Source organism: Sorex araneus, chromosome 1, assembly GCF_027595985.1.
Source record: "Sorex araneus isolate mSorAra2 chromosome 1, mSorAra2.pri, whole genome shotgun sequence".
In the NCBI taxonomy this organism is placed as follows: Eukaryota; Metazoa; Chordata; class Mammalia; order Eulipotyphla; family Soricidae; genus Sorex; species Sorex araneus.
In genome coordinates, this window is record NC_073302.1 from 137,109,767 (window position 1) to 137,398,124 (window position 288,358).

A 288,358-nucleotide genomic window follows, 5' to 3' on the forward strand; every position below is an offset into this window, starting at 1 on the left:
TTGTGTCCCACTGAACATAATACCACAACTTTTCAGTGCTTGATGAGGCTTGCCTAGTATTAAGCAATGAAACTGATCTTCATGTTAATCTTTAGCAGAGTCACATAGATGCTGGCTGAGGATGCTATTGCCACACTCCAAGAATCTCTACAGATTTTCTGATTATTTGGCACAGGCTCATTTATAATTCAAAGGGCAGTTTGTAAATATATATTTAAAAATAATAGTGTTTTACATAATCTGGGTATATAGGCTTGGGAGGAAACCAAAAAAAAAAAAAGGAGAGAAATGTGACAAGTGACAAAACAATATAATTGAAAACTAGTACATCTGTAAAGTTCCTCAGCTGAGCGGGTATTTGAGTTGGTCTTGGATCTGCTGAAAAGCTCTGCTCTCCACACCCCAGCTCTGGGGAATTCAAATGTTAATAGTGACCAATGGCCTAGGCCCAGGACTCTGCAGCTTTTAGCCTTTGTCTTTTTTTTAAAAAAATTTTTTTAGAGCTAGAGGAGTTTTATTATTATTATTTTTTACTGTTTTGGGGGTCACACCTGGTGATGCACAGGAATCACTCCTGGCTTATGCACTCAGGTATTACCCCTGGCAGTGCTCAGGGGACCCAATGGGATGCTGGGAATCGAACCCGAGTCGGCCGTGTGCAAGGCAAACGCCCTACCCACTGTGCTATCGCTCCAGCCCCTTGGCCTTCATCTTTATGGTTCTCAAAAGAAGTACTAAACTGCCTTCTCTCTCCCTGCCAGCTGTCAATTTAGTTGCAAAATTCTGGTGTGATAGCACAGTGGGTAGGGCATTTGCCTTGCACGCAGCCAACCCAGGTTTGATTCCTCCGTCCCTCTCAGAGAGCCCGGCAAGCTACCGAGAGTATCCCGCCCGGCCGGCAGAGCCTGGCAAGCTACCCATGTCATATTCAATATACCAAAAATAATAACAAGTCTCACAATGGAGATGTTACTGGTGCCCACTTGAGCAAATGGATGAACAATGATGATGAACAATTCCCCTAGAGATTGATTGTACCTGTGGTCCCAGAAGATTTAGTTCATTTCTCCAGAGTTTTGTATGTGTGCTGAGAACCCAGAAGGCAAAATGCAACTTCCCTAGAGTCCGGATCTCTCAGCACAATTAAGGCCTTTTGCTCCCAGGCCAAGCCTCATACCAGGCTCCCTCTGTTGATGTTGAGAAACAAGATGAGAAAGAAGTGCTTTCGGATCTGATCCTCTTACTTTTGTCTTTGCAGGTAACTGGAGAGGTGAGAAGCCTCCTGCCCGGGGAGGAGCAGCTGTAGTGGCGTTATGCTGTGAAATGGTAAAAGAAAAACAAACCCGTAACAGTGAGACAACTCTCTTTCTGTAAAGTGCACTCGATTTAGATTCTGGTCTTGATCCAAAATTGGAATTCATAAAAGCTGAGTACTAAGGAAATTATCCTCTGGGGATTATTTATCATGTGGAAATGTTGTTTTGTTTTCAGTACAAAATCAGACATCAGTGGGAATGGCTAAATCCATTAGAGCAAAGTTATCGGAAGGCCAGATTCTCACTCCCAGGTCCTAGGGTCCTAGACTCCTCAGGCACTAGACCTTTCACTCTATCTAGGCCCCCAGCTTGTTCCAGCCCACTATCATTCATGATGATCCAGGTACCAAGGTCATAGTAACACCATGTGAATGGATTAAGTCAGATGCTCAAGCGACTCACTATAGGAGGAGTTTAGGTTGTGGATTGGATCCTGCTGTCTCTCTTCTGGCCTGGGCATTCATGAACGGCCCAGATTTCTCCACAGTGATTTAGGGTCTGGGCAGGGCCTGCTTCCTGCTATGGCTGATGCATTTGCCTTACCACAGGGACCCCAGGAAACTACAAAAGAGTCTGGACTTCAGGCTCTGACCGGAAATAGATTTTGGAAGGGCTTCTTATAACCAAAGAAGCAAATTTGGTATTTATAACCCCAAGGACCAGAACAAGTAGAAAACAGCTATACATACATGCCACAGCCTCAAGCCTCTTTGTTAGTTTTCTATCAAAAGAAAACAGAAATATGTTGTCAAACATGCATGTGTTGCCTGTACTCATGTTGCCAGCATTTCCCCCCTAGAGATACATACTTTCATACTTTAATGATGGAATATATACTGGGGCTCTCCCTCCACTCTGGAGAAGCCCGTATTTTCTCTTGAGTGCATTACACACAATCTCTCTCTCTTTCTCTCTCTCTCTCTCTCTCTCTCTCTCTCTCTCTCTCTCTCTCTCTCACTCTCCTTCCTCAGAACTTCCAAATGAAACCTGTTTTTACTTCAAAATAAAACCCACAAGAAATGAAATCTATATACATTATACTAAGGGAGTTATTTGCCAGCCCAAAGGAGAAAGAGAAGAACATTTAAAATATAAAGGAAATCGATGGGCAAGCTTCAGGATAGATCTCAGAAAGATGTTGGCCGCAGCTGAGTAATCCCAGGAAGGCCCAGCCACCATGAGGCCAAGATCTCTGGACCCCAGGAGGATGGAGACAGACTGAATCCCTGCCAAAGGCGTAGTGCTTCACCCATCCACATCCAGCTCCTGCTGCAGCTAGAGAAGCAGCCAAACTTTGGGACTAGAGGCCAGAGAGACGCCTGCAGTTGATCGCCGCAGCTCCAAAGCCCCTGAAGCCAGCAGCTTGCATGTGTGGCTATGCAGCACTTTCACCGAGCTGATAGCCCAGGAGAAACAAGAAAGTTAGATGGGAATATTGAGTAGAAGCCCACTAGGTCAACGAGTGAAAACAGTAACACAGAAGGCCCAACTCACACCTAACAGCTCAGTAAATTCTCAAGCCATGACTTCAGCAATGCCGTTACAAGATATATGTTGTAATAAGCATCATCATCATCATCATCATCATCCCGTTGATTGTTGAATTTCTCGAGTGGTCTCAGTAATGTCTCCATTCATCCTCACCCTGAGATTTTAGAAGCCTCTCTTAACTCATTCTTCCCAACAATGCCGCATTGGAGGCTCTTTCAGGGTCAGGGGAATAAGACCCAGCATTGTTACTGTTTTTGGCATATGAATACACCATGGGGAGTTTGTGAGGCTCTCCCATGTGGGCAGGAAACTCTCGGCGGCTTGCCGGGTTCTCCCAGAGGGAGAAGTAGGCTATAAAATGTCTTCCCGGAGCTTGGTTTTAAATCTCTGGATGGGATTACACAGCGCCGGAGGCAGTCCCTGGGTGTGACTGCCTAACTACTGGAAAATGGGAAATCTGGGTGGAAGAGTCCCTGTCCCAATCCGAGCAGGCTTGGAGGTCTCAGGCCCGGGTCCCACACACCTGGGTTCCTCTGCTGGTACCTTCATGCGTGAGGCTTGTGTGAACATTGTAATAAGCAACGTAAAGTAAATTAATTAGTGCCTACTAAGGGAGCAGGTTTCGGGGGTGGGTGGGAAACCAGGGACATTGGTGGAGGTAAAGGCATGTCGGTGGGGGGACTGGTGTTAGAATATTAAATTCTGCATTCTGAATACTTTTAGTGTTTAAAGTTTTAAAAATTTAAAAATTATAAAGGAAATCAATTATAAAATTATAAAGGACATCAATGAGAAACAAATAGCACCAGGTAAAATATTTGGACAATGCAGCAAACAAAAAACTGTCCAGCAATGAGAACTCGGGCCAGATGGGAAGGGTAGGGTCATCCCTGAGATGCAGTGCACGTGGCAGCCAGTGGGGGTCAGAGATGCTCCGTGTCTTCAAGAGAGTCCAAGCTCCACCCACAGCTCTGTGCCCTGGTTGGTGCCTTTAACCCCTGGGACCCACAAACCCTGCTTGCTGGATCCAATCCAGCTAAATTCCCTTGGACTCTGTCCTTCAGCAGGGAAATCTCAGTTACTTTTATCATATAGGTTCGATTGGACCAAAACAATTTATTTATATTTTTCACCTGTTCTTTCCCCATCCCACTTGCTTTTAAGCCAGCCCTGCCCTGGGCTGGCACAAGCACACTCTGCAAGGAATCCAGTTTATTTCACAGACCCTGTGTATTCAGAAGACAGAACTTTTTTACAGTTTATGGCAGGTTAAGACAATGTATAGGTGGGTGGCAGGGGCCAGAGAGAATGTACAGGGATTAAAGTATTTGCCTTGTTGAAGGGGGTGCTCTGGTGTAGGGTATGGAATGTTTTATGCATGAAACCCTGTTGACAGCATTGTAAATCATGGTACTTAAAATAAAATTCATTAAAACGTATTTGCCTTACACGTGGTTAGTGCCAGTATGGTCCCCAAGCATTACCTGGAATGACCCCCGGGGCACAGAGCCAGGAGTAAGACCTGAGCATTGCTGCATATAAAACAAACTCCCTTCCTGCCCAGTTTTAAAAATTAAGAACCAGAAAGATAGTCCACGGATTAAGGCATTTGCCTTGTATCCTGCCCCTCCCTTCAGCCTTAGTTAGATTCTTCATATGATGCCCTAAGCACTGCCAGGCGTCCCTCCTGAGCATAAAACCAAGGAACCTCAGGTGTGACCCAAATTTTCTCTCTCTCTCTCTCTCACACACACACACACACACATTCCCTCACCCCCTTTCCTCCAAAATTAAGTAAATAGATGGATCTAATTGGTTTATTATGTGAAAAACAGCTTCCAGTTTGAGGCAGTTATAAAAAGTCGTAACAGCCAATGTGTATCTTTCTTTCTGCCACCAGGTTAAGTGACATGATGGAGCTACTAATAGCAAAGACCGGGAAAAGGTGGCCAATCATGCTCCTTCATCTGGGAGATGACTTGATTCAACACACAAACACACCTATAGTCCAGGGTTGGTTTAAGAATAACTTAACTGAGCACCATCCTTGCTCAGACCACCAAGCATATAGAGAAGAGAGAAAGTAATAGCTGATTCACTACAAGGGAATTCCACACCATGACTGAAACTATAGCCCAAATCCTCCAAAGACGCCGAGACTGGGGCTCCAGGGCAAAGCTCGTGCCTTGTGTGCACGGCACGGCACCATCCATGAAGATGTCTTAACAAGAGCTACCAAGAAATTAAATAGCATTTCCCTATAGCATGTTTTGCTGCTGAATTTCAATGCGAAGGGGCCTATATCCTTCTCTTTCTCTCTTTCACTCTCTCTCTCTCTCTGTTCTCTTTGGGTCACACCCAGTGATGTTCAGGGGTTACTTTGGGCTCTGCACTCAGGAATTACTCCTGGTGATGCTGGAGAACCCAATGGGATGCCAGGGGATTGAACCCAGGTCAGCCGTTTGCAAGGCAAACGCCTTACCCGCTGTATTATCACTCCAGACCCTGTTTGTTTTTAACTAAATCTGAGATGGGGGAAAGGGTGAATTTGTTCAGAAAGTCTATTCACCCATTTTATTGTTTCTACAAAGTGAAAATAAAACCTGGATAAAATAATGTACCTTTTGTATCCTGAGACCCACTAGGACCCAGGAAACAATCACTTTCTCAGCCATGGACTAACTTTTACCCAAGCCAACCCATCCAAACTGCTGAAAGAAACCAACCAAAGCATCACTATCTGCTTCCATTCATAGTGTTTTCTTCAAAATAAATGTATGCAGACTCTTAGGGCCATTCTATGACTGTGAGGGAGCCTGGGAGTAAGAAACCTCAGTGACATGGGAGTACCTGGAGGACAGACTTTGGTTACTACGGTTTGATTTTGATTCTTTCTATTTTTTTTATGGTGCCAGTGCTGAGAATCAAATCCAGGGCCTCACACCTGTCCGGCAGGTGCTCTACTACAAACCACCTCCTCTGCGCCCAGATCTTGATTTCTAAATACCATTCTCCACTAGATGGAAACAGGGTTCTTCGGAGATGGCTCTCTTGGGCTGGAATAGGAAGATGTAAGGCAACTCTAGAATATCTTGTTGCTATAGAAAACAAATAAGCAATCAAAGAGCAATCCATATCACAAAAAGTAGTCAGTGAAAGTTGGATGAAGAATGGGTTATTTCTATTCTCAAAATATCTTCCCTATGGGCCAGGAATTCTAGTTCAGTTTGCCTTGTAGATGTGAAATCCTGGATTGGATCCCCCTGGTACTGCAACTTATATAGCAAAGAAAAAAAAAGAGTAACTATCATAGTGAAGTAAACAGTCATCATACTTTTCAAAAGTTTAAAGTTATTTTAACCAAACTTTATAATAATAAAGACTTTAAAAAATATGTCTGCCCCCCAAATAAGCAAATATCAACTACCTTTTCTTCTTCTTTTTTTTTTTTTGCTTTTTTTCGTCACACCTGGCGATGTACAGGGGTTACTCCTGGCTTTGAACTCAGGAATTACTCCTGGCGGTGTTCAGGGGACCATATGGGATGCTGGGAATCGAACCCGGGTTGGCCACATGCAAGGCAAATGCCTACCCGCTGTGCTATCACTCCAGTCCCAATTATGTTTCAATTAAAATAAAGATAAATTTATCTTTTTTATTGCAAGAAAATAAATAATTTTCTTGCAATTCCTTAAATAACTGCTAAGCATAGTTACTTACAATAAGGAAGTGTTAGATGAGAAGTCATTCTTCTGACATTATTAATACGTTTTTAATCATCTGTTAGCAAATGAAAATCATTATTTTACATTTACAATAAAACATTTTTTCATACTTACAATTTACTTTTTTCATATTAAGTATGAAAAAAGATCAAAGTTGATAGAATGAATCAAGGTCATGTTTTATATTAAAGGATATAATGAAAAGATCACAGCACTGCAACTGTGATCTGTGATATTCTTGTTGATGATGCATAATCTTACCTTAATCTAAATAAGAGTTACAAACAAATACATATTGAGCCAATCCTTGAACAAATCTTTCTCAGTCTCCATCTGTCTGTCTCTCTCATACACACATGCACACACACACACACACACACACACACACTCACACAGGTTCAATGTATCTTTTGTGTTGAGGTTTGGGCCACACCCACAGGCATCCAGGGCTTACTTCTGGCTCTAATCTCAGGGAACACTGGTGGCAGCATTCAAGAGATCATGTGCAGTGGCAGGGGCTTTACTGGGGTCAGCTGTTGGCCAGGAAAGCACCCTACCCACTGTACTATCTCTTTGTTTGCTTCTGTTTTTCTAAAATGCTACCAATTCTGCTTTCAGAAGCTTTTGATAATTTTGAAAAATCAGTTTACCAACTTTAATTCTTTGCTCAAATGTCACATTCTCACAGATATCAATTCTGATCAGTGTCAAAAATGAAAACTAGCAGTTTCTTGATTTCATGTTCCTCTCTCCTCCTGACCTTGTTATTTTTCCCTCCATAGGAATATCACAGCCATGTTACTACTGACTGTTTATTTCTGTATTCCCATTCCAGTGTAACGGCAGGATGAGTTCCATGGGAAAAAACTCTCACTCAGTGGAGATTTATGTGAAGAAAAGCATGTGTGTGTGTGTGTGTGTGTGTGTGTGTGTGTGTGTGTATGCGTATGTGTGTGCACGTGCACATGCTTCTGTAGAACTGGAGAGAGTGAGGCGACAGTTGCAACACAGGTCTCAAGTACTCCCAAAGGGAATACTGGAACTGGGTTAGTTCTTAAGAATCTTCCCAGCTGAGACAAAGGGGGCTGGGTATTTATACTCCCACAAGTGTCACTGGACATGATTGCCCTTGGAATATGGCATTACCTTGAGTGACACAGGTCCCTTGAGCCAGAATAATTCCTAAGGGGATTTATCCATGGCTGTCATCCAAGCGGGATCTCTTGGAGCTAGGAAATGAGCAGAGAAGTCCTGAATGAGGGGCTGGGCCGTGCACCCACAGCAGCCACTGAAACATGATCTTGGTTTACTGACTGTTTCCTCCTCTTAGAACTAGGCCAGAATAAGTAATTAGATAGATGGATAGGTGGGTGGATGGATGGATGGATGGATGGATGGATGGATGGATGGATGGATGGATGGATGGATGGATGGATGGATTAGTGGATAGATGGACAAATGAATGAATTCCTTTCTCAAAAGGTCAGCCCACACAGGCAGGATGTAGCCATCACTCTCAACTGACAAGCAGAATGCCAAGAGTGTAAAAATAGAAATAGGCCCATGTGATCACAAACCTTTAATGCAGTTCAACATCATAAAAAATATATTGAGGATGGGAGAAGGAGGCATCAGCCAGAAGACAAAGGTGTGTGTGTGGGGAGACAGTGAATCATCTGACATTAGAGTAAAATGTCTAAGTCTTGTCCCCAGATCCTGGTGGGAAGTTGTGGGACCGGGGGTGTTGATGTGGGACTGGGAACTCGGCTTAAAGAAAGCATCCTGCTAACAAGACAAGGAGCAACCGTCTCCCATGACAGAACATTGAACAAGCCTTTTCTCGTGCCTGTTGACTTAACTCAGTCAGGGACCTCTTTGAAAGGCAGCATGGCCATAAATCAGCAAGTCCTGTAACACGCATTCCAGGGTCTTAGAGGGGAAAGGGCGGCACACAAAGGCACCTCTTTAAGTCTTCAGGAATCTGGGGCAAGTGGCCCTGGTGGTCGTGGGGTTAGATTCTAAGGGTTGGGGAAGGAAATCATACTGAAAGGGAAACAGAGAGCAATAGGGCCCACTGCTAACAAAACACAAGGCACCCAGCATCCAGAAAGGTGCTGAGGGGAAGGTGAGCGCTTTGGAAGACTCTGAGGAACCACTAAGTACCAGTCAGATGCTTTGGTTCTGGAACCAAAGACATTACCTCGAGGGAGTCCCTCTGTTTCTCAGAACCACGGTCAGCCTCTTTGCCCAGGGGTGGACTCCAGTGGAAATGTCATCGTGGGAGTGAAAAGGCCTAGAGGCTCTGGAATCTAAAAAGAGTTTGAAGAAGAGCCTGCAGCTGTGGAAAAGGAGAGAAACACAGAAAGCCACTGTTGCAGCAAAACCACAGAGAGAGAGGGAGCACCTGCAAAGGGTAGTGAACAATTCCAGCCACCTACCCCAGGGGAGAGTTTGCAGAAGGAGGCAGGAGGGTGTTGTATGCACCAATCCAGGGGAGATACCCCCCTAAAACACGACAGATTCCCTGAAACTCAGCAGATGCCCTGCTGGGACCAACTGGGACCAGGCTGAGGGATAATAGGCAAATTCTGTCTGGTTGCTTTGCCACTTGCACTGGATCAGGGGCAGACCCACTTCTTACAGGCAGAATCCACGTCTGTCCACTGCCTCTCACATCCACAGAAGGACAGAAAAGGACTGCAGGTTCTAGCCAGCAATTCAGAAGCTCTAACTCAAGTTTTTCTAGCACTTGAAAATTTGGCATGGACCTTGGTTTCCCTGGCTCTGTCTAATGGGAACAATCACAGCAGCGTCGCAGATGTGCTCATATGGTAGAAAGCCAGTGACTCCAGCATGTGTCCACTCCCTTTTCTCCCTGACTTGTCTTCTCTCTGTCTTTGCAAGGTGGCCCAGACAGAGTGGCCTTTATACATGGCCCAGGGCACAGTCTGAAGCCCATAGAGCTGGCCAATTGAGTTTTGAGCAATCCCATTGCGTATTCCATGCCTGTGGCTGACCCACACACCACTCACTCAGCAAGGGGCTAGCACTGGAGTCCCTGACTCATCTGGAACAGAGCATTGGTGATTGGGGAGAGGGGTTGGGAGAGTGCTGGATAAATCCAAGAGAAGCAAGGGTGTGATTCAGAGGGCCAGGATATAAGGGCTGGCTGGGAAGAGCATTTTCCCTTTGAAGGGTCAGCATGAGGACCCCAGGTCTCACTTTGTAACAATCCAGGCAAAGAGAGGTGCAGGGTGCTGCCCGCTCTTTGGAGGCTGCTGAGCCTCAGAGGTCCCACACCCAGGGCGCCTGCAGAGTGCTGACAGCTCTGAAAGCACCCTCAGAGCCTGTTCTGCACTCATCGGGACGTGTGCCAGGAAACTGGAATTCAAGCACTCATGTGAAGAGCATGGCACTTTGACTTCTATCTGTATCCTTATTACTTCCGGTGGTTTTTTAATTTTTTTTTTTTTTTGGTGGGGGCCTCTCCAGATCTTCTGGGTGGGTCATCAAGGCTATTATCTGGCAGTGCTGCAGAGGCTATGAGGTGCTGGGGAGTGAACTCAGGGCCCTGTGCATACCGGGCATGTGCTCCAGCCCTCTGAGCCACCACCCTGGTCCTCTATCTGGATCCTTAGATCCAAATCCACAGGAATTTCCCCCCTGCTCAACAGCCAGACCTGGCAATTGGAGCCTGTTTCCCTGGAGGCTCATAAACTGCATCTCCAAACTCAGGCTCAGTGTGGAAATAAACTCCTGGGGTGCAGGGCCCCATGAGACAGGCTTTGCCTGCAGTGCTGACCTTGGCGTGGCAAGGCTGAGGGGTGCCTGGCTTCTGCTTGCAGGGGGACATATGCGTGACTCACTAAGGCAGCCCATCTGTTTGGGTGGATTGCCTGGCAAAGCCTGCTCCTTCTTCTTTCTGCCTGGCCCGTTCCCTCATCACGGTACCTCATCATCTGCTCCTCTTTCCAGGCATCGGAGTAAAAACAGTCACTCACTTCTCTCTGTTCTACCTTTCCTAGATCCTGCTTCCTTGTGTGAATCTACCCCACACAGTGAAGCCAGGAGACTGAACTTTCTTCCTCTGTTGAGCAACTAGGATGCTTCTCCATATCAGATGTGACAGCGACTTGTCAACATGGAGAAAATCCTGAAAACAAAGGGGAAGGGGGAAGAAGAGGGTAAATTGGGTTGTTGATTTTCTGGTGAAGGGAGTAAATTCAATTTTTGGTGGGAACATAGTGCAGTACATATAGATGCTGATGTATAATGCTAGATGCCTAAAACCTATAAACTATGTATCTGGATTTGTTTGTTTGTTCATTCATTTTGGGGCCACACCAGCAATACTCAGGGATTACTCCCGGCTCTATACTCAAGGAATTACTCCTGGTGATACTCAGGGAACCATTTGGGATCCTGAATTCAAGCCAGAGTGGGATGTGCACTAGGCGAAAGTACTATTACTGCTGTACTCTCTCTCAGGCCCCATATACACTATAAATCTGTATCTAAACGAACTATAACTCAATGTTACCTCAATTTTAGTTTTTGGGTCACACCCGGCGATGCACAGGGGTTACTCCTGGCTCATGCAACCAGGAATTACTCCTGCGGTGCTCAGGAGACCATATGGGATGCTGGGATTCGAACCCGGGTCGGCCGCGTGCAGGGCAAGCTTCCTACCCACTGTGCTATTGCTCCAGCCCCAGTGTTGCCTCAATTTTAGAAGAAGTTTAAACAGGGGCTGTGGCATTAATTTAGCTCTGGTTCTGACACAGTGAAGTTACAAATAGCAGGTACTTAGGATTCACAGCATTCTTTTGAGATGTGTGCAGACTCCCACTGCATGGATGAGCAAATTGAGACTTGGAGAAGTGAAGAACCCAAGGTATCAGCTCTCAGTAGACGACTGGGTCTGGGGCTTGTGGACTCCAGAGTACTCTTCATGAAACCTCTGGTTGATGCAATTTCATCCTGATTCTTGGGAAAATCTGATGTGTCAGGTTCAAATTTAATCACAGCATCCTATAAATTATGGTTGGAGAAGCAGAAATAAATGTGTCAAGGTGATTTTTAGAGTTCCAATAATTTGACTTGAAAGATTCTAAGTCTGGATATGTGTTTTACATGTGTGTGAAAGAGTGAGTATGAGAGAGGGAGAGAGGAAGAGAGGGAGGTGTGGGGGAGAGGGAGACAGAGAGAGACACAGAGAGATAGAGAGAGAGACACACACACAGAGAAAAAGCCAGTACTCAGGGTTTAAATGCTTTGGTGTGATGAATCACTCATGAAATGACTTTAATGGATAGAGGGGAATTTTTTTAACTAGGGGAATCTCTTTCCCAGGAAAGGGAAAATCTTAAACATTTATCAGCTAGTATTAAAGAAGGACTAAATGCAACTCATTATTTGTAAGAAATATGTATTAAAAAAAGAAGGGCCCTTTAAGCAGAAACATAATACAACACTGTAATTATTATTATTATTATTATTATTATTTTTGCTTTTTGGGTCACACCTGGCGATGCACAGGGGTTACTCCTGGCTCTGCACTCAGGAATTACCCCTGGCCGTGCTCAGGGGACCATATGGGATGCTGGGATTTGAACCCGGGTCGGCCGCGTGCAAGGCAAACGCCCTACCCACTGTGCTATCTCTCCAGCCCCTCTAATTATTTTTTTTATTCTAAATTTCACCATGCGACAGCACATTGGGTAGAGCATTTGCCTTGTATGCAGTCGACCCAGGTTTGATTCCTCCGTCCTTCTCAGAGAGCCCAGCAAGCTACTGAGAGTATCCCATCTGGAGGGCAGAGCCTGGCAAGCTCCCCATGGCATATTGGATATGCCAAAAACAGTAACAAGTCTCACAATAGAGATGTTACTGGTGCCCGCTTGAGCAAACCAATGAACAATGGGATGAGACGACAGTCTTTTCTTTGCAATTAAATTACTCTAAATTGAATCTAGGGTATTTGATCTGGTAGGGATTCAGTAGTATCTGATAGTGGGAGTCATTGCTAAGAGCAGGTGGAGTCTTAAACTTGAGTGTGTGATCTCAGTTTGAACCCTATCTCAATCTCTTGACTGCTCAGTGACCTTTAGAAAGTTACTTAACTTCTCTATGCCTAAATCCCATATCTGTAAATCAGTGTTAGAAACCTTAAAAGGTTATTGTCAGATCAGTTAGATGATAGATGGAAAGTACTTCTAGCATTTATTAAATACTACTGTATGATATTAAATACTACTGTATGATATTACTTATCATGGATTCTTCCCTCTTGGTTTTTCAGCAGTAGGAGTCAAGGATTAGAGGATTAACTATAAAGAGATAAGTGATTAACAGTGAAAAGTTGGGATTAGACACCTGTCTGATAACTTCAAGACTTATGTGTTTTTCTAAATCTTTCCTACCCCACCTAGCCCAAAGCGAAAGGAGTAGGAATTGAAAACAAAAACTCTTTGGGCTGGAGCAATAGCACAGTGGGTAGGGTGTTTGCCTTGCACGAAGCCGACCCGGGTTCGATTCCCAGCATCCCATATGGTCCCCCAAGCCCCGCCAGGAGTAATTCCTGAGTGCATGAGCCAGGAGTAACCCCTGTGCATCGCCGGGTGTGACCCAAAAACAAGAAAAAAGAAAACAGAAACTCTTTGCAGAAGCTTATTTTCAGCTTCGTGGGGGTGAAAAGGGGTGGGATCATATCTCTTCACTTGCTGTCAGGTCTTATTTAGTTATGCTAATTAGCACCAGGAAAACTAGGTTACATGCAAGGTACACAGTCTCCAAATGCCATTTAAATAAAGTTTTTTCCTCAGTTGTTGTTTATCAATTTATGGGAAGCACTGGCTTTAATGTGAAAATGAACAAAGTGTTTGAGTCACAGGCTTTTAATTACATTTCAAAACGGTTATAATATATAACTTCATTTGAAGAGAAGCATTAAAGAAAAAATTAAAAAAATGGAAAGAGAATATTGTGTAAATAAAATCAGACAAATGGAACCCCTTATCTCTTGTTATCAAAGCCTGGAGAGCTGAATGTCTGGGAGGAAATTATCCCCTGCTTCCTAACGCTGGTTTTCATATTTACTTCTCTTGTTAACTTTATTAAATCCAACAGGAAATCATTTCGGCATCACAGCTAATTTGCTCTGACATGTCTCGAGAGAGCTATTTTTTTCCTTTTAAATAGTGCCTGCTGCTTTCTATCAAGCCATGCCCCATTGAAGGGGCATCTGTTATTGGAATGCCTTTTCAAAAATAACAGTGGAGTCTGAAAGTCTGGAAAGTTTACAATAAAATCTTCTATTTGGAGCCCACATTTGCGATGGGAGGTTTGGGTGTATTTTATTTTATTTTTTAAGTCTTTCCAGACTTTTGTGAGTCCTCAAGTGTGATTATGTTTCTTCAGCTGAACTTCATTGGTTAAATCTGGCTCCCTGCGGGTTGAATGTGGGGCCTTCTCCACAGGCGACAGGAAGTAAATGGTAAGTTCTGGATGTGGCTAAATCAACAGGCTGGAGTGCAAATACAGCCCCATGATTTTTAAAGGAGACTCCTCATTCAACTCAGAGTTATCCAGTGGCATCTCTTTTGAATGGATTTAAGTCAATCTGGTCAATCTGGTCGCCCAGCAAACATCTAATGTTACTGGGGGCTGGGGGTGTGTCGGGAGGGATTGTGGGAAAGGGGAAATTCCCAATAGGTACTGGGAGGACCTAGCGGCCATTCCTGGCAATTCTTAGTCGTGTGTGATGTGGTATTGCTGGGGCCTGGTGCTGTTAGGTGGCCTCCAGGACCACACACAGTAGTGCTGCACGGGCCCTGTAATGCCAGAGCTCGAACTCAGGACCTCATAGCTTCACTGCAGAATCTGGTTTATAAAGAGGAAAGTGAGTGTGGACAGATACATTCATGTTTGTTCATAAGCATGAAATCAAATGCAAAGATACTTGGGAACATAGTGTGCACCCTCTGTGAGAGATTCATGTTCTTCATGAAGTTAGAAGACACAGAGCCAGTGGCACTGGAGAACTGAAGCTGGCCAGGCCTAAGACAGCACCTATTTCTTAGGCTTAAGTCAAAAACCCACTAGGTGTATTTTAGACAAACCAGCTGAAGGGTAAGTGACCATCTCTGAAAGGAATTGAATAATTCTTGACTAGGATCTCCCCAATTATTAAGTAAATACCCCTGGCAGTTAAGTTCCAAAATAAGATACTTAGAATGTTAACTGTTACCAATATACTAGGCTGACATTAACTTGTATACAGACATCATTGCTGCTTACAGTCAAATACAGCATGGTTATTTTCTCAGTCTCCCAAGCTAGATATCACAGAAGCATACTCCTCACGGCCAACTGCCTTGCCATCAACGGATTCTGATAAGCCAAGCTGAGAAATCATCTGTCAAACTTGGCATCTCTTCATCTCTCTAGAACCATTCCATAATTTCAGTCTTTTTTTTTTTCCTTGGGTCTGCAATGCTCAGGGGTTACTCCTGGCTCTGCACTCAGGAATTTCTCCTGGTGGTGCTTGGGGGCCATATGGGATCCTGGGAATCAAATCTGGGTCAGCCACATGCAAGGCAAACACCCTACCCGCTGTGCTATCGCTCCAGCCCAATTTCAGTGTTTTAACTGCTCATTTATAATCTTCTTCTCATCCCTTGGTTTGTTCTCTACTCCAGAATTCTTGCCTTTAAAACAGGCCCAACACTGTCACATGCTAGCAAAAAATCTCCTGATGGCCCTCATGTTATACTATGTAATATCCAATCTGCTGGGCTGACCCCCAGTCACTTTTCCACACAGAATCGTGTACTTTACCTTTCTTAAGTTTTCCCTAATGTCACCAACATTCTGACTGGTTCATCCTGAAGGCCCCCAATGGAGACAAATTTTTCCTGGTTCATTATCCTACGAACAGAACACTGTTCTGTCTTGCTTGGGGGCCTCTGAAGGGTGTTGAGAAAATCTGGATCTGGGGCTACTCCTAATGATACTCAGCTAACCTGACTGGCTGGTTCAATGCTTGGGTCCCGGGTAGTGTGGAGGGCGATCAGAGTCTTGCTCGGGGCCATGCAGTATCAGAGATTAAACTCAGGTCTTTGTGCCTGCAGGGCATGCGTCCTGACCCTTAAGCCATTTCCCTGTCACCCACTGATCTTGTCTTTTTTTTTTTTTTCCTTTTGGGTCACACCCCGCGATACACAGAGGTTACTCCTGGCTCATGCACTAGGGAATTACTCCTGGAGGTGCTTGAGGGGCCACATGGGATGCTGGGAATCGAACCCGGGTAGGCCGTGTGCAAGGCAAATGCCCTACCCATTAAGCTATTGCTCCAGCCCCCCTGATCTTATTTTAAGGCTTCCTTTATGTTGATGCTCAGATGTTGTGCCCCCACAGCCCATTTTGCTTATAGTCAGTGATAACAACTGCTATGCTGTGTAAACCAGTGTTTCTCAATCATATAACCCCCTGAAGGCTCCCCCAATATTCCCTGCAGACTACAAGGTGAATATCGAAAGTGGGGACCACAGTATGAGACGAGGGACCAACTAGTAGGACAGGGTGCCACATGGTCTGAAGGGGGCCATGGCCAGAATAGAGTTGAAAAACACTGGTTTAAATCATGACGCTGAGATCAGGAGTGCCCGATTACATCTGAGTTTCCAAAAATGAGTGATACACAGTATAGTAGGAGCCATGCAATATTTGGAACGCATTTATTCTAAGAATTATTGGCAATCTATATGAATTTCTGATTTGCCCAAGATTCCTGATTCCCTCATAGAGGCAGGCAGTTTCACTGGGCTGGGCCCTGCTTATCCCTAGGCGGATCCCTTTCTGGGTCCCTCAAAGCATGTGGAAGGAACTTGTATACAAGTCAGTCACTAGATTTCAAGCCGGGAGTCAAGCTCCTATCTAAAACTCATAGAGATGAACTAAAAGGAAACAAAGGAAATGCCAAAAGAGAAATCAACAGCCTGCTCTCTTTTCCCACTTGGAAAAATTAAAAGTAAAATTGTTGGGTTACTCAATAGCCTGAAGTGATAATGCTTCCTATAAGTGAAAAGATGTAAAAAAAATTCTTCCCAAATGGATGAAAAATAGGGGGAAGAATGCTTTACTATTTTCTTTTCTTTTCTTTTCTTTTTGCTTTTTGGGTCACACCCAGCAATGCACAGGGGTTAATCCTGGCTCATGCACTCAGGAATTACTCCTGGTGGTGCTCAGGGGACCATATGGGGTGCTGGGATTCAAACCCGGGTCAGCCACATGCAAGGCAAATGCCCTACCCGCTGTGCTATCACTCCAGCCCCCTGCTTTACTATTTTCTGGCATGGAAGCCAAAAGCTGTATCTGATAAAAAGAAGTAAAATCATATTAAGGATGAAACCATGTGGCGATTAGGGTCTGATAGCCACACACTTCAAGGTGCTCCCAGTAAATCCCCGTAAAACCCCATCAGTGCTCGTGGCAAGTTTTGGGACAGATTTTTGTGGTGCCATGTTAGCATCACTTGCAAGCATGATCCCACTTCCTTCCCAGAGGCCTCCTGAGGAGGTGAACCACAGGAGCTGTCCTGGCCGCACCTTGCAAGTGGAAAGCATGCATGGAGTTGCTGGGTTTCTCTGAGGGATTTCTCTGGCCTCAGTCTGGTCTCATGGTTGGGAAGCTTTCACTGCCTATGAGGGATTCTCAGGCTTCCACTTTTGTTTCTGCCTTGTGGTCATAAAACTGCCTGGACAAAAGTTTGTTTTAAGAGCTGATGCCTCTGTGATATAAAGAAATGTTTGAAGAAGGGAAAGAGGCTAACAGGGCCGGCAAGACTATGTATAGAATGAACTGTCTGGTGAGGTGTTGGGGCAGGGAGGGGGGGGACCTGATTTCCTTTTGCGGAGCCCATGGTGGGAGACCATTCAAAAGGCAACAACTTGGGTAACAGCCCTTAAATCGACATTGTTTGGGGATGAATGGACCCAATTGGCTTTAAATGTTTTGTTCCCCACATAATTCCTATTTTAGGCAGACTGGTTACTATAGAGACTGGAGCTGCCTTCATTATGGATGGTCCAGAAAGGACAAGCTGACTAATGGTTAGAGCAGAGGTCTAAGGTCCAAGGTCTAAGCATGGACCCCCGAGGAGCCTTGGCAACTTTACTCTCTGGGATGTGATTCTGCCTGATTGAATAAGAGAGAAAGTGACTGAGGTAGCTCTCTAGGGAGTGATACATATTTTTATCAGGAGTGGCTGAATGAAAGAAATGGTAAGGAAGGAGGCAGGTCTAAAATAAAGTGAACCTTTTTTTAAAAAAAAATTATTAGTGAATCACCGTGAGGTACAGTTACAAACTTATGAACTTAAGTGTTTGCATTTCAGTCATACAGTGATCATTTACCCATCACTCCACCAGTGCCCACTCTCTTCCACCAATGTCCCCAGTGTCCCTCCCACCACCCCCACCCCATCCTCCATCATCCCACCCCACCTCTGTCGCAGGGCATTCAAAAAAAAAACAGAAGTGAACTTAATTTAGAAGGTGATTACTGATCTGTAAGACACCTCTGGGACTGTGGGCAACTGAGTCTTGGGATGTTTTTATTTTTTAATTTTCATTATTTTGCTTTGTGGGTCACACCTGGTAATGCACAGGGGTCACCCTGGCTCATGCACTCAGGAATCACTCCTGAGGGTACTTGGGGGACCCTATGGGATGCTGGGAATCGAACCCAGGTTGGCTACATGCAAGACAAACACCCTACCCGTTGTGCTATCGCTCCAGCCCCTTGGGATGTTTTTAAAACTGTGTGTGTGTGTGTGTGTGTGTGTGTGTGTGTGTGCATGTCAAACTTCAGACTCCTAAAGTTAGGACACAAACATTACAATTTGCAAATAAAATAAGTTATTTGTTCCTAATAAGAATTATTTTATTATCTCTCTGTGTTAACATTTTATCAGCTGTGTATTATGGAGATTTTTGGATATAAAAGTGGAGGTACATATAATACCTATTAACCTGCTGCAACAATGATCAACATTCTGCATTGTTTCGTATTATTCTTTTGGTGGAGGGTGAGGGAGAAAGTGGAGTTATGGAGGCTCAGGACTCTGTACTGGAAATTCTTGGCCAGCCAGGCCTGTGGTTCAATGTGAGGGCCAGAGGACTGTGATGCTGACCAGACCCTGCGCTTCTGGGGATACCCAGGCAACCTCAGAGGTGCTTGGGGGTCTCTGGGGCTATAATGCCAGTGTTCAAGGGATTATGTGATGCCTGGCATTAAACCAGAGTCAGTCACTTGCCAGGCACATATCTTTACCTCTGTACTTTAGTTTTATCCTCTCCCCCCACCTCCTTTTTTAGACAAGGTTAGAACAAATTCCAGAAAATGTATTATTTTACCTGTAAAAGATGACATTATTTCTTTTCCATGACTACATTATACTATTATCACGCCCAATAGAATTTTAGTATCCTCTAATACCTAATCCATGTTCAATTTTACCACCTTGTCTTGAAAATAATCTTTTTCATTGTTGGATTGTCCAGAAGATGATTCAAATATAGATCAAAGATTACATTTATTTGTCCCTCAAGTATTTTAAAATCTGTAACATTTCCCATTTCCTCTACCTCCTTATTTGGAAATATTTGAAATGTTTAGAAGAGCTACAAGACAAATGCAACAAATCCCTCTTCATCCCTTCATTTATCTAGATGTTATACACATCTGCTCCAGCCAGTTCTCTCTCAGTTAATCATCACCATCATCATTGTCCTGAATATTTGAGAGTTAGTTGTAGATATAATGACATCTTACCTTTAAATACTTCAATGCATTTCTTTTAAGAACATGGACATCCCACCCCCAAGACACATTGTAAGTATTACAGAGGAAGTTTAACATTAATACAATACAGCTATCTATTATCCATTGTCACTGTCACTGTCATCCTGTTGTTCATCGATTTACTCGAGCGAGCACCAGTAACGTCTCTATTACACTCAGCCCTGCGATATTAGCAGCCTCTTCTTACTCGTCTTTCCCAATGATTGGAGGCTCTTTCAGGGTCAGGGGAATGAGACCTACATTACTGTTTTGGGCACATCAAATACGCCACGGGTAGCTTTCTAGGATCTGCTGTGCGGGAGGGATACTATTGGTATCTTGCTGGGCTCTCCAAGAGGTATGTATGTATCTTTTACTGTATTTGGTATATGAATACGCCATGGGGAGTTTGCAAGGCTCTTCCATGCGGGAAATAGACTCTTGGTAGCTTGTCAGGTTCTCCAAGAGGGAGATCAAGTCTATTAGATGTTGTGTGGCCACTTCCGGGAGCTTAGTCATATAGTCTCTGGATGTTGGCTGTTGGTGGAATTACACGGCGCCGGGGGCAGTTTGTGGGTGTGGCTGCCAAGCTACTGGAAAATGGGGGGTCTGGGTGGAGAAGGCCCAGTCCCAATCCGAGCAGGCTTGGAGATCTCAGCCCCGGGTCCCGCACACCTGGATTCCTTTGCCGGTCCCTTCATGCGTGAGGCTTGTCCAAATGTGTGGAGAGTGGCCTTGAGCATGGCTGTGTCTGGGTTCCGGAGGTCTTCAACTGTCAATCTATTATCCATTAAGTACTCAAATTTATATGTTGTCCTAATAATTCCCTTTATAGACTTAAAACATTCTGTAACTATGTAATCATAGGTTGCATTTAGCTGTCACATTTTCTGGTTTCCTTTCCACTGTAACACTCCACAGTTTTGTTTTTCAGGACCAATATTTTGTGACTTCTGTAGGCCAACTATTCCACAGAAAACTTATTTTGATTTGCCTGATTATTTCTACTATTAGTTCTCTTAAAAAGAACTAGTGGGACAACACTAGACCAGCAGACTTTGTTATCATTTAGAACAAAATTTCTGCATGTTGAGGTTGAGCCCTATTCCTTCTTTTGTGGCTGTGCAGACTCTAGACACTTTGACTCTGGATGTTTTCCACAGAACAGAGTTTCTGTCCTGTATTTTTAATTATTTATTTATTTGTTTGTATGTTTGGGAGCCATCCCCAGCAATGATCAGGGGTTACTCCTGGCTCTGCACTCAAGAATCACTCTGACAATGCTTGGTGGACCATATTGGATGCCAGGAATTGAATCTCCGTCAACCACATGCAAGGCAAGCATCTTGCCCTCTGTATGATCTCTCTGGCCCCAATCTTCTACTTTTAACATTCCTAAGATTGTTTCTGTTTAGGGATTCTGCACAGTTTTAAAAATGCTTGTGAAGCAGTTGTTCTTGGGATTTGGGCTTGCTCTTGAGATTCTCTCTCTTGTTTCAGTTCAGAGAATAGTGGACACTCTGTGTCATTTAGTGTGGAAGAGAGGAGGTATGTGCTAGATGTTCCTGTCTGTCCTTGCAACATAGCTTCCTGGAAGTCTAGAGCTTTTCATGAGTCCAACACTGGGATCAGAAATCACATCAGTCCTGTATGAACTTTGGGCCAGCAGTACTGTCTGGCGGAGATCATATCCTTAATCTCTGGGGTAAACCCTGGAACGAAGAAAACTGGCTGGTGCTGGTCCCACAGAAGGGCTTACTGTGAATTTTCAGGCCAGACTTTAGCAGATACTGAATTAGGATTCCATGGAAGAGTATCAGAATGACCCAAGAAGGTATGCCATCTCCATTGAGGGTCTTTGCACCCCTGCCTGCTGTCTCTTTCCTTCCTTTCCCATGGGCGTGCATTCTGTGACACCCCTCGTGTCCTCAGCACCCACAAGACTGTTGGGGGCTTGATTGAAGAGTTAGGCGATGCCTCACCCCGAATCCTGAAAATACAAGACCATTCAGTTTTTTGCCCATTGACTTGCATTTCACCCAGTGGACAGAGGGGAGGTAGGAAATAATGCTTTCCAGGAGCATAATATTGAGAGATTCAAGTCACTAGGAAACCTGACCTTCTGGTCCACTCTGTCTCAGGTGAAACAGACAGCTCTGCAGGTAAGGCTTTGTTCCCCAAAGGAGACCTGGGCACCCACAATGGGATCTGAGGATGAAGAACCTGCACTGTTTATACATCTCGGGGTTTGATACAGGAAATGGAAAAGAACAATGAGTGCAGGATAACAGTGACCTGCAATTTTCAGGGACCTGGCATGGAATAGTCATCATTATAATAATTATCAAAGCTGCCATGCAATGGTTTATCCTCTTTAATTTTCCCACGTTATCAAGCAATCATCACACTTTCTGATTTAAGGGTGATGGTGCTAAAACTCTACAGGAAAAGAAGAAGGGCGAGGATGAGCCTTCCTATAGAACTGCATAAGCTGTTAAAACTGGATCAACTGAATCCCCTGGAAGTTTCTAGCAGAAAAGCAGAGAGCACAATCAGGGAGGGTGCCAAAGCTGGAGATGCTAGCCGTAATACTTCCTGGAAGTTCTAGGTTCCCTAGAGAACTAAAGAAATTAGTTAAATTATTAGAAACTAGAAATTAAAGGGGGATAGGGTCTTGATAAGAAGGAAATGGAAGGACCATGTGGAAAGCTCCATGATGTGTGCTTCTCCCCACCCCCCTTTCTTCAGACAGAGCTCAGAGAACAGCCTGCTTCAACCTGACTCAGTCACAGTCTCAGAGAGCCTTGCCAAGGCAATCCCAAGGGCAAGCACAGAGCTAGGAATATTAAGGAAGAGGAGAAAGAAACACATTCCCTCTCCTACTGACCTGCTACTTTAAAGTCCTAAAGTATTTGCTGGTTACAATGAGGTAAATAACTGTGTTTGATAATGTGGAATGAGCACATTTCTACACTACTGATCACTCTCAGATCCTCTGCTTTGCACATGTGACTCTGTTGACAGAGATCCAGACACAGAGTCCTATTGGTTCTAAGTTTTAGTGGCCCTGGCACCACTGGGTTGGTCCAAGTTACATCTCCACTACTTTTGAGTTTCATGATGTTAGACCATGTCTCAATGTCATCAGGGATGAAAGGATATTCCTAGTTCACTGCATGAATGAGGGGTATTGATTACTATGCAGTCCTTAAAACTATACCTGGGGTCCGTAAAGACAGTGCAGTGGGTAGGGTATTTGCCTTGCATGCAGTAGACATAGATTAGATCTCCTGTATCCCATATCCCAAGCCCTGCCAGGAGTGATCCCTGAGTGCAGAGAAAGGAATCAGCTCTGAGCACAGAAGGGTATAGCCCCCAAAGAAACAAAAAGTACCAAAAAAAAAAAAAACCACAAACCCAACTGTACCTGATAGAGTTAGTGCTTATCATTAACTATTTGTTCATGATATATCTGAATGTCCTCTTATTGTCTAGTTCTCCCTCTTGGAGAACCCTGGCAAACTATCGAGACTATCCTGCCCACACGGCAGAGCCTGGCAAGCTCCCTGTGGCATATTCAATATGCCCCAAACAGTAACAATTATGGGTCTCATTCCCCTGACCTTGAAATAGCCTCCAATGCGGCACCATTGGGAAGGACGAGTAAAGAGAGGCTACTAAAACCTCAGGGCTAGGACAAATTAAGACATTACTGGCACCTGCTTGAGCAAATCAATGAACAATGGGATGACAGTGATACAGTGATATGATACAGTGGTGCTAAAACTCAGAGGATAGGGTGTCCTGCTACCATCCGAATGGTTTCTAGAGGGCTAGGAGTCGAAGTCAGTCTTCTTCAACTTGAAAGTGACTTCTCTCTCTTGCATCTACTACTTCCTTGGGGGGACTCTGTGACAGGTGTCACAATGAGTTTTCTTTCAGTTCTGCATGTGATGTCCCTGCCACCTCCAAACTCATCCTGTCAAACAAGACTCAATAGTCAAAGGGCTGTTTCAGAATGCAGGATACTCACCTATCTGTCTCCATTGATACTTAAATATGGGGAAATCTCTTCCTATATAAAACTGGATAGAGTGTTTGGATGTGTGTGTTTGTGTATAAATTCAGAATACCATATAACAACAAAGAAGAGCTCAGTAAATGGTATTAATATGTGATATTGGGATGTATTGCATGTTAATGAGTCAAGATGACAGGATGGCATTTAGAAAGAAAATGCAGCCATAATTGTTTTTAGCATCAACAATTTTCCCCACAATTAACTCTTTTACTTCATTTTGGTCCATGCCCAGCATTTTCAGTTCTTCTCAGCTCAGAGGTTGCTCTTGGTGGTGCTTTGGTGATCATGCAGTGCCAGGGATGAAATCCAGATCTCCCACATACACAGAATGCTCACAGCCTGTCAAGTTGTTTCACTGATCCCAAATAATTCACTTTTAAAGTCAGTTTGCTGAATGATCTCAGCTGCGGGTGACTTGAAAATTTATCCATGCGTTCAGAAGTTGGAATTGAGAAGGTCACCTGAGATGTAAGAAGGATGCTCACAAGCACAGTAAGGGCTGGAAGGTTAGCATTGCCTCTATTCCACTCTTTGACCTGTGATTTACAGTCTGAGGCAGTTCAGGTTCTTTTGTCTGTAAGAGGTAGGAGTCTGAAGCAGGACCAGACCAGACACCAAATTCTTCCATGCTACTGGAAGGAATTGGATGCTAAAGGAAAGAGAGTTTTAGAGGTTGGTGCCTGGGAAATTTGTTTAGATGGATCTGTAGGATAACATTGGTTTATCCTTTCTGCCTTGCCACAGGGAGCTTAGATTGATTGGGTTACTCCCACCACAGTGCTCCCACTCCTCTGTGTTTACTTGTAACTCATTTCTTTGTGCTCTACTTCCCCAACCAGTGAATCACCTTTATTTTCTATTCAGACCCTGTTAACTTGTAAATGTTGTTTTCCTCTTCTCCTTAAGTCCTTAGCATAGTTAATTCAGAGCAATGTCCTTTTTGTATAGACACAGGAAGACATAATGCTATGCTTTTGTAACTTGGAAGCTAATTGACTCAGAATGTTATTCACCCCTGGGTATCTGTTCTCTCCACCTAAGCCTTAATTGCCCTTACTTCCTAGCACCCCAAAAGCAGCATCTCGACAAGGGACTGGATGGACCCAGGGCAAGCTATGAGCTACCCTGGCATTGAAATGGGCCTGGCCAAAGCACCATAATACTTAACTATAAGTTAAAAGCATAGTCATGGACAAATTCTGTCATGATTCAAAAAGTACAATTAGGTTAAGAAAGTATCATATAGGCAGCATATTCTCATATTCTCATTATATTCCTCATTGGCCCTCGTTTCCTCCTTTGTCCACCTATGGCATGTATGGCAACCCTGGGAGGGTGAGTGGTCCGAGTCCACCAAATGCTAGGGTTAAGGAAGATTAATCTGGCCTGAGCACTGTAGTCTGAGATCTATAGCAAAATGTCCCAGGAGAGCCACCTTACAAGATTAATGTATCTCTTACTGTGTCCTACAAATTAATATTAAGACTTAGAATTAAGATGTTAATTACAATGTTAATTAAGTTATTGTACTAGGAGAGGAAAAACACCCCTAGGTGGTATTTCTGCCCTTGAGCCTGATCATTGATCAGAAAGGGTTTTGATATGTTAATTCTGCTATCCCCAATGAGGAGGGTTGGTGAGAGATTAGAAAGAAACCAGGGCAGCAAGATGGAGCAAAGAGAGACTAGCAAGGGGAACAGAGGGAGAAGAATGTAGGGGAAGAATGCAGGAGCAGGTGCATGGAGGGACTAGAGACGTGGCTTCAAGAGAGAGAGAGTGGAGAGATGAGCAGGAGAGACAGGAGGAGATGGGAATGAGGGGCAGTGTGAGACTAGAATAGGGAATTTAGTGAGACTGGAACAGGCACGTGGGAGAATGGAATAAATGGCAACTGATCATCAACCAGCTTGGCCCTCGTTTCCTCCATGGCATGTATGGCAACCCCAGGAGGGTGAGCGGTCCAAGTCTACCGAATGCAGGCGTCGAGAAGGAGAGTCACCGGGGCTCTCCCTAGCCTCCCGGAGATTACACAGACTTTATTATGGACAAGGAATCCCCAGGGCTATCTTCATTATGTTAGACCTTATCTTCTTCTATTCCTGTGTTCGTTCTCCGTAGTCAAGGATTAAAAAAATTCATGTGTTTTTTTCCATAGGATTTTGGAACAGTAATGTGACCCTGAGGCCACTGCTGGGGACACTGACATAGTCTGAAATTGACAGTAGAAGTCACAGATGAGCTCCTTTTCATCTTCCATGCTTTGTCCAAATTCAGAATCCTTGGTGGCTCACACATGAAATTTTAGGGAAAGAGACTCTGGATTCAGACTAGCTGAGACCCTTATTTTCTACATATAAATTAGTAGCCCTGGCCAAATTCCTCAGACTCTCTGAGTCTCAGTATCTTTATTTATAAGATGTCGGGGAAAAGGAGTAGGGATGTGACTTAAGTAGAAAAATCACTGGCCCAGCATATCTGAGGACCTGAACTGACTGCCTAGATTTCTGACTGTGGATCTGGTGGTCCTGTCCTAAATACCACCAGGCGCATAAAAAAGCAAAAAGTATGGTGGCTGGAGCAGTAGTACAGCAGGTAGGGCATTTGCCTTGCACACAGCCGAACCAGGTTCGATCCCCAGGGTCCCAAATGGCTCTTTGAACACCACCAGGGGTAATTCCTGAGTGCAGAGACAGGAATAATCCCTAAGTATTGCTGAGGGTGACCCAAAAAGCCCAAAAAAAGAATAAAAAAAAGCAAAAAAGTAACGACTGCTTCTCAGGCATGTGAGGATAAAAAACAATATGTAAGCCCAAATGCTTGGTGTTATTTACTTTGCTTTTTTATCTTTCCTTTTGTAAAGGCTGTGTAAATCTATCATCAGTAGGATCCAGATATTTACCTAATTTTGATTTTGATGCTTGGGGGAAAGTCATTCACATCTTCTCCAAACACTTGTTGCTGTTGTTGAAAAGAAATGGACAATTCAGCTCTGGTATATTCAGACAAGGAAGAGCAAAAGCACTTACAGAATTCAAGTACTTTCCCCTCGAGGTAGAATCAAGGCCTCAGTGTTAAAAGAGCTATGTTTTCCTACACTTGTTTCTTTCAGGAGCTGCAGTCTTGCGCCTGCCTATAGGACTGAAAAGCCTAATAATCTCATCAGTGAAGGCAGAAACAGAGTGGCAGACAAGGAGGCCTGAAAGAGATATTCTCTATGATAATTCTGGAATTGCCTGATTCAGATTCCCACCAGAAAAAAATCCCCAGTGATACAGTTGATAGATTTTATATTGGAATGGATAGGAATGCAGTGTAAGATGAGTACTAGAAAATTGAGGAAGGTAATAAGAGGCTGAACATTTTAATTTGCTTTAGCTGGAATTTTGTTTCTATTCCAAATTTCTGTTTTCTTCAGAAAACCTGTACTAATTTTTAAATTGTTGTTTGTTTTTGTGCCACACCCAGTGGTTCTTAGGGCTTATTCCTGGTCTTGAGCTCAAGGTTCATTCCTGGGAGACTTGCAGGACCATATGGGGTGCTGAAATTCAACAGATCAGGCCCAAAGTCATATAGTTTTCAGTTGGAAGATGTGTGATACTCATGGGCTCCTGATTCCAAGTTCTGTACCTTCATACGGATTATTGGGAAAGGTGTGTGTGACATACCAAAGAAATGTCCAGATGATGTCCATTACAGCATTTGAATAATGAATCTTGGGGAAATTGTGTAGGATTGAGGGCTCTTGGCATCTAGGTTCTGTGGGAATCAATGCCATAGTCAAGGAAGAGAACGCAGAGGGAGAAGGAAGGCTGATTTGAGAAAGAAGTTTGGGGATGTTAATATATAGTGAAATTCAAGGATGAGGCATGAGAGAAAGTTAGAGAAGCAGAGGTAGATCGTGTTGGAAACCATAGCAGCAAAAGGAATTGCCAACAGTATACATCCTTGGGAAGTCAAGCAGGCTGTAAGGGGGTGAGACCGCTGAGACTGGTGGCATCAAAGTTCCTCACCATGAGCAGAGCACCAGCCACATTTCAGGGATCAGGGAGCAGTGAGTCCAGGGCGTGTTGTGGAGTATTTTCTTCATGAGCCTCAAGGAGAAGTAAGTGCATGCGCACAGGATACACCTTCTGAAGGGGCATGGGTGTGACACCGGGGTAGAAACTCAGAAGCAAAACGCCGACAGTGTGGACACCCAAAGCTTCAAAGCCAACTTAGGGAAACCAATTCCCAAAAAGCCTTGGATGCTGATGAGCTTTTTATTTTTCATGAAGCAGGAAAAGCTACTTTGATAAGGCCACCTTTAAAATGTGGATAATGCTGCAAACCCTTCTCAGTGACTCAGGGAAGATAAGCCTCCCCACCGCATCCTACCCTCCCCCCAACCCCATTCGTATCTGTCAAAATTTGGCAGATTCTCTGGTGCTGAGTTCCAGCTCAGAATCTGCAATGCTTCAGATTACAGAGTCATTCTAACTCTGTTTATTTTAGAAAAGATGAATGGGTCCCCCTCCTCATTTCTCAGGAATAGATGTTTGTCTTTCTAGAGTGAGTCATTAAAAGTATCAGTTCAACTGTTCTGGCTATAAGACTGCAGCTATAAAATCATCTGATTTTGACAAAGAAACAGTTTCAGCTTCTTGTACTCTTTTGAATACACAGTCACATGAGGTAGAGACAGAAAGGGGATGTGACTCGTGAAGGTTCCATGACAGGGCCAGAGAGATAGTACAGGGATTAAGGCACTTGCCTTGCACACTGCCAACCCCAGATTGGATCCCAGCACTGCATCTGGTCCCCTGATCACTTCCAGGAGTGATTCCTTAGCATAGAGCCAGGAGTAGGTACTGAGTACTACTAGATGTAGTCCAGCCCCCACCCTTCTCCAAAACAAAAACTTTTCATGATAGAGACATAAATCCTGTACACTAATTTGCAGTTTCCCCAAGCCACTCATCTCCAACTTCTTGCCTTTGCTAAGATGTCCCTCATTTAATTGATATAATTTTAGGTGTTTTTTTTTCTTTTTGGGTCACACCTGGCGATGCACAGGGGCTACTCCTGGCTTTGCACTCAGGAATTACTCCTGGTGGTGCCCAGAGGACCATATGGGATGCTGGGAATCGAACCAGGGTCGGTCATGTGCAAGGCAAATGCTCTACCCGCTATGGTATCAATCCAGCCCCAATATCATTTTAGTTTAACTCAGGAGCTCTTCCCATGAATAAAGTGCAAAGTAAATATAAAGAAGGAAGATTTACTGTCAGAAAATATACAATTTACTTGTGGTGAAGTCAACAAAACCCATCAAGAACTAAGACTGATTTGGGCAAGTACAATGACAGAGCATCTGAAAAAGAAAAAGCCAAAGCAAACTTCATCCTCTGACAAGGCTTTCTGGAGGGTTGGAGCTGATCTTGAAGGACCATGGTGTGTGTGTGTGTGTGTGTGTGTGTGTGTGTGTGTGTGTGTGTGTGTGTGTGTATGTGTGTGTGTATTAATGTGTATACACATAAGTCCTTTGCACATGTTGAGAGCACATATGTATGTACACAGTTGTAAAGGGGTTATTGTAAAGGGGTTATCTAAAGGGAAATTCCTGGAAAAGTACTTTGGGGTGTTTTCATTTTAATTTTGGGGTCACAGTCAGTTTGCTTGGAGTTCACTCCCTGCACTTCTCGGAGAACCATGCAGTGCCAAGATGAACCCAGGGCAACTCTCTGAGCTAGTTGCCTGGTTCCAGGATGAGCACTTTATAAAGTAAATACGTGGAGGCCGAGTGCCTGGGTGATGTGGGAAAATCAAAGTTAGGTAGCTTTCAGGTCTAGACATTCATCACCTTTGTTGTGTGTTATAGCTACCTGAGCCACTTTGAACAATTAATCAGTCCACACCTTGCCTGGAGTTTTACAAGGGAGGTTTTTGGGACTTAGAGAAGTTAATGATGCACTAGGATCAGACTGTTCATTAATGAGCAACAGAACCTGCTGGAAAACCTGTTTTCTGGGAAAGACAAGTTCTTTTTCTTCTATTTTTTTCAAAGAGTGCTGGGGTTTAAGATTTGTGAAGAGAGTTATAAATAGGAGAATAGAGGAGTAGAAAGGATGAAAATTATGGAAATATTGGATAAAAATCTAAGGAAAGTGGAGTATTTCTCCTGGCATAAAGGCATTGAAGGCTTTTCAGGGAAAAGTTACATTGTAAAAGTAATAAAAGATGGGATCTGAGAACAAAAACTATGGTTCAGCTTGTTGACTGCAAAAAAAAATGCATAACCACCTGTTTGGAGAGAGAGTTTAATGGGTTGAGCAGATTTTGCATATCTGGGTTCACTCCCCCAGCATTGTATGGTCCGTAGAGCACTGCCAGTAGTGAAGCCAGAACACAGAGTCAGAAATAGCCACCATCACCATCTGGCATGACTCCCAAATAAAACAAAATAAAAATAACAACTGGTTTATGGGCTCCATATCTTCCTAGCCAGCAAGCCCCTGCCACAGGAAGTATGTTCTTCTTTAAGCCCAAGAGATGTCCCCTTCATAAATAATAAAATATGTATTGAGAACTATCACTTCATCAAGTAGGGTCTAAAACTGCTCATAAACTCCCCAGATGCTTAACTGGTGAGAATAATGTGAACACTCATTTATCTCCTAGCCCAAGAAAAATATAAGCCGATCCTCCCACCCACCTCATTCAGTACCTTGTTGGCAAGAGAAGCAGCCTCAGGCTCAGCTGAGGACAGGCAGGGAGCTACAGATGGATTATTGCCCTGCATCCCATGGGCCAGTAAAACAAATCACCAATCTGGCTTCTGCATGCTGAGTTTCTCGATAGCTTCCTGGGTAGATGAAAAGTTAGAGAATTGGACCTGTGTTGTTCTTGGAGGTCGAGTGGGGAGGCTGGAGGCTGGGGTTGTAAGGCCCTATTTTGAGTACCTCACTTTCATTTTGTTTTTTGTATCACACCCAGAGGTGCTCAGAGGCTACCCCTGATTCACTGCTAAGTTTACTCCCTGCAGTGCTTAGGGAACCATGTGATGCCAGGGATTAAACCTGGCTCTTACACATCAAAGCATACAAAGCCCTTTGAGCAATTTTCCTGGCCCTTGTACTCTGTGTTTTATAAGGTGAAGGGAAGGGATGGGAAAGGTCCTTAAAATCTGACCTGTTCAGGTTTTAGCAACACAGTTCTTTAGCCTGACCCTGGGATGGTAGTTTCTGTGGCTTGAAATACTATGCAGTGTGAATGTTACCACTTCTGCATGCTTTCACCATGGGGAAAATCTCCCAACGCTTTATTACATAATTTCTCCTTATTTCTGTTTTCTGGAAATATTATTTTTTAACTAAAAGATTTAAAAAGATACCCTCAAAATCTCATTTTTCATGAAAATATTGGCAATGTTATTAAAAGAGGAATGATCAGAAAGATAGTTTGGAGTAAAGATTTGACTAAAACTATGCAGAATGAGGAAAACTTTTTATCTCAGTTTATTTATTTTTTGGAGGCTCCACATCTGGTGGTGCTCAGGATCTAGTTCCAGCTCTGTGGTGGGGACTTACTCCCATTGTTGCTCAGGGGACCATGTAGTACCAGAGATTGTATTTGGGTCTCCCACATGCAAAGCTTTTGTTCCAGTCCTCTCCAGCTCTGAGGAAAACCTTTTAAAGAATGATCTAGGGGCCAGAGAGATAGTGGGTAAGGTGCTCATTTCACATGCAGCAGATCCAAGTTCAATCTCCAGCATCTCATATAGTCCTCTGAGTCTGGAGCACAGAGCCAAAAGTAAGCCCTGAGGATGTAGTATATATGGACAATGGAATACTATAGACCTGTAAGGAATGACTAAATAATGCAATTTGCTGCAACATGGATGAAACTGGGAAGACATCGTGTTAAATGAAGTAAGCTAGAAGAAGGACAAGCACAGGATGATATTGCTTATATGTGGTATTTAGAATATTACTTATATGTGGCAATTACTTATATGTGGTATTTAGAATAACTAGATAAGAAAATGCAATGGTTTAAATGGGGGGGATGTCTAGATCACCTTTGACCCCAAAGCACTGAAAGGAGAAGGAAAGAAACAGAGTGAAGAGGAGGGGGAGAAGAGATAGGTGAAAAGCAATGGAGGTAGAGGGCAAAGGGATTCAGGTACATTGATGATGTTAAGGAATGATAGAGATAAATACCCCAATCAGAGTCAACAGGACTGAAGTAATGAGTCCCAGAGTTTAAAAATCAAATTTTAAAGATGCCTTCAAGATGGCAGGCTAGGACTATGATGTGTATGAGAGGGAACCTGGGAACACTGGTGGGGGAAAGTTGGCACTGGTAGGGGGATTGGTAATGGAACATTGTGTGTCAAGAATCCAACTATAAATATCTTTGTAATTCATGATGCTTTAATAAAATTTTGAAAAGAAAAGAGACAAGTAAGTCCTGAGTACAGTTGGGTGTGGTCCCCAAACACAAAACAAAACAAACAAAAGATCACCATCTCTTAACTGGGGCCAAATGGCCCACTGATATTCCAAGGTAGTATAAATAGGGTTCCGTGGCACAAGACTAGGTAGGGAATAACCAATTGTTAGGACGAAGTTGGGGCAGGGAGTGAAGAAACATAGGCAGGAAACAAGGTCAGAATGAGACAACAGAAAAAGGTTGGATAGACATAGAGTGACTGCACTCATTTGTGGAATATGAAATAACACAATATGAGACTAATACCCAAGGACAGTAGAGAAAAGGGCCAGGAAGATTGCTCCACGGTTGGAAGTCTGCCTCATGAGCTGGGGGAGAAGGCAGTTGGATAGAGAAGGGACCACTGAGTCAATGATAGTTGGAGGGATCTCTTGGGATGGAAGATGTGTGCTGAAAGTAGACAAAGGACCAAACATGATGGCCTCTCAGTATCTGTATTGCAAACCATAACAATCCAGTGTAGAGAGAGAGTAAGAAGGAAAGTGCCTGTTATAGAGGCAGGGTGTTGGGTGGGGGTGGTGGGAGAAATACTGGGGACATTGGTGATGGAAATGTACACTGGTGGAGAGGTGGTGTTTGATTATTGTATAATTGAAACTCAATCGTGAAGGCTTTATAACTGCATCTCATAGTGATTCAATACAAAAGTTTTAAAAATTAGAAAAAAAAGAAAAAGAAAATGGTTGGGAGAAACTAATCTAGATCATGGATTTATTAGGCTGTATTTTGTGTGAAAGGCAGAGGTTGGAGGTAACTCTTTTAGCTTATACCTCACTCAAATGCAGTGTTTCTTCATATGGATGCTATTTGTCATAAGCCAGTTTGTGTAATACTTGATTTCTCAACTTTAAGGCAATGTAGTTGCAAGATACTCAGCATCTTTCATTCCCCTAAGTACCAACAGTACATCATCGTCACAGTAAAGCAGAGATACACTGAAAGCCACTGCTCTATTTCCGAGCACTTTTGTCAACATAACGATTCTAAACATTAGGAACCTGTCACTTATCAGATGATACTCTGAGGCTCAAAATGAGTGAATGGTTGACTTTTCTGCACGGCTATGGAGAAGCGCGACCAGCTATCATACCAGCAGGCTGATTCTGAAGTCAGATCCTGTTCTAAATTATTGTGTTGCCTTTCAGTGAAGGCAGACTCAAACTTGATTTCAATCAATAAACATTTGCGAATGAATTTTCATTGCTCTTATTTTTACTTCCAGCAATCTAAGGAACACTGCTCTTAATCAACAGATGTCACTGTTCTGTTGCAGCAGGAGCTAAGGGGAAGTAGTTTAGTTTACCTAACAGGACATGGGGCTCCAAGGGGAATAGTGGAGGGAGGGGGAAAGGAGAAAGAGTCACTAGGACCTTGTGAGATCTTGAGTTATGCCACCCACTGACAACAGTCACTTCTGAGTCTCAAATCTTCCTTTCAAGGTCTTACTCATGAAACATTTAAAGAGGCTTTTCTGGTATAAAGAGGCAAAGGCCTGAGTATTACACTTGGGTTGAGGGAAGCTGATGCAGAAACAGGCCCTGTGGACCTAGGAATCAGAGACCGGAGGAACCATGAGCATTTAAGACACACAAGAATGAGCAGAAATCAAAGGTAAGATGTGGGATTGTCAAAGATGTGGAACTTGAGGAGTTACCCAACATTTGAGACTGCAGAAACATCCATTCACATCTAAATTACAGTCAATTCAAGTTCCCTCAATTACCCCTCAGGATCCCAATCATCTTGTCCAGCCTCTTACCCCAAGGCTGCCTACAGGTCCCAGAAGCAATTGAATAGTCTATGGCTGATTCTCATTAAAAATAATTCAAAATCAGAAGGGCTTATATTCTTTGAAGAAGCACTTAATATGCATGAAATCTCAAAAGGAATCCTGCAGGCGTGAAGCAAGGTGTCTCCCTGACTGCGGATGGGAGCCAGCCAGCCCAGTCCAGAAGAAGGAAACACTCCACCCAACTCCCACACTTCCTTTGGAAGCTCTGGATTCCTGTGACCTGTGGAATAGCTGCTTTTTCCTAGGAAAAGGCACAGAAAAGGACAGCTACTGCTTAAGCTAGCAACGCTAACTGTCCCAGCATTTAAAAGGTTCCAACAACAGCCTAGAGATTACACATGGGACTCTAAAGTCTCACCAAATTGAAGTGCAAAGTTCTCTGGGAAAAAATACATAATAGTAAGCTAAGACTCTTTTTTTTTGCACATAAACACATAAATTTGCACATCGAATTTGCAAGTATTTGCAAGTGAGTCGCTTCTGGTCTTGGAGGCTAGAATTTGAAATTAGCATGGCCAGGCATCACAAATAAGCCAACTCAGCCTTTAAGCAAATAAACAGTTTTCTGGTTAATGTCAATAGTTTCCCATCACTAGAAGTGGGTGACACCAGGACAATTTTTTTCTCTTCTCCACAACCTTCATACCAAGAGAGGTTTAATGATAAACACAGCTTTTTGACAATATTCTGATAATACCTCAACATTTGTTTACATTAAAGTACAAAAACAGTTTTCAGATTGCTCTGTTCACTGATAGGCCCCCTTTACCTCTGGAACCTCTTTTCTTTTTAGGCTACTCAGCATTCCCCCTAAAAGACTTAACTGAAGTTGAGGCACATATACATATTCTGACAGATGTGACCAATTTTGCAGTGAGTCAGGCACAGAGTACCTTATGAAAGCAAAGAGAAATCAGACCAGTTCAGAAATCTAGATCACAAGCTTGAACCAGTTATATTCTACAAGTAGTTTGCCTGGTATACTTATAGTATGTTCAAGTACTTCATTCATTATTATACAACACTGTCAACCAACCACCAATTTTGAATACTTCTTATCCTGGCCAATTAAAATCTTTTAAAATTTTCTTATGTTAATAAGGAAGACTTTCAATATAGATTTAGTTCATTTCATTTAAAATGCTAAGTAACCATCCAATAAGTTGATTGCTCCTGGATAGAGTACTTTATCTGTTAATTAATCAATCAGCTCTGGAGGCTAATTTCCCCAAATAGGATACTTTATATGCCAGCTAACAGTTCTCAGAAGATTGATTGGCATTAACTAACATATACAGCTACAACACAATGTTTATACTGAAGGATTTAAAAATAAAATGCCACACAGACAGCCTTAATACATGAAACCAGTGCAGAGGCAAGAGTGAGTAAACTAGAGTTGGAAGAAGAGAAAGTCCCTTCTTTGGCTGACTTTTTGCTCTATCTTCAAGAACCTGAATAGGGGCTTTGAGGCCCATATAAGGCAGGCACTCCGCTGAGATCGACTTATTTTATTTTATTTTATTTTTTTGCTTTTTGGGTCACACCTGGTGATGCACAGGGGTTACTCCTGGCTTTGCACTCAGGAATTACTCCTTCCAGTGCTCAGGGGACCATATGAGATGCTGGGATCGAACACAGGTCGACTGTGTGCAAGGCAAACATCCTACTTGTTGTGCTATCGCTCCAGCCCCAAGATCGACTTATTTTACAAGAAACAAACCTTGATGAAGATATTTCTAAAACTGTTCTGAAGATTAGAATTTCACTGGCCCTGCTGTGTTGAGAAAGCATTAAAAGCATTAGATAACTGTAGTCAATGCTTTCAGAATCTTAACGAGGAAATTTAAAGCTAAGATTACAAAATGAATCTATTCCTTAGATTTGTGTCCTTACTCTCACAGAAAAAAAACTCAAGACATGACAATAACAAACAAACAAAATAAAGTATCTTTAAGAGAAACACCCAGAAATGGAGAAGAATGTATCAAATGTACCATCACAATTTCATCAGCAAAATGGTAGCCAATAACTGTTAAATTCAGTGGCCAATATTTAGACATTTCCCCTAAAGTTCGAAGTGAAATTTCTTTCTGTCTCAAATCCTTTATAGAACAATTTTGGAATATATATATTTTTTAATTGAATCACCCTGAAATACAGTTACAAGCTTTCAAGTTTGAGTTACAATCATGCAATGATCAAACACACATCCCTCTACCAGTGCATGTTGCCCACCACAAATCTCCCCATTACACAACCCCCTTTCCCGCCCTCCCCCTGCCTCCCTAGCAGATAATCTCCCCCATACTCTCTCTCTACTTTTTTTTTTTTTGGTTAACTACTTTATTTATTTATTTATTTTTTAAATAAATTTATTTATTTTTAATTAATGAATCACCATGAGGGTACAGTTACGGATTTATACACATCTGTGCTTATGCTTCCCCCATACAAAGTTCGGGAACCCATCCCTTCACCAGTGCCCATATTCCACCACCAGTAAACTCAGCATCCCTCCCATCCTCCCCAATCCCATCTCCCCCCCACCCCACCCTGTCACTGTGGCAGGGCATTCCCTTCTGTTCTCTCCCTCTAATTAGCTATTGTGGTTTGCAATAAAGGTGTTGAGTGGCCACTGTGCTCAGTCTCTAGCCCTCATTCAGCCCGCAACTCCCTTCTCCCACATGGCCTTCGACTACATTATAGTTGGTGATCCCTTCTCTGAGTTGCCCTTTCCCCAGAATGTGAGGCCAGCCTCCTAGCCATGGAGTCAACCTCCTGGTAGTTGTTTCTACAATTCTTGGGTGTTAGTCTCCCACTCTGTTATTCTATATGTCATAGATGAGTGCAATCTTTCTATGTCTGTCTCTCTCTTTCTGACTCATTTCACTTAGCATGAAACTTTTCATGCCGATCCACTTAAATAAAAAATTTGTGACCTCCTTTTTTCTAACAGCTGCATAGTATTCCATTGTATAGATGTACCAAAGTTTCCTCAACCAGTCATCCGTTCTGGGGCATTCGGGTTTTTTCCAGATTCTGGCTATTGTAAACAGTGCTGCGATGAACATACATGTGCAGATGCCATTTCGATTATACTTTTTTGCCTCTCTGGGATATATTCCCAGCAGTGGTATTGCTGGGTCAAATGGGAGCTCAATTTCTAATTTTTTGAGAATCGTCCATATTGTTTTCCAGAAGGGCTGAACCAGTCGGCATTCCCACCAGCAGTGTAGAAGGGTCCCTTTCTCGCCACATCCTCTCCAACAGCGGTTGCTTTTGTTCTTTTGGATGTGTGCTAGTCTCTGTGGTGTGAGGTGGTATCTTGTGGTTGTTTTGATCTGCATCTCTCTGATGATTAGTGATGTAGAGCACTTTTTCATGTGCCTTTTGGCCATTCGTATTTCTTCTTTGGTAAAGTTTCTGTTCATTTCTTCGCCCCATTTTTTGATGGGGTTGGATGTTTTCTTCTTGTAGAGTTCAACCAGTGCTTTATATACCATTGATATCAACCCCTTATCTGATGGGTATTGTGTAAATATCCTTTCCCATTCTGTAGATAGTCTTTGGGTTCTGGTCACTGTATCTTTTGCGGTGCAAAAGCTTTTTAGTTTAATGTAGTCCCATTTGTTGATCTCTGTTTTTACTAGATTGCTTAGTTCCGTGTCACCTTTGAAGATACCTTTATCTTCAATATCGTGGAGGGTTTTGCCGACCTTGTCTTCAATGTACCTTATGGTTTGTGGTCTAATGTTGAGGTCTTTAATCCATTTTGATCTGACTTTTGTGCATGGTGTCAGGTCAAGGTCTAAACCCATTTTTTTGCATGTGGTTGTCCAGTTGTGCCAGCACCATTTGTTAAAGAGGCTTTCCTTGCTCCACTTCACATCTCTTGCTCCCTTATCAAAGATTAGATGATCATACATTTGGGGTTGTGTGTAAGGGTATTCCACCCTGTTCCATTGGTCTACGGCTCTGCCTTTGTTCCAGTACCATGCTGTTTTAATTGTTACTGCTTTGTAGTAAAGATTGAGGTTGGGGAGGGTGATACCTCCCATCGTCTTTTTCCCAAGAATTGTTTTAGCTATCCTTGGACGTCTGTTGTTCCATATGAATTTTAGGATTGCTTGATCCGTTTCTTTGAAGAATGTCATGGGTATACTTATAGGGATCGCGTTGAATCTGTATAATGCTTTGGGGAGTATTGCCATTTTGACAACATTGATTCTCCCTATCCACGAGCAGGGTATATGTTTCCATTTCCTCATGTCCTCTTTGATTTCATGGAGTAGCGTTTTGTAGTTTTCTTTGTAGAGGTCTTTTACTTCCTTGGTTAAGCTGATTCCGAGGTACTTGATTTTCTGGGGCACGATTGTGAATGGGATTGCTTTTTTATGTCCCTTTTCTCTGCCTCATTGTTTGCATATATGAAGGCCATAGATTTTTGGGTATTGATTTTGTAGCCTGCAACTTTACTGTATAAGTCTATTGTTTCTAAGAGTTTCTTAGTAGTCTCTCTCTACTTTTAAAAAATTTTAATTTATTTTATTGAATCACCATGTGGAAAGTTACAAAGTTCTCAGGCTTATGTCTCAGTTATACAATACTCAAACACCCATCCCTTCACCAGTGCCCATATTCCACCACAAAAAAACCCAGTATACCTCCCACCCCCTGGCCCCCACCCCCGCCTGCGTAACTGATAAATTTCACTTCATTTTCTCTTTACCTTGATTACATTCCATATTTCAACACAAAAATCACTATTGTTGTTGGAGTTTTCCCCAAAAAGACAGCCCTACTGCCAAGGAAGCATTTGATAATTAGTTTTCCATTGCTGAGAATGAAGAGATATGAAGTCCCGCTGTTCCAAGTACATAGCTCTTTTTTTTCTCCTCCTTCCCACGCCATCAAGTTCATGCCTGCTTAATAGTCCTCATAATATGGCTGCAAGCAGTTTCTGGAACCAAAAGTAGTCTAGTTGGCATCCAGATTCTGGTAAATCAGCAGCAAAGAGGCCACACAAAAGTGTGGCCACCCGGGTGGAATCTCAGCGTAGCATGCACTGGTATTGGCCCCGGCCCGAGACTGCCCAAGTGTCCCGCTATTCCAAGTACATAATTTTTTTCTTTTTTTTTTCCCCTTCCCGTGCCACCAAGTTCGTGCCTGCTTAATAGACGTCATAATTTGGCTGACACCACACCGCGTTTCTCCCTGAAAAGGGAAAAGAACTGAGAAAGAAGGATATTTCCTCTCCTCGGCCAGCGTGGGGCTATGGCTTAGTTCACAGTCTAGAGAAATGGCCGCTACTTTGATTACCTTCAATCTTTCAACAAAAAACTCACTATTATTGTTTGGAGTTTTTCCCCAAAGTCAGACCTGCTAAAAAGTAACCGTTTCACATTGCTGACAATTAAGAGATATTAGGTCGTACGGCTGCTGTCATGGTCACGAGGTTTTGGATTTCTGTATAAAGTCTAGGAAAAATTCTGCCAGAAATTGCATCACTGCAAGATTCTACTTCCCTTTTGTGGTGCTCATAAGATGGAAAAGCCTGGAGAGAGAAACCCTTCCCTGCTGGCACCGCATGGGGCAGTGGCTCAGTTCACAGTCTGGAGGCATTTCTGGGAGCTGCTCGTGTCCAAAGTAGTTTAGTTGGCCTCTGGGATTGTGTTCGTGCAGCAGCAGCAGTGAAAAGCGCTCTCTCTACTTTTGGGCATTATAATCTGCAACACAGACACTGAGAGGTCATCATGTTTGGTCCTTTATCCACTTGCAGCATACATCTCCCATCCTGAACAATTCCTCCAACCATCATTGTCTTAGTGATCCCTTCTCTATCCCAGCTGCCTTCTCTCCCTGCTTATGAGACAGGCTTCCAACTATAGGGCAATACTCCTGGCCCTTGTGTTTACTATCTTTAGGTGTTAATCTCATATTTATGTTACTTTATATGTGGAATATAGTTTTAAATAAAATACACACACAAGCCACAAGCCTCTGTACATACAGATTTACATACTGTGACTCTCATTCATACTCTTTTCTTGAGGTTTATAAATCTGTGCAGGTTTCGGGTATAATTTCTACATCAGCAGTTATAGACATAATTCATCATTCATAATCACCACCCAAAGATTCTGTCATCATTCTCCACCAACCAGCTGACCCTTCTATCTTTTCTACTCCCTCCTCTCATTCCCTCTTAAAGCCCCTACTCTTTTGTCAGAGTCTTGGTTTGAGTTGCATTTTGCTTGTTTTGTTTCTTTATATTCCATGGACCAGTGAAAGCAAAAATTTTTTTCTTTCTCTTGACTCATTTATTATAACATAATTCCTCAAGGTCAACTCATGTCAAAAATGGCAAGATTTCTTCTCTTTGTTATGGCTAGAAGTCGTGCATTGTGTAGATACACTACATCTTCTTTCTCTGGCCATCTATCATCAGATACATGGACTTTTTTCCACACTTTGCTTACTGTGAATAGTGCTGCAATAATATAAGAGTAACTCTCTCTCTCCCTCCCTCTGTGTGTGTGTGTGTGTAGTAAGAATTTTATGTAGTAGTTGGAAATGATCATGCTGGACAAGAATTGAATGTTACAAGTAGATAATGGGATATACATGATAATCTTTCAGTATCTGATTTGCAAACCAAAATGCCCAAAAGATGAGAGAGAGATGGGGAGAGAGAGAGAGAGAATGAAGAAAAGTGCCTACCATAAAGGCAGGATGTGTGGGGAGAATATGGGGAGATATCTGGGAAGGAAACTAGGGACACTAGTGCTGGGAAATGTACACTGGTGGAGGGATGGGTATAGGAACACTGTATGACTGAAACCTAATACTGAACAGCTTTGTAAGTGCCTGTCTCACAGTGATTCAATTAAAAAAACTATTAAAATCATTTTATTTAGAGATTATGAAGAAGGAAAGAGAAAATTATGTTTTAGAGAGAGCATTGACTCCTCCAGAGGGGAGAGAGACAGATTTTAAACTTTTTAAAATTAGTGTTTTTATTTGGGGGCCAATTCAGAGGTGCTCAGTGGCCACTCCTGGTGGTTCCTGGGAGACCATGAAGTTCTGGTGAACAAACTCAGGTCTCCTACATTCAGAGCCTGTGGACTTATTGCTCCAGCACTCTGTTTTCATATTCTTTGACTAAATATGAAGTAGTGCAATTATTGAATTTCTTTGATGAATTTCTGTTATTTTCCATGACATAGAAATGTACCAATTCTATTTCCCTCCAAGAGTTATCAATAACTTATTTTCCCTGTTTTCTTATCAACACTTATTACTTCCTGAGTTTTTGGTGATAGCCATTCTATCCAATGATAGATGAAATCTTGTTGTTTGGTTGTACTTCCCAAATGAAAAGCAAACATCATCTCCTGTTTCTATTGGCTATCAGTATGACCTATATACCTATTTAGATTCTCTAACCAGGGCTGGAGCAAGAGTACAGCAGGTAGGACTATTGCCTTACATATGGCCAACCTGGGTTAGATTCCTGGTACCCTGGGCCATGCTAAGAGTGATTCTTGAGCACAGAGCCAGGAGTAAGTCCAGAATGCTACTGGGTATAACCCAAAGCAACAGCAATAACAACAAAAGATTTTCTGTCCATTTATTATCAGGTAGAGTTTTTTGTTGTTGAGGTGTATGAACTGTTTTTATACTTGGCTATCAACATCTTATCTGAGATATGTTTTATAAATGCCTTCTTCAATCATTAGACTTCAATCATTATGCCAGTTTCTTTCACCTTACATGAGCATTTTAGTTTGCTATCATCCCATTTATTTATATGTTTATATTTTCTTTACATTCTCTTACTGGTGCAGACAAATTCAAGACATTATAATAGCTGATGTGAAAGAGGTTATCATCTATGTTTTTTTTACATATATTTTTGGTTTCAAATATTACAACCCAACTTTAATCCATTGAATTAGTTTTTGTATATGATAGGAGATAGTGGCCAAGTTTACTATTTTTCTTGCATGTGACTGTCCAGTTTTCCCAGTACTATTTTTTGGGTTTTGTTTTGTTTTGGGGTCACACTCAGATGTGATCAGGACTTACTCCTGGCTCTGAGCTCAAGAATCACTTCTGGCAGACTCAGAGAAACCATCTGTGGTGCCAGTGAATGAACACAGTCAGCTGAAGCAAGACAAGAACCCTATCTGTTGTACTATTGCTCTGCCCCCTCCCCCAGAACCATTTATTTGTTTTTTGAACTTAAAATAATTATTCAGTTTTTATTGAATCACCATAAGATACACAGTTTCAATGTTGTTCATGACTTGGTTTCAGGCATATAGTGTTCCATCAATTGACCTTTCACCAGTGTACATTCCTACCACCAATGTTTCCAGTTTCCCTTCTGCAAACCTCCATCCCAAGTCTGTCTCTATGGTAGGCATTTCTCTCTCTCTCTCTCTCTCTCTCTCTCTCTTTCTCTCTCTGTATCTCTGTCTTTCTCTCTGTGTCTCCCTCTCTCTCTCTGCCTCTGTCTCTCTTTCTCTCTTTTGGGCATTATGATTTGCAATACAGATACTGAGATATTATTATGTATATCTTTTACCTACTTTTAGCACTCAGTTCTTGTATTATTGTCAAAATGGTTCCTTTTCTATTCTAACTACCCTGTCTCATTCCAGCCCCTGACCCCCACAACACACACACACACACACACACAAACATATACATATACTTGTGGCAAGCATCCAACGGTAGACCAGTTCTTCCAGTCCGTGTTTCTACTGTCCTTGAGTATAAGTCTTATATTATGCATTTTTAAATCCCCAAAGTGAGTGCAATCATTCTATGTCTGTCCTTCTCCTTCTGACTCAATTCACTCAACATGATACTCTCCATGTCCATTCATTTATAAGCAAATTTCATGACTCCATTTCTCCTGATGTCAGCAATAAAGACTTTGCTTCCTTTATTGTATATTCTTAGTTCCTTTTTCATAAATTAGTTGTCCATATATAGGTACTTTTATTTCTGAGACCTGGATTCTATTCCTTGTGAACTTTCCTCTTCACACAGACACAGCAGATTTACAGCTACATAGAGTACTCTCTTACTTCTTTCTTTCCTTCCTTCTTTCTTTCCTTCCTTCCTTCCTTCTTTCCCTCCGGGTTATACTCTTACATAATTTTCAAAAACATCATATACTATTTTGCATAAACAATCACCAGAACCTCCATTTAATAAACATTGTGATCCCATCTTTTCCCCTGCAGGTTTTGCTTTGCTTCTTTTGGCGATTCCTTTCTACAGAAATATGCTCGTTCCAAATGATCTTAAAATTTGAAGTTATTATCATATGTTTTATGATAAATTTGTCTGAGTGTCAAGAAAAGATGTTAAAATTGTAAATGCCTAAAAGATCCTAATTCTGAAAGTCTGCACACAGTCCCTTATGAGGAACATGGGAATTTGTGTTCTTGGCATGCCATTCTTCTGTATGCTGTATGGTGCTTTAATTTTCTGAATTTTACATGTCTTTCTGCAGTCATAACTGATATGTAATTACAACTATCTTATCCAGGATAAGTCAGTCTACTTAGACTCCTACCTAGAACAGAAGCTGCTCTTGGTTCTTTCTGCCTGACTTGGGGACTAGAGGGAACACTTTTATTTTTTCAAATTTTCTGTTTGTGAATCACACCCAATGGAGTTCAGGGTTTATTCCTAGGTCTTAATTCACTCCTGGCAGGACTCAGGGAATCATATGTGGTATCTGGAATTGAACCCAGATCAGCTGCATGCAAGGCAAGTGAGTGCTCTACCCGCTGTGCTATCTCTTTTATCCTAGAGTGCACAATTTATTATGGGAAAAAACAGCTAGAAACTAGCAGGATGATTTTTTCACAGGAGATAAGTGAGAAAGAAACCACAAAGATGTGGGTAGGGGAGACAATCTTCTATAACTCCACCTCCACACAGTGACCCATAGTCAGGAAAGAACTCAAAACCCAAGAAGTGGAATTACTGCATCATATGATCTAGTAAATAAAACAGATAAAAATTAAGATACTAAAGCAAAAGTAAGGGACCTACTGACTCAGATCTTTTCTGAGGCATATCTGATGTGCATCTCAACTGCTGTGCAAAAGTGTGACAAAACTTGAAAATATTGATTCCTTTAGCCCTCACTTCCCCACTGTGGTGAAGAATGGATTTGGAGCTGTGACCAAGCCCTCTGATGTTCACTGCCTCAGTTATTAAGTGTCAATAGTAAAATAATTATGAGTTACTACAGTGCACATAACAAAGTAATTATGAGCTTCTCTGGCAGTTATGAAAAAAGCTCGGGAACACTAGGTCAGGGCATTAAGCTCTGATAAAGGTTATCATAATATATCACTACCGGTTATTAACACCTGACCATAAATTTTTCTGATGAACTTTTTCCTGCTAATCCTCTATGGAAAGGAAATATATATCAAGGAAACCTTGGTAGGGGAGATGGTGGAACCATGGGTAAGAAGCCAGACTGCTCAGGAAGGAAAGAATTGAGTGGGAGGCCTTGGGAAGAGGCCAGAAGGAAAATTCTGAATGGCTTGCAGCCAAAAGATACAATGTTCAGACGAGAGAGAGAGAGAGAGAGAGAGAGAGAGAGAGAGAGAGAGAGAGACGAAGAGAGAGAGAGGGAGAGAGGGAGGGGGAGGGAGGAAGGGATGGAGGGAGAGAGAGGAGGAGAGAGAGAGAGGGAGAGGGAGAGAGAGAGAGGACACAGAGGAGAATCTAGGGTTCTTTGAATTGGGGTCCTTCCCTGCCACCTGAAGGGCCCCCAGCTCTCACTCCCAGATGTCAGTTTAGCCTCATGTCAAGGTTATACACACAAAGTCCCATTTCCTCCCGAGGGACAGTTTGCATGGAGAAGGCCTGGACTCTTGAGACTCAGATAAATGTCTTATTCACCTGGAGGAAGGCAGACTTGAGTTTCGAAAGGGTGGGTGAGTAACTGCTGGAGGGACCCATCAAAGAAGGAGACAGGCCCGACAGTCTCTGAAGCAAGAAACAAAGTGGCCTCCCGCCCCCTCCTTCCCCAGCGTCCTGTCTTCTTCCTCTGTTTCTCAACTTCTTTTCCCATCGTTGTGACTCACAAGTGTCAGCCACTGGAGTGACTCCCCAACTCCCAGCCCCCGGAGAGTTCATTGTGAATGTTTTCTTCTCAGCCCCCTCAGTTCAGGGTTGGGCACCCATCCAGATACGGTCCCCTTTTCCAAAAGCACCCCCCGATGTGTGGCTTCCTGGCAGGCACCTTCCACAGGCAAAAATGATTTGCCTTTGGGGCCTGATGCGCTAGACAGACAATCTGAGGTTTATGGGTTTCCAGCAAGGGGCTTTGCAGAGTCTTGCCAATTCCCCTCTTGCCATTGGCCAATTCCTTTTCACTGGCGCTCTCTGCCTGTCATCTGCTTTGTCAGCCAAATCAGTTTCATTTTTTCTCAGCTTCATCTTGGACTCAGGCCTAGTGAGGCCTGTCAAGAAGATTCCTGATGTATGGAGTCTTCTGTCCCTTCCACCACTGTCCTGAGAGGTATTTGCTCATGTCCTTCACCTCTGAATGTGGTTTCAGAGGACCACATTCTCTTGGCTTTGTAGTTTATACTTGACCAAAACATGAAGCAAATCCTATAACATATATGCTTATTTTCAAATGAGATCTTTAAATCAAAAGACATAATGAAACAACAGAAAAGGAATCCTAAAATGATATTTGGAGGAAAGAGCAGCAAGTGGAAGAAAAATGGAAAAATAGAACATCCTTGTACAAAACAGAAAATCCTTAGGGAGTCGAAAAATCAACCCCCTAAATGGCATTGTGGCTTCGAATCAGGGTGTCTTATTCTTTTTTTTTTTTTTTTTTTTTGGTTTTTGGGTCATATCCAGCTATGCTCAGGGGCTACTCTTGGCTCTGCACTCAGGAATTACCCCTGGCGGTGCTCAGGGGACCATATGGGATGCTGGGAATTGAACCTGGGTCGGCCACGTGCAAGGAAAATGCCTTATCCACTAGGCTCCAGCCCCCAGGGTGTCTTATTCTTAACAAAACCCATTTACTGTGCAAATTGTTTATGTGAATATCCTGGGCCTGTCCCCAGACTCACTTGCCTCTTGTCTTATCAAATCAGTCCCAATTATTTCTCAGCACTATCTGTCAAAGCTAACAAAGTGTACTGCTCACCAGTGCTTATACTCAGTTTCCTGGACCCACTTGCGGCACTTGACAAATGCAAAAATCTCTTCCTCTAGAAGAGATGCCTTATCGGGTTTATATTTGCTTTGTTTAATTTAATATTTATTGTGACTCACTTGGTGCCAAGCAAGCTGCATATATTAGCTGGAGTTTAGCTGTTTGCTCCAGGACGTACCGTCTTTGATCACGGAAGCAGAGCTCTGATCCAGCTTCGTCTGGCTATAGAGATCAGGCTCCAAGCCACCTTGTTCGTCTCACCTCCTCCTTCCTTGACTGAGTTTAATGTTTAATGAATTTAACATTAAAACGACTCTGCAGCTGTGAATAGAAACTGGCTGCCACCCTGTTGACCTTGGAAAATAGGACCCTCACACCAGTCTAGAACAGAAGGAATGCAGGTGGCTCGGGGTGGGGATCTGGAGCTAGCACAACCGCTCCCTCCGAAAGTCAGGCACCCAAGCTTCCAAGGGAACCAGAGACTCTTGAAGCTCTGAAGGCCCACAGAGATTCCTTCCTTGCTGAAGCACAGCCCAGAGTCTCCTTATGCATAACCATCCCCCTAACAATAAATACAGGAGAGTCCTCTGAGCAAAACAATTTAGGTCTTTTACAACATAATCCAGATAAGCAAAAATGTGCTTCGGAAATAACAGAATAAAATGGTTTAGAGTCCTTTAGCAGGAGAGGGCAACACAGGCAAAAATAGAGCTAGAAATTGTCACAGCCTGTCCTTGAATGGTGCCTGCTGATTGGCTATGTAAAATACCCCAGCCTCTGTTCTTAATGTACCCATTGAATTTTAATGTGCTTTCTATCTGTCATAAATGTCTCTGTCAACTTAACAATGGCTCATATTTGGGAGCCAGGGTGGGGAAACAATATTGTATTGAGTAAGTGGCCAGTCTGTGAACTCACTGAGGGCTGCCCTTGGACAGTTCTTGTGTGTTCATCTCATTCTCTGTTACCAACCCCATCTCCATGGGACAGAGGTCAAAGGTGCCAATCTAGTTGGCTTTAGATAGTTCTTCTTTGGGTTGCATTAGTTCTTCATAAAAATTGTGGATGATCTCTCATGACTCTGGGGCTGCCTTGGGTGCTACTCAGTGAAAAGAGTTGGTTCTGTACCACGCTGAGTGCAGCGGTCCTACCTTATACCCCAGGGCCCTTGAAGTGGGTTCTGCTGCTCATTCCTACACGGTTCTTTTGTCTGGATCCTTCTCCCCACAAGTAGCTTTGCTTCAGAGGCATCCTTGCCTTCTCTGTCCCTTGTTAGTGGCTGTGGATACCCCATCATCCTTAGTTCATATCAACAGATTTCAATAACTTTGACTATGGGAATTGCATTCCTTTTCCTTATAGAAGAGTTCCAGGGTCCTCATGCAAATTTGTATCCACCACTCCGAGAAGTTCACACAGTGCTTTTCAAGAGTCTTTCAGAAAACAGTGTCATGGTCCACTCACCCTGCTATGATGGTAATTCAATTCTAAGGGAAAGCCCAGCGATGTCATCATTGCTTTACTTTTCCTGCTTGGCCCTTAGCTTGATTTTGTCCCCCAACCTCCACCCCAACAACTGGGTGGCCTTGAGTTTATGACCCCTCTTTAGCTCTCAGCACTCCTCAGAGCCAAAAACTGGTGTTCACAGATGAGCACTCTGGAACATTTTTCTTCCCCTTTCCTTAGCATGTTGGGAGCCAGGATGAGGCTATTATTGGCAAGGCTGTTTGAAATCTTGCTTGGTATCCTTAAAAGAGATGTCAAAAGGAGGATCCTGTGGAGGGGCTAATTATTTTATTCTCAGCCCTCCTTTATCAGTTCTATACCTGGAATTCTAATCTGTGTTATTACAGCACAGCTAAGTCACATTTCCAACCATTCTACCTCCATCTGCAATCCCGCTGGAGACTTGGAGTCTAGAGGTTTTGAAAGGTGTGGATTAGCGTAGCACTTGGAGAGAAATTTTTCTTCTCTTCTCTTCTTTCATCCAGTCCCAATTGGCCTCAGAAGGCCAGATAGTTCCCAGCTTCCTGGCTCACCTCTTGCTTCCTACTTGGACCAGAAGGGGCATCATACCAAAGGGGGGGGAGATACATTATTTCCCTCTACTCCTTGTTTTTGTTACTGTTTGCCATTTATACCACTGGGGGTTTGGCACTGCTGAGACTAGAATGTATGAAGGTGGGCTTTCCCTTTTTCTTACTGTGTCTGAGCCCATTAAAATGGCATGAGAAGGCACAGATAACAGGCTTTATTTTTTTGTTTGTTTTTGTTATTTTGATCACACCATCAATGCTCAGAGTTTATTTCTGGTTCTGTATTCAGGGGTCACTCCTTCCGGTACCATATGTAGTGCTGAAGATCAAACTGCTCAGCTGCATGCAAGATAGAATTTTTTTTCTTTTTGGGCCACACCCAGCGATGCTCAGGGGTTCCTCCTGTCTCTGCACTCAGGAATTAGTCCTGGCGGTGCTCGGGGAACCATATGGGATGCTGTGAATCAAACCCGGTCCACCGCGTGCAAGGCAAACTTCCTACCTGCTGTGCTATCACTCCAGCCCCAAGATTTGATTTTTTTTTAAAGTGAATTTTGTTGCCAGACACTTTATGCTTGATATCTTATTTAAACTTCACAAAAACACTCCATAGGAAACTTAATTCCATTTCCTTACTTAGGAAACTAGGGGTGAAAAACCATCATACTTAGAAATTTAAATAGTTATATAACAAAGCTGGACCTTTTTAAAATTGAGAAAATATTTGTATTGAAGATAATATGTATTTTAGGGGAACAATTTCATGCCTAATGAAAGTATAGGTTATCATACCAAACCACCACCAGAGTATAAACATTCCTCCCCCTCAATCCACTGGAACCCTCCCTTAGCTGGTTTCCCTGCATAACCGCAGCTTCCTCCCCTAGCAAATCTGTGGCAGGAGGCCCCAGATTTGTTTGCACTCGTTTTGTCAGGAGCAGGAATTTCAATCTGAATCTGTGGCCTTTTGGTCACTCGACTCTCTAAGAGGCTGCATATTGTGGAGGGTGGCCATCCACTGGGAGAATTTGCTGAGGCAAAAATAAGCAAGCATTTCTGCTTTTTAATTCACATAATCAAATGAAAATGTGGAAACAATAAACCCCACTATTATGTAGTATTATGCCATTTTTGTGAACGATAACATTTTTACAGTGAAACTAAGCACTTCACCATGTCTTAACTAACTCATTTTCTCTACGTATGATATTATTTCACACTTCAGATAACATCTCTAACTCAGTCTCAGATTTTTGGTTTTAATTCTCTTCTAGTTGTCTACAGCATTAGAGGAGTCTGCAGTTTCAGATCAACAACACTACCAGTATCTCTACAGGATTCTTCTAGGCTAATTAAAAGTACAGACTACAGGGCCAGATTGGGTGTATGAGGTCTTAACGTCCATTTGAGGACAGATTAGCTAATAGGATTATTGCAAGGATTCAAAGAGCTACTAGATTCAAAGTGTTTAGAACAGTAAGACCTAATGAATTTTAATTATTAATAACATTGTTTCTCCAACTATGCTGGAGAAACAAACATATCCTTAATTTCTTTCTATTATTATTATTGCTCAATTCACAAGTAGAGCAATGTCTTCCTTTGAAGGAACTAAGCCATATCTAAGAGGACAGCTATATAATCCTATCTCTGGGCAGAGGATAGAAGAGTAATAATAGCCAGATAATGCTTAGCCATCCAATGAGACAGAATGCAAAGGAGCAGAGACTCTTTAGCTCCATCTCTGTCTCTTATAATAAAAATCATCACCTTGCTATAAAAAAAGAAAGAAAGAAAAAAGTATAGTACTTCCAGATAGGTAAGACAACCCTAATTTCACTGGTATGGATACAATCATGGGGGAAAATGTGTTTTACACTGGGAGGAAATGAATAGCAATATTTTCAGTGTCTGTCTCTGGACAGTAACACTACTATAAATCAGTTAGTTTTGGGAAGGGGGCACATTTTAACAATTTCCAAAATTTACAGTAAGGAAGTTCTAAACAACAAAGTTCCAGGACTCTTCAAGTAGACAGCCACTGTTTTCTTGGCTTGTCTATATTTTGTCAGCATTGGATGACAGCCCTGAAGCTCTCCCAGCACTTTCTTTTGGCTACATTAATGATGTTGCCAAACTTAGTGCTCATTTTAATGAACTTAATTTCAGAAACAAAGCTCATCATCCTTTCAGTCTCTTCTGACTATTGTGCCTCTGGCTGAGACTAAAGTGTGGGAAGTCAGACTAGTTCTTGGGAAGACTTTGTTTAATGTAAACAAAGTCCTTAGAGAAACACAATAGTGCTCTCACTCTTGCAAAATTATTACCTGTTTAGATTGAAGTTACACAGGTGGCTGGATCTGACATCAACCTAATTTGGTAACATTTTGCTCAAATTTCCAGTTCTTTCTATAAACAACTGCATTCTATCAAAATTTCTCAAGCAATTATTTTGAGTACTTTATTTTGAATACTTTTAGACAAACTGAAGTACAATGAATTCAAAATACTTCAGAACTTTGGGGCCAGAGAGATAGCACAGCGGGTAGGGCGTTTGCCTTGCACGCGGCCGACCTGGGTTCGATCCCCGGCATCCCATATGGTCCCCCAAGCACCGCCAGGAGTAATTCCTGAGTGCAAAGCCAGGAGTAACCCCTGAGCATCGCTGGGTGTGATCCCCCCCAAAAAAAAGCAAAAAAAAAAAAACCACTTCAGAACTTTGAGGATCAAATACAGAACTCCTGGAAGAGTTCTTTTTGGGGGGCGGGCAGTGGGATGGGGGCAAGTTGTTTGGGACAACACCTGGTGGTGCTCAGAGCTTCCTCTTGGCTCTGTGCTCAGGGATCATTCCTGGCAGTGCTCATGGGCAGCAAACAGTCCCAGAGATCAAACCAAGGTTGGCTGCATGCAAAGCAAGTGCCTTTAAGACTAGTCCTATCTCTTTGGCTTTCTAATGGATTATTTTTAACACAACAGTCCCTCACCACTTTCAGGTGTTTGTTTTTGCTTTTTTCCCCTCCCTACACATAATTTAGAATGTTACTTTTTAGAAAAAAAACCACCTGGAAAAACAGAGAATTCTTGAAAGACTCAGGCCTGCTCTTCCAAAGGAGAACATCTACTCCCCATTTATCTAGATCCTTATTTAATGATAAACAGGCAAGGTGAGAGAATTAGCATGAGTCATGGTGCCAGCCAAGGAATAATCATCGTGAACATCTGTAGTGTAGATATTGTTGTAAGTACTTTAAATGTAATTAAAACATTAGACTCCTGCATTTACTGTAGGCTTGGCTATCTATATATTATGATAGAAAAAATTAGGACCACATTAATGAAATCGTTCGATGTCACAGAATCATCAAGTGGCAGAACTAGAATTTGAACTTTAGGAAGGCCGACTCTAGAGATTGTGTTCTTAATCACTATTGTGTTTCATCTCAACTTGATTGCTAGAACCAGAACAGGAAGGAAGGGAGTTGCGTGATCTCCTGGGCTATGGTAGAGCTCTGCTACACCTTCTGCAGAATCTCCACCATGACCAACAACAGCATTCCATCCATAGGCAGAAATTCTCCTTTGAATTTTGACTGCTACCTTTTGGGAACAGAAGAGTCTTTATGGACACAATTAAGGACTTTTTGGAATTTTTTTTTGAGATGAGATTATCCTAAGATTAGAAAGGTAGACTCTACATCTGAAACCAAGTATCTTTCTATGAGAGAGACAAAGACATATCTGAGGAGAATATGCAGAGGAGGCCACAGAGGCAGAGGTGGCTCACAAATGAAGAAATACTGAGAGCCACCCAAAGCTGGGAGAGGCAAAGCTTCCCAGAAAGAGTGAGAACTGCAAGAGAAAGAGCTGTTTGTTCTAAGTCACTCATAATGTGGTCATTTATTATAACAGCCGCAGGAATCAAATGCAAATCTGTATAGCAGGATAGTACTTTGTAGTTTTCAAAATGCTGTGGCATTTGAAACTCATCATCTTATTTGATCAACATACTTCTGCACCCCAAAATAGTTCATTGTGGGAACTCAGTATCTCCACCGTAAAATGGCTGGAGAACCTCATGTAAATGCCAGCTTCTTAGGCTTTCATACTCCATCTGTAAAATGGGGCTAATAATGATGCATGGCCTATGTCCCTCGCTAGAGGGATTTAAGGAAATAACTTTCGTGAATATACTTCCTATACTGAAAGCTGTTTTTGACCCTAAGCTATTTTTACTTCTTATCTTTGGGTGACAGCCAAATCATTACTGGATAAGGATGTGGGTGCTGCAAACATTTATTAGTAATGAGGAGCACAGCCATGCTATTTCTACCTCCTGTACTAGGACCACATGCAGGTTGAATCTTGCAGGGTCAGGAGTGGAGAGGATAGGAATCATTGAAAAATAAAGACAGGCAAGACCATTTAACATCACCGTGCCTTGCCATGAAGCCAGCTATCTCATAAGCTAGGATTGGTATCCAGGACTGACATCTTAAGAAACTTTTGGTCTTAGAGCAGAGAAAAAGTTCTGTTCTTCATTAACCTTTATTCACTGCACAATGAAAAGCCAGAGGCCAAGCTGGGATGTTTGAGTGAAAGTTCATTTTCCCACTGACCTTTAAATCCTGAATCTTTGGGTGAGGATGGGACTGAGAGGCGGTAATTAGTGACAATCAAGATTAGTGACAATCAAGGTGATGGTTTTCTCAAACTAACACCTGTCTATTAAGAAATTACTGAGACCAGTGGACCAGTCACTGGACTAGGTGTATGTGTGGGGGGCAGGGAGGGGGGATGAGGGAAGGACTGAAAGACTAAGTGCCTGGACAAATTCTGTAGAATGAGTGTCTTCCTCCAATAGTACTGTGGAATACAGTGGGGCTGCCGGGAAAGATGGGAAAAGACCAGAGATCCAAGGCTAAATGCTATCCTGCATCTGGAATGGAGACATAAACCATGAAAAGGAAGAGACACAATGTGGGGGGGAGGGGCTGGGGAGGGTGCAGAGAAAAGGGCTGGGGCAGGGTAATTCAGTGGATTTGGGAGACAGAATAGGCCCAGACAGGAAAGAAGAACAAGTCAAGGCACACAATTAAATTCAATACAAAGCAATTTCCTGACTCGTAATAAGTTGTCATTTGCATTCTGTCAAGTGTCTTGTCTCCTAGACTTTATAGGTACCCAGAAATTTTCCTAAAATTTGGCACCATTGAAGAACATAAACTTACTCATATTATAAAGATAATTTTGTAACAGTGGTACCCCTACATTTACTTAGCCCCAACTGAACATTTCTCTGCACTTAAACACAAGTAATATTTTAAAAGACAATTCTGAATAAATTCTGCCGAAAGCCTTTGTTAACGTGCAATGGCTAGTGTACTTAAGTGGAAATCTAGAATCCAGCATGACCTACCAAGTTAGCTGCTACTGTTTTAACCAAACCAATTCAGTACCACTCTCCTCATTGCAATGTACTATTATTTCTATCATTTCTTGATTTTTTTTACCAAAATCTTTATTTTAAATTTAAAGAGTTTTGTTTGTTTTTTTGTTTTTGGAAGGGACACACTGTTGGTGCTCCAAGGCTACTTCTGTCTCCTCATTCAGGAATTACTTCCAGCTGGGCTTGGGGGACCACATGGGATGCAGGGGTAGAACGCAGGTCAGCCATGTGCAAGGCAAGCACACTAGCAGCTATATCAAAGACCATAACACTCCAGCCCTGAGTCATGTCTTTAAGCATGACATATGCAGATGTGTTTGTAAACATAGGTATGTACACATGTATGTATATGGAAACAGACACGCAACTGTCCCATACATCGGAGAGCTACTCCTTTTGACTAGAAAGCTCCTCTACTGCACTGGGCCTGGCCAACCTTCATTTCCTGTTGTGACACAGAAAGGTATTTCCAGATGTCTCCTACTACTTTTAATCATGTCTTCATTAGACCTCTCCTTAAACAAACCCCTTACCCTTAAAAGGCACTTGCCACAAACCACATACATGTATCTCTCTATAAATATATCCTATGTATTTATAATTGCTATTTTGCTCTTCTGCCAAAATACTAACTTTAAGATAGGGCCATAGAAGATTGTGTTTGCTATAAAACTAGATAGTCCTTTGGACCCTGCTGCGGAGCGAGCATGATGGAAGAGCCCAAGGAAGCGCTCTTGGACTCCAGGCAGCCCACTGAACTAATTCCGGCATGGGACCAGAGACCCCACGGTGCGCTGAAACAGTGGGAGCCGGGCATCCCCCAATTCTTTTAACCTCTCTCTCTCTCCACACCTCCCCCCTGAGCACAGCGCAGGCTCCGCGGTTTTCCTGAGCGCAAAATGGAGACGGCGATCCAGCTGAAACGGGAGGCGCGCGCGCTTGCGGGAGGCCCCAGGGGGCGGGGGCGGCGACCCCCGCCCACAGCAGATAGATACTTAAACCCACCTCCCCCACGTGTGCTTCCCTTTGGACCCTGCTGCGGAGCGAGCATGATGGAAGAGCCCAAGGAAGCGCTCTTGGACTCCAAACAGCCCACTGAACTAATTCCGGCATGGGACCAGAGACCCCACGGTGCGCTGAAACAGTGGGAGCCGGGCATCCCCCAATTCTTTTAACCTCTCTCTCTCTCCACACCTCCCCCCTGAGCACAGCGCAGGCTCCGCGGTTTTCCTGAGCGCAAAATGGAGACGCCGAGCCTCTCTCTAGGCTTCTCCATCTTATGAGCACCATAAAAGGGTAAAAGTTTGTAGTGATGTTATTTCTGGTTGTACTTTCCCTGGACTATATACAGAAACCCAAAACCACGCGGCCACTGCCATGGCCACTCGACCTAATGTCATCTTAGCATCAGCAATATGTAATATGTCCCTTTTTAATGGGTCGGACTTTTGTGGGAGATCCTAACAAGAATAGTAAGTATTTTGTTGAAATATTGAAGGCAGTCAAAGTGGTAGCCATCTCTCTAGACTGAACTAAGCTATATCCCCACGCCGGCTGAGAAGAAATATCCTTCTTTCTCGGGAAGAAACGCGGCGTGGTGTCAAACATAGTGTGATGTCCATTAAGCAAACAGACCTGGTGGCGTGGGAATGGGATATAAGGGGAAAAATTATGTACATGGAACAGTGGGACGCTGGTGGAATCTCGAGCCGGAGCCGATACCAGCGCAAGCCCTTCGGTTCCAGAAACTGCTTGCAGAAACTCTACTAGTCTATCAACTAAGCCAGAGCCCCACGCCTGCCGATGACGGGAAATAACCATCCTTTTCGGTTTTTTTTTCCCTTGTCAGGCAGCGTGGCGATTACCAAACAGGCGTGAACTCGGTGGCGCGGGGCAAGGGGGAAAAAGAAAAGTTATGTAACAAACAGCGGGACTTAATATCTCTATATTCTTAGCAGTGGAGAACTATCAAATGCCTCCTTGGCAATAGGACTGCTTTCCTTTTTTGGGGGAAACCCCAACAATGGTAGTGAGTTGTGTGTTGAAACATGGAATGTAATCGAGATAAGGCATAAACGAAGTGGAACTTATCATGTACAAGGGTGGGGACTGGGGAGGTGGGAGGGGGTGGCAGGTATACTGGGGGGGTTGGTGATGGGAGATGGGCACTGGTGAAGGGAAGGGTGTTTGAGAATTGTATAACCGACATAATCCTGAGAACTATGTAACCCTCCACATGGTGATTCAATAAAATTATTTAAAAAAAAAATAAAAAATAAAACTAGATAGTCACTCTAGCTCTATGTATTCTGAGATTCAGTTGATCAGCAATTATTCAGGGTTTTTCACAGCTTTTCAGGTGATCTACTGTGCAACCAGGGTGGAGAAAGTTTTGTCTGATCTACTCTCTTTGCCTCAGATGAAAAGAATAAAGACTCAGATAAGTCATGTGATTTGTTCAAGGTCTCCTAGTTATTAGTTTTGAAAACAAACTCATTTTCTTTGGGATCACTTTACTGATGATAATTCCCTTTCACGTAACTTGAAGAAGTTTAGCAAATGAATAAAGTTTTCCTTCAATGTTTGTGTTCTTAGTGAATAACTTATTTGTTCTGATTTTTGCCTGGGACTGTCTTGGTTTTTCACTTCAAAAAGGGGGTTAGTAGTGTTATTTTTCTCTGTTGTTGTGGAAGTTAAATTAGCTAAGAGATACATAAAGCTCTTCCTACAAAGCCTACTGGATAGTAAGAGATCACTCACTGTTTTATCAATAGCCTAGAAGCCTTTGGAAGGAAGCAACCAATGTAGAACCCCATAGAACGCACCCCCCCACCAACTCCCTGCCACCGTGTATGCCCCCTCCTGCTTTCTCTGTCTCCTTTCATACCTATCTCTCAGATAGTGTCTCTCCAGTCTTTTTTTTTCCCCATCTTTTCTTAATGGAGCAGAGATGTGTTTCAGAATATATAGCAATTGCTAGAGCACTCAGATCCCTCTTTTGTAAAACCAGCATTCATTACTGCCTGTCAACTTTAAACACCACCCTGACATCTCTCGTAGTGTAATTTCACCCTGCTAAGTGAAAGCACTTCGTGGTGCTCAATCATTAAGCAGGCATTTAAAATAACTCTCTTTCAGGGCTTCTCCTTCCCTTGGGCATCCATGCTTATAACTTTGTCAAAGTGCCTATTTCCTGGAATCTGGTTTCAGCAGACTTCCCAGAGGTAGGCATACCCATTATTTATTTATTTATTTATTTTTTACGAAGTTCTGGAGTCCTTAGGATACCAGTTGAATTGGACTCATATAGTGGCTTTGGGAATCACTAAATGTTAATTATTAATGCAAACTGGCATTTATTTATCTTTATAGAGAAAATACAAGGTGAATTTGAGGGCAAATGCAAAAATAGTAGTTGGAGTACTTATTTAGGCTTCTCTCACTAAAATTTGCTCATACTAGTCTTATGTCCTTAGCAAATCCTTATTAGAGTGAATGGTTCATTTGTGGAAGAGTGAACTAAGCAGAAATGCAGCAAATGAGAGCATTTCAGAGGGTGGACTTTTAAGACTGCCTCATCCAACCCCTTGAGAATACTGCTCATTTAGTATTTTGTTAATATAGCATTGTGCAAACCACCAGAAAATCCCTCTAATATAATGATGGCCCATCAAATAGCCACAAAAGGATTCAGAGAAAGAAAACAACTGTGGATTTTGATGTGGGAAAGCTGTGGATAGGGGAGGGGAGAATAAACCTTTTGCGGTGATTTTCTAGGGAAGAAATCAGGAACTGTGATTGGTAGTTAACAAAACTCCATATTCTACAAAGCCATAAAAACAAGAGTATGTATCCACACAGATGACTATCTAAAGAATTTTATGTATTTCAAAAGAAGGATAATCAAAATAATCAAAATTTGCTGTGAGGAAAGACCCAGACATATCAGACTGCATTCCATTTATATAAAATTCCAGACAAGGAACCGGTATTGAGACAGAAAACAGAGATCAGTGATTGCACAACCATTACCCCACTGTCCCTCACCTTGGCACCACCTCTGAACTTTGTTTCTCCTCCTCACTGAATCCTTCACCATACAGTCTACCTTTTTAATTCCCGTCATCACTCACTAATCTCTGTTTTAAAGGTCATGCCATAAGGTCAGAATTTCATCTCGCTGACATTACTTTAAATGACCTCTAAATGTCCTTACTGCTATTTCTTGTCCACATTCATATTTATCCTCCATATGGTAATAGGAGCATTAAATGTTTCCTGCATTTTTTATTTTAAGAGAATTCCCCAAAACCAATTCCAAAAATACTGAGAAATTATGTAACTAAAATATGTAAATAAAATGACAATAACATGTAAACCTATCACTCAGTAGAATTAAGAACCATTTACATTAGGGCTTAAGGCACTCCCAGCCGCTCAAGCCCCAAGGTGCTAAGGGACTCCGAGTTACGTTGAAGCGCACCAACAGGGACTGAACTTGGGATCTTCAGCTCCAGTTCTCTGAGCTGTCTCCTGGTACCAATTTCAACGTGGTATATTTAAAGAAGACATTTTTGTTTTGTTCCCCAGCAGTGCTCAGGGGACCATACGATACTGGGGATGGAACAAGGGATTAGGCACACAGAGCATGGACTCAGAATCACCTCCTGGCCCCCTACTTGCATATTTTAAAACAGAAAACTTATGATGCGTCATCTTTGTTTTTTTCCCCAATCTTCAATCCTGCCAATACTCCCTGGTTTCAAACACTGGCAAATATCTCTCTATATCTACTCAGTCCATCTTATACTTTTATTAATATATATTCCTGTATTTTAACTATATGATAGCATACTGTATATATTATCTTAAAACTTGATTTATTATCTTTTTTGAGATATGCGTGGGATTTCTTTTTTTTTTTTTTGGTGGGGGGGGTCGCAAATCTGGCAGTGCTTTGGGCTTACTCTTGACTCTGCACTCAGGGATCACTCCTGGTGGGACTCAAAGGACCATATGTGATAATGTGATACCAGGGATTTAACTTGCGTTTGGTATATGCAGGGTGAGTGTCTTATCTACTGTACTATCTCTGCAGTCTCTCTCTGTTTTTTTAAAATTTTATTTAGGGGTTAGAGAAATAGTATAGCAGGTAGGGTGCTTGCTTTGTATGCGGCTAACCCAAGTTTGATTCCCAGCACTCCTTATGGTCCTCCTGGTCCTGCCAGGAATGACCCCTGAACTCAGAGCCAGGAGTAAGTAAGCCCTGAGCCCACATGTGACCTCGAAACAAAATGATTTATATTGTCACTTAAATAGCACAGTTATTATAATGTTAACATTTATGGGTTTTGATGCACAAAATTATTGCACCAATACCAAAGCACCTGGAACCCTCCACCGATACCCTTGTGGCACTTCAAATCACTAGTTTTTCATTAAAAAAACATACTTTTCAGTTTAGATAATATGATTACAGCAGTGTTAAGTTTCATAGTTTTGATGGACAAATTTACTTCTTCCTCACCGCAACTAAAGTGCCCCAGATCCTTCACCTTTGTCCTTTGTCACCTCCAGTCCACCTCTTCCTTCCCTCCCACCTTCTCCCACTGTTTTCAGTTTTGTAAACAAAGATCAGCAGATTGTACTCATTCCTTGTTGTTTATTTCCTTGTTTTATCTCTCTCTATTTCCCATAGATGAGATCGTCTGGTATTCATCCTTTTCCCTCTGGCTTATTTCACAGAACCAGTTCCATCCAAGATTTAATCCTTTCTTATAGCTTGGTAGTTTTCTATTGTATATATGTGACACAATTTTATATATATATATTTTTAATTTTTTAATTTTATTGAATCACCGTGAGATAGTTACAAGCTTTCATGTTTGGGTTACAATCTCACAATGATGAAACACCCATCCTTCCACCAGTGCATATTCCCCACCACCAATATCCTGGGTATACCCCCCCTTTCCCATCCTTCCCCTGCCTCTAAGGCAGACAATATTCCCCATACTCTCCCTCTACTTTTGGGCATTATAGCTTGCAACACAGATACTGAGAGGTCATCATGTTTGGTTCATTATTTACTTTCGGCATGCATTTCCCATCCCAACTAGTTCCTCTAGCCATCATTTTCTTAGTGATTCCTTCTCTATTCCATCTGTCTTCTCTCCGCTCATGAAGCAGTCTTCCAGCTATGGAGCAATCCCTCTGGCCCTTGTATCTACTGTCCTTGGGTGTCAGTCTCATGTGATGCTACCCTACACTCCACAAATTTCTTAATACACATAAAGATGAACTTGACCATTGTATCACTGTCATCCCATTGCTCATCAATTTGCTCGAGTGGGCACCAGTAACATCTCCAATGTGAGACTTGTTACTGTTTTTGGCATATTGAATATGCCATGGGTAGCTTGCCAGGCTCCGCCATGCGGGTGAGATACTCTCAGTAGCTTGCCTGGCTCTCCGAGAGGGATGGAGGAATTGAACCCAGGTCGGCCGAGTGCAACTTAGGAGTAATAAGGTAGGTCCATTTTCTACTTCACTTAGATATTTAGAGTGTTCTCACTTATACTCCCTTTAGCAACTGATAACATTTTTTATTTCCCACATCCTTGATAATTGCTGATATTGGTGAACTCTAAACTCTGTCCTGGTCTAAAGAGTATAAAAATAGCAGTTCAATGCTCTTCTGTCAATATTTTCCTGATTAACTGTGAAGCTGAGAATATTTTTTGTAGTATGTTTGGCCATCTGAGTTTTCACCCCAGGAAAGTTCCTGTTCATAATCTCCATTCATGTTTAAAATTTTTTTATATTTTATTTATCTCCTCAATAGTTCTTCACAGTTCTGAAAATTAGTCCTCAGTATTAACTATCATTTGAGTATTTATACGTCTTTGAATAAATTATATAATTGAAGAAGAGAAGTGTTAAAATTTGTTTTAGAAGTGTTAAAATCAGATTTTGAGACTGGAGAGATAAGATAGGGCTTAAGTCACTTGCCTTCATACTGCATAGATCAATACATTTTTGTTTGCTTCATTGCTTTTGTATTTTGGGCCATACCTGTCTGTGCCCAAGATGTACTTCAGGCTCTGTGTGCAAGCATCACTCCTGGCAGGACTTGGGGGACCATATGAGATGCTGTGGATTGAACCTGGATCAGCCACATGCAAGGCAAGCCCTCTACTTGCTGTACTATCTTTCCAGGCCCTCTCTTACATATTTTTTTATAATTGTTTTCAAGTGATATATACCTTACAGGAAAAGGGGCCTACCAACTGGTACTCAGGAGATCCCTCAGTCATGTCCCACCAATTGGGTTAATGGTCAACGAAAAGGATAAATGATGTGGGGTGTTTGGGTCCTGGAGTAACAGGGATTACCTGGGTCACACTGGTGATGCTCTGGGGTCTTCAGGGCTGCATCAGGGCTGCACCCATGGTTCTAGGGATTGAAACAGGATTGACTTTATAGAAAGCAAATGCCTTAGAGCCTGTACTACCTCTCTAACCCCAAAGCTATAATTTTCAAACTTGATCTTTAATTATATTTAGAATTTATTTTTGAGAATAATGTGAAGTCAGAAAGTTGGAAAGTCACTTTTCCCCCATATGAAAGTGACTTGTACTCTTTCCCCAATGGTTTTGTAATGCCACTTTAATCGCATATGAGTCATATAATCTGTTGTTTTTGGGTCTTGCCATAGTTCTTAATCTACAGATCTCTATGCGGTGTCTGTGCCAGATTGTCTCAACTAGTTAGACTTATATTATGTCTAACCTGTCTCCTTATTGTTCTTCTCCCTTCAACTAATCTTGTCTATTCTTGTTTATATCTTGTCTACTCTATTTAAATTTACAAATGGATTTTAGAATTGTTTAGTTTCACAATATCTTATGTTATTAATTTTTTCATAAATGAATTGATTTTATGTACTAAGTGGAAGGCTATAGATTTATAACATGGTTTAATAAATTAAACATATTAGACTCAAAGTGTGTATATTTACAACTATTTCATTGTGACTAGCACCAAAAACTGAGGAGTATTTAATACTAGTATCTTCTAGCATTCAGAAGCTATTGTCCAATTCATCAAAGAAATCATTTGCTAATGGATTGTTTACATACACTTCATTGCTTCACTCTATCAACATAAATAAAAAATATCAATCAGCATTCATATTAGAACTATATTCACCATCACTGTAACCATATTCCATAATGGTTATAGAATATATGGGAACATCTGGGAAAAATATAAAGTAAAATCACTGCCGTCACTTTCGTCCCATTGTTCATGGATTTGCTGGAGCAGGCACCAGTAATGTCTCCATTGTGAGACTTGTTGTTACTGTTTTTGGCATATCAAATATGCCATGGGGAGCTTGCCAGGCTCTGCCGTGTGGGTGAGATATTCTCGAACCCGGGTCAGCTGCATGCAAGGCAAACACTAACCGCTGTGCTACATGTATACATTACCTGTATCAGCAAATGTTTGCTGATACAGGTAATGTATACACATTATAATTATATAATAAATATATTCTTTGCGTATAAATATTATGATAGTTGTGATATAAATTCACTTTTCTGAGAAAGCTGGTTGTTAAATATTTGTCAACACATCATGGATCTAACCCTTTTTCTTCTGTTAGTTTTAGACTTCTGCTGTAAAAGACCACTCTGCTTCCACACCAGAAATGCCCAAAGATTCATGCCCCCCTAGTAGAAGTTCTCAACCAGTGACTGACATGGGTTGGCTTGGGTAGGAATTTTACACTACTTTTCATTTTCCCTAAGCAATTGACTAGTCCTTACAAGCAGCGGATGGCTTAATAAGAATCCCAATGATATTTTTTTTTCTTACTCATCTCTCCTTGTCTGTATCCCCTGCATCTTCCAAGGAAGTCTATACTTGAAATCTTGTCTCATGGTTTGAACTTATTCTGTGCTAGACCAGAATAAGTTTGTTTGTTTCTCGGACCACTTCAATCAGGTCAAATGTAGAAAAAAATCTTGTAAGCTGAGGAAGAACTTGTGCTGTTATTAATTGGGAGCCCCTCCTAGTGATGCTGCACTGATAGGGTTAGTGGTGTGTGTGTGTGTGTGTGTGTGTGTGTGTGTGTGTGTGTGTGTGAGAGAGAGAGAGAGAGAGAGAGAGAGAGAGAGAGAGAGAGAGAGAGAGAGAGAGAGAGAGAGAGAGGGTTATCCAAATCAAAGCCCTGCATACTCGAGAAGAAAAGATATATGTTTCTGGGATGTATGTGCAATTTTCCTTACTTTGAGGGTTTGAGAATATATTTTTGTTTTTAGGGCTCTCATAACAATCTATTGTTGGTCCAGTTGATCTGGGTGGCTTAAAGCAAAAATTAATTTTCTTAAAATTGCAGAGGTTAGAAGACTGAAATCGAGGTGTTATCAGGTTGATTCTTTCTGTGACTGAGAATCTGTTTCTAGATTATCTCTAAGCTCCTGGCAGCAGTCAGCGTTCCTGGCCACGCCTTGCATGTAGATGGATCACTCTGATGTCTTTCTCTGTTTTTACATGTGTCTTCATACACCATTATCACTTCCTGGTTTTCTATCTAATAAGCACAACAGTCATATCAGACTAAGGGCCCACCTTATGCTTTTATCTTATTCTACAAATTGCATCTGTGATAATCCTATTTTCAAATATCCTGAGGTACTGGGGATTCCGATTATGGAATGGGGTGGGGGTACATAAAATTATTTCTATCAGGGCACTTCTCATAAGACCTCTCAGAGAGTCTGTATGTGAAGAGCACAAAGGGTAGCAGTCTGTCCCTCCCGCAGGGAGTGGTAAGGGGACTAGTAGTGGCAGAAAAGACTATTTCCATAGGTTGAACTTGCTTTTACAGAAAGAGTTTACCAAAAAACTAGACACTTATTGTCACATGAAGTTTATGTGAGTGTGTTCTATGGGGCAGACGTTGGGGTCCTAGCTCAAGTTCTGTCCAATAAGGTCAATGAGATGGCTGGAGGGGCCTTGGCAACAAGAAGCAAATGTTTAGTTTCCACGGGCTGTGGAAAAAACTGCAAATGATTATCAGAGCAGAGATATACCCTCACCCCCGGAATTAAGAAACACAGAGATGCAAATTCTTTTTAAAAAAATCTATGAAAGTATCAGGGAGAGTCCACATTAATAATCTGTTGGATCCCAAAGCAACACTACCTGGCAAAGTAAGAAATGGCTTTTCAAGCACTGGAGATGTAATACTGGGGCAAAGCACTTTTTTTTTTTTTTAGTTTATTTTTAATTAGAGAGTCATCGTGAGGGTACAGTTACAGATCCATACATCTTTGTGCTCATGTTTCCCCCATACAAAGTTCGATAGCCCATCCCTTCACCAGTGCCCATTCTCCACCACCAGTAAACCCAACATCCCTCCCCCCCTCCCCAGTCCCCCCACCCCACCCTGCCACTATGGCAGGGAATTCCCTTTTGTTCTCTCTTTCTGATTAGGTGTTGTGGTTTGCAATAAAGGTGTTGAGTGGCCATTGTGTTCAGTCTCTAGTCTGTATTCAGCCCGCATCACCCTTCCCCCACATGACCTCCAACCACATTTTACTTGGTGGTCCCTTCCCTGAGTTACCCAGAATGAGAGACCAGCCTCCAAGCCATGGAGACAATCTCCTGGTACTTATTTCTACTATTCTTGGACGTTAGTCTTATAGTCTATTATTCTATATTCCACAGATGAGAAAGCACTTGTTTTGAATTTAGCTGAACCTGGTTTGATTCTCAGCATGGCATATGGTCCCCTGAGTACTGCCAGGGTTTACTTCTGAGCACAGATTAGGAGCAGTCCCCGAGCACTACTGAATGTGGCCCAAATACCAATCCCCTTTCTCCCCCAATAAAAGAGATAAACTCCCTTTTCTTGTATTTCTATTTCCAACACCGTTGTCAATCCTGGCTGGAACAGAAACAGCAGCTAATAAATGTGGAGATGATGCAGGGAATAGAGCTGAAGTCAATAGCATTCATCTTTCCAGGGCAAGTAGCCTCTTAGCATCAACTTTCATCACTGCATCTCAAAACCAAGTGCTACTTTCTTGACTCTTTTCCTCTAAATAATCCTGCACATGTTTATTATAAAATGCAGCAGTAAGAAAGATGGTGAAAGAAAAATGCATGCATTTAAAAAGTAATGTAACAAAAGATTGCTTATGTTGCATGACAGGTCATTTTTTTCTTATTAATGGAAGCTAAATTTATCTATATAAAACCATGATTGCTTTTTCATAAAAACTGTACTAAAGGTATTGCCTTCCCTTATATCTTTCAGATTTAGCCTCTAGTTTTTGCAGGTTGCACAAGAGATAGGAACAACTGGCTCAGTGGAGGTCTGATTGGAAAATAAACCAATTTACATAGGGGTTCCTAATTTTCAGGAAGCGCTCTGAACTGTGTTGTTTTTAGATGTTGTTTTCAATGAAGCCTGGCTTGGTCACATAGACCTGGCAGTTCAGGGCTTGGGCCTGAGGCCAGTGATGGGCTTGAAGGTGCTTATGGGTCAACAGAACCACACCTAGAAGTGCTCAGGGGGAAAACGTATAACAGGGATCAAACTTAGTCTGGCACATGCTAAGGATTTGTCAGTGAACTATCTCCCCAGGCCTGATCTGTGTTTTTCGCTTTGTTTTGTTTTTTAATTTAATCTTCATTTGGGTCTAGAATCCTTGCTTTTCAAAAATTAAAAATAAAAATAAAAAAAGATTGGGTTCCAAAAGATCATAAGTGAAAGTCCTGATGAGACAGTGTCTCTTCTATTGTCATGGAATCGAAGATTCTCCACCCTGGCTTTTATTCTTTCCTGAGCTATCCTTTCTTTAATCAAGTTCACTCCCCTCTTCCCTCCCTCGTTGCTGATGCTGTTGCTGCAATAATAAGGGAGTGCACACATGGTTGTTGAGGTGCTTACGCATTAGGAGCGGTGGCTGTGCACGTTGCGGGTGTGTGGGGTGGAGGGTGTGTGTGTGTGCGATGCCATGTTTGTACCTTGGCCAAGGTGCTCGTTGAGTGACTTGTGGTGCCTGCACGCATGCCCGCGGGGGCTTGGTATTCTTAGCTGAGGAACATGTCACAGTTGTGGTGCTCACCGGAGTTCCTCCTGCAGTGCTCAGACACACGCTCACCAGCGGCTCCATTTCCTGCCCATGCCGCTCACACATCTTTCTAGCTTTGATGCTTGCTGGGGGGGGGGGGGTCACCGTCCATTTGTGGGTGTTCAAACACACCTGGCGGTTGGTGTGGCCAGAGATTGCTTGTGGCACCAGGAATAGAAGAGCAGAGCCTCCAGGCTCAAACAGCAGCGCCTCTGACAGCACTAGGCACAGGAGAAGAGTTCAGCTCATGGCCCCAAAAGGCAAATGTTTGTGCCCCTGAGCTACTCTCCCGGCTCTGGCTCATCCTTCCCTCGTAAAGTCCAGGGAGAAGGAATTTTTGTTTGCTGCGTCTATATCATTAATTACATCCATTTCCTCATACACACCCATACCCCAAACTGGCTACTACAATCTAAAGATGTTTATCAGACATTTATCCTGCATAAATTAGGTCTTTCATAGGATAAGTCAGAACAAGTTTTTAATACCCAAGTTTAAAAACAAGCATTAATGTCACCAATTTGATCATTCGTATAAATAAGACCACTCTAATAATACCTTTCTCTTACTGTTCATTTACTGTGTTCTCAGCACTATCTGGAGAATGTTTTCCATATACTGTCTCAGTCGTCACTACAACTTTATGGAGTAGAGAATAATGTTGTTTTCATTTTACACATGAAGAGCCTGAGTTTTAAAAGGTGTAAATAAAGTGGCTTTCATTATTATTACTATTATTTTGTTTCGGGGCCATTCCCAGCCGTGCTCAGGGTTTACTTCTTGTTTTGCAGTCAGGAGTTGCTTCTGGAGGGCTCGGGGGACCACATGGGATGCTGGGCATCAAATCTGGGTTGGCTGCATGCAAAGCAAGCTACCTACCAGTTGTACTATCTCCCTAGGACCAGGAAATAAGATGGCTTTCCTGAGGCCTCAGAAGGTGAAAGCAGAAAAGCCAGGACGGAAGTCAGGTCTGTTGACTCCAATCCACACTCTTTACCAGTACAAAGTGCTCTTGGTTATTTATGGCCTTTTACTTTGGGAATATTGTGTGTGTGTGTGTGTGTGTGTGTGTGTGTGTTTGTGTGTGTGTGGCGCTAAACTTTCATTTTAAGGTTGTCCTAAGAAAGCTACCATTATGATAGTAAATTTACTTCTTTTTTTTTTTTAAAAAGTAAACCATTCAAAATAAAATATGAAGCCTAAGTATGGCTTGTGGAGAGCTGATTCTTTGTAATTTCAATTCTGTATTTTTGTTCCTCATTTTCTGTTTTGAAAAATCTTTATTTGGAAGTACTATACTGAAAAGGGGAAAAAAATCAATGTAATTTTAATGGTAGTCTGGTTTGGATTGATTTTCAATTTTATTACAGTTCTATTTTTGAATATTACTTTGTAATCAAAATACAAGTAAAACTATTGATGATAAGTGAATAAATTATGAATTACAAAATTCCCTGAAATAATTTACAGAAGAAAACTTCATTTGTAGAAAGTCAATTTGAAGCTATTTACACTAACCCAAAAAATCCGTGAAGTATGCATATTTTAAACAAAAAAAATGACTCATATATGCAACACCATGAAACATTGCTGTGTTAAAATAAAGACAAATCAATAGAAGAGATAGATAGACTGTGTTTATAGGGAAAAAATGAACATTGTTCAATGCCATTTGACCTATCATTGCCAGTGGAGAGGTTTAAAGCATTCTATCTACAAATATGCCACTCAGCACAAGGCTAGTTTTTGCTAAAGGCAATTAAGAGAAAGAAGCCACAGGATGCTTTATCTGTCTTCCCATATCTGTCTGAAATCAAGACATACCTTCTCTGTGCAAAGGTATCCTTCACGGACCCAGGGGCCCAATCTGACTGCTCCCTGCTTTTAAAAAGAATTTTTTTGTTTGTTTTGGCTTGCGGGCCATATCAAGCAGTGCTCAGGGATCACCACTGAAGGGGTTTGCCAAAGATAAAACTATGGTTAAGAAGGGATCAATTGATCTGCGGCTCTGCTTTTGTTCCAGTACCATGCTGTTTTAATTGTTACCACTTTGTAGTAAAGTTTGAAGTTGGGGAGGGTGATGCCTCCCATCGTCTTTTTCCCAAGAATTGCTTTAGCTATTCGTGGGCATTTATTGTTCCACATGAATTTCAGGAGTGTTTGATCAATTTCTTTGAAGAATTTCATGGGTATCCTTATAGGGATTGCATTGAATCTATATAGTGCTTTGGGGAGTATTGCCATTTTGACAATGTTAATTCTTCCTATCCATGAGCAGGGAATATGTTTCCATTTCCTTGTGTCATCTTTTATTTCGTTGAGTAGTGTTTTGTAGTTTTCCTTGTAGAGATCTTTTACTTCCTTAGTTAGGCTGATTCCTGGTGGGAATATATCCCGAAGAGGCAAAAAAGTATAGTCAAAATGACATCTGCACCTGTATGTTCATCGCAGCACTGTTTACAATAGCCAGAATCTGGAAAAAACCCGAATGCCTGAGAACAGATGACTGGTTAAAGAAACTTTGGTACATCTACACAATGGAATACTATGCAGCTGTCAGAAAGGATGAGGTCAAAAACATTGCATATAAGTGGATCAACATGGAAAGTATCATGCTAAGTGAAATGAGTCAGAAAGATACAGACACAGAAAAATTGCACTCATTTGCAGAATATAAAATAGAATAGCAGCAATAGTACCAGGAGGCCTGGTCCATGGCTTGGAAGCTGACCTCACATCCTGGGGGAGAGGGCGGCTCAGATAGAGAAGATAACACCAACCAAAGTGCAGTGGAGGATCCACTCAGGAGAGGAGAGACGGATTGAAAGCAGACTATAGATTGAACATGATAGCTACCCAGTATCTCCATTCAAACCATAACACCCAAAAGGAGAGAGAGAACACTAAGGAATTCCCTGTCCCGGGGGTCAGGGGGTGGGGGTGCGGGTAGCATGGGGGGGCAGGGAAGGACCCTGGGGCCATCGATGCAGGAGAATGGGCACTGGTGGAGGGATGGGTACTCGAGTGTTGTATGACTGTAACTGCACCCTCATGGTGACTCATTAATAAAAAAAATAAATAAAAAAAAAGAAGGGATCAGGCCTGGTTTGGCTATGTGCAAGGCAAGCACCCTACCTGCTGTACTATCTCTCAAGTCCCGGTAAATAAAATTTTACTGGAACACACTGCCATACCTATTCATTTGCTTATTGTCTATGATTTTTTCCCTTTAGAACCCTAAAATTCTATAGAAAAACTCTTTCGGAAAAAAAATGACAGACCCCACACTTAGCTAAATCTCAATCAAACTTCATCAAGCTTTTTTTGGCATGCAGATACTACCTCTAAAATTTTTGTGCAAATTCAGAGAACTTAGAATAGTTGGTAATCCTGAAAGATGGCAAAATTAAAGAACTCTTACTGACTAATTTTAAACTTAACTTGAATTAGTTAGGGGTCTGTCATTCAGTTGTTTTTGGTCCTGAACTCTGAGCCTCCTTCTTCTTGATCCTGCACTTTGAGAAATTTGGAAGAACCTAATACCTTGTTTCTACCAAAAAAAGATATGGGTCCTTATTCTATAGCCCTGACACAACTCAGTTTTGATGAAGGGCTAAGTGTGAATGAAGGTAAAAGGGAACATTTCATCTACTAAATCTCAATGCCTTTGAAGGGTTGTAAGGCTCGGTATTCCAGGTAAAGTCTTACATGCTGATTTGTGGGACAAGTGACCTTAACTTTAGCATTTCTTTTCCTTGGGCTTCTTCCACTTTTACTTCCTTTGATGCGACCACAAAGAGCTCACTTTTTTCCTCTAGGTATAAGTATAGAGAAAAGCCAAATGCCCCTTCTTTCTTAGTTCTTTCTGCCTCCTGAATCATTCAGAATTTTTTACTAAGAATGTCACCTAGTTTCAAAAGCCATTATTGATAAACTTTAATATTTTTATTGCTAACAATCTCCTTTAAAAGTTATGAAAACCAAAACCAAAATAACCTGGCTTGAATTTTAAAGATAATATTACCAATTTTTTAATGACACTTGGTTTCTGTTTGATCACATACATTTTTTTGCCAATTGATGGTGTAGTTTACATGTAGCTTCCCATTACTTAGGGGTTATTCTTGGATATATCTTGATATTTCGCCCAGTTCAAAGAGGGCAACCAATGCCTTCAAAATCCCACCTTTTCATAACTGGGCATATGTGGGGCTCTCCCATTTGAAGTCTGTTTTGAATAAATAAGCCTAGATCACTATTAACTGTCATCTGTACAGTGGTGATTGATGCTTTCTAAGCCCAGTAATTACTTAGCAATAAGGATGACAGTGAAGGTGAAATGACTTTCAAATCACACTGATGACTTCAATTCCTAGCTTTGCCTTTTGTAGCTCTACAACTTCAGGCAAGTTAGTTAACGTCTTCATGATTCATCAGTAAAATAACAATACTTACTATAAGGAGCTATCATGTATGGCCATGTATTGAGATGACAAACAAAATATATTTGGCAATCATTAATATTTGCCATTTATTCTTTCTAGGTCTATATTGTTTGTTCTAACCATTTCTGAGTTAATGATGAATAATTATGGATGCAACTCACTTCTGATAATATCCAATAACCTAGGGAAAGGCATATATCCCTAGAAGTTGGTGAATTAAAATGTATGTAGCATGGTAAGCTGAGAGAAGTATGGTCACATTCTTAAAGATATTATCTTCCAGAGATGGGAAGAAAAGCTGAATAAGTATCTATCCAGTACTCACTGTCCCAGAATATCTAAAAAAAAAAATCAAAATATATTCTTTATTTTTCCCACTCTGTAAAGAACAAAAGCAAAGCCCTTTGAATACTTGAAAACTGTGATTAATTACTTTGAGATTTTCTTTCTCTAGGCAGATCTTATTATTGCCTTTGATCAAATTTGAAAATCTCCTCTAAACTCCTTCAAAATACTTTGTTTTCTTCTGTACTACATACCACCGCTGAATGTGCGTTTTACTGAGAGTCTTGCTGAAGATGATTGCAAGATGCTTATGGAGTTCTACATAGACAAAGACTAATGCTGTATTGGTGTCATGGGTCCATATCTCATTGCAGTGCTGGGGTTCATGCCTAAAGGTGCCAGCAATCACACCTGACTGTGTGTGGCTGAGCAAGGGATCAAACTCAGACATACACAGCAAGTGCTCTCCTCTGAAACACTTCCCTAAACCCCCCTAAACTTCTCTCTTAACATCTTTTTTCATGCCCCAAATTTTATTTTCTGATCCTGCATATATTTTTTTTTATAATTTTTTTTGTCTTGTTATTTTTTTTTTTATTGAATCACCAAGTGGAGGGTTACAAAGTTCTCAGGATTATGTCAGTTATACAATATTCAAACACCCTTCCCTTCACCAATGCCCATCTTCCATCACCAACCCCCCCAGTATATCTGCCGCCCCCTCCCACCTCCCTAGCCCCCACCCTTGTACGTGATAAGTTTCACTTCATTTACGCTTATCTCGATTACATTCCATGTTTCAACACACAACTCACTACCGTTGCTGGGGTTTCCCCCCAAAAAGAAAAAGACAGTCCTATTGCCAATGAGGCATTTGATAGTTCTCCATTGCTAAGAATATAGAGATATTAAGTCCTGCTGTTTGTTACATAACTTTTCTTTTTCCCCCTTGCCCCACGCCACCGAGTTCACGCCTGTTTAGTAATCGCCACGCTGTCTGACAAAGGGAAAAAAACCGAAGAGGATGATTATTTCCCGTCATCAGCCGGCGTGGGGCTCTGGCTTAGTTGATAGTCTAGTAGAGTGTCTGCAAGCAGTTTCTGGAACCAAAGGTCTTGCGCTGATATCGGCTCCGGCTCGAGATACCACCAGCGTCCCGCTGGTCCATGTACCTAATTTTTCCCCTTATTTCCCATTCCCACGCCACCAGGTCTGTTTGCTTAATGGACATCACACTATGTTTGACACCACACCACGTTTCTTCCCGAGAAAGAAGGATATTTCTTCTCAGCCGGCGTGGGGATATAGCTTAGTTCAGTCTAGAGAGATGGCTACCATTTTGATTGCCTTCAATATTTCAACAAAATACTTACTATTCTTGTTAGGATCACCCACAAAAGTCCGACCCATTAAGAAGGAACCATTACATATTGCTGATACTAAGATGACATTAGGTCGCGCGGTTTTGGGTTTCTGTCTAAAGTCCAGGGAAAAAGTTGAAGGAGAGAGAGAGAGATTTCCGCACGGGGGACCTGGCGGAAACTCTCAAGTCACATACTGCAGGTTGCTGGTGGGCTGCTGGTGTCCCAAGCAGCTCCTTCCTCTTCGTCAGTCATTCTGGTGGTGCGGGCGCGGAGAAATGGGAAAGCCCACGTGGCTGCACTCTCTTTAAGTGTCCGATGTGGGCGGAGACCGGTACTTCCCCATCCTCGATCCCCCGCCAGCCGCCCGCGCGTTTGGGTGCGTCTCTCCATTTTGTGCTCAGAGAAGTGGGGTAGATGCTGTGCTGTGCCCAGGAGAAGTTGAGGGAAAGAGAGAGAGATTAAAGAAAAAAAAAAAAGAGAAACGCCGGTCCCCCGCTCGGGGGACCTGGCGGAAACTCTCAAGTCACATACTGCAGGTTGCTGGTGGGCTGCTGGTGTCCCAAGCAGCTCCTTCCTCTTCGTCAGTCATTCTGGGGGTGCGGGCGCGGAGAAATCCCTGCATATATTTTTAAACATATGTGCACTTTACCAGTATATAAATTTATTTGAAAAACTTTAAATGATTACAATGAATCTTCTATTATGTTCTCTTATTTTACTATGCTCTGGTGGATTTATCACTGTCGAGAATGGAATTCTCCATTCTTAGACTGAATCAAGGGGCCATAAAACAACATTCTATAGCATTTTGCTTATTTGCTATGCATATATGCCTTACTAATTTAGAAATTTTCATCTTTCAGAAAGAGAAAATGATTTTAAAAAGGATGAATGAACTAGTTCAAATAGTTTGTTCAAACTAGTCCAAATATTCAAATAGTTTGAATGAACTAGTTCAAATATTTTGAATGAACTAACTTAAATAATTCAAACATTCAAATGAACTGTCTGGGGTAATGTTAAAAACAGGAGCTGAAAGCATCTAAACGTTCTGAAGGTGAACATAGAATAACTAAGTTTACTGAGGGCACTATAATTTTGACTCAGCACAGGATTGCTGTGGCTACTCAAGAAGGGATAAATTTTTGGTCAACAAGAAATATAAAAGATAAGCTACTAGAGAAAAGGATTTATGGATATTACTGTGGAATTTAGTTACCTCTCTAACTTGTCTGTTTTTGAATTAAAGTACTTTCTGCAGAGGGCAAGTTTATTTTCTCTAGCAGCAATGGTTCTTCACTGAAAGCAGTTTGGATATAAAAATCTACACCATTTATGATCACAGAAACAAAATAGACACACGTATGAATATTACTTCTTTATCTACCATGGCAGCAAGAGTAAAAAGATTTTGCTGCATTTGATGTTTTACTACTTAGAGAATGAGTTGGTCCAAAAAAACATGATTACTGACATGCAAAAAGGAGAATTTTTGCTGATTTGATGTTGGGTTCTACTAGTCAGGTGGTGTTCAGATAGTGTCCTGCCTCGTGGTTGGTAAGCCTCTAGCCAGTCTCTGTAATACAGTTTAAAGATCACATATTAGCAAGCTAAAAAGTATATCTAGGTGTGATTTCTTCTGACTTAAAAAAAATCAAAGTTTTACAAATACAAATAAAAGTTCTGCAAATTCAAAATGTAAATATGGAATGCTTTCACTTAAAAAATATAATATTTGGGGTTCTGTCAAAGTATCAGAAGAAATAACAGGTCTTCCTGCGTTGGGGTTTGCATTTCCACTTGACACTAAATGGCCAAAGTAAAGGAGCATCTGTTTACTTAGCCAGTTTGCCCTCCAGCTTGCTCCATTCATCTGCCTGGCCACCAACAGGTTAATAGCTTTTTCTGTTTTGCACCAAGATTTAATCATTTCTACATTTTGTGTCTTGTCATTAATACACAGATTTCAATAACTGACTGCAATGGATTGACTTGGGTTTGTACTTAGCAGATTATGCTTTAGATGATGGTGAAAACTACTGCCCAACTCTGAGTAAAACTACCTTTCGTCTTAGAAGTAATGGTCAATGTTCAATTCTAAATTGAGAATATTTTATTTCATTTAATAATTTAATTATAACTCATACTTCAAATAAAAATATTAATCTCTCAGAAACACTACTGAATGTGAAAATTTTATTTTTTAAAAATTGTTTTTCTAGGACTAGTGCTTATTGGGCTTATGATCTCAATATTCTTTGTGTGAACTCAGGTCTTCACAGAAAAACTAGTCTGACTAACCCCCCCACCCCCCATTAATAACATAGTTTCAAATTCTCAACTAGTGCTGGGACATGAGAATTACTATCCCCTTGTCAGAGATGAAGAAACTGAAGCTCAGATTGATCAACTTGCCTTTAGCCCCAAAGCGAAGTCATTGGGGACACAGTAACTCAAACTCAGGGATCCCAAGGACTGAGTTCAAACTGAAAAACACAAGGAATGACTGTAGAGACACAGCATATCAGGAGAGAACGAGGATGGACAGTGAGTTTAGGTTTTTAATGTGCTCCAGTGAACAGGTGAAATTGAGAAAGTTTCTAAAGGCCCATGACAAAATGTACTGAAGGATTCAGCAATTCTCCTTCCTCCTCCTGCAGATTAAGTTTTGCAGAACAAGTCCAAAATGTGGGCTCCAACAGGGCCATGCTGGTACCAGAAGTATCCAAGCTGGAGAGAGGCCAACAGAGCAATAAAAAAAAAACATAAAAGGAACTGAGATTTATTTGGTGGGAGACACATGTATCTAAAGCAACTCTAGCTTGCTTGATTAGGGAGGAGGACAGCATCACGGCCATCCTTTGAAGTGAGTGCAACACATCAGGATGGATTAGTCTGGGAGCAGGAGGAGATAGACACAAGAGTTAGAAGTGATGGGATGTGGACGAGCAACCCTCTAAACTGATAGCAGAAAATGATCTTTTTGGAAGAATTTCAGGGAAACTCCTTAAGGCTCTGAAGTTTCGAGCTTTCCTTGACTCTTTCCTTTTCTGGGAGTCCTAGTATTGCCTGGAGAAAGCCCTATCAGATCAGCCAGCAGGTGGATCTGGTGGGTGGGTGGGGGGCGGGGCGTGTGGGGAGGGCTATCCAATCCCAAGGCCAAGAACACAACAAAGAAAAGACCCAAATGGACTGGATGAGGTGACTCATTTGCTTTTGTTCTCTGGGTCATAACTTTTGCTCTCTGAGTCATATATTTTCATCCCATCTAAAATATGGGAAAGTCACATCAAAAAGAGCTTCTACAGTGCTGTTATCAAATATTCAGTGAAAAGAAAAATCCCCTCTACTATGATCCTTCCAGACAAATATTTATTTAGGTTTTTAACTTTGTTGCCATTTCTTTGATTTCTTAACATCCAGGAGATGGGGTGTGGAGAAGAGAGGTTGGAAGCAAGACAGGGAGAGATTCACGGCTCAGCTGGGGCTGCTTGGGGAAGCAATCCTAACTGCTCAGTTCTTCATTTAAGAAGGAAAGAAAAAGTTACTTTAAAACAATTAGGAGCTCTAATGAATTGAGTATTTTCAACTCTGTGCATGTCCAGCTGACTGAAGAGAAAATAAGGTTGGTGGGTAATTTTAAAAGTACAGACTTTAAAAGTACTTCAGCTGAATCTGGATTTGAATCTTGGAAATGTCACTTATTAGTGACATTATGTTGGGCAATGATACTTGACAGCTGTGAGACTTAGCTCTCAGATATGTAAAATAACAATTGTAAAAAATAAACATAATAGTCATGATACAAAGAAGCCAAAACTATACAAAGGGGAAAGGAAAACCTCTTCAACAAATCATGTTGAGAAAACTAAACTGTTGCATGCAAATGCATGAAACTTGATCACTATTTAAAATAATATTCAAAAGTTAACTCAGAATGGATTAAGGTATTGGATATAATACCCAAAGTCTTAAAATACACAGAAGAAAAATTTAGGTGATACACTTCTGGACTTAGACATTGAAAAGGTATTTGGAGAATAAATTCCAGGATAAAGGAAAACAAAATGAAAAATATACGTATTTGTCCTCAGATATTTAAAAAGATTTTATAAAAGTAAGCTGGACTCTGAGGTTGGACAGCTTCCCTGGTGGAAAGTCTGGCAAGCTACCGAGAGTATCTCGCCCGCACTGGCAGAGTCTGGCAAGCTACCCATGGGTATTTGATATAAGTCTCATTCGATATAGACAGTAATAGGTCTCATTCCCCTGACCCTGAAAGAGCCTCAATCGTTGGAAAAGACGAGTAAGAAGAGGCTGCTAAAATCTCAGGGCTGGTAGGAATAGAGACATTACTGGTACCCGCCCGAGTAAATCGACGAACAATGGGATGACAGTGATACAGTGATAAAGGTAAGCTAGCCCAAAACCAAAAAGGTAGTGCAAAAGAATATTTGCACATCATATGACCAACAAAGGCTTGCCACCTGAAATACTGGAAGAACTTACACAGCTCAGGACATAAAACAAAGACAAGAACCTGAACAGACACTCTTCACAAAAGACATATAGATGTTTCACACAGGCCATGAAAACAATGTTCAAATTCAATAATAGGAAAATACAAATCAAACCTAAAATGAGATCTTACCTCACACCCAGAAGAATGACAAAACCAACAAATGTTGGTAGAGAAAAAGAAACTCATGTACATTGTTGGCGAAATGTGACTAAAGACGCCATGAAAAATTATATGGTGAATCCTTAAAAAGCAAGACATAAAAATAATATATTACCCAGAAATGCTATACCTAGACCTTTAGCCACAGGATATGAAACACTAATTTGAAAGGATACTTGTACTCTAAAGGAGTAATGTTCACAATAGCCAGAGCATGAACTAGATCTAAATTCTCATTCATGATAACTGGCAAGCTACTGAGAGTATCTCGCCCACATGGCAGAGCCTGGCAATTGATGAGCAACGGGATGACAGTGATACAGTGATACAGTATTGTATCACTAACTTGATCCAGTTATCACTGTATCACTGTCATCCCGTTGCTCATCGATTTGCTTGAGCGGGCACCAGTAACGTCTCCATTGTGAGACTTGTGGTTACTGTTTTTGGCATATCGAATGCGCCACAGGTAGCTTGCCAGGCTCTCCAAGAGGGAGGAAGGATAGTCAAAGGAATATAATTTAGCTATTTGAAGAGATTAAAAAAAAACTTGCCTTTTGTAAAAACATGGATGGATGAAAGTTGAGGAGATTATGCTAGGTGAAATGAAAGACAAATATTGGGTAGCTTTGCTCATGTGTGGAATATAAATAACAAAAGAAAACAAACTGGGAAAACACAACAAAAATAATTTCTAGAATCTAAAAAATATGTCTACAGAGGGAAAAGGGAAGAGAGGTGGTCATATGGGCAGAAGTAATTGTTCTGATAGTGTGATGGCAATAGAACTGGTGCTGGGTGTGGTGAGATTTACCTACTTGTAGTGATGTGAAACCATACTCCCTAAATTGTAGTCTTGTAAAACAATACAGTTTGATTGAAAATAATATCATGGTAATGCTAACTTTTCTACCATTGAATCAACTTCTATCCTGACTTTACATACATTATAATTCCACCCTAGATATAGGTGCTAGTACTGTCCCCATTTTTTTTTTCTTTTTGGGTCACACCTGACGACACACAGGGGTTACTCCTGGCTCTGCACTCAAGTATTACTCCTGACGGTGCTCGGGGGACCATATGGAATGCTGGGAATCAAACCTGAGTCGGCCACGTGCAAGGCAAATGCCCTACCTGCTGTGCTATTGCTCCAGCCCCACTGTCCCCGTTTTACAGGTGTGGAACCTGAGGCAGAGAATTGAATCTGCCCAAGGTCATGTGATAAAAAAGTAGCAGACACAGCACAATGTCTGCCCTCTCAGGTAGCTCAAGATAGCAGCTTCTAGGAAATGCAGTGTGTGTGTGCATGCATGCGTGTCTATGTGCACGCATGCCTGCATGCATGCGTGCATGCATGTGTGTGTGATGTATATGATTTTTTAAAATTGAAGATGTAAAATAACTCCCTTTCAAATTGCCTTACCTGTTTTTATTTTTAATGAGTTTCTCAACTACAAACACAAAAGAAAAACATGGAATTTCTGTCTTTTAAACCTAAATTATCTAAAGTTCCTAGAGATAGTTTACGAAAGAACGGCATCTGATACAAAGCTAGTATACATTCACCTGCTCGATTCTATAGCCTGTTTGGTTCTTCCATCAACCAAAAGGTTGTTTAGAAAACAGGCTTACAAATGTAAGAGCTTACTATCGAGAAAAATGTATTTTGCATACACACATGCACATGTACACACGTACACACATGCATGCTTCTATTTGGTGTTCATGACCACCATAAATGATGATACATGACAAATTTTCTTATCTAGCTGTATTGCCATTCATCTTGATTGTCATATTAGTGCATTTGGTGCCATATGCTAACATAGACAGTGTGACTTAAACAACAAAAAATGTGTTCTTCACAGTTCTGAAGACTGGAAATTCCAGGAGCAAGGTTCCAGCAAGGTTTGCTTTCTGGTAGATATACTGTCTCCCTGGCTTACAGACCATCATCTTCTCACCGTGTTCTCATGTGGCTCAGTGAAAAGGAAAAAGGAGAAAGGGTCTTCTCTACTTTTTTATTTAAGAAAATGTTTTTTGCATCACACCTGGCTGTGCTCAGGGCTGACTTCTGACTCTGCCCAGGGATCATCCTGGTGGGCTGGGAGGATAATATGGGGTGCTGGGACTCAGACCTGGGTTGGCTGTATGCAAGGCAAGTGTCCTGTTTACTGCACTTTCGCTGCAGTCCTTCTTCCTTGTCTTCGAAGGCTACCAATTCTATATTAGGAGCCCACCCTTATGATCTCATTTAACCTTCATTGTCTCCTAAGGGTTTTATGCGAATGCCATTCACATTCCAACATATAAATATGATGGAAGGAAAAACAATTCAGTCTCTAGCAGCTGATTAATCTGGGCTGAATTTTTTTCTCAGGCCCACATACCTCAGTGTCACATTTTCATCGGTAGAACATTAATTTACAAAGGGTTATAAATTGCATGTTTCTGTAGCTCAATGCAATAGATAAGATCTCTTGGTAAAGCTGAGTACAATGAGACTTGGAATAAAGGGTGGTGGTGTTTTTTTCTTAAAAAAAATTAATCTTGGTGACTATTGTGCTGTTAATAGTGAAACATTTAGGAACATTAAAAAAAGGGGGGGCCTAAAAGGAAAACTTAAGATGTGAAAAAGAAAAGGGACTGTTCTGTGGCAGGGACATGCTCTTTCCATTGGCTTTCATAACTTTCTGTGTTGCTTTCATGTTAAAGAAAACAAATAGGAATTTTTAAGAACTATGAAGACCAAGTTTTCATATAATCTCTGAAAGCTCAGTGGGGCTGGATTAGTTAATTTAAGAAGGCTTCTGATTTAATTTGCATGTGTGATGAAAAAACATATCTTTGCAAGATATGACTTCTGTTCTTTTCTTGCTTAAGGATTTATTACTTTTGCCTTTTGACCACAGGTATGCTCAAATGCTGGTAGCATTCTCATAGGCGTGTGGTATTGTGCAAGTACAAAGATAAAAAGGGTTGTATACAAAATTAGACTTTTCCCTGTTTGATCCCTGGTACTACAAGGCCTAGAAGGTACTTCCAGAAGTAGATCTAGTGGCTCCCAGTTCTGCTAAGGAAGATTCTTCCCTTTACCCTGCCTCCTCCTCCTCCCAATGGGGAAAAAAGAAGAAATTTTCCAATTAAAGAATCCAGATAATATTTAGTTTCTAGTATTCAAAAGAAGATCCATATAAGGCTATTATCTTGAGAGGATTTTTGAAAAATAAATTTAACCTCTCTAAGAATGGAAGCCCAGAGATCTTATCCAGTCTTCCCAGAAGGTAGAACAGACTAATGTTTCCAGGGCCATGGATTTGCTGCATTATGGTGCAAGGGAATAGAAGAAAGAGACCTGCTCCTTACATGGGGTGGGAAAGAAGCAGAAAAGTCAGGGGAAAAAGGCCTTTGTTCTTTTATTCTTTTAATTTTTTATTAGGGACTCACTGTGAGGTACAGTTACAGACTTTCAAACTTTCGTGCTTGTGTTTCAGTCATACGTTGATTGAGTACCCATCCCTCCACCAGTGCCCATTTTCCACCACCAATGGTCCTAGCATCCACACCCCCAACCCATCATCCCCCGCACCTCTGTGGCAGGGTATTCCCTTTTGCTCTCTCTCTCCTTTTGGGTGTTATGGTTTGCAATATAGGTATTTATTGGCCATCATGTTCAATCTATATTTACTTTCAGCACACATCTCCCTTTCTGAGCAGGCCCTCCTAGCACCCTTTACTAGGTGGTCCCTTCTCTATCTAAGCTGCCTTTTCCTCCAGCATATGAGGCTGGTTTCTAAGCTGTGGAGTTATCCTTTTGGTACTTATATCTACTATTCTTGTTTAAATGATATGTTGAGACTAAGTCTGAAACAAGAGAGCACTAAATGTAAAATTTTCTTAACAATATAAGGGCAACAGTATAGAGTCAGATTATATAAAGTGTAAAACACCATATACCCTTTGGACTTCTGAACTATACAGCATGAGTAGCTTTTGCTTTATCTGCTTCTTGTATCATAGGTGTGTATGTGTGTGTGTGTGTTGACATATTTGTCCTTGTAACATAGAACTTCAGTAAGCATCCCAGACCCAAACATTGTAGAAAGTCTAAGACAAACTTATCAATACACCTATTGACAATTACGTTGGACATTTCAGTACTAAATGCCCTACTTTCCATTGTATCCTAATGGCATAGTCAAATCAGAGTTTCTTGACCTATGCTCTTTTGAATTTATCAACCAACCTCCGGGAGTGAGATTTGTAAATGTTTGCAAATGTAAGACAAACTCAGCACCACCACTATAGCACTGGTAGCAAGCACCTGCTCCGCACACCAGTGTCTCCTATTCTCTGCTAAATACTCTGCATAATGCAGATCTCTGCAGCAACCTTTGAGATGGTGCTAATATTAACCCCATTATAAAGACAGGGGAATGTAAAGATGAGGAAATGAGACTCAGAGATGAATTAATTTTTAAAGGCAAAAATCAAGACCATGTTCTATATTTCCAACATCTATGAAAATTCCGCCAATATCCACCATCCACTCTTCTTCACTGCTGGTGGGAATGCCGACTGATTCAGCACTTTTGGAAAACAATATGGACGATTCTCAAAAAATTAGAAATTGAGCTTCCATTTGACCCAGCAATACCACTCCTGGGAATATATCCCGGAGAGGCAAAAAGGTATAGTAGAGATGGCATCTGCATTTCTATGTTCAATGCAGAACTGTTTGCAATAGCCACAATCTGGATAAAACCAGAGTGCCCCCAAACAGATGACTGGTTAAAGAAACTCTGGTACATCTACACAATGGAATACTATGTAGCTGTCAGAAAATATGAAGTCATGAAATTTGCATATAAGTGGATCAAATGGAAAGTATCATGTTGAGTGAAATGAGTCAGAAAGAAAGAGACAGACATAGAAAGATTGCACTCATATGTGGAATATAATGTAACTGAGAAGTACAAGTTGGCAATGATGCAACTTCTGGCAGATATCTCTCTGGACTTAGTTACTAAAATACTAAAATACAGAAACCCCAAACTGAGAGGCCGCTAAGTGTGGTCACTCGACCTCATACCTCTTCATCCTCAGCAATGGAAAACAAATTATCTAATGCTTCCTTTTCAGCAGGTCCAACTTTAGGGGAGAGACTCTCCAAACAATAATAGTGAGTTTTGTTGAAATATTGAATGCAATCAGAGTGAAAGTAAAGTGAAATTTATCAGTTACACAGGGGGGGGCTATGGGTGTGGGGAGGCTAGGGGTGTGGGGGGGCTAGGGGTGTGGGGAGGCTAGGGGTGTGGGGGGGCTAGGGGTGTGGAGGGGCTAGGGGTGTGGGGGGACGGGGTGGAGCTATACTGTGATTCTTGGTGGTGGAATATGTGTACTGGTGAAGGGATGAGTGTTCGAGCATTGTATAACTGAGACTTAAATCTGAAAACTTTGTAACTTTCCACATGGTGACTCAATAAAAAAATTTAAAAAAATTCACTGAAAATGTAAAATAAATAAATAAATAAATAAGTAAATAAATAAATAACAGTCTTGCAAAGCAACAGTGTGTTCAAAGTACCCATTCAAAGGAAAGTGAAGTGGCTATCTAGAGTCACTGTATTTTGAGTGACTGCTACATGTTCTAAGTTATATTTTATTTTTACTCACCCAGACAGGCTCATAAGAATAAAATGATTATTTTTAATTTTTTGGGGGGGAAGGTTTGGCACAGAAGTGTTCAGGGATTATTCCTAGCTATGTGCTCAGGAGTCACTCCCGGCAGTGCTCAAGGAATTGAACCAGGGTCAGCTAAATATATAGCAAGCACTCTACCTGCTGTGTTACCTTTCCAGTCTTTCAAACAATTCTTTCTTTCCTTCCTCTTCCCTCCCTCTCTTTCTCCCTCCCTCCCACCCCTCCCCTCCCTCCCCCTTCCTTCCTTCCTTCCTTCCTTCCTTCCTTCCTTCCTTCCTTCCTTCCTTCCTTCCTTCCTTCCTTCCTTCCTTCCTTCCTTCCTTCCTTCCTTCCTTCCTTCCTTCTTTCCCAGTTACAAAGTTGTTTATGATTGGGTTTCAGTCACACAATGTTCCAGTATCAGTCCCTTTACCAGTGTACATATCCCACCACCAATACCCCCAGTTTCTCTTCCACCCCACTCCCCACCTACCTCTATGGCAGGTTCTTCTTCTCTCTCTCTCCCTCTCTCCCTCTCTCCCTCTCTCCCTCCCTCCTTCCCTGCCTCCCTCCCTCCCTCCCTCCCTCTTCCTCTCCCTCTTCCTCTGTCCTCTCTTTCCTTTTGAAACTTATGGTTTGCAATACAGATACTGGAAGGTTATCAGGTATATCTCTTTAACTACTCTCAACACTCAATTCCTGTCCAAAATGATCATTTCCAACTACTATTTATATACTGGTCCCTTCTCTGTCCTAACTACCCTTCACCCCTTCTCCAGACACTCTTGTATTTCTTCCTCCTCTCTCCTCTTCCTTTTCCTCCTCTTCCTTTTCTTCCTCCTCCTCCTCCTCCTTTCCAACTTAAGCGCATTCTATTTAGGCTATTGTAAAGAAAAGCTATTCTGTAGCACTTCTTGGCTAGAATACCTAACAGCTCTGACTCACTGTGTAAGACTTCATGATCAGCCTTTAAGTCCAGATCTGAGTCCACTCTTCATGAAAACTCCCACACCACTTCAGCTCCATTCACTTCTCTTTCTTGGGGATTCACAACACCTATCAAGTGACCAATATGCTGTGTTCCACGTTCCAGTTGGCATTTAATCGTGTGAAGCTATTCTTTTGCTTAGAACTGTTGTTTCCACATGTGGATCATTTATCTTTTCCATGGCTCTCCCAGTTTCCTCATGAAGGCACTCTTGTCAGCCATATATAAATCCCCGTAGAAGCAGACATTTAATAAATGCATATTGAGTGAAAGTAGCACTTGAACTATTTCAACAGGATGACCCTAGAGTTGATTTGATTCTGAAGAAAAGGCTAGCTCAAAGGAATTCTTACTCTTTGACTGTTTCCTCTGAGTGGAAAGTTCCAACCAGTTATCAATGAATAATGCATATCAACAAGTGTTTACTACTGCTATGTAGAAGGTGATTTTTGGAGGTAATGCCAGAGACAGAGCCTATTGTGAGACAGGCTGAATTCTGCCATAATATACTACTGGCGTTAGCCAACTCTTTCTCTCTTTTTTAATATCTTTAAAATTTTTTTAATTTATTGATTTTTTAAATTCTATTGAATCATTGTGAGATAGTTACAAGCTTTCATGTTTGGGATATAATCACACAATGATCAAACACCCATCCCTCCACTAGTGCACATTCCCCATCACCAATATCCCCGGTATACCCCCCCCTCCTGCTCTCCCCTGCCTCCATGGCAGACAATATTCCCCATACTCTCTCTCTAGCCAAATCTCTTAACTCTGCAGTGACACACATGGAAAATATGTTCTGTTACCAGTCTTGTATGAGTTAACAAGCTCGAATGTTATGTTCTAGAAGCACAGCAGGCTGAAACATTTTTCACTGGGCTCCTCTTTTTGTAAGTTTGTGCATTTAAGGATTTGGGGGTTAAAAAATGATACACTCACAAAGAAACCACTACTAGGGTCATCATATTGACATCCCTGTATTGTTGCATGTCCGGTGAGGATGAGACAAGGTCTTGGACAAATGGCAAAACTTATATTAGCAACAGTTTTAGTAAACAGTTGTAAAACCTAAGCCCTGAGCCTTGTTAACATTTTACAGAATGCTTTGTCCCTTTAAAGCAATCTACAAAGCAAGAATGAATTCACACAGTCTCTTTGGAGGTCAGTGGGATTTCTCTGTTTTTGCAGATGATGACTAATCACAAGCTAATTTGTAGCTTGACAACTGCCAAGCTGGATTTAGAAACTAGGCACTTCTTGCTTAGCAGTTTGGAGGAGCAGCTACAGAGAGAGATGGCATAAGCACATAAACACACACACACACACACACACACATGCACACACAATAACTTAATTAACTGGTTCTTGAAAGGGATCTTTGCAACTGAACTCAGGGAAGCTACTCATTTCTCTTTTTGTGTGTTTTTTTGTAACTTAGCTTTGTTTATCCTGCACCACTGAGGTCCTTAGTTTTCAAGAGATGAAGAGTCTCCTTTCAGAAGAACATGTATGTGGCCTTCCACACATTATTCCCTTTCTCCATGGGAATAATTGAGGAAACAAATTTACTCTAAAAGGACATGCAGTCAGTGTAGGTAGTGAGGGCAAAATCCAACCAATATTTTGTTGAACATCAATAGTCAAGTTGCTTATTTCAGTAAGAAGTTCCAGGGGAATGTGTCAAGCTCAAGACACCAATTTTTGGCTAGAGAGATAATATAGCTGCTTAGGTGCTTGCCTTGCATGGGACTGATCCTGGTTTGTTTTTCTAATCATATTTTTGTTCTGTTTTGTTTATGTTTTTGGTCATACCCATCTGTGCTCAGGGCTTACTCCTGGATCTGTGCTCAGAGATGAATCCTGGCAGGGTTTGGAAGACCAGCTGGGGTGCTGAAGATAAAACCCAGGTTGGCCACATAAAAGGCAAGTGCCGCATCTGCTGTACTGTCTTTCTGCCTCCATGATCCTGGTTTAATCTTTGGCACCACAGATGGTCCACCAAACATGGCTAGATGTGATCCCAGAGCCAGAAATAAGCTCTGAATAGAGCTGGGTGAGGCTCCAAAACCAAAAAAGAAAAGGAAGGAAGGAAAGAAGAGGGAAGGAAGGAAAGAAGGAAGGAAGGAAGGAAGGAAGGAAGGAAGGAAGGAAGGAAGGAAGGAAGGAAGGAAGGAAGGAAGGAAGGAAGGAAGGAAGGAAGGAAGGAAAAAAAGACCATGTGTTAATAGGGGCAAGATGACAATTCTTAGCAGATTAAAAACGTAAACTTTTTCTCAGGGACATTTCAATTTCAAAAAAGCTATCAATTTACAAACACAAATTAAGTGCTATTTTTGAGATGAAATGAAATCTCAAGGAATTAAACAATGGACAACTATGTGGCATTTTGCTCAGGTAAACTTTATTTTTTTAATTTTTATTTTTTAAATTTTTATTAGTAAATCACTGTGAGGTACAGTTACAAACTTATGAACTTTGCTCAGGTAATCTTTAAACTTGTCTAGAAAGGACTGTGTGCAGGGTGGAGGGAGAAGGATAAGGAGAGGAGCTGAGAAGAATACATCTCTGAGGAATGTTGCCTTGGGTTACTTGGGCAAATTGCTACAAAGGATAAATATGAAGGAGAAATTGAAGAAAAAACTCTATCTCCTAAGGTATTAGGGCCAAAACACATCTTAAGACTTGGATGAGAGAAGTCAAATCTATGTTTTGAATGTTAAGATAATGAAGATCAAAGCTACAAAATTTGGAAGAAAATAATATTGCTGTCATCTTTCAAGTTCTAGAGGAAAAAAATGAAGGTGACCTTTGGATCACATGGCAAAAAGTAAATACTGAGATGCCTGAAAAATATATCTTGCAAATATGCCCATGAAATTGTCTATCACAACAAGTAGAAAGGGCACATGAACTCGTGCTGTATGAAAAGAAGTTTAAAATAGTAGTCTAATGATTGCCACAATGGAGGAAGGGCACTTAGGAAAGAGAAGGAACCACTATGACAATGATAATGGAAAGTGATTACTCTGGACAAGAACTGGATGTTGAAAGGAGGCGCATGATGTCATTTCAGTAACTGCATAAAAGGAAAACACAAGTTTTTCCTATAAAGGCAGGTTAGAAAGCAAAGGGAAACTTGAGATTTTGTTGGAGGAAAGTACATATGATGAAAGGATGCTTACTCAAATATTGTGTGACTGAAACTCAATCATGAACAACTTTGTAACTGTGTCTCATGATGATTTAATAAATTTTAAAAGTAGAGGTCTATAATTAATTAAATAGTCACGATAGCACTGTAGCACTCTCATCCCATTGTTCATGGATTTGCTTGAGTGGGCACCAGTAACGTCTCCATTGTGAGACTTGTTGTTACTGTTTTTGGCATATCGAATATGCCACGGGTCATTTGCCAGGCTCTGCTGTGCTGGTGGGATACTCTCGGTAGGTTGCTGGGCTCTCCAAGAGGGGCAGAGGAATTTAACCTGGGTCAGCCACATGGAAGGCAAATGCCCTACCCACTGTGCTATTGCTCCCATTCAAATAGCCACTATAAGTGTGAATATCCATCCAGTATTTATAAATCCATAAAAGATTATTAAAAAAATGGCACCATAAATATATAGAATTCTTTTTTACCCATTCATTTAAAAATTAATATAGATCACTTAATTATGTTCACATGGCTCCTGGGAAATTAATTAAAGAAAGATTAAATCTTCAGTTTTATTGACTGGGACGGTGATGTGGTTTCCTAAGATCAAGTCTAGTACAGATCATTTCCTTTGGACCACTAACTCAGGCTCTCAAGCACATCATTGATTTTAGCTGCTCTCAAATCAACAGCTTTGAAGACCCCAAACTAGCCATCAATGAATCCCAAGTAGAACTTGAAAATCTCAGGACCAGAGAGACAGTGCAGGGGTAAGAACACATGTGAGGCATGTGCGCCAGCCTCAGTTTCATCCTCTGAACCACATGATCCCCTGAACATCGCCAGGTGTGGCTTTGGAAGTCCCCAGAACTGATGGGAATGGCACTGTAAGTTCCCCAAATACTACTGAGGTGGCCTGGCAGATTCCCCATACTGCAAGACCTAAGGAGTACTACATTCTCAGCTTTAACGTTCAACCACCTATTCTGGCTGGTTACAAATCACCTGGAGTGAGTCCCAAGCACTGCTGAGGAGCCCCTCACCTCAGTTGCCCCAACACACATCACACACACACAAACACACACACACACACACACACACGTACCGAAGTGTATCAAATACAAAGGAACTAAGCAATACAATCTACTGCCATGTTCAAGTCTAGGATGACATTTGGTGCATTTCTTTGGCTTAAAAAATCAGGCTACTCAGGCTCTCAGTACCTATATTGCATACCATAATGCCCCAAAGTAGAGAGAGAGTGGGGGGGGGGAATTGTCTGCCCTAGAGGCAGAGGGGGGACTGGAAAGGGGGGGTGGTATACTGGGGATACTGGTGGTGGAGAATGTGCACTGATGAAGGGAGAGATGTTCAAACATGAAACTCAAACATGAAGTCTTCGTAACTGTATCTTACAGTGATTCAATAAAAAAGATAGCAGGCTACTGGGAATATATGGTAGCAGCTTTAGGGGTGCTAGGTGAGACACCACCCAATAGCCCAGATCTCTGAGACAGCGCTGAGTGGGATTCTAGGAACTTAAGGGCTTCTGAGGTAGTATGCTGAGTCTGAGTGGGTTACAGAAAAAGGGGTTTAGAGACATTCTGAAAAGAGTTTTGCCATTATTGTTATTTCAGTCTCCCCAGCAGTCCATGGGGCCACAAGGGCTGGGGAACACAGCTAGTGCCAGGGATCAAACCCAGGCCCTGTGCAGGCCACATGCACTCCAGCCTTTGAGTTCTCTTCCTGGTCGTAAACGGTATCCCCACCCCCACCCCCTGCCATTCCCCCTTTTCCCCCCTTAACTTCTGCCAGTCATTGGAAACATGAGAGCTGTAGAAAATGACGGCAAAGTGCTGATGACAAGCAGTGCTGGGGTTTCTAAGACCTGTGTGACTTCAGACAAGTCTGGTATCTATATCCTCAGTATCAACAGGAAGACGTTGGACTCAGCGGACCTGTTCTGGATTCATGGGGCAAGTCTGCAGGAGGCCCCTAGCAGGCTGCTTAGGCCACATAAAGCCACTCCATCCAGAAGAAAACTGCCTTCGTTCTGTCTCAGGAATGTTTATGGATTTACCACAGCACTCGGGTAAAGCTCTGTGAACCGCCAGCTCCCCAGAGTCTGAAGGGAGATGCTGGCATGGTCGTGAGCTGAGTAAATCAGGAAAGAGCTGCAGAGGCAAAAGAGGAACTCGGCACTGCGGGAGCTAAGTGACTCAGAAGCGAGTCAGTGCTCTCCCTTCAGCTCTCAGTCCCCAAACGGGGCTCTGATTGTGGAAATTAGACCTTTGAGCAGTGTTCCATGTGTTTATTCTCCTTGCATCAAAGAGGCTTTCATCTCCCTAGAGCAAATTATTAACACATTCCACCAAAGATGTGAGGGTGGAGGCCTGGCCTTGGAGAAAAAAATAATCACACCATAATAAAGAGCTGCCCGAAATGTGAACTTAAGAGAAACTAACATGAAAGTCCCCATTTTTAATGACAGTGGTTGGCCAGACGCCAAGGTCCTTGTGCCCAGGGGAGCATGGCTAGCTGATTCCTCGTCCGCAGGCTGACCTTTCTGGGCCCAGGAATTTTCCATTCGCAGGCTGGCGGCGTGGGAGGCCGGGGCCTTTGCAGGTTCAGCAGGTTGGGGCATTCACAGTCAGTTGCCTTCAACTTCAGCCGGAGTCTGGGTCTTGTTGGCTGAGTGAGCAGGGACCCTCAGTTCCAGGCAGTAAATCTTCACTTCTCAAGATTATTTAGTCGGGAGAGGAAGGAGAAAGCTATAGGGCGGGGATGGGGGAGGGGAACCTTTCAATAAATACACATATATCCAAGAGGAAAAAGAAACAAAAATCAGCAAGCAGTGTTTGAGTTTCAGTAATGGCAAAAGGCTGTGGGGGTGCGTGTGTGTGTGTGTGTGTGTGTGTGTGTGTGTGTGTGTGTGTGTGTGAGAGAGAGAGAGAGAGAGAGAGACAGACAGACAGACAGACAGACAGACAGACAGACAGATAGACAGACAGACAGACAGACACAGACACACAGAGAGAAGGGGGAGTCTTTTTCTATAGCAAGTACATTTGATTTACAGGAGTCACTCGGTGCTCAGGCACCCACTTGGAATTCAGCTGCATGTGGCAATCGGGTGTATTGCAAAGGAGAATTTAGGAACTGATTTATTGCTGTTGAAAACCACGACCTAGGGTTCTGACTTTGTTTTTGTTTGCCTTTTTTTTTTTGGTTTCCAAGTAAGAGTAAAATATATGATACTACACAAACTATATTGAGCAATGGTGACTGGTGACAACCAAGATTCATGAACAGCCATAAATATGTTGCTGGATATAAGCATGTTTCTCATTTGGGGATAGAAGGGGGAGAGAAAGAATAAGAAAGTCTGAATACACATGACACTTAAAAATCCTCTGTCCCTGACATAAAAAGACTGCACTCATCTGTGGAATATAAAATGGCAGAGTAGGAGACTAATACCCAAGAATAGTAGTTTATAATACCAGGAGGTTGTCTCCATGGCTTGGAAGCTAGCCTCACATAATGGGGGAAAGTCATCCCAGATAGAGAAGGGAACACCAAGGAAAATGTGATTGGAAATCCCGAGCAGGGAGGGAAATGCACGCTGAAAGTAGACTAGAGACTGTACATGAAGGCCACTCAATACCCCTATTGCAAACCACGACACCCAAAAGGAGAGAGAGAGAACAAATTGGAATGCTCTGCCACAGAGGCGGAGTGGGGTGGGAGGGATACTGGGTTCATAAGTGGTGGAGAATGGACACGGGTGGAGGGATGGGCTCTCGAACATTGCATGAAGGTAAAACAAGCACAAAAATGTGTGAATCTGTAACTGTACCATCGCTGTGACTCACTAGTTTAAAAATCAATAAATTATAAAAAAGTTAAAAAAAATCCTCTGTCCCATTAAATATCCAGTAGATTCTTGTAGAAAATCCACTTAGGGCTTGGGCCCTTGGCACCTCCATGGGACTAAGTGCACATCTGTGAAGTGAGGTTTGACTGCTGACATGAACGATAATTGATGAACAGCTTTTGCTACAACGTAAAGCACTCCTATTGTAAGAAGGCATCAATAAAATCAACCATTTAACTTCTTTCATATATAGGTTTTGAAATCTTGGCTATTCAAAACATGTCCCATTACTTAACACTTGACTGTTTTCAAAAGTATCTCACATACACACCACTGTTATAATTACTTGTAGTTACTATATTCAGACATTGAGCTTTGGGATGTGTAAAGTTTGCCTAACCTTTCCTCTCCATCCTTATACTATACTCGGGGTTCTCAATAAGAGCAGTTTTGCTCTCCATCCCCACACCAAGTGGGGCACACCCAGCACTGCTCAGGGATTACCCTTGGAGGGACACTGCACACAAAACAGGTGTCTCCATCCCTGTACTATCTCTCCAGGTCCCAGATTACTTTTGAAAATCTAGAGACATTTTTAATTTCTCAAGTGAGGGGGAAATACTATTGTGTAGTACCCATGATGTGACTAAATTATCCATAAATGAATATACAGGTTAGCTCCCCCAACCTAAGAATTATTGATCCTGAAATGTAAGTCGTACCAGATCCAGAAAACCTGCTTTTTTTAATGCACTATTAAAAATGTAATATCATGAGACAAATCAGAAAACAGCAAACAAATTAACCATTCCCAATTGAAGTGGAAAGATAAAATTATAAGGCAGTCACCCATGGAATGATTTTATGTTTACAAAGGAGTCAGGAAAAGGAACACTTACAATTACTGTTCAGGCTACTGAATCAGGAGGACTGTAATAGAACCTGCTGTTTAAGCCATACTCTGAGACTCCTCTTTAACTTCAGGTTTATTTTTTGGAAGGAGAGGGAAGTCCCAAGTGATGTTCAGGGAGAATAGGATTATTCCTGGCAATTCTTAGTGGTTTCAGTATGAGGATCAGAGTGATGTGCAGGACTGGTGTTGCTGGAGACCACCCCAGAGATGCTCAGGGACCTCAAAGGACATACCTGATAGTCCAGGGGACCAAAATACTATTAGTCACTTTCAAGACATGCACCTTAACTACTATACTATCTCTCCAGTCTCTCAGCTTCTTTGTTTATTGTTTTGACAATTCTCAAAATCATTATTTTCATTTCTCAATCCCATACTTTAATCACTAATTACCAAACAAAGAGCTCTGCCTAGTTGTTTTGTGGAAACCTAGGACAAATTCCCCCCCCCCAATAAAAATTAAAGGAAAATGTCTTTTTCTCTTTCTGCTACATCCAAAGCAGACACTTTGAAAATATTTTCCAGTGATGCAGATTCATCAATAATTCCATTCTTATGTCAAGACATCTAATTCGAAGTAAAAACTTGCACCAAGTATATACAAAGACAAGATTCCTTAAAGATTGGATGGATTACATTCTCTGACATTGAACATCACCACTATAATTATCAAAACTGTGTAGTATTGGAATAAAGGCAAACATACAGGCCAAAGGAAGAAACTAGAGAGCCTAGAAATATACCTTTATATATAATAGAGAAACGAAAAATCTTTTGAACAAACAGTGCTAAAGAAACTGGATATACACATGCAAAAGAATGAAACTGGACCACTACTTCACACCATGTACAAAAACAAACTTAAAATAAAAACTTGGATGTTTAACCTGAAACCAAATATATACTGCAGAAAACATAGACAAAACATTCCATGACATTAGCATCAGGGAATTCAATTCTATTAGCAAATGAAACAAAGGCAAAAATAAAGAGATTATATATTTTTAAAACTCTTTTGTGTGGTGGAAGAAACTATTACTACAGCAAAAAATACATCCTTCTGAATCTCTTCATGGTACATGTGATAGAAGGATGATATCAAAGAACTCATGGGACTGCCCTAGGTTTGATCCTGGCACTTGATATGGTTTCCCAGGCCTCACCAGGAGTGATCCCTGAGCAGAGAGCCTAGAGTAAGCCCTGAGAACTTCCAGGTGTGGCCCTGAAACTCACCTCCACTATATGGGGACAAGAGCTGAACAGAAACCTTGCCAAAACAAGATACAAAATAGTAAACAGGCACATAAACAATGTTCCTTATCACATATTATCAAGGAAATGAAAATCAAAATGACAATTTTGATTACTCAACATCTGTAAGAATTGTCTATATCAAATATACCAGAAACAAGAAGAGCCAATGGGGTTGTGGAAGAAAAAGGAACTTTTACTGTTGATGAGTAATCGATCCATCCTTTATGGGAACAGCACTGAGAGTTCTCAAGAACTTAAAAATAGAATGGTTGTACAGTCATAATTACATTTTTACATACCAATCCAAAGAATACAAGAGCACTAATTTCATAATATATACACATCAATGTTCAATGCAGATACCCAACAACAGATGAGAAGATGACTAAAGATAAAATACACACACACACACACACACACACACTGAAATACTACTCAAGCTATAAGGAAAGATGAACATTTTCCTTTTGCTTCACCATGGATGGAATTGGAGAGGATCAAGCTAAGTGGAATAAGTCAGGAGATAGATAAATCCTATATGATCTCATTATATGATATATAGAATAAAATAAGAGAACAGAAAATATTCTATTAAAATATCTAGATTCTATCACAAAGTTGATGTTATCAAGGTGTGGGGAGTGACATAAGAGGGTTTAATGAATTTTAGAGAGAAATGTTGCACTTGGTGATGGGTACGTTAATGTTGTGCCCCTAAACATATAAGCATTTAATTCTTGTAAACCAATGTTACTTCAATTTAAAAAAATTAAAAAAATTTATATTAGCTATATAAGATATGTCCTAGGGGGATTGGAGTGATAGCACAGTGGGTAGGGCGTTTGCCTTACACCAGGGTTCAATTCCTCCATCCCTCTCGGAGAGCCCAGCAAGCTATCGAGAGTATCCCGCCTGCATGGCAGAGCCTGGCAAGCTACCCGTGGCCGTATTCGATGTGCCAAAAACAGTAATGACAAGTCTCACAATGGAGATGTTACTGGTGCCCATTAGAGCAAATAGATGAACAACGGGACGACAGTGCTACAGTGCTATAAGATATGTGTGTAAGTGTATTATTGGAAAAAGTGTGTCAGCAGAAGTGGAATCAGTGATATTTTGAATACTGCACATTTCTAAAGCTTGCTTATGGCTCCAAATTTCTGCCTCAATATGAAAATAAATCTTTTCTTTTTGACTTGATAAAACAAAAAGTGTTACAAAAGAATGATTTGTTTCTAATAATTCATTTCAGAGAGTAGAAGAAAATCAAAGTATGTTTATATTGGAAAATTTGCCCTAAATTCACACCATTTTGACAATTTTTTTCTCTTACTCTATTCCCTGATACCATATGTAGTTGAAGTAAGGACGAAATATGATGTAAAGATTTAAGGTCATTATAATTTTTATTTCTGTGACTACCATAAGGCATGTGAGACAACTATTTTTCCTGGAAAGGACCATTTTTATAATCAACAAAAAGAGATAAAAATATAGTGTAAAAAATCCTTTAAGAAGATCTCAAGTGTTTGTGTACAGAAACTCTATTTATCCCCTGATCTATTAATTCTTCCAAACCATTAATAACATGAAATACAAAGGCTCAAAATAAACAAGTAATGTTCGATATGTGGGAATGGATACATAGCACCAACCACACTGGGCTCAGACATGATTAAACTCTGAACAAAGTTCTGTTAAGAGGCTATGAGAGTTGTAATGGTAGGAGATTTGTTCAATATCCCTTAGAAAAGAGAGAAGGGTGTAATAATGGTCATTTGTTCCTGTAGTAATCATAACATGACAGTCAAATCCTGAATTTTTTGTTTGTTTGTGTCACGTAACATTTTTCCTTTTGTCACCAAATTAAAGTAACCATTCAGGATGAAACATTTTTATGACAGTTCTATCTGTCAAAAGATAGTTCCTCTGTCTAAAGGATCTTAGCTTTGTCTCTAAAAATCCATGAAGCCAAGGTGGAATCAATTCATTAGCACACTTTCTGAGAGATCTCGATTTAAATGGGCTCTCTTAAATTTAATGCCCAATGGAGAAGTTCCATGTACAAAAACTGCAAATGAGGGCTAGAGAGAGGACTATTATAGTGTATAGGGTGTTTGCCTTGCATGCACCCGACTAGTGTTCAGTCCCAGACATCTCATATGGACCCCCAAGCACTACAAGGAATAATTTCTGAGTACAGAAGCTAAGAGTAGCCCCCGAGCATTGCTAGGTGTGACCTAAAGAGCCAAAAACAAAAACAAAGTCTGCAAATTAGTCTATATCTTTCTAGAAAAAGTTAAAAGACCTATTTCTTTTGTTATTTACATGTTCCATTTATGCCACTAAAATGGTAGCTCTGTTGAATGGTGTTTTTTTCCTATCTCTCATGGCTTTGTGGAAAACCAGGAATTAAGTGTCCTTTGAGATATAGCTCCTTCATCCCAATAAACAAATTCAATGGTTCCCTCACCCCATTCTCTACCACCCACTTCATCAACTTCACATAACGCTGTCCCAACTTAACATCACTGCACTTGGGCAGTCTAGTGGATAGATGAAGTTAGGGTTTCTGGCTAAATCATTCATTTCCCTCTTCTGTGACTACCATTAAAACCACCTGTGGGAGCTTGTAAACATTACTGATTACCTGACTCTATCAGAATAATAACTCTGATGATTTAGGGTGGAATGGATGTTAGTGCGCTTTAAAACATCACTAGGTAAAATATGCCTCGTGCATTTGCAAAGCTTGTAGGATTTATATAAATGAGTCATTTATTATTTCTCTGTCTTCATCTATTCCTGGGATCCGTCTTGCTTCCATGAATCCTGCCCTAGGGTCTCAGTGCTGATCCATTCCTCCTGCCTTAGGGCCATCACTTGCTATTTCCTTGAGTAATTTTGTCCCCATATTCCATATGCATGTGATTTGAGAATTTACGTTACTCTCACTTTCTTAGTCAGGCCAACATTGACAACCTTACTGAGAATAACAATGCTCCCAACATTCCCTGCCACATATCACAGCTATATTTCCTTCATAGTACTTCCACCACACAATATTACTTAAGCAAGCTGCCCGTGGCATATTGGATAATGCCAAACACAGTAACAATAACAGTAATACTTCCATCAGAATGTTTCATCAATGAATGGAGGAATTTCTGCTTGCTTTGTTTGCTGCTATGTCCCCAGAGCTTAGAACAGAGTCTGGTATAGGAAAACCTCTTAGAAATATTTAACCAAATGAATGAAATAAGGAACAATGAAATATGCAAATACAGATGTATAGAATATTACATGTTCTGGGGCTGGAGCAATAGCATAGCGGGTAGGGCGTTTGCCTTGCACGCAGCCAACCCAGATTCAAATCTCACCATCCCATATGGTCCCCCGAGCACCACCTGGAGTAATTCCTGAGTGCATGAGCCAGGAATAACCCCTGTGCATCGCCAGTGTGACCCCAAAACCAAAAAAAAGAATATTACATGTTCTCCTTCCCCTCACCCCCACACTCATGCTGTCCTCACCTTACACTTGCAATTTCTTAAATGTGTATTTTACAGAAGTAAATCACTAGAGACCACATTCTAGCTGTAGTCTGCAGTTCTCTGTCTTAGATGTGAATCAGTATTACAGAACACTACATATCACTCACAGCAAATCCATTTTAACTACTTTCCTATTCCCATATCTGCATGTCTGGCATTCTTAACTCACATTAGAAAACTGTGTGATTGCAACCCAAACATGAAAGCTTGTAACTATCTTACGGTGATTCAATAAAATTTTTAAAAGAAGAATATTTCTGAGGGGCCATGGGTTAATATTGCAATTTAGTGTTCTGAAAATCTATGACAAATACTGAAGTAAATTTATCTGTAGCACTGTAGCATGTCATCCCATTGTTCATCAATTTGCTTGAGAGGGCACCAGTAACATCTCCATTGTGAGACTTGTCACTGCTTTTGGCATATTGGATATGCCATGGGTAGCTTGCCAGGCTCTGGCGTGCAGGTGGGATACTCTCGGTAGCTTGCCAGGCTCTCCAAGAGGGATGGAGGAATCAAACCCGGCTCGGTTGCATGCAAGGCAAAGGCCCTAGCTGCTGTGCTATTGCTTCATTTACCTAGACTTTTCTAAATATTTTAAAAACACTTTTATTCATTCAGTCAACCTCAGCAATGGTAACATAGGCAAATGGGTTTCAAAGACATAACTCAAAAAAAATCAATATTGAGTTAAAACATAGGGGCTAACTCAATAAGAAACATATCAATATATACTGATAAGAATCAATAAATATTGATATGTTTCTTATTGGGTTAGTCCATATGATACACCTAAGGATAGATAAGAGCATAGATAGAAAGTAACTGAAATAGTTTGATAAAGACACTGAAGGAATAAGGATCATGGTGAAAAGGTCTTAAAGAGAACATATGGGACTATCTTAAAATTAGAAGCTTTAGTACCTCTAAAGAAACAGTGATCAGAATACAAAGACAATCTACAGAATGGGAAAGGATATTCACCCAATACCCATCTGATAAAAGGTTGATATCAAGGATATACAAGACACTCATTGATCTTCACAAGAAGAAAACATTCAACACCATCAGAAAACGGGGCGATGAAATAAACAGAAACTTTCTCAAAGAAGAAATCCAAATGGCTAAAAGGCACATGAGAAAATGCTCTATATCACTAATCATCAGGGAGATGCAGATCAAAACAACAATGAGATATCATCTCACACCACAGAGATTGACCCACATCCAAAAGTACAAAAGCAATCGATGTTGGCGTGGGTGTGGGGAGAAAGGGACTCTCCTTAACTGCTGGTGGGAATGCCGACTGATTCAGCCTTTTTGGAAAACAGTATGGCTGATTCTCAAAAAATTAGAAATTGAGCTCCCATTTGACCCAGCAATACTACTTCTGGGAATATATTTTGGAGAGGCAAAACAGTATAGTAAAATGACATCTTTTAAATAAAAATTTTAAAAAAGAATATTTCTGAGAGTCCATGGGTGAATTTTGCAATTTAGTTCATTGCTGCACTGTTTAAAATAGCCAAAATCTGGAAAAAACCTGAGTGTCCAAGAACAGATGACTGGTTAAAGAAGCTTTGGTACATTACACAATGGAATACTATGCAGCTTTTAAAAAAGATGAAGTCATGAAATTTGCATATAAGTGGATCAACATGGAGAGTATCATGTTAAGTGAAATGAGTCAGAAAAAAAGGGACAGACATAGAAAGATTGCACTCATCAGTGGAATATAAAGTAACAGGACAGAAGATTAAAACCCAAGAGTGGCAGAGATAAAGTCTAGGAGGCTTGCCCCATGTCTTGGAATATGGCCTCACATGCTGGGGGGGAAAAGGCAGCTCAGATAGAGAAGGGAACACCAAGTAAAGGATATTGGAAGGACCCACTCAGGTTGGGAGATACAAGCCGAAGTAGACTATAGACCAAACATGATGGCCACTCAATACCTCTATTGCAAACCACAACACCCAAAAGGAGAGAGAGGACAAAAGGGAATGCCCTGCCACAGAGGCGGGGTAGGGGGATGGGATGGGGGTTGTGGGAGGGCTCCTGGGATCACTGGTGGTGGAAAATGAGCACTGGTGGAGGGATGTGTACTCAACCATTGAATGACTGAAATGCAAACACAAAAATTTGTAAGTATGTAACTGTACCTCACGGTGATTCACTAATTAAAAAAAAAAAGAGAGAGAGAACATGATCAGAAGTCTAGAATTCGAGTTGCCAGGCAATATTGGTGCTATATGTGAGACAATGGATGCTTCCAAACGTCATGAAGTCTGTGAAGTTCAAAGAACTTCCCAACAGCTTTAAACCAACCTCTTGAGGAAACATAAGACCTGAAGTAGCTGGGTTTGCTCCATATCAATTTATCCAGAATAAGATGACTTTCATTCTAAATTGAGTTTAGGGTCAGTGGATGGTGTGGTAGTATGACTACAGAAGACTGGTAGAAAAACCACTCCAGGGAAACAAAGTAGCCCGTATTTCAGAGTGTTTTGAGTGAGGCTGTCAGCTAATGTCCTGGACTCCAGCTCTCCTCCTTCAAGCTGAGCACAAGTTAATATGACATGTTGCAATCAGGTTTGGGAAGACTGGGGTCCTTTAGGTGAAAGAGTGGACTGGGTGGAAACCCTCCGAAAGCCAAAGCTACTTGCTTATACTGTTCCTGCTGCAGCTGTTTCAGACAAGAGAACACTCAGGCTGAATGTGGGTGTGTTCTCGCAACACTGACTATGATAATGACCTTCTTTTAAAAGATTTTTGGACTTCATCACTCCTTGCGCATTAGCTTTCTTGAATCTTCTATTTTTGGTGACCTCCAGCCAACAACAGTGCTCCCAGTCCTGCAAAATTGCCTCCAGGCTTGGTTTGGAGCCCAACAGGGGTGGAGATTTGCTTCACAAGGGCTAATTTTCTGTCCTTGTAGATCCCTTTAGCTTTCCTCTCTGGGCTTGTCTCTGCTACATCAGCCTTTTGGACAAACACACTTCTTTGTCTTGTGTTGCCGTGTCTACAAAAATAGGGCAGACAATAAGGACACTGTGACCAGATGGACAAGAGAAGATCGAGGGCATTATAAAGAGAAGGTCTTCATGAGTCCAGATCCCTTTGTCTAATCATTCCCCTTTGCAGCTCAGTGACTTTCAAGGCCCCCATGCAATCAAGAGGCTGTTCCAAGGAGACAAAGCCAGCCTGTGTGCATGGCCAGGAGTCACACACACATTAGTCAGACATTCTCAGTCTATTCTTTAGTTACTTAACAGTATCTGAGCTGGATTTATTATAATTCCTCATAGTTTATCCTTATCTTTGGAGGTCTGAAATGAAAGCAAGAAGAACCAAGAATAACAAATGCCTAAAAGCACCAGAAACTGAGAACTGGTCTTCAGTAGGAAGCTTACCACAGGGGATGGAAGAGGGAGATTAGAATGGGAAGGACATTGAGATCATGGCTGAAGGAAGAGGAGAGTTTGATGGAAGATGTGGTGCTGGTGTGTGTGCTCTACACGAAACCCTACCAATAACATTACATTAAAGGAAACCATAATACTTAAAAAAGGAAAGAGAACAGCACATTAAAAATACTGGCAGTTTCTGAGTCAAATGTAAAGTCATAAATTTATATTTTCTTTCTTAACCTATTGTGGTGGAATATTCTGAGGGAAATCCACAGGTGACTAAAAACATAAGGCTAGATGTGGGCAAGAATGATGGTAGAGAGGTAGGGCACCTGCCTTGCACACAGCTGACCACTGGGTTCAATCTCCAGCACCACATACGTATGCTCCTCTCACTCTGCCAGCTGTGATCCCTGAGCATATAGCCAGGAGTAAGCCCTGAGCACTGCTGGGCGCAGTCCACAAAACAGATAAACAAATAAAAACCAAACAACAACAACAAAAAAGGCAAGGTATTTAACAGAAAATGAAAATAATTTGATCATGTCAACAGGTAATCTAAAAGTCAAACCAGAAAAGTTCTATAAAACTGGAATGGGATTATCTGGAGTTTGGGATATTGCCATGTTCAATCCCATTTTGGTAGAACATAAAATAAAAATAAAACCCAAAGCTTATTTTGGTAAAATGATAAAATATCAAATGGCATGCTTAATATTTAATCTGTTATTGGGAAAGCCTATTGGATTTCAGTTTTCGGTGATACACTGATGTACAGACTTAATGCTATCATAAAATGGTAGCAAAGTTGGACAATGAAAAACAAAGAGGAGTCACTAATTAAAAGATTAGTACAAAGCTATGGTAATCAAAACAGTGTGATATGACAGTCTTATAAATCAGTGGAGCACAATTGAGGGTTCAAAAATAAACCTTTATATTTATACCACAATTTCTTTATTCATTCATTTATTTATAAACATTGGGCTGTTTCTAATTTCTATTGCAAAGAGGACTGTAAAAAGAAAATTTGTTCATTGCAAGTGAACAAATCTTTGTTTGAACATGTGCTCTCATTTTTCACAACTACCCAGAAGTGCTGATTTTATTATATAACTTTATACTTAAGGTTATTTTTTCTTGCAGTAGAAAATACACAACATATAAATTTGTCATCTCAGCCATTTTTAAATGCTCTGTTTAGTATTGTTAAGAATAATCACATTGCTGTAAAACAAAACATTTCCATCTTGCAAACATCAAGTTCTATGTTCATTAAGCAACAGTGCATACATTTCCCCACCATACCTACCCATGTTTCTGTTTCTTTGAGTTGGAATACGTTAGATACCGCAAACTAGAATCATAAAATATGTTTCTTCAGGTGATTGGTTTACTTCACTCAGCACAATGTCCTCAAGTTTCATTCATGCTGCAACATGAAGACAGTTTTCCTTCCTTTATAATGTTGAAGCATATCCCTTCATTTGTATATGCTATACTTGGTTTCTACATTCATCTCTCCATGGACATCTGGGTTGCTTTCAGCTCTTGACTATGTGAACATTGTTGTTATAAACATGGCATGCAAATATCTATTAAGCATTTATTTAGTTTAAAGAAACTGAAAAACGATTTCCTAAAATGGCTGTCCCAGATTACATTCTCATCAGTAAAGCATGACAGTCTCAGTTCTTCAACATCCTGTCAACATTTGGTATGACCAGTCCTATTAATTTTAGCTATTTTTATAGGCATGCAGTAGTATCTCATTATGGTCTTAATTTGCACTTTCCTAATGACTAATGATTTTGAGCATTTTACCATGTGATTATTGTTTAGTTTTTCTTTGGGAAGGTTGAGGACCTCTATGTGAAACAATAGACTGGGTGGAAACTCTCCTAAAGTCAGAGCTCCTTGTTACTGTCTTTGCTGCAGCTGTTCCAGACAATGGTACCACAAGGCTGAGTGTTTGTTTGTTGTCTTGACATTGGCTGTGATAATGGGCGTTTCTTTAAATTCTCCTGGCCATATCATCTAGTCATAAATTTTATGTATATTTGAATTTAGGTCATTGTTTTTTTATAATTTACTTTGGGAGTTCTTTATATTTTTTGTATAAACCGTTTGTAAGATATATATATATATGTATATAAAATCATACAATTTCAAGTATTTTCTCCAACTTTGTGGCTTGCTTTCCATTCTCTAAACAGTCCTTGAAGGGCACGTTTTAACTTTCATAAGGTTTAAGTTAACATCTTATTAGACTGATCATCTTTGGTGGACTAGTTAAGAGCTCTTTGCCTAAGCCCAGGTCACATATATTCCAAGTTGTCTTACAAAAAACAGTAAACTGACACTGTACGGGCCCTAATTACAATGCTTACAAAGTTTATGTTTGTAAATTTTACCTTTAAGTCTATGTTGTAAATTTTACCTTTAAGTCTATGATCCACTTGAATTAACTTTGAATACTGTACAAATGGGGATCAAGGCTCATATCTTTACATATGGATATCTAATTATTTTAGCATTTTTTGTTGGAAAAATTACCCCTTTCTCCACTGAATTGTCTTTGTCAAAAGTCAGTACATGAATGGGTCTATTTCTGGACTCTATTCTATTCTACTGAGCCATTGTTAAACTCTTGTCAAATATCTTCATATATTATGTAAGTCAAAAAATCAGGTAGCATTAGTACCCAAATTTGTTTTCCTTTAAGTTGTTTTGGTTATTCTAGGTCTTTTGTACTTTTATTTAAATTTTAGAATCAATTTAATTTCTACCAAAAACAGTCTACTAGAATTGTATTGATTCTATAGATCATTTTAGGAACAATCTTAATAATGCCGAATCATGTGACATAGAGATGCTATCTATCTACATTTATTTTTATCCCCTTTAATTTACCTCAGTAAAGGTTTTATAGTGTTTATAGCATCACTATTGGATATCTTTTTGTTTTATTTTCAGAATATGTACATATACTATATATGGTATATATACAATATTCTAATACCCATCCCTCCAACAGTGTATATTTCCCACTACCAATGACCCCAGTTTCATCCCCTTATTTTCCATCCCCACTCCCACCCAGCTGCCACTATGGTAGGTACTTCTCTCTCTCTCTGTCTCTCTCTCTCTTTCTCTCTCTCTCTCCCTTTCTCCTTTTGGTCATTATGGTTTCCAATGCAGATAATGAGAAGTTATCATGTTTTGTACCTTTACCTACTTTTAGCATGCAGTTCTTATCCAGAGTGATCATTTCCAACTATCATTGCCAAGGTACTGGATATCTGTTTCAGATTTATCCCTATTATTTCTTCTCTTTAGAGTTTTATAAAACAATTTTTTTAATAATTATTTGTTGCTAAACTGGTTTTTAAATATTTAGATGTCTCTTATTAGATGTTTCAGGGTCCTTACTTACTGTTAAGATGTGTGATCAGGTCAAAAGTTCTTGTTTATTTTAAGAGACTTGTGTACTAAATTGCACTTGTGAAGGTCTGGAAAAAGGCAAGTTTCATTCTGAGCTCCTTTCTTCTTTATATATGCAGAATCCCTTACCTTTATCTTTGCATGAGAACTCTTCTTTGACTTTCTATCCCAGGGCTTCCTGGTTCTCTGTCCTGGCACCCAGAGGTTAAGCTCCTGGCACAAATATGACCAGTTTTCTAAACATATGGCTTTGGCCACTGAAAGTCACAAAGCTTCCTGGCAGAAAGTGGGGCACAGACAGTAGGTGGACTGCCAGAGCATTTGAAAGAGCTTTTTATTCATGACAGACTGTAGGGCATGGACAGTCATGTCAGCACTGCATACCTGCCAGTCCCATGGAGAACTGATTAGGATAATTTAGGTTTTAGTCTTCAAGCATAATCATTATAACTGTCAGCAGTGTCCATGATGCTAAAATAAAGAATCATGTCCAGGAAAGGGTGAAAAGGACAGAATGAGTCTTCATGTAGGCATAAAAACATGAGATGCCATGGATTAATTTAAACCCCAATCCAAACTGATTTGGGAAAACAAAAAAAGAAAATAAATAGAAATGAGAGATCTGAGGTCAACTTGTAAGTCCTGCATCTTAAGGAGAGTGTCCAATTTCCCAAAGGATCTAAGATTTAATTACTAGAGTGGCTTTATTGTGACTACCCATAGGTCTTCAGATGCTGAGTAGAAACTTTCACCCTGATGCCACTGGCTTTTCTAAAACTTTAGTCCCAGGTATACAATCTTTATTTTAGTAGAAAGTATTGACTCTATGTGACGACTACAGGAGCAACAGTTAGGCCCCATGCTTCCAGCCCACAGTGCTCATCAGTGCTTGAGATCTCAGGAGTTCCTTGCTTCCTTTTCACCAAGTAAGATATTGACATATTTGGTAGGAGTATAAAACACTAGACTTTATCAGTCATTTAAGCCCTCTGTTAGTGAATTCATCAAAAACATTTTTTCCTGTTCTTTGAGAGTATAGTATATTTTTCTGTCCCTTGAGAATAGGGTAACAAAAATGAACTACATCTAGCTAGGGCCTGGAGATCTTGACCAAAAGCTTGCTACTTCAGGGTGAACACAGGAATAGAATATTAAGATAGAGACTGTGTTCCAGACCCCACTCTAGCTTACCCACAAAGCCAGTTATTTTGTGTTACTCACCTCAAAGAAAAAGGCTCAGTTACAAGTCTTGGGGCAGCCAATAGCAGAGGAATGCAAGGCAGGCTATTACTAGAGGCAAGAGTTTGAAAGATACAAGCAGAGTAAATGAGCATGTGCCAAGAAAGACTCCAGTACTGACCCCTCACTGACTACCCCCTCGTTTGAATGCTAAGAATCACAGCGGGGGTGGAGGGATTTAACATGCTAATGAAGCATGTCCTGTGCAGGACAAGACAACACACTAGGCAGGCACCAAAGCAGTCACCACCTCTAGCTGCCTGTACTGTAGGGGGCCTTGCTCATGATGCAATGCTTCCAATTGAGATCACAGCAGGCAGAGAGAAGGGGCTTCTGAGATGGCTCCATGGCTGTCTCTCTTTATGGCCAGGAGTGGGAATGAAAAGTGCTTTGTTTGGGTCTATATTTGCATGTAGGGTCTATGTTTCCTTCTAAATTTCCAACAGCAATGGAGGACCAACCAGAACCCCTGCAGAGCTATAACAGAACTAGACATCAGTGAGGGTTGCCTGATGTTGTGAAGAGACTGAAAAGACTGGCTTGGGCACTTTTAAATGGCTCATTGGTGAATTTTATGTATGTGAATTGTACCTAAATTTAAAAGATCACTGACATAGAAATGTTTAGTATCTTGGCTAATGCTATCTGTGCATTCAGTCTTTCCACATAGGCATTCATGAAGAAAAATCCTATATGAAGGTGATTGGAGAGAATATGTCACTGACCCAGTTTCTGCAGAGCCCAGTGAGGGAGGCAGCAGAGCTTCAGAAGTGTCACACTCCTTTCATTCTTCCCACTACACTGCCAGGCTGCATCACAGGGCTCAGAACCAGAGAGAGGAAAGACAGACCAGGGAAAAACAGATTTGAATGTTAAGAAGCACAAAAAAGTTCTGTAACTCCATCAAAGCCAGAGCCACCAATGTTTGTCAGTCAAAGAAAGTGCCAGAACTGACCTCAGGATAGGAAAAACAGAGAGAGAGAGAGAGAGAGAGAGAGAGAGAGAGACAGAGAGAGACAGAGAGAGACAGAGAGAGACAGAGAGAGACAGAGTCAGGCTATTCTTCCCGAAACAGACTCCTTTCATTATCCCCTACTCCAAACCCTCCAACATTAGAGTATGTGCGCAGCACTTTACAGAGATATGGCAGCCATAGTTGAATGATAACTTTATCTGAAAAGTTGTTTGATATTTGTGCATATCTTAGATTCAGTGATTGATTTCTCTCTTTCTCTCCGCCAACTCTCCTTCTGTCTGTCTCTCTCTCTGTCTGTCTCTCTCTGTCTCTGTTTCCCTTTTCCATAAGAGTCATGGTTGTTTTTGTTTAATTGGAAAAAACACAATGAAATTCAGTACTGCTGAATCAGAAAGAATGTTCTTTGCAAGTACTTTGACTAAATTTGGTGATGAAGCTAGCAGTTCTATAATTTAATTTTTTATCAATAAACCACAGTTAAGGGCACTGCAAAATAGGTCTGTTTTTTCCGTGAAAACTCATCTGGTTGGATGATGAGCCAAGGGTCCAGGATTTGGTGGGTGTATGCATCACTCAGCTTTTCTCTTTTATGGCCTCAAACTATACCCTATGCAGCCCTCTTAAAAATGGCTCTAGTAGAATTTTACTGTAGAGGCTGGAGGAAAATGCATTTTTTATCTAAATGATGGACTATGAGCTGTTTGTCATTTTTATATGCTAAGAAAAGCATGAATTTTCAGGCATTTGTTATTTACTTGGTAAATTTATGGAAATAAAAGATTCAGGTTGTGAAGAAGACATGGAGGGGTGGAGGATCACAAGTTTTGTATCAGGGAATAAAATGTTTAATTCTTCAAATATCCTTGAAACTTAAGTCTGTTTCTGGCATGAAGACATTATGCAGAGTAACCGGACCTATTTACAGTTAAGGTTACAGACTGAATCTGATGGAAGTTGGGAAAATGTGACATATAAACAATGCTTTAAAAGATCATCCATTGGGATGAGGAGTTATCTCAAAAGGCTGGAGTATATTTCTTCCATTCGTGAGCCCCAGGTTTGGTCCTCACCACTCTACAACACCCTCAAATCTCTGAGTGTAACCGTGGGGGCCTCAGCTTTGCTTGGGACCCAAGTAGAATTATAGTGAAGGATCTGTGTATTGAATCATCTGACCCAGTTGGCAGATTATCAATGCCAGTCGCCCCAAAGATCCCAAAACATTATTTAAGAGGCCCCAAAACAAAAACAAGCAAACATAAAGGGTCAAATATTAGGCTTGTTGAGAAATCACCCTAAATCATTCCTCTCCAAGAAGCAATAAAAATATCTAGCCTCTGTGGATAAAGGAAGAATAAGATATACAAAATTCGGTATAGAACTTTAGAATTCCATCACATAACAACATTGACAAAATACTTTAAGTCCTTTCAATAGAGATCACACTTAATGAGGTGATCCCTGGTTTTTCAGGGTATTACAATAACACAAAACTCATTTTTAAAAATCACTGAGGCAGTTCACTATTTCCCAGTTCAATTTACTAAGTCATTCGTCTTCTCACTTTTACTGGAACTCATCAGCCTGCAGCCTGCAAGGACAAAGACCCCTTTGTTCTACAATAACCAGAAGTCTAGGTGGGGAATGGGGTTGCTTTGGTTTCTGCTGCTGATGGTTTTCGTTAAATGCACATTGTTTTAATGTTGGGCCTTGTACATGGTTCTAGTTGTGAAAGTACCTCAGCTCCAGCTTCACCGTCCATCAAGCAAACTTCAAGTTTATGTCCCTTCTTTTCAATTCTGTGATTTTTGACATTTTCAAAAATAAAAAATACAGCATGGCTGTAAATTACAGCCATAAATGGGAACCACATTTGTTAAATGAGCTCTAAAGCAGAGAGCACTGAGAGGATCCCTGGATGCCCCTGTACCCGGTCCATCTGGCACAATAATCCGGGACTCCCAGAGGGAGCTAAATCCTGTTGGTAAACAAGACACTGTTTTTGGTTTTCATGAAATTTTCACAGGCAATGCACATGGGACAGCTCACTGTGGCACTGGTTTGATATTTAAATCTGTTTACAATTAATTGTCAAAATAAATTCCTTAGAATTATGTTTGTTTGTTTTTTTGTTAATATTGTGACCAAAAATAAAGTCCAAAGGAACCTAGGAAAACGTTTTTCATTTTTGTTAAGCCACAATTCATCTAATTAACTTGAAAGAATGCATTCCCAAGGCCAAACAAACAAAACATTTAAAGGGTCATATATGTTGAGTCAGAGACAACTAGATGCTGAGACCATGCAGACAGTGACCCTGCGGATGTGTTTGTACTAGTCTCCCACCCACTGACACCTCCACACCTTTCCATATTGATCAGATGAAGGGCAGTGTCCAGACTGAACTGAAAAACTTCAGCTGTGAGTGATGCGAAGAAGATCTAGAGTGTTTCTTAACTGAGAACCCTGAAGCTATTTGGAAAGAAATGAGACTATGATAGTTCTAATAATGTAAACACAACAACAAGGATTTTCTTAGAGAAAAAGATGGAGAGAAAGAAAATTTATAAGAAGCATGAACCCAAAAAAAAGGATAGTTTTGGGTGTTCTCACCTTCTGCTGTTGGGGATGTCTCTTTTCACTACTCTGAAACCACTGGGCTCTTCATTGTCAAAGTCTGATTTCAGGAAAGAATCTGACAAATTCATTTACCCTGAGTTTTAATAATTGAAAGAGCTTATATACCACAATCACTGTATCACTGTCATCCCGTTGCTCATTGATTTGCTTGAGAGGGCACCAGTAATGTCTCCATTGTGAGATTTGTTTCTGTTTTTGGCATATCAAATATGCCACAGTAGCTTGCCAGTCTCTGCCATGCAAACAAGATACTCTCGGTAGCTTGCCGGGCTCTCCAACAGGGGCGGAGGAATCAAACCGGCAAACGCCCTACCCGCTGTGCTATCGCTCCAGCCCACATACCACAATATACTTGACTTTTCAATTCACAGAAAGATTTTATAGATTGTAATAGAATCTTCTTACTCTTTAATAGGGATTAGTGTCTTAGCCCTAGGTAGTAAACTTTCAATTATAAAATTAAAAACATCAGCCAAAGCGTGAAAATAGGTATATATGTAAAAGAAATACTTCCTGATAAAATCAGATTTTTCACCTATTTTCATTTAAGTGGCCTGGTAAGTGATCATGTAATAGTATTCTGGCCTTCCTACATAGTTAGACAAGGTAAGCTACAAAAAGCAAGGGGTTGTCTTGATAGAAATGGGCAATGCAAAACAGAGTCTATAAATTTTATACTGCAAATCTCTCATCAGTCTGTTAAGGGTTCAAGCTAAACCAAGAATTCAAATACAAATCTATAACTTAAGAGCTTCAAAATGTAATTGATGAAATAAAAATAGCCGTTCTATTTTCATGGAACTAGAAAGGTGTTGATGGAGGTATAGAGTGGGGGATGGGCAACATCTGGCATCATCACTCAGGGACTGTGTAGTACTAGGTATTGAACATGAAGCTTCCTCATGTAAAACATGCCCACAAGTTCTTTGAGCTATCTGCATGCCCCCATAGTTTCTTTTCAAAATAGTTCTATTTTTCTGTATTTTTATAATAACCCCTGAACTATGTTTTCAATAGTTCGATGGGGCTGGGGTGTAGCTGTGGGCAGAGTAAATGCTTTGCATGTATAAGGTCCTAGGCCCTATCACTGGCACTCCACAAAATAACATACTTCCACTAGAAACCTTCTGCAGATCAGAAAGATCATTTGTTTATAATTGTGTTTATAGATATATTCTCCACATTCCCCTTTCCTGCGTCTTTCTAAATTGCTCTCTAAATCACTCACATTCAAGCAATTTAATACACCATTTGCATCTAAACAACTTAATACCCAAATGTTCAATCAATTTCAAGGTCTATATCCAGAAATTGTGTCAGAAATACACAGGTCCTTTGAATGTAGTACACTAATCCCATTTCTGCCAATTGTCCTTCTCCATGCCTCCTGCATAAACTGTGTTGAAGAATCACAAGCTGTGTGCTGTATATAGTCCTGACCCCATCGTATTTAAAAATACAGATTTCCCCAAAGGAAAGCAGCCCTTAAAATAATCCACCATAAAGGCATATTTATCTTTGCTTTATAGATTCCTTAGCTTTTTCCTGATGTAGCATAAAGTATGCAAGGCTCAGGTTAGGTCAACAAAAGTCAAGGTTAACTGTGGGAGAGTTATGTGGTGGTGGGGGAAACACAAACATCAGTCAGCATCTCGGACCAACTTTAACGTTAGCCTACAACTCCGAAGATTTGTAATTAGTAAATATTGTTAATAGACTTGAAGACTACTACTATTTACATCTTATACATTTCTTTTGCTTCAGATTGGGGGTTTATTGTTCTTAAAGAATTCCATCTTTCTGCTAGGGAGAATTCCATTCTTGGCCTCAGGAAATGATCATAAATTATATTTCCTGAATATAACAGTTAACAAAATGGTGTTTCTATTTCCCTGGGAAGCCTAGGCAGGAATAGTAACTTACTGAAATGATTAAGTGTAAGATGTTTATTTTAGCTCAGACCAGTAGAATTGCCAAGCTTTTTAATTTATATCTGTGATTCTAGATTTTTACTCTATCAATTCATACATCAAAAGAAAATGTGTCCCAAGTTTGTCATCAAGGTTGCTCTGTGTATGTGTGTGTTTCTGTGTGTGTTGAGAGAGAGAGACAGAGAGAGAGAGACAGAGAGAGAGAAACAGAGACAGAGAGACAGAGACAGAGACAGAGAGACAGAGACAGAGACAGAGAGACAGAGAGAGATGGAGGCTACATCCTTCAGGACTCAAAGAAACTCTTGCCCACAGATCTATCTGAGAGATGCATAATACTATTCCATATTTATTCTTGTGTTTGAATAAAGAATATCTTGATGTAAGGTCTTGAATATTGGATTCTTGGTCTTGCTTCCGTACAGGATATCTTGCTCAGGGGTTTTCTATTTAACACAACTTCAGAAGATTCCAGGATTTCCAAAGTAGGAAACAATTTTTTATCATTAAATAATTTGAGAAATTGTTGGGCTGAACAAAAACATAATTTTTTAAATTTATTTTTTGATTAGTGAGTCACAGTGAGGGTACAGTTACAGATTCACACATTTTTTTATTTTTTGCTTTTTGGGTCACACCCGGCGATGCACAGGGATTACTCCTGGTTCTACACTCAGGAATTACTCCTGGTGGTGCTCAGGGAACCATATGGGATGCTGGGATTCGAACCCGGGTTGGCTGTGTGCAAGGCAAATGCCCTACCCGCTGTGCTATCGCTCCAGCCCTGAGATTCACACATTTTTGTTCTTGTTTTTCCCTCATGCAATGTTTAAGAGCTCATCCCTCCACCAGTGTCCATTCTCCACCACCAATGAACCCAGTATCCCTCTCACCCCCCCAGTCCCATCCCCCCACTCCACCCCTCCTCTGTGGTGGGGCATTCCAATTTGATATCTCTCTTTCATTTTGGGTGTTGTGGTTTGAAATAGGGGTATTGAGTGGTCATCCTGTTCAGTCTCTAGTCTACTTTCAGCATGCATATCCCTTCCCTCGCAGGATCTCCAATCACATATTACTTGGTTTTTCCCTCTCTATCTGGGATGACTTTCCCCCAGCTTCCAAGCTATGGAGCCAACATCCTGGTATTATATACTACCATTCTGAGGTATTAGTCTCGTACTCTGTTGTTCTATATTCCACTAATGAGTGCAATCTTTCTATGTCTGTCCCTCTCTTTCTGGCTCATTTCACTTAGCATGATACTTTCCATGTTGATCCACTTATATGCAAAGTTCATGACTTCATCCTTTCTAACAGCTGCATAGTATTCCATTGTGTAGATGTACAAAAGTTTCTTTAACCAGTTGTCTGTTCTCGGGCACTCGGGTTTTTTCCAGATTCTGGCTATTGTAAACAGTGCTGCGATGAACATATAAGTGCAGATGTCATTTCGACTATACTTTTTTGTTTCTCCAGGATATATTCCCAGCAGTGGTATTGCTGGATCAAATGGAAGCTCAATTTCTAATTTTTTGAGAAGCGTCCATATTGCTTTCCAGAGGGGCTGTACCAGTTGGCATTCCCACCAGCAGTGTAGAAGGGTCCCTTTCTCCCCACATCCTCTCCAACAGCGGTTGCTTTTGTTCTTTTGGATGTGTGCCATTCTCTGTGGTGTGAGATGGTATCTCATGGTTGTTTTGATTTGCATCTCCCAGATGATTAGTGATGCAGAGCATTTTTTCATGTGCCTTTTGGCCATTCGTATCTCTTCCTTGGAAAAGTTTCTGTTCATTTCTTCGGCCCATGATGGGGTTGGATGAAAAACATAATTTTCTTTACTGGAATGAAAAAAAGAGCAATTAATAAATAAGCTAGTATCCATCTTGAATCTGCTAGAGTAGATAATTTTCCAAATATATTTGACTTTGGAAGACTTTTCTTAACATAGAATCACTTGTATCACTTGTCATTCCATTGCTCATCGATTTGCTCAAGCAGGTGCCAGTAACATCTCCATTCAACCCTGTCACATGCTAGTGTAGCCTAATGGCGTCTGCTCACTCCAGGAACACAAAGAGCCTCAAACTGTTTATTCAGGGTCTTGATGAAGAATTCTGACCATCGTATAGGTGGGTGGCCAGGCGTTCTTTTGACGTCCCATGGAATCCAGTTCCGTAGAACCCCTCGATGGTTCACCACCTCCCCTCAATGATTCACTGCCTCATCATGCAGGGTGGGAGTGGCAACGGTGGTGCCCACTGGCAAAGAGTGAACCAACGTGCCAGAGATGCAGGCAGGTTCATGTTTGTCAGCGTTCAGATAACACAAAATATATCTAAAAATCTCATGCACTGCAAGGAACCGAGTTGCAGTCAAATATTAATTGAAAACTTATTTGAGCCATTCACACTCACTCCAGCACCGATCAGAGCTCTGATTTTTCCCACTTATTTGAGTTCTATGGCACTTTGAATCAGATCCATTGCCTGTTTCCCACTATGTTCCAATATCCTGCCTTAAAAAATTACCAGCAGTCTATGAAACTGAGTTCAATTCCCAGCATCCCATATGGTCCCCTGAGCACTGCCAGGGGCGATTCCTGAGTGCAGAGCCAGGAGTAACCCTTGTGCACCGCCAGGTGTGACCAAAAAAGCAATAAATAAATAAATAAATAAAGTTTAAAATCATTCAATAACAAAGAATTATTGTTATTTGATTAGTAAGAGTTTCATTAAGTCTTTATAAAATTTAGGAATCAGGTGGAGAGAATACAGGGGTTAAGGAATTTGCCTTGCATGCAGGTAACTATAGTTCAATCCCTGGCACTGAATATGGTCCCTCAAGCACCACAAGGAATGGTTCCTAAGCATAGCGTCAGGCATAGACCCTGAGCACCATTGGGTGTGACCCAAATCCTCTGTCTCCAAGTCATTCAAAAATCATCGGAGAATCAGGCAGAATCAGAGAAAAAAGAGAAGTCTTGGGAAAAGTAGAGTAGCTTGACACAGTGAAAAATTACTTGAATTACTGAATGTTCCATGCTTACTCTGACTTTTATGAAAGACGTCTTATGAATTTATCACCCAGAAATAAATTCAGGCTTATGCACCATCTCTCAGGGCTACTATACAGGGCTAATATAGTTACTACAGTTAGGTTTCAAATAATTATTGTATTTATTTGTACAAAATGACATTTTATATCTTCAATTAATGATGCGAATTCAGATTTGTATTTTCTATTATGAGGAGGTTCAAACTAGAAGAGCATCACAGATACCTCCTGACTTGACTGTCTGGTAGCAACTTTTCTTGGCAAGACTTAATGACTGCCTCCTAATCTGTCCACAGGGATAGAGAAGAAAAAGGAAGTAGGAGGGATGGAACAACTCACTGTCTATGACCAAATCAGCCAATTCTAGACATCAGTCTAGCCATACTCCAAGTGGAATGTCTTAAAGGGTAATGCACATATAACTGTGTAACTGATTTGACTTAATCGTCTGAAATGTCTTTAAGAGGGTCTAGAGCTACTTATAACTGCAATTTACAAGTGGAAGACAATTAGAGATTACTTAATGCCACATACCCCCTGTCCCTGCCAAAACAATAACAACAACAAAAAACAGAAGACTGGGGGTCTAAGAAGGGCATTTCCAAATGTTCTAAGTGAGGCTTCAGTAGCAGAACACCATATCTTTGAAAAACTGATACTTACTTTGTTTTTCCACCACAGCAATAAACATCTGTTTCTGATAGAACAAAAACACAGACCTAAATGTTTCCCCCTGGGTTTTTATAGTTAGATAAACCTACTACTTCACTATAAATAATCTGGCTTTAAAAATAAGAGAATGGCTAGATAAAGAAAAAATAAGGAGAGATATGGTAGCTTTGGTCAGAAGGACAAAGTGTGAGGTACTTCTCTGGTCTGTTGCCAAAGAAAAAATTCTTGCTGGGAGTAGATGGTCTTCTCAAGTAAGAGTCTTACAGAGAAATGGGTCACACTGTGATGTGCTGGCTCAGAGTAATCTGATTTAAGAACAATACTTCCTGGGGCTGGGGCCATAGTGCAGTGGGTAGGGTGTCTGCCTTGCATGCAGCTGACCTGAGTTTGATCCCCAGCATCCCATATGCCCCCCTGAGCACTGCCAGAAGTGCTTCCTGAGTGTAGATCTAGGGAGTAATCCCTGAGCATCACCCGGTGTGTCCCCAAAACAAACAAACAAACAAACAAACAAAGAACAATGCTTCCTCTGGGACTTCAGCTTCTGCTCAGGATTCAGAAGGATGCTAAGGACAGCCATTCTTTTGGTAACAGCAGAAGACCAAGACAAAAATGCATAAATAAAACAACACACACACATACACACACCTATTTTCCTCACAGGGTAGGGAATAAATGTAATAAAGTGTTGGTGAATAAACTAGTTCTAAGAAATTGAAGCTTTGCATAGGTGGGCAGAAAGATGTGTCTAGGTTTATACTTGAGGCATATGCCTTACATGGGTACAGATAAGAGACTTTTGGGGGATGGAGGAAAACTTTTAGAACACTCTGCAGGATGGCTAGGAGAAGACAAAATGGAAGGATGAATATTTAAGAATTATTGAATGAATAATTCTCCTAATTACCATCTCCTTCTTTCTCCTATGATGAAGTTTGATGAGAGAGACAGCACTTACGGGAAAATGGGGAGTAACAACAGTTGGAGGACATGCAGAGAGAGATTGTGTAACTTCACATTCTGGTTCCCTGTCAGAGTTTAACTCAAACGTAAAGTAAAATTAAGGTTGAAGAGCTAGTACAATGAAAATGTACTTGCCTTGCAATGCAGCCACGCCTGGTTCCATCCACAGCACTGTATATGGTACTCTGAGCACCACTGTGGGACATTCCTGATTAAAGAGTCAGTAATTTAGCTCTACTGGGTGTGGTCCCCAAATCAAATAAGAACAACAACAACACTGGAAAAAAAAACCCAGACATACTCGCATAGCATCTCATTAAAAAATTAATTAAATAGAATTTAATTAAGAGCAAAAGGATAAAGTAAAACTATCTGAAAATTCAGTCAATCCTCAGCTAACTCAATTACTGACAAGGTCTAAAAGTAAACAATGTGGGTTGAAGGAGGTTGAGCTAAACATAAAGGGACTAGTACAAACATAACTCAATACCATCAAAGCCCAACACAAGAAATGTTAATAAGTAGCTCCTCCTCCTAAGGATAAATAGAATAAAGCTTTGCATTTTTAGGGAAATAAACCAAAAAAGAAGGGTTTCTACTGTTGCTTCATAGGCAATGTTTATATATCAATTCATATGCAACTCCATATTTAAAAGAAAATGACATAGAAAGATTCACAGATGACAGTTCTAGACTACATAATGATTTAAACATTTCTAGTACATACGCACGTGAAATACTATGCAGTCACTAGAAAAAATGAAATCATGAAATTCACTTAAAAGTGGATGGACATAGAGAGTATCATGCTGATGAAATGAGTCAGAAGGAGCGTGACAGACACAGAAACTTATTTGTGGGATATTAAAAACATAGTAGGGGACTCAATGCCCAAGGACAGTAGACACACTGGCTAGGAGGATTGGTCCATGTTTGGAAGCTTTCCCCAAGGGCTGGGAAGAAGGCAGATGGGGTAGAGAAGGAACCATTATGATAGGGATAGTTGAAAATGATTACTCTGGATAAGAACTTCATGCTGAGAGCAGTTAAGGGAATAAATATGATAATCTCTCAGTATCTGTTTTGAAAGCCATAATGCCCAAGTGAAGAGAGTAACAGAGAGAGAAGAGGAAGAGGAAGAGGAAGGAGGAAGAGGAGGAGAAGGAGAGGAGAAGGGAGGGAGATGGAGGAGAAGGAGAAGGAGGAGGAGGAGGAGAAGGAGAAAGAGGAGGAGAAGGAGAAGAAGAAGAGGAAGAGAGGAAGAGGAGGAGGAAGAGGAAGCAGAAGAAGAGAAAGAGGAAGGAAGGAGGAGGAGAAAGAAGAAAGAAATACTACAGTGGCTACGGACTTGCATGGGACTGACCCAGTTCAATTCTCTGCATCCCATATGGTCTCCCAAGCACTGCTAGGAGTAATCCCTGAGTGAAGAGCCAGGAGTAACCCTTGTGCATTGCTGGGTGTGACCCAAAAGACAAAGACAGGAAGGAAGGAAGGAAGGAAGGAAGGAAGGAAGGAAGGAAGGAAGGAAGGAAGGAAGGAAGGAAGGAAGGAAGGAAGGAAGGAAGGAAGGAAGGAAGGAAGGAAGGAAGGGAGGGAGGGAGGGAAGGAGAGAGGGAGGGAGGGAGGGAGGGAGAGAGGGAGGGAGGGAGGGAGGGAGGGAGGGAAAGAGAGAGAGAAAGAAAGAGAGAAAGAGAAAGAAAGACAGAAAGAGAGAGAGAAAGAGAGAAAGAAAGAGAGAAAGAAAGAAAGAAAGAAAGAAAGAAAGAAAGAAAGAAAGAAAGAAAGAAAGAAAGAAAGAAAGAAAGAAAGAAAGAAAGAAAGAAAGAAAGAAAGAAAGAAAGAGAGAGAGAAAAAGGAAGAAAGAGAAAGAGAGAAAAAGAGGGAGAGAGAGAGAGAAGTGCCTGCCAGAGGTAGGCTGGTGATGGAGGGTGGCTGAAGGGAAACTGAGGACATTGGGAAGGGTGTCGGAACATTGTATGATTAAAACCCAATCATGAATAGCTTTGTAACTGTGTATCTCATGGTGGTTCAATTTTAAAAAATCCATTACGGGTAGATTAATTTACTGTAAAAGATGATTGTGTTGGACAAAAAAACAAATAAACTTCTAGAATCAAAATAAATCTCTAAAGGCCCCACCCGGAGAAGCACTCCCCGCGCTGTGCCCCGTGCCGCGGTTGCGGGCCGCTGGGAACACCAAAGGCCCGCCTGGCAGGTCTCAGTCATTCGCCCACCGCGTCTGACCCCTCCCTCCCGTGGCCAACAGGTTAGGGGCGTGGCCTCTTTCCCGAGTGGTGGCCTTTTTTTTACCATTCCATACATTGTCTTTTGGCCACAATTGATAGAACCCATTCCTCTGAAGAACTCCCTCATCATCTTAGTCACTATAAGTTAATAGTCAACTAACCTAGCCTATTCTAACTTCACGAAAACTGTCAGTGAACACATCAAGTTGCACAGAAAAGTCCTTTGTAAAAAGAGCATAGCCCCACATCTTCAGTTGAGGTCCCTCCCAAGTTAAGGACAGCTCCAGATAGTAAAGCCCATAACAACGTGAAGAAACAGAGAAAATCCCCACCACCAGGAGAGAGCCAAGAAAATATCTCACTAACCTCAGCAGCGACCTCCCAGAAATACAACCTCCTCTCAGATAAAGAATTCAGAGAGGAAATTGTGAGGATGGTTCACGAACTCAAAGCAACTATGGAACGAACTTTCAATAAATTAAGGGAGGATATGGATGCAGCATTGGAACGCTCCACCAAGATAATCCAGGAAGAAATGAGAGCAGAAATTTCAAAGCTACGAACAGAAGTCACACAACTAAAAGAATCAGTAGATGAAATAAAAAACTCCGTAGGAGCCCTCAATAGTAGAATGACTACAGCCGAAGACAGAATCAGTGAGCTTGAAGATGAGCTGCACAAAGCATATAGGCAACAACAAATAATGGCAAAAGATCTCAAAATGACTCTAGATCGAATTAGAATCCTAGGGGGTGACCTCAGGAGAAACAACATAAAAATCATGGGAGTGCCGGAACCACACGGAACCAATCCCAATGAAAAAAACACCATTAAAGACATCATTGCTAAAAAATTCCCAGAGCTAGAGAATGCGGACATCCAGATCCAAGGAGTCCGAAGGGTGCCAGCTAAAAGGGACCCAAATAGAAAATTCCCAAGGCATATCATAGTCCGAATGATGGATGCCGTGGATAGAGACACAATACTGCAAGCAGCAAGATCAAAGAAGGAGATCATATACAAAGGCGCACCCCTTAGATTCACAGCAGACCTATCAGAAGAAACCCTCCAAGCCCGAAGATAATGGTGGGATATAGTGAAAAAACTTAATGAAATGAATGCCTCACCAAGAATACTCTACCCGGCTAAACTCTCAGTTAAACTTGAAGGAACCATACACTATTTCACGGACAAGCAACAGCTCAGGAACTTCATAGACTCAAGACCAAATTTAAAAGAAGGACTCAAAGGGCTACTATAAGACAAGGAAAAAACCTACAAGAACAACAAACCCTACAGAAAAAATGACACAAAATCCCATGATAATAATTTCTCTTAATGTTAATGGTCTAAATGCACCAATCAAGAGGCACAGAGTGGCAAAATGGATTCGGAAACTAAACCCAACTTTCTGCTGCCTACAAGAAACACATCTGAATAGTCAGAACAAACACAGACTCAAAATCAAAGGATGGAAAACAATCCTGCAAGCAAACAGCCCCCTCAAAAAAAAAAAGCGGGGGTGGCCATACTAGTATCCGATAGCATAGATTTCAGGCTGAAAAAGATCAGAAGTGACAGCGAAGGTCATTTTCTATTCATCAAGGAATATGTACAACAGGAAGAAATCACACTCCTAAACGTATACGCACCTAATGAACGACCAGCGAAATACTTAAAAGAACTCCTAACAGAATTTAAGGAGGACATAACTAGCACCACGATAGTAGTTGGTGCCTTATCACCTCTGGATAGATCGACAAGAACAACACTCAGCAAGGAAAGATGGCCCTGAAGGAAGAAATGGAGGAGACAGGGCTAATAGACCTATACAGGGCTATACAACCCAAAAAGAAAGAATACACATTCTTTTCCAGCACACACGGAACATTTTCCAAAATATACCATGTTCTGGGCCACAAATTATACCTTAATAGAATTGGGAAGATAGAAATTGTATCAACTATCTTTTCAGACCATGATGCACTGAAGATGGAAGTTAATCACGCACAGACGAGGAGAACCAAATCAAACACTTGGAAATTAAACAATTCACTATTGAACAATGAGTGGGTCACGAAGGAAATCAAGGAGGAAATCAAGAGATACCTAGAAACAAATGAGAATGAAGACACAAGCTACCAGAACCTATGGGACGCAGCTAAAGCTATGTTAAGGGGAAAATTTATAGCTCTGCAAGCCTTCCTCAGAAAGGAAGAAAGGGCCTATATAGATAGCTTGACTTCTCAGCTCAAAATCTTAGAAGAGGACCAGCAAAAGGAACCCAAACCAGATCGAAGGAAAGAAATAATAAAACTTAGAGCAGAAATTAACAATATGGAAACCCGAAAAACAATCCGAAAGATAAATGAAACAAAGAGCTGGTTCTTCGAGAAAATAAATAAGACTGATAAACCGCTAGCAAGACTCACAAAGAAAGAAAGAGAGAAAACCCTAATAAACCGAATCAAAAATGAAAAGGGGGACATCACAACAGAAACCAAGGAGACTCAAAGGATCATCAGAGACTACTTTGAAAGTCTGTATTCCACGAAACAAGAGAACCTAAAAGAAATGGACGAATTCCTTGACTCCTACAATCTCCCAAGACTGAGCCAAGAAGACGTGAAATACCTCAATAGGCCCATAAATATCAAGGAAATCGAAACTGTAATCAAAAGTCTCCCCAAAAACAAAAGCCCAGGTTCAGACGGATTCACTGGCGAATTCTTCCAAACATTTAAAGAAGACTTGTTGCCAGTTCTCAAGCTTTTCCAGGAAATTGAAAAGACAGGAACCCTTCCGAACAGTTTCTATGGGGCACATATCTCCCTAATACCAAAAGCAAACAAAGACACCACTAACAAAGAAAACTATAGACCAATATCCTTGATGAACACTGATGCGAAGATCCTCAACAAAATACTAGCAAATAGAATCCAACAACTCATCAAAAAGATCATACACCATGACCAAGTGGGATTCATCCCGGGGATGCAAGGATGGTTTAACATTCGGAAATCAATCAACATAATCCATCACATCAACAAAAGTAAAGATAAAAACCATATGATCATATCAATAGATGCAGAGAAAGCATTTGACAAGATCCAACACCCATTGATGATAAAAACTCTCACCAAAATGGGTTTTGGAGGAACTTTTCTCAAGATAGTCAAAGCCATCTACCACGAACCTATGGCAAGCTTTATCATCAGTGGAGAAAACCTAAGGGCTTTTCCTCTAAGATCGGGGACAAGACAAGGATGCTCACTCTCACCACTTCTCTTTAATATAGTACTGGAAGTATTAGCAATAGCCATCAGGCAAGAAGAAGATATTAAGGGGATTCAGATCGGAAAGGAAGAAATCAAGCTCTCACTATTCGCAGACAATATGATACTATACCTAGAGAAACCTAAAAGCTCTAGTAAGAAACTCTTAGAAACAATTGACCTATACAGTAAAGTCGCAGGCTATAAAATCAATACCCCCAAATCCATGGCCTTCCTATATGCAAACAATGAGACAGAGGAAAGGGACATGAAAAAAGCAATCCCGTTCACAATTGTGCCCCAGAAAATCAAATACCTTGGAATCAGCTTAACTAAAGAAGTAAAGGACCTCTACAAAGAAAACTATAAAACGCTACTCCATGAAATCAAAGAGGACATGAGGAAATGAAAACATATTCCCTGCTCATGGATAGGGAGAATAAACATTGTCAAAATGGCAATACTCCCAAAAGCATTATACAGATTTAACGCGATCCCTATAGGGATACCCATGGCATTCTTCAAAGAAACGGAGCAAGCAATCCTGAAATTTATATGGAACAATAAACGCCCACGGATAGCTAAAACAATTCTTGGGAAAAAGATGATGGGAGGCATCACCCTCCATAACCTTAAACTCTACTACAAAGCGGTAACAATTAAAACAGCATGGTACTAGAACAAAGGCAGAGCTGCAGACCAATGGAACAGGGTGGAATATCCCCACACACAACCTCAAATGTATGATCATCTAATCTTTGATAAAGGAGCAAGAGATGTGAAGTGGAGCAAGGAAAGCCTCTTTAACAAATGGTGATGGCACAACTGGACAACCACATGCAAAAGAATGGGCCTAGAACTCGACCTGACACCATGCACAAAAGTCAGATAAAAATGGATTAAAGACCTCAACATCAGACCACAAACCATAAGGTACATTGAAGACAAGGTTGGCAAAACCCTCCACGATATTGAAGATAAAGGTATCTTCAAAGATGACACGGAACTAAGCAATCTAGTAATAACAGAGATCAACAAAAGGGACTACATTAAACTAGAAAGCTTCTGCACCTCGAAAGATACAGTGACCAGAATACAAAGACTATCCACAGAATGGGAAGGGATATTTACACAATACCCATCAGATAAGGGGTTGATATCAATGGTATATAAAGCACTGGTTGAACTCTACAAGAAGAAGACATCCAACCCCATCAGAAAATGGGCCGAAGAAATGAACAGAAACTTTCCCAAGGAAGAGATACGAATGGCCAAAAGGCACATGAAAAAGGCTCTACATCACTAATCATCAGAGAGATGCAGATCAAAACAACCACGAGATACCACCTCACACCACAGAGGCTAGCACACATCCAAAAGAACAAAAGCAACCGCTATTGGAGAGGATGTGGGGAGAAAGGGATCCTTCTACACTGCTGGTGGGAAGGCCGGCTAGTTCAGCCCTTTTGGAAAACAATATGGACGATTCTCAAAAAACTAGAGGTTGAACTCCCATTTGACCCAGCAATACCACTGCTGGGAATATATCCCAGAAAAGCCAAAAAGTATAGTCGAAATGACATCTGCACTTGTATGTTCATCGCAGCACTGTTTACAATAGCCAGAATCTGGAAAAAACCCAAGTGCCCTAGAACGGATGATTGGTTGAAGAAACTCTGGTACATCTATACAATGGAATACTATGCAGCTGTTAGAAAAAATGAGGTCATGACATTTGCATATAAGTGATCAGCATGGAAAGTATCATGCTAAGTGAAATGAGTCAGAAAGAGAGAGACAGACATAGAAAGATTGCACTCATCTGTGGAATATAGAATAATAGACTATAAGACTAACACCCAAGAATAGTAGAAATAAGTACCATTAGGTTGTCTCCATGGCTTGGAGGCTGGTCTCTCATTCTGGGCAACTCAGGGAAGGGAACACCAAGTAAAATGTGGTCGGAGGTCATGTAGGGGAAGGTTGAAGGGTGATGCGGACCGAATGTAGACTAGAGACTGAACACAATGGCCACTCAACACCTTTATTGCAAACCACAACACCTAATCAGAGAGAGAGAACAAAAGGGAATGCCCTGCCATAGTGGCAGTGTGGGCTGGGGGGAGACGGGACTGGGGAGGGTGGGAGGGATGTTGGGTTTACTGGTGGTGGAGAATGGGCACTGGTGAAGGGATGGGTTATCGAACTTTGTATGGGGGAAACATGAGCACAGAAATGTATAAATCTGTAACTGTACCCTCACGAAATAAAATTTAAAAAAAAAATTTAAAAACTGTAAAAACAAACATAAAGCTTTATTTTACAAAGGTAAAATACTATCAAAAGTCACATGTCAAACTAATAGTCAATATGGTAATTATCAAAAAGATAAAAATAAGTTTTTAAAAAAATTTTGCACATACCAACATTTGAAAACATTTTCCTACATTCAAGGCAGTACTTCATCAATTTTCTAGGTAACAAAAGGAGAAATATATGAGAACAAATGACAGGCTAGGTACGGTGTCTAACCTGCCTTCACTCCAATTCCCACCACCTCGATATCCAAGGAATATATTTGCTCTTGGAAACCCCAGGGAGCTGAAAAAATAATCAGTATAACAAATGCAATTTTATTTTCTAAGCATTTTAATACAATGGTAAGCATTGCTATGGAATGCTCAAGTGATTATGACAATATTAATGTGTATGTGGGGGGGTGCCTTTTACTTGATACATATGAAATATTCCATTACAATGATATAAAAATGCTTTAAATTTCAATGAAAAAAATCTCTAAAAATTAAAATCTCTAATTTAACAATTAAACACTGCCCAAGAAAGGGTCTGTAAACTTAATAACTAGTCAATAAAAGTTATTCAGAGTAAGAACAAAAGGGTAAATTATTAAAAGGAAAAGAATGTCAAAATAATCTGTGGGAATATATCAAGAAATCTAATATGCAAGCAGTTGGACTCTAAAAGTGAGAACAAAGAAGTGATCAGAAAAATATTCAATAAATAATGACTGAAATTTTTTAATTTGATAAATATCAACCCAGAGACCCAAAAATAGAGCCCAACAGACTAAGAAACTCCCTAATTGAGTGATGTAAAACAAATAAATATTTTAATCAAATTATTGCTAAAACCCAAAATTAAAGAGAAATTTACAAAGCATTAAAACAAAGAGATACATCACATAAAGGAAAATTAATATAAATGACAATTATAATTAAATTGTTTTTATAAACAGTGCCCTGCAGAATGCACTGAAGCATTATCTTTAAAGTACTGAAAGAAGAAAAATTCTGTCAAATCAGTATTTATCTATTTATTCTTGATTTGGTGGCTACATACACCTGACAGTATTCATGTAATCCTGGCTCTGTGTCAGGGATCACTTCTGACACAGCTCAGACTATATGTGGTGCCAGGGATCAAACCTGGCTCAGCTGCATGCAAAGGAAGTGCCTTATCTGCTATACTAACTCTCTATTCCTCAATGCAGTATTTAGTAACCAGTGAGCACAATAGTCAAGTTGAGGGTGAAATAAATTAAAGCTATATTAAATCTATATTTTGAGAAATAAAATCTTGGGTAATTTGTCACACACAGCATGCAAACTCCATGAAAAATTTACTAAAGAAGGTTTTCAATTTGAAGAGGAATCAGCCAAAAGTTCAGATCTACAAAAAGGAGTGAAAACTTTCAGAAATTATGACTCTACATACAAACATAAATGCTGTTTTTATTCTTTTAAGATACAACTGACTGTCTTTGAAACAAAACATAAAGTGTATTAAGGAGCTTATTAAATATGTGGAAGTGAAATATCTGACAGTAATAGCACAGAAAATGGGAAGGAGTAAATGGAAATAAAGAACTGTAAACCGTCATTTGTGAAATCATGTAATATTAATTCAAGGCAGACAGAAGACCGATGTTTTTTCTGCTAATGCATTAAAAAGCTGACGTTTGCCTTTTTTAAATTTGGCCAAGATAATAAAGAAACTTAGTGACCAAACTTTGGATAGGAACTGGGCTTGCACATTATAATCTATTGCTCTTAAAGTTAAGATTAAGTCAAATATATGCATGGATGCCCAGTAGTTATCCTGGGGCTTTCTACAACTAAGTGAAACTTATTTCTTAGTCTATGTGATTTTTCTCTATAATGGCTCATTTTCTTTTTATTTTATTAAATATTAAGCCACTGTAATTTGTACATTTATTTACAATTGAGTTTTAGGCATACAATATTCCAACATCATTCCCTCCAACAATGTCGACTTCTCTCCACCAATGTTCCCAGGTTCCATACCATACCAAGGCTTCCTCCTTGACAGGAATATTTTTAAATTTGAATGTAGTTTTATCTCATGATTACAGTATTATTGGCACTATAGTTTATATAGATAGATAGATAAAGATAGATATAGATATATAAGTCTCACCTCTACAGCACTGATGTCCTAAGACCCCTAAATCCTTTCCCTATTACTTTCTGTCAATCTCTTCTTACTTCCCTACCTTGGTCTTCTTATTCCCCTCCCTTGGTTTCTTCCTTTCCCTGTCCTCATTTCGATGATTTAGCGTCAAGGGTAATCTGGGAAACCCCTTTTGATACCATGCATTCCCTCCTCCTGTTAATCTTCTATACACCTCAGAAAACTGAGATCACCCAGTATTTGTCCTTCTGACTCACTTCACTTAACAAGGTATCCTCTAGTTGCATCCAAGTTGCAGCGAATTGCATCATTTCATCCTTCCTTGCAGCTGCACAATATTCTATTGTGTATTTCATTCTGAAGTATACCACACTTTCATTATCTGTTGTTGGGCACCTAGGTTTATTCTGCCTGTGCTGAGTGCTGCAATGAATAGTGATTGCATATGTCTTTTTGAATGAATGTTTTTGTATTCTTGGGATAGATACCAAGAAGTGGAATTGCTGGCCTGAATGGCAGCTCCATTCTTCTTTTCTGAGAAATCTATATACTGTTTTCCATAGGAATTGAACCACATAACATTCCCACCAGCGGTGGATGAGAGTTCCTTTTCATCACATCTCCATCAATATAGATTGTTACCAGTTTTTTTTGTGTGCCATTCTTAATGATGTGAGATCTCATTTAATGTCTCATTCTCCTTATCTCTGAATCTCTTCTTCCCTATGGGTTGCACATTATTTATAACATATATAGGATTTTCTTCCTTTATAGTTTCACTTCCATGTTGAATTTCTCCCTAAATCAATTTATCTAAGGAGCCTTTTTCAACTTACTACACCTGGTTATCATGTCCTATGTCAATCAAGAAGAAATAAAAGTAGAGCCAGAGGCAATTATGCAGAGGGTCGTTAAAGGGTGTTTATTCAATCAATGACATACGAGGAAAGGAATTTATTATCCATTAAGCATAAGAAAACTGTATCCACTTGTTTTTTATCAAACATAATGCTCTTAGTTTAAGTTTGTATCTTGTGTATCTTGACCCTTTAGGGGTATTATGTCATTCACTTTCATTAAGTCAGAGTTTAGCATAGAACCTGGGTAAATTTCAATAGTCATTGGGAAAAAATACATAAAACTAGAAATTCATTCCATCCTTGATGATATCCCAGAAGCTTTCTGCCTATTAGAAAAACAAACAAACAAACAAACTCTCCCCACCCCAAACAAATTATTACCCTTCTTATCACTTATCACTTATCAGCTTTATATGGGTCAAGAGGATTCCTTTGAAACCTAGGTCACAAGGAAGGGCTACTAGGATCACTAATCCTCTTGTACCAAATTGAAATCGAATTTAACTAGAGCTTCTAGGGCAGAACAATTGCAAAGAGTTGCTCCAAAAATTTTTGAGGCTACGTAGCTTCACTTTTGTCTTGGCATATAGAACATTTTCTTTGTGGGTTATTTAGAGGCAGCACTGCCTTGCCTTACCAAAAAAATTCATCTTGTTGGACCAATGTAAGAATTCTGGAAGCAATGTGAAACATTTGAGATATATCAATGAACTGCAATCAAGAGCTGGGTTTTAGACAACGCACACATTTGATAGTTCATGAGAAAGGATCATTCCATTTATCTGACTCATTCTGATTTAAAACCAAAGCATAATTTTTTAAAAAGATGGTTAATGGCATAGACAAATTCACACAGAGAGAAACTTAGAATAGTGCATGCCAGGGTCGTAGAGAGAAGAAAATGGGGAATTATTTTACCTTGGAAAGATAAAAAAAGTTCTAGATATGGATGGTGATGATAATTGCATAATAAATATATAATTATGAAACTTAGTGATTCTGAACCACATACTTCACAATGGTGAAAACAGTAAATTGCATACTACTGTGTATATTACTGCATTTAAAATAACACCAAGAGCTAGTGCATTAATTAGTGGTTGGCTCCAATTGATTTGGATTATTTGTTTGTTCAATGATTTTCTTAGCATCTTGTTATTAACAAATAATTATTAACAAGTAAACCTTGTTAATTTCCCACTAAATTTTACCAGCCACTGTAAATGCAAGCAAGGGATCCAGGTCTGTTTTGAAGGGGAGAGGTAAGATTGAGAGATAAAGAATAACAGCATAACAATCACTTCACTTGTATCACTTGTAGACCCATTGATCTTCAATTTGCTCGAGCGGGCGCCAGTAATGTCTCCATTTGTCCCTGTTGCAAGCTAGTGCAGCCCAATGATATCTACTCGCTCCAGGAACAGGAAGAGCCTCAAATCATTCATTCAGAGATTTGACGAAGAAATCTGACCATCTAGTTGGTGGGCAGCCACGAGGTCTTCTGACATCCCATGGAATCCAGTCGATAACAGCTCTAGTCCAGCGGTCGTCTCTGAATTGCATTACATGACCAGCCCATCTGATTTTTGATGCCTTGGCAAACGAGAAAGCATCCCTGATTTTTGACCACTGACGAGGTCAGGACTCCAGATTCCTTCTCTCACTTGAGTGAGACATGATATTCCCAGCATAGCTCTTTTGATTCCTCTTTGGGATACCCTAATAGCATTCTCATCCTGTTTGCGTAGGCCCCAGGTCTCTGAGGCATATGTTAGTGCAGGAAGAACGGTGGCATCAAAAAGATGTGCCCGGAGTCAGAGGTTCTTTGTTCTCTTAACCACTTCTTCAATGCTCTTGAATGCATTCCACGCTGCTCTCTTCCCCCTGCGCAGTTCTGGCACCAAGTCGTTCCTCAATCCACTACCCAGCCACCACCACCCTCCAGGTTGCTCTCCGGACACTTGGGCCGAACCACACGCACGAGTGAGGCCCTGCAAAGCCAGGTAAGCAGAACCTTACGACCTTAGTTCTAGGTTCAAAGAGACCTGGAAACAAGATCCTCTGTCTGCCTCCTCCAATCTCTGGCATCTGAGGGAGGGGTCCAACCCAGACGCCCCACCCTACCCAAGATAAATACCTCACTGACCTACTCCCACTACATCCACTACCCAGCCACCGCCACCCTCCAGGTTGCTCTCCGGACTGTGTGGCCGCAAAGCACACTATAAAACACACCATAAAACACTTAATACCTATTATTTCCATATCATATTTGATAGGGTTCAAATTTGGTGTGAACCATGGTAACACCTCTAAAGGTGATTGGAGGCTGCCCTAAAAGCCTCCGTCCCTCTCGGAGAGCCCAGCAAGCTACCGAGAGTATCTTGCCCGCATGGCAGAGCCTAGCAAGCTACCCATTGTGTATTCAATATGCCAACAACAGTAACAACAATTGGCTTCATTCACCTGTCACCGAAAGAGCCCCCAATATGGCAGTGTTAAGAAAGATGAACAAAGAGAGGCTGAAAAAATCTCGGGGACGAACTAGACTGCCAAAATGAAGAAAGACTAAAATGATTGTCTGTACTGGCATCAGAAGCATCCATGGAGGATCTGATGGTGCAAGCGCAGAAGATCAAGTACGACATCATTGGTCTGACCAAAACGAGGAGACATCAATCACATCACGCCATTTTCGACACTGGAGAAGAATTGTTCCTCGGAACATGCGACAACAGAGGTGTTGGTGGCGTTGGTGTCCTTGTCAACACGAACTTGGCCATGAGCATCGATTCATTCGAATGCTTAACAACCCGAATTGGACGATTACACTTGAATAGCTGTGGCTTACTGCCTGCAGTTTCTATCTTCATCGTCTATGCACCAACTTCCAACTATGATGAAGAAGAAATTGAGAGGTTCTACATGAAACTGGAGAAGTTCTATAAAGATAACCACACCTTCTACAAGATCATTGTTGGTGATTTTAATGCCAAGATAGGTTTGAGAAGGTCGCCCGAAGAACTCCACATTGGGACACATGGCCTAGAATGGAACAATCAATCAGGGTGAGAGACTGTCTGAATTCATCATGTCGACCAAGACCATCCATGGTAACTCACTGTTCCAGAAGGCCGAATCTAAATGCTGGACATGGGAGTTTCCCAGTGGACAGTTACACAATGAAATTGACTACATCATATTCAATTGATGGTTTTGCCTGACCGATGTCGCTGTTGTCCCAAAATTCTAAGCAGAATCAGATCACCATCTTTTTCATGCAAAATTCTACTTCGCAGAGCGGGGAGAAAAGTCTGCAAAATTTAAGTCTACGAAGACAACTCCCAGAATGACCACCAACTGGGAGCTCTTTGGCACTATTGCAGCAATGTGGGAAGATGCTGTCCTTGACAACATCGACGAGGAATACGATCGACTGGTTCAGCACCTCCATGTCTGTGCGAAGAATGCCGAGAGTGAGAAAGCCGCAAACAGATGCCTATCTTCAAAAACTCTTGAGCTCATTCGTCAATGGGGTTTGGCACGAGCCTCAGGCAACCATAAGCTAACGTCCGAGCTCACAAAGCTGTTCAGAGATACGATAAAGGAAGACCTCAAAGAGAGAAGAGCAGCAGTGTTGGCTAGTGCAGCAGAAGCCGGGAAAAGTATTCGCAACGCTTGCCTGTCCATTCGCCAGCTACAAGACCAACAGCATAACAATAAAAAGCTAAATATAATATTAACATTAATATTCTGTGCCATTGGGAAGGATGAGTAAAAAGAGGCTGCTAAAATCTCAGGGGCTAGGATGAATGGAGATGTTACTGGGCCCGTTCTAGCAAATCATTGATCAACGGGATGACAGAATACACATACCTCTCGGAGAGTCTGGCAAGCTACCAACAGTATGCCGCCTGCACGGGCAAAGCCTAACAAACTACCAATAGCGTATTCGATATGCCGAAAACAGTAACAATAGGTCTCATTCCTCTGATCCTGAAAGGGCCTCCAATCATTGGGAAAGATGAGTAAGGAGAGATTGCTAAAATCTCAGGGCTGAGAGGAACGGAGACGTTACTGGTGCCCACTTGAGTAAATTGACAAACAACGAGATGACAGTTATACAGTGATTCTGTGCCAGGTCCTATCTACCATTTTACATGAAGTTTACTCAATCCAAGACTGAGAAGATATTTACTGATCAAACTTAAAGAAATAGGACATAATATTGAAGTCCTTGTAATTAATTTGATTAATCTGCTTTGGAAATATCAAATATGTGTGGTGAGATTGAGGACCATCTGGCTATAAAACAAATATTAATCTAGGTAGTTCATTTCCCAAACTTCAAACACTAAGGGAGTTGTAAATTTATTATTAATAAAAAATTTACTTATTTATCATTGATATAATACTATATAAAGTTTGGGAATTCAGCTTCATAACTTCATATGTGCATATACTTAACTCCATACAACACCAAATTTCTTTTGCGAATCGTACTAATAAAGTGACCACTTAAACCTATTTGTCCTACTCTCCTTCCCTTCTTCTCTGGTGAACACCATATTTTCTGAATCTGAGTTACTTTTTTCCTCCAGATTGTGCTTTGAATTATTTCTTATATAAATGTTTTTTTACAGTATTTAAATAGTTTATGATGTACAACATTAGAATGTTGTTGTTCTACACTTGCAGTGCTGCTAAGTCCTTTCCAAAATCAGAATATCAGGATCCTTCTACCATTGTCCCGAAGTCTCCCAAAACTGCCCCTCAAACAGTTATTTTTGTTGTCTTGTTAGGTGGCTTAGTTTCTCCATATTCCCCTTATTAGTGAATCCATTCATAACTGTCCTCTGCTTCACTTTTTATTTCCTGCTTTGCACAATCACCTCAAATTCCTTCCGGTCACAAAAGGCAAAATTTCATTTCTTTAAATAGCTGGTTAGTATTCTTCTGAGAATATATTCCACAACTTCTTTTCCAGTCATCCACTGTTGGGTAGGTAGACTGATTTATGTTTTGACTACAGTGAATAATGTTCATATCAACATAGGGGTAGAGAGTCAGAGAGAGAGAGAGAGAGTACAGAAGACAGGGCACTTGCCTTGCATGCAGCTAACTAAGGTTCAATCTCTGGTATCTCCTATGATCCCTGAGTCCTGCCAGGAGTAATCCCTGGACACAGAGCTAGGAGTAAGCCTTGGGCACTGTAAGGTGTGGTCCTCCAAGCAAAACAAACACAAAACAAAACAATACAAGTGAACATGCATATATCTTTCTGAAAGAGTATTTTTATATTTTTGGAATAGATGGCCTAAGAGCAGAACTACTGTATCATATCGTACTCCTCCTCCTCCTCATCATCATCCCATTGATCATCGAATTTCTCAAGTGGTCTCAGTAACGTCTCCATTCGTCCTAGCCCTGACCCAAAAAAGCAAAAAAAAAAAAATTTTACTGACTATACTCTTTTCCCTTGAGGTTTACATCAATTTACATTTCTATCAAGAGTACACAACAATTCTTTTTCCTCCACCTTCTCATCAGCACTGTTCCCTGTCTTTTTGTTTTTCACAGTAGATGGGGGCCGTTCAGAGCCAGGGCTGGATTCAGGGTCGGGACATGCTTGAGTCTGCTGCTTAAGCTACTCCCCAATGCTCCAGTGCTTTTGATATAGGCCATTACCACAGGTAGGTGTTTGCTCATTGTGTTTTTTATTGGTACTTTTCTAGTAAGTGACATTGAGCGTTAGGACCTTTTTCCAGGAAAAAAAATCAGATTTTTTTCCTCCTACTTTTGAGAATAAATCCATGGAAACTTTATTGAACTAAAATAACTGAAGTCTTCTTCCATAACACTGTGTGCAATAGCAAAATTGCCAAAATAGAAGGGAAATTTATGTAACTGACAAAAATAAAGCTTAGAATTATCATTTTAGCATAAAGACAAAATTGGTACAATATTTAATTTTCTAATAATTAATGATCTCTTTTTCCACCCATACTTTAAGAACAAACTCAGGGATGCACCTCTCTGTGAGAAATATGTCTCTAGAAAGTTTTGGGAGCTTCTGACAACCATAATCGATGGGGAAAGTTCCTCTCAACAAAAACACTGAAAAATAAAATTACTTCCTAATATGGGAAATAGGGCTGGGAAATAAATGTGGATAAATGAAGGGCACAATCATTTTTTATCTAGTTATTTTATTTTCAGTAGATAGTGAGTGCCTTGATTTAATACACCCAATTATTTTAGAAAATAGTGCCAAGAGAAAATATTCTTTTGTAACAAGACTTGGGGCATCTCTATTTTAGCACCCACAGGCTTCTCATGCTATTTGATTTGAGGCAACTTGTTTTGGAAATTTAGATTAAATTGCCTTGTGTGCAACTTCATTTTCCCTTGGACTGTATGGCTGCCAGTCATTTATTGCCTGTTTGGTCTGGGGCAGTTTTTTTCCCCCCTCCTCTTCCCTCTTGTGGTTCCTACAATAGAAATAACCATTTTTTAAAATGGAAAGGAACCCACTCCCTTTTCATAATCTCAACTACAGATCTGCTTTTGATTCTGCATGCTTCATTTTGTTCCCTGAAGGATAATTTGGAGATTTGAGTAATTAACCCAAGACTCATAGGAGGCTGTCTTTCGAAGGCAGGCGATTTTTCTGTGGTGGAGTCGACTGCTGTCAAGCATTAACTTCTTAATAATGAAGCCTTTCAGGCTCTGGGCTATCACACAAAGATGCACTTGAAGTTAGTGGCTTGGCGGAGTGTAAGCGGACCACTTCTTTTCTTTCCTTGGACAAAATAGTCCTCTTGATCTCTGGGTTGGAGCTATTTTTATTTTAGTTAAGTTCTGCTTTACTTTTTAACTTGGTGGCCAAGTCTTTCACTTATATTTTGATCAGTGACTTACTCTGCTGCTTTTTTCCTCCTAAAAGACCTGCAAGAGATACCGTTTCCCTATATCCACAGACCAGCTCCTCCTTTCAGTATATTTAGAATCCTCCTTTTTTTCAGAGGAGTGGTGACTCAGCTCCTGAACTAAACGGGAATTTGCTCCTCTGATCACAGTACACGTCATTAACATGCAATGATCCTGGTGTAGCATTGGGGACAAGTACACCTGCAATTAGCAGCCAAATTAGGATGTAGTTTTTTGGCTCAAGAGAGCCACCAGAAATTCAAGGACAGCTGCTGTTTCTCCCTCCCATTCTCACTCTCCTTTCAATGCCTCCTCAGAAGTTCTAAGTAGAGAAATGGATTAGAAATTTTGTGTTTTATTTGAGAAATTATTTTATCTTACTATGTAACAGACACTGAGGCAAACAGTGTTCATTTTTCCACTCCACAGTGGAACTGTGTCTAAGACTTAGAGACTTTGGGAGAGATTATGAAAAAACATGAATAATGTAGAATATAAGCTACATAATTGCCATTTCATATACCATTACAATCCTTCCACAGTAGGTCCAGAATTAAATATTCCCAGCAAGACGACATCAATTTGGCTAATTACTGACATTTAAACATTCCATTCCATTTGGAAACTTAGAGGTGTATTTTTTTTCACTCCTCAAATTTTTAAATATTTGAAATCAAGTTTCAGATATCTGAAACTTCACATTTTCAAATATTCTAGTTGTAAATTAAATTAGTCTATATAATTCTATAATTTACACAATTTAAATTACATAATCAAAGACACGATATGGTCACAACCACATGATTTTCAAAACAGACTTACTTTTTAAAACGATTCCTTCTTTTTCAAAAATGATATTCAGTATGATCAGACTGCTCAATATGATATGTGTCTCTGCACATTTTAAAGAACGCCATGTGGGTAAATGAAGCTAGAAGGGGGCTCTGCCTTTTGAATGATAGACAGGACTTCTTTTCACTCTAGAAAGCTGGAAAAAAAATAAAGGAGATGTGTGTTAGGAACTTACTGTGTTCCTGTTCATTCCTGTTTTTCTTTGTTCTTTCTTGTTTTTCACTTCTAGGAAAGTCCTAATAGTTTCTCTATGACTTGATGCCCCTTTAAATCTTTGAAGACAACTATCAAATCAACTTGAAAGTTCATTCTTTCTGTTTTTTTTTTTATGTTACAGGTGACTTAAATGAAGTGAGGAATGAGGGAGTGAGTGAGCTCGTGAAGGAAAGAGAACAAATCCCTTCCCACTAGACTCAACTCAGGGAAAGGGCCTGTGGGGTCAGGACTGACAGAGTCAGTCACGAGCACCTGCCCAGCATGGTCACTAGTGTCCCATCAGCCACTCTAGGCAGACTTCAGATTGGGCCTGAATTCCACTTAATCACATGGGAACTTGTCGTAATCACCTGAGTTCTTAAGAGCCATGGTCTCAGGCTGAGATGAAAAATTATTCTCTGCAGGAAAAATAAAGTTGCTCCTTGCCTACACCCAGGTTCCCACTTTGGGAGTCTGTACTTGTAGAAAATAATTTCAGGAAAGTGATGAACAACAGTGAAGTAAGATATGTTTATTTGGGAAATATGAGGAGAATGAAAGGAAAAAGAGCAGGTTCATCAGAAACTCAGGCTACTGCAGAAGGGAGGGATCCTGAGGACTTCAGGTGTGGGTTATATATGGATATTCTTCAAAATTACCTTGGCCTGGAATTCTTTGCATAAGCAGGAGGTTTGGTCTGTAGACATAATGACTTTTCTAATCTACATTGTCAGAGCCTCACTTGCCTGCTTGCCTGCTGCAGCAATATAATATCGCTCTGGTTCCCTTATTTTGATAATGCCTCATGTTAATAATAACTTGTCATCACTTGTCATCACTTGTCATCCCGTTGATCTTCGATTTGCTCGAGCAGGCGCCAGTAACATCTCCATTCATGCCTGTCATGAGCTAGTGTAGCCCAGTGGTATCTGTTTGCTCCAGGAACAGGAAGAGCCTCAAACCGTTCATTCAGGGTTTTGACTAAGAAGTCTAACCATGTCGTTGGTGGGCGGCCATGTGGTCTTTTGACGTCCCGTGGAATCCAGATGGTAACAGCTTTAGTCCAGCGGTCCTCTCTGAATCACATTACGTATCCAGCCCATCTGATTTTTGACACCTTGGCAAATTAAACAGCGTCTCTGATTCTTGATCCTCGATGGAGGTTGGAACTCCGGATTTCTCTCTCTTGAGTGAAATGTGATACTACAAGCATAGCTCTTTCAATTACTCTTTGGGATACCTGAATAGCATTCTCATCCTGTTTTCTCATCATGTTTTCATGTTTATAATACCTCATAAAATGTGGTGTCCAATAAAGGAAAAACCACATTCCAGGTATGGCTTGTCAAGTAAGAAGTCTTGCCCCCTTGCTAGAAATTTTTAAAAATAATTTAATTTAATTTTAGGCACTGTGATTTACAGTACTGCTAATTATTTCATGCATTAAAAAATTTCCAACACCACATTCTGTAGCCGTGTCCATGTCTGCTTCCCTCCATCATTGTCATGGTGCCCATCCCCCCACCCCATCCCTTCCCCCTGCAGTGATATGCTTCCTGCTAAAGACCAGTTTTCAGTTTCTGTTACCTTTTTTTTTTTCTGGTGTCCGCTTTTTTTTTATTTTTTAAAATTTTTTATTGAGTCACCATGTGGAAAGTTACAAAGTTTTCAGGTTTAAATCTCAGTTATACAATGCTCGAATACCCATCTCTTCACCAGTGCTCATATTCCACCACCAAGAATCCCAGTATAGCTCCACCCCGGCCCCCCCCCACACCCCTAACCCCCCACACCCCTAGCCCCCCCACCCTTAGCCCCCCCCCGCCTGTGTAACTAATAAATTTCACTTTACTTTCACTTTGATTGCATACAATATTTCAACAAAACTCACTATTATTGTTTGGAGAGTCTCTCCCATAAAGTCAGACCTGCTGAAAAGGGAGCATTAGATAATTTGTTTTCCATTGCTAAGGATGAAGAGGTATGAGGTCGAGTGACCACACTTAGTGGCCTCTCAGTTCTGGGTTTCTGTAATTTAGTATTTTAGTAACTAAGTCCAGAGGGATATCTGCCAGAAGTTGCATCGTTGCCAACTTGTACTTCTCAGTTACATTATATTCCACATATGAGTGCAATCTTTCTATGTCTGTCTCTTTCTTTCTGACTCATTTCCTTTACCTTTAGACACTTGTTATTTCCTAACTTTGTGTTTTTATATCCTGCATATAAGAGAGATAATTCTCTATTCATCCTTAGATTCATCCACAATCGCAGCAAATTGCATGGTCTTGTCTTGTCTTCTAGCCAAATAGTATTCCAATGTGTGTGTGTGTGTGTGTGTGTGTGACAGTGTCTTTATTCATCTGTTATTGGATACTTGTATTGTTTACAGACATTTGGCTATTGTGAATAGTGCTGCAGTGGTATGTTCAGTGGCCTTGGTAGCCACTCCCATGGAAACTTGGCCATCTGGGTCAGAAAGTCAATGTTTATGCCCAAGGATGTGATGCTGCTCAGACCCTGTGATGCTAGAAACCTCCAGGGCCACACCCAGGCAGTGCATTGAAGCAGCTGGGTGTGGAGAAGGAAGGTGGAGTGAGGGAGGCCATGTGTCATCTGGGATCAAACCAATGTCTGATGAATGTGCTTTTATACTTGTACTACTCTTCTGCTCATAAGAGATTTATTAATATATTTGGCTGTACCATATTCCATGAGTGTTGGACTGATCAGCAACAGGAACATAAAATATCCAGATCCTTTTCCATATGTAATACCTGATTGCCTCCCTCAAATACTTGTAAAAGTAGGTTCCTACATGTGTTCAAACTTACCTTTGATAAATCTAGTTAATAATTCCCTTCCCTATCCAAACATAAAGAAAAACAAACCTTCACTTTGTTATCTGACTTATTATCTCTACAATTTTATGCCAACTTAAATTGTACGAGTTTTCCTTCTGTGTTGGACATGACAAAGGTAGACAAGAATAGAGGTTTGCAACTTATACATTCCAGGCACCAAAATTATTTCAGGAGTGATAGCACAGTGGTTGGGTGTTCGCTTTTCACGCGGCCGACCCGAGTTCGATTCCTCCGCCCCCTCGGGGAGCCCAGTAAGCTATCGAGAGTATCGAGCCCGAGAGGCAGAGCCTGTCAAGCTACCCGTGCGTATTGGATATGCCAAAAACAGTAACAATAAGTCTCTCAATGAGAGACATTACTGGTGCCCGCTCTAACAAATCGATGAGCAACAGGATGACAGTGATCTACAGTGATCTACCTGGAGATAACTCCTTTCAACAGCAATAAAACCTAATAGTGATATACTTCTCTATTTTGTCGGTAAAGATGACACAACTTATTTCTTTTAGGCTTTACTAAAATAATGACATCATGATTTTCAAAAGCAATCCAAGCAGGAATCATGCACATATGATTTCCATTTGCAGGGCCCAGAAAGATAGTACAGCTTGTTAGGTACTGGCCTGGCACAGAGCTGACCCAGGTTTAATTCCAGGCATGTCATGTATCCTCCCAATCTTGCCAGCAGTGATCCTTGAGTGCAGAGTACCAGGTGTGACCCCAAAGCAAATACAAAACATTTCCATTTGCAATTTGACATTATATGACCCAGAATCCAAATACACAATGAACTTACTACTACATTTATGTGGAGACGAAATATCTGAACCCAGGCCAGTAAAGTCAACTTTTTTGTGGCACCAAAAAAGCTAATAGTACCACTCTAATTGTGATACAGTTAGAGAGTTTAATGGGGGATTTCTTTTTTTTTTTTTTATATTTATTTATTTTTAATTAGAGAATCACCGTGAGGGTACAGTTACAGATTTATACACTTTTGTGCTTATACTTCCCTCATACAAAGTTTGGAACCCATCCCTTCACCAGTGCCCATTCTCCACCACCCGTAAACCCAGTGTCCCTCCCACCCTCCCCAATCCCATCTCCCCCCCACCCCACCCTGCCACTGTGGCAAGGCATTCCCTTCTGTTTTCTCTCTCTAATTAGCTGTTGTGGTTTGCAATAAAGGTGTTGAGTGGCCGCTGTGCTCAGTCTCTAGCCCTCATTCAGCCCGCAACTCCCTTCCCCCACATGGCCTTCGACTACAATGTAGTTGGTGATCGCTTCTCTGAGTTGACCTTTCCCCGGAACGTGAGGCCAGCCTCGAAGCCATGGAGTCAACCTCCTGGTACTTATTTCTACAGTTCTTGGGTGTTAGTCTCCCACTCTGTTATTCTATATACCATAGATGAGTGCAATCTTTCTATGTCTGTCTCTCTCTTTCTGACTCATTTCACTCAGCATGAAACTTTTCATGCCCATCCACTTAACTACAAAATTCTTGACCTCCTTTTTCCTAACAGCTGCATAGTATTCCATTGTATAGATGTACCAAAGTTTCCTCAACCAGTCATCCGTTCTGGGGCATTCGGGTTTTTTCCAGATTCTGGCTATTGTAAACAGTGCTGCGATGAACATACATGTGCAGATGTTGTTTCGATTGTACTTTTTTGCCTCTCTGGGATATATTCCCAGCAGTGGTATTGCTGGGTCAAATGGGAATTCAATATCTAATTTTTTGAGAGTCGTCCATATTGTTTTCCAGAAGGGCTGAACCAGTCGGCATTCCCACCAGCAGTGAAGAAGGGTCCCTTTCTCCCCACATCCTCTCCAACAGCGGTTGCTTTTGTTCTTTTGGATGTGTGCTAGTCTCTGTGGTGTGAGGTGGTATCTCAAAGTTGTTTTAATCTGCATCTCTCTGATGATTAGTGATGCAGAGCACTTTTTCATGTGCCTTTTGGCCATTCGTATTTCTTCCTTGGTAAAGTTTCTGTTCATTTCTTCGCCCCATTTTTTGATGGGGTTGGATGTTTTCTTCTTGTAGAGTTCAACCAGTGCTTTATATACCATTGATATCAACCCCTTATCTGATGGGTATTGTGTAAATATCCTTTCCCATTCTGTGGATAGTCTTTGTATTCTGGTCACTGTATCTCTTGCGGTGCAGAAGCTTTTTAGTTTAATGTAGTCCCATTTGTTGATCTCTGTTTTTACTAGATTGCTTAGTTCCGTGTCACGTTTGAAGATACCTTTATCTTCAATATCGTGGAGGGTTTCGCCGACCTTGTCTTCAATGTACCTTATGGTTTGTGGTCTAATGTTGAGGTCTTTAATCCATTTTGATCTGACTTTTGTGCATGGTGTCAGGTCAAGGTCTAAACCCATTTTTTTGCATGTGGTTGTCCAGTTGTGCCAGCACCATTTGTTAAAGAGGCTTTCCTTGCTCCACTTCACATCTCTTGCTCCCTTATCAAAGATTAGATGGTCATACATTTGGGGTTGTGTGTAGGGATATTCCACCCTGTTCCATTGGTCTACGGCTCTGCCTTTGTTCCAGTACCATGCTGTTTTAATTGTTACTGCTTTGTAGTAAAGTTTGAGGTTGGGGATGGTGATGCCTCCCATCATCTTTTTCCCAAGAATTGTTTTAGCTATCCTTGGACGTTTGTTATTCCATATGAATTTTAGGATTGCTTGATCCATTTCTTTGAAGAATGTCATGGGTATACTTATAGGGATCGCATTGAATCTGTATAATACTTTAGGGAGTATTGCCATTTTGACAACATTGATTCTCCCTATCCACGAGCAGGGTATATGTTTCCATTTCCTCATGTCCTCTTTGATTTCATGGAGTAGCGTTATGTAGTTTTCTTTGTAAAGGTCTTTTACTTCCTTGGTTAAGCTGATTCCGAGGTACCTGATTTTCTGGGGCACGATTGTGAATGGGATTGCTTTTTTCATGTCCCTTTCCTCTGCCTCATTGTTTGCATATATGAAGGCCATGGATTTTTGGGTATTGATTTTGTAGCCTGCAACTTTACTGTATAAGTCTATTGTTTCTAAGAGTTTCTTAGTAGAGGTTTTAGGCTTCTCTAGATATAGTATCATGTCGTCTGCAAATAGTGAGAGTTTGATTTCTTCCCTTCCTATCTGGATGCCCTTAATCTCTTTTTCTTGTCAAATAGCTATCGCAAGTACTTCCAGTACTATATTGAAGAGCAGTGGTGAGAGTGGGCATCCTTGTCTTGTGCCTGATCTCAGAGGAAAGGCCCTTAGTTTTTCCCCGTTGAGGATAATGCTTGCCATAGGCTTGTGATAGATGGCTTCGACTATCTTGAGGAAAGTTCCTCCAAACCTTAATGGGGGATTTCATCTTCTCTCTTCCTCTACTGTTTTCATGTCACAAATCTGTCTTCCTTTTCCCTAAGCCTCCCTTTGTCTCATTCCTTCTGAATTCTGCATAAATGATACCATTTTATGAGTTGCCATAGAACGTCTAATTTTTAAAGTTTCAAGAACAGTGTCCAATTCAATATTTCTTGTCGGGCTTTGACTTTTGGCCAAGATCTAAAGTAATTAGATCTCTGATAAGGACTTAATAATAGCCTTGGGGACATGCAAAATAAGAGAGGGTCCTGCTCCAAATTAGAGGGCTCTGGACCCCAGAGACAGTGCCACATTCCCTGGCTATGATAATTAGCCATGCCTGTTGCTAATAAGTCTCTGGAGACATTTTACCAGGATCACAGAAGTGATTTGTAATAACTAAGAATTGAGAAAAAAAAAAGTCCCAGAATCCTGTCTTTCTAAACTTCAGAGAAAAAAATCTGCTTTTTTTTGGTACAATTTTCTCCTTGTAATAAAAATTTCCTTTTTTGAAATAAGGACAAGACTGCCATAAAGGCAGGGGATGTGGGGAGAGCAATACTGGGGACATTGGTGGTGGAAAATTTATACTGATGGAGGGAGGGATGGGTATTCGATTATTGTATGACTGAACCTCAAACATGAAAGCTTTGTAACTGCATCTCACGGTGATTCAATTTAAAAAATAAGTAAATTTTCAAAATTTAATAAAAGAAATAAGGACAAGGAAACATAGAAATCACATATCTGATATTCAGAGTAAACTAGAGAAATGCATTTCTATTTTCCTAGTTGTGAAATTGAATTCAGTGTTCCTACTCTTCAAGAAAACGCTTACTATTATTAGAAGAAAGCCTGAGTTTTAAAATTCTATGAATCTCATCTGTGGAATTTATTTGCTTTTCAATACTATCTTTCCCCCTAGGGACTCATTACTGATTTACACATCTAGAAAGTAAATAATGTACCATTAACTGAACAGAAATGAAGCCTCCAATTCATGGCACCAGGAGATGCTTTTTTCTTTCTTTCTTTCTTTTTAAACAAGACAAGCATTTGGAAACAGAATACTTTAAAAGGAAAAGATCAGAACTTGTTTTTAAATGAGTTGAGAACAACAGGCACCATTGTAGCCCAAACCAAGGGTCTTACATACAATTCGGAAGGGGGAGGGGTCTATAACGAACTATTATATGTAGGCTTAAGATGTAGATTAAATATTCTTAGGTTCCAAATGGATTCCAATTTCTTTCTTCATGTGTATATCTATTTCAAAACTCAGTCATGATTTTTTAAGACCTCAGTGTCTGATAGACTAAAAATATTGGTAGTTTTCATCTAAAATCCTTTTGACTAGAAAAGGGAGCATATTTCCACAGCAGCTATTCATCTGTGGCCCAATTGGCACCATAGGAAAGATTCTTCTCAGCATTCTCTAGGTTGGAGAGAACAAGACACCATCTGGTTTCAACAATAGAAGATGGGGTCAGATCTCACTCATCATAAAGGACAGCATGAATCCTGCCCAAGGATGGCACCTATATCAAAGGACAGGCTTTCTTAGACATATAATCATTAGTCTTTAAGTCTCTCAGGATTGCAAGTGATTAATTTCATCTGTGTTGATTGAAGCTGGCTATGCTGAGCTTCCTTGGATACCAGGGTAGAACCACCAATGATGTAGTGTTTTGTTATTTTTCTCACAGAGGGTCAGGGGTGGTGTAAAGATTGGTAAAAATCTAACATTTAGGAACTACTATGACACTTCCCATGCAGAAGAATATTATGGATAACCATAGCATCAGGGAGGTATATGAATATTCCTACTTGTTAGAGAAGCAAAATGAGACACCAACAAGGTTATCTACATTTCAAGAGTGAGCAATTAGCTGTGGTCCAGGCAGTCTAACTTGAGAGAAACATTATTCAAGAGGAAGATAATGTAAGGCACAAATGCAATTTAATTTAATTTTTTACTTTTTATATATTGGGTGGGCTGGAGCGATAGCAGAGCGATATGGCATTTGCCTTTCACGTGGCTGACTCATGTTCGATTCCTCTGGCCCTCTCGAGAGCCTGGCAAGCTACTGAGAGTATTGCGCCCACACGGCCCACATGGCAAGCTACCCGTGGCGTATTGGATATGCCAAACACAGTAACAATAAGTCTCACAATGAGAGAATGTTACTGGTGCCTGCTCAAACAAATCGATGAGCAACGGGATAACAGTCACAGTGATATATTTGGTATATGGATCCCACCTGGCAGTGCTCAGGGGACCCTGTAGTGCCAGGTATCAAACCCAGGCCTCTAGCATGTGAAGCATGTACTCAGCCCAGGGGCCTATCACTCCAGCCTCAAATTTTCATTATTTAATTAATTAAGTCACCATGCTTTAAAAAAAAATCAAAATTGATTAAATAACTTTTAATAAAATTATTTTATTTCTTTAGCTCGACATATTTCCTAGATGTTATATTTAAATGTGTACCAACAAAAAAGTTATTAATGACTTATTTCATATTTTAAACTAAATTTTTGAAATCTTCTGTATAGTTTATTTTTTATTATTATTATTTTTTTGCATTTTGGGTCACACCCGGCGATGCACAGGGGTTACTCCTGGCTCTACACTCAGGAATTACTCCTGGCAGTGCTCAGGGGACCATATGGGATGCTGGGATTCGAACCCGGGTCGGCCGCATGCAAGGCAAACGCCCTACCCGCTGTGCTATCGCTCCAGCCCCCTGTATAGTTTATTTTTTAATTTAATTTAATTTAATTTAATTTTTTGCTTTTTGGGTCACACTCGGCAATACACAGGGGTTACTCCTGGCTCTGCATTCAGGAATTACTCCTGGCGGTGCTCAGGGGACCATATGGGATGCTGGGAATTGAATCTGGGTCGGCCTAATGCAAGACAAACGCCCTACCCACTGTGCTATTGCTCCATCCCCAGCTGCTGTATAGTTTAATTTACATATCTTGACTGGAAGCAAGCACATTTTAAGTTCTTGATGCCCTATGTGGAAATGTGTCCATTGAAATAACATTCAAACTATTCTCAATTTTTAATTTTTTAAATTTTTTTCTCATTTTTTTAATTTGAAAATTTTTGGTTTGTTTTGTTATGGAGGTCCCACCTAATGGTGCTCAGAGCCTATTCGTGGTCTGTGATCAGGAGTGACAGCTGGTGGTGCTCGGAGGAATCATATGTAGTGCTGAGGATCAATGCAGAGCAGCCATGTGCAAGGCAAGAACCTTAAGCCCTGCACTTTCTTCCTCTCCAGCCCCAATACTGTCATTTTATTACAAGTGATGTCACTTCCCTTGCAATATAACTCTTCCCTTTGGTTGGAGACAACATCTAAGTGCAGAAGACACATAAAAAGGAGATCAGCCAGTGGCCAGGGGACCAGGCTAGTCTTCAGTGTCCTGAGTGGTCAAAGGTTGTCTAGTGAGGGAAAGGGAACAGTGGTGTCAAGGCTTCCTCTGGTCAAGAGAGCAGGACCTGCCATGGGCCAGTCAGCTGTTCTGCTCTCAAACTGTTTCAAAAACTGGAGGCTCTGCCCTACCCCTGCCTCCTAACATTGCTCGGGGTTAGAGAGGGATGATGGGAAAAGGGAAGAGGAGGCAGAGATGTATCTATAAACGATTCTGTGTTTGCACCCTGAAGGAAACATTTTCCCACAGAAATCACAAATCAGTTATTTTTCAAAACATTTTTGGTCATAATTCTCTGCAAGAAAGCAACTACTTAAAAAAATGTCTGACAATATCTACCAAGGCTGTCCTCATGTCCTCAATGAGCTAGCAAGACCACTCTTGATGTATAAACCCACTACAAATATGTATACCTGTCTACCAATGGGCATGTAGAGCAGTACTGTCATAGCAAATAAGTGGAAATAACTCAAATGTCATCCACATAAAACATTAGCTTGAAAATAAATGTGTGGTCAGTCAAATACAATGCAACATGTGTACCAGACTCAGTATGGAAACAGAACACTAAACTAAAGCTACAACTGTGTGCTCAAAACTAATGCTAAGTAAAAGAAGCAACAGCACAACACATAAGAATATGTACTACATGACTTCATTTGTACTAGATTCAAAAGCATAAAAAAACAAATGTGTGATGGGGACAGAAAGATAATTTAGGGTTAGGAGCACAGGCCTTGTATGTGTAAGACCCCTAGCTAGACTCCCAGCAAGGGAGACATCTGAGCACCAACATGATGGACTTTGTGGTCCCCACAACTGTTATACCAGTTGGCAATAGCTGGACCCAAGCAGTGAACTGTCCTACCTAATTGGTCAAGTATTGCTGGGAGAGGCCTTAGGGGTCCCTTGATAAGTGATTGGAATCACCAAACCCTATCCCACCCCTTAAAACCACAATCCCACACCCAAATCTATGATTTTAGATGTCAGACTAGTCTATTTTATATTACAACCCACTACATGTAGTACATATATAACTGATTTGAAAGAATAACAAAAAAAATGTTTTGAGGGGTAAGGGGCCACATCTGGCAGAGTTCAGAGCTTCTTCCTGGCTCTGCTCAGAGATCACTCTAGGAGTGCTCTGGGGACCATATGGGGTGCTGAGAATCAAACCCAGGTTGGCTGTGTGAAGGCAAGCACCCAATCTGCTATACTATTGCTCTGGTCCCATGGAATAATTCTTACTTTCACCATGCATAGTGCACTCTGCCTTTTTAACCTAATCTTTTCCTAAAATCTAGCTGAGACCCATGAAATGGGCTTTACAAGTTTTAATGGATTGTGACTTGTAGTTTGGATACACTGTTAAGGCTGGTTTAATTCCCAGAGTAGCTGACAGGTTTGCTGATCTCTCTAAGCCTCCATTTTACCTCCACAAAATAGAAGATAACATGGTATTCTTTTCATCAGGTAGCCTTGAGGATGGAACGGGTTCAGGCTTGTCCAGTGTGTTAGAACCGTGTTCCCTAAGTGTTTCCAACCATTGCTCCCTTTCGACATTGTTTTTTTCCTGTGGCTTCTTGTCTTATCTGTTGAGCCCCTAGTTTTACGCCACTCATGAGATTGTCATCTGTGGCCTCCTTGGAATCTCCCAGGGGTCCACAAGAACTCATGTGACCCTCAGTTGAAGAAACACTGCTTTGGACAGAGTCTGACTTGTATACACATATTAGCACATACATGTGTGTACATAACCCACATATGTGCATGCTTTATATGAGTTTTATTTCCAAATACTTCTGGGTCTTTCCCCAAGTAAACAAATAACCAGTATGATAGTGTGAGCCAAGCTTCCAGAAGAGAATGAGAGGTGAATCACTGCTCCTGGGAAGCTAACTTCCTTCTGCTCAGGGTCTCTGCAGTTTGGTCTCAAACAGCTTCTTGAAACCGTTTCTTTAAACGGGAACATGTTCCACCGGGCCTCTATGTTCTGGATCTTTTGTAGGCCCCAAGGTCATTCCCAAGATATACAATGTGACTGCATTCATTTTCACAACCTTCCTTTTGAAAAAGTCATCTGGGTTTGGGCAGTGTGGGCCTCTAGGAGCAGTCCTGCTATTTGGCCATGAGGCCGACTAGCCCCCATCACTTCCTCCAACAACAGGGGCTTTATGCTCTCATGCAAAAAAGACCGGCTGTCAGTTTAAATTTCCCTAATCCAGCAGGATCCCAACTTGGCCAATCGACAGTCGCTATCTGGGGAAAGCCCATCTGTGAACTGCAGCAGTGCTCTTACTAGAGTGACATGTCATAAAAATTAGTTTGGGCACTCATCGAAGGCAGCTTTGTGCCAAGTCCAGTCGAGGGACTAAAAGCCCTGCTTGGTGTCTTTCTCCTTGCTAGAGAACTAGAGCAGATGAGCAGTGCAGAGTCTGAAAATAGAGCAAGTGTCCCCATCTCTACCCCACCCTACGCCTGCCACTTGTGTTATTGTCCTGGGTGTGGAAGGGAGAACCTGGCCCACTCCCTCTGGTTGCTGTCCTGCAAGGGGGTTAAGTAAACAGGGGAGAGAAATTTGTCACACAGCTGGGCCTGTTGTTGCTGCTGTAATTATGTTTTATCACTGTAAGATTGCATTCTAGTACATGTTGACACAGTTTGTTTACAGGTTTACAGTGGACAAATAAGCTCATCCTACTAAGAGTCTTCTAATATGAGTTGCTTCCTCCCCCCCATGGAAGAGCATTTGCTCCCCAAACATGTTGCTTTTTATTAACTTCAGAGAAAAAAAATCAAACTTTCAATTTGCTGTACTTTAATGGCCCGTTACTTTTCCCCTCTGGGACCTCTTCTTCCAACCTGCTTGCTTTCCTCAGTTTACACCGCACTCACCTCCCAGTTTTTTTTTTTGAATGGGGGTGGGATGGGAGAGAGGGAGAGGTTAGAATCACACCCAGTGGTGCCCAGAAGCTATTTTCCTCTCTGATCAGGTGTGACTCTTGTCGGTACTCAGGCTCCATATTCAGTGTTTAAGATTTGAATCAGGGTTTGTGGGACGCAAGGCAAGCACTGTATCCCCTGTACTATCTTTCCAACCTCTTCCTTCCCACATTCCCCTCCCCCTCTCTCCACCCCTCTTTTGTGGACCCTATTCTCCTTTCAGTCAGCACCAGGGGGCTGTGGGAGAGATGCAGCACATCGGGAACCAAGCTCAACAGGGGCAGAACCAAGCCTGGCCTGCAGATACGGGCCAGCTCTCCTCTCCGCCTTGCTGGCATGTTGAAAACAGAACGATTAAAACATAACATCATAGGTCCTCAAAACTGGGGTAGTAGCCATGTATATGTGCCCATGTACAAAGACTATGATCCGTTCCTTGTCTACACTACAGCAGATAGTCTTTTCTCAACTTTCTACAAAACTACTCTCAACCTCCTCCAGATACACCCCCTCAAAACCCCTCCAGGGGCTACTCAGAAAGTCGTTGCAGTGCGGAGACGGTCATGATGGATGGGGAAACTGAGGGGGAGGCTGTGGGGAGGCTGGGATTCTTCCCTGCAGCGTGTGTGCTGATCGCTGTCGCTGACTGGAGATGCTGAGAGAGTGCCAGTTATGAGGAGGGCTGGGATTAATTTCTGTTTAACTTTAGGTAGATATACTTAAGGTATTAATATTGGTATTCATTGAGTTACTATTTTGGCATATCTGCAGCTGAATCTCACGAAGACAATGTTCATGAGAAACGGACTAGTTCCTGATGTTCCATTTGCCTTCAATGGAACGAACATCTCCAAATACAGCAGTTACGTGTACCTAGGTCAATAACTCAACATGGCAAACGACCTGGCATCTGAACTGCGCAGGAGAAAGAGAGCAGCATGGAACACCTTCAAGAGCGTCGAAGAAGTTGTTAAGAGGACGAAGAACCTCCAGCTCCGGGCACATCTTTTCGACTCCACCATTCTTCCTGCACTAACATATACCTCAGAAACCTGGGCCCTACAAAAACAGGATGAGAAAGCTATTCGGCTATCCCACAGAGGAATTGAAAGAGCTGTGCTTTTCACTCAAGTGAGAGAGGGAATCCGCAGATCCAATCTCTGCCGACGATCGAGAATCTCCGGGATGCTGTCTCATTTGCCAAGGCATTGACAATCAGATGGGCCAGCCACGGGATGTGATTTAGAGACAACCACTGGACTAGAGCTGTTACTGACTGGATTCCATAGGACATCAAAAAACCATGTGACCGCCCACCTACGAGATGGTCAGACTTCTTCATCAAGACCCTGAATGAACCGTTTGAGGCTTTTCCTGTACCTGGAGTAAGCAAACGCCATTGGGCTACACTAGCACGCAACAGGGACAGATGGAGACATTACTGGTACCCACTCAAACAAATTGACAAACAGGATGACAAGTGACAAGTGATTCATTCAGTTATTGTAAAGCAGGAGGATGTTCAACTGTGCTTTTCTATTTTTGTTGTTCTCCCCTGAGTATCTACCATGAAAATCAAAATGCCAGTAAAGCCAGATTCTCACAAAGAGAAGAACAGAGAATTCTTGCTAGAAAATCCTGGGCTTTCCTACATCTTTCTCTCATCATTCTTTAAGATAAATTATCCAAACATTTAAAATAAAGGGATGAAAACTTTAGCTACTGTGTGCCTTTTCAAGATGCTTTCCTAAAGTGTCAATGACATTAGGGAAAGTTTAATTGTTTGCCTTCAGAATTAGGTTCTATCAAGGCAGTTGTTATCTTTTAGAAAGGAAAAGGAAGATGGTGCCTCATGATTAGGTCTAGCTTCCATGATAATGTCTCTGTTTAGAAATTAACAGTTTGGTGTCTAAATTTGCAGTCTAATTTCAGAATTGTTCTTTCTATGCATTGGTTCTCATATTTTCTTCTAGGTCGGATTTGTTATCTTTCTCTCATTTCTTATTTAATAAATTTTAACCAGATGTTCACTATTTGTATGTTTACGTGAGACATATTAAGGTTTGGAAAACTACAAGTCAACCACTCTTAAAAGTCTGACTTTGTAATAGGTTTAATTTACTAATTAACAAATACCTGAATTATTGTAATTAGCATTTGTGACTTTATATAGTGTATCTTATTCATGTCTATGCACAGAAACACTGAAAAGACATAACCAAAAAGAACAGGTATTTGTAAATCATTGGGCAAATCCTGAATAAGATTAGCAACAAAAATAAATAATCTTATTATTTATCATAAATGTTCTTCTACTGTTCTGAAAAAAAAAAGGTCTTCCCTGCACCCATGTGATTGTGAAATTCTTGCAAGCTGTCAAGTCAGGAAACATTTCAAATGGAAAGGGGAACTTGAAAAATATATCCCTGGGGGAAAAGATGCCTTACTAATTTACTTTGTTTTGCATTTTTCATACTATCAGCTTTTAAAAAATACAATGGCAAATTGAAATCTTATAGAGAGGCATGAAATAAAAGGGCAAACGTCATTTTCTCATAGTAAGACCTAGCTACTTACCTAATATTTTATTAGTCACCAGTATTTTGTAGAATTTCTAATTTAGATGAACTAAGATTTTTCCTTAAAATGAATAGAAGTTAGATTCAACAGCCCCCACCATGCCAATGTCTCAAATTCACTACTTTATAAACTAATCTCTGTTGAGATGCCAAGCTGACAAAGATTCCAGATACATTAGTTTTCAGGCTGAAAATTCTGGGTTCTGGGCAACCTCCTCCTCCCCGCCATAACACCCTCACCTTGTATTTTCAGAGGTATGGACAGCTATATACACACACCACAGCTGCTGCCACCTAAACTCATAGCCCAGTTCTACAGATTCTGGAGTTCCTGGAGCACACAGCCACGTATGCAACACCTCCAAATTCCACAATATTGACAGACCAGTGGGAACACACATAGAAGTCAACTAAGTTCAATAAATAAAAACAGTAACAGAATACTCAACTAGTAATAAACAGCTTAGTAATCCCTCACACAAGGACTTAATGACCTCGTAGTGAGATATCAATTTCACAAATTTTCTTTCACGAAAATATTTTTCGATAATTCCATCCTCCATTTAATTGTAACAATATAAAATAAATATAAAATAAATTATTTTGTGCCTGCTAAGGGAGCAGCTTGAGGGGTGGGTGGAAAACTAGGGACGATGGTGGAGGGAAGAGCACATTGGCGGTGGGACTGGTGTGAAAAGATTGAAAATAAAGGAAAATTTTAAAATCAATATGAAACTTGCCAATCTCAATCACTTATAAAGATCTATAAGAGAACTGAATTGAACCAGACTTAGAAAAATTAATTTCAAATTCCAATTATTCTTTCTTTTTAAAATATTGTATTTTTTACTGCATCATATAAGTGTGAATTTGTCACACATACCTAAAAAAACTGAGTTCTTATCATATACAGGACACCACTAGGATAGAATACAGGTTCCACTCAAAAGACGCTTACAATTTAGCTGGGTAAGCAGAAACCAAGTAATATCTCCTTATTAAAGGACATAGAGATTAATTTTGGATGTCATTAGGTTTGAGTTTCTATTTATTATACCCTGATTGTTTTTCTGCTATAATAAAAGCTATAGAATAGCTTCTCTTCACCTAGGATGAGGTATGCATAACTGTGTGTGTGATATGTACACATTTGTGTTTAAATGTGCACGCCTCTGGTGAAGGGATGGGTGTTTGAGCATTGTATAACTGAGACTTAAACCTGAAAGCTTTGTAACTTTCCACATGGTGATTCAATAAAAGAATTTAAAAAAATGTGCACGCCTACATGTGTGGGTGTGAAAACATGTGTATATGTATATAGTTTTTTTACATATTAGATTGGTTTTCCACAGAGAACATTTGGAAGACAAACAGAAAAATAGCCAGAAGAAATTGAGTGTTGAGAGTTGTCAATTATCCACTGGCTCATTCATTAAGGAGGTGCATTCTAAGAACAAAGGAGTTCAATGAAGGACACAGAGCACCGACTGAATACCTGACACATATCAGGTATTTGATAAGAATTCACTTAATTAAGCGAAAGATATATCAGAAAATGGAGAGACAATACAGGGTGTAGGTTGCTTGCCTTGCACAGGACTGACCCAGGTTTGATCCCGACCTTCTCATGTGCCCCCCACAAGCTCCACCAGGCGTGATTTCTGAACTCAGAGCCAAATGTAAGCCCTGAACACCAGCAAGTATAGCCCACCAAACAAACAAACAAAAAATATATATCAGAATATAAACATTGACCAGAGCTAGTCAAATATTGTGATGGAGAAGAAGTGATTCCACAAAAGATATATTCACACAAACATAGAGCTTGGAGAGTCCAAACAGGGAAGCAAAAGCTCCCTTTTTAACTTGGTGCATCAAACTATACTTTGGAGGGGCTGGAGCGATAGTCCAGCGGGGAGGGCTTTTACTTTGTATTCAGCTGACGTGGGTTCGATTCCCAGCATCCCATATGGCCCCCCAAGCACCACTACGAGTAATTCCTAAGTACATGAGCCAAGAGTTACCCTGGTGCATCACCAGGTGTTATCCAAAAAGAAAAAAAAAAAACAACTACACTTTGGGTACCAAGAGTGTGTGAGTTGTACCTGAAAGGAAGGGTAGAAAGTTGAGTTGTAGGCAGAGGGAAAACAAGAGGGGAAAAAGAGGTTCAGTGGTAAAACTATGTAGGACCTGAATGGGAAATTCAGTACAGAAAATGATCCCTGAGAACATGTAAAAGTTTGAACTCAGCACTGTGTAAAACGAAATGTTGCTTACCACCTCTGAATAACAGGTTAGCAAAAAACCCTGTTTTTCATATTGAATTCCTTTAAATATCTCTTTAAGAATGTACAGTTACATTGGCTTCTCTTGTAATAATCACATCTTTGAATCCCTTGACTTATTTGCTCACTTAGAATCAATCACCTTCCGCCCACCAGATAGTTTGCCTGAATGTTCTGCCCACTGAGACTTTCCACTTCCTCAAGAATGTTGCTTCTGCTGTTTTGATTACACAAGACAGAGGGATCATCATCTTTCCTAGTCTCTCCATGAATAGGAAACTTCACTCTAGCTTAAGTCCCTATTCTAGGTTCTCTAAGCAGAACTCATTTGGCAGTAATGAAGATTAGCTGCCTTTTTCACAAGGCTGATTCAGTGAAGAACTTTCCCCACAGTATGGCTGGAAAACTTCCCTTTAGCTGTTATGCTGCTGTTTGTTCTGCCATCAAAGCTGATGCTCTCAACCCAATAGTAGTGGAATGTGCATTATCAATATATCATTGAGTGGTGGAAGCAGCTGCATTAATATTAAGTAGCTACAGTTTGCTGAATACCCACCACGTCTAAGGTTGCTGACAGAGTCTAATCACTTCAGGAGACTGGGAAAATTGTAATCTTCAGACCCATTTACCAAGGAGAAAAGGGAAGCTCTGAGGTTGGTGAAACTTATATACAATGATAAAGAGGGGCCAAGAGATTAGACTACAGTGTTCTGGCGTCAGAGTCTGGGCAGACTGCTTCCCTATAGTCAAAATTCTTCCAATTATTGCCTCTAACCTTCCCAGTCCCAACTAAGTTTCACAGAGAAGGAAATTGCACAACTAGAAACTGGCTGGGCCCTTGGGTCTGGCTTCTTATCTAAATGCCAGTTATCATCAACTTTGTAGGAATGTCTTTCCAAACCATTGTTTGCATCATTTTGTAACCAGGGAACTACAGGGGGTTTCTGTGAAACCCATTCCATTGCGATTCAAGCTGACTTTTGTCAGTTCACTCTGTTTTTTTTACTATTTGCTTTAGGGGACTTTTGCATTTCAATATATATATGTATATGTATATATAAAGTCTCTTTTTAGATAATATAACTTTTTCAGATACTGAAAATTGTTTTATTCTTTCTTTATCTTAGAATATCTAAGGTTATGCAACAAAAATGCTTTCTCAGACACAATCCTTATCCCTTCTGCCATTTCATTCTTTTATAGGTTATTTTCTGAATTCATCTAATCATTTTACAAAGCTCTAGAAATTAAGAAAACTGATACAAAAAAAAAACTATTATGGCAAAAACTCCAGAAGGCAAGCATACCCAAAGAAATATCTCTATCTGCAAACAAATTCCTCAGGCAGGGACCTCAGGTAGTTCCCAACCATTCGTCAGCACCCTGCTTTGGGTTCCTTTCTCCCCTCATTATCCCTGGGTCCTATTGACATCATCACTTTTCTTCTTTTGCCAAAGAAAGCTATTACTCCGGCTTTGTTTATTGAATTGATTAAATATATCCATGCTTTTGGAATGGCTATTACTATATAGAAGAAAAAGCACATTGACTTGAGTTTCTAAGACTATACAACTTTATAAAACAAAAAAGGGCCAGAGAGCTAGTTAAGACACTGACCTCTGACTGACTGTAGCCATAGTCCATTCTATCCCTGTTGTTCTAAATGGTTTCCTGAGCACCCTCAGGGGTCACTCCTGAACTGAGAAGCAGAAAAAGTCCCTTATTACCACAGATTGTAGCCTCAACTGCTACCCTACCCCCAAATTAAAACTGAAACATTGATAAGGGCCTGAGGATGTAATTCAGTAGATGATGCACATGCCTGCACATGACGAGGCTTCTTGGAAGTTAAAAGAAAAGGGGGGTGGGGAGAAAGGAAAGGAAGTAAAAGTGGAAGTATGGTGGAAAATTGGAGTTATTTCTCCTGAAAGATCAGAGAGAGACACTTTAACCTTAAGGGTTTAGGAAACTCAAACTCTGTATCATCAAGTTTGCTTGATACCTAACAGTTCGGAGCAATCAGAATGGGGCTTTGCTTGCTCTCATGAGTTTATGGTCCCAACCATGTAGAAAAACTTGGGCTGTGTGTTACACATTCAATCGAACTGCTGTATCCTGCCTTGCTATGTTCTGTTCTACTGCTACTCAAGCCATGCTTCATTCATTTAAAAGAAATTGTTTAGTATATAGTGTAGCCCAGAAACTGTATGTAGAGTCTCACAATACAAGCTGTTTTCAGATAACTGGAATGAACCTCATAGGAGTTCACAAATACAAAACCTCTTTTAGATAAAATTTTTTAAATTCCTATAATAAGTTATTGACAGTTTTAATCTTCATCTCCCATTTATTATGATACTTTAAATGTTTTAGAATTACCCCAGCTCTTTTGGTTTGCTTATTTGAGGGCTACGTATACCCAGCAGTATTCAAATATTATTCCCAGCTCAGTGCATGGAGGTCAGTTCCCAGCGGTGCTCATGCAACTATGTGATGTGAGGGATCAAACTGACTGGGGCACCTCAGCTCCAGCCAGCTGAGCTATCTCCCCGGCCCCACAGTCAAGTATTTTGATAGGTTTCAAAATACTTTTATAAACAGTGCTGAGGAAAAAAATTCACTTCTAGAGCGTGACTAAGAAAGTCATCTTCGCATAAACATTTGGAGTGCAGAGACTTAAAATTAATACAATATTTCTAGAATCTGGGCCAACCCACGTGTGGAACTGGCTTTTGGTAAGTAAGTTTTTAATACATCTATGTAATAAATCCATTTCCCCTACTGTTTTTAACTAGAGTGTTTTTCACTCTCCCTTATTCATGTGCCCAGCACCGTTTCCATCAGACAAGGCATTTGCTGAATCTGAACCAGGAAAACATGTCAGGCTGGATTTAAAGCAAGAACTGGAACAATGTCATGTTTTATAGCCACATCATTATTTCTTGAAGCTATAATCAAGGTTGTTTTATGTCATTCTGGATAAAATGAAAAGTTTGATAAATATACAATGTTGCTAGGTAGGGCAAATTGGAGAAGTTTAATGTCTGAGGGGGTTTCATAACCTAGTTTCACAATGACAATGATGAAGGTTTCAGAAATATTACAACAGATGTTACCCAAAGCAGTAGATGTCAAAAAGCAAAATACATCATTAACAAGTCTTCTTCAATGTTCCCTTTTCATAGAAGACTTGGAAATTATTTTCTATAAAGAAATTAATACAAATTAAAATTCCTTTTTTATATACCAACTGCATGGGCTTATGGGAGAAAACTCTAAGTCATCTGATGAGAAGAATATAATATAAGTAATAACTAATACTTAAACATTTTACTCTCTGGAAATAAAGTCACCAAGCTATCAAGGTACCCATCTGAAAGGCAAGAGATAGAGCAGAATTTTAAGAATGTTAATATTTTAGTTCTGACCTTGTAGTAAGAATATTTCTTACTATTTCTATCTTCTCTGTGCTCTATAAGAAATCTTAAATAATCTAATATACATTTTTATAATTATCTATAAAAATATTAAGTGAATACAGATTTAACATTTAGATACTTAAAATGTTCTTTGCCAATAAAATAAATATTGGAAGCAAAATGTTAGATGAGGGATCTTGTAAAAGTCACCAAACCTCTTAGTATCCATTTTTCTAACTCAATAAAAATTTGTTTAAATTGGTTCATAACGTAAACATTATGAACCAATTTAAACATTGTTTTTTTAAGTTTAACATAACTCCTTAATTTAAACGTAACTCCTTAAATGGATGCTATAGGACTAGAATTAATGAGATAAAATACTTTGGAAAATTAAGAAACCTATTAAAGTGCACTATTTTAATTAAGTAGACTATATTTTTATTTTTGATTCTAAATCAACTATAAAAAAGAAAAGTTGTCAATATAAAGGAATGAAAAAAACAAGTTATGGAAAAGTCAGATGCAAATGTAAGAGAAGTCTCAGGCTGACACTAATTGTACAATAAACTAGCCTGGTCCCTGCTTTCTATTCCCTTTTAGATTTGATTTTGATGCACATCTGCATGGATGGGCTAAATTTGTGTCTCTGTGGTGAAGAATATTGTGAAAATATTGTTATTTTATGCTGCAACATAAGAACAAAGAGGAAGTGGGGGTGGATTGAAAGAGTAGGTTGCTTCAATAAAAGTGAACTGAATTACTAAGAATTTTAGCAAAGATGATTCCTGAAGTCATCAGGAGCCCTTTTATGCACATAATGTTCTCATAATATTACATTTTGTGTGTGGAGGTATGTATAATAATTGGTCAACACACAGATATGTGTGTCAGACCAATACTTATCAATGTTGTTCATTGTAATGAGAAGTATATGCTTCTTGTTCACAGGTGCTTACATTCAGTGCATAAAATAATAAAATGACACAATATTAAAAACTAACTATATAGATGCAGTCAAATAGTTCTATATGCTATGCAGGAAACCAAAGCAATTAAATATAAAGGAATATGTGAGGATGGGAACTTGGCTTTTACAATTTAGAGACAACTTTTAGACAAGAGATCTCTGAAAAGCTGACATTTGAACTGAAATATGAATATACAGAGGTCCCTGTCAGGGGAAAATGTTAAAGAAATAAAAGCTCAGCTGATATGATTTAGAAAAGGAAAATCTATAAAAAATGAGAATGGAGAGTTATGCAAGATAAAGATCAGATACTTGGGGCTTATTATAAGGGTCTAGGAAATCTTGGGAGGTTCTAAGAGTGGCTTTGACCTGTGGGTAAAAGTTTTTCTTCAACTTTGTACAGTTCTTAGCCTTCAACTTTACAAGTGTGTTCTTCCCCTACTCTCACTTCCTGTCTGTGGCACAAATTAAATGAATACTAATATATATGGATTAAAATAGTCTATTCAGTGTTTTGTCCTTCAATTTTTTTTGTTTTATGGTTCAGTTGAATAATGTCTAATGATTTATCTTCAAATTCATTAATCACTGATTCATCTCCTCTTCCCTAGGCAGTATTATAGTTATACACATTAAATAAATTCTTAATTCTAATATTGTTTATTTCATATCTATGATTTATAATTAACACATTTATGTAAAATTTCTTGAATTTCTTATCTGGCACGAGAAACTTAAGTGCATTTCTTCAAAATATGTTTATTGAGTAAATAAGGTGTTTTTCTTCTTTGTCAATAAGAAGGGTACCTATTCTATATTTTTTACAATTATATTTTCTTAATTGGTTTTTGGGCCATATCCAGGGGTGCTCAAAGCTTATTCCTGGCAGTTCTCAGAGGATCGTCTGAGGTTCCATGGATCAAATCCAGGTCAGTTTATTTAAAAGGCAAGTATCCTGTCCACTGAACTATCTTTCTAGCCCAAGTTTACTTTTAAAATAAAAAAAATTTGGGGACATTCAGATTATCACAAATTATCTCTCCCAACAGAACTTAATGAATCTGATATAACCAAGTGATAAGCATCCTCATTTGCATACCTTGCAAATTTGATCTTAGTTTGGAGACAATGTCAGAAAGCACCTTCATATTATTGAAAGTTTTATGCATGGTCCGTTTTCTCTGGAAGCTTGCAAGATCAGGTCCACTGGTATATGAGCATTAAAACACTGCACTCAATAGTGCAGAATTGCAGTAACTATAATAAATTTCTCCTTTTGAAAATGAATAAAGCAAGAATGTCCTTGGGCTCCATTTTATCCCTAGAATAAAAGACAATTCATTCTGTTGGCAAGACACACAATATGCCCCTTGGAACAGATTACATTAGACTCAAATTCCTTCTCTCTGGAGAATAGCTTTGGCGGTGTCTTGGTGTGCAAAGGTGAAAGGGAGATACAAGTTTCACCTAGAGAAGAAAACCCGGGAATTCTGTCCTGCATAGAACAGAAACTAGAGTAGTAGGAAACCCAGAATTTAACAGTTAAGATTTTTTTTTAAAGTAGAACTGAGGTAGTCCTAAATAGTCCTGGAGTAGACAAAACAAAACACTAGTAATAATTAAGGCTGTGGAACTAAAAAACAAGAAAAAAGCATGCATGCACATTTCCCAGACAGGAGCCTCTAGTACAGTGTAAAGAGACTGATGTTTCTGGGGGAGATGCGATCATTGTGGTGTTTTATGAGTGCCTATTATTACAGCGGCCAAACATTATACAATGTCACCTGCTGTCCTGGGTATGTTTCAAGTGTGAGCAAAACTCCAAAGATTTTCTTAAAGAGAGAAGTGCACACTGGTGTACATTATGACTCCTGTAACAAGTCTAACATGGACACAAGCATGTGTGCACAGACTTTAGTCGCTCTCTGGGCCTTTTTATGTCTCAGCAAAAACATCCCAAAAACAACTTTATTACAATTTTTTTATATGCATATTCCAAATTTCCTTCATATTCATCTGTACCCTCTAGACAACAGATAGAGAGACAGACATCTGAATGTAGAGTGGGGAGAGGATTGAGTCCTAATGAGATCAGTGCTCAGGGCAACTATGAATTCAAGTTTGAAAAAAAGAGTCTGGGTCGGTATCCACATATTCCAGGACTTACAAATATCAGACACCTGGATTGTATTCATAAGTTAGTAAGTGCAAATTTAAAAACCTTTAAGGACCTGGGGAGAATACGCGAAGGAGTGGGATACCTACATCCTTGAGTTTGATCCCCAGCACCAGAGAACCACTTGGTGTCACCCTGGTGGGCCCCAGCACTACTGGGCCTACAGGACAATGGGGGAAGTCCATGTTTGTTTGCTTATTTTTAATGTGTGTGCTGAAACATAAGTTTCCTAAGATGAAGGAAAGACTGTTTCTCCTCATTCCTCTCTACCCAGACATTCATCCTAGGTCACACCTCTATGCAAAAATGCCTTCAAATGCCATCTTATTCCAGATTGCCACATGACCAGTTGTTTTAAAGGGTCTGTTATTATATAAGATGGAGTAAACAATTGTAGGAGATACTAGCAAACACTGCGCCCCAGATTAGAATCAAAAGCATGCATATTTCAAACAAGTAACAAGAGAGAAAAGGGGACATTAAATAAATAAGGCACCCAATCTTTCATTTTTTTAATAGTCCTTAGGGAGAATATTTAAGATCCTTTATTGGCTATATTTCATTTTACATTATTTTATTTTGTATCTGTGTGAGACTTGAATTCAGAGAGTTGGTGAATCATCAACCTTACTTCATGACACAATTCAAATCATGATCATATCTAGGCTAGGTCTGCTCAATTTTGTATTTAAATATATTTCAGACACTCCTCAACAACTGGCGCCAGCACAGCCTCCTGTTAAGAATGTGCTAGAAACCTATCTTTGACATTGTATGCTTCCTTGTAACTTGTATTTTTGAATGAGCATATTCCTTACTTTAACTATATTGTGCATCAAAACTACTGTGTCTATTTCTTTTTATTCACAACGACATATGTATACTGATGTGTGTATATGTTGGAGTGAGGGGATCAAAGTAGTGCTCAGGGTCCTGAGACCACTCCAGAGGATATTGGGTCAACCAAGCCAGGTGAGAGGCCAAGGATGTGGAGCTACTCGGACTCCCCAAACAGTGCTCCGGAGCCTCCAGGGCTACACAGAGTGGTGCCTTAATCCCTGAACTATCTCTCCAGGCTCTGAAACTGTGTCTGATTGTTCATATTTCCTGCTAAAATGTCTAGCCTCTCTCGAAGATCTGTTCTACTGATCTGTCTTGATTTTTTTTTTTACCAGTTTCATGCTTCTTAAGAGTTCAGAGAATACACACATACACAAACACAATACACACTATATACATACTTACAATGAGGCATTGTTCTTATGATTAATTTATACTGGGCTGGCCTGCAAAATGCAGGCTCTCAGAGGAAACTCTGTGCCTTATAAGTGTAAGAAACTGGAAAATCAGTGGTCAAACTGTTTCCAGCATCTATCTTTGATGTCAAGGATGATGTGTGCAGTTCCCATAGCCAGCTTTCATGCAGAGGAAATTTTTTTATTTGTTCTTCTCTACTATATATTTTTCTTCTTATTCCTTGTACACCATTATATTTTTCTCATATTTGATCACAAAACCTTGTTTCACAAAATATTTAGAATGTCTTACAAAAATGCAATTAATCAAAAACATATTAACAACATAAAAAGAGGTTTGAAAAACAAGCTAGAAGAAAGTTTTGTATGATTTCTCTCATTTGGAGTCAAGCTCATTTATAGCAATTTCAATTCCTGTGGTTCTACCATCATTAATAGTTTCTCTCTGGGTTTTATCTCTGCTTTTTTCCTGATGCCATTTAGACGAAGAAATGCAGATCCCTGTGGTCCTGTGCTTTAAGAGGCTATGAAAAGAAGGCAGTCTTTATGTTCAAGGATCTCCCAGGTGCTGCTCAGTTATCTGACAGGTAGAAAGAGTTTGGCAGAAGAATCAGAGAATGGAACTCTGGAGAACAGGGCCCTTGTCCCTGCTCTGCTCTTGATGCCTGAGGCTTCGATGCCAACACAGATCTCTCTGGGACTGATTATCCTCAGCTGCCAGGGACAAACGCATCTTTTGCCATCCCAGGGTTCTTCCCAGTGTCAGTATTCTCAGATGCTGCCTGGGGCTTCCCCGGGAGGCATCAATCAACAATATCTCTAGAGACATTTTACAACTAATGTGCACTATGGGCCTGCTTGCTAGTTCCCAACAGAATGAAGTCACTCCTATAGAAGACTAATTAGACTCCTTCCCAGCTTAGTTCAGAATAATTTCCCCACAATTTCCCATTATTCTTTCACTCCGATAGAATTTCTAGTGTATGGGGAGATTAGCAATGTCTCTCAACCATATAACTGAAGAAATAGAAAATGCATGCCACAGTCAAGAGAAAATGAACTCTTATAAATGATACTTACCAGCAAAAAAAAAAAAACTAAAAAAAAAAAGTCAGGAATCAAATAAACCAAACATGTCACCCAACAGTCCCATCAGCCTTGGGAAGTAGACACTTTAATCTGTAGGTAAATAGTCTAGAGGACTGTTGCTTTGATTGACTGAGTTTAAACTTGGGCTGACAGCCTTGGCTATTTACCGGCTAAGTATTCCCTCTGTCCGCTCTGTTCATGGGCTGGGGAATGTGGATGTGTTTCGGAAGAGTTGCAGTTATCCCATGGCTGTCCTGGGCTGGGGAAGGTTTTGCTGTAAAAGTTCCTGAGGTCATTCCATTAGCCAGCACTCTAGCTGGTGTAGAGGGACAGTGTAAGAGGACATATACTGAGCCTTCTGAGAAAGATTTTCTTCCTGTCAAAGGAGAGAGTTTTAAAAAGCAAGTGGGACAACGCTGACTTTGCTTTCTGACTTAGATGCAGTTCTGAGGAGATGGCGTGGCAGTCAGGTGAGGAGAGTCTTTAAGAAAGCAGTTCTCAAATACAGGCCAGCTGGTAGGGAAGACTGGGCAGGACTTCAGAAGCTCTAGAATTTCTAAGGCCTTTAGGTCAAAAAATCTCCTGGGGCCTAAATCCCCATACCTTGAGCTTTATTGCTTTGGTTTGACAATATATTCCTTAATGAATTCCAAGAACCCCCTGAGACACAGCACATTTTTTTTGCTCATTATTTGAGAGGACAATCAGAGTCATCATGAGGTTCTGGGCACCCCAAGAAAGGTTGGGGAAAAGTGAAGGGAGGAACAATGGGCATGAAGACTTTGGGGAGCAATGACATGACTGATAATCTCAGTGCCAGCTCTGAGTCAGATGAAGTAATCCCTGAAAGGGCGGGTGATGTGTAATTTTTATGCCCAATACTTATTTGATTTGTTTTTCTTCTTAGAAGATCACCAAAAATCAATATTTTGTCCTACAGGGTGTGAAAATTTTCAGATAAAGACCCAGTTGACCTCTTTGGTGTGTAAAATCAAATAGGGGAGGATTGCACTCATCTGTGGAATATAAAATAAGAGAGTAGGAGACTAACACCCAAGAATAGTAGAATATAATACAAGGAGTTTGGCTCCATGGCTTGGAAGCTGGCCTCACATGCGGGGGAAAGGGAGCCTGGATAGAGAAGGGAACACCAAGTAAAATGTGGTTGGGGATCCCTCGCGAGAAGAGAGACGCGTGCTGAAAATAAGTAGACTAGAGACTGAACACTATGGCCACTCAATACCCCTATCACAAACCACAACACCCAAAAGGAGAGAGAACAAAATGGAATACCCTGCCACAGAGGTGGAGCGGGGTGTGGGGGGATGGGATTGGAGGGTGGGAGGGATACTGGGTTCATTGGTGGTGGAGAATGGACACTGGTGGAGGGATGGGTTGTCGAACATTGTATGAGGGAAACACAAGCACGAAGATGGGTAAACTTGTAACTGTACCCTCACGGTGACTCACTTATTAAAAATAAATAAATAAGTAAGTAAAAATAAATAAAATCAGGGGTTGGAGCAATAGCACAGTGGGTAGGGCAAATGCCTTGCATGCGGCTGACCCAGGTTCAATTCCCAACATCCCATATGGTCCCCCAAGCACTGCCAGGAGTAATTCCTGAGTGCAGAGCCAGGAGTAACCCCTGAGCATCGCCGGGTGTGACCCAAAAAGCAAAAAAAAAAAAATTAAAAGTTAAAAAAAAAATCAAATAGGGGAGGACCAGGCGAGAGGCCAGGAGCGTGTCCTAGTCACACTAGTCTTTGAATAAGTTTCCAGGAAAATAACAGAGACTAGAGAAGCCCTTTACATTCCAGTTCCTAAACTCAACAGATAGAACTCTGCAAGACAAAAATAAAATAAATAAATACAAAGCAGTCCGCTGAGGGGAGGCTGCTTTCACTGTAGCTGAAGGGTTCATGTGAGATACCTCTGAGACTCAAGAGTCTTCCTGCAGAGCCTGGCAGTGGTGTCCTTCTGCTCACTTCCTCCCAATGCCCCTTTCCCAGCTCTCTGCTGCCTTATCCTGGCATTTCTCTTTGTTTCCTAGAGATGCTCCACTCATTGTATGACTGAGGCCTCCTTCTGGCCTGTCCACATACATAAACTCAGCTCTGGGGTGTGTGTGTGTGTGTGTGTGTGTGTGTGTGTGTGTGTGTGTGTGTGTGTGTGTGTGTGTGTGTGCTGCTGGAGCAGGCACGGGGTTCAGCTCTACAGGTATTCTATACTGCAATCTCAAGTACAGAGGTGGAGTGAAAAATCTGACATGGGTGGGTACAAAAAGCATTGATCTGACTATTCAAAAACAAAGTTTTGCCTGAATTCTTTTTCTTTTTCTTCTTTTGCTGGTCAGGAAAAGCTTTTGCTAGTAGCTATTCCCTTCCTTCTGTAAATTTTCCTCAGGTTCCTGCTTTGTTCCAGGAAACAAGATAGGCAAGGGGTCCCAAGTTCACTGTTGACTCCTCTCCTCTTATACTCTATGTGTGTGTGTGGGGGGGGGGGGTTTCTGGAATATGTATCAGAGAAATCCTGTGGGTGACACAATTTCTCAAAGGAGGAAGAGGTGACTTTATTTTTATAAATTTTATTTTTATAAAGTTGTTCACAATATTTGATTACATTTAATATTCGCACATCAATCCCACCACCATTACACCTTCCTACCACCATATTTCCATCCCCAATCCCAAACTCTGACCCCCAAGCACAACTAAAATAATTTATTTTGTATTGCTTGTTATGAATAATTCACTAAAATGAGACAAAAAAGGTTTCTTGGAGGAAAGTGTGTGAAGATTGTTGGATTTCACCCAGGTGCCATTAAAGCCGTTCTATAAGATATTAGTAATGTGTTGTTATAGGTTGAGACTTGTATGCTTATATCTATATCTGAATAAATATAGATAAGTTTGGTTGTCTTCCCAGTCCAATGTGGTGTGCTACTCTTGGTATATTGGTGGCATAAAGTATGAGATGTCCAGGAATAGATTGACTCATGGGTGAGGCTCGTTGGAGCATGTGGAGAGTGGTTGTGAGTATGGCAGTGGTTGAGTTCTGGAGATTTTAGGCTGCTGGGGACCTCACCTGCCCTCCTCTGGGTTTCCCTGAATGAAGCATTCTGGCATGGAGTCTGGTGGTATGGCTATGGTATATCCGATGAGGTGACTTTATCAGAAGAGGCAAAGAAAATTAGATGAATAAAACAAGTCTGTAATTATACACATTGGTGAGGAACTGATGTGTGGACACTTAGCTAAGAGGCATAAATGGGAAAAATGACCAAGCAGGTTTGTTAGAAATGAGGCAAGACTCAGCTGAACTAGAGGCAAAGGGAGGGAGAGAATGAGGTACTCGTTGCAAGCAGGAAGAGTAAACACAGCCTGTGAATAACTGTTTTAAACTCAATTCTCTATAAACAATTAGTTATCAATGGGCAGCTGGTCAACGTATTTGTGAGTCATACTGTTCCAGTTACTAGATTCAGGAATATTTGGTTTTTAGTTATTATGTCTGTCTGACATCCTTAATCACTGATTTCATTCCAACATGCCATGGATATCTTCACCAGGAAAACTGATAAAGAATCTTGCATTTCCAGAGCCAGGAGTAACCCCTGAGCATTGCCAGGTGTGACCCAAAAAGAAAAAAAATAAAAAGAATCTTACATTTCTTTTCTTACTTAGTGACAGCAGAAGAGAAAAGGGAACAGATCCCAGGAGTAAAGGGGTCTCACTCTAGCCAATCTTTGGCTCTAATAAGAGAAGCCTTATCTTTGACAAATCTGCCTTTAAAAGGAACATAGCACTTCCTAAAGTCCCTAAAGGTCATTCATGCATTTTTTTCAAAAACTCAAGATACAAAAAAATCATCACATTTTATAAACAAATGTTGAGAAAAACATGATGAGAATCAGAAGCTTCAAAATTCCATTTCAGGGGCCAGAGTGGGTAGAAAGCTTGGCTTGGCTTGTACACAGCTGAACCAGGTTCGATCCCTGGCACCCCATATGGTTTCCCAAATCTGCCAGGAGTGATCCTTAAGCACAAAACCAAGATAATCCCTGGGCACTTCCAGGTGTGACTCAAAAATAAAACAAAACCAAAAGAAATTCCACTTCAATCCAATATTGTATTTCTATGAGTTCTTAGACCCCAGCTTCCCTAGTAGGAATGTTTGTGATTTGTCAAGTATGTATATACTTACTGGCAAATCTGCCACTATGAAGAGAAGAAAACCTGATTTTTATAAAGTAGTAACATTTCCAATGTTTCAATCCCTATAGGGCTTTATAACTAATACCAAATGCAGAGGCAATTTTATTCTCTGGGGCACTGGGTCTATAGGCATTTGATTTTGTTCCTTGCCCAAGACTTATTCATAGCCAGGGATTTTTCTGGTATCTTGCTATATAGGGCTTAAATTGAGTGGAAATATTTCATAGGTTGAAATGGCCTAGGGTGCTTTCCGCTGAGATATGACCCCAGTGCCGCACATGTGCAGCCTCTCCGCAGCTGCACAAGCATGATTCCAGAGGCCAGCTAAATTGCTTTTGGTATCGGCAGCTTCTTGCAGAAATGTCTCTAGACTGTGAACTAAGCCTCGGCCCCGTGCCTGCCCAGGAGAGGAAAGGTTTTTCTCTCTAGACTTTTCCTTGCAGGGGGCTGGGGGGGCACAGGGCATGGTGACCACCAGCTTATGAGGACCACTAATGAAAGGTACAAGCTTGCAATGATCCAATTTCTGCCAGAAATTTCCCTGGATTTAGTTACTAAAATACAGAAATCCAAAACCACATAGCCACTATCTCTTCATATCTTCAGACCTCATATCTCTTCAGGTCTGATTCTAGGGGGGAAAACTCTAAACAATAATAGTGAGCTTTTTTTTTGAAATGTTGAATGTAACCAAAGTAAAGAGAAAGTAAAGTGAAATTTATCAGTTACACAAGCGGGGATGGGGGGTGAAGGGGTGGGAGGTATACAGGGATTTTTTTGGTGGTGGAATATGTGCATTGGTGAAGGGATAATTGTTTGAGCATTGTAAAACTGAGACTTAAGCCTTTGTAATTAAGCTTTGTAATTTTCCACATGGTGACTCAATAAAAATATTAATAAAAACAAAAAAGAAATGGCCTAGGGTGAGGGCAGGAGAAGTGATAAGAGCCTGAGAGAAAGAAGAGGAGCCCACCTTTCCTGAAAAATCTTCTGAACCTGAACATCCCCAAGTGGAGAGGGTTAGAGAGTATAGGATTGTGCTTCCTCCTCTGCCAAAGGGGCTTAGGTTTTTTGAGTAATACCCAGCACAATGCTCCCGAAGCACTCTCATTTCCTTGTTATTCATCGTGAACTTCTCTGTGCTCTGCTTTCTTTACCTGTTAATCACTCATTTCCCCTAAGCAGTATCTGTGACTTGTTGTATAAAACTAAGGCACGCCAAAGGGCGTGTGCACTTGTGGGATCTCCGGGCGGCTCTCTCACCACCCGTGTTCAGTGCTCTGGAACTGCTGTGTATGGGCTGGATCCAGACAGCTGTTGGTCAAGGACAGGCGAAGGAAGAACAAGGACTAAGCTGGTTGCTGATTAGTTACCGTTTATTCAATCTTCCATCTTTCTCATCTCCCACACTCCTAGCTCCGTCCTCTCTCTGGATCTACCACAGCATTCTCTCTCATCTCTCTCCTCCCATTTTCTCTCTGGCCCTTGCCCCTAGGTTACACACAGCCAGGTAGCAAGATCAACATAAGAAAGCCCTTCCTGAGGGCGTCAGGTTCAAAGACAACACTACCTAAGGGCATTCCAAAGCCCTTCCTGACTCTTAAGGTGTTTTTCTCCTTTCCTTAGTCCAAGAACTTATTCACGTCTTAATACTAGTTATTTTTGTATGGACATAGCAAGAGATACATTGAGGCTTGCAAGGCAGCTCTCCTGGGAACATCTTGCCAGACTCAGACTATAGCACTCAGGCCAGATTAATCATTTCTAACCCTAGCAGGGTCCAATCTAGTTATCATTGTTTGGATCATGTCAGCATTTGACCATGACCAAGCTCTTAACTTATAGTTAAGCATTAGGCACTTTGGCCAGGCCTATCTTGATGCCAGGGTGGCACACAACTCACTGCTTGCCCTGGGTCCTTCCCATCCCTCGTCAGGACCCTGCTTTTGGGGGTGCTAGGAAGTAAGGGCAGCTGAGACCTAGGTTGAGAGAACAGATGCTCAGGAGGAAAATATCATGTAGAGTCAAATGACTCCCAGGTTAAAAGCATAGCATTTGCTAAGTCTTCCTGTGTCCATACAAAAAGGACATGGCTCTGAATAAACTATGCAAAGGACTCAAGGAGAAGAGAAAAACAATATTTACAAGTCAACAGAACACTAAGAAAGAAGCCACAAATAAACACAGAGGAATGGGAGCATCGTAATGGGAGTAACCCAATAAACCTTAACTACCTGAGACTATGTTATCCTACAACTTGTAAAATCAAATTCCTCCAAAGTCTCTAATTTTGTATTTGTAAGTGAAATATTGCTTTTCTCCTTCCCTTATGTTCTTTGCTTAGTTTACTTCAGAGCAATGTCCTTTTTGCATAGACATAGGAAGACAGTTAATGCTATGCTTTTGCAACTTGGGAGCTAATTGACTCCGAATAATATTCACTCCTGGGCATCTTCTTTCTCAACCTAAACCTCAGTTGTCCTTAGTTCCTAGCACACCAAAAGCAGGGTCTTGATGAGGGACTAGATGGACCAGCGCAAGCTGTGCGCTACCCTGGCATCAAAACGGGCTAGGCCAAGAGCCATAATACTTCACTATAAGTTAAAAGCATGGTCACAGACAAATTCCGTTATGATCCAAAGAGTAACAACTGAATTAAGACCCTGATAAGGTTAGGAAAGACAAATCTGGCCTGAGCACAGTAGTCTAGGATCTATAGAGAGATGTCCCCAGGAGAGTCACCCTATAAGCTTAATGTATCTCTTATTGTGTCCATACAAAATGACTAATATTAAGAAGTAGAGTTAAGATGAATGTTTAAATGGTTACTAGACTAAGGAAAGAGAAACACACCCAAGGTGGTATTTTACCCTTGAGCAGATCTCCTGGCTGCAGCAGATCAGGAATACGTTGATTGTGCTGCCTCAATCATGTGGTTGCTGCCCCAAATGCTTGGAGGTTGGGGAGAGACCAAGGCAGCGAGATGGAGCACAGGGAGACTAGCATGAGGAACAGGAGAAGACAGGAATGAGGGGCAGTGTGAGACTGGGATAGAGCTCAGTGAGACTGGAACAAGTACATGGGGAGAATGGAATAAACAGCAACTGATCACCAACCAGCCTGGAGGCCCTGTTCCCTCCTTCATGCATCTGTTGGCGACAGATGTAGGCTGAGGTGAGGAATCGGTTCATGGCCACAGAACACACGTGGTGGGCAAGAGACACTGCCACCACCCGCCGCGTTCACTCATTTATTTTTTTATTATACAAAGAGAGTCCAGCATAAGAGAAGTCTAGGCAGCCTGGTTATTATGATTCTTCCAGTGATTAGCAAACCATTTTACTTCTCTGGGCATTATTTCCTCTTTTGCAAAATTATCTAAAGAATGCAGTTTTCTTCTAGCTCCAACGTATTCTGATGCCATGATCTCAAAGTAAATTCTGGAGTTTTTGGTGAGTACCAGAAGCCATATCTATGAAGAGTGGACTCATAGAGCTCAGAACTGGAGGCATTTCTGGCAAAGGTATTCAGGCAGGGGGGTTGATTGATAATGCTATGATGAATATGGAGAGTATTACTAGATGATGAAGGCTTAAGAGGGCAAGTTGCTTTCCTTCCTTTAGGATGCCCATTAGATGCCCTTTGAGTACAGAAGGGCACTTGTGCACATCCCAGGTCCAAGCAGTTCTTGCCAGTGAGATGATGTGAAAGCAGGTCTCTGTTTCCTATCAGTCTTGGGAGCCTGAGGGGCAAGTGTTCTCTCTTCAAAGACTTGGCAGCACCTCCCACCTTCAGCTCTCCTGACATTATAATGAGGTGCCCTTTTCCTAATTATCTCCTCCTGTCCTCTCTGAACCGAGGGAAATACTGAAAACACGGGGTCTAAAAGGTCAACTGCCACCTGCTATCTCTCCAAGACCTCAACCCCATTTAATTTAGGCTAGAAAGGGTGATGAGTCAGCAGGCAGAGTGAAAAAAGAAGGCTTCTCCCTCCCCTAAGAGGAGTCCTGCAGGTAGAAGATTTACATCAGAAAACCAGGCAAACTGTTCCACCCTACTCATTATTTCCTTCTTTAAGCTTTATAAACTTTCAAATAGATCAGCTAAGACCTTAGGGCCACTTCCTTGCTTGAAGGCAGGTAAGGAGGTAATCTTTACCCACAGGCTGCTGTACAAGTGGGAAGTGTGGTGAAGCATCTCCAACTAACCACAGACTTGCTCTATCTTCACTCAAACCTGCACACATTTAATAGCATAAAAAAACTAGCTTTTATTTTGGCCATTTCTCAAAATCACTAGGGTATATTTATTTTCTATGTGCCTAGAATGACAAATGTCTAACCTTCAAAACAGACAAGTCTCTAGCAGCCCACAGGACAGTAGAAGGAAGATAGATGCCAGGGGATAACTTTTTAATTATCAGAAAAAGTTTTGAAGTTTATCAGAAAAAGTTTCTCTGTCCCCAGCATCTCCCAGGGGGGCTGTGCTCTTCCCCTCTACATCTTTGTACTTATTACAACACAGTTACATGTAGGGCAATATTGAACTAACTTTTTGTTTCATAAGGGCTGGAGTGATAGCACTTGCACGCAGCCGACCCGGGTTCGATTCCTCTGCCCCTCTTAGGGAGCCCGGCATGTTACCGAGAGTATCTCACCCACACGGCAGAGCCTAGCAAGCTCCCCGTGGCATATTCGATATGCCCAAAACAGTAACAACAAGTCTCACAATGGAGACGTTACCGGTGCCCGCTCAAGCAAATGGATGAGCAAGGGGATGACAGTGACAGTGACAATGAAGGACTAATGTGAGAAAAACTAGATGTTTATTGAGAACCAATCATTTTTTCTAAAGATATAAATGCATTAACACTTTTTTTTAAAACCAGCAAATGCAATACCACTCTTTAAACTATTTAGACATGTTAAAGTTTTGTCTTATCCTCTTAGAAATCATTGGTCCATACTGCAGAGCTGACTTCCATCATGGACCTTTGAATAAACTGAATTGCTGAGTAAACTTTTGGGGAACTGATGATTTTGCCTTTTTTTTTTTTAACAGACTTCCTAAGTTTCTTGAGCCTCTTAGATTTGTTGTCATATATTTAATTCAAATGATGACATAGCAGCATCTCATTCTCAAAAACATTCTCATGTTTGTTTATTTAAAAAACAATAATTGTAATGAATCCCTCTTCTCTTCTTGTTGGCAGGTAAACCAGACAGATAAAGAGTTTTAAAATAGTTCTCTTTATCCTCAACTTAAGCCAATTTACAAGACATACCCAGTGAATGGGTTCTCTCCCAAATGCCAGGAGAACAGGCAAACAGAGTTCTGAAGCAGCTGATCCCAGCCTAAGGTAAAGCAAGCTGAAACCTGTTGTCTCTTTCATAAGATGAGGGCAATGGGGCTAGGGAGATAGCTCTGTGCCTGGCACACACAGAGCCCCAGTGGTGACACACAGCCTCCCTGGCACCACTGGATGTAGTCTTGGTGGCTCCAGCACTTCTAGGGAGACTCCAAACAAAAGGAAAAAAAGGTGAAGGTAAATGTCATGAAGGCTGCATATATATCCATTTATTCACTCATTTAGTCCTAGAATAAAAATTCTAGAAGCATTCACTGAGCACCTGCCTACAACTATATACCCACATGGAGTTAGAATGGTTATATAGTAGAAGTTTCAAGCCAGGCTCTAGTCAAGAAAATAGATAAATTTGTTGCTTTCTGTGGGTACTAAGGACATGTTGCCTCACCAAGAATAAGATGACCTCCAATGAGCCAGTTTTTTCATTTTCTTTCTTTTTTTAACTTTTTCCTGGTCTTTCGAGCTCTGCTCGGGGCGGGGAGGGAAGCTGGAGCCCAACCCCTCTGAGGGGCCCTGGGAAAGACAGCCAGGTGCACGGGCAAGAGACTCTCTGCGTCATTCTATTTCCAGAGCTTGCTTTTATTTATTGCTTTTAAGTCTTTGGATGTTGGCCATTGATGGGATTACATACACAGCACCGGGGGGGGAATGGGGGGAACACAGTCCCTGGGTGTGCCCCGCCTCGAGCAGAACTCCCAATGGCCGAAGACTAGCCACAACCATGCTCAAGGCCCCTTTCCACATGTTCGGACGAGCCTCACACATGAAGGTACCAGCAGAGGAACCCAGGTGTGTGGGACCTGGGGCTGAGACAGCCAAGCTTACTCAGACCGGGCCTCTTCTGCACAGATTTCCCATTTTCCAGTAGCTAGGCGGTCACACCCAGGGACTGCCCCCGGCCTGTGTAATCCCATCAATGGCCAACATCCAGAGACTTAAAAGCAAGCTCTGGAATCTTATAGCCTACTTCTACTTCTGGGAGAAACTGACAAGCTACCAAGAGTTTCCTGCTCACATGGGAGAGCCTTGCAAACTCCCCATGGTGTATTCATATGCCAAAAACAGTAACAAGCTGGGTCTCATTGCCCTGACCCTGAAAGAGCCTCCAATGCAGCATCGTTGGGAAGCATGAGTAGAGAGAGGCTTCTAAAATCTCAGGGCTAGGACAAATGGAGACGTTACTGAGACCGCTCGAGAAATTTGACAATCAACAGGATGATGATGATGATGATCCTGGTCTGGGGGCTATGCCTGCTGGTAATCAGGACTACTTCTGGATTGAGGATAAGGGGTCACTTCTGGTGTGCTGGTGGGGGCCATATGCAAAGCACAAAGTCAGGGACCAGACCTAGATCTCCTGTAGGTAAAGCACGTGCTCCAGGCTATTGAGGTTCTCTCCTGCCTGTGAGCAACACCTTCGTGAAGGAATAGAAGAAAGCCTCTGGGTTTCTTAGGAAGAGTGAAGGGGAGCATCTAATCTTGGGTGGAAATGTTGAGTGTTGGTACTAAACAGTTCATAAAACTTTATATAAAAGTTCTTAACTTTATATAAGAGTTAAGCTTCTATGTAGTTCAAGAAATGGCAACTTCTGTTATTCACTAATTCACTAATAACACTGTACCATCTTTCTGTAAACAAAAAAGGAAAATGACAGGGACTTTAGACAGAGCGAGGGTGTAGAAGGATTTGGAAGATGCCCACACAGAGAGAGGAGAGTCAGGAGGCAAGGCAAAAGAAAGAAACCTCTATTTCTCATGGTCCCCATGGATAAATATCATAGGTGACTTAGTAAAATCTGGCTCAGTTAGACAAATGAAAACTTCAATATTCAGGCCCCAAATCTGTAATTCTGTCACCATCACTTTGGCTTATCCTCACCCCCATCTGTTTCGGAGGCTTTATTCCTCCCTCATATTTTCACAAAACCTTTTTTGTCTACTAGGCAATTTTCACACACCCACCACAGTGCTTTGTTAAGAATATTTCTTATTTTCATCTTCTCTTTGTGTCCTCGTTCTCAAAATATTTTTATTCTTTTATTTTAACTTCCTTAATGGTTACAAGAGGGTGGCCCTCATCCTAGGATGAAGCTGTGACAATATTTAAAAAGTAGAATAAGTGTTTCTTTCCGAATCGCTCTTATTTATTTATTTATTTATTTATTTATTTATTTATTTATGTTTGGGGGCCAGCCTCAGTGGTACTCCAGGGCTACTCCTGGCTCTGTGGATGGAGAACCGTGTGGTTCCACGTTTCAAACCTGGACCTTCTCCATGCAAAGCATATACTCCAGATTTTCTTTTCCATATCTCTGGCCTCTGGATGGCTCTTTAACAGAGAGGGAACTTTAAAGTCTGTCAGAGTTGTCCTACATCTCACTGATCTTAAACTCTGTCTCATAGCTGTTGTCTCAGTTAACTTCTTTTTTAAAATTTTTTTAAATTTTATTGAATCACCATGAGATAGTTACAAGCTTTCATGTTTGGGTTACAGTTTCACAATGATCAAACACCCACCCCTCCACTAGTGCACATTCCCCACCAACAATATCCTGGGTATACCCCCCACTTTCCCACCATCCCCTTGCCTCTATGGCAGACAATATTCCCCGTATTCTCTCTCTCTACTTTTGGGCATTATAGCTTGCAACACAGACATTGAGAGGTCATCATATTTGGTCCATTGTCTACTTTCGGCATGCATCTCCCATTCCAACTGGTTCCTCCAGCCATCATTTTCTTAGTAATCCCTTCTCTATTCCATCTTCCTTCTCCCCTCCACTCATGAAGCAGGTTTCCCGATACGGGGAAATCCCCCTGGCCCTTGTATTTACCGTCCTTGGGTGTCAGCCTCATGTGATGCTACCCTACACTCCACAAATGAGTGCAGTCTTTCTATGTCTGTCCCTCTCTTTCTGACTCATTTCACTTAGCATGATACTCTCCATGTCTATCTATTTATAAGAAAATTTCATGACTTCATCTCTCCTAACATTTGCATAGTATTCCATTGTGTAGATGTACCAAAATTTCTTTAGCCAGTCATCTGTTTTAGGGAACTTGGGTTGTTTCCATATTTTGGCTTTTGTGAACATTGTTGCAATGAATATATAGGTACAGATGTCATTTCTACTGTTCTTTTTTGCATCCTCAGGATATATTCCCAGAAGTGGTATTGCGGGGTCATATGGAAGCTCAATTTCTAGTTTTTGAAGGACTGTCCATATTGTTTTCCAGAAAGGCTGGACCATTCGGCATTCCCACCAACAGTGAAGGAGTATCCCTTTTTCCCCACATCCATGCCAGCACTGGGTGCTTTTGTTCTTTTGAATGTGTGCCAGTCTCTGTGGTGTGAGATGATATCTCGTTGTTTTGACTTGCATCTACTTGATGACTGGCTATGTGGAACATTTTTTTTTCATGAGATTGAAGCTAAAAGCATCTTTAAGGATGAAACAGCACTGACCATGCAAATGGAAGCAAACATAAACAAATGGGACTACATCAAACTAAAAAGCTTCTGCACTTCAAAAGAAACAGTGACCAAAATACAGAAAGAGCCCACAGAATGGGAAAGAATATTTACCCAATACCCATCTGATAAGGGATTAATATCAAGAATATACAAGACACTAGTAGAATTGTATAAGAAAAAATCCTCCAACCCCATCAAAAACTGGGGAGAAGAAATGAACAGAAGTTTCGTTTCAGTTAACTTCTTAAAGGAAGCATAAAACCGTTCATCATTACACACAGAGACTTATCATGAGTCACCTGTGAGACCTCAAACATATGGAAGGCAGAATGGAAGATCCTAATATTAAGAAAGAAGGAAATACATTGTATTCGGGTGAGTTATAATAGTCTTCTTTACTTGGTATCTCATGACTGCCTAGGTTCAGTGACATTCAAGTCTTGGTTTTCTGAGATCACACTCTGGTGACCTAAGGAATCCTGTACATTTTCATCAATGCCTCAGTCTAAGCCATCTCATGACAAGGCATCTCTGCAAATACCTGCTTTTCCCACTCAGTTTGTTGTCAAACCTCAGTTATTTTAACATTAACACTAGGGAACAGACATTGAGGCAGGAATTAGGTGCAGGTCAACCTGATCTTTTCAACTAGTCAGACAAAAGACAGAAAGAGGGATTATCAGGGAATGTCTCTAAACTTCCCAAGTGTATCTCAGAGAGCTTTAGAACCTTCTATAAGGTAGAATCTTATATCAAACAAAATTGAATATTGAATACAAAATTAACATCTAATAATAGAAGCACCAAATTGAAATAAATGCCTTTGTAATTAAAATAATTATAAATAGCTACCACCATGCCTATGGTCAAACTCCATGGCCTCAAGAATGAGTTTCAGAGAGATGACAAACAGCCAAAAATTTCAGGTATACCATTTTGTTTTGTTTTGTTTTGACTGAGAACTCTGGGTCTTCCTGGAGTTGGGGCAAACAAGTTCCCCCAACCCCCCCCCCCAGTACATCACAAATCCCTAGCTATCATATCCACATTCCACAACCACTACCATGTAAGCTAACTGCCAGTTAAATATTCTGGAGTTTTTTTGAAGCACTTAGCCACATTTTCATCTCCAAACTCTACAATACTAACATCCCAGTAGGAGCACAGCAGATTGAATGGGCATATAATGTGGAAGCCAACTAAGCTCAACTAACAAAAATATTAACACAGAAGGCTCAACTAGCAATGGAAGCTTTGTAAGCCCTCAGACAAGGACTAAATTATTCCCATGGTGAGATATAACAACTTGCACAAATTTTCTTTTATGGAATTTTTTTTTGCTTTTTGGGTCACACCTGGTGATGCACAGGGGTTACTCTTATTCCTGGCGTGCTCAAGGGACCATATGGGATGCTGGGGATCGAACCCGGGTGGGCCTCATGCAAGGCAAACGCCCTACCCACTGTGCTGTCGCTCCAACCCCTTTTACAGAAATATTTTTGATAACTCCATTAGCTATTTAGTGGCAACAAGCAATATAAAATGAATAATTTAGGGCCTGCTATGACTTGTGTGATGGTTGGAAAAATGGGGACAATGGTGGAGGGAAGGTCTCAATGAAAAGTGGTGGTGGGATTGGAGTTAGAATACTGAATGTCTGTAACAAATGCATTGTGAACAACTTTATAAGCCATGGTATTTAAGTAAGGTGGAAAAAAATAATTCTAGGGACATCTGTTATGCTGTACTGTCTTGAGAAAATTATTAATGAGTTTGATAAAACCTTAAAAATAATTAAAGTTCATGCCCTTCACTGTATCACTGTATCACTGTCATTCCGTTGCTCATCGATTTGCTTGAGCAGGCACAAGTTATATCTCATTTGTTGTCACATTCAGGGTCAGGGGAATGAGGTCAATTATTGTTACTGTTTTTGGCATTTCGAATATGCCACAAGTAGCTTGCCAGGCTCTGCTGTGCGAGATTCTGCATCATTCTCTTCTGGGAGCTTTGTTTTATAGTCTCTGGATTTTGGTTGTTGATGAAATTACATGGTGCCAGGGGCAATTTGTGGGTGTGGTTGCCAAGCTACTGGAAAACAAGGGACCTGGGTGGAGGAGGCCGAGTCCTGATCCAAGCATTTAAGTTAAATTCATGCCCTTAAGATTCTTTTTTTCTTAACTTTCAATACGAATTTAACGTTTTCAAATTCGGTTTAAAATTGATATTTAAGAAAAGTAGAAAATTTAAGTAAAATTGCTTTCATTGTTCAGGAATTATCACTTTTAGCTCCCTGATAGGGAATTTGTGGTGGAGAGCCAAGTACTAATGGCCAGAATCAGCCAAAATCAGCCAAATCTATAAGGGTACGTGAGGTTCTGCTTTACAATGTCAAAAAACTACAACTTTATCTTGGGTTTTAATCACTAGTACAATCCCAGAATACTTTCTCTGCACAGTAATTCAGTCTCATGTAGGAATTTAGATGGCTAACAAGTGGATACACCATGTTATATATGTTCTTACCTAGATAAGGCAGCATAGAGTTAAAGGTCTTCAAAGGAACATGTAGTCAGTACCCCATCTCCTTTTTGCCTACCACAAGCCCATAAAATTGTCATGCAACCAGATTTACCATAATCACCCCAGCTTCATGAAGGAGACATTGTATGTGTTTGAAAAATATACTTTGAAAAAACTGTGGGGTTCCAATTGTAAGGGCGGGAAACTTGAATATACAGCACATTGGTGTGCATACATGCATATGCCCCCACCCTGGCAACATCCATAGTCTATATTTAGAAACAGGTTTGGAAAATTATTTATATTATTTCGGGGGAAGTATTGGGGCTCAAACTCAGGATCCCATGGATATAAGGCATGAGTTTTACCACTAAGCTACATCCCTAGCAATTTAGATTGTATAAACCAACACTTTCTACCCCATCACTATGAACTTTAGAACTATAGAATAAATTATAGTTTCTCTTTAACTGCCGGCAGAACTTACAAACAAGAAACAGAAATTAAAGAAGAAGGAAGTATGTGACTGTGTGGAAGAGTTGGTATCTTAGTTGGGCTACTGAAATAACTAACCATCACAGAATAAGGGGCTTAAACACCAGCCACATAGTTCTTACCATTTTGGATGCTGGGAAGTTTCAGATCAATGTGCTAGTTGATTTACTGTCCCGTGAGGGCCAAGCGGGGGTTTTACAGATAAATGCTTTTTCACTCTATCTTCACTTGGCAGGTAATCTTTCTCTCTCTCCCTCACTGCCCCATCTTTTTACAAGAGTTCAAATATCATCCATGAAGTCTCCAATCTCATAAATTATTTCCTTTCCCAAAATTTAACTTCCAAATGATACCACCTTGGGGATTAGGGTTTCAACATATGCATTTGGGGAAGATATAAGCAGACATAAGCATTTAGTCTGTATCAGCTGATCATTATGTTAACACATGGTAACTGTGATCTTGGAGCATGAATATTAATGCCTCTTTGGGAAAAGAACTTTGTGATGCTCAAGAATGAACATTGAGGGGCTGGAGCAAGAGCACAGAGGGTAAGGCGTTCGCCTTGCACATGGACAACCTGGGTTCGGTTCCCAGCATCCCATATGATCCCCCAACCACCACTAGGAGTAATTCTTGAGTACATGAGCCAGGAGTAACCCCTGTGCACTGGGTGTGACCCAAAAAGAAAAAGAATGAACATTGAGAGTATAGTGGAGGGAAGATCAAACAGGAGGAGCAGGTGGTGCTGAAAGGTCTTAAAGTGCTATGTATTAAATCCTATTGGCATTAGTACAGTAGACGACAAGGCAAAACATACTTTTTCAAAAGTGCCTTTTGTAGAGGCAGACTGGTGGGTGGGAGGCAAAGAAAATGAGGGTTGGTGGAGGGAAGTGTACACTGGTGAAGGGATTGATGTTGAAACAATGTATGACTTAGACCAAATCATAAATAACTTTGTAATTTCACAGTGACTAATTAAAAAAAAGAAGAATGAACGTTGCACCTAAGACTTCATATAGCTACCCCACACTGAGAGAAAGAACTAAAACAAAAGTTAACTGACAAGTCTAGGGTATCTTGACCGTCTCCACAAAGATGGCTCAATATAGAAACAAAAACATTTCCTTGAGAAGTTGTACTCATAAATTCACAAATATGTATTTACCAAGTAGGGTAAATCAAACAGTATTTCATGAGTTTGGTTAATAACAGTTAGTTAATTATTTAATTAGATAAAATTGATTTATATATATATTAGAATCTTTTGAAATCTAGCTGAGAAATGTTGTTATAGGTTGGTCTTGAACCTATGATGTAACAGGGGAACCCTAGAGAAGTAAAAGGAAAATCTTTCCAAGAAAACCTATAAAAAGCCACCGATAAAGCCTTCCTGAAGATGAATTTATAATCTAAAATTACAGTCAGGAAAGAAAAATTTCCAAGAAATAAAAATCAAAGCATACAGCAGGATTACAACCTAAGAATTTCAAATAAGTTAATTTTATTAACAGTTTGATAGTTAAGGACAGAAAAATAAAACTCAATTATAAGATAGTAAAAGATTGAACGAAATGAAAAAAGAGAAATGACCTTTCTCTATTCCTTACCCAAAGCTAAGTTTCAGATATTTAAGATTAAAATATGAAAATATGTTTTTGTGTGGGGGTGGAGCACACCCAGCTGTGCTCAGGTCTTACTCCTGACTCAGTGCTCAGGGAATCACTCCTGTGGATCTCAGGGAAACATACATTATGTTGATTTTGAGCCCAGGTTAGTCACATGCAAGGCACTCTATGCTATACTCCAGCCCAAAAACATGAAAATTTTTTTATTCCCCTTCTTTTTTTTACTGAATCACTGTGAATTACAGTTACAAAGTTATTCATGATTAAGTCTTAGACCTATTATATTCTAATACCAGTCCCTTCACCAGTGGTCACTTCTCTCCAGCTGTGTTCCCAATTTCCCTCATGAAAACTTTCTGAAGTAGCACTGTAGCACTGTCATCCTGTTGTTCTTCGATTTGCTTGAGCAGCACCAGTAACGTCTCCATTGTGAGATTTGTTGTTACTGTTTTTGGGAATACACCACGGTAGCTTGCCAGGCTCTGTCCTGTGGGCGGGATACTCTCGGTAGCTGGCCAGGCTCTTGGAGAGGGACCGAGGAATTGAACCCAGGTCGGCCACATGCAAGGCAAAAGCCCTACCTGTTGTGCTATCGTTCCAGTCCTTTTTGAAGTAAAGAAGCAAATATTATTATGACATTGAAATGGAGAAGCTTGTCTTGTACAAAATACAAAAATTATAAGTCATAGAGGAAAAAACATGCATTTAAACTTTACTAAAATGAAGACTAACATGAAATAAGAATACCTTAAAAGAGATAAATATGTAGTCTCAGGAAAGATGTTTGCATTTTATATAAGAAAGAAATCTTTGAGGGTCAGAGAGATAGCACAAGCATGTAAGGTGCTTGCATTGTATGCAGCGGACTTGGGTTCAAACCATCTTTTATGGTCCCCTAATACCTGCCAGGAGTAATTCCTGAGCACAGAGTCAAGAGTGATCCCTGAGCATCACCAAGTGTAGCTCAAACCACCCCCCCCCCCAAAAAAAAAAGAAGAAAAAGAAATCCTTTAACTTGATTTTTAAAAATCCACTTCTGGGTTTTCTCATCAAATCTAGACCAACAATACAAATGAGGAAGTCTGACGTCCGGGGAGGTTTAGTATCCTATAAAAAGACTGCCCATTTAATGAGGAACTGAGTGACTTCTGATTTTGTGTTCCAGAGTTCAGGCTAAGGTGGTGGCTTGTCTCCAAGACTATTCACAATAACAATATATTTACAGGAAAAAAAGACAGTCCCTTGGTAAAGAGATGGACATGTAATTACAGCATTCAAGGGCAACCTAATTTATGTGCAATCAGCCAAATAAAGATGTTCTGTCTCATAAATTAAAAACTAGCAATTGTATTATCAAATGCCACATCCCAGGGTTAGCTGCTAAATTCAGAGAACCCTTTGTCTATTGGTTTAAAAAATGAACTTCAAGATTAGGCTTTTTGCTTGATGGTGAAAGGGAGAGCTCAGCAACTCCTCTGCTATCCCGTCTTTCAACCCATCTCCTAAGAACCCTTGATCCCACTTTGCTTTGCTCTGCTTTCATCACGCGGGATGAAAATGCTACAGGCAACTCTTGGCAAGAGGTCGCTTAGGAGAAACCTGTGTGAAAATGTACATCCTTGTTTGGGAGACGGAGCGCAGGCGCGTGGGGACACCCATTCGATGATGATCCCTTCTGGAGGCACACTCCTGTTCTTTTATGAGCATATTAATCATTTTTACGCTCCCCTGACTTCTAATCACAGGCGTTTCCAGCGTTGTCAAAACAGTGCCTGACTACATCTGTTTTCTACTATTGGCCTGGGTTCCAGGGAGTGTTTGTGAGAAAGGGAGAGAACAAGAGATTGACAGTCTTCTGTTGACATTTTGAAGCTGTTTGGAATGAGAATGATCCAGGTCCGATGTTGTAATTCCTCCTTTTATGGGTAAAAAGCAATGTCTCAGCATGAATGGGCATAACTAAACACACTGGGTCACACCCCAGACACGGCATGCACTCCCTGGACACTCACTGTACTTTTTGTTGTTGCTGTTGTGAGACAAAAGACAGAAGATAATTCTTTGCTTCCCTACTCCCTACTCCCAAATCTTCTAACCCTAATAAAACCGAGAAAACATCTATCTTTTTTTTAATGCTGACTTATCTTTCTTTTCTGTCACTCTTTAAAAAGTTATAATCCTACTCACTCATCATCATAATAAATCCATCTTTAATTATGTATAATAAATGCTCAATGATACAAAACCAAACAACAGAAAGCTTACTTTGCCTACTCCCCTAAACCTCCACTGTTCCCCCATTGTGTTTCCTTATTCTCCATCCACTATGAGTCCTTTCAGATTTTTTTAAAAGCATAATTTTACATGTACATTGGAATACACAAAAATCTGGATTTTGTCTTGTGGAGTTTTTGTGCCACACTATACATGTCACACTACAACTAGCTGTTCTCATTTAAGCATCTGGATATATTTTGTGTATTAGTACAAACTGATTAATGGTACCAACTGATTTTTCCTAATGTGGCACAGTCTTCCACAGAATAAATGTGTAATAATTTAACTAACTATGTCTCCCAGATGAAAATTTTGATTATCTTAAAACATTTTGCTATTCAAATAATCTTCACACATACTCTTTTGGGAACATATGTCTATGCCAGAAAAAAAACATTGCATTTAAGAAGTGAATTGGGGACCCGGGTGGCCGTGCCTTTGCACAGCCGCTTTGCTGCTGCACACCCAGGATCCAGAACCAGCTATATGACTTCTGGTCCCAGCAAGTGCTTGCAGCCATGTCTCTAGACTATGAACTAAGCTTTTGCTCCATGATCCCCCAGGAAGGATAACGATGCAATTTCCAACCTAAATCTTTCTGGACTTAATTACTAAAATACAGAAATCCTAAACCTTTAGAGTATAAAGAGACTTTATATCTCTTCATTCTCATCAGTGGAAAACTAATTATCAAATGTTTCTTTGTCAATAGGGCCGTATTTTTTGGGGATAGACTCCAACAAGAATCGTGAGTTCTGTGTTGAAACTCTAACAACAATAGTGAGTTTTGGGTTAAAATATGGAATGTAATCAAGGTAAAGAGAAAATGAAGTGAAATTTATCAGTTATGCAGGTGGGGGTGGGGGGTGGGAGGTATACTGGGTTTTGTTTTTTTTTTAATTTTATTGAATCACCATGTGGAGGGTTACATAGTTCTCAGGATTATGTCGGTTATACAATTCTCAAACACCCTTCCCTTCACCAGTGCCCATCTTCCATCACCAACCCCCCCAGTATACCTGCCGCCCCCTCCCACCTCCCCAGTCCCCACCCTTGTACATGATAAGTTTCACTTCGTTTACGCCTTATCTCGATTACATTCCATGTTTCAACACATAACTCACTACCGTTGTTGGGGTTTCCCCCAAAAAAGAAAAGCAGTCCTATTGCCAAGGAGGCATTTGATAGTTCTCCACTGCTAAGAATATAGAGATATTAAGTCCTGCTGTTTGTTACATAACTTTTCTTTTTCCCCCTTGCCCCGCGCCACCGAGTTCACGCCTGTTTAGTAATCGCCACGCTGCCTGACAAGGGAAAAAAAAAAACCGAAAAGGATGGTTATTTCCCGTCATCGGCAGGTGTGGGGCTCTGGCTTAGTTGATAGACTAGTAGAGTGTCTGCAAGCAGTTTCTGGAACCGAAGGGCTTGCGCTGGTATCGGCTCCGGCTGGAGATTCCACCAGCGTCCCACTGTTCCATGTACATAATTTTTCCCCTTATATCCCATTCCCACGCCACCAGGTCTGTTTGCTTAATGGACATCACACTGTAGTTGACGACACGCCGCGTTTCTTCCCGAGAAAGAAGAAAATTTCTTCTCAGCCGGCGTGGGGATATAGCTTAGTTCAGTCTAGAGAGATGGCTACCACTTTGATTGCCGTCAATATTTCAGCAACAGACTTACTATTCTTGTTAAGATCTCCCACAAAAGTCCGACCCATTAAAAAGGGACATATTACATATTGCTGATGCTAAGATGACATTAGGTCGCGTGGCCATGGCAGTGGCCGCGCGGTTTTGGGTTTCTGTATATAGTCCAGGGAAAGTACAACCAGAAATAACATCACTACAAACTTTTACCCTTTTATGGTGCTCATAAGATGGAGAAGCCTAGAGAGAGGCTCGGCGTCTCCATTTTGCGCTTAGGAAAACCGCGAATCCTGCGCTGTGCTCAGGAGGGAGGAGTGGAGAGAGAGAGAGGTTAAAAGAATTGGGGGATGCCCGGTTCCCACTGTTTCAGCGCACCGTGGGGTCTCTGGTCCCATGCCGGAATTAGTTCAGTGGGCTGTTTGGAGTCCAAGGGCGCTTCCTTGGGCTCTTCCATCATGCTCGCTCCACAGCAGGGTCCAAAAGCTTTTTTTTCTTTTTTTTTGTTGGTGGAATATGAGCACTGGTGAAAGGACGGGTGTTTGAGCATTATATGACTGAGACATAAGCCTGAGAACTTTGTAACTTTCCACATGGTGATTCAATAAAATAAATTAATAAAAAAATCAAGATTTATAACTCAATTAAAAAAAGAAGTGAATTGGGAGAGGGGATTGAGAGGTTATAATTATTTTATTAAAACAGTAAAACCAATGTATCTATCTGCCCGTATTATTATCTTTCTGACTATCCACTTAGCTCAGGCTAACAAAATTTTCTTAGACCAGATGATCAAATAGCAAACACTTATTTTTCCTGGTTCTGGAGGCTGGAAAGTTCACAGTCAAAGTGCTGGTAGCCAGATCTCCTCCTGAGGCTACTTCGTTGATTGGAAATGATTGTATCTTTGTGTGTCCTCAGAGCAGAGAAAGAACCAGTTCGAATCTCTTTTCCCCTTCTTACTAGGATACTAATTCCATCAAGAAGGTCAATCTCATTCTCATATATCCAAATTTATTTATTATCTCACATCCAAATAGCTCATAAAACTTCAACCTCACTGTAGTATCTTTCCCTTTTTCTGGATGGGTAATAATGCTTAAAGTAAAATATCAAAGTCATGATAAATAGAATTATTAGGTATAAAAGCAGGCATAAAAATGAGTATGAATTCAACTAACTCAATACTCACATACTCAATACTCAGTACTCATAATAAATTAAATTAATGAGAATGTCAGATTGAATTGAAAGGAAAAAAGCAAGACTCAACTATATGCTACTACAAGAACAAACCAGTTTAAATCTAAAATTCTTTAAAGTATAAGTTAAAAGAAAGAGAGGAAAACAAACATGAATCAAAACTAAACAAAAAGAAAGCCTATATTAACATCAAAGTCGACTTAAGAACAGGAATTATTACTGAGGATAAAGAGACATTCGGGTAGGATTAAGAGATTGACTCATAAAGAAGCTATAACCATTTTAAATGTTTATGTATCTAGCAAGATAACTTCAAAATACATGAAGTGAAAATGGACATAACAAGAAGGAAAACAGATAAATTATAATGGAAGCCCTTTTGCATCTTTCTCTGTTATCAACAGAAGAAATTAAGAAGAAATTAGTAAAGGCTTAGATGCCCTAAAGAAAACTATTAGGTTTGTGGAGAGATGAAGTGGTTAAGCACATGCCACATCAAACTCAAGGCCCTGAGTTTGATCCCCAACACTGCAGGATGCCCTGATCATTGCCTGGAGTAGTCCCAGTAGTCTCCAAGCACTGATCCAACCACCCTAGGACTATGCTAAATGAGTTTCATAGGGTCCACTCTCCTCTCCCCAACGCACTGCCACTTATGGCCACTATCAACCGACTTAAATTGAGCACTACTGTGTTCAATAATGCACTGAAAGATCATAGTACTTTGTAAATGTCTAATTTTGAATCATTCAAGTTTCTTCCCATAAATAGTATTAAAGAAATCAACAATAAAGAGAAAGATTTAAATCCTTACATATTGAAAAATTAATCAGTTTGTTCTAAATAATATATGTTCGAGAGATGTTACAAGGGAAATTGGAAAGTATCTTGAAAACAAAAGCACAACTGTAGGATAACACTGATTTGTCCTTTCTGCCTTGCTTCAAGGAGCTTAGGTTTATTGGGTTACTCCCATTACAGTGCTCCCATTCCTCTGTGTTTATTTGTAACTTCTTTCTTTGTGCTCTGTTTACTTGTAAATATTGCTTTCCTCTTCTTAAGTCCTTTGCATAGTTACTTCAGAGCAATGTCCTTTATTGTATGGACACAGAAAGACAGTTAATGCTATGCTTTTGTAACTTAGGAGTTAATTGACTCCAGATAATATTACCTTCTGGATATCTGTTCTCTTTTTTTTTCTAATTTAATTAATTTGTTTTTATTATTTTAATTGATTCACTATGAGGTACAGTAATAAAAATTTCATGTTTGAACTTTGATCATACAGTCATCAAACACCCATCCTTTCACCAGTGCACATTTTCCACCACCAAAATCCCCAGTATCCCCGCCGCCCCCCATTCCACACCTCCCCTGTCTGTGTGGCAGACAATTTGCAAAATATTCTTTCTCTACTTTAGTTACCTTCAATATTTCAAGACCAGTCTTACCACTCCTCATACCTGCCGAAAATGCAATTGCTAGACAATGTGTTTTGTATTGCTTGTTATGGATATAAAATAATTATATCCAGGTATAATTATAGCTACCGTGTGCTCTAGGAATTCTAAGATTTTAGAATCTTAGTTGCAGTAAATTGCTCGGATCCAAGATTCACCTCGACTTGTACCTGGTGCTTCTTGCTGGCTTCTGGAAAACGACGACTGCTGGAGCTCTTAAAGGGCAGGCATCTGGAGCAGCCCAGCGGAGAAGGCCTATCGAAAAGTCTGAGCCATCTCTGCCGCAAGTTGCTCAGGTCCGAGATTTGTTTGTATGTCTCACATCTGTTCTCTTGACCTAAGCCTCAGTTGCCCTTACTTCCTAGATCTCCAAAAGCAGCGTCCTGACGAGGGACTGGATGGACCCAGGGCAAGCTATGAGCTATGTGCTACCCTGGCATCGAAATGGGCCTGGCCAAAGTGCCAGATTGCTTAATTATAAGTTAAGAGCATGGTCATGGACAAATTCTGTCATGATCCAAAAAGTAATAACTACATTTGGACCCTTTTAGGGTTAGGAATGATTAATCCAGCCTGAGCACTGTAGTATGAGTCTGTGGCAAGATGTCCCCAGGACAGCCACCCTACAAGCTCAATGTATCTCTTGCTATGTTCATACAAAATAACTAATATTAATCTGTTAATTAAGATGTTAATTAAGTTATTAGACTAAGGAGAGCAGAAACACCCCAAAGTGGTATTTTGCCCTTGAGCGGGCTTTTGATATGTTTTTGAATTTGATTTTGCTTTTGATTTTGCTACTAGATGGGGTGTAGTGGCTATCCTCAATGCTGGGGAGTTGGAGAGAGATAAGAGAGAGCAGATCGGCAAGATGGAATGCAGAGAGACTAGCAAGGGGGATAGAGGGAGAAGAATGTAGGGGAAGAAAGAATACAGGAGTAAGAGCATGGAGAGACGAGAGAGGGAGCATGAAAAGACGAGCAGGAGAGACAGGAAGAGACAGGAATGAGGGGCAGTGTGAGACTAGAATGGGGAGCTTAGTGAGACTGGAACAGGCCCGTGGGGAGAATGGAATAAACGGCAACTGATCATCAACCAGCATGACCCTTGTTTGCTCCTTTGTCTTCCCATGGCATGAGCCACCCTGGCTGGGAAGGGATCCGAGACCACTGAACCTGGATGTCAAAAACTAGAGCCGCTGGGGTTTTCCCGAGCTGCCTGGAGATTACACACACAACAAATCAAAGTTTGCTGTATCCAGCTAAATTAAACTTATAGGATATGGATAGCATTAAACCCTTATATCAGGAAGGTTGGTGTGAAATGCATTGAACTGAGCAGGAGATTGGAGAGGAAACTAACAACAGACAAAGACAAGGGAAGAGACCATAGGTAGGTCACAGCCAATTTCAGACTCTCCCAGAGCTGTAAATGTACCACTGCCTCAGCTTCAGGCACTGACTACTACCACGGGGCACTGGGAAGTCTACTAGCCCTGTAACTGGTTCTTATTGCCCCAGTTATTATTACCCATGTCCAACATGAGCTTCCTTGCTTCTAGTTAGCATCATCAAATCCATCCTCATAGTTCAGGGCTTGTGAATCAACCCTCTAAATCCAGACAGACCAACTTTCTTGCTAATGGCTAGAGATGTATTTCTTGCTAGTGGCTAGAGATGTGCATCTTGCTAGGACTAGAGATGTGTAGATAAACCCTAAGATACTCAGTCCTCCAATGACAGAAATCCAAGTTGCTTCCTGTATTTTACTATTATTAAAACATGCTACCAGCAGATCCATCCATATATATATGTATATATATATCAGCATCTTCCATGATCACACCCTTTCACACAACAGATTGGATTTCTTTGCTCTGTTTTTAACTTGTTTCTATTTTATTCTGACTTAAATACAAGGGCATTTATTTTTATTCACTCAAGTGAAAATATTTCAAAGCAATTCTTCAATAACAGGGATAGCAATACAGGGCCCAGGGAGATAGACAAGTGATCAGGTCAGCTTGCTTTGCATGTGCTGGAACCCAAGTTTGTATCACATGGAACCCCAAGTATAACCCTGGTGACCTCCAAACACTGCAATGCCGGCTCTGGTGGTCCCCAGTAAAACAGGACCTAATCAGATCTGCATCTTCAGGCTCTAACTTGAACTGCCTAGTCTAGATGACTGACTATCACCAGAAGTGACTCCTGGGCATCCTGAGCACTGCTTGGGAAGCCTCCCCACACACACACATATAATAGCAATATAAGCAAACACACAGAAAAGAGAGTTCAAGAACTAGCTACCTTTATGTCGCCAACACCCTCAGGCTTCATTTCAATGTCTGTAAATGTAAGAGTTAAACAAGGTGATCTCTGAGGCTCAGCTACTAAACTTTGTGATCTTGTATAATGTCCTAGACATAGCAGATGCTGCTTTACCCTCTGAAGGAGTTCATAATAACATCTTTCACTTCTCCTGAAAGTCCCAAGAAGGACAATGATTTTCAACTTCATCCTGTGTCATCACCCTTTCTTAACTCCCCAAAACTAATGGTAACACTTCAAATAGCATAAATACTTAGTAAAGTGATGGGATACCACCACTGATTGAGGCACTAAATCAAAATTTATCCATAATCTTCAGTGACATGCTTAAGTTCTAGAATATTAATTTTCCAAGAAGCTCTGTATTTACCTATGGTTAAGAAATTGAGCATCCCTTCTTGATTCCATTTTATCTGAAGGAGCTATATAACTTTATAATTTTTATTAATGAACTGGACCAATTTTCCATTGTAGAGTATGAGTGATATGAGGAAATAATTTGTTCTTCATATATATGTGTGTGTTGATAATTATATTCAAGTGCATCATATATACATATATGTGATACATTTGAAAGTACTCCATAAATATCACATTTTAAATTTTTTGTAAATACCACACTTCTCTTGAGCTCGGTAACTATGGAAGAAATGTGACTGAATAATGGGTCACAGTGGGGTGCAGAGCCTTGCAATGGCACAGCAAAAACAGCATAAGCCTTTTCAGGTAGCTCGGGGCACAAATCACATTCTGAATCACTTGCTGCGTGGCCTAATGGTAGTCCTCCTTCCCCTCTGGGCCTTGAGTTACAGTACTTTCTTAGCAGTGCTATCATGAAATATTAAGATACAAATATATCATACATGTCAGTATATCACAGTATATGTCATACAGGAATGGTAGCAGCTAATAGTACTAACCAGGCAGAGTGAAGATGATGGACACAAAAGACATTCTTGAATGATGGGTATTCAAATGGTGGACTGAGTATAAAACTACATTGAATTACACAATCATGGCCTGGACTAGGTATTAGGAACATCCCTCTAGCTTCCGCAAAGCAGACTAATGTCAGTCCTTCAGACGGTTTTCAGAGATGTAGAGCATAGATGGTCATGCTTTAATTATAATCCATAAAAAAATCACTCATGATCTTTGTGCCAAGAATATTAATGGATTAGTCATGCAGACTAATGTGTGCCTGGTTGTCCTGGAAGATCTTAGTGCCTTTTACCCTATATGGATGGTCAATTCTGAATCCCTTCCTTTCTATCACAACTCTGCCTTGGCTCAGGCTATTGCCCTGTTTCCTGGACTCTTATATTGGCCTTGTTTCTAGTCTCACTCCCCTGCAAGAAATCTTAAATCTTGCTGCCAAAGTAATCATTACCTTGCCTCCCTACCATTGAAAGGATAAATCATATTCTAAAGCACATACAAAACCCTCCATCATCTCTCCCACCCACCTCCTGCCTCCTCATTTCTCTCCCCACTGCCGACTCAGACAAACTACTCTTCCCGAAACACTCACTGTCTTCTGTGTCCTGAAGCACTCCAGAGCCTGAGGTGCACATGTAGTAAGTTCCTCCTGTGACTGCCCTCCATGAACATGTTTACTGAGAATTACCTTCTCAGCTTCAGGTAAGCCGCCTGGACTCCTTCACTGAATGTGTGTGTGTATGTATAAGGGGGTAGTGGGGGAGGGTGTTATCCACCCTATGCTCCCCATCCCTCAAACTTTTCTTAAGCAACATCTTATTGCAGAGCAATGGCACACCCGTTGGTCTTCACAGTAGCATCATAAAGCCCTTGAAAAGCCTTATATTTGGGGGATTGGAGTGATAGCACAGCGGGTAGGGCATTTGCCTTGCACGTGGCCGACCCGGGTTTGAATCCCAGCATCCCATATGGTCCCCTGAGCACGGACAGGGGTAATTCCTGAGTGCAGAGCCAGGAGTAACCCCTGTGCATCGCCAGGTGTGACCCAAAAAGCAAAAAAAAAAAAAAAGCCTTATATTTGGTAAGAAGAACTGCATGTCTAGTGTCACTCACCCCGATTCATAGAATGTATTCAATAAATGATGGTAACAGCACTAGTGAAGAATGAGTTGAATCATTAGGTTAAGGTGCAGGCCTAGCAATTACTAAACCTGTGTTCCATAGTGATACCACATGGTCCTCTGAGCATCACTAGGCACAGTCCTGGGGGCTCCAGAACACTGCCTGATGTGGCCCAGGTAGCCCCAGTATCACAGGGCCTGAGCAGCACCACATCCTCATTGCACTGAATCATTGACCCAATATGCTGAGAATCACTAGTGTGGCCCCTGGGCCTCATGAGCACCAGTTTCGAGCTCCTCCCCAAAGAAGGAGCTGGGCGCAATTGTGGACTCATATATATATATACTTGTTCGAGGCTCTTCAAACAAGTATATATTTGAGGCTCTTCAAACAAGTATATATCAGCAGTAAAGAAAATGCAGGGTCCTTGAGTTTCCATTCCTATCCCACCAAAAAGGAAAATGGGGTAAGGTTGACAGAAATGATGAAATGCTTGATTAAAAGCAGCTTTAAAAAAATGAAATTCATACATTATCTGGAAATAGACGGTTACTGGCATCAGCTTGGCTATTAGCCAATGCTATTGGGGGGTTTGTTTCCTTTAATAGTTTCTTTATTCTCAACTGAACAGTCAGGGTGATCTTGTTAAATGTAAGTCAGGCCCCATCACACCTCCACTCACAACTCTCCAATGATTTACTCACAAGAACAGCCAGTGTCCTTGCATGAGCACAGAAGGCACCCACTGGGTTGATGACCTGCTTTTCTTTTCTCTACAGTGCTTACCACCATGTGATATGTTATATATAATAGTAACTAATTTATAAATATTATATAAAATACATAACTATTATATATAATAAATATATATAATATCACTTGTATCACTTGTCATCCCGTTGTTCGTTGATTTGTTCGAGCAAGTGCCAGTAACACCTCCATTAGTCCCTGTCACATGCTAGTGAGCCCAATGGTGTCTGCTCGCTCCAGGAACATGAAGAGCCTCAAACAAATATATATAAAGTATATAAGTATATATAATAACTTTTATTTATTATATAATATGTACTGTCTTTTTCTCTTACTACAATTAAAACAGAATCATCAAGATGAAAATAATTGTTTAATGTTTTGTTCATCTCTGAATCTCTAGCCTGGCACTTTCAGTGAAACCTAGCTGAATAAACAAAAAACAGATCTCTCTGCTCCATCTTAGAGTCCTGGCTTCACTGTCATTATCTCATGGCAACATCATGGCTATTGCTTTACAGATAGCACGTCCAAAGCAGAAAAAGAGGGAAGGAGTGGGGAGAGAAAGAGAGACACAGAGAGAGAGAGAGAGAGAGAGAGAGACAGAGACAGAGACAGAGACAGAGACAGAGATAGAGAGACAGAGAAAGAGAGAGAACAATGATCTGAGCACATGTTTTGCATGCTGGTGGCATGAATTCAATTCCTAACACCACATGGGTTCCTGAGCACAGAGCCTGGAGTAGCCCCCAAGCTTTCCAGGGTGTGGTTCCAAAAAACCAAAACCAAAAAATAAAAAGGAAGGGGGGACAAGAAGAATGGTGACAACTCATGGATTTTCCCAAATGTCCCACACTGACTTTAACTTACATCCTGCTTACATCAGTTTACAAGTTTCTCTAGCAGGGAGAGAAGTTAGGAAAGCAAGCCAGACAACTGAGCACAGGACTGGGAAGCAGCAAATTCTTGGGCGCTGCTGGGAAACTGCTGAAGTCAGAAATTAGACCTTAGGAACAGAGTGGGGAATGTACCGCCCTGTCTATGGATCAGCTCTCTGCCTCTCATCCCTTCTTTTCCCACATGGTCCAGCCCTGGAGTACCATGAAAGAGGCACAGAAACATTCAACGAAGTGTCTTTCAGAAACCAGAGTGTGAAGCCAGGATCCTTCTCTGCCCTGACACTTACGTTGCTCTACTTCTTCAAGGAAGTCCTAAAGCGCTTCTGAACTCAGAGGGAGCCACGTGATGCTGTCTCAGGCTACAGTTCTCAGGACCCATGAAGCAGAAGGCTTCTGGGAACACAGAAGGTGGCAGACAGAGCCGTGAACAGGACATCATCGTGCTCTTCCCTTCAGTGATTCCAGGTCTCACATCATCGTGCTCTTCCCTTCAGTGATTCCAGGTCTCATCTTGATTCTACCTTGTCCTGGTCACTTGTTTTTCACCAGGGAGGGACTCTTTGAGGGCAGTGATCATTGATTTGTCTGTCTGTGTGCATTTCCACTTGAGCTATTTCCAAGGTTGTTATCACAATTACTTCTATTTAAAAAAAATAAAATGTTTTTGGTAGTTTATTTTTCCTTAGTTCATGAAACCACCTGTCATCTTCTTAGACGTGACATCCAGACACTAAGTGTCCCCAGCAGAACAAAGTGTTTTTCCCTATCTCATATTTTGCATTTCCAGACTAAGAACAGTGGGAAGGCATGGGTTCCCTCCAGTCCCCTGTGTCGGCCAGTAACAACTTGGCCAGACTATTCCCATACACTCCCACCACCCACATGATTGTATTTCCTCAATATGTCATCTGATTTCAAACTCCAGTCTTTCCTGGGGAGAGAAGGGGATAGGGTGGAAGTGGGGAGGGGTAAGAGTGAGAGGAAAGGAAAGAAAGAAGAGCTACAGTTATATTCCTCTACATTCGTAAGCATCCTTAGCCTTGGGAGGGTTGTCAATGTGGTGGAAGAAGATAGTTGCTTCTCAGTTGCTGCACTGTTAGATATCCATGTGGTCATTGTTCATGCCATTGTTCCTTTACACTGGAAGGAAAAGGTGCATATGAGTCGCTGACTAGACAGCACCATCCTATGTGATGTGATGCCATGATTGGCCTTCTCTTACAGTACAGCTTTTCATTCCAGGAGAGCCCATTGTGCTGGCTGTTTTGGATGCAACTTGGCATGAACACAGAAAGTCCATACAGCCACCCACAACTTGATCTACTAGTTGTGAACGGAAACTTTTGAATACGTTCCACTAGCTGTACAATGGTACCATTTACTACTTTATTCTCAAGGGAAAACGTTTGCTGTGTGAATAATACCAGGGACTTATGTAAGCTTCTTCATTTTCAAAGAGCTTTATGGGTGTCAGCAAATTCACACAACAGCCCGGTAAGGTAGCAAAGCATTGTTACACATTCTTTACACAGAGAGAGAAACCAGATCATAGCGTTGGATTTTCCCAAGGCCAAATAGACAATAAGTGGCAGAGACTCCCTTCTAGAGAGGCCCGTACTCTTCTGCTAACAAGGACAACTTCCCACTTACAGAAAGACACCATAGGATTATCTCCTGGACCTAACACTTAGGATAACTACCCTGATGCTTAACTGCTAATGCAGCCAGATCAGTGAAAGGAACAAGGTAAGGTTCACCACTACATAAAATAGTGGTGAAGGCTTTGGCGTCTCTTACACCAATTATTATTGAGGAACTATATGATCTATAGTCACAAGATCACAGGAGGAGATCCGTAAATCTCCATGAGACAACAGAACTCCAGATAGTGTAGGATGTTTCTGCTATTTCAATGGCTACTTAGTATATTGAGAAATATTTTTCTGAATCAATTCTATGAACACGTTTAATAATACTAGAGTGTGTTGAACTCGAAAAAAGGTATTTCCATGAATTCAGAGATATAGTACAGGGGTGAAGACACTACCTTTACCTTGTTGGATCCCTGGCACTGCAAAGAGTCCACCAAACACTTTCAGGAGTGATTCCTGAAGTCAGGAATAGGCCCTAAGAACTGCCAGATGTGGCCCTATCACTCCAAATAAAAAGTAAACAAGACAAAAGGTATGTCCAAATGCTAACCTGTATAATAATGATCTTACTTGGTAATCAGATATTTGCATATACAATTAAGTTAAAACCCTTAAGATAAGATCATTCTAAATTTAGGGGAAGCCTAAATTCAATGACAGGAAAAGAGTGAGTGAGAGAGAGAGAGAGAGAGAGAGAGATGAGATATGAAAACAGACACTTGGAGAAACCAAGAGAGACAAATGGAACAAATATTCTCTTGCAGCTTCAGAAGGAACTAGTTCTGTCAATACCTGGTTTTAGGATCCTGTCCTCCAGAACTGTGAGAGGATACATTTCTATGGCTTTTAAGACATCTCATTAACGGTAATGTGTAGCAGCCTAAAGCCAACCATAGTCTCTTCAGTTCCTTCTTCCAATTCACAGAAGCATGAGTTTTAAGTCACTCAAAAGCTTCTATATGCCATGCCAGAACTATTCATTCAAGTGTGTTACAGGGTATAAAATGGCTGAAAAGTTTCTATTTAAGTGACATTAATAAACAGATTATCTTCACTTGTACCACTGATAATGCAGAAGGGACATCCTAAATGGAAGAAAAGTCAAGAACCAGCAAAGTGAATTCATTCTGATCACAAAAGCAATACCACGTCCTCTCCACGCTACTGGACCAACAAGCACCCAGTGGAGTGAGTATATTCTTTTTTTTTTTTCTTTTTGGGTCACACCCGGCGATGCACAGGGGTTACTCCTGGCTCTGCGCTCAGAAATTACTCTTGGCTGTGCTCAGGGGACCATATGGGATGCTGGGAATTGAACCCAGGTCGGCCGCGTGCAAGGCAAATGCCCTACCCTCTTGTGCTATCGCTCCAGCCCCAGAAGCATATTCTTTTAAAACAGATGCTATATGGGGCTGGAGTGATAGCACAGCAGTTAGGGCATTTGCCTTGCACGCGGCCAACCTGGGTTCGATTCCCAGCATTCCATATGGTCCCCTGAGCACTGCCAGGGGTAATTCCTGAGTGCAGAGCCAGAAGTGACCCCTGTGAATTGCCAGGTGTGACCCCCCCAAAAAACCAGATTCTATAATTTTTGTATTCATATAATACAAATTTTTTCTACAAAATATAACTATTACAGAATTTATGACAGGAAAAAACGTCCTTCAATATACAGATGATGCACATTTACTTTTTTTTTCTTTCATCTCTAGGCATACTCACATTCAGTTATTTTCTTTTCATTCTTTAAAAACTGGAATCAGGACTGGAGTGATAGCACAGTGGGTAGAGAATTTGTCTTGCATGCGGCCAACCTGGGTTCAATTCCTCCATCCCTCATGGAGAGCCTGGCAAGCTACCGAGAGTATCCTGCCTGCACGGCAGAGCCTGGCAAGCTACCCATCGCATATTTGATATGCCAAAAACACTAACCAGTCTCACAATGGAGATGTTACTGGTGCCCGCTCGAGCAAATCGATGAACAACTGGATGACAGTGCTACAGTGTTACAGTTCTTTAAAAACTGGAATGGAGGGAGACCAATAGGGGCATGGGGGCTGAAGTGGGGGTGACACTGAGGCAATGGTGGAGGGAAGCAGACATTGATGGAAGGTGTGGTGTTAGGACATTGTATGCATGAAACCCTATCATTAAGAGTCCTGTAAATCACAATGCCTCATATGAAATATAAATTAAATACAATTAAATTTTTAAAAAACGGATGTAATGAAGTTGGGAAGGAGTAGGGAAATAACTCAAGGAATAAAGAGTGTATGTTTCGAATGCAGAGCTTCGACATTTGTTCTCTGCCACTGTATGGCCCCCCAGGAACTGCTTAGGAGGTTCTCACCAAAAATCTTAATCAAAAATTAAAACTAGAATGGGGAGCTAACCTACGTGGTGGATCATCATCTATTTAGTTGTTTGTTCTAATTTAGTATGGTGGAAGGAATGTTTGCTGAGAATTTCCAGATATAAGTTTTATTTCCTGCAAAATAAATCAGGCATAAAAATCTCACTAAATACATCTGAGCATAAAAATATGTTTTTGGTTAGATCATAGGTTTTCAAGATTTTTTTTGTGTGTGTGGAGTGCCAGAGAGCAAATATTTTAGATTTTGGCAGTCATGAGCTTTTTGTTGCAAGTGTGAAGGTGGCTCATGAGTGAGCATGGCCATACCAGTATGGCTGAAGAACTAATGACCAAGGTTCTAATTTCTAGTTCTGTGGGTCGGAAGTCCAACAGGACTCAACTGGGTTCCCCACCAACGGGTTCACAAGGTTAACATGAAGGTGTTGACTGGATGAGGTCTCTGCGGCTCTGGAAAAACACTGACTTATTTCAAACTAAGGACGTTAGATAACTCCAGTACCTGTGGTTGTAGGATAAGATCCCTAGTTTCCTTGCTGTACAACAGTGGGTGCCATGCTCAGATCTACTAAGAGACATAGAGGCTACTCTGTGTCTCTCATAGGTAGCTCATAATAGGAATGATTGCTGTCTTCCAAACTGTTGAAGAACTCTAATTTTCTTTTCTGCTACCAGCTGGAGAGAATTCTTCACTTTTAAAGAGCTGCTATGATTCAGTAATATGCATCTGCGTGATTTCTCTTTTAAATAATCCAAAGTCAATTGATTGGTAATTTTTTTTTTGCTTTTTGGGTCACACCCAGCGATGCTCAGGGGTTACTCCTGGCTTTGCACTCAGGAATTGCTCCTGGCAGTGCTTGGGGGACCATATGGGATGCCGGGGATCGAACCCGGGTCGGCCGCGTGCAAGGCAAACGCCCTACCCGCTGTGCTATCGCTCCGGTCCCTGATTGGTAATTTTAATTACATCTCTCTCCAAATCCCTTTGGACATATCTGTAACATAATCACAGTAAAACCTCATTACAGCAACAAGTTTCACCCACACTCAGATGAAGAGTTAATACAAGAATGTGTCATTTTAGTATTCTGTGTGAAAAAATTATTTATAGATACTGAAGTATGAAGTGAACAAAATGTTCATGCATAACAAATATTTGAATCACCCTCTCAACCACTTAAAATATAAAACTACTTTAAATTTGCGAGGCCACAGAAATTGGAAGACAGATGAACTGATCACAGGCTACTGTGGTTTACTGAGCCCGAGGCTGTAAGCTGGAGTAAATAATCCTTTAAGAAGCCTCAACAGAGTAATTGTTAGAGCAGTCCACACAGTAGACACTCAATGAGTGAAAGAATGAACAAATATTGGGTTCCGGAAGAGACCAGAAGATAAAACATACCCCAAACATCCTGTCCACTATTGTGGGAAGAACATAAACAGTGGCTTCTCTCCTGTTTAATAAAAGAGCAAGCGAGCCTGGGGGAGACCTTAGTGGCCCAGAGCTCCAGTTCTGCACCTGTGACAATTCCCTCAGGCTCCAAAGTGAAAGCACCATAATTACAAGGGGCATAGAACAGTTAGAGTAAACCCAGAATAATTAATCTGATAACTGGACTCAAAAGTCAAGCAAACCTCTTAGCTGTGATGCGGCTTGAGGTCAAGACTCAGATTTCCTTCATGAAACTTGGCGTGTCTGGTTGGGCAACAGTTCATGATCCAGAAGAATGTCATTGCATTTCCCGTTGAGTGAAATGGATGAGATGAGAGACGCTTGCACCACACTCACACTCAAACACTTGGTACACCAGGCAGAAAACATCATTGCTCAGAGATCTCTCTTATCCAGTTACAAAGGGACCCACCCCCTGCAGTTAACTTGTTTTCAAAGAAATGTTTTAAATATGTTTTTTATTTAAGGCACCATGATTAACAAAGTTGTTCATAATATAGTTACAGGTGTTCCAACATCCATTCCACCATTAGTTGTGACCTTCCCTACACCAGTATCACCAAGATCCTTCCTTCCATCCAGCCTGCCTCCTCAGGAACATTTCAAACTTCAGTTATTATTGTTTTTTGTGTGTCCTGCTTAGAGTTGTCTCTGCAGTTTAGACATTTCCATATACTTCACTGATGTTCAAGGAATCCTCGGCCCTCAGCTTTGTTTCTTCCCATTCACCTCTTCTTACTTTCCCCCCTCAATTTATCTCCTTATCTGTCTCACTTCTATAATCTAGTGTACAAGGTAATCTAGGTGTCCCATTTTGATACCCTGCATCCTCTCGTTCTGTTGCTCAATATACCACACATACATGAACAGTGATGTTGCATTAAACATCAATAAACAAATACAGATTTCCAAAAAGTTTTAAAAATTATTATTCCTATTAATTTATGGTTAATTTTCTCTAATACAGAATTCTAACAATCTTCTACCTTAGCATCTGGTATGTGTCCTTCTCTGCTAGCTATAAAATCAACAACCTTGCATTTTCTAACTGGGGGCAGAAGCTCGTTCTGGAATGGGAAGGTTCATGTTGCTGGCTGAGGTCATGTCATAAGAACAGAATAGCACTCTCAAAAGCTGAGTGAGAGTGTTCTAGCCTATGAACTAATTCTACATTCACACAGAATGTGAGGGTGAGGCAATCCTGGGCAAACTTGCTTCACTTCTCATGTTCTGTGCAGAAAAAAATTAAGTCCAACACATTAATTTCCTAGAGTAACTAGTTAGTGAGAGTGAAGGCAGAACCCATTTACTGAGATGCTTAATCTTTTAACAAAAACTGTTCATGCTACATATTTCTCTTCATTTGTTCTAAATTCACAGTTCTGCTCAGGTTAAGATTTCCTTCCAAATTGTGAGAGATCCTTGCTCCTCCCCCTGGCACAATATTGTTGCCACATTTTACTTTGTAACTCAGAACATTGGAGAAGGTGCTCCCTGACTAGATTTTCATGGGCCTTTTTGTGTTGCTTGCTATTTTAGACAACACATCTATGCTGTTGATAAAATTCTCTCCACCCAAACCTCAGGAGACAGCTATGGACAGGCCGGTTAAGGTTACAGCAATTCTTGCATTAAACATCCTCAACCAATGAGGATAGAAAGAGATTTCAGAAAAAAGTCTTAAATTAATATTTCTGCTTGCCACAAGTGGTGGTGTGGAAGGAGGGCAGCTAGGATAGAGAAGGGGATAGGAATGCTATGACAAAGATAGCTGGAAATGATCACTCTGGACAAGAACTTAGTACTGAAAGTAGGTAAAGGGACAAATATGATGATCTTTCAGTACCTGTATTGCAAGCCATAATGCCCAAAAGGAGAGAGAGAGAGAGTGAGAGAGACAGAGACAGACAGAGAGACACAGAGAGACACAGAGAAGGAAAGTGCCTGCCATAGAGGCAATCGAAGGGTGGGGGGGCAAGAAAAAATTGGAACATTGGTGGTGGGAAATGTACACTTGTGAAAGGACAGGTGTTGGAACACTGTATGACTGAAACCCAATCATGAACAACTTTGTAACTTTTTATAGCGATTTAATAAAGAAATCTTTTAAAAATAGTATTCCTATTAGTTTATGGCCAAGTTATCTCTAACACACAGTTCTAACTATCCTCTAACACCTTAACAATATTCCAGGTCTCTGAAATTACATGCTTCTCAGTGAGCCCCTTACAATGGGTAACACCTTCTCTTGTCCATCTCATCCGCTGTGTCTCAGGACCTCCTCTTGTGTCTGCCTTGATTTCAATACTAAACCCCTTTCTTCAAGTCTTTTGCACAGCAGTTTGGGAGAGCATAATCTAAAGGCTTAGTGCTGGGCTCCCAACAGGGAATTTACTGCACTTCAACTCCTCAAATATCCTCCTTTGCCTTGTAAAAGCTCAAGAGATCCAGGGTGATCTTTCCTGGTATGTGCCCCAGCTGTTGCAGCAGACTCTTTCTCCACAGCGTAATGGACAGTCACATCCTTCACCAACACAGGCTTCCTCAGCCTCTGCATCAAAATGGTGTCACTTTATCTGCATTTATCACATCTTCCACAATGAAGCAAGTGTTTCTTACAGCACTTGGCCCGCTCACTTGGCTTTCTTCTTTCTTTTTTTTTTTTTGTTAAATTTCTTATTATCTCTGCCTTGCTATGTTACTATACTATCCCAAGCATTACCACTCTTACTCAATTCACTTTTTGTTCCTCTGAGGCACTGCTCATAAAAAGGGAGGCAAACTCCTGTAGGTTGGTAGGTTGGTTCAGAAAGCCCTGCAGAAGTGATGCCATGAACTTGCCTACAGAGATCACTGCCTCCCTTCTAAGACCTCAGGATTGAACTTGACCTTGTGCAAGGCAAAAGCCCTACCCACTGTGCTATCACTCCAGCCCATTAAAAAAGTTAAAATTTAAAAAAGGACTATAAAACAGAAGAAAAAAAGAGGTAGAGCACTTCCCCTGCATGTGGCTACAGAAGTTGCAACTGTAGTTCAAATGTTCAGCATTATGTATGGCCCCTTGAGCATCACCCAGAGTCACTCCTGAGCCCAGAGCAATAGTCCTTGAGCATTGCTATGTGACCCAAATTCCACTACCAAAAGAAAAAAAGGAAAGAAAAAGAAATGGATTTTAATGTTTATCATCCAAAAGGAAAAAATATGCAAATTCAGCAACAATATAGAAAAGACAAAGCAAAAAAAAGATATAATTATATGAAAGACTCAATAATTCTTAGATATTAGACTGCATTCTTTCCTGTAAGCAAAATATTTTTAAATACAGATATTCAAGATCCAAGGTCAGGAAGATAGCTCAATGGGCAAGAAGACTTTTTTATGTGTTTTAATTTATTGAATCACCATGAATTACCAAGTTACAAAGCTATTAATGATTGACTTTCAGGCACACAATCATCAGCACCAATCCCTTCACCAGTATCCTCTTTCCTTCCCCAGTGTCTTCAATTCCCACCCGCTCCCCAGACAGACTATCTCTACGGCAGGCACTTTCCCTTTTTTTTAGGCAGGTACTTCCTAGAAATCTACCTTTTAAAAGGGAACAAACAGAAAGAGCCCCAACTGGCATCCAAGACTGGATTGTTCATTGCTCCAGGAAAATGTTATCACCCACTCTGGAAAGCACTGTGGCTGAGAAACACTGATCATGGGTTGCAAAGATGATCATTATTTTCAAGAGACCTAAGTCAGCAGAGCTGGAATGGGGGTGCCAAAGGCCACTCCCAGCAATGCTCAGTCTTGCAATGTGGCACTGAGGTGTCAGTACTCAGACCTGATAATACAGCAGCTCTGCAGGTTATCAGGATTGCACAGGCAAAGCTTAGAGAAGCCATGCATTGGATTTAACGCAGAGCCTCAGACATACCAGGCTTGTGTTCCACCTCATGGAGCCCCTGAATCTGATCACTTTAAAACTCTGATGAGGCATGACATCAGGTTGGGGTGTGAAGAGACAGGAGACTTCAATCATTAGAGTATTAGGAACAAAGTCAGCGGTGATCCTTTTCAAGATAAAACATTTAACCCTAAATGGAAAATTACGGGCCGTGTGCCTGCATAATGACTCACTGACTAGCAAGTGTTTGATCAAAGTGTTAGGAGGGCAGGGGTGGGAGATCAATGTCTATATGCTAGAAAGCACATACTCCAGGAGATATTTCCCGCCACAAGAAAACAAAGAGGGATGGAGACAACCAAAGCCCACTTCTAAATCCCAACCAATCCCAAAGGATTTATGCACTCAAACTATCCAAAAAAAAAAAAAAACTTAGGCAATGTCAGGGTAGATGATACACTCCCTACTACTCAGTCAATAGGGAGCCGAAGGAGAGACACACACTAGGGAATTCAGTACCTGCTCTAACCACTTTCTGTGCTTCTGCTCATCTGTCACTCTCATCTTGTAAGATGTAATCAACAGTTAGTGCAACCTCGCTTTTGCTGATCCTCACAACTCTGAGTCTATTCATTTTCAGACAGGTAAGCTACTTCTCACAAGAGCTCAGCAGAGCTAACATCAGTGAGGAAAGAATATCCATGTGGCCGGCTCTCAACCCCAAAGTAGGAGAAACTATCTTCCAGATTGTCAACTCTGTATAGTCCCGTCCATCTTAAATTTAAAAAGCACCATCACTGCCACCACTGGTTCAACACAGTGGGGCTGGCTCTTTAGAGACACACTGCAGGGACTAAGCTTGTGTTAACTAGGACTGACTTGAAAGAAAGGGATGGGGAAAGAGGCTATTAATAGCTCCCTTTCATGGCAACAGGATTCCGTGAAAAGGGAGCAAAAAAGGCTGAGTCACTTTATTAATGCCCCCCAATCTTACCATGTAATCAGGATCCTTGTGGTGTGAACTGGTATTTGATTTGAGTTTTAATCATCTTACCAGGTAAATCATAAGGATTAAAATTCTGAGAACCTTTCTTAACCTAAAGGGAGTCCAAAACTTTTAGCCTACATTTTACATAAAGGAAAACAAATCTTTCAATAAAGTGTCCCAAATTCTTAGAAGAATCTGAGATAAGCAGCTCCTGCCAGAAATTTCAGTGTCCCTGGCCCAATTTAGCAGTTTGGGCCTTGGCAGCAATCCCACCGGCAGGACAGAGGACTCTTTGGGAAGACAGAGCCAATTTGAAAGGCGAGTGTTATTTATAAATTATCTCCAGATGGTCCAGTTCCTGCAATTCTTAAGTTGCTCAGATTTTCAGAGTGGAAATTTTAATCATAGACCATTTGAGGTTGATTCTATCTAAACTGGGGACAATTTTGAGAATTCAAATGACTAAAAGAAGGCACAAAAGATCTCTCCTGGGTTTTCACAGAGACTCTTCTTTGCTGGATGAGGGGCAGGGGGTTAGTCAATCACCATTTGCATTCTGCCTTTGACAATTCACAAAGGCCACTCCCAGCCTTTTTCTCAAATTCTCCCAGAGGCCCTACCATTTGCACCTGGGAATAACAGCTGAAAACATCTACCAGGGAGGAAATGAGCAAATGGTTCATTTACTGTTGGGCACTTCTCAATTTACCCATGATGTTCAACCACAGCTGCCAGTATGCAGGGGAAGCTGCTCTATACAGCCCACTTTAGTGTTACACAGTTCTCACCTCTCCCCGAGCACTGTCCCATTGTGGGAGCTATGTCTGAGCTACTTACTCTTAGCCATTTCCATTCCTTCTCTCTCCCTTTCTCCATCTAACCTTCCATTTCACCTTCCATTTCACCTTCCATTTATCCATTATCAAGCATGGGTGTTATGTGCAGATCAGAGCCAAACACACTTTCTTCAGAGAGCAGTGGAGAACAAAATGAGCTTTCTCTCCCCACAGAACTCTAGAGAATGCATAACTTCCAAGTACATTACAGAAGTTTACGAAAAGTCCTTCCAATACCTACGTCTATAAATACTGAATGCAAGAACTAGAGAAAAAAGGATCTTGCTCAAGGTTGAAAAAACGAAGTTGATGGAGGGATATAGTCTCTGGGACTTCCAAATCATACTGTCAATAGTCTTTTTTATTGGTTTAGACACAGAAGGAAGGCAAGATGGAAATGGCCATATTTTACCAGGCAAATTCAACAAGCCCACAGGAGAAAGAATGGCTTTGGATCTTATACAACTCCTGGCTTAAAGCGAGTATTTAAAATTGTAGAATAAGTGATCCGTAGGATCAATAAGTCTTGCCTTAGTTCATTAATTTGTATCTAGGAAAACCCAAAAATGACATGGGAGAAATACCTGGAGGAAAAACAAGTGAAAGAGCTAGAATACCACAGGAATAGAAATGATTCATTAGAAGGTGAATTGCTGACAAATGCTTGATGATTTAAAATGAATTCCTTAGTTAGAGTAAGACAGCTGTTGTTCTAGCAATGAGGATTGCCCCAGTGTAACAATGCAATCATGAGGAATTTGTGTAGAGCTGGTCCTTCCTTTTGAAGCCTATCTTGCATCAGAATTAACTAGAGAGCTTATTGTGACAGGCATCCATAGACTTACCCCAAAGGCCTGACTCAGGAGACTGAGAATGTGTGTTCTTACTAAGCTTCCAGTGAAAGTAAGCTGCTTCTCCAACTGAAAGTGCAATGATGACCACGCAGGCAGAGATCAGTGCCGGTGTTGGAAGACATGATAGGGTACAGGGATGAGAGAGGGGGAGTAGAGGTAACTGACCAAGTGTAGTGGGCATCCAGTATTAAGAACTTTGAAGATTTGGACTATGCCCGGGAGAATAGTGAATTCCAAAATATTCCTTTAAAGTCATTTTTCAAAGCAACAGAAATGCATTAAATGCTTTTTCTATCTGTGTTACCTCATCGATGACAACAGGTCCCTGAGAGTAGAGGAAGTTGTTTGATGGAATCTGTAACAGCTTTGTATGATATCATAATAAAATTAACTAAAAGAGAAAAAACAAGTAAAATAATACAAAGAATACTGACATTGTTCTTTTAACAAAAATTCCTTTATTGGGGGGCTGGTAGGGTGAATGTTTCACACATGGCTTATCCAGGTTCAATTCCAACACCCCTTATGATCTCCCAAAACCCACCAGGAGTATCCTATAAGCCCTGAGTCCTGCCAGGTATGTCCCCTCCCAAAAATATTGTATATTACCATCTAACAAGGAAGTGATATTGATTTATTATTAAAATACCATTTAGGCAATAGACATATGCTTCTAATTTAAATGTGGAAAAATGCAAAAAGAAAACAAAATGAACCACCAGTATTCCTATAGTCTTCAGAAAAGCTTTAGTAATGTTTTAATATTTGTTTTACCATATTTTAATGCACAAGATTCTTTTTATTTTGCTATCCAGTGATATGATCACAGTATCTATAAGAGACTTGTAACTTTATTTATAAAAAATTACTTTTATTTTTTACCAGTGCTAGAACAAATCTAGGGCCTCATACATGCAAGGCAAGTGTCCTACCACTAAGCTATATCTCCGGTAAACTCATTAAATATCATATTACATAAGAGTATGCTATTGTAGATACTGATGCTCACCATGCTAATATCACAACCTTTCCCTGAATTTTAATAAAAAAACAATTACAATTGATCCTCTTAACAACCATCAATTCACAGAAAATGTGAATGTTTTGCTTTGATACAGTTCTCTGTGACTGAGCAGATTGAATAATGAGTCTCAATATACTAGGTTTTATTCTCTGGAACCCATAAATGTTAGCCAATTTAAAAGAAGAATGTTTGAAAATATGACTAAGCTAAGGATACTGAGATGAGGAGATTATCACAGATAAATTGTGCAGGCCTATAAACCATCACATGTGTACTTATAAGAAAGGCAAAGGAAGATTTCATAAAGACAGAGTATAAACCATATGAAAATAGTTCAAAGGTAAATCTAATGTTGAAGTCATGTGACCACTAGCTCAAGAATGCTTGTTGCCACAAGCATGTAAAAAAAGGCAAGGATCAGATTCTCCCCTAGAACCTTCAGAGAGAGCACAACTTTTCAGATAGCATAATCTTAGCCCTGTGACACTTACTTTTCAATACTGACTTTCCAAATGTGATAGAATACATTTTCATTGCTTTTTATGGAGGGGGGGCGTCACACCTGGCAATGCACAGGGGTTACTCCTGCTCTACACTCAGGAATTACTCCTGGTGGTGCTCAGAGGACTATATGGGATGCTGGGAATCGAACACAGGTCAGCCTCATGCAAGGCAAAATGCCCTACCCACTGTGCTATTGCTCCAGCCCCCATTTTCATTGTTTTAACTTACCAAATTTACTGTGAAATCAATCACAGGAAGCTAATATAATGACTGTGAATATACCAAATCTTTCTTTTAAAAAATCTGTCCCAGTTTTGGTCAAATAGACAATGTAAAGTTCTATTAAATGGAAGAGTTTTCTTGAAAATATTTTTTGGTTGTTTGGCCTTAAAATGGGAGCCAAGGAGGCCTAAAGTCTAGGGGCTAGCCTGGAGACGGAACACTTGGCTTTCAAGCATGCAGCCTTTGATTTTCGAGTACTACCCACACATGCCAATCATAGCTCTTAGAGACTTCGTGCGTTTGACCCCAGAGCACCACAGTCAGGAGTGTGCAAGCACTGAAACTGAAAAATGGTGGCAGGAGGCATGGGGGAACTCCCCATTAGCACAGCAACTACAGCTGTGCAAACACCATCCCCTACAGGAGTGTGAATCTACCACGGCCACCATCATCATGGACACATGTGAGCACCGCAGCAAGCCCTGACAGGACTACAGTCAGTCCACAGACAAGCATAACTAAATTATTTCAAGTCCAGGTGAGAACATGTGCAAGCACCATAACTAAAGCGTGCCATCCCTGTGAGCATCAAGGCCAAGTATACAAGCACATCACAGCCAAGTCTGTGGATCCCAGCCAAGGGAATAACAAGAGCAAAAAGAAAAAACAATGAAAAGAACCTGGAAAGAAAGTGTGGGGGAAAAAAGAGCAGTGCCTTGATTTTTTTTTTTCTGGTGATGTTGTTCATCCATAGGTAACATTAGGAGTGTGGTGGCTGCTGTGAAATTATGAGACACACAGAAACGTGAACATACACAAATAAGCTACAAGTGGGAGAGCAGGAGGAAGAAAACACTCTGGTCTTTGAAAACATTATCAATTGCTTTGATGCACCAGCAGCGGGATTTCCTGTTATGTGTTATGAGACTTTTTATCTACGATAATCATCTTAAAATATTTTAAGACTATTTTTGTAGGGTATTTTCCCTACTTTCTGCTGAAAGCAACATGCCTTCATCAAGTACTCTACAATTTAGAAATTGGAAAATGATGTGTCAGTGAACAGCTACCTAGTTTTATAAGTAAAGTTTCATGGGAACACAGACCACTGCCTGTGGTTCCTTGTACTAAACAGCCAAGGTGAGTCAATGTGATATAGACAGACCAGTACCAATATTGTGCCTTTTTTCCCTATAAGAAAAAGTTAGTAACTTTGTCATTCTTGAATATAGCTGTTCCTTCATTATTGAAAATCATTTTTTTAGCTTTCCTCCCAAATTAGCTTTGTAAAGCAAGTTTTTGAACTTGTCACTTGGCCATATAAAACCAAATATTATACACAGAAAGAGCTCAATAGGCAAATAAATATTGCAGGCATGGAAACAATGTATGATCATTCAGATTATCGGGACTCTTCTCTGTTAAAAGTTGGAGTTAATAATATGAACTTGCATTTTCCACATTTAAGTACCTGCAGGTGATTATAAAAGCTAGGTTAAAATTTTAGCTGAATCTAGGAGGACACCCCTCAAGACAAAAGTTTCCTTTTTTTTTTTTTCAATTTAAATCAGCCAAACTAAACTTCCTCCCAGGCTGCAAACTGTTGGTGGAAGTTACATCACAGGGACTGTTATTACAGCTGAACCCGAAGGAAACCTGTTTGGGTTGCCAGTAAGCAAGCCTGAAGTACTCCTCTTCTAGCCCCATCCTTTGCTGGAGAGACAACAGCTTCTCAGTATGTAAAGCAGGACCCAAAGGTTGTCATGGAAACAAAACTGATGATATATTTACTGATGCTTTGACTCCCAACCCATACTCTCAGACACAAAGGAGAAAATCACTTTTAAGGAGCTCCCAAACTTGGGGTTGGAGCAATAGTACAGTGGGTAGGGCATGTGCTTTGCACACAGCCAACCTGAGTTCAATCCCCTGGATCCCATATGGTCCCACTGGAGCACCACTGGGAGTTATTCCTGAGTGCAGAGCCAGAAGTAACTCCTGAGCACTGCTGGGTGTGACCCATTAAAATTTTTTTTAATTAAGAAAAAACGAAGCTCCAAAATAAGCTACACTCCAAAGGTGCCTTCTTAAAAATGATGCTGTTAGCATGCAGTCCTGAATGAAAATTCTGCCTGTGTACAAGCAGGCTGAGGAGTCATTGACCAAATGACCTTCTGAACTTGTGAGAAAGTCAGTGCCACAGGGGCACCAGCCAAACTGCTCAACTTGCTTTCCTGGAAGTTGCTTAGGATTCTCCCTCTTGGGGTAGAAAGAGCAAGATACTTGCATCTCAACTTTTCCTAGGAGCTTCAAGGTTGAGGAGACTACCATTCTGGACAGAGTCCAGAGTAAACAGCCCTTAAAGGCAATGCTCCATGAATGTTCAAGCTCTGGCGACACCACACATAGACACAATGCCAAATGCAGTGCAAACATTACCACCAAACCCTCAGAAAAACGACCAGAAAAACCACTGTGTGCAGCATGCCAGACTTGGATAATAGAGACCAAAAGTTTCGAATTCATGAATATTCAACAAGAATCTGTAAAAGTATCTTTGGAAATCTCCCATCTGGATCAAGCAGCCTATTCCACAGTTACCGTCTTTCCAAAACATCAGAGAGGAGCCTTTCACTTCCTTTCCCAAAGAATTCTGAACGAGAGATAGGGTTTTCCATGTCAACAAGGCAAAACAATGATTTTCCCCCCCTCTTGTTTCTTCACTGGAACAGACAATAAAATCTGTGAAAGAAAAATCACTTATTTTATTAAAGAACTTCAGTTTCTGTAATATTTAAAGTAGCACTGTCATTTCATTATTCATTGATTTGCTCATAAGAATAATTCCTAAATAACTAAAGAAAATAAAAATTTGTCTAAAGATGTTAGGAAAAGAGTAATGAAAACATAGGTACATTTTCTTTTATAACTTTAAGGGGTTTTCATACATGTGATCCTATCTACATAGAGTTTGCTCTGATTTATACTAATGTTTACATTTTATTTAATGTAAGTTTGTTCAATACTGATCAATCAGGTAAGAAGTTTGGTTGATATCTTACTTTAATTTCTATATAAAGCCTTATAAAATGAGCAAGGAGAATGCACCGCTATACTCAATTCAGCATTATTAACAATAGCCAAGATACAGAAGCCTAAGCATCCACTAATGAATGAATAGATAAATGGATAAAAAGGTAAATATATATTGAATATACATTCAATATATATGAATATATGCGTATATTCACACATATGTACATATATTCATATATGCACATAACATATATGCACGTATATATTCGTGCATATATACAGATATGCGGATGAATGTATCTTTAGATAACTTTGTAATATGAAAGGTCATTGAGTAACTTTTGTGGTCAGGGGCAGGGGGAACATCTAGCTGCAGACCATATGAGGCTAGCAAAATCATGGCCCATCACAGGAGAGACATGTGTTGGTCAGTTGCCTGTAGACCATCTGGCAAATGATGCTATAAATATGCAAATGGCTCTTGGCAGCTAAATAGATCCTCACCTCTGCTGTACAAATTTAGATGGTATAGCCTTATGCCACTAGGCTATACAGTGTCTTTAATATATGTGTCCTATTGTTAGCCAAAACAATATTATGTAGATCTTTCCTACACAAACATGCATACATACACTCATAAACAATAAAATAACACACAATCATATGTTTATTTTAAATATAAATAAATAGCCCAAGAGAGAGTACAGTGGAGAGGGCACTTGCTTCCTATGCAGCAAATAAAGGTTCAATTCTCATTTCTAGTACCACATAATGTTCCTTGAGCATCTCTAGGAATGATCCTTGTGCACAGAGCCAGAAGTAAGTGCAGAATACCACCAGGTATGACCTAAAAATAGGAAGCAAAAAAATAAGGAAGGAAGGAAGGAAGGAAGGAAGGAAGGAAGGAAGGAAGGAAGGAAGGAAGGAAGGAAGGAAGGAAGGAAGGAAGGAAGGAAAGAAAGAGTGAGGGAGGGAGGGAGGGAGGGAGGAAGAGATTGAGGGAAGGAGGACAAAAGAAAGATTTCTAACAAGTAAATCAAAAAGTAATTATGTTGTACATCTAAAAACAATACAATTATGCGTGTCAATTAGATTTCAATTTTTAAAAAATATACCATTCATCTATTAATAACTGATATTCAAGAGACTTAACTAATTAAGGTTATATTTTCTGTAACATATTTATGATCTTTATTAAGGCATTCTATAATTTAAATATTTGAGAAGGCAGTATCTTAAAAATTAGAAAAATATTTATTGTCTCATAACTAAAAACAAAACTTGTTGAACTAAAAACAAGGAGAAGATTCTGAATTGGCAGAAAAATGAAGGTTTTATAGTCAGATAAATGTACTTACTAGCCAATGCTTTACAAAAATGACCCAGCCATTTGAGTCTCACTTTCTCATCTGTAAACAGATATAATATCTTCCAGTCTTTCAGGAGTCCATTGGGCACATGTCTTTGAGTTTTATATGCAATTAAATGTTTTTCTTTTCTTTTTCTTTTTGCTTTTTGGGTCACACCTGGCGATGCACAGGGGCTACTCCTAGCTCATGCACTCAGGAATTAACCCTGGCGGTGCTCAGGGGACCATATGGGATGCTGGGAATAGAACCCCGGTCGGTCGAGTGCAAGGCAAACACCCTACCCGCTGTGCTATTGCTCCAGCCTCTTAAATGTTTTTCTTATATACACCACTATATCACATTATTTTCCTTATAAATATGAACTGCCAAAAAAAGCTTATATACAATTTTCCATATAAACAGTCCTCATTGTTGGACATACAGGTAACTTCCCATCTTTATTCTTACAAATAAAACTGAAAATTCTTTGTACACAGAGCTTCATCCATGTTGAATGCTCAGGATCAATTTACAGATGCAGTATTAGTACTTGGTCACAGTCTAATAATCTTTGTTTTTCCATTGCTTTCTAAAAAGTATAATTCTCATAAGCAAAAGCAGTCAAGAAGAAAGCTTTCTCCTCTTACTCTTCTGATCTCTATCTCCATCATTCTGAATATCTTTGCAAATATAATGCAAAAAGATTTTCTTTCTAGCTTGATTCATATATCCTTGGTTGAAAATGAGGTTGACTTTCCTAATATTAGGAATAAAATCCAAGGCTTCACACATGCAAAGCAAGTGCTTCTCTGCTGAGCCATATCCACATATTTAAAGTTTATTTGCAAATTAATTTCTCTTTTCTTTCGACATTTTGAAGTCTTTGTGTTTCCTATTTATGTCTATGAGTTTATTAATATATGAAAAATGTTGACTTGCAGAATGACTTTGCATATAAGTCAAATGGGCAAGGACAAAACTGTAATTACAACAAGATTGTAATAAAAAAGTGGAGGACAACTTTATAGGGTCATTGTTGACCCTTATAGGGTTCCCAGTGAATTGGATTCTTTAACTCTCTGAAAGTATTGAAAGTACAGGAAGAAAAGAGAAAGAGAACCAGGTCACTAACATTTGTTGAATACTAATTGTGATTACTCAGTACTTTGCCCACCAAATATACATTGAGTTTTGTACTGACCTCATGTCAAGCTTTGTTCTAAACGTCAAATACTACAAGTGAAGAAAAGATATGGGGCCTCCACTTTTTTGAAATTAATTAAGTGCTTTCTGAATGTTAACCACATTTTTAGAGGTTTTTGATTCTCACCTTCAGAAAGATATGGTGATTACATGGGAAGTGGGCATTACTGGCACGCCCTCGGCCCAGATAAGATCCGGAGCTGCTGAGCGCGAAACGGACCCTCTGCTCTTAAAGACTTTGATTCCAGAGGTCTTCTAACCCATTTTGGCACCCAGAGCAGCTTCTTTTTTTTTTTTTTTTGCTTTTTTGGGTCACACCCAGCGATGCTCAGGGGTTACTCCTGGCTGTGCACTCAGGAATTACTCTTGGCAGTGCTTGGGGGACCATATGGGATGCCGGGGATTGAACCCAGGTCGGCCACGTGCAAGGCAAACGCCCTACCCGCTGTGCTATTGCTCCGGCCCTCCAGAGCGGCTTCTTACAGCAATGCACTGGGACTGTGAACTGAGCTAAAATATCAGAAATCCAAAACCGCACGGCCGCAACAGAGGCCATGCGAGTTTATAGAGTCTTCATTCTCAGCAATGAAAAGAAATTATTAAATGATGCCTTTTCAGCAGACCTGATTGTTGGGGGGAAATTCCAAACAATAATAGTGAGTTCTCTATTGAAATAGTGAATGTATTCAAAGTATAGAGAGAATAAAGTGAAGATCATCAGCTACTTAGGTGGGTGGGAGGGGGGTATTTTGGGGTTTCTGGTGGTGGGACATGTGCACTGGTGAAGGGATTGGGGCTCAATCATTATATGACTGAGACTTAAACCTGAAAGCTTTGTATTTGTTTTCACTGTGATTCAATAAAATAAAAATTTAATTTAAAAAAAAGAAAGATATGGTGATTGCTATAATTTTCACGCTTCCAACTAAGATAACCAAGCACCCACCCACAGATAGATTACCTGACTAACAGCAAGCAGTTCCATACTAGAATCTGGATTCAAACCCAGTGAACACAAGCTCCCAAATCTCCATTCTTCTGTTAGCTTACTCAAAATAGAAGAAAACTTCAAACACATGCAGCCATTGACTACCTGTGTGGTCTGTAAAAATGATAGTGCAACTGAAATCACACAAAGGCGTATAAAAAATAGGGGGGAGGGGGAGATTATAATTGTTCTTAGATCTTTAGAAATTTTTGTCAAAATGTTAGAAACTCATGCTTTCAGTTATGAATGCATAGAGAAATAAAATTTTTCTTTTAAATATTTATTTTAGGAAAGTGTAATTCAGCAGATTGGAAAGGCTGAGAATCAAAGATTTCCTTTGGAAAATATATTGAGGGTAGCTAAATCAGGGCTTGCCTTATTAGTATAACCTACAACAGAGAGCAAATATTTTTTTCTATATTTTGGTAAATTTTTACTTGCTTTTCCATATTTGAATCTGATTCCAACATTTTATCTATTGCACCTTCAATGCCATAAACTAACTAAGTTCATTTAATGTAAAATATTTTCCAGAATCACTTTCTATGAAACTCTTCATCTTTTATGTCTTTTTTTCATTTATGGTAATAAGTTCACCTTCACTAAGTTTCTTCGCTGGTTTATCCAGATTGGCTCCTGCACCAACACTCCCAAGCTCAGTTCTATTTTCTAACCTCTCTTATGTTTGTTTGAATTTTATAGGGTCCTTTCAATTCTTTTCTTTCTTCTCTTCTACTTTTGTTGGCCATTCCCCTGCATGATTGTTCATTCTGGTAAACATCACATGGATTTCACTGGAAGACAAGAAGACACCATACTATACACTTCACTGTCAATGTAAACTAAGTAACAAATGTCATGGCAAAACTGGAAGAGTCTATAATGTTAGTCAGCAGGCTATTGGCATTATTGTTAACAAACAGGGCAAGGGCAAGATTCTTGCCAAGAGAATTAATGTCCGTATTGAGCATATTAAGCACTCTAAAAGTTGAGACAAACTTCTAAAAAGGGTGAAGGAACATGAAGGAACATCAGAAAAGGAAGGAGTATCAGATGGGTATTGGGTAAATATTATTTCCCATTCTGTGGGCTCTTTCTATATTTTTATCACTGTTTCTTTTGAAGTGCAGAAGATTCTTAGTTTGACGTAGTCTCATTTTATATGTTTTCTTCCACTTGCATGGTCAGTGCTTTTTCATCTTAAAGATGTTTTTCATTTCAATGTCATGGAGGGTTCTGCCTACATTTTCCTCTATGTACCTTATAGATTCATGTCTGATATTGAAGTCTTTAATCCACTTTGATCTGACTTTTGTACCTGGCATTAGGCAGAGGTCAGAGTTCATTTTTTTGCAGGTAGCTATCCAGTTTCCGCAGACCCACTTGTTAAAGAGGCTTTCCTTGCTCCACTTCACATTTCTTGCTCCTTTGTCAAAGATTAAGTGGCCATGTATTTGGGCGTCTGTGACAGGATATTCAACTCTGTTCCATTGGTCTGCAGGTCTGTTTCTAGCCCAATACCATGCTGTTTTAATTACTACTGCTTTGTAGTAGAGTTTGAAGTTGGGGAAGGTGACACCACCATCTTCTTTTTCCCAAGAATTCCTTTAGCTATTCGTGGAGGTTTATTGTTCCATTTGAATTTTAGGAGTATTTTGCCTATTTCTTTGAAAAATATCATGTATATCCTGATAGGGACAGCATTAAATTTGTATAGTGCTTTGGGCAGTATTGCCATTTTGATAATGTTAATTCTCCCTATCCATGAGCAGAGGATGTGTCTCCATTTCCTAGTGTCCTTTTATTTCTTGAAGTAGTGTTTTGTAGTTTTCCTTGTATAGGTCCTTCGCTTTTTTGGTTAAGCTGATTCTGAGGTACTTGATTCTCTGAGGTACTATTGTGAATGGGATTGTTTTTAAATGTCTCTTTCTTCTCTTTCATTGTTTGTATATAAGAAAGCCATGGACTTTTTGGATTTTGATTTTGTAGCCTGCCACTTTACTATATCAACCTACTGTTTCTAGGAGCTTTTTGTATATTCTTTAGGGTTTTCTAAGTATAGTATTATATTGTCTGCAAATAGTGATAGTTTGACCTCTTCTTTTCCTATCTGTATGCCCTTGATATCTTTTTCTTGTCTAACTGCTATATCTTAGAGGGAAAGTTTTTAGTTTTTCCCCATTGAGAATGATATTTATTGTGGGCTTGTGGTAGATGGCTTTGACTATATTAAAGAAAATTCCTTAGATGCCCATTTTGCTGCAAATTTTCATCATAAATGGGTACTGGATCTTGTCAAATGCTTTCTCTGCATCTATTTATATGATCATATGGTTTTTATTATTTCTTTGTTGATATGATGAATTATGTTGATTGACTTGCAATTATGTTGATTTCCTGCATCCTTGGGATGAATCCTACTTGGTCATGGTGTATGATCTTTTTGATGAGTCGTTGGATTCTATTTGCTAATATTTTGTTGAGGATCTTTGAGTCTGTGTTCATTAGGGATATCAGTCTGTAGTTCTCTTTGTGGTATCTCTGTCTGCTTTTGGTATCAGAGTGATAGTTGCTTTATAGAAACTGTTTGAAAGTGTTTTTGATACTTCAATTTCCTGGAAAAGCTTAAAGAGGATTGGGAGTAAGTCCCTCTTTAAAGATTTGGAAGAATTCGCTAGTGAATCCATCTGAGCCAGGACTTTTGTGCTTGGGGAGACTTTTTATTACCGTTTCAATTTCCTTGATTGTGATAGGTCTGTTCAGTATCCCAGATCTTCTTGGTTCAGCCTTGGGAGGCTATAGGAATCTAGGAATTTATCCATTTCCTCGAAGTTTTCGTGTTTTGTGGCATAAAGATTCTCAAAGTTATCTCTGAGGATCCTTTGAATTTCTGTAGTTTCTCTTGTAATGTCCCCCTTTTCATTTCTGATTTGATTTATTAGAGTTTTCTCCCTCCTTTTTTGTGAGTCTTGCTAGAGCTTTGTCGATCTTGTTTATTTTCTCAAAGAACCAGCTCTTGGTTTCATTGATCTTTAGGATTGTATTTTGGGTTTCCATCTCATTAATTTCTGCTCTGAGTTTTAGTATTTCCTTCCTCCTGTTCAGACTGGGCTCCTTTTGTTGGTCATTCTCCAAGCTCTTCAGCTGTGAGGTTAGATTACTTATGTGGGCTCACTCCTCCTCCCTGAAGAATGCTTGTAGAGCTATAAACTTTCCTCTTAATACAGCTTTTGATGTGTCCCATAAGTTTTTGTAATTTATGTCCTCAGTTTTGTTTGTTTCCAGGAATCTTTTGATTTCGTCTTTCATTTCCTTTCTAAGCTACTCATTGTCCATTAGTGAGCTGTTTAATTTCCAGGTGTTTGACTTAGTTTTCTGTTTGTGTATGTGATTTATTTCTAATTTCAGCACATTGTGGTCTGAGGAGATCGTTGATGCAATCTCTATCTTCTTAATTTTATGGAGGTAAGTTTTGTGGCTCAGCATGTGATCTATCTTGGAGAATGTTTCATGCACACTTGAGAAGAATGTGTATTCAGCTTTTTGAGGATGAAGTGTCCTGTATATATCTACTAAGTCCCTTTCTTCCATTTCTTCCCTCAGATGAAGTATGTCCTTGCTAAACTTGAGTCTGGTTGATCCATCGAGAGGTGATAAAGTGGTACGGAAGTCTCCCATTAATATTGTGTTGCTATTGGTGTCTTTCTTTGAGTCTATGAGTAGCTGTTTTAAGTACTTTGCTGGTCCCTCATTAGGTGCATATATATTTAGTATTGTAAGTTCTTCCTATTGTACAGATCCCTTTATTAATAAGAAATGACCTTCACTGTCTCTTATCACTTTCTTCAGTCTGAAATCAATGTGGTAAGATACTAGGATTGCTAACCCAGCTTTTTTATGGGAGTTGTTTGCCTGTAGGATTGTTTTGCAGCCTTTGACTTTGAGCCTGTGTTTGCTCTGACTGTTGAGATGTGTTTCTTGCAGGCAGCAGAATGTTGGGTTCAATTTTCTAATCCATCCTGTCACTCTTTGTCTTTTAATTGGTGCGTTTAGCCCATTGACGTTGAGACAGATTATTGTTATAGGATTTTGTCCCATTTTCTGCTGAAATTTGGCGTATTTGAGGGATCTGTCTTGTCTTAAAGTAGCCCATTCAGTTATTCTTGTAACCATGGTTTTGAGTCTATGAAGCTTCTGAGTTGTTGTTTATCTGTTAAATTGTGTGTTGTTCCTTCTGTTATGAATGAAAGTCTAGCTGGATAAAGTATTTCTGGTGGGGCATTTATTTCATTGAGATTTTGGGTTTTTTGTTTTGTTTTGTTTTTTCTTTTTGGGTCACACCTGGCCATGCACAGGGGTTACTCCTGGTTCTGCACTCAAGAATTACTTCTAGTGGTGCTCAGGGACCATACAGAATTCTGGGAATCGAACCCGGGTCGACCACGTGCAAGCAGATGCCCTCCCTGCTGTGCTATTGCTCTAGTCCCTTATTGAGTTTTTTTTCACTATATCCCACCACTGTTTTCAGGCCGTGAGGATTTCATCAGACAAGTTGACTGTGAGTCTTAAGGATGCTCCTTTACAGGGAATTTCTTTCTTTGATATTGCTGCTTTCAGGATTTTGTCTCTATCTAAGGTTTTGGTCATTTTGATCAGGGTGTGTCTTGGGGTATTTTTATTTGAATTTCTTCTAGCTGGTATTCTTCGGGCCTCCTGAATGTGATCGCGTGTTTTCTTCAGCTCTGGGAACATTGTAGCAATGATGTCTTTGCTACAGTTTCTTCTTCATCAGGGTTTTCTTCCTGTCCCTCTGGGACTCCAATAATTCTTATGTTACTCCTCTTGGCTTCAGCATGATCTTTTCTTGCTGTCTGTTCCCGGATTGTGTGTCTCTTTTCCATTTTCTGTTCTTTTCTAGAGAGTCTCTGGACTTCATCTTAGAGCTCACTGATTCTGTCCTCAGCAGCTGTTACTCTGCTGCTGAGGCCTTCCACTGAGTTTTTAAATTCACCTACCAAAAAAAAAAAAAAAATAAAAAAATAAAAAAAATAAATTCACCTACCAGGTTTTTCAGGTCTGACATTTCCATTTGTAGTTTTGTTTGCATTTTCCGCATTTCTACCTTCAAACCCTCTTGTATTTTATTGGCATTGCTTTCCATTGTTTCTTTTAGCTCCCTAAGCATCCTCAGTGGCTCTCTTCTAAATCCCTTGTCAGAGAGGTTGTCTAGCACTTCATTGTTGTTGGGGTCTTCTGGGTTAACCTCCTTAATGAGTAGGATTGGTGGGGTTCTGCATTGCTTTACCATTGTGACCTATGTGGTTTAGCTCTTCATGCTCACTGTTACTATTCTGCTTGTGATGCAGTATTAACTGAAATGGGCTTAATGAGTTATTGGCTAATGTGTTTCTGGTGGTTAAGCTAACCTAGTGAAAGTTCAACTAAGAAGGTAACTTATGGTTCTTATGGGATACCCAGCTGGGGGGAGGGGAATAACTCATAGCTAGGTTAGCAGCTGTGGCTCCGGGAAGGAGCCCTGATAAGAGCCAGATACCTGAATGGGATGAGCAGAGGGTGCCCAGACTTCGGGTGCACGTGGTGTGCCTCAATTCCCATCCCCCACAGATCAAGGATGAAAACTGGCTTCCCTGGGGTCTAGTTAGAATCATGGCTCTGGGAAGGAGCCCTGAAAAGGGCCGGATACCTGAATCTGACAGCACATTTTAAAGAAAGCAACAGGGACTTTATTTTGCCAAGTTGTTTTTTCCTTCTCTAAATAGTAGGGTGTGGTCACACAGAACATTATTGTTTAATCATTCAATTGAAAATATTGCTCACATGTCTTCTCCCTTCTCTTCAGAAAATCTGGTCTTTTAGGGATAATTCTGTCTAGTTCACAAAGCAGTAGTGAAGATATTTCCTGTATTCATGAAAAACACTTCCCTCCTCTCCCTGCCCCAGGGAGGAAATGGAGAGAGAATGGCTATCCATCACAACAGGATGTCAAACTGTGTCCCTGGGTCTTCCCCATGCTCCAGATGAACTGCAGTCATAACTCAGTCACAGATCTATGTGCCATATGTTCAGTCCCCAAGAGAAATCAGAACAATCCTGAAGAACATTAGATAGGGCAGCAAGCCCCAGAGATGCTGCATATTTGTTCAATATAAAATTTTGTTTCTTTTGTGGTCAGGTTTTAGTGAGGCTGTGTACAATCAGTGATTTAAAGGGGGCTGAGGGCAAGGTAGAGGGGCATGAGAATCACATGTGTTTCATTGTGGTGTGGGTGTTATTGTTAAAGTAAGAAGAATAACGTGTTCTTTTTTAATAATATAAGAACGATAAAAAGGTGTTTTAGCTTATAGTACGTAAAGGTGCATGAAAAGGAAATGGTTAGGGTTACCAGGACCACAAGGATGCTAATTATTATCAGGTTGAGAAGAAATCAATATTACTATGACTGAACAAAAGTGTTGGAAGTGAAGACTGACTTAGACTGGGGTTTCTCAGAAGCTGATCCTGAATACAGGTACTTCTTTTGGGTAGTAATGCCAGGAAGACCAGAATGGAATGGTGAACCATGGAAAACAAGAATATAATGAACCATGGAAAGCAACAATATAACAAATATACCAAGAAACAGGTTATAGATGTGACCAATAAGTACCCACCTTGAGGACCTCTCTGCAGGGTGATACAGAATATGCCAAAGAGTTTTCTCACCAAGAGACTAAAACCTTGCTGAGCCCAACTCAACCTCACAATTGAAGGCTGCCTGCAGGACTACATGCGGGGCTACATACCACCAGAGGCCAGGAAAACCTGGAGGAGGGGGTCACAATGCAAAAAACCATTTGTAATTTTAGAAAGGGTAAGTAACAACAATGAACTAGCTAACATGTGAGGTCCTAGAAAATAAGTATTATCAATTATTTTTTATTTAGGCACAAAGTAGGCAACTTGTTCAAGGATTAGCAAAAGACAGAGAAAAATAATAATCAAAATGGAAAGGGTCCCTGAAACCGCTCTACCATATTGCCAAGACTTTCTATGATTATGATTGGTCTTCTCCATTACACTCGTATCTCCACAAATACTCAGGTTTTTTTCAAGCATATCATATGGCCGTGTAATAATTTATTTGTCAGTTAAGAAACAAGTTACTTGACATGTAAAGGTCCCCAGCAGCAAAGGAACCAGTCAACTCTGGAGAAGACACTGAAGTTTATCTACAAGGAAGTATAACTATTTTTCTCATTTAATCCACTGTGTTTGGGAATCTTGTCATCTACAACAGCCCTATCTATATCCTAATCAATACAAAAGATAATATTGGAGTTTTACTTACAGTTCCCAGACAACAAACACAAAAAACCACGAGGGCTCGGTCCTGTCACAACACTGAGTCTTTGAGGAGGCAGTGCCAAATTAGCATCTTTGTACCTGCATCCCTCCAGTCATATGTTCCATCTCTTGCTTGCATCAAGAGAAGGCTCAGCCTCCTTCTTCCTTTGTGCAGCAAGTTGGTACACGAGACAGCATAATTGTGTCCTTTTGAGTTCCTCCACGAGTCACTGCTTGATTTGAGTCTGCCTCACCAAACCAGTCCTGAGGTCTGGTGCCCAGAGCTGTCAACAAACCTCCCACTCCCTGTTTGTATTGGCTTGTGTCACCCTGCCATGCTGAAGATGTCAGTTCAAGCTGTCTGCTGGCTTCAATTAAAAACGCCATGAGGTGTTTAAAATTCTGCTTTGAGCAGCATTCTGCGTAGGAATGACAAGGTAAGTTGGTCATAAAGATAAATAGAATGTAACAAAATTATAATGAAATCACTTGGGATAGCATAAAATTTTTTATGAAAAAAGTGAGTTCTTTAAACCAAATATCACACACACATGTGTACTCATATGTGTGCAAAAAAATTTCCAGAGATCTTATCATTTTGTGGAGTGAAAGCATCCAGACAACCAATGCCAAATTCGTGGTCTGGACTGACCACAACTCCACATCATATTCTTGCACAGCAAGAATTACTTTAAAAATACTATGAAAATATTCGTTTAACATACATAACAATTATACCCACCTCAAACTTCTACTGCAAAAGCCATCAGATGAACTTCAGTGCTGACTTGATTAGGGCCAGGGACCACCTAATAGTGAGAAATAGTGAGATGCTGACAGAGCTAGACAGAGTAAAGTACTGAAATGGACTTATGCAGACTTGCTAAGAGTCCAAAATGGTTGAGATTTTAGAAAACTGCTTAATCAGTCTCTAGGAAATAAATGTTTAAGGAGACCACCAAGGAGCTACTCAGGTCCCAGAACTTTCTCTTCAACATTCAATATTTCATAGTCTCTAGGATTTGTATTTGATGACACTGTATACTGCATTTGTTGGAAATTCCTGAGACTTAGAATCCTTCTTTCTCCACCACTCTATTTCCTAGACTCAGGCCACCTGGTCACATAGTTAACCCGACTCTGACACATGGACCTGGCTACCTGTCTTGGCACAAATGTCTGGGTATTAGTCAGAAGGGAAAGTTAAGAGGAAATGGGATGCACGCCTCTTTCCAAGGGGCAAGGCTGAAGTACAGTGACAGGAGACTCTAACAAAGCCTCCTTGCACAGCCCAACAACAACATCCAAGCCTCCACATCTTGGCTGTCCACACGCTGACAAAGTCTTTGTCTTGGATTGATCTTTTGAGCACAAAACCCACTGTCTATGTTTTCTTTTTTTCCTAAGAGATGAACTGATTGAGGAGTGTTTCTCAAGGTCACCAGAAGAAAGAGGCAAAAGTGTATTGTTTGGGTTTTGATCTTCCTCCACAGTAGAGTTCTTCAACCACGAGTCACGTGGCTCCCTAGTAGCCTCCCAGGATATTCTAAGGGAGCCACAGGTAAAAATCATGTCCATAGAGGACCACAGCACAAGACTAGAGGGCCAAATGATAAGATAGAGAGGGGGTATCCACAGCAAGAAAATAAGGCGAGAAGGGGCGATGGTCAGAAAAGTTTGAGAAACTAGAATATTGACTAGAGAAGAGAGAAGCATGTGCTGGAACTCAGATGCTCACATGATCCCAATGCCAAGGAGGCAGATTCTCTTATCATTTGATAAGAGGGATAATGATGCCAGGGATTGAACTTGGGACTCCTGTGTGTGTTTTATCTCTTTATGTACTCATACGACATTTCTCTTTTGCTACCCAACATTTCACCAAAGATAATATACTTTAGATCCATTCATACTGCTGCAAATTTTATTTTTTTTTTTAATTTCAGGGAATACTCCTAGCTTTGCACTCAGGGATTAGTCCTGGTGGTGCTTGGGCGACCATATGGGATGCTGAGAACTGAACCCGGGTCAGCCGTGTGCAAGGCAAACACCCTACCTGATGTACTATCACTCCAGCTCCTGGTCTAGGAATCTTATTTTCCTCTTAATATAGCTGTAAAATGAAAGGAATAAAGCTGAAAAGCAAGATAGGTTAAGATTATATGCTGATTGGTATGCATGCATTTTTTTGAAGCAATCATTTAATTCTGATTTTTATTTAATTTTAGAAAGTAATTCAAAATCGGCAGAGCCTGGCAAGCTTTCCTTGGCGTATTTTATATGCCAAATACAATAACAATGATGGGTCTCATTACCATTACCCTGAAAGAGCTTCTAATGCGGCACTGCTGGAAATAATGAGTAAAGAGAGGCTGCTAAAATCTCAGGGTTAGGCTGAATGGAGACGTTATTGGCACCCGCTCGAGCAAATTGATGATCAACAGGATGACAGTGATGCAGTGATTTTTTGCATATTGACTATTTTAATAGCATTCCATCCAATGTGTATGTGCATGCGTGCATGTGTGTGTGTTTGTATTCTTCTGAGAAATGCCCAGAAGATGTAATAACTAGATTATATGTAATTTCTATCCTTAATTTTTAAAGGAACTTCCATACAGTTTGTGCAGTTTTCCATGATCCTTTCACCAGAGTCCCACCCCTAGTACACAAGGCTTTCTTTTCTTTCCTACACAACCTTCCAACACTTGTAATTTCTAGTCTTTTTGATAATATCCATTCTTACAGTATGAGATGATATCTCATTTCTTTAATTGGCATGTTCAGGGCTAGAGTGACAATACAGTGGGTAGGGTATTTGCCAACCCAGGTTAAATCCCCAGTACCCCATGTGGTTCCCCAAGCTCACGAGGATTAATTCTTGGGTACAGAACCAAAAGTAAGCCCTGTGAAGCAATGAGTATGGCCCTCAAAACAAAAGCAAATACAAATAAAATAGTTGGCATTCTCCAATAAAAGATTTGAACATCTTTCCCTATTTGTTAGCTATCTACATCTTTAGAAAAGTATCTATTCAGATCCTACAGTGACATTCTTCCATTTTTCAAAAAAGCTTTTAATCATAGCTTAAGCAGCTATTTCAGTCACATAAAGACTGAGGTTGTGATTGTCATTTGCTGATAGTTCTAACTTAAGAAGCAATCACAAGGAAGAAAGCCAAAAAAAAAAAGAATGAAATTAACATGTCTCATACTAACATTGCTTTTTGTCTACTTTTGATAAATCTTGTTCTCAGAACATGTGACACTAGAGGCGCTGGTGGGGTGGGTGTCCTCGTCAACATGAACTTGGCCAGGAGCATCGATTCTTTCAAATGCCTAACAACCCAAATCGGACGCTTACGTTTGAATAGATGTGGCTCATTGCTGGCAGTTTCTATCTTTGTCGTCTACGCACCAACATCCAACTACGATGAAGAAGAAATTGAGAAGTTCTATATGGAGCTGCAGAAGTCCTATAAAGAAGACCACACCTTCTGCAAGGTCATTGTCGGTGATTTTATTTTTTTTATTTTTTTTTTTTGGCTTTTTGGGTCACACCCAGCGATGCACAGGGGTCACTCCTGGCTCATGCACTCAGAAATCACCCCTGGCGGTGCTCAGGGGACCATATGGGATGCTGGGATTCGAACCCGGGTCGGCCGCATGCAAGGCAAACGCCCTACCCATTGTGCTATCACTCCAGCCCCATTGTCGGTGATTTTAATGCCAACATAGGACTGAGAAGGTCACCCGAAGAACTCCACATTGGGACCCACGGCCTAGGATGGAACAAACAGGGTGAGAGACTGTCTGAGTTCATCATGTTGACCAAGACCATCCATGTTAACTCGCAGTTCCAGAAGGCCGAATCTAAACGTTGGACATGGGAGTCTCCCGGTGAACAGTTCCACAACAAAATTGACCACATTATATTCAATCGATGGTTTTGCCTGACCGATGTCTCTGTCATCCAAAAATTCCAAAAGGGATCAGACCACCATTTCCTTTGTGCGAAATTCTACTTCATGGAGAGGGGAGAAAGGACTGCAAAGTTTAAGAAGAGAACTCCCAGAACAACCACCAACTGGGAGCTCTTTGGCACTATTGCAACAATATGGGAAGATGCCATCGTTGACAATATTGAAGAGGAATATGATCAACTGGTTCAGCACCTCCAAGATTGTGTGAGGAACGCCGAGAGAAAGTCACAAAAAGACACCTGTTTCGGAAATTCTCGAGCTCATTTGCCAATGTGGTTTGGCGCAAGCCTCAGGCAATCACAAGCTAACATCCGAGCTCACAAAGCTGTGCAGAGAAGTGATAAAGGAAGACTCCAAAGAGAGAGGAGCAGCAGTGTTGGCTAATGCAGCAGACACTGGGAAAAGTATTCACAATGCCCGCCTGTCCTTCGCCAACTACAAGACCAAGATGACTGCCCTCCGACGTCCTGATGGATCTATCACATCTTCCAGAAAGGCAATGGAGAAGGTTACCCACGACTTCTACTTGGATCTCTTCGACAGCCACATCCACCTGCCCACATACTAAATTCCGCAGGACTGATATGTCATTCCCAGTGTTCTCCCTTCCGAAATCCAACATGCCATTTTGTCAGTAAAGAAACATACAGCACCCGGTCTAGAAGGTCAGACCTGAACACCTGAAGGATCAGCTGCCAGTACTCGTCAATATACTGGCTTGGCTTTTCACACACTACCTGTCTGAATGCAAGGTTCCATCCCAATGGAAAACCAGCAGAACTGTTCTGTTGTACAAGAAGGGATATATCTATGACATTGGCAATTATTGCCCAATCTGTCTGTTGTCCGTCGTCTACAAGTTGTTCACTCAAGTCATCCGGAATAAGATTGGCAGAACACTAGACAAAGGACAACCATGTGAGAAACCCGGGTTTCAAAAAGGATTCAGCACAATTGACCATATCCACACAGTGACCAAGCTCGTTGAGGTTTCGCAAGAGTTCAAGATGCTATTGTGTTCATTGATTTAAAGAAGGCCTTTGGTTCTGTTGAGACTGAAGTTGTCATCAAAGCCCTAGCCAAACAAGGCGTTCAAACTCAATACATCAGGATCCTTCTCGAGCTGTATTACAGATTCACCACCAGGATTTCACCATTCTACAAGGAAATGATCATTGACGTAAAGAGAGGGATTCAGCAGGGTGATATCATTTCACCAAAGCTCTTCAGTGCCACCCTCGAGAATGTCATGCGATGACTGGAATGGGAAGGAATGGGAGTGAAGATAGATCACTTCACTGATGACATCGTTCTAATAACACCAAACATTAGCCAACTGGCACGAATGCTGGCCGACTTCGACTGTGAGTGTGGAAAGGTCAGACTGTAGCTGAGTCTCACAAAGACAATGTTCATGAGAAACAGGCTAGTTCCTGACATTCCATTTGCTCTCAACAGAACAAACATCTCCGAATGCAGCACCTATGTGTACCTGGGTCGAGAACTCAACATGACAAATGACTTGGCGCCAGAACTGTGCAGGAGGAAGAAAGCGGTGAGGAATGCTTTCGAGAGCGTCAAAGAAGTTGTTAAGAGGACGAAGAACCTCCAGCTCTGGGCACATCTTTTCGACTCCACCGTTCTTCCTGCAATAACATACTCCTCAGAGACCTGGGCCCTATGAAAACAGGATGAGAATGATATTCAGGTATCCCAAAGAGGAATCAAAAGAGCTATGCTTGGAGTATCACATTTCACTCAAGTGAGAAAAGGAATGTGGAGTTCCAACCTCTGTTGATGATGGAGGATCAGGGATGCCACCTCGTTTGCCAAGGTGTCAAAAATCAGATGGGCCAGACATGTAATGCAATTTGAAGACATCTGCTGGACTAGAGCCATTACCGACTCGGTTCCATGGGACATCAAAAGGACACCTGGCTGCCCACCTACGAGATGGTCGGTCTTCTTTGTCATGACCCTGAATGAATGGTTTGATGCTCTTCGTGTTCCTGGGGGGAGCAGACACCACTGAGCTACACTAGCATGAGACAGAGTCAAATGGAAACATTACTGGCACCCACTTGAGCAAATCGATGAGCAACAGGACAACAAGTGATACAAGTGAAGTTTGTTCTCAAAGCACTTCTTAGAAGCAAAGACATGTGATATGTTTAAAGTATGATAGGCCTAAGCCCTGTGTGTGTGCGTCCATGCATATGTGTGTGTGGTGTTAGAGATAAAACTAGGCTTCCCATAATAGAAGGCAAGTGCTCTCTCACTGAATTTCATTTCATCTCCAGACCCCTAAATCCTCTGATTCTTGGCTATCAGTTTTTGACTAAGAGTTCTCTCATGGCTACAAAGATGGAGAAACCTTGAAAGAAAAGGTGAAAGAAGGCAGGTAGAGGTGACAACTGTTGAAGCTGTTATTTCATAGTGACTGGAATAAGAGTGGGCAAGAGTTTGGAGCAGGCACAAGAGATGGACTGTGTAGGTAGGTGGGTCAGCGAGGGCTTCTCTGGAGATAACCTCTAGACTGAGACCTAAGATAGAGAAGAGAAGAAAGTTCAGGAGCATTTCCTTTTTGAAAGGTCTCAAGAAAGAGCTTACATCTTTGAAGAAGTGAAAAATCTGCGTAGCTGCAGTGAATAAAGGGTGAGGCCACCAAAAATTTAAAAGAAGGGCAGACGTTACTTCAAACAGTGCCCTGGAGGACGTGATAAGGATTTCAAGTGAGTGCAAACTCACTGAAGGGTCAAAAATATGTACCCTACAAACCTCCAAAACTCTAAAGAATGTTTCAGAGCTCACTGGAAGGTCACACTTGTAGTACCACTAGCCAAAGTCAATGCTAGAGTCAAGACAGGTGGTTTCTTCCTAGCTAGGGCAAGAAAGACTGTTTTTACCAGACTCATGAGCACTGGACACCAGTGGCAGATATAGAGCTAACAAGAAAGCTAACCCATTCTCCCCAAGAACAACTTGGAACCAGGAACAGGAATGGGTAACTACAACTTGGAGAAGTCCAAGAATCAGGTTGCCTCAAAATTTTATTGTCTGGTGTCAGCATTGATCAATGTTGGTTTGTTTTGTTTCCACAATCAGCTGTGCTCAGGGCTTACTCCTAGCTCGGTGCTCAGGGATCACTTCTGGCAGGGTCCAGGAAACCAAACGGGGGTGTCTGGGATTGAACCAAGGTCAGCCAAGAGCAAGGTGAATACCCTATCCACTGTACTATCTCTACTGTTCCTGTATTTTAGGTTTTTTTTTTAAGTATTAAATTTCTAAGACATGGTGGAACAAGAACACTGAAGGGATTTCTTGTGTTGTAAGTTCCTGAATCTCCCCTTTTGAGTGCATTTTCATCTCTACTGGTAAGTCTTTCTCTGATTTCAGCTTCAACTACTGTGCTGCATTCTGGCCTAAGCACAACAAAACCCCTTTCCCTTGAGACATTTCTTAAACAAGCATTGCCTGTCTGTGTTTATTTAAGCATATTTGCCCCATGATTAATGAGCCACATGAAATACTTACACCTAGGAATCATTAAACCTGAATTACATTTTCCCTTTCCTACCTTGCCTTTCCTTAGCTTACAGGTATAGCAATATGCATCCTGTCTGTGCAATACATTTTATGGTTTGTGAGAGGAGGCAGACAGTCCAAAATTCCAGTGGCTTAATACAACTGAAGTTGACTACATTTCGATAATATCCTAAGTAATGTGAGCAAGAAAAAGAAGGAAAACTTTGTTCCATAAAGTCATCTAGGGTCATTCTGCATCCACTCTCTTCTTTCTCTTTGGGAATGTCTCTATTTGATTAGCAGAGGAGCAGAAAGGAGAACTGCTCTCTCCCCGCCCTTCCACTCCACATCCCCCCAAACAGGAGCCACTGATCTTAAGTAAGGCAACTTTAGTCTGAAAAGAATGAGTCTCAGAATTCAGCCGATGAGAGAAGTGTCATTGATCTGGGATCTAAAAGAACTGTAGATGTCCCTGAGTCCCAGCAGCTCCACCACCATAGTAAAGAAGATATTTAGGTATCTTTAATCTCTGGGATTTTAATTTTTTTGGCTTTTTGGGTCATACCCAGCGATGCACAGGGATTACTCCTGGTTCATGCACTCAGGAATTACTCCTGGTGGTGCTTGGAAACCATATGGGAAGCTGGGAATCGAATCCGGATCAGCCACATGCAACGCAAATGCCCTACCCACTGTGCTATCACTCCAGCCCCCTCTCTGGGACTTTCAAACTGTGAAATTTCCCAGCCTGCACTGTTGCACTTATTTATTTATTTATTTATTGTTTTGCTTTTTTCAGGGTCACACCGGCAATGCATAGGGGTTACTCCTGGCTCTGCACTTAGGAATTACTCCTGGTGGTGCTTGGGGGACCATATAGGATGCTAGGATTTGAACCCGGGTTGGCCACATGCAAGGCTAATGCCCTACCTGCTTTGTTATTGCTCCAGCCCCAACTGGTGCACTTATTTTAACACATTTTTCAAATTGTGCTAGGATAAACAAGACAAAATATTCCACCTTAACCAGTTTTAAGTAAACACTGTAGCTAAGTGTTGACAACTGTACTACCAATTCAAAAACAATCTAAAATCTCAGACTAATAAATTAACACTGAATAAAATTAATAAAATCTAAGTTTACAATTACCCATATTATGATTGTATGTATTCTAAAAAAATTATGACAGTAATGCTAGTTTAGTTTAAGACTGATTTTCAGTATGCTAAGTGTTATCAATTATAACCTTTTATAAAATAGTATTTTATACTCTGTAATCACATTTTATACTGACAGCTTAAAATATAAGTAACAATATTTACTATCAGTAACAGGTTGTGTTATTTTTTCTGTTGTGGTAAAATATAGATAACATAAAATTCATCATCTTAATTGGCATTGCATGTTCTCAAACTGTAATTCAAAACACTCCAATTTAGTAGGGTGTGCATTTTCAAATTTCTGAGCAACCAATCTCCAGAACCTTTTAATTTTTTAAAATTGAAACTATAGTCTTTAAAGAGCCACTTTGCTTTGCACCTCTTCCATCCCTGATCACCTTTCTTTGACTTTCTAGCTCAGTGAATTTGACTACCCTAAGTACGCCATGTAAGTTAAATTGCGCAGTGTTTGTTTTTCAGTGATTTATTTATTTTATTTAACATAGTGTATTTAAAGTGCATGCATTTTGTAATGTGTTAGAATTTTGTTCCTTTTAAAGGTTGAGTATTATTCCAGTGTCTGTGTTTATCATATTCTGATAATTCCTTCATTGGTCAGTGGAACCTGGTTTACTTCTACCTCTTGACTTGCATGAGTAACTCTAGAGCACTCATGTTGATGCAGATTATACAGGTGGAAATCTTTATCCACATCACACTTGGCATTCTGTGATGTGTGCATTTGCAGGCTCTAACACCAGTCTTCACAAAGAGTCTACAAGTCATTGAGACGCTGTGGCAGAATATTAACTATTATATCCAGGGTACTCAATTCTATCATTTTCTTCAGTTCCATGGCTTCTTACATGATGGAAATACCTCCTAAAGTTAATCTACTGAAAGGGTAATTTTATAAAAGAACATGAGGCATGCCCATGTTGCAAACTTTGATGTGGGATTAGTAAGTCTTGAGGCTATGAAGTCAGTAATTTATTTATGAGCACTAACTTTAGATTCTACAGAGATTGGCATATACAAAAACATCTAACAGTCCTTTCACTAGCTGTAGATTCAATATAATGTATAGAATACATTAAGTTAATGCTTTCAAGTTGCATTCTAAAGGACATAATTTTAGTGTGATGTTGATAAGTGCTTCACTATAACAGTATTCCAAGGTCAAATAAGCCAGATAAACACTTTGATGATTAAAAGAGTTCACATGAACACATCCTGAATGTTAAGGCCCAAGGACAATGATAATTGAGCTGGGAAGGGGAAATGTGTCACTGAGTTCAAGTAGGAGTGAAATTCAGCATTTGTTCAGGCAAGATCTGTGTACAGATTCACACAACTCACCGAGGACTGAAGATTGGAATTGTCTTCACTGATAGCTTTTGGGGCTGGTGTATGTCAGCATGTTCATTAGAGATGCTGTAAAATGTCAGCGTGTTCATTAGGATGCTGTATAATGTCAGCAGGTCTTAGAATTGTGAGCTTCTAGGTCATAACAGTGCTAGATGCTGCCTATCTATTAATTAAATCTCTCATCACAATTATAAGCCACTGAAACAGAGAGTATTTTTTTTTTTTGCTTTTTTGTTTTTTTTGTTTTTTTTTTTTTTGGTTTTTTGGTCACACCCGGCAATGCACAGGGGGTTACTCCTGGCTCTGCACTCATGAATTAGCCTGGCGGTGCTTGGGGGACCATATGGGATGCCGGGAATAAAACCTGGTTTGGCCAAGTGCAAGGCAAATGCCCTACCCACTGCATTTTTTTTTTTAATAGAAACCTGAGTAGATATTGTAGGACCTACTTATTGATCCTTACACCTAAAATACTCAATTCCATGGCATAGAGCCAAAAGGAAGCCTTCAAGGACAGGGCAGTTCTAAGTACTGGAAAGGTGGGGGAAGGAAAGAAGAAGCCGACTTGGTCTGCATAACTCTTTAGGAACAAGATCAAGAGCAGTGAAGTAAAGGCACAAGAAAGCAGATTGGATAAGGGGAATAGAAACCAAAGTCTATTTTCCCTGTAGTTTGTTGTCAATTATTGTAGTTTTCTGAGGAGATATTATACTATGTATAATTATATATTATACTGTATGTTATAGTATATTAGGGCTGGAGCGATAGCGCAGCAGGTAGGACATTTGCCTTGCACTCGGCCGACCCAGGTTCAATTCCTCCACCCTTCTTGGAGAGCCCGGCAAGCTACCAAGAGTATCTTTCCCGCACAGCAGAGCCTGGAAAGCTATCTGTGGCGTATTGGATATGCCAAAAACAGTAACAACAGGTCTCACAATGGAGACGTTACTGGTGCCCACTCAAGCAAATCAATGAGCAACGGGATAACAGTAACAGTGACAACAGTGATAGTATATTATACTATATATATATACTATATATATCATACGATATATAGTACATATTATACATATATACTATATATTATATATTATACTATCACTGTATCACTGTCATCCCATTGCTCATCGATTTGCTGTTGCTACTACTTTTGGCATATCGAATCTGCCATGGGGAGCTTTCCAGGCTCTGCTGTGCAGGCAAGATACTCTCAGTAGCTTGAAGGGTTCTCTGAGAAGAGCAGAGGAATCGAACGCCCGGTCGACTGCGTGCAAGGCAAACACCCTACCCGCTATGCTATCACTCTGGCCCATATTATAATAAATATATATTGCACTGTAACTGTAGCATTGTCATCCCAATGTTCATTGATTTGCTTGAGTGGGTACCAGTAACTTCTGTTTTTGGCATATTGAATAATGTATATAATATATATCGTATTGTATTTGATATTCTATTTGAAATATATTATATATAATTATATATTATACTATATATTTGAACGATTTGAGGCTCTTCCTGTTCCTGGAGTGAGCAGATATTGGGCTGCACTAGCTTGCGACAAGGACAAATGGAGACGTTACTGGCTCCCGCTCAAGCAAATCAAAGACCAATGGGACTACAAGTGATATTATATATATATATATACACACACACATATATATATATATACATAGTGTTTAACTTCTCCAAACCTATGCAATCCCAGATGATTACATTGGATCACTGATTTATTTGGCTTGTTTCTCTCTTTTCATTAAAAAAATAGCAACACCCTTCCAACTCTACCTTCTTTTAGCAAACAGAAAGTGCCCACAATTACATCTAAGAATACTACTGCCTCCCTGGGGGTACCCCTGGGTGTCATTCTTACCCACTTTGAGTAGCACTGCCCTAGACTGAGAATAGAATTTCATCTTCTTCACCAAAACCCAACTCAGGATCTGGCACAACTCACCTACTTTAAGTCAAGAAAGTGTTCAGAGATGCTTAGAGGCAGACTTCTGGGAAAGACTCTGGCCAAACATGACATAAGGATAAACATCATACATGGTTGCTGCTATTTAGCCTTCTTATGACTGTGAGGGCAGTCTCAGGAGGAAAATTTTACGTACCAAAGTGCAATGGCACAGGTGTGGTGTTCCTAGATCCTTGGTATTATTTTGAACTCTTTAGCCCGTCACAGCCTCAGGAGAAAACTAGCTGTGGAAGAAACCCTTGCTAGCATTCATTACATCATTCTGAGCCATAAAGCCCATAATGATTATTGTGAGCTGAGCGACAAAATACAGTTTTAAAAAAGAACAAAATATTAAAAGAACAAATATCCATGTATAAATATGAAAGTGAACAAAGTACATTTCAGAATACTTTAACATAAATCTTCTGGGGGAAAAGGAAGCTTCTAATCACAGGCTCTCCTACTGTACTTGGATGTCTCTAACAATGCTCAAGTCCCTCCACAAATAGTGCTGAGATCAGTCCATAAGCAATGTTGAGATGGATCCATAAGCAATGCTGAGATCCTTTCACAAACAATAATGAGATCCCTCCATAAAAAAATGCTAAGATCAGTCCACAAACAATGATGAGATCTCTTCACAAGCAATGCTGAGATCTATCCAAAAGTAATGCTGAGATCAATCCACAAACAATGCTGAGATATCCATAAACCTGAGATCCATCCACAAATATGTGCCAGAGTCATCCATGAATAATGCCATCACCTTGGAAGTGCTCCCTGCTGCAGCCACACTCCTTCTGGGGAGCAGCTGTCCCAGGGAAGGCCTCCCCAGGAAACTAGCTGAGCAGCATAGCAGGGCTTCCTTTGGTCTTCCCAGAATCCGGGAGCCCATTCCTGAGGATGTATCCTCGTCTCGGAGGACAAGCAACCATCACTTCCACCTCTTGATCCCTCCCTCAACCAGAGTCGCTCCCAAGCACTGGGCTCAAATCTTACCCTTGCGGGATTTTGAGCACCAAAGCAAAGCGGCTCAAGAGAGAAGTGCTTTGCTTCCACCCCTGGTCAGTTGGGTCTGCTGGTGTATTTGTGTTTCAAGTTTCTGTGCATTTTTTTTTTATCTTCCCTGGACATCATAAGCTTTCTGGGGGCTAATGTGTGTGTGTGTGTGTGTGTGTGTGTGTGTGTGTGTGTGTGTGTGTGATTTGTTCACAGCATTTGTGATTTGTTTACAGTACCATGGGGGTAATGAGAGAATAAGGGAAAAAATATCCAACAACACAGTTTCCTAGATAAAGGTTATCTAGCCTTTCTGAGATGTGGGTAGCAAGCTGTTATATGGGTTCCAAAATAATTGTTTACATATCTGTAGGGGTTTAATTTATACGACTTGTTTTCTGATGTCTCCAAATCTGACATTTCCAGTTACCAATTAAAGGTTAATATTCATCAGACCTGAAGGATGAAACACACATCAGATGCCACAGGAGTTGTTTCAATAATTATTATGGTGATAATAATATATTCCTAATATATTATTAATACAATGTATTTTTCCTCCAGCCAAGATTGCTTTTTCCCTGTGCTAGAGCCAAAGCCGCTTGCTGAAGCACAGTAACCCGACACCTGAGCTCTTCACAATGTCACAATGAATGATTCTTTTCTCTCTTTGCTGGTCCTTTCTGGTTTGCTTTCCATTTCAGTTTGGTTAAACATTCAGGTCAAGGTCAGAGCAAGAGCCTCTATCAGAATGGGAGGAACTGAAGTTAGCCACATTGGGACTCTGCCAAATAAAATTATTTAGCACTCAGCCAAGAAGTCTATATCTATATTCCAGCATAAAAACAGAAAAAGAAGGGGAAAAAAACCTCCCTTAAGAAGGTGCCCGTTTTGCTTCACTTTGACCCAAGTTAACCCTGTTTTAGGTTACAAGGAGACAATTCTCTGCAGAGAGGAAAGACCTAGACCTGAATTCTATTTCTAGCACTCACTCTGAAGCTCCGTGACCTTATCTTGGCCACTATTCAGCTTTGTCCTGCCCTCAGCCCTACCCTGGCTCGAAACTCCACTTACTCCCATTCTCTTTCTGCCGTTCTCTTTGCCTCGGTCTCTCTTTATTAAGACCCCGTGATTGACAAGTTATTCATAGTTGAGTTTCAGACATACAACGTTCCAGCAGCCATTTTTACCACCACTGTGACCTTCCCTTAATCAATGTCCCCTCCCACCTCACAGCCTGCCAGGCACATTTTTAAGTTTAGTTGTAGTTTGGGTCTCCTGTGTATAGAGTTGTTGGCTATGAAGTTTAGATCCATACATATACTACACCTCCACATCTCCCATGTGCCCAAGGCCCCAACCTGTGCCCTTGATACCTCCCATTCACCCATTCTTACTTCCCTCTCCTTCGCAGCTTTCTTTCTTTCTTTCTTTCTTTCTTTCTTTCTTTCTTTCTTTCTTTCTTTCTTTCTTTCTTTCTTTCTTTCTTTCTTTCCTTCCTTCCTTCCTTCCTTCCTTCCTTCCTTCCTTCCTTCCTTCCTTCCTTCCTTCCTTCCTTCTTTCTTTCTTTCTTTCTTTCTTTCTTTCTTTCTTTCTTTCTTTCTTTCTTTCTTTCTCTCTCTGACCTCATTTCTATAACCTAGAGTCAAGGTTTATCTTCTCATAACCACATTGCTTTAAGACTTCAGAAACTTCTATTCAAACACCAATCCCACCACCATTACACCTTTCCACCACCATATTTCAGATGTTTCCACCCGAACCCCAACCCCTGCCCCGAAGAAGAACCAAAATAATATATTTTTATACTGTTTGTTATGAAAATCCCTAAGAAAAAAAGGAATTTTGGGGTTTTTTTTTTCTTAGGGAACTTCCGCTTTGTTTTTGAGTCAGTTAATTTTCAACAAGCTTTTGGAATATGGTACAGAAGATGAAAGGTAATTTAAGATGAAACTTTTTATTTTAATTTTTTTTGGCAAAGCTAATAAGTAACACATGATAATTTTTTTTTCTTTTTGGGTCACACCTGGCAATGCACAGGGGTTGCTTCTGGCTCTGCACTCAGAAATTACCCCCGGTGGTGCTCAGGGGACCATATAGGATGCTGGGAATCAAACCTGGCTTGGCCACATGCAAGGCAAATGCCCTACCCACTGTGCTATTGCTCCAGCCTTACAAATGATAATTTTTTAAGTGTGTATCACTATATCACTGTCATCCCATTGTTCATTAATTTGCTCGAGCGGGCACCAGTAACATCTCCATTCATACCAGCCCTGAGACTTTAGCAGCCTCTCATTACTTGTCTTTCCCAATGATTGGAGGCTCTTTCAGGGTCAGGGGAATGAGACCTGTTATTGTTACTGGTTTTGGCATGTCGAATACGCCACAGGGAGCTTGCCAGGCTCTTCTGTGAGGGCAGGATACTCTTGGTAGCTTGCTGGGCTCTCCAAGAGGGACAATCACTGTGCATACATATATTATCTGTCAAAACTTCCATTGGGGCTGGATACAGCTGCTAGGGTGCTTACCTTGCATATGGCCCACCTGGGTTTGATCCCCAGCACCCTATATGCTCCCCTGAGCACTGCCAGGAGTGATCCCTGAGCATCACTTGGTGTAGACCTCAACCCCCCTAAAAAACAAGGAAAGAAACAAAAACTTCCTCTGTTAATGTCATCCACCTTGGTTTGCACAGGGGGAGCTTAATGGAGTTTAAGCTCAAGCTCCATTTGACCTTTGACTTCAGAATCGCATTAACCCAATTCTAACACCTTTTAAATTTTTTGGAGCTAAAACTGGGAATTAAAAATAATAAACCCTGGGGCTGCAGCAATAGCACAGGAGTAAGGTGTTTGCTTTGCACGCGGCCGACCTGGATTCGATTCCCAGTATCACATGTGGTCCCCTGAGCACCCCCAGGAGTAATTAATTCCTGAGTGCAGAGCCAGAAGTAACCCCTGTGCATTGCCGGGGTTGACCCAAAAAGCAAAAAATTATAATAATAAAAGCCGAAGAGATAGTACAGGGGTTGATGCCCTTTATTATATGCGGCTTATTTCCTGACCACATGAAAGAGCCTCGAAAACTCCCCAGGGCGTGTTCATATGCCAAATCCAGTAACAGGATTGGTCTCATTCCCCTGACCCTGAAAGAGCCTCCAATGCGGCACCATTGGGAATGACAAGTAAAGAGAGGCTTCTAAAGTCTCAGGGCTAGCACAAATGGAGACTTTACTGAGACCGCTCGAGAAATTCGACGATCAATGGGATGATGATGATGGTTGTTATGAAAAACTGCTGAAAATGCTACAAAAAAGTTTCCTTAGAGGAAAGAATGTGAAAAACGTTGTATTTCACCAAGGGGCCATTAACATGTTGTTAAAGGTTGAGTCTTGTGTGCTTATATATGTATATGTATATGTATATATATATATATATGTATATGTATATATATCTCACTGTAAAAAGAAAAACTATTTCTTTTAAAAACTATTTCTTTTTAAAAATTATTTCTTTTATATGTAAAAAGAAAACTAATTCCCTATAAGACTGGTTGCCTCCTACTTTGAACCCCACCAAATGTGGTACGGTACTCTTGAAGTATGGTATGAAATGTCCAGGAACAGGTTCACTTCTCCAGAAACTTCTAGCAAACCTGAAGCCCAAATGGTCTGTACAGGAAGGAGCCACTCATACCAACCAACCTTAGGGGATTCTAGGATGACCATCAACAATTTGAACTAATGCCACATGAAGTATGGACACATGACTTCCATATTCTCACGGGTTACCTGTAGGCTATTGATGCCCCCAAAGTCCCTCCTAGAGAAAGCCAGGGTAAGCCACTCCACATCCAGCTCATATTTTAGGAATTCACTCTTATCTCACAGGGGCTTTCTGCAGCACCGGCCTCCCATCAGACTTATAGAAGACCATAAGCAGTATCTTACTGGGAAGGAGAGAACAAATGATTCCCTTTCAGAAGTATCATTTCCAGCGTATTTTGTAAAAAGAAATGCATAATATGATGGAGCAGATGACATTTTTTTTAGTCCTTTGTACAAATTGTGTTTGCACAAAGTGCTGCAAGCCATGCTGTGGCAGACACAGAGGCTTGCTGGAGAAGGGCTGGCTGGCAGTTCCTGACTCAATCTCTTGAAACTGTGACTTTGTGCAGCTAGATTCAAGACTCAACTTCATTTCCTTACATATGATGGGGCTTCTAAATGGGGCAAAGTTTTCATTACTCAACCAAAAGAAAAAGAAAAAAATGCCTAGTCAGTGCATAATTTCTGAACAGGTCAATTCATTTCTGTGCATTCTTTATTAATAATACTAAAACTCAGGGAGAAAAATCTCATACTTGTTGGATGATGAACTGATTCTATTCATCCTATTGTGAGACTAAAGTACCCCAATATATCACTGTATCACTGTCGTCCTGTTGCTCATCGATTTGCTCGAGCAGGTGCCAGTGAAGTCTCCATTCATCCCTGTCACATTCAGGGTCAGGGGAATGAGGCCCATTATTGTTACTGTTTTTGGCATATCGAATACCACACGGGTAGTTTGCCAGGCTCTTCTGTGACCCAATATATACTACTAATAATCACCTGTACACTTTGCTTATTTGTTTATACCCTCAGTATTCCAAACTTCCCCTCCTTCTAAAACAATTGGGGGCAATACCTAAGTACTCAGGGGTCACTCCAGGCAGTGCTAAGGGGGGGGGGGATCTTGTGGTACAAAGGATAGTCTCCTGCGTGCAACGCACACACTCCAACACTTTGAGCTATCACTCCAGCCCTGAGCACTGTCTTTTATTGGAGCAACATTCAATCACTTCTTCTACTCAGACTATATAATTTTTGTTTGTTAAAGGTAAAATATAATAATGAATGAATGATACAAATGAACAAATATTTTCTTGAAAGATTATTTTTCCCAGTTTAAATCAAAATGATAACACAAAGTATTTCTAGAAAAAGCAGCATTTGGCTGATTATAAGTTCTCACTTTTTCTCTCTTGTCTCTTGGAAATACCTATCTCAGATTCAGAGAAATTTCCCAATGTTACTTAGATGCTAAAATCTCCACAATCTCTAAAACCATGGGAGATTTTTGACAGGATGAATCCATTTCCAGCCTTGTTCTGCCCTACCTTCAGATTATGAAAGCCAGGTACCCTCAAAGTAGACCAAAAAAGAGAATCAATAAGTGTACACCGGAGTTTTTGTTATGGAAATCACAGGTCTAAGTCAAGAAGGTAAATTCAAGGCTGTAACCCCGAAGGCCAGAGAAGCCAAGACACCTTCACCAGTGGCTGTCCTCCCAGTCAGCCGCACCAGGAAACGCTGAAGATTCCCTTCAAAACTGCAAATGCTGGGTCAGAGAGCCACTACAGCAGATAAGACACTTGCCTTGCACTCTTCCAACTTGGGTCCTATCCCCTGGCATACCATATGGTCCCCCATCAGTGATCCTGAGCTCAGAGCCAGAAGTAAGCCCTGAGCACGGCTAAGTGTGACCCCCCAAAAAAACAAAATAAACAAAATTGCAAATGCAACAGGAATGGGAAATGGCTGTGACTGCAGGGAGAGGACCAGTAGTCTGAAACCATGAATTCTCCAACAATCCAGGGTTCCTTGAACTAACCTCGGCTCACTGTGGCCCCCCTTGCAGGCTTTTATGTGTTGCACCCTGTGGCCGGGCTGGGGCCGGGGAAAGCCGGGATACCATGTGGCCATGGCCTCCTCCTTCCTTTTCAGGAAGTAGCCACCAGGTGGCCTTGACCTCCCCCTTCTGGCCAGGAGCAACGGAAGGGAGCGGCAAGGTGGGGCCGTCCATGTGTTCCCAGCCCCCAGTTCCTTTGGCAAAAGCACCCCACTGTGATGGACTCTGCTGCACTCCTTCTTTGCTCTCCAGGCCCTTGGGAGCCCCACACCCAACCTGCTCCAACACTGCCTGGGAATGAGTTAAAGAAGCAGATTGGAAAGTGGGTGCAGGCCTCCCGCAGATCCCCAGGGCTCTCAGACAAACGCTGTTACCCAAATAAACGAATAAACGCACAGGGCTCTGGTTTCTCCCAACCCTCCTTGCTCCTGGTCAATAAAGTGGGGCTGGGGCCTTTTTTTTTTTTTTTTGATCTTATCATTTTCAAGAGACAGAAAGCTTAGCCGGGAGTCACATGGCTGACTCTGGGCTGCCCAGGGCACACCCGGGGAAACTGTTCTCGGGAAGGGCTGACCCAGCAGCTGGTCCCTGCTGCTCCCCGCGCTGAGTCTTTTCAGTTTTCATTCCGCCGGGTTCACTGTCTGGCCAGAGCCAGAGCCTTGGAAAGAGCTCTGGGGCCTGTTGAGGGAAGAGCCTGGGAAGGGCGGAAGCCCTCCTGTCCTCGGGAGGTCAGAAGTCCAGCAGGAGGGGAACCTCCGACTGCCTGTATGGGGTGCGGGTGGGGGCTTCCAAGCCCCCGGGCGCGGGTGGGGCCGGCAGCTGGGAGCCAGGATGTGCTCCATCTGCTTCCAAGCAGTCTAGGGCTGACTCTCACAGAGGGGCTGGGGCTGGAGTCAGCTCTTGTTCGCAAGCCCGGCGGGACAGCAGCGCTCTTTCCTCCGCTCCCAGGCCCCCGGAGGCAGGGCATCGGATCCCACTTTCCCTATTGGCAGAGGACTGGACCCCGTTTTCCCTAAAGGCAAAACATTAAGCCCCACTTTCTCACCTCTCAAACCTTCCTAACTACCCTCTCCCCTCTGTGCCCGTGCCCCCCCATGCTGTCATTAAGAGCACAGCTAGTCTTCTGAGTTTAAACTCCAGAGAAATGAGTGAGTGCCTTAGGGAAGCACTTTGGAAGCTGGATGGGGTATTCCACACCTAAGGCACTAGGTCTCCAGTGATTCTATAAACTTTGTTCTAAGATTGTCTATAGCTATGCCTGCAGGAACAAAGAAATCACATAAGAGGAAAACCCTGGTATTCTGTGGGAGTCTGAAGACCTAATTTGTAAGGCCTTCCAGATCTACCTAGAATAGATTAACTTCCCTCACCTCCAGTTAAATAAAGATCTCCCCATCAGGTCAAGTGGGGGTAGGGTGGCGGCCTGGTGTATGGTGGTATTCCAAGGCTGACCCCTTAAAAACACTGCCAAGATTTTCTACATTCTTCAAGTTGGTGAAGTTCCCAGCAGAGAAGGATGATACTATAGCAGACAGTAGTTACCTTTAGCCCAAAATTAATTTCTTCAGGTTCACTATCACTATCATCCCGTTGATCATCGATTTGCTCGAGCAGGCCCAGTAACGTCTCCCTCCATTCGTCCTAGCCCTGAGATTTTAGCAGCCTCTCTTTACTCATCCTTCCCAACGGTGCTGTAGTAGAGGCTCTTTCAGGGTCAGGAGAATGAGACCCATCATTATTATTGTATTTGGCATATGAATACGCTACGGGGAGCTTGCCAGGATCTCCCGTGTGGGCAGGAAGCTCTCAGTAGCTTGCCAGGTTCTCGGAGAGGGAGAACCAGGCTATAATATCTCAAGTGGCTGCACACTTCCAGGAGTTTGGTTTTATAGTCTCTGAATGCTAGCTGTTGATGGGATTACACGGCACTAGGGGCAGTTTATGGGTGTGACTGCCTAGCTACTGGAAAATGGGGGATCTGGGCGGAAGAGGCCCAGTCCCGATCCAAGCAGGCTTGGAGATCTCAGCCTCGGGTGCCACACACCTGGGTTCCTCTGCTGGTTCCTTCTTGCATGAGGCTTATCCAAGCATGTGGAAAGTGACCTTGAGCATGGCTGTGGCCGGGTTCTGGAGGTTTTTGACTGCCGGGGCTCTGCTTCGGGTTCAGGAAAACTGAAAAGTATCTAGATATTTTTTAGGAATAATGAGAAATCTGTTTGAGATCTAGCTACTTACAATTCTGGACAAGACAGAAAACAACATGAACTGGGACCAGAGAGACAGTACAGCAGGTAAGGCACTTGCCTTGCACATGGCCAACACAAGTTTGATCCCCTGCACCCCATATGTCTAGCTCTCTGAGCCCCACCAAAGGTGATCTCTGGGCACAGTGCTAGGAACAGAGCCAGATCACTGTCAGGTATGGTCTTAAACCAGCCAGAAAGGAAAAAATATATATCATGACTATTTTTAGAGGAAGAAGCTATATTTGCCAGGTCTTACAATCTATTCATGGATCACTATTTTTCAAAGATATCTGGGTGATGCTAAACCATTTCCTGAACACTCATTTAATATGCTCCCACCTTTTGAGAAAAACTGCCCATACTATCTTTGTCTGGATGTACTCATACTCAGCCATGCGGACCTTATCCAAACCAACACCTTATTGACAACCCGTTGCTTAATGGATTGCAGACCTGGCCCCTGATTCCTGACTTCTCGCTCTGTTTCAGGCTCCCAGGATGCTCTGTCACCAATTCAATGGTAGATATGCAACTTCCCTGACTCTGACCTTTCCGTTTTCCCTACATACTGCTCTTCCTGCTACACTAGTAACTTCTGGGCCTCACCCATTAGTTCCTCAGGCAAGTGTTCCTAGAAGGCCTGATCTTCCCCTGCTCCCAAGAGCAAGTTCTGACACATGTTGCCTTTGAAGCTGCATAAAACATGAGAGAGAAAATATCTAAAAGATCTAAAATTATGGTTTTTATTATCATGACAAATATATAATGTGTCCCTGAGTGGGGAGAAAGTTCCTTCCAGAAAGCCCCTACCTGTCTACTGTCACTGTCATCCCATTGCTCATCGATTTGCTCAGGCGGGCACCAGTAACATCTCCATTGTGAGACTTGTTGTTACTATTATTGGCATATTGAATATGCCACGGTAGCTTGCCAGGCTCTGCCATGCGGGCGAGATACTCTCAGCAGCTTCCTGGGCTCTCTGAGCGGGTGAAGGAATCGTACCTGGATCAGCAAGTACTACACATAAAATTATAAAGTAGCTATGTACAGGAAAACAATGTGTCAGCTCCTCAAAAGAGTAAACAGAGGCACCAGGGAATCACTATAGGCATAAGGTACTTGTGTCTTGCACATTGTGACCCTAGTTTGATCCCCAGCATGGCATATAATCCCCAGAAGCACCACGAATAAGCCCTGAGAACAGCCAAATGTGGGCTCTTGCCCACAAAAAAAGGCTAAACATAGAATGATCCCATTAACCAGCAATTCTACTCCTATGTCTGTACCAAAATCTTTGAAAAAAGACTTCTAAAGCAAGTTTTTATACACCCATTTTCTTAGGGCCCCCATTCATAGTAACCATCACATGAACACAAACCAAATATTAATCAAGGGCAACCAAATAAACAAAAGGTTATACATATGCAAAAGAAGGAGTATTATTCAGACATAAAAAAGACTAAAGTACATACAAAAATGTGTATCAAAAAATGGAGATTTGCAGTATTCTTTTACCACATGCATTTGGTGGTCTGGAGCCACTTCCCTCACCATGGGTGGCTGATGGCAATGGCAATGGGCAGACGAAGGAGGAAACGAGGGCCAGGTTGGTTCATGATCAGTCGCTGTTTATTCCAATCTCTGTCCTGCCATTTATTGCATTCTCCCCACGAGCCTTTTCCAGTCTCACTGCACACCCCATTCCAGTATCACACTGCCCCTCATTCCTCTCTCTTCCTGTTCCCTGTGCTAGTCTCCCTGTCCCATCTGGCTGCTTTCCTCAAGAGCCCAACCACCAAAGCTGAGGGTAGGAACTACACCTAAGTCAGATAGCACAATCAACACACATAAAGCCCTTCCTTCCAGGGAACATCTTCTAAGACAAAGATCTCCTACAAGGAAATCCACTCAAGGGCTAATTTCAACTAAGGACATACTTCTCCTTTCCTTAGTCCATAAATAATCATCTTATATTTACTTCTTAATAATATTTCTAGTCATTTTGTATGGACACCAGTAAGAGACATGTTAATCTTATAGGGTGGCTCTCCTGGGGACATCTGGCTATAGATCCTAGACCACAGTCCTCAGGCCAGATTAGACCTTCCTAATCCCTGCAGGGTCCTTGTTCAATCACTTCTTTTTGGATAGTAACAGAATTTGTCCAGGACCCTGCTCTTAACTTATTATAAGTTTTATGGTGCTTGGCCTGTCTATTTCCAATGCCAAGGTAGCTTACACCTTGCCCTGGGTCCATCCAGTCACTTCGTTGGGACCCTGATTTTGAAGTTCTAGGAACTAAGGGCAACTGAAGTGTAAGATGAGTAAGTATGGCATATGCCCAGGAGTAAATATTATTCAGAGTCAACTAACTCCCAAGTAACAAAAGCATAGCACTGTCTTCCTGTGTCTATACAGAAAGGACACTGCTCGGAAGTAAACTATGCAAAGGACATAAGGGAAAGAGAAAAGGACTATTTCACTTACAGATACAAAAGCCATAGTCATTAGAAGAGTCTGATCTTACAAATCATGGGGTCTGATTTGGGGATGTATGTGATTAACAGATACGGGAAGCAGAGCACAAAGGTGAAGTTAAAGATAAACACAGAGGAATAGGAATGCCTTGGGAGCACTGTGATGGATGTAACCCGATAAACCCAAGCTCCCTGCAGCAAGAGAGAAAGGACAAACCAATGTAATCCTACACAAAAACATAGATAAATCTCTAAAATAATATGTTAAATGAAGACACATATGTATATAATATGTAAATCAAGATATAAAGGTCATTTATGATTCCTTTCTATGAAATACCAATAGTAATTACATATAGTCAGAAAGCAGTCTAGTGGCTGTCAGGGGTTAGAGAAAGAGAAAAATGAGAAGTGATTGTTTAACTTGTACGCGATTCATTAGGGGTAATAAAAATGAGGTCCAGATAGAGGTGAGTCGTGAGCCTGTACAGTATGTGAATGTACAAAATGCCACCAAGTTGATGACTGTAAACTAGTTAATTTTATATTATATAAATTTTACCTGAATTTTAAAATGCTTCTGATATCTCTGAAGGATCGGTTTATTCCTGTTTTTCTAACTTTAATGGATATTTTGGGGAAAAATAAAAGACTGAATGGGGTTAAGTTATAAAGAAAAAGGATGAAAACAATAACACTTTTCTACATGATCATGATAATGAAGAGGATGAAGATGATGACGGTAGAGGAAAATTACTTACAATGGATTTTACAGGTCAGGATAATAAAGTACCCACAGATTACCCTAGCCATACTCAACTTTGAGCCACTGTGATCCCACTGTCCCTAGAATCTTGCTCTGAGTCACTGTCACTGTCACTGTCATCCCGTTGCTCATCGATCTGTTCGAGCAGGCACCAGTAACATCTCTCATTGTAAGACTTATTGTTACTGTTTTTGGCATATGGAATATACCACAGGTAGCTTGCCAGAATCTGCCATGTGGGCACAATATTCTCGGTAGCTTGCCTGGCTCTCCTGGAGGGGCGGAGGAACCTAACACAGGTTGCCTGTGTGCAAGGCGAACACCCTACCACTGTGCTATTGCTCCAGTCCTTGCTCAGAGTCAGTTCCAGTAAATGATGGAATCAGTCTCCACATCTGTATATGTTCAATAGCAGAGCCACACTATTGAAACTGCATCACACAATCTCTCTAACGTGGTGTTAAGTATTTAAGATTACAGCTCTTGGATCACAAGAAGACCTTGATAGGCCTACATGTGATATGAATTTTAGTCAATGGTAAATATTTAGCACATGGCTCTTTGTGGTTTATATACACTTGTTAATTACAATTGTGAGTTAGGGACTATTAATACCCCCATTTTGTGGATGAGAATACTGAAGAACATATTATTATTGTATACAAGATTTCTACAGCTGTCAGACACTGTTTTTTGATTGATAAATACTCAGAAAGGAGACTGCTTGCCTTGAGGTCTTGATATATAGTTACTCTTGGTTCCGTCTCTCTTTTTCAGAATTCCAATATGTTTCTCCTTTGTTCTTTCAGGGGGATCATGTGTTCCAACATCTGGCCCTGCTGCCTTTGGCACTAAAACTATATATACGTATTCTGGAGCAGAGACTTGCTGAGTTTCCTTAATAGTATTTTCATGCTGCTTCCTACATGCGGGATATAAATACAACAAAACAATAGCTTGTCTTTTGCTTGCTTTTACTATTGTTTGTGTGATGAGCTCTCCGGGAAAGGGCACCGAGACAGTATACAAATAGCTTTGGCTCTTAAATTAAAGAATTTTCTTTGCTGCAGCAGGAAGTCCAAAAGAGATTTCATTATGATTCTTGGGGAGTGGGTGAGAGATACTGACTCCTGGTTGTTGATGAGTGAGTTTCAAAAGCCTGAGAGACTCATCTTGAACTGTTATTTTTCTTTCCTCTTCCTCCCTCTTCACTCCCCAGAAAATTCAATCACACCACATAGTCATAGAGCACCCTAGTCTTAGAACTTCAAGGTGCTGGGGATTAAGCAGGGAACAGAGGTTACCAGTCTAAAGAAGGATGTGTCCTCAGTGATACCTACTCTAATGCATGGACCTCTTGGTTCCAGTAGCAAAGATACAAACACCTTCTGAGTTCATGGGGAACAAAGAACATAAGGCCTAGCCAGGCTTCTAGTTCCATATCCAGAGTTCTTCTTTACCTTCTTACCTAGCCTTCTCTGGAAGGCAAAACGCATAAAGGAGCTTGTAGATGACATACGAGCTTAGCACAAGTTTTTAATGTAACAATCAGAAAGGCCAAGTCTGAAGTTGAAGACAGGAATGAGAGCAAAGTGATGATTTGAAAGAATGAATTGCAAATTTTGGAGATAGGTGAACTTCAAATTCTTATTTGTTTCTAGAGAGAAGAATATTCTGGTAATCATGCAAATCTGCAGCTGAATTTGAGGCCCTTTCATTGGAACCCACCACATTACTGGGTACTCTGAGTGCTCATTCAACTCTGAGGACAATACAAACTCCATAGCATCTCTGTGGAGTTTAATGTAAGTTTTATGGATCTTTCACAAGAAAGTAAGTTAAGACCCCAAACATTATGTATCTGAAGTTTGTCTAGTCTAAGAGAAGGAGGCTTTTGACTAAGCCACATGGTCTCTCCCAAATGAAAATACAAATTCTTATCTCTGAGACTGGGATCCCCAATCTCAGAATCTTGAATTTCTATGATGAACTCTTCCCTTAAAAGTAATTTCAGAATTATTAGAGAAGACAATTGGTACAGAAACTATTTTGCTTGAGTTTTTTATCCCCCAAAATGTGGAAAATTACCCAGGAGAGCTTCCTCTAAACACACTTAAGGCATCCTGCCTGAGACCAGAGTGATAGTACAGGGGTTAAGATGCTTGTCTTACATATGGCCAACCCTGGTTCAATCTCTGGCACTGTATATGGTTCCCCAAGCACCCGTGGGTCACTCCTGAGTGCATTTAGGATTAGCCCCTAAGCACCACCATGTGTGGTCCAAAAACCCACCCCCAACAAGAGACAGCTGAGCTAATAATGTCTATTTCCCTAGGCCACTTAGCAGACAATATAGAAGAAAAAGTGGTAGAATTTTCCTTTCCTCTCTCAATAGGTGGGAGGTTTGCTACCCTGGCAAAAATGATTTGCCAGGGTGACCTTAAGCAGGGTCTCTGAAATAACTGCCAGAGGTGTAATTTATCAGATGGGCGGTTTCCTGTCTTTCAGTGTCTCTTTTCACTCATCTGTGAAATGTGGTAAAAATGTCAGCTATAACATAGAAGGTCTGAGAGAACTAAACTAGCTAAACATACATAAAGGGCCTTTAGGACGGCCTCTGAAACCACAAGTCTATGTGACTATAGCTAATATGGACTGTTGGGAGCCCTTTCCTCAGTCTTGGAGGACTAATTCACAGTTAGAATCCTACAACCAGCTATCACTTTTAATGAGCATCTGGTCTTTTGCTAGGTATTTATTCTTTCTAAACCAAATAAAACCTTGTTATTTAAACATGATACAGCCCATTTTACAGAGAAGGAAACTAAGGCTCCAGAAGGTTTTAAAGTATACCACCAGAATCAGGCCGCTCAACCAGAAAGCAATGGAGAATGAATTACTTAAGGTTGCAGACTCCTTTCCTCTGTGAACCTGCTTCCCTAACACTCAGCCAATGGCTTCAAGCAAATTTGATCCTTAAATATCATCTTCAAACACAATGTCTTCTACTACTTTTTGTTATATTGGGGTAGGGTGGGAGGAGTGCAGGATTGGTAGTAAAATGTAAACAGGGTGACTGTTATTGAATGTTCTCCATTATGTCCCTTTACAAACAAAATTAAGAAAAACACCCTTATTTACCAGAGGTACTGAGGTCAGACAGTAGGCCATGTTGGGCTACCCTCCTCTTCTTGTGAGTCTATCCTGAACTGACCTTACCTCAGCCTGCACCCACAGAAACTATGGAAACTATGCAGATCAATGTCCCTAACCAAGGAAGTACATTTTTATGGATACAAGACTTGACCTCCCAGAAAATATTCAAAGTGATCTTTAGCAATACCTCTTTGTTCTACTATGCTCTGGAATGGGGAACCAGTGGTGATGAGAATGATGGCCATAATACGAAGTATCTGCTATTTACAAAAGCTTATAAATTGCCAGGTACATTATGTTTAAAATATTTACTCCATTTAATCCTTGAAACCATTTGGTATAGTCTCCCATTTATAGACAAGGAAATTAATATTTAATAAAGGTCATCTAGTAAGGCACAGAATCAGGATTCAAATACCTGTCTGAGTCTTTACTTCCTAACGAGATGACTAAGGCCTGTTTGCTCTTTGGGAAGTGTCTAAGTCAGGTTTGCCAGCCAGGGAGTGGATGTGAGATTTCTCATCAAGATCGAAAAGGAAAGGCCAGACTTGCCTTTTCCTAAAGGAAGATGGAGTCATCTTGTCTTCTTTCACCCCAGAAGCTACTTGAATTTTTGTCTGAATACTTGAACTTTGGTGGAGATGACTGGTGCTACCAAAATTTTTTTTAATTATTATTTTATTTTATTTTTACAAAGTTGTTCACAGATTTGCTTATATTTAATATTCAAACACCATTACACCTTCCCACCACCATATTTCCATCATGAACCCCAAACCCTGGCCCCCAAGCAGAACTGATTTATTTTGTATTGTTTGTTATGAATATTCCACTAAAAATGAGACATGAAAGATTTCTTGGAGGAAAGTGTATGAAGATTGTTATATTTCACCCAGGAGCCATTAAGTCTTTCTACAAGAGATAAGTAACATGTTGTTAAGGGTTGAGCCTTGTGTGCTTATATTTATATCTGTATAAATATATTTTCCCCTTAAGATTGGTTGCCTTCCCAATCAAATGTGATGTGCTACTCTTGGTATATCAAAGGTATGAAGTATGAGATATCAGGAATAGATTTGCTCATGGGTAAGGCCCTTCTGAGTGTGTGGAGAGTGGCCGCGATTATGGAGCATGGCAGCGATTGAATTCTGGAGGGTTTTGGCTGCAGGTCGGGCTCTATTTAGCCTCACCCAGGTTGCCCAAAATTAAATAGCCTGGTGCGGCTACCCAAATTTTCTAAGCTCTTTCAAGAGTGTAAGAATTAAGACATCAATTACTGAGAACTATCTTAGTTGTATATTCGTCAGAAAATAAACAAGTCCATCTTCTGGGGGTGAATTTTTCAGTGCTGGAGATTGAAGCCAGGGCTTTACAGATGCAATGCAAGTATTCTACCACTGAATCACATCTTTGGCTCAATAAGTTCCAACTAAATAGCAATCCTCTGTCTCAATAGAGGATCTTCCCTGAACTGTTAAGCATTCTCTCTTGGTCCTTTATTGTGAACCAAAATCTCATGACTAGTTTTACAAACAAGAACTAATTTATATATGAAGGCATTTTCATCTCCCTAGACTTGATTATGCTGTAAAATAAGCAGCTCATGTGTCTGCTCATTTCTAAATTCAATCATATGATAAGCGTTCATGGAACACCTGTTGTCTTCCCAGATCCATGCTAGAAGATGCTTAGAAGGAAGAGAGAAAATGAGATGACACAAAGAAGAGATGATACTTTCCTGTCCTCAAGTTGCTTGCAAATTTGCCTGTGTTGTTTATAGTTTATATTCTACCAAATCCAAGGAAGACTCTTCAAATGGATCCCCAAAGCAACAACTGGGGAAACTTAATGGCATGATTACATTATTTGTCTAACTCTGTGAGTATAATAACAGGAAGAGTAATAGCCAGAACTCCAGGGTTCTTTGAAGGCATGAGTCAGAAACCAGATCAACGAATTCAGTGAAAAGCCTGTCAGTTAAGCAGTTGTTTCTACACCAGGAGACAACTGGTTGGCCACATGGAAGACACTGCACACCCCTCCTCCCACACCAAGCCCCGCCTCTCCCAGCCCCGCAGAGAGCCTCTCCACTTTGTTTGGATTTCAGATCCCTCACTCCTCAGCTGACCCTTCCAGGGAGAACGAAGCCTACCATTTGCACTCAGTTTTGCCTTTTCTGTTGTTTATTTTGTTAAGACTCTCAAGCCTGTCAGCAAAGAGGTTTCCAGCCCTGTCTGTGGGGTAATAATCTTTTCTAAGAGATAAGCATCCCCAGAGAGGCAGATAGGAAGACAAATGAACACACCAAGTTTGCTGAGTACACAACACTCTAAAAAAATCTCACTGACCAGGCTTTATTAGCTTCAGGAGAGAGTGAGAGAGAGAGAGAGAGAGAGAGAGAGAGAGAGAGAGAGAGAGAGAGAGAGACCAAGAAAAGGTTCAGTTTAAAGATTGCAGAAACTTAGAAAGTACTGGAACTCTTTGGCAAAAAAATGTTCATGCGTATGTCCGAGTTGACCACACACTTGCAGCAGAGAGCTGGTGAGGAGAGTGTTGGGGAAGGCTTTGCTGGCGTCTTCTCCAGGAAGGATTTCTCAGGCAAGCCTGGAGTTGACTCAGAGGCACCCCAAGTGCCAAGAGGTAAAACAAACTTCTGCCTTTAGCAAAGCAAGGTATGGACTTTACTCCCAGGAAAGAAACACACTCGAATGAGAAATGTCACTTTTCTTTTCTAAAAATTAAAGTAAGCTCTTTTTCGCCAAACCACAACACTTATTCTTGCTCCCAGGAAGGAACTCCTCACCAAAGATAAGGCAAAAAGCATCCACCAGGGGTTTTATCTGCTCCCCGTGTTCTTAGTTGGTCATTGCACTCATCTTCTCTAACATAACTCTACTTTTTTTTTTCTTCACGTGCAGGATGGCAATATGCTCAGGGAAGGAGGTGCCTTCCCCAAGTCCAGTGAAAGGAACATGTTTACTTTAATTCTGTTTCATAAACCTGTGACTTTCTAATGCATCAAAAATGCATAAAGGGCTGAAGCGATAGCACAGTGGGTAGGGCGTTTGCCTTGCACGCGGCCAAACCAGGTTCGATTCCCAGCATCCCATATGGTCTCCTGAGCACCGCCAGGAGTAATTCCTGAGTGCAGAGCCAGGAGTAGCCCCTGTGCATTGCCAGGTGTGACCCAAAAGCAAAAAAAAAATACATTTTTTTTACCTTGAATACTGTAGGAGCGATAGCACAATGGTTAGGGTTTTTGCCTTGCATGCAGCCGACCCAGGTTCGATTCCTCCGTCCCTGCCAGAGAGCCCGCAGGCTACTGAGAATATCCCGCCCGCATGGCAGAGCCTGGCGAGCTACCCGTGGCATGTTCGATGTGCCAAAGACAGTAACAACAGGTTTCACAATGGAGACATTACTGGTGCCCACTCAAGCAAATCGATGAACAGGACTACAGTGCTACAGTGCTAAAAAGGCCCTCAGTTACCAGCTACAATGTCGGAGGGATGGGGTCAGTAGGGAAACTGTTCCCACATTGTTGAAGCAAAGGCATGTCAAGCAAAGCTCTTCCTTCTCACCTTTTAATATCCATGGGGGGGTCTTTGGATTTACAGCAGCAGCCATCTTGTATCCATGAGGGGGAAGCAGGAGCATGATAAGGAAACCAGTCGGTCCCCTGAAGTCACTTTGCCATTGGCCTTATCTCTCTTGATGTCTGCAGTAACATGTCTGTTCCCTATTCCGAGACTTTGATTTAGGTATGCTGTTACTCACTAGCTGAAAGCATCCTACAGCATTAGTCTTTGAAGTTCAAATATGATGTGGACAAGGGACTTCTATCCATTTTGCTCACCACAGATAGCATCTGAACTATGATATATCTTGCTGGGTTTTTTTTTTTATTATTTTTTTGGTCACACCTGGTAGTGCTCAAGGCTTACTTCTGGCTTGGTGTTCAGGGATCATTCTTAGCAGTACACATGTGTGGTGCTGGGGATATTACTAGAGTTGGCCACATGCCAGACAAGTGTTCTGTACTATGTCTCAAGCCCCAAAGAATATTTTATGGTTCTATTTGTTACTTTTGTTTGTTGTTAGGATATTTCTGAAATATTCTTGCATTTCTAATTCCTTGACATTAGGAGGGCCTGGGAAGTCCCTCTGGATGAAGCCCAGGTGGTTCTGCTGTGAGGGATTCTGGGTCGACTTGAGATTCTCTGCTCTCTTGAAGACTGTGAGAAGCAGCCTCCCCCTTCTTCTCATGGTAAGTGATCTTTTGAAAAAGATTCAGACTAAAATAGCTAAGTCAAAGATTGTCTAAAGTACTAAGTGAAAAATGTTTGTATTTGCATTTTGTTGGATCCAAAATATAAAATATAAAGGAAGGTTCAAAAATAAACACACGATTACTTTGGACAAAAGACTTTCTACAATGCGCCCCTATTATGTAGAAACTAGACAAAACAGGATTCCTGGAAATAGCCCAGTAGTAGAGCACCTTGTTTTGTATTTCTGAGGCACTGGCACCAAGAAAATATTAAACTAATGCAAACCACTAAACAGGTCTGGTATCCTCTAGAACAAACTTTATGGCAATTTCACAAACTCTGTCTCATGCTTGTATCCCAGGGTATGATGCAGGGAGCACTGCTCCATAAATCAAGAGGTTTTCGTCTCTAGTCTTTGAAAGCTCTCCTGGTCTGTGAAAACCACTACAAAGTTGAAAAGTTTGTTATAGACCAGGGCCTGGACTGGGGGCTCCAGCACCTCTAAGTAAGCAGAAGGGGTCACATGATTTATTGGTTGATGAGCGTTTAGTGGAAGGCATGTGGTGTTAGGTTACTGTCCAGAGAGAGAAGATTTTCTTTTGAAAATCACCGCAGTACTCCTACTTGCTTTTGTTTGTGAAGTTCCCTCCCTTCCAGAGAGGAGACTCCCGGGAAGGCTTCCCATCTGAACCAATGTGTCCAACCGGGCAAAGGGTGCTGCTAGGCTTAACTGTGTCAGCTAAACTGAAGAGACTAGGGGCTCCAGGATATGCTGGTCAGCTGGTCAAGCTCAAGTGAGCAGTTCTCTCAGGAAGAGTCTTCTTTCTTTCCAAACATTTTCTATTCTCCTTAGATACTGCTGCAAATAGGACAGAGTCTGGTTTTCAACTGGTGACCTAAAAAAATAGTTGCTTGATGCTAGAGGATACATCACCTACCAGACAGAAGAACCCCCTTGGTCTAGGCTGTTTTTAGAGGTGGGTTGGGAACAATCAAACTTGCAGCACCTGAAAGAAGAGGCACTGAGCTACTGGGGCAGAGGAGCCCTGCATGATCAGAACAGTTCCTGAGTTGCTTTACTCATTAGTGGCTTTCCAGAAATCCAAACACTGAGCGTTCCCTCTCAATGGTCAACCATAGTCAATAAATTCCAACATACTGTTCATGTCTTTTCTACAGTAGGGTGGAATTTCCTTATCATTTCTACAAATAAGGGAGAAAAAAACCCACAAAAGCTTAAAGAAATGGACTAGGATGTTTGAACTCCAGAAACAAGAATGGTTCCTAGGCACATAAAAGGATGCCTAATCTTTGACAAACCAATTAATAATTCTTTCAAAGTAAAGGGACTGTTTTGAAAATATTGTTACTTTCATTCATAATACACATGAATGTTGTGATATAGAAGGAAGTAAAAAGGGATTTCTGGTGGAAGGGGAGTTAATTAAAAATATGGGGGGGGTTTCCAGGCTATAGTTCCATACTATTTATTTTTTTGTTTAAAATTTTTTTTTAATTCTTTTATTGATTCACCATGTGGAAAGTTACAAAGCTTTCAGGTTTAAGTCTCAGTTATACAATGCTCAAACACCCATCATACTATTTATTGAATTGAGTGTTCCTTTCACAATGTGTTTAATATGTGAAGACATATCATGCTATATTTTTATAAATATATTTCAACTAATTTTCAAACGATGTTGAAATTTCAAATAACATGATAGCAAAGGTAAAAATTTTTGATAGTTTTGATAGTATTTACCAGGATAGGAAAATGCTCATACATCATTTAATAGGAACATAAAATGAAACAGTGTCTATAAAAAACAAATAAAAAATTTCTGTCAAGTATGCAAGTCCATATGCCCTTGAGACAGTGATACTACTCATAAAGTGCATCCTATTCACACTAGTATGAAATGACTCTGATATCACAATTATTCTCTCTCTATGGCAAAAAAAATGTATAGCAGAACAAAAACAGAAATAGCTGAGACATTCACTTTAGGAGAAAAATCAAATATTACAATTTTTTTCTGTATAAAATATTATCTATAAAATAGGAATTAGAACCCTTGTAATGCAACAGAATAATTTCCAAGATGAAGTATGTGAATGGAAAGAAAAGCACAATCTAGAAAAGCATTTTTACAGTACTTTACCACTTACATAAAGAAGAACTTATGCATATAGATACATACATGTGTGTCTATACAAATATTTGCTGACAGAAATAAACTATATCTGGAAGGATAAAAAAAAGCTACTAACAGTTTCCAAATGGAAAAACTGGGTAGTTGGGAATGGAACCAATAAGAAGACTTTTGCTATATTCCTTTTATACCTTTTGAATTAAAAATTATATGAAGATAAAAACAAAGAAAAATCTCAATCTGCATTTTCTGCTGTATGTGGTATGTTACCTTTAAAAATTATTATTTGCCCTATACTTTTTTTATGTTTTCTCTCTCAGATGCTTTCCATTATAAAGTATCCCATCCAATTAATTACTTCCCATTAAGGAGAAGAAAAAATTCTACTACATTACATCTGCACATCAATTATTATAAGACATATCTTGACTTTCAGAAAGAGACAGACATAGAAAGATTGCACTCATATGTGAAATATAATGTAACTGAGAAGTACAAGTTGGCAATGATGCAACTTCTGACAGATATCTCTCTGGACTTAGTTACTAAAATACTAAATTACAGAAACCCAAAACTGAGAGGCCGCTAAGTGTGGTCACTCGACCTCATACCTCTTCATCCTCAGCAATGGAAAACAAATTAGCTAATGCTTCCTTTTCAGCAGGTCTGACTTTAGGGGAGAGACTCTCCAAACATTAATAGTGAGTTTTGTTGAAATATTGTATGCAATCAAAGTGAAAGTAAAGTGAAATTTATTAGTTACACAGGCGGGGGGGGGCTGAGGGTGGGGGGTTAGGGGTGTGGGGGGTTAGGGGTGTGGGGGGTTAGGGGTGTGGGGGGGCGGGGTGGAGCTCTACTGGGATTCTTGGTGGTGGAATATGAGCACTGGTGAAGGGATGGGTATTCGAGCATTGTATAACTGAGATTTAAACCTGAAAACTTTGTAACTTTCCACATGGTGACTCAAGAAAAAATTTTAAAAAAATCATTTAATGGACTTCAAATATTAAATTTTATTCAAGAAAGTGTAAATAAAAAAGACATATCTTGACTTTCAGAAAAGTTCAAGTGGGAAAACCAAGAATCGAAAAAAACAGGTTAATCTGCTTATTTATTTACTCACTTCTGTTTCCATCCCATAGCATCCCACAGCAGTCACCAAGGTGTTTGTTCATTTCATATGATAAAAGCATCACTGTATCACTGTATCACTGTCATCCTGTTGCTTGTTGATTTGCTCAAGCGGGCACCAGTAACTTCTCCATTCATAATTTTTTTAAAAAAGTATTGGGAAGGTGGCTGGACAGATACTACAGTTAGCAGGGCATTTGTCTTTAATGTGGCTGACTGGGCTGGATCCCCAGCATTCTATATGACCCCCTGACCTCTATCAGGAGTGATCCCTGAGCACAGAGCCTGGAGTAAACCCTAAGCACTGCCAGGTCTGGCCCCCAAACCAAATCTAAATGTATATCAGAGAGGACCAGGTATATACTGTGAATTTTCAAAGAAGGAATACCCCCTGAAGAGATGCTGAACAAACAATCAAGGGACGATTAAGTTGGCTTCCAAGATGGGGGACCAGCAAAAAGGTAGATGGGAAGGGGGGGTCACATGGCCAATTTTGGTGACATCCAGTCATGAGGAAGCCAGATGTCCACTCAGTTCCACATCTCACAACTAGATTAGAGCTTCTTCTTTTTAAAAAAAAAAAAATCACCAAAAAACAAACTAGCTGTTAAATTCTTATTTAGTTGTTAAATCCCAATTGTTCTATTCTAGAACCTTGAGGGATTAGAGGAGCTTTTTTCTCTCAATTGAGAGTTAACCCTGCAGAAGTATTTCCGAGCACAGCTCCCACTGACCCAACTCCACCTTTTTTGTTATTTCTTCTTATTTTTTGGTCACACCTGGTTGTCACTGGTAGATGGCAGAAGAGGAATCATGCAGTGCCAGGGTTCAACCTAGAATTCTCACATGCCAAGATTGTGCTCCTGTTCTTTGCACCAGATCCTTAGCTTCCAACTCCACCTTTGATGACATTTTCTTTTCTCATCAGTGACTGAAGGCAGCTCGTGCCTGGCAGTTAATTTATATTGAAATAAGGGAACAACCTGGGACTTTTCTTTTCTGCTTTTTCTGTTTTAATTGCTGCAGAATACCAAAGCTTCTCCTGGTGCAATCATTTCCGCCAAATGTGTACAGAAAATGGCCTGTAGCATTATCTGGGAGAGGAAAACATAATCTAACCTGGGTAAAAGTTTGTCTCAGCTGCTCTCAGGTCCTCATCCTATGGTACTGCAGGCCAATTGATGGGCCTCCTACAGCCTCCCCTCAGAACATCAGATGTTTACCTGTGAGTTAGAGGACCACAATTTCCCACCTAACCCTTCTCCAGGTTCTAGAGAAGAAATGGTAGTGCTATGCAAAGCAAAACACAGCATGGATTAAATTCAGAGCCTCACCTTGCTGACTTGTTTTTTTTTTTTGTACCATCTCCTAGTCATTACAGGGACAATCACCACTTTTGGATTTGGATTTCATTTCCCTCCTTTCAGGGCCTCGTCATGGGGGGAAATGATGGTTAGAACCAGTCTCAAAACATCCCCTTGTCCATCTCTTAAGCTTCAGGGAGACAGGTACTACCAAGACTTCAAAAACTGCCTACTGTGCAGTTTCCAAATTCTCATAAATTCATCTGGAAGTTTACTCAAGTGCGTAATTACTTGTTCTGATGTTAATCAAAAAGCTTGTCATGTACTAGAACTTTTTGGATCTCAGAGATGAAGTCACGAAACAATATTTTCCTAGAATAAACTATAGTTTAGAGTTGTCTAAGACCTTAACAATAACTTTATCCCAAACTCTTCATTGTCTGAGAAAGTGAACTGTGACCCAGAACAGATCAGTTCAAGATTTTGTGTTCCTGGATGCCTGTTCACTTAATTCCATACTCTCACAATGAGATTTTAGTGTTTCTTCAGCAAAAAACAAAAAGCCAAAAGTCTAGTTGTTAAATTTCTATTTAGTTGTTATATCCCAACTGTCTTCTCCAAACTAAAAAACAATTACTCCTAAGTACACCTCACTTATATAGCTTTATTTTTCTCATCAGTTTCACTAAGCAGTGTGCTGTATAGCCATTGCCCATTTTTCCCGGATGCTGCAGTATCGTTTTCTGCTCTTCCCCCTGGCTTCCTGAATGGGCTCTTGTTCCTTGTTTCCGGGTAGTCTGTTTATTCTCCTCTCCATTGTACTATCTCCTGCATCTCACTAATGAGCCTCATCCTGTTTTTGACAGACCATTTTCTGTTTTGACAAGGTAAAATTGATCCGAGAATTAAACACTTGTGAAACGTCCTGAAAGACAAACTCACTGCAGGGAAAGGATTGCATGCTGTCCGCTTCCTTCCAGATGATAACTTGGAAGACAAGTCATTTAATAACCAAGATGAATTCTGAATGGAGAGCTCTATTTAAATTTATCACTCCATAAATAGAAACTCAGGGCAGACATCCTGCCTCTTGACTTCTTTTGTCATCCGAACATCTGAAATATGCCTTTGCTTTCTTGGTTTCTTGTTCTGCAAATGAGACTGTAGTCGGGACTATAGCTAGGGCCAGAGTTTTCTTTCCAAATGTCCCTGCTCCAGGTGGAACTTCTGTGACCTGGTACATCCTCACTAACTTTGGGAGCTGGGTAGGATAAACCTGGCATTTCAATGACCCAGAGTCATAGATTTGATACCCTGATTTTTAAAATGAGATACTGCAGTCAACCAAATGGATATTTCCAATGAATTAGGGTCAGAGTTCAGGCCATTCACAATACAAAATTAGTTTTAGTAGTGGGGAGGGAAGGGTAACACCTGTAAGTGCTAAAGTATTATTCCTGAAGACTAATCATAATCCAGGAATAACCCTGTAGTGCTCAAGGGACCATAAATTGCACTGAGGATCAAACCAGGATCTAACCTTGCCTCCTATAGTATCAAACCTTGCCTCCTATAATATCCCTCTGGCTTTGAAATTGCATTTTAAAGTTTGTCTCAGATTCATAAACTTCCAGAAACAGAAAAGCTTCAGGTATGATATAGATTCAAGGAACATGGATGGGGTAAATTATGCTGCAGTAATAATCTGGACATATCAGTGACTTTAAGCAATGAGGAATATATATCATGTGGATATTCAAGGTTGGGCGGGGAGTTAACTACAGCCTCATTTTCATTCTTTTTCCTAGTTCTGATGGAGAGGCCAACATCGGGAATATTGGCTGGCGCTAGTAGAGGAGAGAAGAGAGTCCCCTCTTTTGCTCTGCAACCCAGAAGCTTGAATTTGACAGGTGAAGAAGCACAACCTCTGACTGGGGAGAATGACATCTCAGAGCTGCTCACTGCAGGATGGATGAAACCCTTGAGTGCATAAGCAACATTTTATGTGGTAGCAACATTTTGTGTCTATTTCTGGAGATCAGGTCTGAGGTTTCCAGCCTGCTCTAGAAAGACTCTGATGAGCAGTCTTCCCCACTGCAAAAGATGAGAAGCAACCATTCTAGTCCAAACTCCTTGTTTCACAGATGGAGGAATTTGAAAGTCAAGTCTTTAAACAACTTGCCAAAACCCCAAACAACTTCCTTCAACCTGCCAAACAACTGCTAATTGGGAACAGAACTAGCCCCTCCGGAGGCACTAGGGAGAGGCTGAGGCCCAGCACTCCCAGGCACAGCAAAAGGCTCCAGCTTCTGCTTAACTGGCGCTCTGCATCCAGACTTAATTTAGAGAGGAAGAAAGAGGTCATGGGAAGGGGCTTTGTTTCCTGTAGGTTTCAAATCCCAAATGGAGGTTGGAAACTGGTAGAGCATCCTCCATGGAAACTTTTGAAAAATAACTCATTTGAAAATATTTCAATGCCAAGAAAAACGTGACCCCTTGTCCTTCTCCTTCACTGTTGGCCTTTCCCTTCGGCCCTCTTTCCTCTTGTCAGGTAACCTGGGCGTCCTGGGTATCCTTCCAGTTTCCTCATGCCGCAATTGCGCTTCCCGTTGCAGCCCAACAAAAGGCTTTATCCTGGAAGAACTGGTTTTTCCATCACTTTTCATAACTCCATTTCCTTTTCGGAAGACCATGTGTTTTCCTCAATTCATTTCGACTCCCTGTCCTGTCACCCTTTTACTTTACCACCACCTGCACCCCCAACTTCTGTATCAGACTGAAATATCACTTATTAGTCTCTTAAAACAGTATTCCTCATTAAAACAAACAAAAATTTAGGAATCTCTTAATCTCCAGGCAGGAGGATCAATACTGGGATAGAAGAGAAATTTGGTTACTTTCTCTACATTTGAATTCGTTTCTCATTCTCTAAATTCAGTTCATGATTTCCTCTTGTCCCCCACCTGTTCTGTCTTTTCTGTGTTGAATTCAAGTCAGACCATGATGGGGGCTCAGGAAAACCAGGCATCATGTGAAATGCAAAGTTATTGAATATTAGAGGAAAATTAGAAAATGATATTAAGAATTATGTGGAACTGAACAGTTAGTACAGGGTGTAAGATGCTTTCCTTGAACATGGTCAATCTCCAGCATCGAATATGGTCCCCCAAGCAATGTGAGGATTGGCCCCTGAGCAAAACAGGAGTAAGCACTGAGCACAGCTGAGTTTAGTACAAAACAACAATAACAAAACTGTGTGACAAGGAGAGAGTGCAGGAAATAAGATGCTTGACCTGGCACCACATATGGTCTCATAAGCACCATTAGGTGCCCAAGGGGTCATTCCTGGGCACAGATACAGGAATAGCCCATGAATGCCATTGGTTCTGGCCCCAAATAACCCCCTCCACAATTAATTGTTTTAGAATTTTCCGTTTTAACTCCTACTTCAATTTCCTACAGGATGACAAATATGAGAGAGAGAGAATACTGGGCATAACAGACATATTATAATAGAAATATTTCACATTCGCAAAAGTTGCTTAAACACACATGTGAACCCTTTACTGGGGCCCCTTCTAAGACCTTGGACATCAAAAAGTAAAGGTGAAAATGTATGAAGCTGTTCCATCCTCAGATGAAACATCTGGTTACACAAGAGAAGGAGCTACAGCCAGAATCTGAGAGGTAAATCAGGTCAGAAAAACAATGCCTAAAGCCTAAGAGCAAGATAGCGAGATGTAACATATATATATATATATATACACACACATATATATACACAAACACACATATATGTGTATATGTACACATATATACATATATAATGTATATAATATATATTTTTAGCACTGCACTGTAGCACTGTAATCCCATTGTTCATCAATTTGCTTGAGTGGGCACCAGTAATGTCTCCATTGTGAGACTTGTTGTTACTGTTTTTGGCATATTGAATATGCCACGGGTAGTTTGCCAGGCTTTGCCATGCAGGTAGCTTGCCGGGCTCTCTGAGAGGGATGGAGGAATTCAACCTGGGTTGGCTGCATGCAAGGCAAACGCCTTACCTGTTCTGCTATCGCTCCAGCTATATATATATATATGTATATATATATATGTGCGTGTGTATATGTATATATAAATTTTAATTTCCACTACTTGTTACTTACTGCTAAAAAAAAAATGACATGAATGGTTCCTCTGACTCCTAAACAGCCATGATCCCAGAAGCACACAAACCAATCTCGGAACCCAGCAGCTTTTAGCAGAAATCCCTCCAGACTTATTACTAAAATATCAGAAATCCAAAAGCTTTGTGGCCACGTGACATCATATGCTCTTCATAACCAGCAATAGAAAACAAATTATCTAATGATGCCTTTTCAGCAGGTCTGATTGTTGGGGAAAATTCCAAATAATAATGGTGGGTCTTTTGTTGAAATATTGAATGTGATCAAAGTGGAGAGAAAGTAAATGGAAATCATATGCCACACAGGCATGGGGAGGGGTGGGGTGGGGGGCATACTAGGGTTCTTGGTGGTGGAGGGATGGGTGTTTGACCATTGTATGACCGAGACTTAAACTGGAAAGCTTTGTAACTGTTCTCACGGTGATTCAATTAAAAAAAAAAATAAAATAAAACGACAGCAGGCCATAGAGATAGTACAAAGGTTAAGGCATTTGCCTAGCATAAGACTGCAGCCATGAACATGGTTCAAATGCCTGCACCACCAGGTATGGCCTCTAAGCACTGCCAGTGTATCCCCCCACCACCAACACCAAAACAATAACAACAGGGGCTGGAGTGATAACACAGCAGATAGAGCGTTTGCCTTGCACACTGCCAACCCGGGTTCAATTCCCAGCATCCCATATGGTCCCCTGAGCACTGCCAGGGGTGAATCCTGAGTGCAGAGCCAGGAGTAACCCCTGTGCATCGCCAGGTGTGACCCAAAAAGCAAAAAAAAAAAAAACACCCAACAACAACAACAAAACTTTTCTGCTTATGTCTTAGTGCTCCGAACTTCTGAGGATTTAAAGAAATCAAGTGAATAAAGTTTGGGTATAAACAGCTAAAAGAAGCAGTGAAGGGCAGTGGTAAGAAGAGGCAGGTTTTGGAGGCTGGGCCACGGAAGTGTCTTAGATCACACTCTGCTACCCTGCAAGCAGGAAGAGCAGGAATAATGAGGTGAGAAGTGAGCTACAACACAGAGACCTCTCCTAGGGTTGGGGCTGAGAGGGAGGAAAAGTTTCATTCTTTGCCTATTGGCTGAGGGCTATCCTCACAACACCTACCCTCCCCATTAACTATATAGAATCCTTAATCTATTTCTAGTCATTACACGTACCTTCTCATTCATAAGGTTTGACAAAGGAACAACCTCTTTATTTTACACAAGAATAGTTATGTATGGCAGAATCTTGCTGAAGAAACTGTTCCGAGTAAGTAGCATTAAAAAAATTAATTCCCCAAAGCCAGTAGGGAAAGACAGGAAGTGGATATATTTGGGTTAGATACTCGTTAGAACCTCTGGTACTTTCTAATTTATGGGTATCTTTTCTAAATCTGGTATCGGCCTTTCTTATTTAGAACAGAAATCCTTTGGCACTGCTCTTTAGAACTAGGTTTATGACACTCAACTTGACTAAAATGGACCTGCCTTCTTATCAGGACAAAACATTGAAACTGCTCCCATGTACACAGACCTATGCTCCTGCCTTGTCCCATCCTGGCCCAGTACACTAGGACCCTAGATAAGAGATTGACTGTGCTCTGAATGCTGAAAGCAGAATCACCTTGCCAGCAAGCAACTTCCAGACTTCAGAGACTTTCACAAATATTTCTAGCAACAAGATGCCAACTCCATTGGATGGAATTCCCTGTAAGATATTCCTTAACTCACTTAAAAACAGTCTCCTGGACAATGGAAAGAGATTTTTTTCCCCACCAATCTAAATATAGACACAAATGAGAACTGAAAGGACAGCACTGATAACAATACCCTAGCTGAGTCTTTTACAGACACTATCAGCAGGAAGAACCCAAGGGAGTAGCCAAGGGTGTGGGAGAGGTGGTAAGAGAGTGTCAAAGAATCAAGGAAGCAGCCAGATCTCCAAGCCAGGGGTGTTATTTAGCATTAATTCTGTCCTGGAAACTCTTGTTGACAGTATTATTCCTAAATAAGACCAGTTTTTATATAGGGAAAAAAATCATTCCTGTTCCTTTGGGAAAGTATTTTCTAAGTTCATTAAGTCAGTGATTCAGCCTGAATCATGCTAAATTTTGAAGTGCTTTGGTGGCTTATAAAGACACAGATATGTAGAGGTAAGGTGCTTGACTTGGGTTTGGATCCCTGGTACCACATCTGGTTCCGTAAGCATCACAATATGTAGAGTGAATTAAAATAGAACACGTAAATCCTGGAAGAAAGGTCACACAGGACTTAGCCAGTATAGGAAGGAGGTGTGTTCTTTCCTTTTCTAATACCACTAACTTATCCCTTATAATAACCTGAGCCTGCACTTTGTGGACAGCTGAAACTTTCTAGCTGCAAAGATTGCCAGGCAAAGACCCTTTCTAGCACCCAGGGATTGGGAACAAAATTAGAGAAGAAAATATCTCCTTCTCTGTGTTGGGAAGAGAGGTCAAAGGGCCGAAGTACATGTTCAGCATGCTCTAGGTTAAATTTTCAACAATGCATGGTCCCCTGAGCTCTACAGTTGACCAAATGCACTGAGCTGAGAAGGGCCCGGAGTAGCCCTCCAGCATCTCTGGTTGCAGCACCTTCCAACTCCATAAATAAATAAATAAATAAATAAATAAATAAATAAATAAATAAATAAATAAATACCCCCAGTTCTAATAACAGAATGCAAGACTATCAGCTGAACACATTTCCTCCCACTCTTGTGGTGGGGGGTGGGATAGTGGGTGTGCTCTAAGCAAATGGATTGCTTCATTCTGTCCAATATTGCTACAAGGACAAGAGCTGAGACAGGCCCCTGAAAATGTGGCGATGTGATTTGGCTAATCAAAGGTGGGTTGACCTCTCAGAGGAGAGGCTTATACGGAGCTAGGGCAAATAACAGAGAATGAGAGTTGCATTTACACTCCACTACTCATTAACTATGAAACCTGAGACAATTGTTTCAGATGTTTCCCCTGAAAAGGCAAGATGACTTTGGAAGTACCCTTTCTGCTATAAGGTCCTGACTCTAATCAGAATTAGATCATTACACAGACATTGTATAAGTGTAGACTATAAGACTAATATAGTCTATTGTCTAATTCTATCTCTAAGCCTGAGATATTGCAGAAAAGAATTAAGTCATAGATTGCTAATGGGAGCTACTGTGATTATGATTAGATCCACTTTAAATTCTTCCTGAACCACCAGTGAGAATATATGCATAATAATGACAACTAACTACCATTGATAGTTCCCAAAAAATGTTAGAGGCAATGAACTGACAACACCGAGTTGATCAACACCGAGTTGCTTGATTGGTGCTGGAACGATAGCAGAGTAGGTCAGACATTTGCCTTGCACTAGGCCAACCCAGGTTTAGTTCACAGCATCTCATATGGTCCCCCAAGCACCGCCAGGAACAATTCCTGAGTGCATGAGCCAGAAGTAACCCCTGTACATCACCAGGTGTGACCCAAAAAAGAAAAAAAATACTCAAAGTACCCCTGGTATCAGAATTCTCTGGTAAACTGTAAACAAGTTAAGATCCGTGGTCTTTAAAGAAAGGGTACTGAATACTTCTCTTTTTCCCCCATGCTTCCTTAAAACCAATTAAGTTTCTCTTGGGTTATTTGTATTCTTTTGCAGATCACAGTTCTGTTGCCTCAGGGTCCTTCCTCCTACCCAAGGCCTCATTTCATTATAGTTAGTTCTTTTAAGGTTCTGTCTCCAGACACAGGTAGTATGAGGTAAAGGCTTTAAAATACAACTTTGGGGGATACAACATCATCCATAATATCCTCTAATATTCATTCTCAGCTCCCTTTCATAAAAACAAACTGGATTGCACTAGTAAAACCAGTGGAGGAGTCCTGTGAATTCAGGGAAGAGAACTAACTTTATCATTAAGTTCTGAACAATGGAGCATTCCTATGTTTGGGAAGAAGTTTCAAATAAAGACAGCTTGGGTATTCAGAAGCATACAGTGAAAAGTAACAAAATGCCAAATGCTTTCCTGTGCTCTGATCTTAAACAGTTTCAAGGATGCCTTCAGGGCCCAACTCTGGGCAATTTACAGAATTCACAAACTTCAGTATTTCCCCTAGGAATTTTAGCCTGAAAGAGAGAAGACTAAGATGGTAAAGTGCCTATTTTATTAGATATATTTAAAGGACTAGCATGGAACTGGACACCAAATCATAAACAACTAGCATATGTTAGAGCATTTTCTCTTCTTCTACCCTTCACTCATTCACTGGCTCTTACAAAGGTCCTCATTAGACACTACCATTCTCCAAGCAGCATATTTTTTGAAAAGAATTAATATTTAATACTTATGATGAAATCGTAAGAAAATGTTATTAATAATAGAAATAACATTCACTGAGTACCAGAGTTTTCTCTGCATTCTCTGAACTCCTCCACTTACAAACCCAATCAAGGAGATGATGATGATGATGATGATGATGATGACAAACCCAATTATTTCTTACATACATATGATGAAACATGTATTAGTAGTATCTCATGTTTCAGATGAAGCCATAGAGACATAGTTACTGGTGACAACAGGAGAAACTTATACTTGAATCCAGGTCCTGTGGATCCAGAGTCAGGATCTTCATTAGCATATTGTTCATCCTCCTGGGTTGGATTTATGACACAGACTTCAAAAGCACCAGTGGGAAGATGTTACAGAGACAAATAGGTTCAACATAAAGGAGCAAAAAAGACCTTTTTTTAACAATTAAATTATTATAATGATAACCACCTGCTACTGAGTGTCCTACCCAAGAAAAGGTGTAGAACAAGCTTTTAGGAGCATAGTGAAATGGCTCTTGAATTGGATGAAAGAGGATTGCATCATCTTATCTTCCCATCTGGTTCTGAACTTCAAGGATTCTTGGATACAAGCAGTGAAAGCAAAACTGGAAGGAAACCACAAGCGATAGCCTTCCTGATTCATTTCTTTTTGCCATGTCCCTGAGCATTGTTAGGATGAAAGAATGCCCAATTTGGATAAATCACACTGCATTTTAAAAACGCTCAAAAGATAGGTATGTGTACACAGCTTCAAAATACAAACAGTACAACAGTACGGTCGGGAGGTGACTCATACCTAACATACATGAGACCTGGGTTTGATTGACAGTGACAATGATTGACAGTGACAATCATTGTCACTGTCACTGTCATTTCGTTGCTCCAGTGGGCACCATAACGTCTCCATTGTGAGACTTGTTGCGATTGTTTTTGGCATATCGAATACACCACGGGTAGCTTGCCAGGCTCTGCCTTGCGGGCTAGATACTCTCGGTAACTTGCCAGGCTCTCCGAGAGGGGCAGAGGAATCGAACCCAGGTCGGTTTCGTGCAAGGCAAATGCCCTACTTGCTGTGCTATCACAAAATAAATAAATAAATAAACAAAAAGAACAAATAAACACAATGTGAGCAGTCACCTTTTAGAGACTACAATGAGTTCTAGTAAACCATTGTACCATAATTGTCTGAGCAGACTTATTCCAATTCTTATCATCACTTTTCTGGGAAAGGAGAAAAAAGTTACAGTAAACATTAAAAGATAGGTAAGTTTGTAAGTTGTTAATGAAGTTGACAATGTCTTCAAACATTAACTCTCTCTTTATCTCTCCCCAAGAATGGTATGCTTTATAAGTAAGTGTCCTCTTCTGGAATGTGACTCTGGCCATTCCTAACACAGCACAAAATAAATAAATAATACCTGTGAGGTTATAATTTACTGATGGAAAAGTGAATTAATGGTTAAAATGAAAGCATTAGAAATAAATGTTCACCTATGTCAAATTCTAAAAAATCTTCTAAAATTTTATGTGTCATTTCTTCCAATATTTTTACCTGAGAGTCTCTCTTGTATTTCTGAAAAGTCTGTGGCATTACATCCTAAGCCAAGTGTGCAAGACCTATGTCATTTTTTAATAGTTTTTGAGACTTACTTTATTAAGACAGTCTCTGGCCCTTTGCTTGACCTAGGTTTAAATCCAGGTTAACAATCTCAAAACAAAATTTCTGAGTGTTTATAAAGATTCAGCGTCACAGGAAAACTGCACTTTTTTACCCCTCAGAGGGTTGCCCTGATTCTAACAGTCCTCCATCAATTTTTTCATAATTCGGTGTAATGAATCTTCTATGTAAAAAAGGTGGAACTTGTAATCTTGGCCTAATTACAAGGAAGATTTAGGATCTGTCTTTCCACCATAACTTCTCCTCAATGGAGAAGAATTTCTTCTTAAATTTTCTTTGATAGGATCCATCATGGAAGTCAGCATGACAGGGAAAGTAAAGACAATGAGAGAGGCACTTTATTAAGCAACATTTGAGCTAGTCATTATTTCCCTTTTCTGCTCAGAGCCCAGCACTATTTTTTTATGGGAGAAAACAGGAGGCTCTGTTTGGGATCTTAATCAATTGCAATTATCTCAGCAAGTCAGACAGAGGTGAAGCAAGGAGGGGCTCGGTTCCAGATTTCCCGTCTCACCTGCCCGTGGCAGGAGCAACATTCCAGTTAGCCCAGGCCCCAGCACTCCTGACTGCACCCTCAGAGCTGCTGGGAGGCAGAGGCAGAGCTGGGGAGGCAGAGGTAAAATTAAGTAATTATGCCAGCTATTCAGAGCACAGCCTGGCCTCCTAAGCCACCTGCTCTTGCTTCCAGCAACCTGGGAGAGACTAGGAGCTCAACCCCTCTGTGGAAATGGTTTACTCAGAGGCCTGTACACCAATAAGATGGAGCCCTTTGCCACCTCCTCCAGCCCCCAGGGCTTACACTTTGGAGACTGTGTGCCCACATGCCATCCTCCAGAAGCAGCCTCCCTTTGAGAAGATTCTAGTTGTGTTCATGCCCATATGGTGTCATACATAATCACTTTACACCCAACCAAACTGGCTTTTAACGGCCAGTTCTCAAGTTTCTATCTTATTACCTGAAATTAACTATTCTGCAGAGAAACGGGGAGAGCAGGGTGTGTGGGGTGGAGGGCAAGTAGTTGGATTTGTACTTTAACTAGAAAAGGTCACAATTTCTCCCTAAGAGAAAAATAAAAGCCAGTAGACAAGAACACACATTCAAAACTGAGGTGATCCAAAACGCGTTAACTATTATCTTTGTTCTCTGTTCACTTAATCTCTGGCTTCTTGGATCATTTGACTCTGATTATTCTTTTCACAATATATGTTATAACTCACCTGTTAAAACAAGGCTTTGAAAACCTGTTAATATGTGACTCCAGGAAAATCCAAGATAGAGAGGAAGAATTTAAATCTTCGACGTTTTGGATCTCTAAAGAGACTGTTTTAAAACCAAGAAACAAGCCAAAGATTACCAGCGTTCCACTCTTTGCTTCCCCAACCCTGATCCTTAATCTATTAGTGCTAATTTTGCATGATCCTTCTTTGGACTCATTGAGGCTTGGGGTGGGTTTCCCGAGACAGATGAAGAGTCGAAAGATAGGTTACAAGAAAGGAGGGGATGCATTTCCCAAGTGTGCCAAAATGAATTTTATGCCAGTAATAGCATGTATAATGCAAACTTGTTCCTACATGCAAAGTCTGGATGGGAAGTGGCTTATACAGATGATGACACTTGGAGTTTGGCATCTCAGCATTTTTACTTTTGATTTTGAAATCTGCCCAAGGTAAGCGACTCACCCACCATATGGCTTGCTAGTCATCTTAATGATTTTGAGGGTGCAGTGGGGGAGACCCTTTGCTTCTTAATTATGAAGCAGCACAGGCTTTCTTTCTGATCTAAAAGTAGCAAGATAGAGAACTCTTCAAATCTATGATTAAACAGCAAGAGCACAAAAACTTTGTTATAGTGAACTTACATATAGACTCTAAATCCCAGCCTGGGGCAGATCACGTTTGACAAATTTTAAGCCTCTTAAAGTGAAGGCTCATCCAGAAATTTGACAGGCTCTTAATTATACTGCCCCAGAGGTAACAAGGAACATTGCTCTGCTCCTCACTTGTTGCCAGTTGCAACTGGATTCTCACTGGAGCTCAGGCATTTGGAACACTAGGTGGAAGCTGCCCACCTACTCTGGTCTCTGCTTTCCTCTCCATTCAGAGAATCAGCGAAGGGGCAAGGGACAAAAGGAGATGGTCCTGGATCTACAGAAGCCATTCCTGTTGGGACAGTGAGTCCTCTTTGTTTCCTGGCTGGTAGGGAGGAGGGGTGGGAGTGAGGGGTTAGAAAACCCAGGACTGAGAAAAGAGAAGGAGGAAATATTAAATAGAGTTAGATTAAATAATACAGGGCAATAAAATGAATTCTCCTGTTAACACCGGGGAAGCAGCAATGTGCATTCCTCCTTTAGAGCAGGGTCACTGCATCGTTGCAAAAGTAAGCGGCCACAAAGGAAAGCCAGTCTAGAAGCAGGCTTTGCCCCTGGCTCCTTGAGGAAAACTATCCATCGGTTGAAACCTCTTCCCACCATGAAAAGATTTTATAGTTCTAGTAAAATGTCTTTTTTTGAGGAGGGAGGTGGGTAGACTACATCTGATGGTTTTTAGGGCTTATCCCTGGCTCTGTGCTCAGAGATCACTCCTGGTAGTGCTCAACCACATGCAGTGCTAGAGATCCAAGCAGGTCTGCTATGTGCAAGGCAAGCACCTTAACGCCTGTATTATCTCTCTGGCTCATGATAGGATGTCTTTTCTCTTTCTTATGATTGCTCATATTTACAGCATTGAAAGTTTGTTTTCCTCACCTCCAGCAAATGTTTAAGAAACTGTTCTCACAGCTTGAGGTCAGTCTGTGAATGAAGGTACTTGAAGCCAAGCCTGGTAGCCTTGTGGGTACTACAGACTTGCCTCCTTTGGTGACTAACCATATGCAAATAAAGATTCTGGACCAGCCGACTCCCAGGAGATGGAAAAGAAGATGACAGCAGTAATATCTACTGGGGGACTCAGAAATAAGTCAAGGTTGGCTTGTTCTGAGCAGCAACATCAATCCTTACAGAGATTTCATTATAAAACCAGATGGAGATATTGTTACTATTTTGACCAGTCCTAATATTAATCCAATGATCATATATTTGAAATGCTTAGATATAGGAAAAAAATTACAAAATGCCAAAATAAGTTTGTCAGTCCCACTAAACTACAGTTGTAAGTAAAATAAATTATCTTTAATCAGACAAATCTCAAAAGAGACACCAAGCCAAGGAAACTCCTAGGTACACCAAAGCTGAAAACTCTGGGGCTTTCTGAGAGTGGGGGTCAGTAGCCTTGCCCTACCCTCCCGGAAGCCAGCCCCACAACCCACAACCTCTGGCATATAAAGGGCCTTGCTTCACTACTTCATGACTGACCTCAAAAGATGCCAGGTCAAAGAATCATCATAATTCTACAGCTTCGGGACACCTCCAAATTCCGCAGTATTGACAGCCCAATAGGAGGACAGCAAATTAGATGGGAAAGTAGCATAGATGCCCGCTAAGATCAATAAGAATACAGAAGGCTCATCTAGCAACAAATAGCTCAGTAAATCCTCAGATAATGACTTTAATAGCACCACTGTGAGATATAAAAATTTTCACAATTTTCTTTTATTTAGCTATCTTTTGGTAATTCTATTTACCATTTTGCTGTAATGAACAATGTAAAATAAATTATTTTGTGCTGGCTAAGGGGATAGGCTTGGGAGGTGGATGGTAAGCTGGAGACAGTAGTGGTGGGAAGGTCACACTGGTGGTGGGATTGGTGTTGGAACATTAAATACCTGAAACAACTATATTATAAACAACTTTGTAAACCACAGTGTTTAAATAGAGATAGAAAAAATATTGCCTTTACTTAATTCTGTCCCTTTAAAATGTTTTAATTGCGGTATTATAGTTTAAAATCCTATTGAAGTCATTTTTTATAGTTGCAGGGCTACTAAACCTCCATCAGTGTTTCAGGATCCACTGTTATTCCACAGTCCCTTCCCATTCTTCCCCACTTCAATTATGTCTTTTGGAAATTCGAGTGAATACCATGATGGTTTACTGATTAGCTTGGTGTCACCAGTTACACAGAAAACACTAACACCATGATTAGTTGACTTTTGTAGATGCAATTAATGTCCAAAATTGGTTGACCTCACTTAAGTAAGATTATTAAGCATAGTCCGGGTGATGCTAATTCAATCTGTTGAAAGTTCTTAAAAGCAAAACAGGCTGAAGAGGAAATTCTGCCATAAATTCCCCTGCTACCCTAGCATCAACCATGGCCAGGAGCTTTAGCCTTTCCTTCTTGAAAGAAAAGACTATGAAACTTTAAACTTTCCCTAGCCAACGACCATAAGCATGTAAGCCAACCTCTAAATATGTTCCTCCTACCACTTCTGCATTTCTCGATGAACCATGACTAATCAAGATACACAGCCTGAATTTCCCTGCAAGATTTAAGGATGTTTTGTTTTAGCCACTGGGAGTCTGGAAGCAGAAGCCTAGCTACCAGTCATCTTCAGGGATTATTTTGACTAAATAAAGTCCTATGTCATATGCTCCTTTTTCAGGGATTCTTGAAACCTGTGGCAGGCTGCTGAGAAGGTATAAAGACCAAATCCCTTCAAAGACTGCTCCAGCATCAGTGCTGCTGCAGAATTTGGCTGAGGTCCTCCTTATGGCTGCAGCATAGCCAGACTTCTCCCTCCATTCAGCTTCCTTCCTTCTCTTCCTTCCTTGGGTGCTTATTCTAGGAGTATTACCTGACTAACATCCTGTCAACCCCTATCTACTTCCCATGGACTCCCCCCACTCCTGCACCCAGACCCACTCTAATGACTCCCCAAAGTGCCAACATCTCTTATCTTCCTTTCTCATTCCTCTGTTTCTCCTATGCACCTAGAAATGATGTATGTTCTCTTATGTTTAAAAGAAATGCAACCAAAAGAAAACCAAAAGAATTTTCTAAATTCTGTAACATTCTCCAGTTAGGGATCGTGCCCTGTCCCTGGCTTCCTCCCACCTCACCCCCTGGCCGTGCTACCCCATATCCAAACTTCTTGAGGAACAAAGGTGGAACTGTCTACTTTATCTTCTAAAAATAACACAATTGTTTTCAACCAACATCCCTTCTGAGAAACTGCTTTCAGGTCAGTTTTCAGATCAGCTGCTAAGGTCACCAGCGACCTCTTATTTATGAGAAATTCAGGGGCATTCCTCAGTCTTTCCACACATGACTCGACATTAAGAAGTGCTATCTTAGGGCTGGAGTGATAGCACAGCGGGGAGTGCATTTGCCTTGCACGAGATCTACTTGGGTTCTATCCCCGGCATTCCATATGGTCCCCCAAGCACCGCCAGGAGTAATTCCTAAGTGCAGAGCCAGGAGTAACCCCTAAGCATCACTGGGTGTCACACACACACAAAGTGCTATCTTCTCCATCCTTTATGGAACTGCAGCCTGGTTCCAACAGCCTTTTTGCCATACTCTACCCTGGAAAAAACATAACACAGAGGCCATGTAGCTAATGTGAGGCCTCACATACGCCACTATGCCAAGCAATACTCCAGAACTATTTCTGGCTCATGCACAGGAGTAACCCCTGGCAGTACTCAAGGGACAATATGTGGTAACAAAGATATTACCAGGGATGGAAAAGGCAGTCGCATGTATAGCAAATATCTCTGTACTATCTCGTCAGTCCCTAGGTAACCATGCTTTGTGATGAAAAGGGCATATTTGGAGTTAACTGGAAGTGTGGTCGTCTAAAATGCAACCCAATTAGCTTTGGTCAGGATGCAATCGTGAGACCAAGAAAGAAATTCTGCCCTCTTCCCTTTGACTCCTCCCTGGGCTATGGCCATGTTGCATTCATCTGTTGAGGTGCCTACACTAATTTTAGTTTGTTCTAGTCAGCTCAATCTGATGTTGCGGTTCTTCCAGAGAAAAAATCCAGTCATTAGAGAAGAAGCTGCACAGTGTTCTGCTGTCTGGAATGCCCAAGGTGAAGAGTAGCTGCTGGTTGCTCTGCCAAGGAGCTCTGCCGCAACAGAGAGCCACAGCAGGTGTGGGTGGGAGGTGGGACATTTTGTAGTGCTTGCCATCATTATTTGACAACTATTTGGGTTTTGGAAACTCTTGACATCAGGTTCTAGCACTCCACCCACTCCATCTTGGAAACCACCACTTGCCCTGAGTATAAAAGGTCACGCCAAGTGTAAGATGAGGCCAGCCCAGGCTTGGCGGCCTGGGCTGGCTCCTGCTCTGGCGCCACTGAAGCTCCTTCTTCTGTGCCTCAGTCTGGTCAGACCCACAGCTTCCTCTGGCCCTCCAAATTCCATACTTAGGGGAGAGTTCAGGTAGCAGAATGCCACCTGCTCAAATAGTCACAGGAATCAAATATTCCTGCTCTTTGAGTAAGGAGACCACATGCTAAACCAATCTTTAGTCATGTACAATGCAGAGAGACTATGGGTGTGCACTGGAAAGGGTGAACACAATATTTCCTGGCATTTTGTCATGCATCACCGTTGGAAGGAAACCCCCTTAGCCCTTTATTGCCCTACACTGAGCCAGCCCACCGCATAAATTCCCTGTGGTCAGGGTGAGAAAGAATAAAGGAACCAGCCCCATTTTGTTCTATCAGCAGGAGAGAGACCAGGGAGAAAGGAGACAAAAATGCTCATTGAGGGGTTCAGTATTCTATAATGAATCTGGTTGGTTTTTGTCTCTACCTTAACTTTGAGAATCATTCACATTATTTGCTGAAGTAAACCTCTAGAAAGCAGTTTCCAAGGAACCACTGCATTGTTTGTGGTTTCTAGGGTACAGAACATAAATTACTGCTCTGACTTTATCAATGTGAGCCCAAGGCCAGAGAAGAGTAAGTGGAAAAAGACAGGCAAGATTCATAATTGGGCCCTTTGGCTTTGAAACTGAGACCATGTACAGTGCATGTTATTTTATACTTCAGAGCTCTAGAGCAACACAGGGACATTTAGTATCCTCTCCCATTACTCTATTATAACTGTCTCTCCGGATTGTCACTCTATTACAATGATTGTCACTTGATTACAATGATTGTCACTCCAGGTAAAACTGGCAAGGACAATACCCCACCCCAACACACACACACACACACACACACAACCCTCTGTTTTTAAAAAATATATAAACTTGTCCTAGAAGGAGAGTTGGGGAGAGAGTGTAAACGTCAAGATGGAATTATAGAGATGTGACAGACCAAAAAGAAGTATCCCAAATCCTTGGGTGTGAGTTACTTTATTTAGATTAGTATCGAATTTGCTGGGACTCCAAACATATTCAAAGTTTATCTCAAAACACTTGCAAAATAGCCTCAAAATACAGAATAAAAATATAGATAATAAATCATTAAAAATATTCCATTTTCTCGAAAGATTCAATTGAAAGTGTATGTTAGGACAATTTAAGATACAATTATTTAAAGTGATAGGCAGAAGGGCTTCTGGACCCTGTGTCAGGCTGAGTCATCTGGGCCACCCCAGAGGGTGGCAGATGAGCCCTGGCAGCAGAAAACCTCCACACTCCAATTGCCACCATGGTCGCACTGGACTCCATCTCTCAGGAAAAGCCTCATCCAGAAATTTATCTGTAGAAAAATTCAGGTATACAGGTTCGTGGCTAAATCTCCAGGCTCTCATTGAGTCAGGGATGGGCAGCCTTCCCCTATCTCCCTGTTGTTCCACAAGCCTGGCAGTCACACCCATGAATTGCCTCTGACAACAAATTAGCTCATTAACCAGCCATGATCCAGAGACTCACAAATAATTCTAAAAAGTGATCAACAAGTTGCAGCGATGCTTCTAGACCCCGCATCAGACTTTCTCATCGGGGATATCCAAAGTCATCATCTAGTTAAAAATTTCTCTAGCTGTATTACCCCATTCAAAAGTTTTTGAATTCTTGAACAATGCGGCCATATTTGTGGGCACACGCCATCTAAAACTCTGTAATACTGATGAATGTGGAGTAGCACACCACATTGGATGGAATGTAAAGTAGAAGGCAACCAATCTCGATTAAGAAAATATAAATACACAAGTCTCAACCAGTAACAACATATTAGTAATATCTTCTACAAGGGCTTAATGGCTCCATGGTGAGATACAACAGTATTCACAGCACTTCTCCTAAAGAATTTTTTAAATCATTTTTGGTGAATTATAAGAAGCAATATAGAATAAATTATTCAGGTCCTATTATAGGGGCAGGTTTGAGGGGTGGTTGGGAAAATTGGAAATAATGGTGGTAGGAAGCTGCACTGGCGATGGGATTGCTGTTGGAATATTGAATGTACTAAGTCATGAACAATTTTATAAATATTAATTTTTAAAAAAGCATTTGAGGGGTGATACCGGCGTGCCCTCCACCAAGATGCGACCCGGGTGGCCACACATGTGTGTGGCCGCTCTGTGGCTGATCCACCACTATCCCGAGGCCAGCTAGACTAATTTTGGTACCAGCAGCTGCTTGCAGAGATGTCGCTAGACTGTGAACTAAGCCATAGCCCCATGCCGGCCCAGGAGGGGAAAGGACTTTCTTTCTCAGTTTTTTTTCCCTTTTTGGGGAAAGACGGTGTGGCGTCCACCATTTTATAAGGACCATTAAGGAGGTGCGAACTTGGCGGTGCGGGGAGGAAAAAAAAGGAGGTATCAACTGGAAACAGTGGGATGCGTGCATAATCTCAGGACAGGGGCAATACCGGCGCGCTCTCTGCCGAGATGCGACCCAGGTGGCCACACACTTGTGTGGCCACTCTGCGGCTGATCGACCACAATCCCAAGGCCAGGTAGACTACTTTTGGTACCAGCAGCTGTTTGCAGAAATGTCTCTAGACTGTGAACTAAGCCATAGTCCCATGCTGCCCCGGGAAGGGAAATGATGCAATTTCTAACATAAATCTCCCTGGATTTAGTCACTAAAATACAGAAATCCCAAACCATGCGGCCATGCAACTTCATATCTCTTCATTCTCAGCAATGGAAAACTAATTATCAAATGCTTCCTTTTCAGCAGGGCTGGTTTTTTTTTTTGGGGGGGGGAATCCAACAACAATAGTGAGTTTTGTGTTGAAATATGGAATGTAATCAAGTTAAAGAGAAAGTGAAGTGAAATTTATCAGCTATGCAGGCAGGAGTGGAGGGGGTGGGGGTGGGAGGTATACTGGGGTTTTTGGTGGTGGAATATGTGCACTGATGAAGGGACGGGTGTTTGAGCATTGTATAACTGAGACATAAACCTGAAAGCTTTGTAACTTTCCACAGGGTGATTCAATAAAATAAATAATTTTTTTTAAAAAAAAAGGAAAACAAAAAAAAGCATTTGAATTGATAAATTTTATAAAGAAGTCATTAAGTCTATAATTTCCCCCAAGATACACTGGCATTAAATGATCACATTTGTATAAAAGTAATATTGCAGATGCTGTCCTAATAGTCAACCCTGTAAACAGCGTAGATGGAATCACTGGAAGTATGCTGAGACTGCTATAGCGCCCTCCCTGGCAAGTCTGATGACAGGCACGGGAAGAGACGAAGTGGGGAAAAGGGTTGCACTCGAAGGGAGGTCCAGGTTCAAGAGAGGACCATGAAACATATTGGTATTTCTGATTTGGTTTTGGTTTGGGAACCATACCCTGCAGTTCTCATAGGCTATTCCCAGCTCAGTGCTCAGAGGTCACTCCTATTGGCACTCAGAGGACAATGTGGTGCGAGGGAACCTCCATGCAAAACATGTACACTAGCCCTCTGAGCTTTCTCTCAGGCCCTATGGAATTTTCTGAGTTACGATATTCCTGAGTCAGACCAGACCAGGAACATCTGACTAAACGTTTTTAACCAAGCAAGTGGAGGACTGGCATCAGCTTGTGGGACTTTGGCTCTAGATTTATAAAAACAAACAAACAAACAAATAAATAAATAAAGACCAGAAAGATAATCCAGTGGGCAGTGCACTTGCCTTTCATGAGGTCAACCCCGATCCCAACCCCGGCACTACATATGATGCCCTTCACTGCCAGGTTGACCAGTGAACACAGGGCTAGGAATAATCCCTAGGCACAGCTGGGAATAGCCAAAAATAAACATAAAATAAAATAAAATGTTGATGTTCTAAAAATTGAATTGTTGTAAATTACAACCTATCTTCTCTCCTCTGACTGGAATCAAGGTTGGTATCGCTCTACTTATAACTCAAAAACTTCGCTCAAGATGGCTGATTCATCCTTAGGAAAAGGGCCAAGTTGATAAAAATGTAAAACAAATGGTTCTATGTGAGACAATGCCAAGGCTCTGACTGGCTCGTTGCTTGTCCGTTCCTTAACCTTCAAAATTAGGTTTACCTTTGAATGGTTGAAAGGGTATATAAAATAGTGCCTAGAAGCCTGAACTATAAAGGGAGATAGTTCTGGGTCAAAATTCAAAAAACGAGTAAATTACTTAAACTCTCTAAATTTCCTTATTCGTAAAACAGGGCTGTCAACCAGGGGTGTTAACACCTTGTGAGAATTAAATGAAAAGAGACCAAGAAAGTACCTGGCAGGTGAAAAGTAATAAAACCATATTATATACACAGAGAACAGTGCTAAACAGAGGACTCTTGTGTTCACCAAATGAATGCCAGGGCTCTGACTGGCTCATTGCTAGCCTGTTCCTCTACCTCACACAAGAACAGAATGACATGCCTTAAGAAAAGCTGGCACAGGAGGGCCTAAAACAGAACCCTAGGAAGCTAGAAACTATGACTTCATATCTTGCTAAATCCAAATTGGAGAGAAATCCAATGGGCACACTCCGTCCTTCACTACCGGGCCAAAATAAGTTCAGAGAGTGGCTCAAGTCACTGTCACCTCTTCAGAAGTACACAAAGACTTTTTCTAAGTCATTGAAAATTTCAATTTTAAACCCAAGAGTCTTCTTTTTCTCTAGCAAAATATACAAAATTTTATGACTATTTCAAAAACATCCAAGATCTGTACATATAATTCTTTATAGCCTTATAAAAATGTGTGCCAGATAAATAGAAAAGGCTAGTTTTAATTTGTTTTACTTTCTCACTGAGTATCCTACGTGATGCTAGGGATTTCTGTTGTTAGCAACTAGGTAGTTTCCAAATAACTGATTACTAAAATCAAGCCTGTTTGATTTAATACACAGACACACAATTGTGTATACAAATACCATCTGAATGTCCCCTCCATGGGTAAACATGTCACAGTTGGATTATTTGTTTAAGTGATTAAGTTATAGTTATGTGATCCCAAGCATAAAATTTAGTTTTTCTGGATCTCAGGTTTCTAAAATATAGTAGTCCAACTAAAGGACACAGATGTGTTCTATCTGGCCAATTTGTTTTAGAGATATGAAGACGTTTCTAAGTATTTGCTTTTCTGTTCCCATAGGCAGAACCATGCTAAGTGTTCTCTAACTGACTTCCTTCTCATGTGGGCTTTATTTACTGGGCTCCTGAAAGCATTTAGGTTTACAGACCCCAGATGAGACAACAGAGACAGCTTCCTCCAGCACAAAACTCTACCATGGAGTTTCTATTGAGTTGCTGAATCATTTTAGAAAGGAGAGGACAAAATCCTCATTCTTTTACAGTTAGGCTTGTGGGATTTATCAAGAACAATTGAAGCATGTCTCAGACAAAAAGGAAAAAATCATTACTTTCCGATAGGACACTGAAGTGAAATCTTTCTGCAAATATTTTTGAAGATTCCTGTTCTGTAACTCTAGATTCTTATCTGCCAGCTATCACGTATGCATCAGGCAACAAGAACTTTCCTTTTAAGGGTTGTGTATCTGAGACTCCCAGAAGTTTCTGTTTGTCTTTCTCCCTTTGTCTTTGGCTCACTCATTAAGGATATTGGGTAAATACTTCTGACAATTTAAGCCCTAGATGTGACAAAGAGAGATTTGAATTGTATGATTAACCATCATGATTTTAGGAAAAGATAATTCAATTTTCCAGAGCTTTGTGGCTTGGAGTCAATAGAAATCAAGTCAGAGGCTTCTCTTGAGTAAGGTCCAAGGACCCAAGCTAGAACCCCATAAGGTACATAAGGTATAAATATCTTCACTTTTGGAGTTTGTGTTAAAGAGAGCAGAATCCTCCAACAGATAAACCTTAATGGCTCTGGTCTCCAAAATTCAGGGGCTTTTTTTTTAACACAACCAGAATTTTACCCAGAGAGCATAATTTGTCTAACTTTTACCTTAGAAGCAATACTACTGAGGCAATGATTTTAATTTTGTGTTCATTTCTAGACCACTATGAACTAAGGACAATTGCCTCAACGTTCTTTTTTTTTTCTTTTGCTTTTTGGGTCACACCCGGCAAGGCACAAGGATTACTCCTGGCTCTGCACTCAGGAATTACCCCTGGCAGTGCTCAGGGAACCCTATGCGATGCTGGGAATCGAACCGGGGTTGACCGCGTGCAGGCAAATGCCCTACCCACTGTGCTATTGCTCCAGCCCCACTTCAACTTTCTACATTTGAATCTTACTCATCTCTAGTGTCAAAGTCATTACCCCCAAACTAGCAATGATCTGGATGAGTATACAGAATCATCGGGAACCTTGCTGAAATGCTAACACCAACTTAGCATCACTGGAGTCAGACCTGAAATTTTGCATTCTGACTGCTCACAGCTAATGACCAGGTGAAGTCTAGGACCACACTGGAAAATGTAAGAACCTAGAAATCTCTGTCCATTCTAATTAGATATTAACTGCTGGATTCTGTACTGGGAACTTAGAATACAAAATGCACATAGTATAATTATTTTCCTCAAAGAACCAATCATTCAATGTAGTAGGCAGATGCATAAATAACTTTGATTAAATAACAATATGAATAAAGTTCTCAAGAAGGCAAAGAAGACAGTGAGAAATAAACTAACCAATAATCAATTGGCAAATACTTATGTTGCTATCTGTATCTTTTCTTCCCCCAAGTACTAGTCTAAAAGGAAAAGGAGACCTCTCTACAAGTGTACCCATCTCTACTCCTGGCTCAATGGTTGGGGGTGACTCCTTGCAGTGTTCAGAGTAATATTTTCTGCAGGGTTTTGAATACTGGGTTCCTGAATTAAACGAACCATTGAACTCTGTTCCCACCTGTTTAAATGCTTTTAAGTTTCAGATAAACTTTCTGACTGCATCTCTAGAAAATTCTCATAAGGAGAGAGTCTTATTTCCCTGCACCCAAGCTACCTTTAAAGTTACTCCCGATTTGGGCCAGAGAAGTAGTACAGGGGGTAAGGCACTTGCTTTGTATATGACCAATCAACCCTGGTTTAATCCCCGGCACCACACGGTGCCCCCAAGCTAGGCAAGCTTGCCAAGAATTACCAGGAAGGTCCCAGGTCTTCTGAGCACTGATTGGGGGACTATCCAAAATAAACAAATAAAAAATAAAGTTACTCCAGGATGGAAGTCTGTCTCTAGTTCATCTGACTGGATCACATCCTGAGTTAAGATTTTCTGTATTGATAATAGGACCTGTCACTTACTAATGTACTAAACCATGTGCTTTAAGTATAGTCTCTCTCTACCTCCCTCCCTCCCTCTTTCTCTCTCTCCCCCCGTATCTCTCTCTCTCTCTTTCTCTCTCTCTCCCTCTCTCTCAATATCTCAGTTTTCATACCTGACCTTCAGATGAGTATGACTATCCCTCCTGGACAGTGAAATAAATATCATGAGAAAGGTTACATGAAAACATTCAACTTATAGCAGAGTTAGGGTGCAAACACAATAATATTATTAGCATTGAAGCACTGCCATCCTATTGTTCATTGATTTGCTCGAGCGGGCACTAGTAACGTCTCCATTGTGAGACTTATTGTTACTGTTTTTGGCATATCCAATATGCCACGGGTAGCTTGCCAGGCTCTGCCATGCAGGTGGGATACTCTCAGTAGCTTGCTGGGCTCTTCGAGATGAATGGAGGAATTGAACCCGGGTTGGCTGCATGCAAGGCAAACGCCCTACGTGCTGTGCTATCACTCCAGTCCAATAATATTATAGAAGAAAATATTTAACAAAGAAATGTAAGCTTGTAATACTAGATGAAAATATACTGGTTTGGGAACAAATATGATTTAAAGAAATTTATTACATGCTTAAAATTTTTCAGTATCAAAGCCAGTAGAAGCACTGACCTCAGAACTGCTGTCCAAAACCAGACCTGACTGAAGATGGATGAGGAGTATGGAGAGGGCAATGCAGAGGGCATAGCTGTGTTCTGCAGCCGCCCAGGAATGGGCACCATGGACTTGAACTGTAAGAACAACAGCAGTTTCAAAAGGACAGGAATAGGGTCTGGAGAGATAGTATAACAGGTAAGCCTTTGGACTGCACATAGCCAAGTCAGGTTCAATCCCTGGCACCCCGTATAGTCCCTAGGCTGCAGGAGTGATCTCTGAGTGCAGAGCAAGGAGTAAAGCCTGATCTCCTCCAGGTGTGGCCCCCAAAGTAAAAACAAACAAACAAACAAAGAGACCATAAAACACAGAATATTTGAACAAAGTTCCAGCTTCCAGTAGCTTTCTGGCTCAGGCTGCATCACTGGTCCGGTTCTGTGAGTATTTCTTGGTAATTGAGATAACTGATCTATGAAAGCACAATGGTACCTTTTAGGGGAGCCCTTTCTGCCCTCTATCCGGCTACCTCCTAAGGATAGGTCCCTAGGGCTATCACATAGCTCTTCTGCTTAGAGCAGGTGAAGGAAGGCCGCCAAGATGTCCCCACTGTGGGTGGGCCGGCTGTAGAGGGAGCACACAGGACTCCCCTCATCCACCTCTGTGGCCACTCCTGCCATTAGCGTCCCAGCAGGCACTGGTTAAAATGCATCATCTCAACCCCATTTAACCTACTGATGAAGGAATGGCTATTGGAACAATGTATGACTGAAACCCAATCATGAACAACTTTGTAACGGTGTATCTCATGGTGAGAAAGAAAGAAAGAAAGAAAGAAAGAAAGAAAGAAAGAAAGAAAGAAAGAAAGAAAGAAAGAAAGAAAGAAAGAAAGAAAGAAAGAAAGAAAGAAAGAAAGAAAGAAAGAAAGAAAGAAAGAAAGAAAGAGAGAGAGAGAGAGAGAGAGAGAGAGAAAGAAAGAAAGAAAGAAAGAAAGAAAGAAAGAAAGAAAGAAAGAAAGAAAGAAAGAAAGAAAGAAAGAAAGAAAGAAAGAAAGAAAGAAAGAAAGAAAGAAAGAAAGAAAGAAAGAAAGAAAGAAAGAAAGAAGAGAGGGAGGTAGGGAGGGAGGGAGGGAGGGAGGAAGGAAAGAAGGAAAGAAAGATAGAAGGAAGGAAGGAGAGAGAGAGAGAGAGAGAAACTCTGGGAAGAAGCCCGGGAATTCCCCATGATCAATGACCACCCCCTGCGATTCAATCCCAAGAAAAGCTGGCTGGAAGATTATCGGTCTAGATGCCACTGTTTCTCCAGCTCTGGGGTGCATTCCACTATCTTTGAATTTGATGAAATGTAGCTTTGGCTACAGCAGGTTGAGGTCCTGAAACCACATTTCTACAAACTCTCTGGAGAGGCAAATTCCCCTGGGTCTCCTGACTGACCGGGAGCATGAATATTCCTCGTCAGATGTTTCACTGGCAGCAGTAAGATCACCTGTGGAGCTTACATTCCTTCTCTATGGCTGCTCTAACCACTGACCACAAACAGATTGCCTTCAGGCAGTACAAGTGTGCTCCCTTATGCTCTGGGGTCAGACACCCCAAATCAATTTTGACAGGGTTGAAAACAATGTGGTCACGCGGTAGATGGAGGTGGGAGATCCCGCCCCAGTGAACCTGGTCCATCTGCAGCCATTTCTCCAGCCTCCCTTGCCCCATGTCCATGCTTTCTCTCTGGACCCAGCCAAAAGTTTTGTCACACCAACTCGAGCATCACAGGAGAGGTGAGAGAAGAAGAATGGGATCCTTCTCCTTCTCCCTCTCAGGGGGGCCCCTGGGACAACAGAGCTGCGCCCCTGCCCAAGGCACTCGCTCAGGACAGTCAACCCAGGCACTTCTTTCCAAAGCAAGCCTTGGATGGAGCAACTGTCTTTATTCATTTGGCATTTATAGAATCCCCAGCCACTTCTCAACCCTTATAATTATAAACCAGACCTCACTAGGCCTCCTTCAGCTGGGCTTTAAAAGCTAAGCGCTCTCTTGAAGCAGCCAACTATTAAACTTCATGGCCTTTTACAAAATATCAGTTGACAGAGGTATTGTGAAACACTGCCGAGGATAATTAAAATTACACTGCAGTTGTCAACACCCAGGAGTCCAGCGCAGTGTGTGAAGTGACGCTTGGGATCACAGAGGCGATTCTCTGGCCGCTGACCCGCTGTGGCTTTCCTAACCCATCTCTGAAGCCTCAGGGCTAGGAGTGGCAAAGGCCAGCCACTCAAGCAGAAATCAGGGGGCCCTGCCAGAGGCCTCTGCTCTAGTCCTGTGTCCGACAGGAATGCAGAATTTCTTCTAGGCTTTCCTGAGGGATGTCAGGCACAGAACTGAAAGGTGCCATAGGTTCCGTTTTTGTCTTTATCTCTTCGGCCAGAGTGATGCCATGAAGCCTCAGTGTATGCCTTTCACATAATTACCTAGGTGTCTGGGACAGGGTGCACCTTAGGTGCTCCCCATGCGTATCATCGATCCTAGGCCGTAGGCTGCCATACTTCTCTACAGAGTGATCTCTAGATGCTTCAAGTCTCCTAATGATGCCTTCTAACTTCAGCCACCATTTGTCCTCACTGTTTTCAATTTTATGCAGTTGACCTTGGAAGCCCAGATTACCTCCCCCTCCCCCCCACCCAGCTGGGCCTGCTGGTCCAATGCTAGCTGTGTACTTCATCTTCCAGTCACCGCATCTGCCAGTGCCTCCACCCAGCTTCGTCATTGTCTGACTCTACATCTCTATCACGCTCTTCTCCCTGTGGGGGATGCCCTTCCCACTCTTGGGGTATGGCCAGGGTCTTCTTACCTGCTCACCTGCCAGAAGACAACTTCCCTGAACACATGTCTCAAAGGGCACGAGCCTCTTCTACCTCCTCCACATCTAGCTTGTTTCATTCATCCTTTGTACTGTTGTTTGGAACAACAGATCCATTCCTAAGCTTATTTGCTTCATCCATCTTTTCCTATGGATGACATGTTCATCACAAAAAAGACTACATCTGTCTTACTGGTCAATGAAGCTCCTGAAAGGTGGTGAACATTGAGGATCAGTTAAACCATCCAATGTTATTTGTCCTTCCTCAGCTCTGGGGTATTTGGCACTTCTTTTTCTTTCTTTCATTTTTTTTAACTTCTTTTTTATTGAATCACTGTGAGATAGACCCTTACAAAGCTGTTCATGATTAGGTTTCAGTCATACAATGTTCCAGCACCAATCCCTCCACCTGTGTGCATTTCCCAGCACCAGTGTCCCCAGTTTCCTACTCATCACCCCCCAGCCCCCAGCCTGCCTCTTTGGCAGGCGCTTTTCTCCTTTTCTGTCTCTCTGTGTGTCTCTCTCTCTGTTTCTCTCTGTGTGTCTCTCTCTATCTCTCTGTCTCTGTCTCTTTGTCTCTCTGTCTCTGTCTCTCTTTCTTTCTCTGTGTCTCTCCTTTTGGACATTGTGGTTTGCAATATTGATACTGAAAAGATAACAGATATATCCCTTTACCTACTTTTAACACTCAGTTCTTGTCCAGTGTGATCATTCCCAGCTATTACTGTCATACTGGTCCCTTCTATATCTTACCTACCCTATGCCCCCCACACACACTTGTGGTTGATTCCAACCAGTAAACAGTCCTCCTAGCACCTGTTTTCCCTCACTGGATATTAGTCTTCACTATGTATTTTTATACCTTTCTTACCACTACTTCCTAAATCACTATATATTTCCTAAATCACTAAATCACTTCCTAAATCACTATATATTTCACTATGTATTTTTTTACTTTTCCTACCTCTACTTCCTAAATCCATTTCTTTAACTTTTATCCTTGGACAACCCCTACTCTCACAGGTGAATTCTCAGGAACTTCATTATTTCATACACAACCTCCTCTGCAGTTCTGAGAGCTACTATCCTAGACTAATTGACAAAATCTCCATTTCATCCTATTACAGAAAGGCTTAAATGCCTTCAATTGCTTCCTCCTGACTACAGGATAAATCTGACAGTCAGACCTTAAGTAGCCTTTCAACGACTCACAATAACTTGCCATCTGCTATTTGTATGTTCTAGCCAGAATAGTACATCTTCCTAGTTCTTGTTAATATCCTGGCCCTTTCCCACCTCTGATTCTTCATCATTTCTATCATTGTGTTCCCCTGAAATATCCTTCTCTATCTTTTTCTGATAGGCTACTTCAAGGGTACTTTTTAAAATAGGGTACATCTTTTACCTCTGAGACTGCCTTTTAATAGTTCTATCTTACTGATTCTGTTCTGTGAGAATGATTAGAGTGCCATTCTTTCATTTTATGTCCCTTTTCTTTGAATATTAGTTGTTGATATACCCATGTCTTTTAAAACTATATATATAAGTTCTACAAAGATTAAAAACATACTATAACAATCATTCCCCCCCACATGTATGCATGCATGGTGTGTGCATGTGTGTACATGTACATGTGCACAAAGAAGCATGCTGAATGGTGAACAATGAATAACTGTCTTCAGGTTAGTTTCTGAAGAACTTACTATTGCCCATAAAAAGAATAGGGTGTTTCATTATGTAGATGCCAGAATAATTTTGTGGCTTATTCTCTATACAGTCTCAGGTAAAACAGCCCATGTGATCATCCCTCAAGCCATGACTTTATTACATCCTCCTGGGCTGAATTCATGGAAAGAAACCAGTCCAGGCCTAGAGGAGACCATGGTGTTTGCCTGAGAGGCTGGAGGCTGAGGCTGAGCCTGAGTGAGTACAGCACTGACTCAGTGAGTTTGCACAGACATGTTTTTCTGTAACACAACATGGAGCATTTGCCAAAGAAGGCTGGGGACTTTAGCCACAGATGCTGGCTTTCTCATCTCTGATTCTGGTGGAATTTTTTTGCCATTTATCCTTAGGAAACTCAATCAGGGGCTGGAGTTATAGCACAGTGGGTAGGATATTTGCCTTGCATGCGGCCCACCTGGATTCGATTCCCAGCATCCCATATGGTCCCTTGGCAGCACTGCCAGGAGTAATTCCTGAGTGCATGAGCCAGGAGTAACCCCTGTGCATTGCCCAGTGTGACCCAAAAAGCAAAAAAAAAAAAAAAACTCAATCAGGGAATATATCAAGTAACCATTTTGGTCCCCAAAAGATAGTCTTCCTATGTTGTAAGGTGAACACTTAGTATTTTCTGAAAGAAAAAATGAATAAAATTATCCAGTCCATCTCAACCCTGAGCAGATCTATAGATTCATTGTCCTCTTAAATACTGTAACATTTCATAGGCCACTTCCAACTACCTCTGCCCATCTGAAAGTTTAAGTAAATGACCTAGCATAAGTCTCCTGCGCCACAGAAAAAGTCAATCTTGACTAGAGTTTGAAGGTCATGAATGAAAGAAGAAAACCTCGGAGTGGCAATAGAGCTTAGTGGTAGAGCACATTTTTGGCAAGTGTGAGGTCCTGGATTTATTCCTCTGGCACCACACACACAGAAGGCGCATCACATCCTAGGTCGTGACTTAAATGCTTTGTGAGGTATTTCCAAACTACATGCAGCTACTTAAGTCTAAGTTACTTAGAAGTCGATATAATTTTCAAAATGTGCTTCTCAGAAGAACCAGTCACATTTCAAGTGCTCAAGAGCCATCAGGCAGGTGGTCTGTGCATCCGATGGTGAGGAGCTGGAGCAGTGCCAGCACTGCCAGAGACAGGTCATGTCACCCGGATTCTCATCTGTGAAAAGCAAGAGAGTTAGAGTAAGTGGTAAGGATTCTTCCTCCTCTTAAAATTGTGGTAAGTCCAGAAACTTTGTCTTTCTTTTGAAGTCTAGAATAGAACTGACTCGACAAGGATTAGAAAATGATCTGAGTTTAAGGTTAACAGAAATTTAACTGTCTGCCCAGCTCAAGACATAGGGCAAGCGGGAAGCTACTTTCATGCAATGTCTCATTGGTTCTGGAGGTGCTGAAGCCATACCTGTCCCTCACCTTGCAGAGATGATCTTCTCAAATACTTTCCTAGTCTCAAAAATATGTTGTTATTGAGCTTAAACTCTGCTGCAAAAAAAGTTGGTTAACATGGTCAACTAAATATTCATATTTTGGTGCTGATGCCTATAAAGAATCTAAAGTCACAGTTTCTCATACTGAAGATAAAGCATACAAGCCAGTATCTAAGAGTTTAGAGCCACCCCAGAATCTGTCAGTGGCCTGTTATGTGACCTTGGGCCCCTCCAATGACTGGGAATAATCTTCTACTCTGTAATGTTGTGCAAGTCAATGGCCACCAAGGACATCCTAACTCCAAGATTCTAGGTTGGAGCACCTGTCTTCCAAACCAACGATGGTTGGTGGAGAAATTGTATCTTAACGGCAGAAGTCTGTGTAAGTTTAACTAGCTGAATTTCCCCCACAAGGTTGTGGAAGGTCTTCTGGAGATAGGTATTCTTGAGACTTTGTCCAGGAGAAGAATAATCTGCCCCAGTGTATGTTTGTGACCCAGCTTCCTCCTGGGGATGAGTCATGCAGTGGAAAAGGTGTGTCAGGGTGCCCGCCTGCCATGTCTGGTTAATGGAATTCCTTATATGGTACTTGTTTTTCTGACAGGTGATATGGTCCTGGACAGGATGCTCATTTTTAAGTCAGGTCTGCAGGTGACATACAAAGAATGTTTGTTCTGTTTTATAAAATATTATCTCAAGGATAATAGACTATTTCCTGGGAAGTCTCTTTCTGGACATGTCCAGTTCTCAGAGCTCCTGCCCCCTTAGACATGACTCAGCAGCAGAGACCAAAGTTATGGACATAGAATCCTTTTCCTTTCCCACAGAGTCCCAAGTTTTCAGAGAAAAAAGAATAGAACACAAATGAAGCCCTACTGTAGTCAATGGCCTTTTATGTCCATCGCACTGGATTTGTGTCAACACAGAGCCTTGCATGCAGTCTTCCTGCCCTCACCTTCCTTTTCTTGTGGAATGTAGCATGTGCAGTGCAGTCTTAGCAGGTGCACACTGGCAGAACAAGGACAGTGATTGGGGCAGTCACAGCATGACAGGTGGATCAGGCTAGTATGGCCTTGTATAGTGACAGTGGTTTGCTCTGCTCACAGAACTTAACTGCATCTCCCTGCACTTCTCCCACAGAGGCTATCAGCTTATCTCAGTAGATAGCCAGCTTGCTCCCTGGCAACAGAGACTGTTAACCCAGCTGTCCTGATTGTGGGGATTCCCAGTATCAGGTGTGAGGTTCAGTTATGCTATGACCCCAGTGAAATCATGGGGAAGGCATTACATGTGGAGAGAGCAGTCAGCCCACCTAGCCACTCACAATCAGCAAAGAATGAGAAGAACTTGGCCTAGGAAACTGGCAGAGTCCATCTGTATCCGCTGGGTTGTTCTTGAGTATTCTCTGACGCAAAGGAGGAAATTCATGAGTGACTTTCAATCTCACCAGCGTTCCAATGAAAACAGGAATATTGCCTGTGGAAACACTTCCTGACTTGGAAAAATAGTCATGACCTCTAAGACCCTACTTATCCCCTTCATGTCCTAATATTCCCTTGGTTAATTTTTTTTCTCTAATAGAGCAATAACATAATAGTCACAAATAGGATTACATTCTTAATTCTACACTTACTGTGTCTTAGGTAAGTTGTGCAACTTTTTGGAGCCTCAGTTTCCACATCTACAGGCACAACATGCACCAAAAAAAAAAAAAATCTCAAATGGTATCCAATAAATACCAGCATAGTAGTACTAATTATCTTCTTATTACCCTTTGTTCTTCAACAATTTCCATATATAAGCTCTGCTTTAATAGATTCTCTTTCCTTCTAAATAAACCTTACCATCCTGCTTCTCGTCTGGTGCTTGTTCCTGAAGAACTAATAGAGGACTTACAAAATGGCAGAGATGTCCTAGTAATAGTTTCAATGACCCATTCAAAATAACTCTTATTTTCTCATAACTTACATTTTTCTATTATTCAAAGGGCTCAAGTGGTTGGTTTTCATACAGGAGAACTGGTTTGAACCCCAGCCCTGCATGGTGTGCCGACCATCACCACCAAGATCAACCCTCAAGCACTGAGCTGGAAGCATCAACACCAGGCATGATCCCCAAACCCCAGAAGTTGGCAGATATTTTTTGATAAGAAAAATCGGAAATTCAAAGTGCTTAATAAAGCCTAAAGCATAGCAATCTTTGGAATCACCATTCTTATTGAGTTTCTCAGTTAGGAGTATCCACAGAATAATCACAGGGTTTGATGCTCTATAAGTGTCTTTAGAGTTTAGAAGAGATCATGTTTGGGGCAAACCTCTAGGTTGGGAAGTTTTAGAGGGGGTGGGAAGGAGCAATGATACCTAAATCACACTTTGGAAAGATGAATAAAATTGGGTAAATGGAGGAAAAACACTTGAAGTTGAGGCTGATCAAGGTGATTGAGAGGTCTGGCTTGTCAGGAACTTGAAGTTTGTAAGGAAGTGTTGCAAACAAGAAGTTTCTGCAGGGAGACAGGCAAAGGTGGAAAATTGAGGATAATATTAATGTGATGAAGGCTTAGCATCAGATGAAGACTTAGTCAAACATTTCATTGGAAGACATTTCTGTCGTGTAACAAATAGAGTGTGGCAAATCTGAAAGGCATGGATGAGTAATCTCAGGACTACCAGCACTGGGCAGATTGGGTGTTTGGGTAGGCTGCTCTCACTGGCCTTCCCACTCAAGCAGATGCTTTGTTACAGAAGTATAGCTCAAACTGCAAGGCACATAATAATCCAATGGGCCTTATTAGAGCAAAGTTTGGACTGAGTGTCTGCTTGATGTATCTCCCATGTGATGCTGATTACAGGTCTAAGACTACTTGAGTAGAAAGGACCAGGAATAAATGAGTCACAGCAAAAACGGAAAGAAATGCATGAAGGAAAGATTCACTAGAAGTACTTTGAGGAAATAGTGATGCATAATACAACATGAATGAACCTCTGAAACACTGCGCTCAAATGTAAGAGAAGATGTAGTGTATGTGTTCACGTACATGAAGTGTCCGGTAAAGCAAGTGCATAGAAACAAAGAGTAGATTAGCAATTGCCAAGGGCATAGTGGAAGGGAAGTGACTATATAGGATATGAGATTATTTAGGGGGTAATAAAAATATTCTCTAAAATTAGACTGTGGGTAAAGCCATATAACTCTATAAATATACTAAAAATAATAGAAATTTAACTTAAAATTAATAGATTTTATGATGTATGTATATAAAATGGTTAATAAAAAGATTTAGTGAAGGTTTATATTTTATAACAAGCAATAAACAGGAAAAAACAAAGAAACAACAAAAATATATAACTTTTAAACCCATGCCCTGAATATGCTTTGCTTTCTTCTTCCTGAAAGCAGACAGCCTAGAGGGGTTCAGATCCATGCTCAGAGCTGACCTAGGTATTTAAGACATAAACACCTTCAGTGACCCCAAACCACATGTTAGTCTTATCTACCTTCACTGAAGGAACATGAGTTAAATAGGCTGGAATTCCAAACCTAGAAATCATTGGTTAAGGAGAAATAATAGTATGATGGGGTTAATCTATTAAGGTCTAATATTTATTCTCGATTCAGACTGAAAAATTATATATCCTCAGGTTTCTAATCATAAAATTGTAAACAGAAATTGCATTTTTACCACACCAGAACCTGGAGATTCTAGATCAGGTGATCCCAGAACAGCAACATTGAACTTGCTGGAAATACAGACTGTTATGGTGACTCAATTAAAAGAAAAGTCTTGAAGATTTTCAAAATGGAACTAGCAAAACATGAAACTAAGTATGCTTCCTTTTTAAGTATGGGGCCCCATGGATCTGCATAGGGTTATTTACAAGCCATGCAATCTCTGTCATGGTTATGAAGCCAGGAGCTTTAGATAAAATGGAAATATGAAAACTGTTAAAAAAAAAACACTTAGATTTATGGACTGAAAAAGCCAGGGTGGAGTCTGACAATCTGTTTGAACAAGCCTTCTAGGAGGCTGCATGCCAGTGCTGGAAAATAACTGCTCTAGGTCACGTCCTATGTATACTTACCAGCCTAGAGAGTGGGACATGATGTTCATTCAAAGACAAGAGCCACTGTGTTGTGAGGCATAGATTATGAAGGCAAATGTAGACTCCCAGGAGAATCACTTTAATCTTCCCCTCCATACCAGTTGCCACTAATTATTTCCTGAGTTTTTTCACAATGAGCAAGGTAGGGGGAGGGCGGGGGAGGAGGGATGGGAAGGCAGGGGTGCCCCTGATGTACAAATATCGGGGAGGAGACAATATCACCTGGTGCCCTGCACAACTATGGAATTGAATAAGGAATGATGAAGCAGATTAGAAACTATAACATGGAAGAAGCTAGACATTGAGCCACAGATTTCCCAGGACTTTTGGGAGCATGTAGGAG